This window comes from Buteo buteo, chromosome 23, assembly GCF_964188355.1.
Source record: "Buteo buteo chromosome 23, bButBut1.hap1.1, whole genome shotgun sequence".
NCBI lineage: Eukaryota > Metazoa > Chordata > Aves > Accipitriformes > Accipitridae > Buteo > Buteo buteo.
Window position 1 is genome coordinate 451,122 of NC_134193.1, and position 283,060 is coordinate 734,181.

Genomic DNA, 283,060 nt, shown 5'->3' on the forward strand with positions numbered 1-283,060 from the left:
CTTTGCAAAGTCTGCAAGCAGCCACAAATGAATAGTCTATTTTATTTTGAGTACTGCAAGCAAAATAAACACTCATGAGCATTCCCAGACCTTCCCCCCCCCCCTTTTTTTTTTTCCTTTCTTTTTAGTTTTAGTCTCACAGTGTCCAATTTCATAGAACAACAAGTGACTGAAGGAACAGTAAGAGACACTGAATTGAGGGCTGCAATTTAATGACTGCTAGTTTAATGATGGGGACACAGGGAGGAGTGAATCCCCACGGGTCCATTGCACTGCTCATTACAAGGGGTCGGAGGGCTGAGGTACTGTCCCAGCCAAGTGCCCTCCCACTGATTTGAGAATAAAATAACTTGGTATATGAGAAAAAAGTGAAAAACACCCAATGGAAATTGAGTTTCAGCCATGGTGAAGCTCTGCTCTTCAAGCTGTGCAGGAGGCTGGGCTTCCAAGCTGATTGCATTATTGTGTGATTTTTTTCATACGAGCAATGCATGTCAAAGAGAAGAACCTTGTCATAACAATTTATATTTATTCTCCAAAAATGGCCTTTAATTTCTAATTGTAGAATGCTACTCACACGTAGGCAATCACACACACACAAAAAAAAGCCACTAAGGAAGAAAACCACTGTGGTTTTATAGGGTTTTAAGAAATAAATAAACATGTTCTGTAACTGTCTTAGAGGAGGAAAAAAAAATTAAACGCAATACTGATGTTGAATGTGTGTGTGTGTGTCACAGCTGCCATATTAAGGTTGGCTATGTGTCTGCCCCTTCTACAGTTGTGGATCACATTCTATAGGAAGATTTTGTACAAATTTGAACAAGACTCACAAACTCCACAAGGATGCCAGGAGCCAGAGGGAGGGACTGACAGACTGGGGTATTTGGACTCTGGATCACAAATTACTTAACTCCATGCAGCCTCACTGAAGCCATTAGGATGCTGGAACCAGCAGACAGGGCAGGCGCAGGGACACATGGGATATTCAGTATTCCTGGATCACTCGGTGGTTGTCTCCAACGGTGACAGCATCGGCCGCCCCAAAGGGTGACTCAGTGGCGACAGACACAGGTTTCTGGGCACATGGACGACTTGAGCTGACCTGTGCCCACTGTGGGCTCAGCGGAAACTCTCTAGCAGGATCAGCTTTGTGTGCTTTATTTTAAACTTTATTCTATTTCTTTCAAAACCTTTTATTTACATGTAATTCTTGAGTAGCCTATTAAGAGATGTGATCACACATACCCAACCCCATACATGTGCCAATCCTACTTCAGTCTTTAGTCCAAGTACCTTCAGCCCAGATACTTTTGTCTTCACTTATGAGGTAATAAATTAGACAGCAAATTATAGCTCATTTAGAAAAGTACAGCCCCATTCTTTGAGATCCTGATCTCAGTTGTCTATTTGCTCTTCATTTTTTCTACTTTTGTTATTTGCCCTCGTAATCGTGTCTCTAATCTAGCAGTCCTAGACTTCTCAGTCTCATTTTGCTAGAGGTTTTCTCCCCCAGGGCCCTGATCAGTCTTCCTGCCGTTAAGATTATATATATCAGCACAGTTGCACATTTATTTAAATGCCGGGTCAGGGATCTAATATCTAGTTATGATGCATCATGCAAGGATGACCTCCCTGGGACTAGAAAGTCTGTTTGTCATTTAGACGGAGTCACAGCTTCTAGATGCACAAACCCGATTGCTTTACTCACTTTGATCTCTGCTTACACAGCTTCTGCCGGGGCGTATGGGGCTGGGGTGCACGGCCCGGGCAGCAGTGGTCCCACACTGGCCCCATCTGGCATGAGTCCCAGTGATGCCATGATCTCCAGCACGCCGTGCCCAGTAAACCTGGGTCATGTCAGCTTCAGCGTGGTGGGGACCCCACGGAGGGCAGGCTTTCGGGTGATGCCTGTCTGCTTTGCAGCAGCCAGTTGCCATCGGAGCTGCTTGTTGCTCACCTGCCCTGCGGGAGGACACAGTCCCAAGACAGTTCGTCTTAGACCAAAGATCTCATCGTGAATGCAAATACACTTTTTCTTAAATGTCTCCGCAGCAAAAAATATCTAGTCTTCGTTTTGCAAAAAAGGTAACGTAGCCTGCTTTTGTGCCAGGGTGAGCATCACACCAAAATCAGGGTTGTCAAAAGACTGGTGATGCAGGTGAGCCTGTGAGAAGCAGAGTTTGGCTCCTCTTTGCAGATGTATGGGCTTAGAAGATCTGGATCTTTGTCCAAGTGCCAGAGGCATCCCAGTAGCTCTGCTTGGCTTACAAACCTCTGCAGTCAGCCTTCAGTGGCAATGCCGCTTGAATGTTTAAGAAATGTTTCGGGTTTTTTTTTCCCTGGACATTTCTCAAAGATAATTTGTAATTATATTTTACAGCTTTATATATATATATTTTAAGACAGTGTGTTAGTCATGCAAATATAATTACGTACCTTATGTTCCCATGACATTTGTAATTAAAACCATGGAATTTAAAGCACATATTTCAAACATCCAGTGTAGGCTTCTATTAAAAATGCAGTTCATTAAGGCTAATAAAGTACCTTAGAATGGGTCAAGGCAAATCCAGAGCATGTTCCGTTGCCGTGGGAACAGCTGGCACCAAAGCCAAGTGAAGACGTGGTAACCTGCAGCATCAGAAATAACAGGCAAAAACATGATTAGGAGAGAAAGCCGCCCCAAACCCAGAATGGCATTTTCCCGCCTGGGGTGCCAACCGCACTGAGATCCCCGTGGCCATTCCTGGGGCTGGAGGAGCCGTTGGGAGCTGCTGGCCCTGCTGTGGGCTCAGGGCAGGGTGGGGGTTATGGTGCTGCACCCCCAAGGAGGCCTCCCATGGGAACGGGGTGTGTGGCAGCCTGGAGGGCTGCGGACATGGGACATCGGCTGTTTGTTGGGGTGGGGGGGCTGGAGGCACTGCCAGACCCCAAGCAGGCAGAGAAACGTCCCATAGCAAAGCAGTGACCAGGAAATGTGACCCAGTCATCAAATTCACGTACATAACTACTTTCTGGATTGTTAATTGCTTCCAAAGTGGAAGACTTTCTCCTAATCTCCCATTAGCAACTGCACATCCCTCTCCATTTCAAATTGCCTTAGAAGATGAGGGTTTCTTTGCTGCCATGAGGGACAGAGTGAAAGAGCAGTAATTTTTTAATTAAGTAAGTCAGTCTGCTGGCGTTACTCTTGGATAGCTTACATAAATGAAGGAGGATTTTGCTCATTGCTCTGCTGCTTTCCTCCTGATGCTCAAGACCACCCTGTCTACCCCTCCGGCCCTTTGGCCCTGAGCTGTGGACACCCCAGCAAGTCTCCCCCTCTCAGCTCCGGCAGCCCCGCTCTCTGCACCAGCCTGCAGGGCCTTTGATCCCACAGGACCAATCCTGTGCCACAGGACCCCCAGCCGACTCAGTGCTGCACCATGGTGCACATTGCAAACCCCCTTGGGCACATCTGCTCCGAAGGCTGCTGTACCAGGCACAGCCCTGTGTATGGCCCCTGCTTGCTGGAGATGAATTAATGCAGTTTTTCTAGGACATAATAGTTACAGAAACCAGGAGGACCTTTCTGCCTGTTGCATAACCTCAGCTTTAGCTAATGAACCTCTAATTGCTGCATGCTGTGTGTGTTCTGCAGGGCTGCTGAGCCGCTCTCCCTCCAACCAAGCTGGCCCCTCCGCAGGGATGCGCTGCCCTGGCCCTTGTGCTGTGAGCACAGAGGGAATTTTCCCCTCCTTCCTTGTGCCAGCGGGGTCCCGCACCAGGGCCGAGCGGGAGGGAGCATGCTGCAGCCCCGGAGTGGTGGATGCGGAGGATTCTCCTCCTCGGGCGCCGGCGGTGCTGGGCTGCAAGGCTGGAGCATCTGCGGTGCCTCGGGACCGGCCAAACGCTGTCCTGGGAGCAGGGACCCAGCTGCCTTGGGCTCCGGTGGGCAGATGCAGCTGCTCCGGAGCACGACGCCCAGCCGCCCAAAGCCTCAGCACGCTTCGTGAACCCATTGGGGGATGAACCAGCAGAAACAGCATGTCTCTACAGACGCGTACGTGAAATGGGTTTGCGGATTCACGCTGTGTCCTGCCTGGCCCCAGTGGTAGGGCAGCGTTTCTCCCTCCTGCAGTCTCAACAGGAAAACGTCACCAGGCCCCTAAATAGCATCATGTAAACAGGAGCCAAGGTTGGTTGTATTCCAGATAAATGGGCTGGTGCTGGTGCAGGAGAGGGTCCTTCCAAGCTCATCCCTCCAAGGCAATGCCACCAGTGAGGGCCATGCTGCTCCTGGGGTTCTTGGACGCTGCTGCACTAAGGGAGAGTCTAACATCGTTCCCAAAGCGAGAGTTCCCAGCAGCAGGAACAGAGTCAATGATGCAATGAAAATTATTGTTTCCTAAAATTGCATGTTTCTCTAAGCCTATGAAAGTGGCTCCTGCAATGACGGGAAAAATGGAAGAGCCAGCTATGCAAATCAGTGGCACATAATTGCCTGGTTTGCCTGCATACAGCTGAACATCCCAAGGAGATACTGCACAGTCAATACATGGCATGATGACACTGCACCCCAGCTGTGCAAAATTTCATGGGATTTATTGGTACTGATGTCTCTTGATGAAATTATATTTCTTTCTTCCTTTATTCTATAACAAGCTGAACATTTCAATTTCTGAGGCAAGCTTGGTTCGAGAATGGAAGAAAGCAGGAGGTGGCAGATGACACTGACATTGGAAGTGGCTCAGTTGGGGAAAACTGCTTTTCGCTTAAAACCCTGCTTTCCTGAAAAGCTGCAGTCAAGGAAGAATTGACAATTTAGAACAAAGCTGTGAGGAGCAATCTTCTGCAGGAGCCAGATACAAAGCAGAGCTCTGGTCTGTGGCCTGTGTGTTTGGCTGTTAAGAGTCCTCCAGGTTGCAAGGCTTGAAGCAATTTTAGGTTACAAGGGAATGAAAACTAAAAGACGAGAAGGACTCTGAAAGTCATGGGCTGGACTCCAGCACTTGGCAAGGAGCAGCCTACCTGGAGGTCAGGGACTGGATTTCCATTGCAAATTAATCAATGGATTAACATTTATTTCTTTGTTCTCATTTTCCCCTTAGTGGCATGTCTAATTATGTATTAAAAATCTTGCTTTCCCATTTGGAGGTCTCCTGTCTGCTGCAATGCTACTACCCCGTCCCCACGGGACCCCCGCCCAGTGCATCGCTGGCTGGTGAGGTCCTGCTGCCCATCACCACCACTGCCGGGCAAGGGGATCTGCCCCGCTGCGGCAGAGGAGGTGCCCCTGCCCTGCCCCTCCTCGGTGCCCCCCCGAGCCCTGGGCACAGAGCTCTCCCTGCGCAGCAGCACTTTATCTCTGCCCTGGTCCTCCTCTGCCAGCCCGGGGCTGGGTAATCGGAAAAGCGCTGTTGCTCTAAATCAATGCTAAAATGTCTTTGCAGCCAAGGAAAGTTTATGGCTTGAATTAAGAGCTATTAAGCCTTTGAGCGGTGCTGCTTGGCGAGGGAGAAAGAACAAAGCACGCTGCTTTGGGGGACTGACAGATCAGCGGGATGACCAAGTGCCCTCCCTGAGCAGAAACGGGGACGTACCAGGGACATGCGTGTCTGTGGGGTCTTGCAGGTTGGTCTGGGGAAGGACCTTTCCACAGCACCGGCACTGCCAGCACCAGCGGGAAGGGCCGCACCGCGCACCCACTCGCACTGCTGCGGATGCCCTAGTACAACACCTCAGCTCAAAATCAGTCCCTGCAGCACGATGGGCCGGCTGTTCCTCTGCTCGCTGCACCTCTGCGCCAGACATCTGGTCTCCTCGGACAGATGCTCCTCCAGTGGCGTTGCCTCGTGGATTTAATCAGACCTTTCATTTTTCCTTGCCTGAGCAATTCCATGGAAGTGGTCTTTGCATCATTTTCATTTACAAGGATTAGTAGGTAATTTTGGAGAAATCCATTTAACTGAGCAATTAGTGAGTCAATAATACACTTCTGTGTTTTGTTAGAAACAGAAAAATTGGTAATTTCTGTTTGGTTTGACCCTACCTCTGTAGTAATGGCAGCAATTTTCCACAATAATCACAGTTACCATGGTTATATCTACCTCCAGGTTGTCAGACACCTGCAGCAGGACACCATCTCTGCATGAGCACAGCCGGGGTGCTGCACTGGGGGGGGACCGCTGGTCCGGCCCCTCATGGGGCCCCGCATCCTCGTGCCATCCCAGCACCGGTGCAGGTGTGGGTGCTGGCTGTGCTGGGAGCCCCCGGGCAGAACGGGGCATGTGCCCCTGCCTGCACTGCTCATCCTTCCCTGGCCGGCCCCAAATCGGTGTTTCACTGAGGCTCAACTGGGGGGTGAGGGAGCTGGAGGCTAACAAACAAAACTTTATCTCGTGTTTCCTTGGAGCTGGCCCACCATCCCCAAGCTGCAGCCAGTGCTAGGGCAAAGCACTGGGGAGGGAAACCCAAGCCTTCCTTTGCACAGGGAGAATCACTGCATCCCTCAGCATTTTTGCCTCGGGAGGATGTATTAAGTAGAAAATTCGGATCTATTGCAGAAAGACTCTGGGGAGCTGATTTTCAGAGAGGAAAGAAATTAAAGAACTGCTTAGCTGAATAGCTGAGCTAGTATTTTTCTGTCCTCAGGAAACAACTTTCATAATAATAGCATTAGTAATAATAACACCCCAAAGAAAATCCTAGTGAAATCATGTAGACTACAGGATGCGTGAAATCCCTGGGATAGTGTGAGCTGCCTGCGTGGGTCTTCCTCATGTCAGTGATATCCTTGCTGGCTGGAGACCAATATGTTACCACAAATGGGAGCAGTGCACGCAGAGTAATCCATCTTGATCAAAGTACTGAAATAACTCCAAATTCTGTTAGCAAATGAAACTGTCCAGAAAATAATGAAACTTTGTGTGTGTGTCACGAGCCACAGCTCCTCTGACAGGTTTGTGAGCTCTGAATTCAAAGACTTTATTTTTAATCTTCCTGTCAAGAGGAAAGGAATGAGCTGACACCCCAGCACTGGGACGGATGAGAGAAGCCCAGGCACCTCCAGCACCCAGGCTGGCTGGGCCAGGTGGGAAGCCAGCTCTGCAGGGACCCTGTAATTAATTCTGCAGAATGCACCTTTTTAAAGACACTTCAGTTTCTGTCCCTTCCTTTGAGCTGCAGCACACCTCCACCAACAGAGCACATGTGACAATGAGAGTGCAGAGGGAGTACGAGAGTTGTGGAGGGTTTGGGGGGCAGGTGGTGGGAGGCATGAGGACAAGGGGCAGCTGTGTGCTGCGGTGGGTATGGTAGGAGCCAGGTTTCGTGTTTGAGGAGGAAAAGCGGGGCTGGGGGAAGCCGGGGCAAGCTGAACACAGCCGAACGCAGCTGTGGCCCAGTGTGGTCATCCTCAAGTCTCAGCATCAGCATCTTCCCCCAGGCAGAAACGGCTGTGGATGAGGGGACCCCCAGGGACGCTGCCCCCACCAGGCTGAGCACCCCCAGTTGGTCCAGCCAGTGCAGGGCTCAGCAGCACTGCAGGTGAGGGTCATCCCTGCGGATGGACAAGCATCCCAGGAAAGCCTCCCCTGGCACCTCAGGGTTCCCGTCCCTGCAGACACCCCCCCCCCACTGCACCCACACTCCCGGGGCCCTCCTGTTCCCAAAGCCACAAAACTGCTTTGTAGATCCCCTGACGATGCGAAAATCAGAAATAGCACATGGCTGTGATTAAGCACATACTTTCAAATCCCTGTTATTAATTGGAAGATCCCACTCTGAGAGGAAGGAGACTATCTCCATTTCAGAAAGCAATAGCCAGCTGACCCCAGTGTCAGCACATCTGGCCAGAAGCTGGCAGCACTCGGCAGAGATGGATTTAGCTCCAGTCCAGCCCACACTGACACGAAGCCACAGGTCTGAGCTCTCCCTCTCTGCAACAAAGCTCCAGGCAAACATTTCCGGTGAATTTGGTTTTGTTTATTCTACGTTTTCATCAGAAAGTGCAAAGAACCGTAAGCAAGCTGCTGCCATTTTGTGTCCCTCTTAGCACATATGAGCTCAGCCCAAGCTCCGTGTCCTCCCACTTCTGCTGTGAAGTCCTGGATAGAGTGCTTTGTTGCCTCCCAATTCATGTGTGACGAGTTAGACCTCAACCAGATGTTACGTGGGCAGAAATACATATTTGAAGTTAAAAGCCTGTGATTATACTTGCCAACAAGCCATTAAGAAAGTATTAAATGCAGAAATTATCCCCCCCTTCTTGTTTCAATACAATAGCATCTTTATAATACACTTGTTTAAGTTGCCTACTTTTAATTTTAGTTCCCTTGTTTCTAATACTACACGCAGAACCATTTCACTTTATCAATAGCTCCTGTGAGCTGGAAAAGAGTCAGGGAGGAAAAAAACCCCAATATCCTTGAGAATTAGACAAAGGGGAAGAAATTAGCCGGAAGATCTTGCTTTCTCTCTGCTGTTAATGTAACTTCTCAATTTACTTTATCAGATTGCCTTCCGAAGAGAAGTATTTTTCAAGAGGAGCAGAGATGAAGGGGATTATTACGTACAAAGACTCTTCTTTAAAGAGATAAAATATTTGGCAATTAAAGCACAAGAAGCTGCAGACTCACAAGGAAAGCAGTGACTTCACTGGAGCAGTCACATTACCATATTTCCCACTAACCCCTCATTACAGAAAGCGATAACACCGCTGTGAAGTGCTGCTGCAGTGGAGGGGCTCTCCTGCCCACTGCCCAGCCGCAGCAGCCCAGGCACGGGGCACAGGGCCACCAGCCCTCTCGTGCTGCAGCCCACGGGCGGCTGCGTCCCGGGAGCGGGCGGACACGGGAAAGGGCCAGCCCTTGTCCCAGAGCCATCTCCATCCGGTGGCTGAATGGGACCACGTGCTTGGAAATTAGGGTATTTAACAACCTCCTGTGAGAGAGAGGGTCTGGCTGTCCACGAGGGCTGCAGGTAACCTGCCCAGGGCTGAAGTGGAACGTGCTGGAGTCTCTGCCGTCGGTGGCTTTGAAGTCAAGGCTGAATTTTCCTGAAAATCTGTTAGTTCAGAGGGAATGGCTGGGAGGGCAAAGACCTGGGCAGCCCTGGGGCTGGGGCGGTGCAGGGCAACTGGGAGCAGCCATAAAAGGGGCAACCCCCCCATTTCCACACAGGGCAGAGGGACTTGAGGCAGCCCTTCCCGGGAGGAGCCCAGTCCTGTCCTGTGGGCAGGGTTGGAGGACGCTGCTCCCGTGGGGCGGAGGTGCTGGCCCCAGGTGCGGGTGCAGCCCCGGGCAGGGATGGGGCCAGGTGGCAATTAACAGCTATTAGGGCACGCAGGGCCCCCCCCCCCCCCCCCCCCCCCCCCCCGACAATCCCACAAGCTGTGGCACAACCTTTGCTTTCTCCTACTGGGGTTGATGAATATTTAAACATGAAAAAAAGAAATCAATAAACCCTAGCAGGAGATGAACCCTTGCGTTTGCAAGCAGCAAAGCCTGCGTGGTGCCTGGGGGGTGGCCGGGAGGGATCACGACAGGACCCCGCAGCAGATGGGGGAGCGGGTGCGTGTTTCCATCCCGCAGTAAATATGAACGCCTGTTCCTGAATCTCCGCTGCTTTTCTTTTTTGTGAAAGACCCTCTTTTCTGTGGGTTATTAGGCAGGAGAGCCACTCAGATGTGCTTCCTCTGAGGTCTCTCACTCAGCGCGGTCGTCTATTAAGCTGGATGATGGCAGAGACTTATCTCCAGCAGGATGAGAAGGTGCCAAGCAGGGCCAACCCCATCCCGGGCGGCAGCACGGGGACCAGCCTTGAGCACGACGAGCGCTCATGGTCCTGCCACCCGCACCCGCGCGACAACAATCTCCTTCCCGGTGAGGGCAGCTGCTCTGCGGGAACCGGGGGCTCACTGGGGTTTGCTTGGCTCCCACAGGCACCCACCAGCCACGCGGGACCACGGCCAGTGAGCTGCCGCTCTTCGCCCAAGCCGCCTTCAGCCAGCTCAGAGTTGAACCACTTTTAATGATCAAACATGTGATTTTTGTCTAAGTGTTTGTCAGCAAATGAAGATAATGCTCTTCCGCTTTACAGGGGTTGGGGTTATTCCAAGGATTAATTAGTTGATGTTTCTTGAAGTACTTTGAAGATGTGGAGTGCTAGATAAGTGCTGTGCTTTATAAGCTGATCAGGCACTGCAGTTATTTTTCCATTTTGCGTCTCATTCCCAAAGTGTTTGTACAAAACAAATTCCACATGAGCATGTGGTTACTGTAGGCGCTTCTCACATTGGGGCTTTGCAGGGTGGCAGCAGATGCCCCCACCCGCCCTCAAAGCTGTGATTTCCCCTGTTAGTATAACATGTCCCAAAGGAGAGGAGCCAGACCCTCCTGGCACTCTCAGGGGGCCCTGCCATGGCCCCACTTCCCCACCCCGGTCCGTGGGACACGTCCCCACTGGCACAGGCGGCAGCAGTCACCCCGAGTGGGCAGCAGCGTTCGGGGGTGCAGTGAGAGACCCTCCCAGCACTGCTCGCAGGGACGTGCGCCGGAGGGGACTGCACCTCTCGGGCAGCTCATGTAGAGAGAAATCTCTTTTCCTGCCATTTCATGAGCAGTTTTCTGGCAGCAAGTAAAGCGCAGGGTCTCAGCTCTCGCAGAAGGAATGCGCATGTCGTTGCAGACAGGCTGACCTTTGCGTCTGCTCCTGGCTGTTCCCGGCAGCCGGGGCTCCCGAGGGGGACCCTGAGCAGAGCAAGCCAGCAACCCAGCTATGCCGGCTCCTTGCCCCTCCTGCCACAGCAAGACGAAGCCTAATGAGCCACATTTTCTAAAGAGATTAAAATACTTGATGAACACGTGATGCTCGGCACAAGCGGGACTCTGGCAACTGCTGCCAGCGGCTGCGCCCTTGTCCCCCTCATGCTCAAGGCAAGGAGCAGTGTCTCAGGGGAGCGAGTGTCAGATTTTGCAGGACTTGTTTCAGGTTAGAAGATGGTTTCTGGTGAAGAATCATTACTGCCCCATCAACGCTAATTCAAGCTGGAGAAATCATTGGCATAATTATTTACAACTGTGCAATTTCTGAAAATTGTATTTTTGTTACCATAGTTATTGATCTTGAAAAGGGCTATAAATTAACTTGACAGTTCACATAGTCCTTCACACTTGGATTATTTCTCTGCTTGACTTGCGCTGTGTGTTGAACTTTCAGCACCATCCAATTACAGTCATTCAAAGAGTGTATTTAAACATTTTTCTTATGCAACTGAAAGATATTTTAATTATAATACAGAAGAACTTGAAGCAAATACCAAGTCACCCCCACATCGCAGGACAGCTTGCCTTGAGGTGGGTGCGGGGGGATGCCGAATGCCTGGCTTCATGGCAACGTGGGGTGGCCTGGCCCTGCTGCGGCTCTGGGAGGGCCGGTGGCCCCGGGAGCCCCCCAGGTGCTTGGCAGCGGTCGTCCGCACAGGGCCAGCACCTCCCCAGGGCGCCCGGGCGGCTCTGTGTCCTCTCACCCTGGAGCGGGGCCCTCAGCCAGCACCAGCAAAATGCAATTCTCACCTGGCCAGACCAGTTCACAGCTTCACAGGTTCAGTGTTTGTCCCCAGAATTGATCTCTGATGGAAAAAGGGATGCTTAATGACACATAAACACCTCGTAATTCGTCCTCTGTGCTCTCTGGAGACTGTGACAGGAACAAATCACAGCAAACCTGGGTTTCTGGGGGGTCCACAGCATCTCTGGCCAGAAATGGCCAAATCCTGCACCCTGCAGGAGTGCGGTGCAAGTGGCAGCATGTGGGACAGTCACCGCTGGGTGATGCGGTGGGGACTGGAAGGACGTGGCATGGTGGCCACGCAGGGCTGTGCCCGTGCCCAGCAGGTACCTGCTGTGGCCCCGGCCCCTGCCTCGGGGATGGGGGTCTTGAGCCCTGGCAGTGCCAGAGCTGCCATCCCGAGGGGCTCCCAGCACCTGCCCTGTCCTGCCCCATCTCCCCTGGGGCACTGCCGCTGTGGGGCCGTGCGGAGACTCAGCACTGGTGAAACAGGGACGGGAAGGGGCTCGGGGGACCCAGGGCCTTACGTAAAGGGTTTGTGGCAATCCTGTGGCTTCAGAGGGAAGATGACTGTGCTTCATCAGAAATGAACTGGGAAAATCAGCAACATCTGGTGCCTGCTGGCTAGGACGCCTCCCTGGCATGTGAGGAAAATCTCCAGTTGTCCTCTCAGATTAAGGGATTTTACTGTTTGCTCACAGTTTTGTACATGCAAAACAGGCTGGCCCCGGCCAGGCTCAGAGGTCCCCTTGCTGCAGCAGGAGCCTGCCCGAAGCCCCAGCTTAAATCCCTGCCCAAAGCCCCAACATAAATCCCTGCCCAAGGCCCCTACCCAAAGCCCCAGCCTAATCCCCCAACCCAGCCCCCCTATCCAGACCCCCAACCCAAGGAACTATCTGCGCTCACTGCTCTGGCCAGCCCTGCATGGACACCCCACCCTTGGGAAGTGGCTTTTGGGATGACTCTGGGGCAATGTGGAGCTCGTGGCTCTGGCAGCCTGGCCCCAGCGCCCCGCGCTCCCCCCAAGTAGGTGGCTGCAGCTCGCTGCATAGTATTTATTCATTCTATCACAGAGAAGAAAATCTCATTAAATTAGTCCAGGTTTCTGCAGGGACGCCTGGTGCCGGTGGGTGGAAGGTGGCCAGGGGTGGGGGTCCAGCATTTCATCATTCACAGTGACGGGAGATGGGGCAGAGATGCCATCCCGTGCCAGGGCCGGCTGTGCCCCATGGGGTGGGATGGTCAGAGCCGAGCTTGCCCAGGCAGGGTGGCCAGATGTGCGGGGATGCCCTGCTGTGGCCCCTCAGACCTCCAGCTTCTTCTTCATCTCCATGCGGTAGATGATCTGGTAGCCGTCATCCCAGGCGTAGATCTGCCTCTCCCGGGGGCTGTACTTCATGCTGGAGTGGGAGCCGTAGCGCTTGGGGAAGTAGACAAGGGAGGCGTCCTCGGGGGCCAGCGTGCCACTGACGTCGAAGACGCACTGCACGCGGGAGCGGCTGGGCAGGCGGGTGTTGTAGACCACGTGCAGAGTCCCGCACACCACGAAGGCGCCCTCGGCGTTCTCCCGCGGGCATGGCGTGTCCCACATCTGCTCGATGTCCAGTGAGGTGGGGTCCAGCTTGGCCAGGCATATGTTCTTCTCGTCCTCCTTGGTGGCGTAGATGGCCCAGAGCCCCTCTTCGTCGGCCGCCACCTCGATGTAGGTAAAGGGGGAGAGCCCGAAGACAGGGATCTGCTCTTCAGCCGGGAACACCGAGCTGTCCACCACCGTCTTGTTGGCCAGGTTGAACTTGATCACCTGGAAGGATCCCTGCTGGCGGATGTAGTAGAGGTGCCCGTCATAGACGAGGTGCCCAGTGCCCACCCAGGGGTAGGGCAGCTTGATGCGGGCGGCCTTGCGGGTGGCAGAGAACAAGGTGAACTCCCGCATGCGGGGGAAGACATACACCGTGTCGTTGGCAGTGCCGTCGAAGACGTAGATCTTCTCGGAGTTCCCTGCGGCATCCTTGGTCCACAGCCCTGAGGTGCTGCCGAAACGCTTCAGGATCTTCATGGCTCTGACACTTGCGATGGTATCGCTGCAGTCTGCAAGAGCGGGGCAGCTGTGAAAGCCTGGAAGCCGCCCGGCCCTGCAGCGGGGACTGCTCCCTCCCTGTGCCAGTCACACAGGTCCCGCTGCATCCCACCCCAGCCCTCAGGCAACTGCCTTGCAAACTCGCTGAAGAGGTTGCAGTGCATCTCGATGCCACCCCTAGTGGCATCGAGAAGTCCCCTTGTGCACCCGTGCCACAGGCAGGGGAGGCCACCCTCATGCCAGCTCTGCCCCAAGAGCTCTGGAGAAGCCCAAGGCCTGGGGCTTGGATGCGGCTCCCAGGCAGCTGTGGGGATGCAGGATTTTGTGCCAGAGACACCTGAGAGATGCCCTGCTGGGACGTAATGCCATGGCGCATGGCCGGGGGAGACTTGGACCTGGGTGGGCTGGGAAGCCCTGGGAAAACCCCGCACCCGGGTCCATCTCTCCGGGGAGCCACAGCAGCCCCTCACCTGTGAGCTTGGTGTATTTCTCATTCTTCCTCTGCTTGGCTGTGGCCACCTGCTTCTCCATCAGCGTCTCATCCACCTCCACGCAGGGTGGCGCAGGGTTCTGGGTCTCCAGGTAGTCCACCTCACGCTCCAGACGGTCCACACGTACCGCTGCGCTCTCTGCCTCCGACCGCATCGCCTCCCGCTCCTTCTCCGCTGTCTCAAGCATCCCCAGCACCTGGTTCTTGAAGTCCCGCAGCTCCGTGGAGTAGCGGCTGCTCTGGTCATGCCACTGTGAGATCCTCTCCTGGGATGGCCAAGCGGACACTGAGGTCTCTGCACGTCACAGCCCGGCCACGGTAGCCGTCCCGCCGCCTGCGCGCGGCTGTGGGAGCCCCCAGAGCCACACGGCACTGCAACGCTGGCGCGCGTGTCTCTGGGTCCCGTCCCGCCACGCTCCTGCACCCGCGGTGCTCCCAGAGCCCCGGTGCTCCCAGACCTGCGGTGCTCCCGCACCCGCGATGCTCCCAGAGCCCCGGTGCTCCCGCACCCGCGATGCCCCCGCTCCCACGATCCGCCCGTCCCACAGTGCTCCCATGCCCATCACGCTCCTGTGCCTGCGAGGCTCGTGCTGGGCTGCGGGGGCCCTGGCAGGGGCAGGGGCACCCCGCACCAGCTCTGTCTGTCCCCAGCCCGGCTCCTCCTCGCCCCAGGCCTGCTTCCACCGCCGGGGAGGAAGGCCCCGGCAGCCCCGCGGCGGGCCGAAGTGGGGCCAGCGTGGGTCCCTACCTCCAGGAGGGTGAGTCGCCGCTCCACGTACTCCATGAACTGCTGCTGCTGGGCGCGGAGGGCCACGGCGAGGAGCGGCAAGAGGAGCAGGCAGCGCCAGGGCCCCATGGCCGTCAGAGAGCGCAGCCTCCACCTCAGTGCTCAGGAATGCTCCGGCCTCTCGAAGCCCTTATTGAATCCAGATGTGAAGAGGGGAGGAGAGGCTGCTCCGCTCCCCGCAGACCAGCCCCAGGCGCCTTAACCCCTTCGCGCCCCAGCGGGTGCCCACACCGACCCTGCAGCGTGCCAGCGAGCCGTGGGGCCGGGGCAGAAGCCCGGGGACACGCTGCTGCGGGTGCACGTGGCGTGTGGGGAGCGAGCAGCGGGGAGTGCTGCAGCAGCCCCGTGCAGCAAGGGTAGGACGTGTCCTCCGGCGCAGCAGCCCCATGCAGCAAGGGTAGGACGTGTCCTCCGGCGCTGGGGACAGCATGAGTGGCAGCGTGGGGCCAAGCTGGGCCTGGTGCGAAGCCACGGGCACAGCCACGGCCCTGGCTCCTGGTGTGCCGATCCGCAGAGGTGCCCGAGGCGGACGGCCAGCCGGAGGTTGCCTCGGCCACACACCAGGTCTGGTGGAGCCAAAGCTGGGCCAGCACCGTGGCTGCCAGCCCCCCGAAGCCTGCGGTAGCCCCTGTCCTGGCTGCTGAGCCGGGAGCTCCTGCCTGCCCCTGCCTCACGCTGGGGTCCTGCAGAGTCCCCCCCTGCCCCGAGAAGAGCCATTCTGGCCCAGCAGCTTAGTCAACCGCCAGCAGTCGTTCCAGGGGCTGCCCCACCAGACATGCCCGCACTCTGTCATCTGGGGACGTTTGCTCAGCGCCTGCTCCTGAGGCTGCCCGAGCGCCACTGTGGAGCCACACAGCAGCTCCTGCACCCCTCGTGCTGGCCGAGGGACAGGGCAGGGCCCAGGTGCAGCGTGATGGACGGAGACTGCAGCTCCGTGCCCAGGACGCAGCCAGACCCGTGGTCGCACCTGCAACCTGCCCAACCTGGCAGTGCTGCCCGCACCGGCCGGGGCACCAGCCATGGCCCGTGGGTTTCCTGGGGTCTGCCTGCAGATCTGCATGGGGTTGAGGGTCTGCCTGCAGATCTGCATGGGGTTGAGGGTCTGCCGCATCCATGCACAGGACTGCGGTGCTGTGCGCGGGGTGAGTGTGCCACCTAGTGCTCCTGCATCCCGCATCCTGCCAGACTGCACAGCACAGGCCACGCAGGACCCCCAAACGAAGCTGCCGTGCTGGCAGGGGCTGGGCTCGGCCCCAGCACCTCTCTGCTGCCTTTCACACGAGGCCATTGCTTGGGTGGACGACTGGGGTGCCAGCAAAGCACAGCTCACCCGCGGGCCAGGGTGCATCTCCACCTGCCTGGGCTAGTGACACCGAGCATGCCAGCGCTTGGCCCTTCGGTGCTTTTGGGGCGGTTGACTGAGCCCACTCCAGGCGCCGAGGTCACTGGGGAGCTCAGCCCAAGCTGGCGCTGGAGCAGTTTCAGGCTGACACTGGTCTCTCACGCTTCTTGCCCCGCTCCTGCAGGGCTCGCCCCACAGACTCCGTTGGATGCGCCCCAGACGCTCCTCTGGGCAAACGCAGGGGCCCTTCGCCTGGGAGACACAGGCTGCTGGGTCCAGGGAGGACCTGGGCTGCCGTGGGAAGTGCAGAGAGTGCCCCCGCAACCCAGGGACTCGCACCGGGCAGGGGGCTTTGGCAGCCATTTCCTTCTGCAACTGCCCCTGCAAGGATAGGACATCTGAGAAGAGGCCTCTTCACTGGCAGTCTCCCCCCGCCAGCCCACCCAGAGGCTTCCAAAGTACTCCCCAAAAGAAAAACACTGAGCCTTCCTCTGCACTCCCAACCCCATCGCTGCCCAGCCTCAGTTACAGGTGTTCTGGGAAGGGAGGGACTCTGTCCTCACCTCCTACTGAAGTCTTCCTGGGCATCCAAGTGTCTAGCAAGACCAGAAGGGAGAGATTATTTTCAGCACCTCCCAGCAGCATCTAACCCAAGTAGGACTCAGACCAGAATGGGAGGCTATACAGCGGTACAGCCACCTTCAGCAGTCCTCAGAGCACCTAAGCTAGACGTGCGAAGTCAAGTGCATTTATGAACATAAACCAAGGTGATGGGAAAGCTTTTTTTTCACTTGAGATAGTCCTGATCACAGGCTTACCCCCCAGGAGCACCACCAACAGCCGCAGGGCCCGAGGGACCCCCGAGCCGTGGCACAGCAGCTGCCCAGCTGGCACAGCTCGCCGGGGGCTGGTCCTGCCTCGGCTGCTCGAGCCAGGGCCCGGCTCCGCTGCCCGGCACGGTGCGACACACGCTGCCTTCGCTCTGAGACGAGCTTGCAAAGGACCTCGCGTCGCACGCTACCCCTGAATGTACAGCTGCACCACGCCGTCAGCAGCGAAGGATTAACAGTTAGTGCTCATATTTCATCCTGGATACACCAAAACCCCTTTTCCGTCCCCTTTAATAGATCAAGTGACCAAATGAATAGAGTACAGAAAATTAACCCTTTTTATTGATGCATTGCAATTGTTCTACATTTTTACCATATTATGTAGAAAATACTTAAAATACAAGCTACTTTGTAAAACCAAAGACAAACATTGAATCCAAAGATAAACTATGTTTTCACAATGGACCCTTTTCCCATATAGTTAGTATTAAATTTTTAAATATCTATTTCTTTTGTTAAAATGATTTTTACATACCCCCTAAGTACATCAGCAATACAAACATAGATCAGTAATTGTCAGAAACTACCTGTATCTAGCGGCTTGTAAAAAGGAAGAGCACAACCATAAAAGAAAGTTAAATTTTACACAGTAACTAGCATATCAAATACATTTAATAAAGTAGGAATTCCATTGCAATATCAAGGATTCAAGCAGAAATACTAACATTACATATAATGTACTGCTACATGTAGTGAGATAGATATATTTCAAGCTGAATCTGAAATCACACATTATATAAAGTTTAGCAACAAACAACCATGTGGACATGCGGCACCATTCAGAAGTTTAAATAAAAAAGAAAGCAGGGCTGTGCCAATCCTGTCATTTAGAAGCAATTTAGTTTCATGTACTAAAAGAAATTGCCGAGTCAGAGGTAAATTACTGCGTCCCATCAACTAGGTGCTAAGCAGGAAAGCCTCAGAAGTTGCCTCTGCAGTGGCTATCACAGCTGCGAATACAGGTCAGGTAATAGGAACTACTGATTTAACAGTTCAAGAATCACATAGACAAGTCCAGATGGGACCACGGTTATCAAATAGTAAAAAGGTGAATCCCAAACTAGTTTTAAAAAAGTTAAAGGACTCCCAATTTCTATCCAGAGATAGCACATTTCTTTACAAAATATGTGTAGTGGCTCCGACAATGAGGAGAGTCAATTCTTTAACCTAATTTGAAGCTGGATATGCAAGGGAAGAAGGGATGTATCTCCTTAGAGCAGACTACAATACACTTAAATTGGGCAGTACATACGGGGGCCAGGCTGGGATCCGACGCACTTGTGAAGCCAGCACCAAGATGAAAATCTGGCCCTGTTGGGGTGGGGTTTTTTGTTTGCTTGGTTTATGCTGTGTATCACAGAGGAATTTCAGGGTAATCGACAACTTGTTTTAAATGCAGTACTTGTCATTTTTCCTATGTCATTTCCATCTTGTCCTCCTTGTTCCAATACTTTTGGAAACTTGGACAGTGGAAGACATGACACCATGCTTTGTGAATACATTTGATGGGGTTTAATTATGTAATAGGGACTCTGAAGATATATAGTCATTTTAATCTGCCTTTTCAGGGGGAAAGCAGGCAAGTTCTTCTCAAAATTATTAGCAGATTTTGCTAGAGGTCTTTTTTTCCTGCTACGACTTCATGGAAAACGCTTTACTGCTTGTGAAACAGGGAGTAACGTTTTCCTGAAACACAGGAATCGGAGCTTGTTTTGCCTTTTGGTGGAAAGGCACAACTCTGTACCCAAGAGGTATCTCAAGGCAAGTACTGAACACAAGCAATGTAATATGGAAAAAAGTAAGAAAGTGCCTACAGCAACAAATAGCATCGTTTACACCAATGATGTGGCATAGCAAGATCGGGTGGTTATCCGCACACTTACAGAAGTGCTCTGACTAAAAATACACTGAACAACAACGTCGCTAATGCTACCGTCCAGTTCCAAAGTCCTTGATCCCTCTATTGAAAGAGATGCCAAACCTTAAACAGTTCATCAACTTCAGGTCAGTCCAGACTTTCTTCTATCAATAATGTGGAATTTCAGAAATGACTTTTGCACTTCTTGTCACATACCGGTCAGAGAACTGGCCTCTTTTCCACTGGGACGGAACATAAACTGGGATTCAAGGTTACCAAAACCTCTTATTGCTGCAGTAATACGACCGCTCAAGCCAGTTTATCATCCATTTGGACAAGATACTTATTCTACATACTGAAGATGAGAAATAATTCCTAGTACAAGGGACCCAAGAAAACAAAGTGTAGTTTAAAAACTGCACTGATTATCCAAAATGAGTATTTCCTCTGAACACTAACTAGGGCTACAGCTGACAAACCTTCCCAACAGCTCCACATTAGCAGTAGCATTATAAAACTTTTTTAATGGTATTATGTGCTTTACAGCAGGCTCTCTTTGGTATAAATATTCTATCACCAAGCTAGCAATATTTTACAAGAAATGTCTGCTATTAACGTGGGGGAAGGTAACGCCATACTAATCTAATAAAAAGTGATTGCACATTATTTAATCACTTCTGCAATATTAGACTAAACATTCCAATGCATTCCCAGCACTACCTTATTCGAAATGCACTGACAGACATCTAACAGTACATGTGCCATTTCAAGGAAAAGCTTTAAGGAAACATCGCTTCACTCCAAACAAAAAAGTAGCTTTTTATGATAGCATTAAAACTGAGAACAATGCACCTATGCAACATACTGCTGTTCTTGCTGTGATAAGCTTAGTGAATTGCTTCAATTCGACGGGGGCTTGCTGGTCCCTCATAAGGCAAGCTCACTGTAAACTCTAGTCACACTACATCATCATTTAAGGCACTACAATAAGGGGACACACCAAACAACTCTTCATCACACATACCTGTGCAAAACAAATCAGAAGGTATCCTTTTCTCTCATGAAGCTCTACTCCTCTCTCAGTGCTACAGTGATGAGCTCTAACCATTGCATTATATCACATACATTCCAACATGAATCAATTCATTTTGGTTTAAATACAAAGGATACATCAATTCCATCCCCAGGAACGTTTAAGAATTAGACAAACACTAAGTACAGAGTTCAAGTATAACCACTACACATTTTGATTACAAAGACAGAACATTTGGGGTTAGCAGGAAGTTTTGCTTGTTATATTTTTCTAATCAATATGTACATATTTCATTTTATGTAAAATATTAAAACACCACCAATACAAAACTTCTAAAATAGTTTTAAATTCAGTAATAAACTTTAAAATCTGGATTTTTTTCTTTTTTCTTTTTCTTTCTCTTTTTTTTTTTTTTCTGATTCCTACATGCATGTACTGTATACAAGTCTTAATAAGAGCGCTTTAAAGTAGCTGTTGACATATCCAGGAGGATACGCTCACAGGAGTATAAAAAGCTGTACACATCAATACAGTGATGTTTCATTGTATTTCAAATTCAACTCCCTCCTAAATGAATCATGTGAGGAAAAACAGTAAGAAAAACAGAACAAAGAAAAGCCCTGTGCTTCTGTGAAGGAATCCAGCTCCATTATAGGGCCAGCATCTAGTAAGTTGCAGAAACCAAATTTTAGAGCAATGCTGCACTATTCATTCTCAACTGGAGACTACAGCATCCTGATGAAGCTGCTGAGTTTGGTTACACAGTGAGATCTTGAATACAGTTTGAAAAACTTAGAAGAATTCTGCAATGAATGCAATAAAAATTCAGCTGCGTTATGGAGACACAGAATTTTCAAGAAAACAGAACAGATTTCAGGGTTTACACGGACTCCTGAATATATAATGTTGCTAGTATGAGGCAGCTGCCTCTACCAGTCCTTAAACAAAGCAGAGAAGTAAACAAAAAACTTTGACAGTAACCTATACGGAGATGTAATGGCTTTTGCAGAACCAGCAATTTGTTAGAGACAAAGTGAATTAGAGAACAAATGTTAAAATATTAAACTTGATTTTAAAACTGCCCCAGCAACATAATGAGATAAACGTGCATTACATTTTTAGTGGCAACATGGATTTGTGCAAGCTGCTAAAATATAATCTGCTAGTCTTTTTGTTTAAGTTATACAAGTTAAAAAAGTCATCAGGATCTGTCTTCCAAGACACTGATTTTCTTTCCCCTTTTGATTAGCACAACAGAACATTTTTAAATAAATGTGACCATGAACTTTTTAAAAGCATCTATAAAAAGTAAGTAAAATTTTAAAAACTTAATTAGTGACCCTCGTACTGGTAACAAAGCATGCTGCTCAGTTAGTGACTGAACTCACTAGAGACATTTTTGAACAACATACAACCAGATCAGGGAGAAACAAAAACCAGGCAGTCATTACCAGGTAAAGGTTCACCTGAAATCCTTCTCCAATCTCTCAGGCCTATTGCAGGACAGTGCTTTACTAGGAACTACAAGTATGAGTACTGGTTGATCTTTGTAGGGCTCAGCGGATATCCAGTGTAAATAGCAGACCCTCTGGAAGCACCAATATAGGACTGGGGAGCAAACTGGTGTTGGTACTGGGCAGGCGGAACATTTGCAGAAGTCAGCAGACTTGGACCAACACTCACAGGGACCTGGTGGACAAGTGTGCTAGGGTGGGCAGCGTACGTGGTGTGCCGCGAAGAGCCCTGAGGGGAGAAGAGGTGGGCGATGGAGGTGGTGGAGCCCAGTGTTGCAGCAGTGGTTGGAGCATAAGTGTACATATGTGGCTGGCTGGAGAGGTGTGCATTTGCTGTTGCTGCTGCCAGGTGGGGATGCACTGGGCTGCTGTGCTGAAACGTGTAGGGAGCCTGAGAAATAGTTGACGTGAGGGGTGCCACATAAGCTTGCTGCCTACGTGGGACAGCATTTCCACTTCTCTCCTGTGAGGCCAGCACTGTTGTTTGCTGGTTCTGCAGGGAGAAGAAGTAAATAAGGTTAGCGGCTATCCTCAGTGAAAAGTGCAGTGGACAGGAGGTGAGCGAGGAAGGGTCAGCCAGAGCCTCCCAATCAACACCTCCATTCTAGCTACAGGGCTGACATTTCTGCAGATCCTCCCTTCACAGCTCTGTGAAACCCTCACATAAATTTGAGAAGGGTTACTGCAGTTCCACTGAGACGAAGGTTACACTTTTCCTCTCCAATGCGATCAAACTGCCATCCCTGGGGTACCCCAGTACACAGCTGTACAAGTGCAGGCAGGTCCTAGGACTGACCCAGCCCTTGAACTCCTAACACATCTATTCTTCTGCACCTCAGTGAAAGCAGCAGCAGGGCTGTCTCATTTTAGCACAACAAAGCCTGTCTTGTCCCCATGCCAGAAACGAACCGGAGGTGCAAAACGTCCTCTCTCCTGAAAGGCTGCTGCAGCTTGACTCAAAGATCAGATCAAGAGTGGTGACACAAACTGAAGTGAAACCAATCTCTGAAAGTTTCAAGGGAAGTCAGGTGCTAATTGTTCGTTTGAGAGACAAGGTCCAGCCTTAATCTCCCGGTCAGGCCTTTGTGAGATCTAGAGAAGGAAGGTAAAGAACAGAAGAATCTCCTCATACTGTTGAGTGCCTTCAGTGCTACTCTTAATTCAACAGCTGGATCCTGGTGTTAGTCTCCCACCCAAGTGGCAAGAATGAGTCACTGCAAGACAGGTGTGACTAGGAGCACAAAGGAAGAATATGGACATAACCATGCTTCCTTCTCCTGTCCTCTGCTACAGGAACAAATTCTTTGCCTTGAGAAACTTCACCTGTACTCCCTACAGAGTTTACCCTACCTTGTATAGCCACAGGACAGAATCAGCTTCAAAAAATTAATGAGGTAGCAGCTATCGATCCTCTTGCAATCAAGTCATCCTCCCTGCCATGTGGCATAGTATTTCTAAAGCAATTCTAAAGCATCATGTTCAAAGGTCAGCAAAAGTCACACAGTGCCTTACCTGGCTGAGATTGAGGGGCTGCACACCATTTGTTACCACACGATGTGAGCGGTACCCAGTAGGTGTTATACAGCATCCTGACGACTGCCCACTCACAGAGGCCACTGGCTTGGTCTTACTGGTGCTGCTCAGGATGCCTGAAAGATTTCAAAAGCTTAGTCCATTCTCACCTCTCACATGCCATGCACTGTGATCACCAGCTTAGATAACCAAAGAATGCATAGGGACTATTTCTGTAACAGAGCCTTTTCTTCAATTACAATTTAAAATCTGATTGCACAAGAAATCATCAGGAATTTTTACAGATCTTTCTAAATGCAGCCAAACATATATGAAAGGTAAATCTATCAATGAAACTGAAAACAGAGCAAGGCTTGCACTCTCAGGACAGCAGCTGTGAAACCTAAAGCTGCTGAAGACCCAATGCAGATAGTCCCAAACTGTGAGGACAAAGCTGTCAGGGGTAAGAGAGCATCTGAGCCTTGGCAAAAACTACTGAGCGCAGCAACTTATGAGAGCATACCTACCTGAAGCTTGGGTAGCTACAATGCAGTCATTGAGCTGTGTTTTCAATGGCGGCACAATTATAGTCCGAGAGCTGGAGCTGTCAGCCGCTCCTCTACTCGGCAGCTCCAGGGCACCGCCTGTACTCCTGAGAGAGGAAAGTGGGTCTGTGGCATAGGGGCTGTTCAGGGAGGAGTCGGAATCAGGGGAGTCATTAACAGTAACGTAGCTGATGACATTGGATCTCTGCTTCATACCCAAACTGCATGGGGAAAAAAACCAAACAAAACAAACAGGAAACATTCTAGCTTTTCCCACTAGATACAGGAGATCTCCCTCTGGGATCTTACACCCTCCCTCCTTGTCAGATGAAATTCTGATTAACTAGAGACACAAACAGCACAGCAGATATGATGCAGAATTTTCTGTCTTATGCAGTGCTTCTTAGCCTAGCCAGGGCTTTGCATGTAGTGTTCTCCACTCTCCTTGATGCTTGGGCTGAGCTCAGGACAAATCAGTACTGGCCACCTAAATGAACTTCCTACCTGGCAGGTTTGTATTTGCTGTCCTCTTCCTCATCAGTGTCGCTGCGAATGGTGATGACACTGACAGGTGGGCTTGGAGTGTCTGGGATCACAATGGGCTGGTGCTGCTCCTGCACTGGGACGAGCACATTGGAAGAGGAGGAGGTGGAGCGCAGAGGACTGCTCCCAATGAGCGAGTAAACTTGGGAAGGCACAGCCTCTAGAGTTGAGCTGGGCCTGAAGGAAAACCAAAGTAGTAATCAGCTACGTGTCAGCAGGCTGGGACAAACCAGCACCAGCATTAAGAACAGCCAGGCTGCAGCAGGCTGGAGCACACATACAAGAAGAAACGTCTTGAAATACACAAAGAGAACTTCAGTGCAGACACTCATACAGGAGAGCGTCATAGAACGCATCCCAGAAGGGACCAACGCACTCAGTGATACTCTGAACAGGACCGATTAATCTGAACACTGCTAGAAGCTTGCCACTCCTTGTTCGACAGATGTCAGTTCTGTCACTTGTATTGCTATGGCACCAACACACCCCAAATGTGTAACCCCCCCCTTCGGCCAGTACAGTAAAGCACTTGGTGAACCATGTTCCTTGCACTCTCACTGAAATTAATATCACTTATATCAGTGACTACAGTACAGAGACTTTTTCCAAGACATTTTTAAAAGCAACTGTAGCACATGAAAAAGTTACACAGACAATGCCTCTGTGATCAGAAGACCCATTTTTCACACCAAAAAGGCAACCTCCACAAACACACCCACAGTCTTTCTAGGACTGGGAAAGGAAAGCTTACTTGGCTGCGCTTGGTGCTGGCTGCTTGTTCTTCTTTGCTGGAACATTGCTGCTTTGCTGCTGCCTAACAACATGAGCAACTCCAACATTCAGAGGCTGTGCTGTAGCTAATGTCACATGGTTGGTCAGTAGTGATGGCTGTTGCATGAGAGTGCTATACTGATTTCCATGGGAATGTGCATTCCTGAAGCAGAAAAAAAAAAAAAAAAAAAAAAAAAGACCCAAATCCCATGACTACACTGCAAGCTGCACCAAACCCCTGCATGACTCTGAAGGGAAGGGAGAAATTCTGTGCACTGCAGGCAGTACTGTGATGGCATGTATTTCCATTCGGCACAGAGCTGGACCCCTGTGCAATCCCTACCTCCAGTCAGCTAATTGCTGGCTGCCACCGATAGTCTCTGGAATCACAGCCGCTGGCTGAACAGAGTTGTGCAAAGCAACCCCTGGGAGCTGCTGCCAGGTGGAAGGAAGCAGTATCTGCTGGGTTCCCCCAGGCCAGGCCTGCTGCAAAACAACAAACAGATACACAGGTTCACTAGACTTCAGTTCCTACAGGTGGAAAGAGATTTGTTCCAAGCAATAAAAGCACTCGTGTAGATTGTTAGCTTGCAGAGATAACGGCACATCATTGCACTTTCTCAAAAGGTCTCAGTACAGTAAGAGAACAAGAAAACCAGAGAAACAAGCTTCCCCTGACACTTTGCTAACCTTTTGTATCACAGATGTCACCTGGGGAAAAGAGTGTTAACATTGTACTGCAGAATGCAGCCAGATATTGTACTGCCAGATGCAGCATGAGTGTTCAGCACTGTTTCTGCATGTAAGTTTATGCACACTGCTCTGCTGAAGGATTCCAAAATATGAAGGCAATTTGGTCCTTTCTGTTTTTCTGCCTTACAGGGCTCACACTGAGAGAGCCAAGACAGTGTTACTATCATGGAAATTCACCCCACCTCAACTAAAGTATTTAAGAAAAGCCACACTGAGAGAAACATTTAGTTACAAGGGAGATAGGTGAAGATATTTTCAATTCATTAATATTATTTAATGTTCCTGTCCAAATTGACAAAATGCAGTTTTTTTCTGGGAAAAAAACCAAACAAACCCCAAAATAAATTTGGCAGTACAATATTTCTATGATTTTGAAAACATATGGCTCTCTTTCTTGCAGTTTAAACTGCAAAATCATAAACACCTGCTGTTTTAAATAAAATATTTCTGCAAGTAACAGATCCACTTATTACAAATACCAGTTCCAAACAAGAAGCCTTCAAAGCAGAGAGCTGCTAAAACCTCTGCCGACATAAGCGTAATAATAATAATAACAACAACAATAATAATAATAATATTTTAAAAAAAGAGAAATATGTTAAAAGTCACACCATGCGTCTTTCCAAAAGCCAACACCTGCACAAGACAAAGCAGAGAGTTTAATACAGCAAGATATAAATTCCCAATGAGAGGCAGAAATCGGGCCTTCCAAGCGACGAACTGTTTTGACAGAGGAAGGACAAAAATATGCAAAGCTTAGCAAATGGCTAATGCAAACTCAGGGGAAGCAGCAAGGGAGAAGTGTCGGAAGCACTAAAGGTGAGCAAATTCACGCCAAAGGCTCCCAGAATCCAAACAGAAATAGTAAGTCCTCCAGAGAAACTCAGAATCCAGGCTTATAGCCTGGAGACAGCTGGCTCTGATCTCCACTGCTGTACAGGGGAGTTGAATGTCAAGTCCACTGCACACACACAGGAGAATATAATTTGCCTGTTGAATCAAAAGCCCAAATACACTTTTGAAAACATCACTAACAACTCATTTGTGTCCCAAGCTCTGCTACAGTCACCCCTTGCCATTTTCAGAGCCTAGATTGCAGCTTTTCAGCAATCAAAATTCAAGAGGAGGAAAGGAGATACATCCCTGGGTCTGTTTAGCTCAGAGCTGTGACCCAGGAGAACCCCACTCTCCTGCCTTCCCATCCTCAGAAACAGGGAGCAGTTCACTTAGTTCAGAAGAACTCAAATGAGTGGGTTTTAATTTCAGTACAGGTATGACTTGAGCAAATTCCACTTCAGCAGAGGTCTCCCTCTTGGAAGAAAATGACACTCAAACTACCACTTTAAAGCCACAAGAAACAACATGGTTCACATAATGGAATGTGCTTTGAAAGACATGTGAGGATACCAGCACTTAAGTGCACTGCAATGTTTTCATAAGCTTCACTGATCTGATTCTGGAGTTTTACAATGACTTCTTTGTGGCACTTGCAAAGTTGTTCCAATGCAGATGCCAAATGAATACAGAAGAGGACAATTTTGAAAACATATGCTTCTTAAAGGTGTGTTTATTCCCTTTCCCCATCCTTTTTAAAAATTGTTCCAAATAGCCTAGAAGCTAGCTATTGCCATTTTGGATACTAGAGCTCACCTTTAATTTCAACCAAGAAATACATATGAACTGAAAGTATCTGTGAAGAACATTATCTTTATCTGGATGAAGCAAGCTACCTGCGATTGGCTATAAATAACAAAAGGCCAGAAAATTATTGTCAATGTTCAACAGAGGTTAAGAGAAAATGACTGCTAAAGCAATACATTAAAGAATTTGCTATCATTAGAGATTTTAGCCTGTGCTTAATGACCTGAAACATTTCTACATGCAAAGCAGCTTTACACATGTTGAAAACAAAATATGTAGCTAACTTGCCAAGTAGTTCAAAATCTGGCCATCCAGGTACCTGTAGCAGAGTCAAGCTAAAGACTGATTCCTTTGTATTCAACAATCAAAAGGCAAAGATAGGATAGTAAGCAAAGAACAAGAACCATTATAACTCTTCTATAGTATAGCTTAGAAGAGCTTTATAATACTAGGCTAGTAAAAAGTAATAGTCAATGGATCTGGATTCTTTACAGAGCCACACTAAACGTCAGAGTCAGACAGTGCTTCAGCAATGTTGGGGAGGAAAACAACAAGACATTAAGATGTAGCAAGAACACAGCCACAAGATGGCACATGCTTCCATGCCCTCTGCAAGTCTAAGTTAAAACAAAAACTCAGTTAGTGAACACAATCAAGGGAGGCAATTACCAGTACTGCAGCCGTCTGTTCTACTAGCGCTGGCCGGCCGGCTGCGCAGTTCAGAGTAAAGGGGACCGCATACTGCGGCGTGATGGTGGCTACTTGAGGATGAAGAGTTGCTACCATTAGTGGTGTACAGCTTCCCTGAAATGTAGATCAGGCAGTGAGTGAAACACATGTACTGAGGCAGGATAAGTGGGTTCAGCAATAGGGCCAGAAAAGGTTTCACCTCACTGGCATTCTATAGTGCTTGAGCAGACTCCAGAATTGTAATGGATGCAGTGAAACCAACAGCCAGACCCTCTGGGCATGTTCCTCTAAGCAATTACATGTTCCTGAAGGGAACGCAAGGAACAGGGAATTTGGGAACAGGATCTCTCCGATGACACAGTTAAAAAGTAAAAATGAGATAGTGTTCAGCTATTGACACTTTACTGGGTCCCAGAGAGCAAGTTACACTACATACACTGCGCTAACTGTAACACAAACTGCACCCCTAGCAGGACACAGCATTTACTATCACACCTCCAAATTCACATACAGTACGCTTGGAAAAAGATAAACTAAGGGATTAATAGAAGAAGGCACAGTAGGTTTTTTGTATCATGAAAGAGCAAGGTTATCTGTGATGAAACCACCAAGACACATATTAGTCCATCAAATGTCTAATTAAAACTAGATTCTTAGTGTACAATTTGCACTCTCAGGAAAAGCAGGGTTTGGATTCAGGTGGGCCTCCTTCAAGTGTATTCTGCTTTTTGGATACCGTTCGTTACCTGTATAATTAGGCTAAACAAACCAGAGATGACAGAATGCCACCAAAATTATTTGGACTGAACAATCTAAAAATCACTCCTCTACAAATAGGTCAGTAAGTACAACATACTGCCTGGAGAGTAAAAGTAATAAAGTATGTGTTAATGTCAACAGAAACTAAAACTATGCAAATAAATGAAAGTGCACTCTAATTATAAAGGCAATTACAACTTTTCAGTGAATAAAACTTGTGAATCACTGGGCACTCGCTATATATTAAAGCATTACTTTTTTGAAATAAAATTGTTTTAATTTACGACACATCACTAATGTTTAAAATACCATTTCTTAGAATTATTTGTGAATTTTGCTACCGCATATTGTTTAAACTGCAAACAACAGAAATAGGTATGTCATCTCTACACATCAATTCACACTAATAATGTAACTAACTGAGAAGGATTCAGAAATAATTTTGTTGATTTACAGATGAAATTTTAACATGAGTAATCTGTGTTGCCACTTCTGTTCACTGGGATCTTGCTTCTCACAGAAATGATTTCTTCTAAAATTTGCTGCCACATTTTTAAAGTGTAGGCAAAAAAGTACACCACTACCTATAAGGCAGTGTACAACTGTGAAAAAATACAGTTTGTTTTTAGCAGCTGAAAACTACATATTTATTCCCATTATTAAATCAAACTCCTAAAACCAGGGAGGCACATGACATAAAACAGTTTAGACTTTAAATATTCCAGAAAACCAAACAAAACAAGAAAACACTGTCTTAGAAGTGATCTGCATTTAACCTTTCAGAGTGTTCTGAGAACCCCCTGCTTTCACCCCAGCACCAGAGGGGCAGTCAGGTTCTCCTGGATGGTGGTAGGAATTGCAGGTAACTCTATGGGTTTTTTTTGGGTTGGTTTGTTTGTTGTTTTTTTTTTTACCTGTGTGAGAACTCCAGACTGGATCTGCAGTGGCTGTGCTGCAGGTGCTTGTGGTACAATTGGGACAGCATTCTCCATCCTTACTGGGAACCCAGAATGCTTTGTAGTTGCCTGAAGTCCAGCTGTGGAGGACAAGAACACATCACCGCTAAGCTGCTTTATTATTCCTTTTTTTTTTTTTTAGTTTCTTTCCAAAATCAAATTCCTACCAGGTAAGGGCAGAAGACAGGGCCAGATGAAGACAAAGAAAAGCTGTTCCTTTTGACAAAAGCATACTAATAAAACACCAGCTGAAGTAAATAATTCTGCAGTTCCGGTATGCCAAAGGGCAACAATGGACAACCAGTCCTGAAAAGCTTGGCTCTGTTGAAGTCCATAGTCTTGTTTTCAGAAACAAAGGTAACACAGACATCTAATTCTATGTTGCTTGAGACTAAGTTCAAAGTTCAAACCTTACACTATCGGTTCCCATTTCATACATAACCCTCCATCCAGATATAAGCATAAATAGAGAACTTTCAGGATTAACAGAGCTATGCTTGGGCTAACCTCACTTACTTGCAATCTGTGACAATTTGCTGCTAGCAAACTACACGGCTGCATCAGTGCTTGTGAACTGAGACTCAAAGACCAGATATTCACTCCTGACATACAAAACATAGCACAACACTTTCTTATTTTCAGATAGGTCTGGCTCCTCTGTTCACTGCTTTCTGTGGAATGCTGTTGTGTTCAGTTTGGGGGGAAAAAACTGTTGAGAAACCAGATGAAGACTGCAATCTAGGCAGGCAACATACGGTCACCTGTTCAAGCATGACCTGGAAGAGAACCAAATTGTCTACATGTCTGACCTGATTCTGCACTTGCATCTGATGCAAGAGCACTGTGTGACAAGCACAGAGTGGTCTTCTGTACTTTCCCAATTTAGTGCAAATTACAACTTCTCATTTCTACCTAATTGAAACCACAGTATCATATAAAGGGTTTTTCTGCTTACTTTGAAAAGCAGGGGGACAAACAATGAAGGTTTGCTGGAATGGGTCAGTCTGTGTGCAGATCTGGGTGGTTCCAGGTTGCAAGGAAACACTCTGTTGTGCCACTCCTGCAACTGGTGCTGCAGATGATGGATACAGAGCAGACTGATAGTTTAGCAGTGAGACGTCCGAGTTTGCCAGGGAAAGAGTAGCAGCAGCAGTAGAATTGGAAGCCAGTACACTGGCCTAGGGGGGAGGGAAAAAAAAAAAAATCAGATCTACCACTCCTAATTGTTATAAAACAAACAACAGGAACCATCAGTATTACACTATGAAGCAAGCACCAGGAAAAGGTTTCAGGTAAAAGCCCTAAGACAACATAGGAGAAGAAACATGAATTGCACCAACTTTACTTACATTGCTGAACTGACAGGCAAGTATGATCAGGTGAAGTAAAGAGACTGCCTTGGCCTGAGTTTTGGAAAACTAAATTTTAAGACAAGACTACAAATTCTGGAGACCAATTTAAATAGTATTTTGCAGAATAGGATTTGGCCTGAAGGCACAAAATTAGACCACTCCATTTCTTTGATTAGTATAAAACAGCTAAAAGGTGCTATACCTGATTGTGTACTGTATTGAGCTGGTTGTTGAAGCTCATTGTCAGATTTGTGCTTGTATTAGGAGCAACGTGAGTCGTGAATGGGCTCTTAATCTGATTCACTGTATCATACATATTAACTCTTCGCTTGCAGATCTCCATATTCTGAAAGCAAGATTTCACACTGAAACAGAATGACAGAAGGAAAATATCAGATATGTAAAAACAGTACAACAGAGACATGACAGATTCCCAACTTTATGCACACACCTTTAGGTTTAGGTTCTTTTTTTTTTTTTTTAAAATCAACAAAGAATGTCCTAAAACATGAAAAGGAAGCTTATGAACATTCCATTCCTTACACATGCCATTGCTATTTTTAGATCAGCCAGAAACTGCAGAAAACAGCATTGACAGAAAGCAGAAAAGTGCTATTCTGTGTTTCCAATAAGTCCTCCTGAAACAAAATAAGAAATCTAAGGAAGCCTACTGATTACTGTGTGGGAAATCCAGTAGATGTGTCATTGTAACAAATGGATGGTTCAAAGTCTTCAGTGGAGTAATTCTCTTATCTGCATCAATTGTCAACATTTTCTTCAACAAATCAATATATTCCCTTCGGTCAGCCTTCTCTGCCAACATGTCAGTCCCTTCCAAGTCTGTAGACATATTCACCTTGCAAATAAAATGAGAGTAGTTCACACAAACATCAAATTAATTGTTACCTAAAAATTCAGTAATTTCACATCATGCAGAAATATTTATTAAGTATTTCTGTCTCTTAGCCAACTTCATTTTAGGTACTACAGCACTAACACACAACCCTTCCCTTGTTCGTTCTATAAAAGGAAGTCAAACTTACACATGGAATTCTCATCTCAACATGAAGTTGGTCTGTTCAATAGATATCAACGAGGCTTCATTCTCCACTGCCTGGCAATATGCCCTCATTTTTTGTGTGGGGCTATAAGGGGCTAGCAAATCAGAATGGCAAGATTCTACATTCTCTGCACAGATGTAAAGTCATAATGGCTACAAAAGGAATAGAAAATTGGGACCAACATATTTAAGATTCAAGGCCTCATGATATTAAAAACACTCAGATATTCCTTCATTTTATCTCTGAAAATAGAATGAAAAAATAGAACGATCCATAGCTCCTGTCAACATTTCCAAAGTCCAATAAGAGGTCTAATCCTATAAACACATCTGGAGGGGCTTAGCTTTCTTACTGCTCGACTATTTCTAGTGATAACAGGCTAAGCACACTTGTTGCATCTACCAGATCAAGGTCTAGAGAAAAAACAAGACATTTCTAACTGCTTCATAATTAACATTTTGATAATCTTTAATACAGTGATTTCTGATGCAAATTGGCACCATGGCAAACCTACATCAGTGTTCTCAACAGCATGTGGAAGAGGACTGCTCCAGCACAGGAGCCTCATTTTTAGAGATCCCAATAATGTATGTAATTAATATGGTAGTTATCTGCGTGTTCTAAGATCTCCACACACCTGCGCCATATCATCTAAACAGTTGAATATGTATTTCCGAGCTTCTTTTGATTTTATTCCTGTCTCCAACTCATGTTCTTCTGGGGTCTGTAAAAGAAAGCATTTGTTAATATAAACTGAGATATCACATACTGATAAAGAAAAAGCAGCAAGAAAAGAGCCAAGCCAGGTGATCTTTTGCCTGCTTTAAGACAAATCACATGCCAGTAGGCCAAACCAAATCAGCCATGGGTTCTCATTTCCTCAGCTGGAAAGATCATTCATTGCAAAGCTGAATTAACAACAGGATGACTTCATTTCAAGGCTTCGCTGGGTAGTGCATTAGCCAGAAGAACTGAAGATTTCTGATTTAGGAAGAGAAGAGGCTATAGATATTTTAAATCCCTCTTTTACAAAGAAGAAAGGCAAAACCCCCTTCCTTTTGCTGCTCAGCTATAAAGGCGAATCTAGTGTATATCTGATTCTTTCCTGTCCTCTGCCAATACATAAATAGATTTCTGTTAAACTAACAAAGACCATCATGAAATACTCCCTATTTTACTCTCTGTATTGTCAGGAGATGACAACAAGATGACATACTTCACTGAGACCGAGCAGGCCATAATAAGTAACCATTATCTCAATTACTTTAACACCCACTCTTTGCTGGTACTATCATGCACAGCTGCTATTGTTAGATGAGTACCAGGAGGTCTGTACATTTTCTGAAATGAAACACACAAGTCAGCTATATTTGATGGCATTTCAAATCCTATCTTCACTCAGAACGTTTTTGCAGCACACTAAAACTAGGTACGAATTTATATCAAGTCCTCAATGAACAAAACAGAATTGGGAATTAAAAAGACAAACCTTTAGCCTCCACAGTGGGTATCCCAAATTTGGATCTCTGTTAAAAAACCTGCTTGTTTTCGTTCCCGCACTGAGAAGATACTCCGCTGGAAGGCCTTGAGTTTGTGAAATATAACGAATCTAGGAAAGAAGATTAAAAGAATGAGGTCTCCCAATATAAAGAGCTCACAGCTAATGGAGTAATTATCAGCCAGGTTTGTTCACAGCGAATAGGAAATAACCTGTAAATAAAGAATGTCCAGCTAACTGAAAATGCAAAATTAAAGGGACTCTCTCAAGTATTTATAAGGACACTTAACTTTTTCAATCATATTATCTGCCGAAATTTTGCATTTTAAATACATCTTTCTTATTTTATGGAAATATTTTTTGCCCAAGTGTATGTGAACAGACTGTAAGCTTTTGAGACATGGATAAAGTAAAGTCTTCAATATCTGCAATGTAAGAAGTACACCTTTTGAGAGAAAAATACCACAGAGGTTATAATGTATGTATATATAACTAAAGGCATAAGTATCTAAGCAACATTGCTGTGACTGGCTACATATACTCTAGGCACACAATTTGAGAATAATGTCATGGCAAAGCTCTCACTGACCAAGAAAGCAAGACTAAACCTCTAGTACAATCAGATTCTCACATCCTCAAAAACATTTCATATACTTTACACATAACAAAAAAATGGCTCAGAATTTTGGAAAATGCACCTGAATACTTGTAAGGGTATCAATAAAACACTGGTAAAGAGCTAACAAATAAAAAGGTATGCTCAAAAGGAAAGAAAATAGCAAATTATGAAAAAACACAATAATAAGCTTTTAAAAATATTCCAAGTGTTGCCCAACTGCTAATGCTATTTGCTCTCAAGATGTACGGTGAGAAATGTGACATTGCCTTTGTCATGACTCTCTCCTCAAAGGGGTCTATTTAAAAGTTCAAGGGAAAAAACCCCTGATGAGTCTGATTTATAAAAGGAGGACTGGAAAAGGGTTAAAGTAACCTGGCTTTGTCTGAATTATCAATTATAGGTCCTTTAGCACGTCTCATTTCTTATTTGCAAAACTCCTGCTATTCCACTGTGCCAAACCAGCTAAACATTGCAGGGCATTTAACTCACTGGTACAGCTTGTGATCCATATGAATTTACAGACTCATTTTTCATTTATGTCAGTGTGGATCTGAAGTGTCTGCAGGTGAGCATTTTTTGTATCTACACAATCGTCCAGCTAAGAGTTCTGCTGTTTTTATGAGACATAATCCTTGCTTTAGAGCCAAAGGGTGTTTAAAAAATAACTGTAAATCCCATCCCAACCCATGAACTCATTCCTGGAGAGGTCCTCTCACAAGTTCTGCCCGAGCTTTTACTTGCTGCTACAGAATCTTAGAAAACATGAAAGCAAGTCATCCGTAGTTTTCAAGGGCAATTCAGATATCAAAATCAACCACATGAAGTCACACCTCATGCTGCCTCACAAAGGACTGCAAAATCCTGTCTATTAAGCAATGGAAAAAGCACCTCCTCCCCACCCACCTACATGACTAGATAAGGTTCTCAGAATTACACAAAACTCAGTGTGCAAGGAAACCACCATGTCGTACCTCAGTTATTTTCTAACTCATTCTGCTCATTAAGGTACCACTGTGTTTCCTTTGGAAATTTACAGTGCTGGGAAGGTGTAACACAAGTAAACTTAGTAAGTTTTCATGTATTTTATCACATAAGGAAAACTATACCAAGCACTGTAACCAAGATACCACCATAAAAACCACAGTGGAAAAGTTACCCTCAAAAACCCTCTCATATAGGCTTTTTGTCCTTTTATAGGCAACTGACTAGCCCAGGTAATAATGCTAAGTATCCATGGAAAGAACTAATTAGTTCAGGATGCCTTTTCAGACTCTTGCCCTTCTATTTCAGAGACAGCTTGGGGCTCACACTTTGCATTAAAAAGGAGGGCTGCTGTAGGTATTAACAGGACGGGAATGATAGGCTTGCTTTGTCTCCACATGGGAAAACTACCCTCATGGTGAAATTACAGAGGGCGTTTCAAGTCAGGACACACACCTCACTTCTGTTTTGACAGGAAGGTATTTCAACAGCTTTAGAGTTTGGAAGCCAAGGAGTTAACTGTAAATTGAGTCTATATATTGGATAACTACATTCAACTGAAGTTAAAACACACAGAACTCTGTGCTCTCCTGTACAACAACAGAGAGAGACGGGCAATGGGAATATCACAGAGAGAAAATTAACTTAAGATGACAGACAACAGCGATTTATACTAGATGAAATTTGATGTGGGATACATTGGGTTCAGAGGGTCTGAACACAGATCATTGTGGTTTCATGTGAACATCCCCACATCCGGCACGCACTCTCACCTGATCATACTCAGATGCTCCTGGATACAGAGGCCAGCCTAGAAACAGCTCAGCTATCACACAGCCCAGTGACCACATGTCAATAGCTTCACAGAACGGTAAACCCAGTATGATTTCAGGAGCTCTGTTGAAACAATAATAATTAAAAAAAAAAGTAAAATCTTTGACTCTGAAAGCATGCAGTTCTTTCCTATAAATTGCTCTGGATAATGCCTCTCCTTCTCTCCTTCAAGCACAAGCAAATCTGTGTGAAGCTAAGTGATTCACTTTAAAGCAGAAGGTGTTTCCTCAAGTGGCCTAATAGATCCCAACCTTTTAATCACTTAGTGGCATGGCTGGATTCGTTTTATTGCCGTGCTGCCCTCCAACTCCTAGGTGGCCTTTATGCAACTGTGATACGAACTTACTCCTTCAGTAAACAGTTTAATGACACCTGACTGTATGGTGTGAGGAGTCCCTGAGACAGTGCCCAACCTACCCTAACAGAACTGGGAAGAAAAGTTCTGGCAAATGGTGCTCAGACTTCTCTCAGAAGAAGGTCTCAGGATCCCAGGTAACCAGCTGCAGAGGCTGCCTGTTTTCATGTGGAAAAGAACAGCATCTGCACAGCCAGAAAAAGGAGCTCTTCAGCGAGCCACTTGGTTTCTATCAGCGGGTTTTCACACAGGGTTTGTTTGGAGAGTTTCGAGTTTAAAATGGACGGAAAGAACACAGCTGGAGATTGTGCCTGCTTTGCAAGGTTGTGTTACAGGTTTCTGTGCACTGAACCACACCTCATGCAAAATTTACCTGTCTGGCCTAGCCTTTACAAGAAGGTGATGAAAAAAACCTCAAACTCCAAGCAGGGTTTACTCCTGCAACAGGTTGGAATTTCGGGGAGATTTCTGCCTGGAACTGACTCATAACACAAAAGGATGTTTTAATACAACTCTTCACCTACACACAATTCTGAAACAAACCGATGCCGTTCTGTCAGGCTGAATTCTGGTCATACATTTGCATACAGCATAAAACCCAAGTGCTGCAAAAACCACGTGAGTCGGTGTGGGAATTTACTCTGGAAAGTACAGGAAGCTTTGATCTTCTTCATGCATAACTAACACAAGCGCAAAGGAAGACAGAAAAGTCCTAAACTCCAGGCTATATATTTTCAGGTCGTGACTCGGGTAGCATGCCCCAGGGCTTGCGTGACATTTCTTGTGTTACAGTGTGGATATTTCTGTTGTCAAAAAAGGCTCTGAAACCAGTCTTTCTACACAATTCTGAAAAACAGGGCTTGCATAATGTACAGGTGTCAATAGATCTGACACTCACCTTCCTCAACTGTTCAACCCAAACGTACCTCCCAACTGCTTGTATATGGCAAGAAGTGACTCTCTAATTAATCACCCTTTGTGTCGTGGTGACTACACAATTACCATTAGCCAGTCTCCAAAACAAATGCACTCACCCCAGTTGCCCAGGCACAGCGCCCCCGAGAAAGCACAAGATATATCAAAAAAGATAGATAGCTGAACCAGCTGTTTGCTGCAACGAGGTCATACCTATTCTCTATCGTTCAGCTTTAAAGCAACAAGGTTCTTCTATTATGTCTGAGCCTCCCCAAAACAGAGCCATGATATACCTTTAGTATTTAAGTCAAGACGTTCTGACACTACTTCTACTTGACATTGATCTCTTTCTACCATCTTGTTTGTCTATCCCTGGCAGTAGTCGACTTTGGAAGGGTTTCACGTATGTAAAAATGTAAAATGATTACGCAAATATGATAAATAATGTCCTGCTAAACACTTATATTTTAAAGAACTATGCTAGCATAGATCCAACTTTCTATAGGTTAACAGGCACAAACAAGAGGAATCCATTTCTGTAGTACTCTGGTTTTCACAAGCAGAGCAAGTACGATGCAGTCATTCACACAGGATTTTCAGAACCCCACGTGCCATTAGTCTACCAGTCATCATCAACAAACTGTATTGATCCTCTTGATTATCCTTCTTATGCAGGAATTTCCAATTCAGATAGGACCCAAACCTGTCATATAAGGAATGCTGCATGTATAAGTTTGCTTAGTTTGGACTGGCAAACAAACTAAAATATAAGTGGCTTGTGGTATAAGCAGAGCATCCCAATCCTTCACAAGTGCATTAAAAAAATCCCACCAATTCCAACAGAAAGAAAGATTAGTGGCAACAAAGGCTGGATGTGGTAGTTTGTTAGTCTTTAACTACACACTGGAATAGACTTACGTATTCCAAAACCTCAATACCAAAATGATAGCAAGTTGAACTCTATGCATTTTATTCCCTGAAACTAAATAAACTAACTTCTCACAAGCCACCTGATTTCATTTTGATTGCAGAACAGAACTGGTAAATCAGTATCTCATCTCCTTTTACACCACTATAATTAGCAGCCTTATGAGATGTGAGTTGAAACAGGACAACACACAGAGGTCACTTTCATAGCTGGTCTGTCAGAGATTAAAGTGATTTTATGATCTTAGGCTCTTTGAAATAGAAATCAACATTCTTTGCATACACACTTGCCAAACTAGGACTTCCAAAGTTGGCAAATATGCTCAGGCACTCTCAGAAGAGAGAGGATTCACAGCAGTAGCAGAAAAATCCGAGACTTACTTTTAGCATTTCAAAACACACCATGTTTACGCATGGGTCTTCAGGCCTCCCCCTTGTGAAGAATGATGGTAATATGAAGCTTGTACAACTGCAACTAGCAATGCAGACAATAACATGATCACCACTCAGAGCTGGATTAGCAAGCAGAGTTAGATCTGGCAGCATGCACTGCTGCTTCTCAGGCCAACATGACTGGGACAGAAGTAGGTCATGTAGCCCAAAGCAGAGGTAAGAAACAGATACTACTGCACTCGGCAAGCTCCCTCAACACTCAGTGCTACGTTCTCGTGGCCCAAATTGTTCAGTCCTTCAGCTTAGTATCTTCAATTTGCTAGGCGCCTCTACACTGACCCACAGGAAACATCAGGAGGTAGGGATCTGAGTAAGACTCACATGATGGCTGTACTTATATATAACATGGGACACAAGTAAACCTCACACTCTGAACAGCAGGAAGATCAGTCTTCCCAGAGAGTTTTCACTTCTGCAAGCTGTCTGCTTCCTTGTATTGTTCATCCTCCCCAGGGAGAACAAAATCATCCATACCCTTCTGCACCTGATGCAACAAGCATATACTCTGGTTTTCAGGTCAGGAATTACTGCTAATAAATCTCAGGACTGCCACAGAAACTAGTCACTGCATAGAAGCATGACTGCCAGAGTTAGTCTACTCCTAGACCATGCCTGGCTTCAGAGCCAAAGAATTTTTCATGGGCACTTCTACTCACACTTTAAGTCAACCATGTCATGACAGTAAAACTGCCCTTCTTGCTTGGGGTTACACTGCGGAGGCAGCAGTAATGCCTGTGGAGAGAGGGAGCCTGCCTCAGCCTTACCATGCTTGCCCTGACAAACCCAATACTACATCCCAACTGGATGTACGGCTCCAGCAGTATCATCGAGATGGATGCAAGTTGTCCAGCTGCCAGAAGTACGATCAGAACCTGGAGTGAGCAGGGCTGTTGGACAAGATGACCTGTGGCAGCACTTAGCATAACTAATAAAGGAAGGTTTTTTTCCTTCAGGGTATATATATCAGAAAATTCACCTTACAGTACCCAAGTTTGGCTGGTTTAGATGTCTCTACAGGAGACAGGGGTTACATAAGTGCCAGTAACAGGTATTAAAAACAAGTGAAAAGTGAACACAGAACAAGAAGTTTATTTTTAATAGCTGACAGAGAACCAAATGAAGAATTGGTTGATACTGTTTTATTAAACACAGCATTGAAAAAATTTCCAGCTTAGAACTCATCTGAACACTAATTCAATGTGAATATGGTTGAAGGAACCCAGTTCTCCCACAATAAGCTGGTTTCTACACCATCTCCATAAGTTCCTAGATTATGGATTTTAGTAATCATCACCATTAAACTAATTACATAGCACTAAATATTAGATTTCCACATCACAGCATTCTTAACTTCAGTCAAGCAGACAGTCTTAAACACCATCTAATATCAGGTTGTTTGCCCCTCTAGCAGTGTCGGTCACCCCGCGTCAGGGAGGCGGAAGTGGCTTGGAGTTCAGTGCCACACACAAAGATGAAGCAGACAGCTTCCTTCCCAGCAGCCCCTTTAAGATACTTATCCCTTGCTGCTTTTGCCTCAGCCAAATCTGATTTTTGCAATATCAGAAACTGGAAAGCACTATATGCCTCCCCAAACTGCTTTTCTCACATGTGCTGCAAGTCAGATTGAGCAGATTCTTGATCAGCAGTCACCTCTCTCAATGCAACAACAACAAAACTAATAACGCATTTTAGACAGCAAGCATTTTAACAGAGCTACGGCGCATAGAAGACAACTGCGTTACAAAAAATAACAATCAATAGTTTAGAATTGGAAAGATCGGTGCCAACAAGCTGAGTGAAGATCATGAGGAATGGATTAAGAAAAGTCTATATCACATGAAAGAAATGGCACAGAAAGCTGGTACTTGGTGTTAGGGTGAGTAAAACAAAACAAAAAGGGGACAAGGATACAGGGAGCATGAAGAATGAACAGAACAAGCCTACTACAAACCAGGTCTTTAAACTGAAGCTAGGAGGATGGGAAAGACATCAAACAGGGCAGAGACACAGGGTGGGGTGGAGTGTCTCAAGTCCTCTGTCTCGTCCCAGCTGGAAGGACTAGATGCTACTTAAGTTTTGCGTCAAGTGAGCTCACATTCCACTGAAAGCAACCCTGACAACACAGCACAGACTTTTTCATGTCCCTTTGATGACAGAAGTTCTTTCTGCATCCATTTATTGAAGTCTACTGCTACTTATATTGAAACACACACTATGAACAGAACCAAGCTGAAGGAATAATTGAAAGAAAAAGCACAGCTTGCTTTAGCTACACAGTTTCTGAGTTTTAACATTTTTGCCCATAGTTTATTTTTAATTCTTAGACAGGAGTAGGGTAGAAGCCGTTTCTACATTTCGCTAAGGGAAGCAGAGATCTAGCTCATCCCCATTTTAAAAGAGCTACAGGCCTCATGAAAGCATGACTTACCAAGGGCTGATACAGGAAGTCATGTGCTCATGAAGCGGGTTCAGACAAAGATGAAACCAGAAGAAACAGGATAAAAAGAAATTGGCATCCCTTTGACTTAGCTCCCTTCTAAATGACCATGGTTAATGGACTAGTTTCAGATCATGGCAAATAAATCCAAAATGCACTACTTACTAGCAGCCTACTGCTTCCCCAATTTGCTACTTCACACATTGTCACAAACAAGCAACAGGGTAAAATCAATTTACTGCACTACTCTGGGGTAAAAGGAAAGTATTGGACTGCATATTATGTCACACTTGCAAAGCAGAAGTTCTATTTATTTACATACAAATTTCAGAAGAAATCTCCAGGAAACATGCAGAACAGTGGATAGGCTGATCATTTCCTCCTTTCCCCTAAACTGGGATTAGACCTAACAGCAGAAGAGTTAAGTAATTGTAGAAGTAAACCCCTAGCACCCCATCAGGATCAGCTTTTCTCTGCCTGCGCAGCGTATGAAGGTGAGCACTGTGTCAGTACTTACCTGTAATAGCGCGACTGCAAATAAGTGGAGCACACTGCTTTAGACACATGGCTGGCTGAACCAAAGTCTATCACCTTCACTCTGTAGGGCTGGCGCGCAGGATCCACCAACATGATGTTCTCTGGTTTCAAATCAGCATGTATCAGACCCAAACTCTTTAACTTCATCAAGGCAGTAGCCACTTGCTGCAGAATTGGTCGGATGTATTTCAGGGGCAACGGACTGAACTTATTTTGCTTTAAGAAATCATATAAGTTCTGTTCTAGCATCTCAAATACAAGGCATGTATGATTCTTGTGTTGAAAGCACTCATAGGAGCGAACAAAGTTATACTCGTCAGCATTCTCGCTGCTCAAGCGAGAGAGGATGCTCACCTCTATCTGGCCCTGCCTAGCATAGGAAGGATGGTTCTTCAGGATTTTGATGGCTACAATCTCCTTTGTGCTACGTTTCCAGCATTTTGCCACCTGACCAAACGTCCCTCGGCCCAGGAATTCCAAGACCTCATAGCTGTTTGTCATAGAGCACAGGATCTCATGCTGGACCAGCTGATAATCCCCTTCACCACTGGAACTGCTGCTTTTAGTGGTTACCGTGGTGGTTGTGGCCGCAGCACCCACCGCAGGTCTGTTTTGCAGCATGAGAGGTGGATGTTCCTCAATTATCTGCACACTACCGTTGCTGTCGACCTCTTCACTTTTCCTTTTTAATCCACATTTTTGGTATGGTTCCAGTAAAGAAACGTTGCTCCTGTGTGTTAGGGTTTGGCTGTTCTGGAAGGACGCTGTTGCACTGCTGCCTGTGCTGTCGGCTGCCGTAACCACAATGTGCTCAACTGAAGGAGCAGGGAGAAGGAGGTTCTGATCGTAAGCAGGGATGCTGAAATTGGCTACCTGATGAGAGGAGCTTGCTTGTCCTTGAGCTGCTGGGAGGTTTTTGCTGTGGGTATAATATTTGTCACTACTGCTCTGTCCTGAAACATCCCAGACAGAGGGCTCCACTTTCAGTTTCTTGGCACTGCAGAAGGCACTCGAGGATACTGACGGAGGGGAGAACACCTGCAGCTGTGAGGCCATACCTGAAAAGGGAGAGGAGAACTCATTAGGACTGCTTAGTGGCAGCAGGTTGCGATGGAACGAGATCCTCCATCTGCACAAGAAACAGAATGGCAAGTATCATTCTAAGCACCATACGGTGCCTACCGCCTCGGAAGGCAACCTTTTGAACGGCTGGTCCTAACGGCATCCACAGAGCCAGGCTCTCCGGTGGAATTACTGCATTTTGCCTCACTGCCTGTAGCATTAGAAGCAGACAGCTCTTCATCCGGCTTTCTAAAGGCTAAAGAAATCCCAGCACGGGACAGGAAAACAGTACTGAAGAACGGGAGACAGCACGCAAGCGGGAAGATGCCGAGAAAATGAAGATCACTCCCCCCACCGCCCCCAGGCCTGCTCCCCCCTCAACGGTAAGACCAGAGTCAGGGGGGAATCTAATCAGACGAGTCAAACTCCTCACCGGGAGCCGCTCCGGCGGAGCGCACCCCGGGGCAGCGCACCCCGGGGCAGCGCCTGACGCACCGACTCAAACGCCACGACCCGAGGACGACGGCCAGCAACGCGCCGCCAACCGGCTCGCCCGGCCCGGCGCCGGGGCGAGGGCCAGGACGAGGGCCAGGCCCCGCCGCGGGCGGACAGCCGCCGCCGCCGCCCCGGGCCCTCCCCCTCGCCCTGGCGCGGAGGAAGCCGGCAGCGCCGCCCCGCCGCGTCCCGCTCGGAGCCGGGAGGGGGGAGCGCGGGCGGGCGGGCCTCCGCCGCGCGGGCGCCGAGGCTTCCCGAGCCCGCCGGGCCGCGCCGGCCCTCCCCGGGGCCCGCCCGCCCGCCCGCACTCACCGCCGGTGGGGGGTTCTCAGCCGCGGGCCGGACCTGCCTGGGGGACACACGGGGGTGCGGAGCCCCGCAGCGGGCGCATCATAGCCCCGCCGCGGCCGCCGGCCCGGCCCGCTCGGCCCGCGCACGCCGGGGGGAGCCCCCAGGCCGCTCCGCCGCCGCCGCCGGGCTCCGCCGCGCCCTCACGGCCCGGCCGGGCTCCCCCCGCCCCGCTCCGCCGCCGCCGCCGCCCGGGCCCGAGCGACCCCGCCGCGCTCCCGCCGCGCCCGCTCCGGGCCCCTCGGCCGCCCGCGCCAGACTGAGCCAGCCGAGCCCCGAGCCGGCCAGGCGGGCCGAGCGCCGAGCCCGCCCACGTGACCGCGCGCCGCCGCCGTGACGCGTGCGAGGCGGAAGGGGACGGGCGCCAGCGCGGCCCAGGCGGAAGCGCCGGGGCCGGGCCCGGGCGGGATGGAGCTCCCCCCCCCCCCGCCGCGGGCCCGGGGCGGCTCTCTGGGGCCCCTGCCCCGTCCCGAGGCCCGGCGCCTCCCTTACCCCGGCACGCCCGCCCGGGCTCCGGTGAAGCGGCTGTCAGGGGCCGGGGGTCGTTTCCGTCCCGCTGCCCGGGAGCCCTTCCAGCGACCCGCCGCCCCCCCGCGCCTTGGAGCGGCCTGCGCGCTACCCCCGGCCCTCGCCGCCCCCCGGGCGGCCTCGTGGACTCCCCCCGGCCCGTGTCCGCCGGGTGTGCACGGAAGAGAGGCCGCGGCTGCCGGAGCCCCCGTGTGCGCCGGAGGGAGAGGCGGGGGGAGAAGGCCCGACCATCTCCTCGGAGGTCAAACGCTGCTGAAAGGGATTAGGCGGGTGAGATCAGCATCGCCCGCTCAGGATCTTTTAATGTAGCCTCTTCCAGAGTCACTGTTACAGAGATCTTTCTTGGTTCTCTGTAAAAAGCTTACAGTATTTTAAAATCACATTTACAAATACTCTTACCAAAATCTCAGAAACTTTCGCAGCTTCGTACTTACTGAGAACAGCAGTGCAACGAGCGTGAACTCACGCCTAACGAGCACAAAGAATCAGGAATAGTAGTTTGCATCCAGATGGAGGCGACAGGCAGAAAAAAAAGGACATGCAATAAAGAACATAAAAATCAAAGTACCTCGATCTCACAATCCACTGTTGCTACAGTTAGATCCTTGTAGGCAGAGATGGCAATAAGGTGAAAGATGGACAGTATACCAGCCTAGGAAAAGCCACTGCATGTCATCATCTCAGGCTTTTTTCAGGCTGTTGGAAACCCGGTCCTGTAACTCTGGAGTGTTCGTTAATGGGTCACCGCCACCCAAGGCTGAAGCAGTGATGCTGAGCTGCAAAAACATGCCTATGCATCCCTGAATGCCACAGCACATTTGATAACGTAACTTCCCTGAGGGTGTGATGGGGTCCTGGTCCTCAGACAAAAAGTGCCAAGTTCCAGCACTAAGCAAAGGGCATTGATCAGGGATGGTCGTACATTCAGCTTTAAAAGGGACTAAGTAATATCCGCTACATGTAAAAACCTAAGAACTGAAGTACTACTCTACTGATCCTTCTGAAATGCAGAAGGAAATTACACACACACACACACACACCCCCCGAGACTGCTGAAAGCAACATAAGCCCCAGGAAAGGAAGTGCTCCTGGAGACTCTCCACAGCATCCCTTCTGCCCCTCTGCCACGAGGGCTGGGCTCTCCCCACATGGGCACATCCGTCCTCCCGACAGTCACAACTTCTGCAGCTGAGGCCCCCACCAGTCAGCACAGTGCTCCACCTCAGATGGGTGGGAGAGTTCACGCAGATGCACACTAAAATTCAGATCCGGGAATGCACACTGACAGAGCCTTCATCGTGGTGTTCGCTATTACACAAGCGCCTTTCTAAACCATCCTCAGGGCCACTGTCAGATCCCCTGGGGAGGGAGAAAGCCCAGGGTGTACTGAGGAGGTTTTCTGCTTTGCAGAAATTTAAGTGCAACTTTTTTCCATGAAAGAGTGCTAGAGTCATGATTTGGGGCACTAAATAACATTGCAATGGACAGCAAGACAAGCTGCCAGCAGGTAAGCGTGAACGGGACAGTATTGCTCTTTTGTGTAAAATCCTACAAGTAATGTGTGTGTGTGCTTAAGATTCAAGAAATAACATTTTCCACTTTCTTCTGCCAGCAAAACACCGTTCAGAAGCTCACCCCTCTATACTATCTGCTAAAGGAAGGTCTCAGTCCTGCATGGAGGACTTGGGGGCTGCATCTCTCTCAGCCTTTTTTTCTTGAGGTTTACAGTGAACTGCAAAGCAAGAAAGCACAGAACTCACTTCAGCGAGGGCTTGGCTCAGAGCCCCTTGAAACCCAAGGGAGCCTGACATGGCCTGTGCCCTGGGCTCACTGTGGAACTCATCCCCTACAAGAAGGGGGGGAACTTGCCTCCCCAGGCTCTCCCTCCTCCTCCCCCATGCAATTCTGCAGCTCCTGCCTGTTGGGGTGAGGAGCATGGCCTTCCAGATGGCCTGAGTCCTACGCTCCACCATTTACCAGGAGCAATGCCTAGAAACCAATCATAGGATAACGTGGTGCTCCATTCCACAAGTCTGTTGTGAGTGGAGCACACACACAAAAGGAAAATATTCTCATCTTCCCGGGCACCTGCTCACAAAGTCCCAGACTCCCTGAGCCAGGCCAAGAGGCTTGCTGTCAAGTAAGGTCTGTCCCAGTTGATTTAGTCCACGCTCATGGCCGCTTGTGCTGAGGCTGGCATTTGGCCAAGTACAAAGTGACAGCAAGGAAAACTTCGGCACTGTAGCGACCTTAGCAAAAGAGCCCAAATTTAGTAGAAGGAATTGCAAATGCACACAGAATACCCATAGCCAGACAGCAGCGCATCTGAAGAAGGCACCTCACATGATGAGGGTGACTCTACCTTTTCTCCTTTGCTACATGTTCTACTACTTTTTCAGAGAGCTCCATAAACGAGCACAAAGCCAGAGATTTAGACCTGAGGTTAATTTGGAACAAGCCCAAAGCTACAACACACCGTATAGGAAATTATGTAAGCTCATTGAATTAGTTTTCTTGGTGAAGAAGAAAAGGTTTCCCCATTACATAATTCTTTTTATCTAGAAAATAACAGTAAGAACCTGCGCTGCAAAAATGGACAGCAGCTCTGCAGCAGAGAAAAGTTGTCATAAGCACTTTAGCCTTTTAGTATGGGAAGCTGAGTTAGAAACGCTACTGAGCAGAGCGCTCTACAGTGTTCCCTTAGAAAGTTACATTATATGCTTGTTTGCCGTGGAGCACACGAGCTAGGCAAGTTTTACGTTGGTCTCTGGGCAGCAACCTAAAGGGTACTTTTCCTCCTCTCCATAGCATAGGCAGGGTGCCCCTTCATGGTTTTCTACTCTGCTTTAGAGAAGCTAGGGCCAACTAAACTGTTTCATAGTATAGTGATTGGACTTTCACAGGCGACTGTGTGGAAGGAACTCAGTAGGCAGCCCTACTCCCAGAACCATAAGCCTGCCCTGCCCTCATGACAGGCCAGCATTTGATCACAGCTTATTAAAAGTGTTGAAAACAGCTCATTCCTAGCTCCTCTGTAGGCTCTGTAAGGCCTTGGGTGGGTCATTTCATCCCATTGGGGCTTGGTTCCCAACTGTGGAACAGAGATAAGCAGCTTAAGGCTGCTCTGCATGTATAGATTTGGGAGGGCTTTGGTCTGAGCACCATTTGGGTTTTTTTCCCCCTGGGATAACTGTAAGTTTCCAAGCACATGGCCCTTAGATAACCCACAGTCAAGCTAGTACTTGGCTACAGCTTCTCCTTGTCACTGTTGTGAGCAAAACACACCTGTGGTAGCAGTGTTGACAGAGCCCTGTGCAGCTGAGCTGGAAGCAGCGTGTTCAGACCCTGGTGTACATGACGCTCCAGCTCTTGACCGCAGTAACACTCCCCTGTGAGCTAGGCTGGTGGTAGGAAAAGAAGGAAACTTTGGAGGCAAGCGTGAAGGAGAACAATGCCTGTAAAAGGCCAGCTATTTACTGCCAGGAGAATTCAGGGAAAGCTGAAGGATCTTCAGAAACCTTAGAGCTCAACAATACTATACTGCCAGTTTTGCCCATGAGGCCATGTTTTGTTTTCCAGGATTTTAGAATAACACACAAAAGTAGTATTTTAACACCTAAGAGAGGGAGGAAACCTGTGGCACTCTAAAACGCCTCATGCATCTGCTGTGCCAAAGCAAAGATCTCCAACGTGCTGACTGTTGGTCCGATCTCTCCTGCTTCTATTGCCTTTTAAAACCATGGAGAGATTTTAGGTTTCCTTGGCTCTACATAATTCGGATAACTTCTTTCTGAAGTGGCAGGAATTACCTTTTAAGCTCTAGTAACAGAAGCCAGCATTTCTTCTGCAGTTTTAACTAAGCGTTCAGAAATAGGGTGCAGATCCCCAGCTTCTGAAGTCTCTGCAATTTTCCACTTCTTTTTGTGTGATCTAAGGATCAGAGTTGCCTTTGTAAAGAATGGCCATTTACAACTCCATTTTGCCCAGAGGTTCACCAGGAGGTTGTCTCCTTCTTTACTTGAATAAATGATAGATAAGAACAGTTGATAAGAATAAAAGAGGGAAGGCTGGACCCACAAAACTTCAGCAGAGAAATGCATCTGAGCTCCAAGGTCATTTGCAACATACCTAAATGGAGCAGTGACTCAGAAGGCAAGCATTCCTTCTGAGCAATGGAGATGCTGCAGGCGAGAGCAGGACATGGAATCTGGGAGTTCAGGCAGCACTTCACTCACCTGCCTGTCAAATGAGTCACTTAAATTTCAACAATATTTAAATAACAGCCTGCATCTCCAAGGCAGCCAGCAGCAGACAAAACACTGCAAGCATAGCACAATTATTTACCTGGCAGTCTCAAATGTTACAAAAGATGCAGGTGTCTCCACTCACACCAACCTGATGGAGCTCTGCAGTTGAGTTTTGATTAGCAAATAAAAAAGTAAAACATAAAGACCACAGCAAGAAGCTTGAGCTGCCCTTGCTACCCCTTTTGAAATGTACTTCACAGAACACTGCTCCATCACTTCCCATGTTCCCTTAGCAGCTGGCAGGCAGAATCAACTGGCAGTCCCAGTGAGAGGCACTGCTTTTATTATAGTGATAAATGTTGCAGTGCCTGGGAAGGCACAGGGTTGGGAGTTAGGACTCATGTTTGCCAAACAGCTTTCCAAACATACCCACTCTGGCTGTCATCATGATTACTGTTCAGGACAGCCTTGTTTTTAACAGGTGTGGCTGCTGCACTACAGGCATCTTTGAGTAAAGCTGGGGCTTGTGAAAAGCAAAGAGCAAATGATTCCTTTTCTAGCTTGATTCAGGGAATTCAATCCATCTAGCTGACTGGTCTTAGAGAGATCTTGCAGGACACTACATTCAGAAGAGCCTCTGATCCTGATCAAAATCAAGTGAAACATTTTGCATTGAAAGTAACAAAAAGGAGGCTAGACAAAGCCCAGTAACAAGCTTGTTTGTTGCTCCAGGAAAGTGCCTAGTGACTATTTCCACTCTAGTTTTGCTGCCTTGACCCTATGGGGAGCCGATCTGTAATGTTGCTAGTGCAGCTTCACACAGACAATGACAGTGTTTCCAGGCCCCACAATGGTACCCGCTGGCTAGTCACACTGCTGAAACTTCCTGACTGCACCAGCCAGGCTGTGGCTCTCTGCAGTTGATCTGGAACTGCAAAGTGCCTGCCCACTAACTCACAGAGCCAATTCTGCTGTTCAGCCACAGTATTCTTCCCAAACAATGCTGCTAAGACTGAGCACTTTACACCACTAAGCAGATGTTTCATTATCTTCCATCCCATTTACCACTGCGTGATAAGAACAGGCAGTGGATGGGAAGGCAGTGGGCCTAGCAGATTGCTGGCAGTTACCAGAAGTGCTTTGCAGTCAAGCAGAATTCAGACATGCAAACTTGAGTGCAGAGACTGCAGAGGATCTAGTAACCCATTCTGGAAAGTCCAGAACTCAAGAACCCAAACAATGCCTATTTCTTCCAGCCAGTAACCTGAAAAACCATTGACAGTTAACATTAAGATGGTGCTTTCAGGAGAGCAGAACTGCATCCAGCTGCAGTTGGCTGGATGCAAAAACAGTGCTGTCTGGAGCTATTAGTAGACTAAAAGATAGAAAATAGATTAATAGACTTGGAGGCACTTCATTTTCTAGATTTCTTTAAGCACCATTTTTTAAATGTACCTTAATACATAATATTTGTAATACATCTTGGAGTGAACCGGTCATAGTCAATGAGGCATTACAGACATATAGAAAGCAGAATCTTCGGGGCTCTCAGATTCCCCCTTCTTGCTACATATGTCCCCATTAATTACTTCAGCTGCAGGCAGCTCACACCCTCTGCAGCTCACTTGAATCGACCTGGCAGTATCTTTTGTCACAAGAGACAGGTAAGTCACTGCAAAAAGTGGATACAAGGCATGCCCGTAGTGGGACTGAGCTTCCCAAGTGTAGTGTGGAGACCCCACAGATGTTGGCAGAGATATAAGAATAAATAAATTTTAAAAAATTCTACTGCCTACAAACTGGCTCTAGTTTCCTCCTTGTCCTCTAACAAGAGATAAAGAAAGTAGAGCCCCATAGCTGAGCTCCTCTCTCCTGATGAGAAACCTGAGCACAGAGAATGGGATGCAGTAGTAAGACCTCTAGAATCACTGCTATCAATGGCATTGGCACTGGCAAATGTCACACAATTTTTCAGAGCGCTTCTCCCCTCCTAAAGAAATCTTCTACCAGCTCATCAAATTTCTGTGAGGAATTCTGCTTTAGGACAATTAAGGGAGTGAGTAAATACTGCTCTGCAAACCCAGTTGGAAAGTGCTCATCAGAAACAAGTGCCTGGCTAACAGTGCTAGCTGCTCGTGCTACTCCTGGCTGTTCTCCGCTCAGCTCTTCCTTCCCTTTCCCCTTGCCCGTGTGGCAAGCGCAGCCTTCTTTCAAGCAGAAAGCTGACTCACAGTAGTTCTGCCGAGGAACCTTAACACCAGTGGACGCTTCAGATTCCTCAGTATATTTCTCCGGGGACTCATAAACAACTCCTCGGGGCACAGAATGCCAGGTGGCTCTTTTCAAGAGACACAGGGGTTTCTGCCCCTTTCTTTTGCTTTGCTGCTGTACAGACTCTTGCACAGGTTTTGGGATTTTGAGGTCAGGAAGCGCCTGGGGGTCAGAACTTAGGTATTTCTGAAAGTAAGCCTGGCACGTGCCACCCCTCACGATAGGAATGACCGAGCAAGGCTTCAGCCACTTCACAAACTCGCACAGCTCTGAAAAGGATGAGTGGTCCGAGTACGGAATGGGGTGGATGTTGGGGTGGGTGACCTTCACGGGCCTGCCGGTAGGGAGGATGGCAATGGTGGGGTGCAGCATGTTCCAGCTGACAAGGGTATCCCAGCGGATCTCGGTGATGTCCACAGCACGGATCCAGCCGGCCCCCTCCTCGGCGGTGAACACGTCGGGCAGCTCCAGCAGCCGCATCTGCTCCAGGCGCCAGGGGCTCACCACCACCCAGGTGCTGAACTCCACGGCCAGGTCCACCAGCAGCGTCTCCTTCCCCAGGCTGTACACACCTGCGAGGAGAGCCATCAACAGCGCGCCGGCGGCAGGGCGCGAGCCCCCGCCGAGGGGAGGGCGAGGCGAGCCCGCCGCCGTGCGAGGCGGCACTCACCGATGACAACCTGGTGCCGCGGGTGGGCGCGGATGACGCGGGCGGCCTGGCGCGTGGCGTGCTGCCGCGAGGGCAGGGGCCGGTGCGGGTGGCAGTGGGTGTTGTCCAGGTAGAGGCGGTCGACGCGGCGGCCCCTCAGCGCCGGCTCGCCCTGCATGGCGCTGGTGTAGCGGAAGTCCCCTGCAAGGACAGGGCCGTCAGGGCGGGGCGGGGGCGGCGGCGGGGCGCGCGGCGGCCCGCCCCGTACCTGTGTAGAGGATGGTGCCGAAGGCGCCCTCGAAGAGGAACATGACGGAGCCGGGGCAGTGGTTGGAGTCGAGCAGCGTCACCGTCACCTCGTCGCCCAGCGCGTGGCTCTGTCCCACCTCCAGCGGCCGGATCCAGCGCGTCGCCACCTGCGGGGGGCCGGGCGGTGAGGACGGGCCGGGCCGGGCCGGGCCGAGGCGACCGGGGCGGCGGGGCGCACCTACCTGGAGGCGGCGGTGGAGGAGGCGGGCGGTGAGCGGCGAGCAGTACAGCGGGCGGCTCCAGGTGCTGGAGAGCCCCACCGTGTGGTCCGAGTGCATGTGCGACAGGAAGAAGAGGCGGGCGCCGCCCGCCCTCCGCACGCTCCAGAAGTCCACGGCGATGGGCGTACCGGGGATCACCGTCCCGCTCATGGCGGGCGGGCGGCCCGCCGCTTCCCGCCGAATTTGGCGGGCGGCGCCGCGCAGGCGCGGGGGGGGGAGCGGGGCGGGAATGCGTGCGCAGCGCGCTGGGCGGGGCTGAGGCGGCACGTCAGGGGCGGGGCGGGGCTGGCGGCAGCAGCAGCGGGCGGCCCGGGACCGGGACCGGGACCATGCCGTACCTGGGCGGCGAGGAGGCGCTGCGGGAGCTCCGCCGGGCCCTGTCCAACCCACACGTGCAGGCGGACCGGCTGCGGTACCGCGCCGCCGTCCTGCGCGTCATCCGGTACGGCGGGCAGCCGGGCGGGCGGGGGTCTGGGGGCGGCGGGAGCCGGTCCGGGGCGGGCGGCGCTGAGCCGTGTCTCCGCCGCAGGCACATGGCGCAGGGGGCGGACGTGTCGGGGCTCTTCCCGGAGATGGTGAAGGCCAGCGCGGCGGCCGACGTGGTGCAGAAGAAGCTGGTGTCGCTGTACGTGCGGGCGCAGGCCCCGCGGCAGCCGCAGCTGGCGCTGCTGGCCGTCAACACCCTGCGCAAGGACTGCGCCCACCCCAGCCCCGCCGTGCGGGGGCTCGCCCTCCGCAGCATGTGCGGCCTCAGGTGGGTCGAGTCGGGCCGGGCAGGCGGCGGGGAGCCCGGCCGGGGCGGGGCGGCGGGAGGCGGGGGGGGGAGCCCGGCCGGGCCGGAGCGGAGGTCGGGGGGGAGCCCGGCCGGGCCGGGCCGGGCCGGGCCGGGGCCGGGGCCGGGCGGCGGGGGGGGAGCCCGGCCGGGCCGTGGCGGCGGCCCGCTGACGCCCGGCCGCCCGCCCGCAGGATGCCCGGCATCCAGGAGTACCTGCAGCAGCCCCTCCTCAGCGGCCTGCGGGACAAGGCCTCCTACGTGCGGAGAGCGGCCGTGCTCGGCTGCGCCAAGATGCTGCAGCTGCAGGGGGACTCCGAAGTGGGTAAGGCGGGGGGCTTCGCGCCGGGCCGCGCAGGGCTGGCCTCCGCGGGGGAGCGCTCGCCGGGCAGGAGGCGGGGGTCGCCCCGGGCCGGGGCACGCGGCTGCCGAGAGCCAGCCCCGGGTGCGGTGCCCTGCCTCCGGGCTGCCGCGGCTGCGAGAGAGAGGGAGGGAGAAAGAGGAGGACGGTGAGCGGAGAAAGGAGGTCCCACGCCAGAGTGCCCCTTGCGTACCTGCTTTTGCAGGGCCTCCCGCAGCACCCGGCTTTTCCGCGGTCCCTGGTCGGCCGGGCGCCGTCCTCGCACCTGCAGACCTTCAGGGAAAAGTTGTGCCAAGGGCAGGTGTTGCTGTAGAGCTGCCAGTTTTGTTGAGCGCTTCTCCCAGTTCAAGCCGTACCTTTTGCTCCTGAAAAATGCTTACAGACAGCAATTGAGTGGCAGCGTGTCAACAGAATTTGATATAAGGACCTCTGCTTCTTCGCAGATGGTACGTTGGTGAATGAGCTGTACAGTTTGCTTCGTGACCAGGATCCCATTGTAGTCGTGAATTGTCTGAGGGCCTTAGAAGAGATCTTGAAGAAGGAGGGAGGAGTTGTCATCAACAAACCCATTGCCCATCATCTCCTCAACAGGTTTGTTTTCTTTGATACTAAGGTGCTGCTGGACGCTTCATTCTTGTTCTTGGGTTTTGTGTGCTAGCAGAGTGGGTGTTTCTGGGCTCCTGTCAGAACTCGAAGGGAGGTGTCAGGCACCCAAAGGTGGAAGTGCCCACCCTAAGAGAAACTAAATTACTTTTATGCTAAGGTCTTAAGAGAAATCTGAGATGCCCTGCTTTTCCAGGGAGTCTTTGCTTCAGCTGGTGGTTTGTTTTGCAATTGTAGGTTAATGTGATTAGGTTGGGGGCGGGGGGGGGGGTTGGTGTGGGTACACATGATATTTATGGGACAGGTATGTTCTAGTATGTCTCTCCCAACCCATTGAAAGGTATATAACTCATCTATTGCTTGAAGAAATTAACTTTTCTGCAGGTAATTCTACATGATCTGGCAAAAGAGGAATATTGCTCTGCCCAGGGTTCTTGTCAATGTTGCTGTCTGGCTTAGAGCACCAGCAAAAGTGCACATGACTGATACTGAGTTAAGCCTATGTGCATACACTGGTCGATTCTCTTGTGATAAAGTTGTGGTATCTACTTCTGAAGCATGGCGTTTGGTTTGGAAAAGAGACCATAAGAAGCTCAGAGGCTAAGGCCTCTACTCTGCCCAGCGCAGATCTTCGTGCGCTTCTTGACTCCTGCAAACTGTGTTTATTCTCTTGGCAGGATGGCTGATCTGGATCAGTGGGGGCAAAGTGAGGTGCTTACCTTCCTTCTGCGTTACAAACCCCGCAGCGAGGAGGAACTCTTCGACATACTCAATTTACTGGATGGCTATCTCAAAAGCAGCAGCCCCAGCGTTGTGATGGCAGCCACCAAGCTTTTCCTAGTGCTGGCCAGGGAGTACCCACATGTGCAGGCAGATGTTTTGGTGAGAGTGAAGGGACCGCTGCTGTCTGCCTGCACCTCTGAGAGCAGGGAGCTCTGCTTCACTGCGCTGTGCCATGTACGTCAGATCCTTGGTAGCCTTCCTGGCCATTTTAGCAGCCACTACAAGAAGTTCTTCTGTTTGTATTCAGAGCCCCACTACATCAAATGCCAGAAGATGGAGGTGTTGTGTGAGCTGGTAAATGATGAAAATGTACAGCAAGTGCTGGAGGAGCTGAAGGGCTATTGCACTGATGTATCAGTAGAGCTTGCCCAAGGGGCGATCTTCGCCATAGGTAAGAGCTGTGTCCTGCCTCAGGAGCAGCTGCAGCCCTAGATCTTTAAGGTGGGCCCTTCTCTGCTGAAGTTTATGTGGCCAAATGCCAAATAACTGGTCTGTCCTGAAGCAGTACAGCCTTCTATAGAGCAGCCTCCCCAGGAATGTTTTGTGTGAGTGTGTTTCTAAACCACGATTGTGCTGATTCTTTCAGAAGTCCTGGCATTGAACTGTTTCAGATTGCGCATAATGTCCTTGAATCTCGTTCAAATGTCTGTGCTCTGATGAGATGCTCTAAAGGAATTGTGTCATTTCATCATATTAATGAGCCTTACAGTATTGAATGAAACTGTGTAGTGGGTGGAGGAGCTGCTCTAATACCTGCTTGTTCTTTTGAGTTGTGAGGGGGCAGATTTAAGGTGATTTGGGGCACTTTAGTTTTGGTTTTGTAAGCTTTAAAATAGGTACGTTTCTATAGTATACATAAGAAGAAAGCCAGGGATGCTAAAATGCCTTTCTTATGTGTTACATTTAAGAAAAGCTCAGAATTCTTCTGAGGCATGGCTTCAGAAAAAGAAACATATCCGTTGTGTGGAGAACAAGTTCATTTGACTATGCTTTCAGAAATAGTAGTCAAAAAGGAAAAGAGAAAGACTGTTTCTTTAAAGTGAGTTTGTGATGAATAGTTGGGCTCGTGGTTCATATTTCACTCTGCTAAAAGGTTGACTTTTATGTCCTTTGGCATCTCTGCAGGCAATATTGCTAGGACATACACAGAACAGTGTGTGGGGATTCTGACAGAGCTCCTGGGGCTTCAGCAGGAACATATCACTTCAGGTAATCATCTGCAGGTTGTTTGCCTGGCTTATGCTTTCAGGAATTGGCCTTGCTGGGGCTTGTGATCCCAAACTCAAGGCTCTCAGAAGCACTTGGCTTTTAATTTAATTGGCAACTTCAGGTGGAAGTCTTCCTGGTGGAGTTGGGGGTATATAGTGTGAGTGGACAGTTTTTCCCTCCTTAGGAACTACTCTTTGTGGTGAACGGGGTCATAGCTGCCTTCATGGTCTGATGTGGAGACTCCTTTCTGGCTGCCACCTCCGAGGGAATGGATCTTTTAAATCTTTGTGATTTCTGTTCCTCATATAATAGTCTGATTCAATTGTACCCAGGCTTCTCTTTTTCTTTTGCTGCCCTCAGATCTAACTGTGTATCATTGCTGTTTCTGCCCTCTCCTTTAAGTGGTCTTGCTTTCAGTTTTGAAAATCAAATGCTTGCGCTCAGCTGTTGAATTAGATCTCGGAAGCTGCTGGTGTTTCTGTAAGTGGGCAGCAGAGACCTTAAAATTTTGACCTAAAGTTCATGAGACTCGTTTTGAATTGGTGTTAGTTTTAATTTGTCATTCTAACCTTGTGTGTCTGAAGCATCATGAGTCAGTGTCTTTTTAAAGGCTGGGGAATGTCCAGAAGAGTGATTACTTTCCAGCAGCCAGAGGAACAATCTGAAGTTTCAGTGCTTTATTTTAGACTTGGTGCAGCTTTGCTCTGACAAACGCAGTGTCATGGGACTTTGAAGAAGGGTGTCTCAAATCAGTCACAAGCAAGGCACTGACCTTCCTAGCTAAGATTTGCAAAGTTTCGAGTGGTTTTTTTTTGGAATTTCCCCTCCCCCCACCAGTGGTTTTATAACTCTTGGGGAATGCTGAGCATTTTGTTTCATTGCAGCGGTAGTACAGGCTTTTCGGGACCTGGTTTGGCTGTGTCCCCAGTGCACGGATGCTGTGTGTCGGGCACTGCCTAGCTGTGAGGACACCATCCAGGACAGTGAGGTAAGGTGCCTTTATGCCATGGGCTGGCAGCTCTTGAGGATGGGTGGGCAATGACTGTTTGGCTTTCCTTTGGCTGGTGATTGGCGGGCAAAGATCAGAGATCTTCAGAGGACTTGTTCTCTTGCATCTGTTTATTTCACATCAATGCTGTCTTTCTGGTGAACAGCATCTATATGCTATTTTTTCTGTGTTTCCTTCAGGGGAAGCAAGCGCTGATCTGGCTCCTGGGCGCACATGGTGAGAAAGTACCAAATGCCCCCTATGTTTTAGAGGACTTTGTGGAGAATGTGAAATCAGAGATGTTCCCAGCAGTGAAGATGGAGCTTCTGACAGCATTGGTGCGACTTTTCCTGTCTCGTCCTGCTGAGTGTCAGGACATGCTAGGGAGACTGCTCTACTACTGCATAGGTGAGTTCCCTTCATTCTGTTTCACTGAAGCTGTAGTACAGGCTTTTCGGGACCTGGTCTGGCTGTGTCTCCAGTGCATGGATGCTGTGTGTCAGCATCCTAGCTGTGAGGAGACCATCCAGGATGGCAAGGTAAGGTGGCTTTATGCCTTAGGCTGCTACTTGGCCCCTAGCTGTCTGGTTGGTGAGTGTAACAGGCTTACACTGTATCCCTAAGAATCTGTTTTTAGTAATTAAGGGTTAGTACTTCGGGGAAATCTGGATGATAGAATTCTCCATAAATTATATCTCTCTCTAATTCACAGAGGAGGAGATGGATATGGCAGTACGAGACCGTGGATTGTTCTACTATCGCCTTTTGCAGTCTGGTGTGGAAGACGTGAAACGGGTCCTCTGTAGCCCCAAGTCTGACCCCTCTCTGGGGCTCCTGGAAGACCAAACCGAGCGATCTGTGAATACATGGGCTTCAGAGTTTAACACTCTTGCACCAGTTTATGGCAGAGAACGCTGGGCACTTGTGACTGCTCACCAGCCAGCAGAACCCTCTTACACTTGTTCTCCTTGTACTGACTCCAGGAACAGAGACACAGGTAACCTGCCTCACCTTCACCTGGGATCCGTTTTCCCCTTGCCGGTAGATGTGGGTTTCTTTGGAAGAAGATCACAGTACTTTGAGAATGCTGACTTAGTGTTCTGACTACCTTGTGCAATGCATGGCTGATCATCACCTCACTAGCCCAGGGGATGCTGCTGGAGGCGCTGTGATTCCAGCCTTCTTCATCTGATGGCTTCATAAGATGTTCTTTGTGAAATTGGGAGCTGCACCTTGTATGCTACATCTCACGTGTTTGTTTCATTTCAGAGTCACTGATTTCTGAAGGGAATAAAGAAGTCCTCAAGGTTCATCCCGATACAAGCAGCCTGACCTTAATTCCTGATGTTTACCTGACTGCAGAACAGTTTGAGAAGACCTGGCTGAGCCTGGAGATGAGCTGCCACCTCTCTCTGCCCTGGTGTGGGACTGTTCATCCAGATACCATACAGACGGCTCTTCACGTCGTCCACATCCATACTATTGCTATGAGTAAGGCTGGCGTCCAGCCATGGAAAGCTTATCTCAGTGCTCAGGATGACACAGGTTGCCTCTTCCTAACAGAGCTCTTGCTTGAGGCGGCAGATTCAGAGATGCAGGTTTCAGTGAAGCAGAGTGAGGCAAAGCCGGAGGCACTGCAAACCTTTGTTTCGGCATTAAGGACAGTCATGGGGACAGTTGCCGGACTGGGGTCCTAATTGGTCCCTGCTCCCCGTAGGATGCTTGCTCAGGGCACAGGAAGAGTTTATTTCTCTGGCTTCATTTGCCATACCTGATGCTGGTTTTGTACTTTTAAACTGTGGGAGTGTTAGCATCCCTTTCCTGGGCCTGGAAGGCACACGTGGTGTGGGGGTAGCTGCAGGTGGCAGGTACGGGATTGCTGCAGCTGGTGAATGGGGCAGGGTGAAGGGTCTGTCCTCCCTCTGGGCTGGGGAAGGGGCAAGGTAATGCATTTGTGAGCCTGCTGCTTCTGGTGTGAGTCACAAAAGTGGTGGCATCTACAGTGATTATCACAAAACGCTAACATTACTGATGGAACCAGAAATGAGCAAAATTCAGGGATGTGTGTTGGAGAGGTTTTTTTTGTGAGAATTGTAAATAATTCATAAAAGTTCAGAAACTCCAGGACTCTGCTACTTACCTCACATTAAGAGGAATGGTGCAGTGAAGAGAAGTATTTAGTTCTTGGCTCCCTTTACATGTGATTTATTTTTCTGCCTGATAGACAGATTTCATTAGTAGCTTCACTTACGGGTGAATGGAGCTCTGCTCTGTTGGAGACGGGTGGACAGGGTACGTTGTGCTTACTAGAACCGGCATGTTTCTTTTTCAAGAGAAAGAAGTGTATTTTATAGTTGAAATGTGTTACTGTAGTCATGAATTACCCTCTCTGAAGTTCCCCCCTCAACTCCCTGTGGCCAGGGTGCCTGTAAGGAAATGCAGGCATGTGCAGGTTGTGTATGATGTGTTTGCATGAGTTAATATGGCCTGAGTTTTGTAGCCTGCATCACTTTGGCCATGTCGGTGAGCTCTCAGTCCTTGGTACTCACACCAGTAACGGAAGAATTGCTGTTTAGTTAATTAACCTGTATGGAATATTAAATTTTGGCTGATACTAATTTTTACCATTTGTAACTTTATAACTAGAATGGGTATTTAAAGGTTTGTTTTCTGTGTAGTACTTATTTCTGTGCAGTACTGTCATCCTGTCCTCACAGTACAGTATATGAGATGGTGCAGTAACTGTGTGGCTAAATTTTTACAGTTTTTAAAGTTATACTCTGGCCAGCCTCGGGATTTGTTTTTTGAAGAGTGTGGTAACAGCACTCCATCTGCTCTATTGAAAGTTAGGGAGAGTCAGACTTTGTACAGTGTCATGAGGAGTTTCTGTGTCACAGCCACGTTTTACACAGTGGCAAAACCCTGAAGAAGGTTCTTTGGCTTAAGGTTGAGGTACATAGGTTACTATAACCGGGTTTTATGGCACTCTTGTAAGGAGTGGCTTTGTTAACTCTATTCTGTAAGATTTCTTGTAATTTTTAATTTCTTTTAATTTTTAATTTCTTTTAATGACTGTATTGTGCCTTTAAATTGCAATATGCCTTCCGTGCACTTCACTGAAACACTGCTGTCACTGTTAAACAACAGGCTTTAGATTTTATTTCTGGTTTTCCTAATAAAAATGTGAATCATTCGTGGCTGTTTTCTGGAGTACTTGTTCATTCAACTCTGAAGTCTGTGGGATGGAGTTATCCGATCACTACTGTGGATCTGGACAGAACTGCAGTCCAGTTCCTGCCTTTGTGTCAGACAGGGCTTTTCTCTCCCAACTTCCTTGAAGCAAAGCTTTAAGGAGCAATCATGCGATAATTAATTTCAGTCTCATATGCCAAATTACTGTAACAGGTAAACTACCTACAGGTAAATGCAAAGGTAGGTAAGAAGTCAGTTGTAGCAGGGTTCCTATTAACAGTCTCCAGTGTCGTTATGCATATGCTGTATTCCTGTCCTTACGGAGAGCTGTATTGGAGCATTGGGATTATGTAGTTTTCAGAAAAAAAATAGTTGGTAGCTTGTTGGCAAGCTATGATTTACTCCGCTGTGGCTAGACCAAGCCTGGTCTTTGTTTGGGATGGGACTTGGAGCTTCTAGCCTTTTATCCAGACCCCTTTCTTGATGAATGAACAGCTCAGCAGTCTTTGATAACTTGTAAATACTTATTTCAGTTGATCTTAACAGAAACAACTTACTTTGAAACTAAACCACACCCATAGCTTGAATGACGACAGTTAGAGCAAATATTGGTGTGTTGCGCTGTCCCAGGGAGGAGTCTGGGGCCATACTCTTCCCAGAAGGAAGAACCTGTGCAGCTTTGGGTAAAGGAAGTAAAAATCCAGAGGCAAAGCTCACCTGCACATAAGAGCAGCTGCGGTGGTGTCCCTGCCCACTCCACGTTGGGGAGACATGCTGCAATGGCAACCTTTGAGGAGCAGACAACATGCGTTGTGGAAGCCTTGTTCTCTGACCTCCTAAGTGAAGATGAGAGTGAGTGCCGGAGCCTGGAGACAGACTCGGAGGGTAAGGCCTGTTGTGGGAGATAAAAATGGTTTCTTTGCTGCAGATGATAGAGGATGGAACACTTAAAGGAAGGAGGCTGTAGCTTGGGGTTGGGTTTCCTAAAACGCAGGCTTGTGATGACTTCCAAGCTATCTGTTTTGGGAGAAAAGTTAGAGCAAGTTGTCTGAATGCCGGGCAGCCCACAGGAGCAATCTGCCTTGGCAGGGCCGGGCAATGGGGGATGTGAAGGACGGCCACCCCACTTTCCACCCCATGGGGCTGTGGGTGCCAGCAGCAGGCAGCGCCGGCAGGGAAGGTGCTGCTGGCTGCTGGGCCCTGCACAGGTCCATAGGTCCTGACTTGCTCCAGAGCAAGCGGGTGGGACGCGTTTTAACTGTCATTATCAAAAAGAAAGCTCATATTTCTTATTGGACAAAAACAGTTGCTTTAACATGTAAGACGGAATGTGGTCTTTGCTTCCCAAATGCCCAATATCATTTGGGCTAGTTCGGTTTGCTGGGCAATGCTGCAAGAAACCCAGAATTTTGCCCATATTCATATTGCTTTTCCTGTTATTTTCTTGGCAACAAACTAGTTAAAATGTCCCAAGAGACACTGGGATCTTGCTGACACCAGAGAGCAAGCAAAGTCCAGTTCTCAAAAGGTTCATGGAAGTTCGTCATTTTACCTAAAGAAGAAGTCTCCGTTAGCATATTGCTCATTTCCCTCTCCTGGATTAGACGCTTGTGCCTCTGCCTCTGCTGTCCTCAGCACTCTGAAACTGCCCCAGAGCCCCAGGAGACGCAGGCTTCTGCCCAGGGCTGCAGGCGCCAAGTGCCAGCACCCGAATGAGACGAGCTGAACTGGAATTAGTGGCTGGATGAGGGAGGGGGGTTGGATCAGGAAGCGATGCCTCCAGATAAAGTTGCCTAGTGCTTTATGTCGAAAGATCCTGCTTTCAGTTCCTTGTAACTTTGCCAAACGTGGAAATAGTTTTGCTGAAACTTTCAGCATTGGGTAGCTCCTTCTGGCTGAACCTTGTTTTGGTAATATTCGGAAAAAATAAATAATACTTTATTGTTTTTTCCCCCTCAGGATGCTTTAAGGGAAAAATGCTTTATCTGAGGCACTCCCCCACTTTAAGTAATTTAGCTGAGAAGTTCTAATGGTTTTATATACTTGAAATTTGTGAAGTATGCCTTTTGCTCCTTTGTGAAAACCTTCCCAAATTTGAGTCTCTATGACACTTTGAAATGTTGCAATTTGCGCTTGCTCAGATGAGACCTTGAGTATAACATCTAAACTCTCTGAAGACTGCAAGCGATAATCTGCAGCCTCAAAATGCTGGGGGAACGCAGGCAGGACTTTGCCATCCGATTGCTGCTGCTGTGTGACTGCAGTTGGAAGAGAGAGATAAGATGTTCTCCAACTCTGCTGACATTCCTTGCTTGCTTCTGGCAGCCTGGGAGGAAGGAGCTGCCAGAACCCAGAGGGGTAAAAGAGAGGTGTTAGGGATGTCCATGGAGAAACAGGAGTGGGGATGAACTGAGACTTGAGCACGAAGCAGCAGAGGTGGGAGGAAGGAGATCTGGACAAACCCACGGCACAGAGCCTCTTGGTCCCTGTAAATCAATGGATACGTGAACAGCTGTATGATATCTCTTAGGGACTTTGGTTTTACGTTTCCTAATATGTCTTGTCAGAGGTCTACCCTGCATTAACCTCCCGAGTGCTTGAGGCATTAACTACCATAGTGCCTGCCAAAGGCAGTGTTTTGGAGGCAGTAGGCAGCTAAAGGGGCTGGGCTGTCAGTGTGGGTTCTCTTTCTCTGCCTTTAACGCGTTATGCTGAAAGCCCTCACCCTGCTCTCTCTCCTCTAGAGCCTATGCGGTTGGCAGGAGAGCCTCAAACCAGGTTTGACCCAGTCGTGATCGCCAGTCGTCTGCGGCAGATGGGGGACCGGTGCAACATGGATTTTGAAAGGGTTTCCTCGGAGGCTCTTGCTGAAGTGCTCAAGGGGAAGGTAAGGCGCAGCTTGTCCTGCCTGGCCTGGCCAGCTCCTGGTCTGTAGGTCAGCCTTGTCTCACCTTGTGTCAGAGAATGGGAAAAAACTGGGGAGCAGCACGGCTTATGCTGCAGGAGTCGGGGGGGATCTGAGGGGAAGGGGCATGATACCCCGCAGCCTCCCTTCATTTCTGTGTCGTGGGCAGCACACAAGCCACCGGGACAGAAGCCAGACAAGGCACAGTGGGACCTGCCCTTTCTCCTCCTCTCTTCCAAAGGAGCTGCTATTTATCACCCGAGAAGCCCTGGAGCTGCCTGTGCTGGCCCATCGTCACAGGAGATGCTCTGGAGTTGCTGGGGGCAGCTAGTGTGGGGGGGGGGTAAAGGAGGAAGACTGTGGTGAGAGGAACAGAGCGGGTTCTCCAGCCTGCTGCAGACGATCTGGCTGCAGCCTGCCCTGCGGCCAGAGCTCTCGTGCCAGCACGCTTCCAGCGCAAGTGCTGCAGGCAGCTCTAGCTTCGTGTTCGTTGCGGTTCTGGTTAGGCTACCGGCTGTCCTCCCCAGTCCTTCAACCGTGCTGCGGCTTGTACAAGCCACGGTAAAGGACAGCCCTGCCTTGAATGTCCTATGCTGTGTAGGGTCACCTGCTCTAGTCGTGGGTAGAAGAAGGAAATGCAGGAATTGAACTGAGTGTTGGATTTTGAGCCAAGACGTACTTATCATGCTGTCATTTAAAAAGAAGCTCAAACTGGCCTCTCGATGCTTGCAGATGGAGAAGTTTGGGGCTGCCGTGGACTCCCTCAGCAGGAGCTGGAGTGACCAGAACCCCGAGATGGCCTATGAGATTGTCTTTCTCGGTGTATCTGTGAAATTGCTAATGTATGTTGCTAAGAAAGTCCCAGCTATGGTGCATCCCAACCAACTCATAAAAGTGATTAATGGAAATTTTCGAGTGAGAAACTACATTGAGGCCCACGGCGGATGGGTAAGGGTGTGAAAGTGGTGGTGATGTTTGCCTGGGCATTTACGGCTCTTCCTTTGTGTCTCTCACCTCTCCCACCTGCCTCGCATGGCTCGTCACTGATACCCAGCGTGTCCCGCAAGATACGCGCACCAGCTAACTCTGTGTATAGCCGTGGGGGCATGGCTTCGCTCAACACCTCAGTGAAGTCTTACTGGAGTCAGTGTCAAAATTCCCACCTGCTTCTCTGTCTCAGGGTTCAATTCCTTATCTCAGTATCTTGGAAGCTCAGCTTGCTTCCTTAGATGAGAATCAAGGTAATGAAGGATGGGCCATACAAAAAGCGCCATCCTGCTTATGCAGCTTTACAAACCCCATTGGTGCGTTTTACCCAGGGAAGGAAAAAAATTGGTCCAGGAGAAGGTCACAGCAGGAGGCAGGTCATTCATCCCTCCATCCCATGTCCTTCTCTTCCTGCTGTTTTCTTTAAACCTGCCTTGAATTCTTTCTCTAAAACACATACACATGGGGTTTTTTGTTTGTTTTCAGGAGAACTTGGACAATTGAGAGAAAGGGCTATACTACTTTCCAGAAGGTGAAGCTGGGCTTGTCATTGATTTAACTGGAAAAATACTGTTGTACTTCTTCCGGAGACTGCAAGCAGAGTTCTACACATAAGCGATATGTAAAAGAGATTCTGTATCACCACAAGCAAAAATGAATAAATGTTTGTTGTTACTAATTTGTTTTTCTTCTTGTGTTTCTCTTAAATATAGCCATAAAAGCAGGCTTCACTCTTATTCAAGATTTCTAGGTTAGTGCTGCAGACTCATCAGGTGAATGTTTTAAAACATGTTTCCATTAGTTATTCTAAAGATCTCTTGGTTCCTCTCACATGATTCAAAGGCTTATTTTTTAAAAATTAACATTTGACATTATTTTAATCTACAAGTGATGGCTCTTTCAGAGTGATCAGCAGCCCTTTGCCTTTTAGAAACTGGATACAGAAATCTGTAGCTATTCTGTACCTGATCTGCAAGAAAACACAAAAGGGGAATACATTTAATGACTCTAGTTACAATCAGAAAGAGAAACAGACTTGGTACAGCTAATCTGAAGTCTTTGTGCAAAATGTGAGATATTGGATAGCTCAAGGTAGTGACTCCCATACCTTTTTTTTGTTTTTTTGGGGGGTGGTTTTTAGTTTTGATTAGTTTAGTTTTTTCCCCAGTTCTGCAAGTAGAGAAAATGGATGTCCTTCGAGAACTTTGCTCTCTGCATCTTCTTCCCACTTCAGAATGACCTCCACTTTGTCCTATGGGGTTTTTTTAGAGTACCTGTGAGTGTTAACGAGAGTGAGTGAGGTGAATTAGGCTGGCATAATTAATTTGATTTCTATAGTCTACTGGATTCAGATTTGATGCTCTCTTTTGGCACAAGCTGCCAGATGTGGGGAATTGTGGCTGGAAGAGTTGACCTGAAGCATGTTGATAGGTTTTCTCTGTTCAGAAGCAGTCACGCAGTTCAGGGGAGTAACATGTGCAAGCCAGATTCAGGTGCTCAGCATCTGCCTGAAGTATTCCTTCAAAATATTTTGCAGTTAATGTGGAAAACAGGCAAAGTTCTAAGTGTGAAGGGGGACTGTGGATTTTGCACACCGGTTTAGGGACTCCTATAGTCGCAGCACATTCTGAGACTGAAGCCTTCGCCCCGATTGCCCGGCACTGAAATGCAGCCGCCCGTGGGCGCGCGTGGCTCAGCTGCTGCCCGCCATGCTTGCCCCTCTGGACCGTGGCCCGGCAGGGCCACGCTGCTGGTGGTGGCTGGACATGGTGCTTAAAGAAGTCGGGTGTCGGGGTGCTTGGCTCTGGTCTCCAGGTCTCCAACATCTGACCACCTTCATGGCACAGTGCTGGGGAAAGAGCTGGGCATGCTGGAGGGACGCGGGGCAGCTCTGCTCCTGCCGCGAGGCTCCTGCCCAGCCCAGCGCTGCCTACCCTTGCCGTGCAGCGCACGTGAAGTGTGTGTGGTTTTAAAAGGAGGTGCTAGGGCCCCAGGTTGTGTGTTTTGTTTTGTTATTTGACCGCAATATCTGTTGCGTACTAATTTCCTTTAAGACTTGTGATGAAGTCAGTAAACCACAGCCTGCCGCGAGTGCTCTCCAGGCTGGTGCTTTCCGCTGTAGCACGCACTTGACATGTCCGTTCCCAGGTTCGGCAGGCCAGTCACGCTCGGTCTCCGGCAACATGGACCAAAGGGAGATTCTGCTGCAAAACCTGGAAAGGGCCGAAGGCAAGAAGCTCAACCGAGAAGAGTTTGTAGACGAGTTTTTGGTAAGTTTGCTTAAGGCACAGCGCTGTGTTTCAGTTGATTTTAACGGGAACTGCTCAGTCGCTTCTCAAATGGGGACATGATTTGCACGTGACAGTAAGATTTTCTATGAATTTTACAGCAGAAAGAGACACAGGAGTTAACTGAGGTAAAAGGAATGTAAAGACAGAAGAGTAATTTAATAGTTTGCATCCAAAGTAAAACTGCTTTTTAAATAATTACCCAAGTGCTTCCTGTTTTCTACTTTGTGAATGTACTTGTCAAGACACAGTTTCACTTTGCCTGCTAATACAACTGGGAGTAGAGCAAGGAATATGGAGCCACTGCCCCTTCTCCCCATTGCAATGTGTTATATCTGTGATACACCTGTTCCTGCCAGGGATCTCCAGTTGCTACTTGACATAGCTTTTCCTTTTTTCATTTCAATAGACCCCCCTCCCGCCCCGTACCACCTGCAGAGTAGGGAGCGGATGTTCGGAGAAATGCCCTGTGGACCCAAGACTGATTTACCTCTCATCGACACTGGGCACCTCGCCCAAGGTGTGAGGAGACAGTGATCTGAGCAGCCGGACGGGCCTTTTCTCCAGCCTCCAGCGCTGTGCTAGGTTATGTGGAACGGCTCATGCATCCATTCGCAATGAGCGCATGTGCTCTATGTCCAGCAGTGCTTCTGGCCCCTCCTGGAAATTAATTTCTTGCTCCCTCGAGGCAAAATTAGCAAAAAATGCTGATGGCTCTCACCTTCCCCTGTGTTCTGCAACATCTAGCTGCTTGAGATCTGTGCAGTGCCCCAAGCTGTGATCTTTCTGACATCTTTTTCTTTGTTTGGCTGGCAGGGGTGCGTCTTAGATGGCAATCCACTGTCTCACAGTTAAAGCTGATGGCTGGCAATGACTGTTGATATATCAGCTGAAGGAAGGTTGCTCTGGCAGGCTGTCTGGGCTGCTCTAAGAAGCAAAGGCATTGCCCAGCTTTAGCAGACACAGGGAAGGGTAAAACTGGTACATCTGTAAGATCTGAGATGCCTCAAACACCAGGATAACCACTGGCCCCAGGCTATCCCCCCGGACAAGGGCTGCAGCAGGCAGTGGTCTCCGGGGAAGGTGCAGGGGTTACTTAGGACTGCCCACGAGATCCAGCCCTGCTTTGTCATACCAGTGAAGGCCGGCACTTCAAACACTTGGGAAAAGCTTAGTGCTTAGTTTCCAGGTGTCTGGGTTGGAGGGAAGTGATTAATCTGAGCCTGCAGCGACAGTCTGTTGTTCCATGGAACAAAGCGCTGTCACAGGCTGCTGAATTTCCCCCTCTCACTGCTGTGCTGGGGTTGTACCGTGCTGTGCGAGGTAGTAGGCTGCCAAGCCCTGCTGCATGGGCTAGTTCTAGCAGCCAAATGTACAGTTAATTTTGTGACCAAAATGGCAAGTAGAAGTGGTCGAGGCTGTGTTTCCTCTTGTACTGGAAAGAGATCTTCCCAGGATGGCCTGAGTTGCTGGCCACTTTTGCAAGTGCAGAAGCCTTAACAGGCTTGCATTTCTAAACTTGGTAGAAACGTTCGATGCTATTTCTCCACCCTAATGCCTCCCCTCTCTGTGTGAACAAGCATTTGTACATGCAAATTGTGGTGGTGTTACTGTAAATGACCGGGGGTTTTTTAGAGTCCCCCTTTTCTGTTTGTGCAGTCTCACAGCCAGGGTTTGATCCTTACTGCTCTCGCTTGCTTTCCCATATGTAGGCATTTCCCTCGCAGTTTCATGTCAGTTTATGCAGGGACAGAAAAGTAAGGTGATTCAGAGCCTCAGCTATGAGAAGACTGGCTTCAGTACTAAGTGATGCCCCTTCCACGAAAGCTTACCCTGGAAGTTGGGGCTGCATTGGAAGGAGGCAGGAAGAGGATGCAACAAACACCAGAAGAGGTCAGGAGGTTACAGGGATGTGTAGTCTACAAAAACCATCCTGCTCCTACAACTTTTATCACACTGTGCCTGCCCCCATGTTCTTGATTCGTGGACTGTACTGGGCCTCCTGTGCCTTCTTCCCGACTCATTCCATCCAGGTCAGGGTGATGCGACTCCTGTGGTATTGTGGTTGGAGAGCAGCCGAATTTAGGGTTTTAAAAGTGCAGTTTAATGTTAAAACCAGCAACTCTGACTTGGATCTGAATTGGAATGTCTGTGCACAGAAGCGCAGCAGAGATGAAATATGCGTTGCTGTATACACATTTTATCTGTGGTATTGCTAAGGGGCTGCTTGGCTTGGTCAAGTATGTATGAGCTACAAAGCCCTCCAGCTCCTGATGTGGCCTTTTGGCAAATATCATCGTTCTGGAGCTTAATGCGTGCAGGCCCTGAAGGGTCTCATGTCCTAGCGGGTGCTTGTCTAGAGCAGGCTGGAGTCAAGGGGAGTTTTGCAGTTCTCCTGCAGTTGCTAATACGTTGGGTCTGCAGCAAGGAAAGACAGGGGACAGGATTCTCAAAACTGGATGAGAACTTCTGGGAGAGCTGAAACGCAAACGCTTGTGAGCTCCCGTGGGAGGGTCACTGGTGAGCTGACTCTTGAAGCAATTTATGGTGAGCACTCAAAAATCGGGGCCCTGAAACCCTCAGGACTCCTGTGATTCCTGCTCGTGTGCTGTCGTGCCAGAGCTGCAGCCTCCGAGCCCTCGAGCACACCAGGGAGGGCTTTGCTGGTGCCAGCAGCAGGGACTGCTGCCTCCTCAGCACTAACCCCTTTGACCATGGAGCTGTTTTGGTTCAGCGACCCTGAGACCAGTGGGCTGTTTTTCCCCAGGCCATGAGCAACTGAGCCACCATTCCCACTTCTGTTAGCAGCTCACGCAGTTCACCGTGAGGTGCACACGAGGCATGCGAAACGCTCTCACCTTGCAGCTCAGGTGTGCCAGTGGTCCCTTCCCTTTGCTCTTCACTCCTGCACCTTTCTTTCATAAAGGCACATGATCCTGAGGGTTTTTCTGGGTCAGCCTGGTTCTCTGGACCCCAGCAGTGATGTCCAGGAGAAGGGCTGTGGAAGTATGGCTCCAGGGTGGTGGGAAAGGAAGACTTGCCCTTCAGGGTGTGAAACCACAGAGACACAGAATAGAGAAATGGCCTTTTGTTTTAAATCAAAAGCACCCCTTGGTGTCAAGAAGAGTGGTTAGGTAGACAAAAAATTATGAAAGAAAAAAAAATACAGCAAGAATGGTGCTTTTGAAGTTGATGGTAACAAACAGTGCCTGTTACTTAGAAGCTGATGTCAGTGAAATAAAATTCTATGCTTTGGCAAGAAAAAGTTGCTTGAACTCTCCAGGAGTGCTGCAGCTTTATCCTGGAAATGAAAGAGAAGAGAGATTCATACCCGAAGGGTCTGTCCTAGGACTCCTTCTCCTTTCTCTTTCATCAGTGCATGTAGCTACTTTGTTCCAATTGCTTGAGCTCCTTTAGTGGCTTGAGCATTGCTGTTTGCAGCTACAGATGGCAGCATCTTCACCAAAGTGATAAAAATCAACTGATTTACCTGTCTTTTCTGGTGTCATTTGTAAAGGTGGTTTAACATTGTTACTCCTCTTATCTGGGTGCCACTTATACTGAGAACAATTCCCCTGTGTCTCACTTATTTGTGAGGGTGATGCTTTATGTGCTGTATAAATGCATCCTTTCACTTCAGAAGCCTACGTGCCCAAGCCTCGCGTGGGCACTGCCTCAGCACACACTTTCCATTCTTCAGAAGCCTGTGCTGGGGCTCTCAGGTGGCTTATGTCTCTATTCTTGCTCTGAGTACCTTGAGAAAAGCCACTCAGGAAAGAATTAATGGTGCAGACCTTGCTTTGTGGTAGTGAACCTGACCCCTAGAGACCTTCACACGTACTCTCTAGTAGTGTGTTTTATGTAGCACATCTGCTGTAATTTGTTCCATTCTTTTATCACAGAAGCTGAAAAAGCAGTCAACAAAGTATAGATCGGATAAAATCTACCCTACAGCAGCATCTGAGCAACCAGAGAACATCAAGAAGAACAGATACAAGGACATCTTACCCTGTAGGTTGGAAATGGCAAATGTTCCTATTCAGCCTTTTTTTTTTTTCCTAGCTCGAGTCTGTTCTCATCCTCTAGTATCTGCTTGCACAGTTCCTTATGTGTGAGCATATCACTGGCTGTCAGTTGGCCTTGAATTCTGCTGTTCAGATTTAGGGCTGTATCTTTGACTGTTGCAGTGCATGCTCTGGAAGACTTTGGCATGTATTTTCTACAGACAGAAGAACTTCTATTCAGTAGGAAACACATCCTCTAATGACTATCCTTGCAAGCTTTCTGGGTAGCATTGTAACCACTTGTTTTCCAAGGCCCTGTAGAGAATGGCTTTGGACAAAGATGTCTCCATAATGCACAAAGCAGACTACAGGCAAAAGCTGTTGTGGCTTGTCCCGGCTTGATGCAGTAGTCTCCAAAGGAGAGTCTGTCCTAGGATCAGAGCAGACTGTCCTTTTTGTCCATTCTAGCTTAAAAAAAAAAAAAAAAAAAAAAAAATCTAAACCCACAGACCTCATTTAACCCTATAAGATGGCATGCGGGGTGATTTTAGACTTGGCTTCCTCCATGGTCAGAGGATGAGATTGGTGTTGCACTGGGGTAGTGGCAGCATCTACAGCTCTTGCCTAAGCCCTCACCACCGCTCTGAAAGCAAGCTTGCCTGTCTGCTGCTTGTGCATAGGCAGTGGCAATTCTGTGCAGGGCTATCGGTAGGTGCAGGAGGAGGCGTTAGCTGCTTGCACAGCCACTCGTCTGCTCTGGGATGAGTTCTTTGACATACGTGCTCCTCCAAAGCACCTTGTGCTGCAGTCTGAGGAGCTCACCTACCACGAAAGACAAACAGTAATGGCTGCTGCTTCTGCTTTTGTGCCTGCAGTTGACCACAGCAGAGTGGAGTTGTCCCTGATTACATCAGATGCAGATTCTCATTACATCAATGCCAACTTCATCAAGGTATTGCTTCTTTCATGGTGTTTTGCTGTGCAAAGGTGTTTGTAGCAGCTGTTATCGCTGTCTGCTTGAGTTATGCCAGAAGGAGCAGATCCTGTGGCTCTGAGTGAAAGGACCATGCAGTAGTTTCTGGGCTGTGCTCAAGGACAACTGATGTAAGGAAGATGTGTACAATCAGTGAGCCCTTCAGAAACACCCCTTGCAGCACAGAGGCACCGGGCTACAGGGCAAGGGGCAGGTGCTCTTGTTGGGGTGGGTGGTGGAACAATCTGTGGCTCACAGCCCTGACTTCCTTGTCAGTGTTACTGCCTTTGGTGGGTGACAGTGGTGCAAAATTGCCTGTGGCCAGAATTGCCTTGCCTGAAACCAACGCACAGGCAGGAAGCCTTGCACTGCAGCACAGCTGAGACCCACTGCAGCAGTGAGCAACAGGGCAGGTCAACGCGGGCTGGTTCTCCATCAGGAGCTCCACATGTTTTGGGACATGTGCTCATGATCCTTCTCTGACTGATAGATAGATAGATGGATGGATGGATGGATGGATAGATGGAAGGTTTCCTTTGTTCTGTGTAACCTGTCTGCAGAAGAACAGACCTTCACAAGGGGATGACCATTTGTTGTTTGGCCAACAGCCACAGATGTGCCAAGCTGCACACTGCAGAGCTGGATCAGCTGTTGCAACAGCACCTCCAAGCTCCCAAATGCACTGCAAGAATTGGTGGTCTCTGGGAGCGGATCTCGCCTCAAGCCCAGCTTTGCACACCATTGGTTTCTGATTGCTTAATTTAATTTAGGTGCCTAAATTTTAACTATATAAAAGCCATTCTAAGTCCTTAATGGGCTCATTGGGTAGAAGTAAGATTCAGAAGGAGGGATGACTTTATTTCTGCTAGTGAACTATGCAAATATGTCTCCATGTCTGATCTGAATGCTGTTTTAGGGTGTCTATGGGCCAAGAGCATACATTGCAACGCAGGGTCCTCTCCCCACTACTGTCACTGACTTTTGGAGGATGATTTGGGAGTATGAAGTCCTGGTAAGGTGCAGATTTATATGCCTTTTTTAAAAAAAAAGTTATCCGTACAGCCAGTCATAAGTCCTTTTTGACTAAGCAGACAGTGGGAGTGTCAGGGTTTTACTCCAGATGTTGTGTGTGCCCCGCATCCTTCCCGTGAGCCTCCTCCACACTCGTGCTGAGACAGGAGTCTGCTCGTGGCTGTCTCTGCATTCGGGCTCTGAGTTGAGTGGGAAAAGTCCTCGCACCCGGGCTGTGGATGATGTCCAACTTTGATTTGCCCAGCAGTCTGGGACTCTGGGGAAGGCAGCCCACAGAACTTGCTCATTGCTGATAAGTACCCACAAGTGATGAGTTTGATTTTACTGCCTGGATAGGAAACTTGTGTTCAGACTTTTCTGATGAGCTTTCTTTCTGCAGATTGTGGTCATGGCTTGTATGGAGTTTGAAATGGGAAAGGTGAGTAACGTGTCAGAGGTGGCCTCTGCTGTGACAGTGCCCAGGCAAGGTGGAGAGATGCAGATTTTTATTAAATCTCATTAGCGACAGCGAGTTTCTGTTTGATACGAGCTGCTTCCTGAGCCTCCAGCTCTAGATTCTTAAACGTCTTCCAGTAGTGCAGCTAGCCTCTTTGGAAGGGAAAAACCAGCAATGATGGCTCCAGGAAAGGGGAGGCTGGAGCTGGCTGGCAGCAAGAGCCGGGCCTCCTCCCAGCATAAGTGAGACAGGAGGCAGCGCGGGTGGGCCGGTGGTGAATAACCAAACATGTCCTGCTTCTTGCAACAGAAGAAATGCGAGCGGTACTGGGCAGAGACGGGCAGCTCTCCCCTGCAGTGTGGTCCTTTCTCCGTCACCTGCGTGAGTACAGCTGCCGCGAGCAGCGTGTCACATCGCGCGTGCTGGAAACTCGTGTCATCTGCAGAAAATGTGACTCTAACTTCTTGTTCTGCAGGACACTGAAGAGAAGAAAAATGAGTACGTGATTAGGACTTTAAAGGTGACCCTGAATGACGTAAGTAGGAAAGGTCAAGGCAGGAAATGCATCTGGGCTAGCTTTACTATATAAATAATGTATTAAAATATGGCACACTTTGTGCAGAAAATGTTACGCTGCTCAGCCTGCTATTTTGGATTTGACAGTAGCTGAAGGAACAAAGAAAGTAAAAAATTAATTAACTCAAATCTCAGTTTCTGAAGCTGTTTGTCAGTCGTGGCAAATGAGACCCTGGGTAAGTGAGGCCAACAGGTAACATCAAGACCGTCATAAAATGACAATGCTTCTTTTGTAGCAGGAACAGCTGCAAACTGCATCTCTAACCTTTGCCTGCTGATGCAGACGGGAACTGGAGATGTCTGCAGCACGCCAGCTTCCCCTTGCCATGCCGGCGGCCCAGTCGGTGCCCACGGGAGCCGCAGCAGCATCCCCTCGGTGCTGTGGGCTGGCCCCGGACCCTGCCAGCACTCTTCTCCTCTTGCAGGAAATCCGCACTGTCCACCAGTTCCACTATAAAAACTGGCCAGACCACGATGTCCCCTCGTCCATCGACCCCATCCTGGAACTCATCGGTGAGATTCGCTGCTACCAGCCAGACGACAGTGTCCCCATCTGCATCCACTGCAGGTGGGTGAGCCGGTCACCGGCAGGGATGGGCTCCCGGCCCCCCGCTTCCCGAGCGGACACAGCAGGGGTGGCAGCCGGTGCAAGCCTGCAGCCAAGCTCCTCTCGTAGGAATTCCTATGGCAATAGCATCCTCTGAGGACAGCTAGCATGGCCGGGTGGCAGGAAAGGAGACAGGTAGCAGCAGGCCAGCAATAGCACGTGTAGTTGAGAGACCACCAACGCTGTGCATGTCCACATGTGGGCTGGTCGCCACAGAAGGACTAAGAACTGCTCACAGGAGCACGAGAGGTGCCTTCCAGCCTGCGGCAGAGCTGTGGGCAGGTGGAGCCTTACGTGGGGCAGGTGAAGCTTCAGCAGGAGCAGCAAGGCCATCGTCCGGGTCTGCACCCTCTGCCGTGCGGGACGGGAGGGTCACAGGAGGAGGCTGTGGATCTTTTTCAAATATCCTTGTCAGAAAACACAGCGTGCCCATCCTCTGACCTCTACTAGCAACCCTGCTGTACTGTCATTGCAGTGCCGGCTGCGGGAGAACGGGAGTCATCTGTGCAATCGACTACACCCAGAAGCTGCTGCAGGACGGAGTGAGTGTCAGCCCGGTCCGCATCTTCGAACGGCACCTGCGTGCAGCAGTGCTGCATCTCTCTGTCTCTCCCCCGCCTTCTCTCTCCCCTTACTCTCCCTTTCACCTCCTCTGACTCCATGCAGATGTATTTCAGATGACAGCCATGAACGGGAACTCCCCGCAGCCTGACTGGAGAACGCTGGGGGCCAAACTGCTGATACCCCATTCCCAGTTTGTGCTGCTTCTCTCTCTTTAGGCTCTGCATCATCCATGCACTCTCTGTTGCCACTGCTCCCCTCCCCATCCCGATGCAAAGAGCCCCCAATGCTTGTACTGATGGGGCAGAATCCTCCCTCCCATTGCTCCCTCTGGCAGGACCTTCAGATCGCGGAGCTTGGCTCTGTGCTGTCCTTCAGTCTTCAATACGACTTTACTGTCTATATTCGTCTCTCTGCACTTAAGCATCAGAAATCCAGCATTTCCAAACTAACACCTTGCTTTACTCTGCCTCTTCAATAAAAACATGTGTAAAGTAATCTCTGGCCTTGCAGCAGGTTGCTGGGACTCGGAGGAGTGGCTGCTTTCTGTAACCGCAGCAACCCTGAACCCATGGATCTGGGAAATCAGTGTCTTGTCCTTTGTGCTGTTCACAGCTGTTACCAATGCTGTTATAAAAAGGGTATTTTCTGTGGAGTGCAAGACAGGAGGGAGGAGGCAAGCTGGTTCGTAATAAAAAATAGCACTTTAAGCAGGTCCTTTGTTAAAAATTCTTGCAATAGCAGGCCTGAATTTCAGACACTGCTCTAAACTGCATCACAACTCGGAAGCTGCTTGGAATTAGACGTGTCTGTAATTTTTTGTCTTTTCTCTTTCTTGCAAGATTGTTCCAGTGAACTTCAGTATTTTTAGTCTGATCCAGGAAATGCGCACGCAAAGGCCTTCCATAGTGCAGACCAAGGTACGTTTGGGACATTTCGCCAACTGGTATACTCTTCATACTGGCACCTCAGCTTTCCCCCAGGACAGTTCAGAGTATGGAAACACAGAGCAGTTGTGCTGCTGGGAACTAGGGTGTATAGATGTTCTGTAAGGTCCCTTTTCTGAACAGAAGAATGATTTTGCAGAAATGAATTTGGTAGCTGACCGTTTCCTTGTAGACAGCTGGAACAGCTTAGTGCTTGCAGTCTGATTTATCGAATGCTTAATGCTGTGAAACAAGGGACTGTCCAAGAAATAAAGTGGGAACTCTTTGCAGCTGAGACAAACTGAAGAGGAAGCTCAATGCAGAACAGCGTTGTTTGTGCACCTGAAAAAAACCCAAATGCTTCAGTCTGAACCCTTTGAAAGTTATGGCTTCTACCGCTTTTGAGAATTTACCCTGCCAATGGACTGGAAAGCGGCAGCTTCTCTCAGGGCTGATGCCTCTGATTTGGGTAACAGGTGACCATTTGCAAGTACTGCAGGTGCTGGCTCTCATGTCTGTTTTACTTGTCTGGAATGCAGGAGCAGTATGAGCTGGTTTATGATGCGGTGATTGAGCTCTTCAAAAGGCAAATTAAAGCACTTGATGCCCAGGAAGATTCTGCTGCTTCACAGGTAAAAGTCCCCAGGATAAACACACTGCCTCTTGCAGCCTTGGGCATGCCAGGTCTAACCTAGATTCCTACTGCAGAGCTCTCCTCTGCAGACCTGGAATGAATCCCCTTGTCTTCTGCTACCCTTGGTGCCCAAACTGAGCCTCTTTTCAAGTTAACCCATGAGAATCCAGCTGTCTCCCTGAATGTGCAATGCTTATCACAGGATTTGGCCCCAAGAGAGAGCTAAATTTTCCTTGGTCTCAAAACCATTTTCTATATACTTTCATAATTGTTTAATGTAATGACTGAGTAGAAAAGCACCAACTTTCTATAGCAGCAGCTGATTTCCATGTGTGCATGCCAGTGAAACTTGTCTTCATGGCGTGCTTGCAAGCAACAGTGACTTTCAGTCTAGGTTGGGAAGCTTGGGTGCACAAGGTGGTATGGCTAAAAGTGTTAGTCTGCAACATGGTGGTATTCTAATGAGGTAATTAGTATTACAGCTGGACTGCGGGAGAAAGTAGGCTAAAATATCTTGTGAAAAATACATGTCAAAGTCTTTAAAATCTGATACACCTCTGAGGAAAAACAATGTGGTCTCAGTATGAAGTTGCATATAAACAGGAACATACAAAACGTCCATGGTTAAGCTTTTCTTTGCTCTTGCTGTTCTTCTGTGACTGCTGGCATGAGCTTTACCTTTCCTGTGTAGCTGTGTGCAATCTGGCTGAAGAAAATGCATTGCCATTCTTAGGCAAAGGCTAAAAGGTTACAGTTAGCTTATTTTTGTCAGAAGCTTTTGTCTAAAGAATTGGGAACAGGATCCTGCGATGGGACTCGTGCCTCAGTTTTGCCACAGGATTTGCAAGATATTCCAAGCGAGAGCTGAGTGAGAAAAGAGCTGGAAAGAGCATCTTTCTATGAGTTGTGGACAGTCTGTCAGCAAAGGAGATGCAAGACTAGGTTGACCCAAAATGCAGAAAACGGTTCAGGTCCGGATGTGGTGTTGTAGCTCCTGGCCAAACCTCTCGCCCACCTAAACCACACTGCCCTCTGAAAGCACGTAGCAGAGCATGGGGGATGGTCATATGCCGAAGTGTCACAAATGAAACCAGTGCCCGACTTGCCAGGCTGAAGGCCACATGGGGTCCTGAAAGCAGAGTTGTCTGCGCAGGCTGTTTTGCAGGTGTTTGGAACAGCTGGATGGTTGTGTGGCTTGCTGTACTCTCATTTCAAAAAGGTGCTGACAGGAACTGCTGTTCAGGAGGTTTTGTCCTCAGTTTTCAGCTCCAGCTTGGCATTTTCAAGTTTGTAGTTTCCAAACTGCATAAATTATTAAAGGTGGTTGGCACAAATTCCCACTCCTGAAATAGCATGTTTGTGTTCTTTGCATTCTTCCTCCTCACTCTTGTTTTCTAACCTTTTCTTTCACTAGGTACAAAGAAGGCATCCTGTAGCCAAGCCGCTTCTGACTCCAGTGGAAGACATTTATTCTCTGAGATTACTAACCTGGTAAGGCCATAGTGCAGGTATCCCCTGGGTTAGTATTTTCAGTCAACCATGCGATTTCAGGAAGACACATTTTTTAATCTGTGCTTTGTGACACAGTTCTGTTTGAATGTTGCATTTCATTTGTCAGCAGGATCTGCAGCCTCCCTTGAGCCCCACTTTGACTCTCACACTTGTTCCGAACACACTTCTTGCTCTTCTCACTGCTCTGTCCCTGAGACTGCTTCTCAGCCTCTTCCCTGCCTGCCACTATCTGTCCCCCTCTTCTGCCCTTGGGTCTGCTTCATACTGTGCTTATAAAGTGTTTCACACATGAACTGAAAACACATCGCAGGGCAGTATGAAAACAAGCTCACACACGTGGAGGGACCCCAGTGCTGGTTCATCTCAGCCCTCTGCCTGGAGCTGTGCACCCTGCAGGGTGCACCCCGACTGGTCCCATCTTTCATCTGCACCTGCCACGCCAGTGCCTCTTGCTCTAGGAACAGCAAGCCTGAGGAGTCTAGCTGCCTGACGTGGGCAGCTTCAGAGGGCGGTGGGATCTTTCTGTGGGCATGTTCTGGTTTGCAGTGCCTGCTTTCTGTAAATAATTTTGCTTTTTGGTACAGTCTGCACTGAGGGTGTAGTTTACCTGTGTAAAGGGCCTTCCTCTGTTCAACTGGGGCACCGGGGTGCACAGTCCTTCCCTGTGTTCCTTGCTTGAGGCTGAATCAGGCTCTACATTCCTGGAACTGCTCTTAGAAGCAATGTTGTGGGGCCTTGTTAGTAGGCTAACAGAGATTTCTGAGTACTAGGTGGCTTTGACTTCACATCACGGTGCTTTATTGCAGCTCGGAGCAAGAGGAACAGGATGTGCATCAACGTCTTCCTCCGGTGGTACAAAGCAAAGCTTCCCTGATATCGTTGTCTGCCACGGGAGTACACGACAGCTCGGAATGTGGAGTCCCTCCCATCAGACAGGCCATCTCCTTTGGCACTTTGAACTTCATCAACTGCAGAAAGGCAGCTGCCGCTGGGAAGCAGAGTGCTGGGGACGCTCTTCAGAAACACCGCAGTTTGGAGTTCAACAGCATCTCTCCTGAGCAGCTGCTTCTGAGCCCGGAACCGAAGGGAGCAGGCAGGAGAGGGCCTCGTGGCAGAGCACCTCTGACACGGACTGCATCGACCCCTTTTGTGCTGGCGCAGCGGGGAGAAGGCTGGGAATGGGATGGAGGGGATGCAAAGCCCGTTTTGAGTTCACAGTTGCCACATGCCTGTTACTCAAGCTTTCAGGTGAAGAAGCAGGATGGATTTTCCCCTGTTGAGCTGAAGCACTCGAGCCGAGAAGCAGATGGCCCCCCAAGCCGCAGGAACCGTGGGCAACGTCCTTACTCTTACCTCTGCTCAGCAGAAGACCCCTACTTCTCTTCACTCTCTCCAGACGACCCCGTGTCCCCCGTGTTTGCTGAGTGCTTTGTGGAGGGGCAGGATGCACCGCTCCCTTCTTGCGCTGCGAGTGCCCCACTGCAGCCTGCCGTGGCCAGCTCCCCACCACCCAGGCCTGTGTCCTACCACGCTCCCCCGCTGAACGACGAGAGGATATCCTCCCCGAGTAAGTGGTGCAGCACTGCAACAAGCTGGGCTTGGTCTCTCTGGGCTGCAGCATGCCGGAGCGGGTGGCGAGTGTTGTCTGTTGGCATCCAGGCAGGGCTGTAGCTGCTCCTCGGGACTGTGTTCCCACGGGAGCTGAGGGAGCAACTGGTTTCATCCTTGTGCTCATTTCATCCTGCCTTAAATTTTTCCCATAAAAATAAAAAACACTTTTAGGACAGCATGATTTGGGGTTTCGTATTACTATGTCACCTCGGTACGGCTCTCACAAGAAGGCAGGGATTGGTGCTGACCAATTCTTAGAACAGGGTGCTCCAAGAAGCACTCGGAAAGCTCCTAGAAATGTTTTTCTCTGAGGATCTAGTTTCTGGGTCAAAACCCACTCCTTTCTGCAGAGTGTCTTGCAGGGGGACGCTGACATCCCACTGAGACTGAGAGAACCAGGACTTCAACATTAGTGTTTTGCCCAGATCTGTAGCCTTAAAACCAATCGCCCAACATATGGAGAAGGTAGAATTATTCCTTGGTCTGGCCAGTCCTGGCCCAGTCAGACTTTTCCCATTGTCTGCAGCTTTGGCACTTGCTCAGCTTTGTCCTGCTCAGGCCCTTCAGCATTCAGTGTCACAAAAGTGTGCTCGTTATCTAGATGCTAGAGATCCTTGGAAAGTTATGGGAGTTGCAGCACAAGCCAAGCAGCAATGGTACAGCCAGCTGTGATCTTGGCTGTGTGCTGGGGGTATGCTCGTCATTTTCCTCTGTACAATGGGAATTCTGCTGCTGACGCTGCTGGAAGTCTGCCCTTGGGGCCATGTAGCTAGCAGCAGGTGAATTGGTGCTGAAGACTATTTGGATTTTCAACTGCAGTTCGGAGGTGTTTAACCATCATCTCTGGTGGGCAAGAGCAGTCAGCTCTCAGAGTCTCTACAAAGCTCTGTAGTTCTCCTGCTGTGTTGTGCCGTGCAGGTAATCTGTCCATGTCTCCCCAATTAGCCACCCTGCCACAGCCAGATGATGATGATCCTCCTCCCCTGCCCGAGCGAACCCCTGAGTCCTTTATTGTGGCCAGTGAATCTGGTAAGTGCATTTAACAAAGCAGGGGCTGAGAAGTGTTCTGAGGGCTCTTTCCTATGTTTGTGTGGTATCGTAGCATCCAGCAGTGCTTTTGCCCTGGCTGCCTGGGATGAGAAATGACCTCTCTTCTGTTCAATTGTTTCTAGGACAATTTCCTCTGGTCACTTCTGATTTTCAGCTTCCAGCCAGAAATGCAAGTATTGGAACCTCTCTGGAGTGCAGTGGTGAGTCTCACTCAGAGATGTTTAATGACTCAGCGAGACTGAGACCATGTAAGGTAAGTGGGTTTTTATCTCTTCTCCATCCCTACCACTATGCTGATTTCCTTATGTTTCCTTCTGCGAGAGAGACCCTAGTTTTGACACTGTCTACTTTCCGTAAATTAGTTCAGGGTTCAGGACTGGGAGGAAGATGTGGTCTCAGTCAGGCTCCTCCTTATCAACATCTACTTTACTCCAAACGTTATTTTTGGGGGTCCTAAATCCCATACAAGGTAGTAAAATATTGTCCCTCTTCTAGAGGACAATGAAGATAGGAAGTTAGCAGACCACTGAGGTTCACACCACCCTGTGGAACAGGCAGGAGCTGAACAAAATTTACACATCTCTTGATCATCCCATAGTTGAATTATAGATTTGTAAAGTGAAACAGTAAGGCATAAGTCTATCTTCCATTACATGAGCATGGAGGTGTGTGTGGGAGGGCGTTTGCAGGGAACGTCATTTCCTCATCTTCTCTGGCTTGCTTTTGTGCAAGAGAATGACATTTGGTTGTGAGAATTTCAAATACCTTCCTTGTTTTTTGTTTCCAGAGTGTGAAGCTGCAGAGGCCACAAACAGGTATAAGTTAATGCTGGGATAGTCTGTGGAAATAAGGTCTGCTTTCTTCTGAAGCTGCTTTACCATGTTTAGTAAATGTCTTTAGGATCTGTCCTCAGTCCAATGGAAATTTTGTGTTGCTAAATGCTTCTGCAGCTAAACAGAACTAGACAGTTCTGCAACCAAATGAACTGGTAGTTTTATATTTCCTAATCAGCTCCTGTCTCACCCTGTATGTGATGATGTTCCTTGCAGCCTCCTCAGGCCAAGGGTTGTCACATCTTTTGCTGCATGTTGTGTGTTTCCTTTGAGATGAATGACATATGCCGGTTAGAGTGCTGTGGAGCTCTCAGCGAACTGAGATATATATATACATATATATATATATATATTTAAAGCTAGGTAGCTAAGTCTTTTATCTTTGCTTTCTTAGAGACAACCCGGGATCGCTCTAACTCTCCTCCCCCACTTCCTGAAAGAACCCCAGAGTCATTTGTTCTTGCTGATGCAGCAAGTAAGTGAGGAGTTATTTTCTTGGCATGTAACTGAGATTTTTTACTTACACCTAAACCTGTACATAGCGAGGAGATCGTGGCCCACTTGTTCAAAGCATTACCAACAGTAGCGCTTCAGGACTTAACTGCAGGAGAGTTCAGCAGATATAAAGAAAGTCAACACAACTAGGGGACCTGCTGGAAATTTCTAGAATTGCTGCATTAGAGGAAATGAAAAGTAACAACAAAGAACTTAGAAAAAAGCAGGAGGATTCTTGAATGACCACTGAAAATGTTCTGATGTATGTTTCCAGGTCTGCAGCCTGCTGCAAGACATTCTACAACGAGTCCTCCAGGCTTGGAGAACAATGCTTCCAAAACATCGTCAAAAGAGCCTATGAAATGCTTCAGGAGAAGCAAGGTAAAAGAAACAAGACAAAACGAGCTATTGAAAATGTGAGAGGGTGACAAGAACAGATTGTTCTAGCTACAGCTATCGCTACTTTCTCACTGCTAACCTTGTGAAAATTACCTGCTTTGAGACCACTCATATTTAGGGCAAGGAAACAAGACTAATAGAAATATTCTGTTGTAGAACTGCAAACAAAACCACTGTCTGCACTAAGAACAGAGTAACACAGCCATACCCACGTGAATGGTTATGCATCGGCACTCTGCCCACCTAAGTGCCAGTTCCTCTTGGAAAAAGTTGCTCAAGTGGAGTCTGAATTCCCGTATGGGACAGACTCTACTCATCACCACTCTCCTCTTGTTGTGGCCCTCGTTAACTATCCTCATGAGCAATTGTACTTCGGAATGTTACGGTTGAGCAGAAAAGCTTTTGAGGAAAAGAGCAAGAATAATACAAACTGGAGGCACTCAGGCTGGCTAGAAAAAAGCCAGAGACAAAGCGAATGGCAGAAGTCGGCATTCAGTCTCAGCTGCTCGGCATGATACTTCTTATGAGATGTGATACATGTATATTTATCAGTGAATTCCCTTTAATCACAGTAGCTGATTTACTGCTTGCTACATTTTTTCCCAAAAGCCTTCTTTTCCTTTTTTTTTTCTTTTTCCTACAGAGCTTGAAAATACTGAAAAATGTGAGAAAGAGTAAGTCTTTCAGGCTAATGTGCATCTTCCTGATGGCTTTAAGCAAGTATATAAAGAAATATGCGGGGTTGAATTTTCAAGAACCTGAACTCGTCAAATGTGAAACGCCCTGCACGTCTGCCTACTTTGGAGTAGGACATAGAGAGCTGTGCTGGCTAGCTGAGTACCATCATCTCATCTGGATAGTAACAGTTGTTTTAGGAGTATCACAAGGATGCTGTGGTGCCCCTTTAATGACCTTTGGGTACCTTGGGGATAGCTCCAGTGTACCCAAACTACCAAATTCTTCAGGTCGTTCAAACCAGTGCTGTGGGACAAATACTCTAAAAATGGGGGATAGGGGTGCTGTGGGGAATGTGAGCCCTGTCCTGGATTCTGCCTAGTCTATTTCGAGCACAAATAAGGAGTTTCTCATTAAGTTCCCTTTGATCTAAAATTAAAATGCTTATCTTGAAAATAGGACTGCTAAAAACTGTTTAAAGCACTTCTGAGCAAACATTGTCCCAGAGGATTGCGCTGCAGTCGTACGCTCGCTCCCTGCTATGAGCAAATAATGTTGTTAAAACTGTGATGCATTCAAGCTCTGCTAGCGTGGAAAGTAGTTAACTTTGTCTTGTGCTGAAACAGTATCTGTGCCTAGTGTCATCGTGCATGTGGCAGTACGTGTTTTCCCATAGGTGTGTCTGGGTCCAGCTCTTCAGGGAATTATCCTAGTGACTAACTGCTTCAGCCTGATTTTTTATTTCTAGGCATCTGTAGTCCATCTTCACTGACAAAACCATCAGAATCTGCCCCGTTAAACCATTCGAGGTCTTTCCTTCACTTTGGTATGTTCTTCTCTTTGTGTTTTGCTGTAGGAAGTACCTGTTTTTTGAAAGTCTAAGTGTAGGTACCAGGCTGAACGCTAACAAATAATGCTTATCATTTTTTACACATTTACAACTTTATTCATTAACTGTTTAAAGAACAGGTAAGGATGGAAAACACAAACCCTGAAACCTACTCTGACAAACGCTTCTCAGTGTGTGAAGAGTCTGAAGCGTGTATTTGGCTTTCCTGTATCTGAAAGCCTTTATGTGGCAACAGAGACAGCGGAAGACAAAGACAAAGCTGTAGCATTACCACTAGGTTGCTGCTTTATGTTGTGTAATATGGCAGAGGAGAAATACCATGTTTTCTATTTTAAATTCTTCTACTAAAGAGTAGTCATTTATTAGATTAGGCAAAAAAATCTAGTTATCTTGATGTTCATGTTATAATGACAGTATTTGTCAGATAGACACATTGATAGACTGTTTTTGCACCAGCTGACTTACAGCTACAGGATGTTGCTCTAAGCCTACCGTATCTTAAAACTGGGGAAAGAATTGAAATTATGAGTATTTCAAATACCACATTAACTTGAGGAATTACATAATCAACATCTATAACATACAGAATTTGTTGCATTAAAAAAATTATTTCTTCCTAGGCTTTGCAAATCGATTTTCAAAACCTAAAGGACCAAGAAATCCACCACCAGCATGGAATATTTAGATACGTTTTATAGACTTGGCGCTACAGATTTGTGAAATCCTCCTGATGCACCTTGAGTGCTCACCCCAGCAAGGTTTCCATCAAAATAAATACATCAAAAGCTGTTGCATGATATTTGCAGCTCAGGCACTACTTCCACATTCTTCACCAACTAAAGTTTTAAAGTAAAGTACCAGCAACTAAGCACTTTCAGTTAATTTACAACAAGATGGAAACTAAAAACGGGAATAGATATTTTATCCTAAGGGGGGATATATTTTTGTTGTGTTTTGGAACACATTCACTTCAAAAGGATGGATTTGAACTTTCTGAAACAAAGCAGTGCAAACTGGTGATAGGATCTAGCGAAAACTATTGAATGATATGGAGGGCCAACGGTGCGGACCAAAGCAGAACAAGACTGTGGATCGTGCAGAACCAGCATCTGTTTAACTTCACTCACAGGTGTAGGTCTACCATAATCAAAGACGTGCACATCCTTGAATGTTTACATTACTTGGACTAAAAGAGAATTAGCTACTCAGACTTTAGAAATAATTTTCCTTGAAATTTTTTTTCATCTAAGCAAATCAGATAATTTGTCTAGGTTTTTGGTCAATAAGACTAAGATGGTGATTGCTCATATAGAAACTGAACTAGTGTAACAGACTGCAGAATTAGCTGACCCAACTGCCTTCGCTATCTGAAAAAAACCAAACCCCAAACAAAAACCACCACCACAGCAAGCAAAATATCATTGTATGTTTAAAGCAATGCTGTTTTTAAGGATTTGTGACTCTCCAGCACACAATTTCAGATGGGTATCTCGGAAGATGAGATTTCTAGACAGATTCCTCTGCTATTTATATCCTCAGTGGGGTGGGACAAAGATGTTGAGAACTGCTTGTATACGATTGTTTTCCTGTAGAGAGAGAAAACCAAAGTGGGATTTGGGGGATTTGGTCAAGAGAGGAATCTACTGGCAACAACCCTAAGAGAGAACTCAAGCTGGTTTAAAGCTGCTCTTGCTGGAGCAGCGGCTAATACGGCCCGTAAGGAGCCTGCCTCACTTGTCGCCGAAGTCACCTGCTTTCTCCGCAGCAGGAGCCAAGTGACGACCCTACCCGACCTGCGCTCCTGCTGCAAGTCGCTTCTGCGTTGCACCGAACCCACCAACACCAGTCGGCGAAGCGGGCCGGCCGGAGGCCGGCCGGACGGGGGCCGGAGGCAGGCCTCGACGCCTTCGCGCGGACGGACGGACGGGGGCCGGAAGCAGGCCTCGACGCCTTCGCGCGGCCGGCCGCCATGTCGCGCCGCCCGAACGGCCCCCAGCGCTGCGAGGCCGCCCGACGGCCGCCTCCGTCCCCGGTTTGACGGCGCCGTTGCTCGGGCAGTGGTACCGGAGCCCAGCGGTCGCGTGTTCAGCCGAGGAAGCGTTTTATGACGCGAGGGAAATGCCGTAAAAATAAAAGTTTTATTTAACGGCCTGCACGCCCGGCTGTACTGACGGGTCCGCGCTCGGCTCGCCGTCTCCCCGCCCACCCCCGCGATGACGCAGTCGCGGATCTGGGGTGACCCAGAGCTTTCCCGCGCCCCCGCCGGCCCACGTGACCCGCTCCCCGCGCCGCCCGCCGCCTCGGCCGGCCCTGCCGCGGCCCCGCGCATGCGCCCGCGGGCGGACTACACTTCCCGGCGCGCCGCCGCGAACTACATCTCCCAGGGGGCGCCGCGCGGCGCCTGCGCAGTGCCGCCTGGCGCTCGGGCCATTTAAATGTGTGTGAGGGAGACTGTGAAATGGCTGCGCAGGTCGCTGCGGTGCGCGCAGTGTCCCGGGCCCCGGAGGAGCCGCCCCCGCTCCCCTCGGGGGACCGGCCCGGCCGGCCTCGCGGCGGCGGCGGGCGGCGGCGGCGGGGCCCCCCCGGCGAGGCGGCGGGCGGCAAGCGGGCCCGGCTGAGCCAGCAGCTGCTGGCGGGGCCCGGCCCGGCGGAGCCGCTGCCCCCGGCCGCCCTGCCCGGCCTGCCCGCCGCCGCCGGGCTCTTCACCTTCTCCCCGCTCAGCCTGCCGCCGCCCGCCGCGCTCGAGGAGCGCCGCCACCACCACCACCGGCATCGCCCGGCCGCCGGCCCCGAGCCCGGCCGCCTGGCCGCCGGGCAGCCGCAGAAGGCGAGGCGGGGCAGCCCCGCGGACGGGGCAGCCGGGCGGCCCAGCAAGCGAGGTGAGGCGCGGGGCGGCGGAGGTGGGGGGGAGGGAGCGGCGGGGCGGCGGCGCGGCTGACCGGCTCGGCGCCCGCCTTGGGCGCCCGGCGGTCGCTCGGCCGGTGCGGATCTCGCCCCCGGCAGCCCGGCGGAGCCCGCCCGCCGCGTCCCGCGGCGGCGGCCTCGCCCGCCGCCTTCCTGGGCCGGCCGGGCTCGGCGGCGGCGGAGCCGCGGCTGGGGCTCGGCCTCGCCCGCCGGGGCGAAGGCGGGAGCGGAGAAGAATGCTCGCCGCTCCCGGAGCCCCGAGCGTGGCCGCGTGTGGAGGTGTGCGAGCGGACCGTGGCTTCAGTAGCCCTTGTCGCTCTTCCCTGCCGCGGCGGGGCACGGCGCTCCTGTCGCTTCGGGAGGGAGCGCGGAGCCCGGCGGCGTGTGGCCGAGAGACCGGAGCCGCGGGCTCTCCGTGCCCGGAACGGGCGCTCTGGTGCTGCTGCTCTTAGTCGTGCTGCTGTTCAGCATCGCCCTCGTCGCGGGTTCAATGTGCAAGTGCTTGGATAGCAAAGCTTTCTTCCTACTGTGCTTGCTTTAACATACGCTAGAACTGAGAAGCTGCTGTTGTTTGGGTTTTTTTGTTGGTGTGGGTTTGTGGTTTTTGTTTGTTTGTTGTTTTTTTAAAAAATAAATGCCCTGCAATTTCTCTGACAGGAAGGCCAAAACTGGACGGGGGGGTGGTGGTGTCGTCGTCTCTTCTTTTTTTTTAATTTTTTTTTTTAAACAGTACAAATGACTATTTTGGTTCTGTTTACGAATTTATGATAGTAAAAAGCTACTTGGTGAGGGCAACATAGGTGAAAAGCAATTGCAAATGCTGCCGTAGTAAAGATATTACGTTGTGAATTGTACTTCAGGAGTATATGTGAAGGTATTGTGCCAAAGAAACCAAAGATGCACACACTTACACTACAGAGTTAACTTTTGTAAACTCTAGATAGTACTGTCTTAAGAATGGGCAAAACTATTATGGGGAGAGACTCTTTGCTATTGTTTAATGCTTCTAAACCACTGTGAATAATGACTATAAAAGCTCCTGGGCTGTAAATTTCAAACATTAGCTTGATAAATGTTGATAAAACTACAGAAGTAGTATGTCTTGGTAGACTGGGAGTGTCACTGTATGTCAGTCCTAACCCAGTAAATGCATGAGGCCCTCTCTTAATGAGGGCTTAAATACTGTTAAAATTACCATCTGAAGTCCAGATTTGCAGAGGAAAGCTGTTTGCTAACTGGAAGTCTGAAGCTCTTCACTACTTGTCCTAGACTGCGTATGTAGTGGGTTTCAGGATGTAGCTGGATTTCTTTTGCTGTCCTTCTCTATCAGATTTTATTTCTATTTATAATCTAAACCACCTATTTCTTTGACTCTACTATTCTTATCTTTGGCCACAGGTGACAGTGAACATCTCCCCTGTTTTTGCTTTTTAAAAGTGATACTAGTGTGTTCAGTTACGTGATGTCTAATAGCTTTAGACTAGCTGAGTTACTGGCACTGCTGTTATTCTACCTCACTGTGGGAGTCCACAGTTTGATGGCCTGGCTATAGCTTTCTTTGTGTTTGAGGTACTGGAGGCTTTCCATTTATTTAAAGGAATAATTAAAACTATATTTCCTTCAAGATTGTCAGGCATTGCCATAATGTCATTGTCTAGGCTCACGTAATACAGAGGTTGCTCTCGCTGTAGTAGTGGGACTCTGCTGTGTTCAGTGGATACAGCAGTGGTCAGGATAGCTTTTATCCTGAAAATAGACCAGTGTTCACTGGAAGTTCCAAAATGCAGAGTGCTAGCTGTATCTCTGTTATTAGGGAATATCTTCAAACAGGAAGATACTTTGAATTAAAACCAGTGCATGTCTGAGGTTTTGAAACTATACCTAAAATTAGAAATGCTTAAAATAAGACACCTTTAACAACCAAAAATTAACTTCGGAACATCTACAGGGAAGTATTCCCAACAGCTCAGTGGTGGCATGAACTTCTTGTTTAGTTTCAGCTTGGAATCTCTGGTCCCACCAGAACAAAGATCTTTTGTGTGATTAGTATGTTCATTACAGTTAGTAAAGCAGTATCTATACTTGAGAGCTTAGTGATTGAGTAAGCTTATGCACACTTAACTTCTGAGACTTCCAGAAAAGCTTATTCCGAGAACTGTTTCAGTTGACTTACCAAAACAAGTGATACTGCATTTCTTTTCCTGGTTTCCCTAGCTATAATATAAAAATAAGGGCATTTGCTGTTTGTAAAGGCTAGCAGCAGTACTGTGAAAACTTGTATTTCAGGTCCTAAGACAATTGTATGAAGTTAGTATTAAGCAATCAACTCTTTCTTTGCTTCATGAGTAATTCTGTTCATTACACCAGGCTGTTACGAAGGTCAACCATCTTTACTAAAGAGCGCTGAGACCAAATGAGTAATGATATAGTTAAATACCGTGGTTAGACTGAATAACTTGAAGCTGGATGTATTTATCATTACACCTATTCTCATAGATCAGTGTAACATGTTTTTTTTCTTCAAGTGCTGCAAGAGAATAAAGAGGGAATACAAATTTGATAGCTTAGCAGGCCAAGAAAGGAAATTTTGTTAGCACAAAGCCATGGGCTGTGGAAACTGAAAAACTTTAGCTGCTGCATCTTCTAGTCAGATGTTACCTTCAGCAGCAGATTGTTCTGATCCCCATAGCTATCCTGGTAATATGGCTCTTGGAAGTTTAGGTGCGTTGTTGGCATGAAATAATTCTTTGATTTAGGCAGATTAAAATCTTGTCTTGGCAATTGAGTTTTTTAACAGTTTTCTGACTACCATTGTCACTTGCTAAAATATTACTTGAATTAGTTTTTATTCCTAAAAGATGAGCAATTAAACTATTACATTTTGCCTAACAGAACTACTTCTTCATATTTTATCTCTCAGCCTTTAGCCTTTTGCAGGTTGATTAACTTTAAAAAACCCAAGAAACAAACAACAACCTCTTAATTTCTAGCTCTGAATTAGCTGAATGGTTAACTGTAAGACTAGCAAAAGATAGCTGAAGATGTGGATGTGATGATTTGGATCCTTTAATACAAAAGATCAGCAGCCTAGGATTCTTTTTTTTTTTTTGGCCGGAAAACTAACTGCTTAAAGTGGTTTTATCTCTAAATGTCAATAATGCTTGTATCTCTTCAGCTGCACTCTGTTTTGCTTCTATATTGTGTATCCAAAATCAGGGAAGTGTTCTGTCATGAAAGTCTTAATGTTTAAATGTTATGCATACTTGTTTATCCTCTTCTGCTCCATGGCACTGCCTTGAATGTCAGAAGTTATTAATGTACTTAATTATAGATGTTCTGAAATGTGGACTCCTTTTTAAAGGTATTCTAATAAATCTATTAAAAAGTGGAAATATTTCTAAAATATTAAGCTTGAGTTTTGGGAGTTTTCCTTAATTCAAGGCTTTCTTTGCATAATAACTAGATGTACTGCATTTTTTATTGTATAATTAAGTCTTGTAAGTCAAAAGTCCAGGTATTACTATTGGTCAGTCTTCCTGGGAATAGATAGCTTTAGCAAGTGAGAGGTCTTAATTCTTTTTGGGTGAATATGCTGCAACTGCGGAACTCTGATCTTATCTCTGTTGTTGCTGGCAGAAACTCCAGATGAAAATGGCAAAACCCAGCGAGCTGACAGTCTTATTATGAAGAAGATAAAGAAAAAAAAGAAAAAGAAACACCGGGAAGATATGAGGGGAAAACGCCTGAAGATGTACAACAAAGAAGTGCAGACGGTGTGTGCTGGACTCACTCGAATTGACAAAGAGACTCTGTCTCAAGGACAGTGTGATAACTTAGAAATGAACAAGGAATCCTTCAGGTATCTGAAGGATGAACAACTCTGCAGACTGAATTTGGGTATGCAGGAATATCGAATACCCCAGGGAGTACAAACACCATTTGTGACACACCAGGAGCATTCTGTTCGCAGCAGCTTCTTGAAAACTGGCACTAAATTTAGTAACTTCATTCATGAAGAACATCAGTCCAATGGTGGTGCTCTGGTCCTTCATGCTTACATGGATGAACTCTCATTTTTGTCTCCAGTGGAGATGGAGAGATTTGCAGAAGAGTTTCTTGCGTTGTCATTCAGTGAAAATGATAAAAATGCAGCTTACTATGCTTTAGCCATAGTACATGGAGCAGCTGCTTATTTACCAGACTTCCTGGATTACTTTGCTTTTAACTTTCCTAACACTCCAGTGAAAATGGAAATTTTGGGCAAGAAGGACATTGAAACAACAACAATTTCAAATTTTCACTCTCAGGTAAGAACTGTTTAAAAGCATAAAAGTTGCACAACACTTAGATTTGATTAATCTCATTAATCCAGAGCAGGGATGGCATAAAATAGGTGAGGCACAAATATTTTGTTTTTTGCAGATGAAAAAAGATGGATGTTGGGACTACTGTTACTGTGCTGTTTATTCCTCTTTCTGCTTAAAGCTCTTTTGTGCCCACTGGTAGTTGGTGAATCATATTTCAGACACTGAACTGTGACCTGTAGAAAGATCTGCACTGATCTTGCAGACTTTCAGTCTAAACTATCTTCTAAACTTGGGAGAACACTGAAATTGTTCAAAACAATAGGCAGGTCTGTATTAAGAGTTGTACAGATTGCAAATACACTGTTTTTTCTATTCAATGGATCTAGGTTGTTTTTTTGCAATGATGTTTCTTTTCAGGTTTCAGTATATCATTCACAACAAATAAGTTTTTTTTAACATCTTAATTCTATCAGTAGCTGATGTTGGGTGTTTAAACTTTCCAACTTCAGAGGTGTTTAGAATATCTTAAGTGCATTTGAAAAAGGCTTTAATTTTAAATACTACCTTGATTTTTATAGTAGGCTTGAACTATCTTAAATTCTCAAACTATCTCCATGTAACTTAAATGGATGCAACAGTAATAACTAAGCCAATTTCAAGATTCACGTATGAAAAACCCTTGCATTTGACTCTTGTGATCAAGCTTAGAAGTATCTATGAACATAGCGCAACATTACAGTTTAGATAAATCTGTTTCAGTTGGAATAAAACCTATTCCTGCTTAGTATAGTCTGAGGACAGATTCAAACTGCTGATTACTTTTGAAGTCTTTATTCAAGGTCTTAATTACTTTTAGTGGTTCACCTGTTGGAAGGAAAACCCTGAAATTCTGTAGTGGTGTGCACTTCAGTACTATTGGAACAGACCTTCTTTAGTAACAGATTTTGAAATAGTAGTGCTTGTGGATGCGTTATCTGGATTTCTCCAGAGTTTACCAAATGCTTATAATCAAGATTTGCATTGGAAAAGCAGTTACTGCTTTACAGAAAGTTACCACAACCTTATGAAGTCTCTGAATACTTTCCAGCATTTATCATAGATACCATTAAATTGGTAATTCTGACACTTAGCGTATGAATTTGTTTGACAATGAATAGCTGCTGCAGCACTTACTTTAAACCAGCTTCTATTTCTTGGTTTAAGTAATTCTTTGCGCTGACAGAGCTGCATCAGAGTGCATAGTACTCCAAACCCAGTCTGTCTGATGAGCATACAAACTGCTGCTGTCAGCAAGAACGCTTCTGCACAGTACACACCTGTGTTCTGCAGATGTGAAACTTGTCCACAGGTTAGGTTTTAAAGTCTTCCGTATTAGTGATTTATCTATGTTCTTTGACATCATGATTACATTCTAATTTACTCTGAGTACGTGTGATGACCCCCTAAAATGGCTGAACAGTGTCAATTGGATATTTAACAGTTATGCTTTTTCTTGGTAAATGTCCCCATCTTGTGAACATGAATAGCTTATACTATAAATACATGTGGGGAATGTATGGTAACAAACGAGAGGCTTCACTGGGTTATAGTCTGTGCTGGTATTTCAATTAATTCTATTTTAAGTACTGTCTAAACTTGATGGATTCATGACATAAGGTTCAGTTGGTCTAAAACAGCTTTCTAAACCCAGCTTTAGCATGACCTGGTTAATGCTCTCTGGCTGAAGTACGTTGGTGTGGCTCTTACTTCTCTATGGTTGCTCAGCGTATAGTAGTATAGTTGTCACAACTCTTAAGACAGCTGAAATGGGACTCTTCAGAGAATATAGATGATGGTAAAGTATCTAGTTTAAGGAGATGGATTTAAATTGATGGTGGATTCAACTGTGGTTCCTGCATGCTGCTAAAACTAGCTTGCAAAAAGCTAGCTTATCTTTAAATAGAGAAGGGTAAAATGCACTGCTTAAGAGAGCACAGGGAGGATGAGTGGCTATTTTATTGCTATTCCTTGGCAGCACTCTTGAGGAATAAATAGACTGGCTAAGCTTCGCTTTTGGACCTTCCTGTATGAGAAATTGTACAATACAAAAGCACTTTGTAGTTATGCCTTAGCAGATAAGCATGTTACAGTATTGCATGCTGTAATACTGATATTATTTTTAATTGAAGATACACAGTTAAAAGTCACCTCTGTTCTAGGTTGAACCTTTGGTATGCATGAATTTGTTTGCTGTACTGAACCATACTGTGGCAAGGGGATTTTGAGTGTTAGAAAGTTTCAAGTCCTGGAGACTTGGTGTCAAGAAATCAAAATTTGATCTGTAAACTGCAAGTTACCTGAAAGTTAATGTGACCTTTAACTTGTACAATATTGAGCTGTTTTGTGTACTTTTTCAGACAAACTGAATTTTAGTAGGAAGTGTCTTTAGTTCAAAATAAGGACTTTAATCTGGAAGAATTCATAAAAATCTAGTGATAATTAACTCCCTTGCAAGGTGAATTCCTTTGTAGTCAGGGCAGTGAGGACAATGTAAGTTGAATGTTTATAACAAGGCACTCCAATGTGTATTTGTAGTATAACTGTTTGGTTTCTATATATTAAAATAATTACGCTTCAGTGTTCTCTGGATTTTTTTGCTTGCATTGGCTCTGGCTCATTTGTTCTAATACCTTAGTACTAAAGTGAAGCTTTAGTTTGGAGCTATTTGCTTGGATTAAGAGCTTTCAAGACTCAAATCACTGAACAGTAAGTAATTTGTAAGCTTTCTTCGCATAAGAGCATACTTCAATTTGAAAGTTCTTAGCAGTGCAGCTAGAATGAACTCTTACTTTCCCTGTCAGTTGTTTCAGTACAACTGCTTCTAGGTCTACTCTGTGAATTGGAATATATCTAGACTTGAAAAACCACTCCTGCCCCCCCCCCCCCCCCCCGAGGAAACTGATCAACTGCCTGATCAGTTCTCTATATGGTCCAAAGAACAGTTAAAATCACAAAGGAGTGGGGGTTCTGGGAACAGGCCAGGAAAGAGTTGAGGGAAGTACGTTTTGCATAAGCTGTTATTGCTTCTGGGAAGAAGGTGGGAGAAGCAGCCCACAGGTGATAATAGGGTAAGTTTTACTACTCCTGCAATGTACTGTCAGAAAAGGTTACTCTATTCCTGACAACTTTGGTTAATGAATCATATCACTGTTTGGTTGTCCATCCAATCTTAACTTTTCTTACTCCTGGAAAAAGGTCTCTTATTCTGGAAGGGCAATTTCTTATTTTTTAGCAGAAGCTGTCAAAGTATAAAATAGAGAGATTGTGCATCTGTACTGCAAGCTTAATTTGGTTTATCACTTATATATAAATATATAAATAATGCCCAATGGTCTTACTGAAATACCTGTCAGGTTTTAGTCAAACACATAACCCTTGCTGTAATGGCATGTCACACTGTCCTCCCTTCTTCTTTCTGTTGTAAATAGTAAAGCTGCTTGTATTCTTGCTTTCTTCCTTGTAGTAAAGTGTTTGTGTGGTTGGTTTTGTATCTGATTTAACATATTAAAATATTGTCACTGACAACTGATTCATGCTTTTCCTGAAACTAGAGAGAAACTTCTGAAATGTAACCTCATTTGTCTCAAATGTGCCTCATCTCTATGTCCTCTTCCTAACCTACAGAGGTATACTGCTTGCTTAACCCTTCATGAGGCAAGGGTCTGATTTATCTCGGTAACATGCAAATACCAGATCTGTAACTTCCACAGGATGATGCTGTCTACTTCTGTTCTCACTTATATGTGAAACACTGATGGGCACATCATTCAGCTGCTATAAAATGTCTACATGAATACTGAAGAGCTAAGTTTAAAAATGCCTGTAACTTCACTTTTAGTGTGATTCTGTATGGTCTAGGGGATATGTATGGTAGTGACAGCTGTTTGGCATTTTGAAAGGGCACAGGACACCTGAGTGGTCTTACTAGCCCAATGGTCCTTTTACAGCAGTAAAGATTGTATGGATCAGATCATGTACTTAGTGGCAGTTAGTACTCATATTATCCAGTAATGTTTTTAAAGAAGCATAGTGAACAAATTATAGCAATGATGGTGCTGTGGTAATAAGTTATTAACTTCTGACAGCCATGTAAACTGGAATGACCCAGGCTAAAACAAGAATTGAGCTTTAAACAAAAATAAGAAATTTTTAGAAAGGTCCTAGTGGATATAACAAAGTCACTTCAGGTATTTCATAGTCTTGTCTTTCTTACTTGAAGAGGGGTGCAGAATATGGCTGTGAAATTAATATAGCTGTTAAGAGTGCATCTAGAGCACTTGGCAAATGAAAGGTCAAAGTAGTTTGCAAGAAGGTGCAGCAAGCAGATTGCTTGGTCTTCCTTCACAGTTGGGTGGTTTAGTGTCCCATGAGTAAGATGCCTGTTCTTTTAGATGGTCATGAATATGCTTGTTATTACACACCAGGTCTCAGCATACTCTGTATTCTTGAGACTGCTAGCCTAAGCAGTGGTATTAGTATTTGTGCTGCTCTGGAGGAATTAAGGATGAGAGAGAAACTATGTGAAATAATTTTTTACAGCATATTAAACTAGTAGACTACTTCCCCTGGGATTGGCTTGAGATGAATACTACAGCCTGCTGGGGATTGCCATGAGTTGATACATATTTTCAGTGTAAACATGTCCTGATTTTAATTCTGAAGTGTATATATTTCTTTAAGTTCTATTAAAAACTGGGAAAACATTGAAATCCAAGATTTCCTTAAAGTATTTCTAGTGTCTCCTTTATAGCTCTTATTCTTTTCTGTTTTTTTCATTGGATTCCAGTGCATTAAAAAAAACAATGTTAAAGCTTAAAGTTTTTTATTACCTTTGAAAACATTATAAGGAAAAACTGCAATTCATTTTAACTTGTGACAAACACCTGTGAAATACTAGTGAATCTCAACAGGTGGCTTCAATAGAACAAATCTCATCTGGAAGTAGTCTGTTTCCACTTGCTTTAATAGTACCAAGCAGTTGAGTTTAACTAGCTTAAGGACAAGAACATTTCAGCCCTTAGTTCTCCTGTAGGTGCACAGAACTAGATTAATGCTATGGTTTTCCAATACTACTGCTTTGAATTTAATTCTAGCTAGCTGGTGAAATCGTTCCACTTTACTGATGTTAGATATGAACCTTTACCAGTAATGTTCTAATAGGATTTGGAGACTTAACTTTCTCTTAGGGCAACAGCCAAGAAGAATTAACAGCCTCTGAAGATAGTGTCTGGTTCATAAAATCTGTATTGTCAAACCCAGAAAGTTCGTATGCGTGCATTCAGCAGCTGCTGCTGGTCTTGATGGACTTCAAGCAGAAGTTCTGTGAGTGACTTAAGATATAAACTTCTACACATGCAGGTAGAGGTGATGGGGTGCAGTAGTTGGCTTAGGGCTGAGGAATAAAGCTGTATGTGAAGTTGTTTTTGGCTCTGACTTAGTTTTTAATTAAAATGTGTGTGCAATCAATGCAGAACTGCTAACTGCATATATACAAAGCTCAAGAAGGGAAGACTCTGGAAATAGGAGTAAGCTAAACTCCTATAATTAAGAAGCTAAATATCTGTGGTTGCTGCTAGAGGATAAAATTGCAGCAGTAACTAACTCTTGCTTTATTAGTCTCCTAATTTACCTTTAACAACTTCATGGAGTAGTTTAACTACATCTGTTTTGTTGGCTAAACTGCAAAACTTAAAACTAAAAAACTTAAAACTAAGCTCCTGCATACTTAGAAAAGGTATTACGCTTTCTGAACATGGCTATAAACCTTCTGTCCTTCGTACCTGTCCCACCACTTAGCCATGGAGACTGGCTGTAGTTTTTCACCACTAGAACCACTTGATGAATGTATAGAGGCTGTTGAAGAGTGATGGAAGGTTGGGGCTTAGACAAATCAAGTATGCAAAGCAGACTAATTATGGCAGAATTTCTGATCTTTTAAGATTGAATAGGTGCAGCATCTACGTACAACCGACTCTGTGGCCATATGGCATGTTATAGCTGAAGTCCATAGGATGAGACTAGAGAACACTGGAGTCTTGTCAGTGGTTCTCCTCTGGGAACAGAAAATTGGCAAGAAAAGTTTCCAGATGACCTGGGAAAGTGGGACAGTCTGTGTTACAGAGAACGTCAAAAAGCTATAAGTGAGATTAAAGTGTTTCTGGCCACAGCAGTGTCAGCAGGTTATATTGCAAATGGTAATCCTAAAATTGTTGTACATGGACACTGGATTTCTAGCTAGACCTCTCATTTCCTCAATTTTTTGTGCAAATTTTTGTGTACACTGTAGCAATATTATCAGAACTGCTGCATGAAGGACACCTCAATTTTTCATTACGGTCATAGGGAAAAGACCTTTAGGACATGACTGAAATGAAGAAAGCACATATATTTCAATAGCATACAGTTTGAAATGTAGAAGCAACAGTCAACTGCACAAATTAGTAGAGACTTTAAGTTTGCTGGTGAAAGACTGAGTTACAATGAAACTTTGTGTGATGGATTTCTCAAGTCAGCCTGGAAGTGTTGAATTGTTCCTGAATTAGTCAAATACTAACTTACTATTATTCAAACTTTACAAGTATTTTCTATCAGTAATACAGACAGGAGTTCTTTTGGGATATCCTATGGGCATCTGTTCTAAGTGGTCGGACTCTGTGCATATTCTCAAAGGCATCTCTAATGAAATAGATGTAGATAAGTTGTGTAGATGAGTCCAAGATTCATCTCATCTGTGGTCTAGTGTATTATATTAATCAATTTTAATCTCTTGTAACAGAACTAAAGCTGTGGTGGTATTGTGTTTTCCTTTCTGCCACTCAGGTCAATCGAACGTACTGCTGTGGAACCTACAGAGCAGGACCAATGCGGCAGATCAGTCTTGTTGGAGCAGTGGACGAAGAAGTTGGGGACTACTTCCCAGAATTTCTAGATATGTTAGAAGAATCCCCATTTCTCAGAGTAAGCAGTAACTTGTGGTGTTTTGTTTAAAGCACTATAGATAATTAAACATTTACTACGTTTCATTTTTTCCTAAGTAATTAGAAACCATAAAGTATTTTCTCTATTGATATGCTATTTAGGCTACTGAGGTATGTTCTTTCCTGTGTCCAAACAAAAGGTACTGAATTAGGTAGCTACAGTTGTGTAAATAACTAAAAAATTGAATACAGTTTATCATATGTATGCACAACATAATCATCTACGTCCTATAAACTAAGTTCAATAAAGTTAGCTTGGAATACATTTTACCTCTCAAACTTATTTTAGTTTCTATGCAATTCTTTTGACAGCAAATTTGAACCAGTTTTACCAAAGGCATCATTTAACTTTTCTATCTCACCCAGTGTTTTGTGTTATGTGTGTTTTGTGGGTTGTTTTGTTTTTGTTTTCTTTTAGATGACTTTGCCCTGGGGTACTCTTTCTAGTCTCAGACTTCAGTGCAGGTCACAAAGTGATGATGGTCCCATAATGTGGGTGAGACCAGGAGAGCAGATGATCCCAACAGCTGATATGCCAAAATCGCCATTCAAACGGCGCCGGTAATGTTTTGTTTTCCTTTCCGTTATTAAAGGTAAAACATTGCAGTTATGCCTGTGTTAGATTTGAGAACAAAACTTAAGTACTTTATGTGTAACTAGTTCTTCAGAAGGCTGATTCACAGATTTAAGTTTTTAATTTCTGTTTCAAATTGGCTCAGTGGATAAGCCAAATATGTTATTTGTGATGGTTATTTTATTTCACCACTTTTCATAGTAATATGTCCTAGATTGAAACCTCTTTTTATTATCCTTCAGGAGACTTCTTTTATTCATCTTATTTCTGTGGAAAGAACTAATTTGGTGGTGGGGGGCAGGTGAAATGCTCTAAAAGAGCAGAGATCCTTAAACTGTTAATGTCACGTTTAAATGTTAGTGGTAAAGCACTTGTAATACAGTCTGCCTTCTCAGGAAATATTGTGGTATACGTATGTACTTACTGTCTTTCTCAGAGTATGCTGTAGAACAAATTTTAGGAGATAAAGAATTGAAAGCATATTTTAATTGTAATTTCAAGCAGAATTTTTGGACGGACTCCCAAATAACTAAACTTCAGTATCTTACTAAAATAGCTCTATTTCACATACCATTAAATGCCTAGGAGAATTCTTTCAGCACAAGTGAACAGAAAATTTTTTTTGGTGATAGGATTTGTTTTATAAAGTTTGACCTCATAACCTGAATTGTACTTTGCTGTATTTGTTTCCATCTTTTGTCGAATAGACGCCTAGAAGAAATCAGAGGGAAGTGCTTTGGTCTTTGATTTTGAAGCCTGCAGCACACAACATTTTAAGATTATTTTAATACAAGTGTTTAATTTTGACTAGTCTGAAATGTTTTTTAGCATGTCTTTTTTGTCGTGTTGTAGGTCGATGAACGAAATAAAGAATCTCCAGTACCTACCTCGGACCAGTGAGCCCCGTGAAGTTCTGTTTGAAGACAGAACAAGAGCTCACGCTGATCATGTGGGTCAAGGGTTTGACTGGCAGAGTACAGCTGCTGTAGGTGTTCTGAAGGCTGTACAGTTTGGGGAATGGTAAGTGCCACTGAAACGCAACTATTCTAGTAGGATGGGGTAATTCTGAACACTTTCTCTCTTAAAAAAAGAAAATTCCTTGGAAAACCAGCCTTGTCAAAGAAATGGTTTAAACACTGTAATGAGATAAATGCTGTCTAGAGCTGGAAAAACACAAGCTGTATACCTACTATTTTTCCCTCTTCTTCAGGCAGTAGAAAAGTTGTAAAAGCAGTTTGCAGAAAATTTTAGTGACATGCAAAATAAGCCTAAGATACCATGCCTGGACCATCATCTGTGATTGTCTTTTCCTGAATAGGTATATTAATGCTAACTTCTGTAACAGTAATCTAAGAACTCAATTTCACAGCTATAGTGCTTTCTCATTTCATGTACCCAGGACATTGCTGTTGACCTTGCAGAGAAACTAGACTTGCATCACTGTTATTTCTAGCAATTACAGTAGAAATTGGATACCATCATTGGCAATATCGTTAGATATTCATATGAATAAAAGGCGCCAGAACTTCCTTACTCTGATTCACAGCCCTTGAATAAAACCTAGCTCTTCATTGCTTTGGCTTCAGAGTTACTTTATTACTTTACATTTTTCCTTTAATTAGACAGAATAATTCTCTATTATAGATCAGAAGAATAGAGGCAAATTGTGGTTCCTAGAACATACAGAGAACTTTGATAGTGGCAATTTGAACCTAGTTCTCGGACACTTCGGTATAGTATTTGTCCACGAAAACATCACTTCTGTTGTGTGTGCATCAAGAAAGAAGTAAAATGAAAAAAAAAAAAAGGAGAAATCTATGACCTATACCTCCTTTTCGAAATAATAAGAGTATTGAGAAGCGATGAGACTTTGTGTGCCGTGTAAAACTGAAGTAGGTTGTTGGTTCAATGAAAAATTTTGCTGGAAAGACCTACAATTCTCTATAACTCAAATCCTTTAAAAATTCCTGGAATTCTCATCTTTTTCTAGGAGTGACCAGCCTCGTATAACCAAAGATGTGGTTTGTTTTCACGCTGAAGATTTCACTGATGTTGTGCAGAGGCTTCAGCTGGACCTGCATGAACCTCCAGTGTCACAGGTATTGAATTTTCCCTAGTGACAGCTCATTCTTAGCATTTTGGAATTAGCTTTGGACAGTTTTCAGGTTCACTGTATAGCCAGCCCTTTTGTATCCTCAGTGGCCCTCAGTTCACAGCTCTCTTGGGCAACTTCCCTTCTTATGTTTCAGAATAGAATAGTTCAGTTGGAAGGGTCCTACAGTGATCATCTAGTCTAGTCCAACTGCTTTTCCATTCCACCAAGCTGGGATTTATGCTGTGAGTCATGATAATGTGCAATAGAGACAATTAGAAGTTGATTAAGAAGTCATGTATGCCTGTTTCTGCTTTTTCTAATATACTGATGTTGTCTTAGGATGTGAAGGCATCTAAGCTCAGTCCTGTTAGCCAAAACAATGCAGCCTCATGTCGAACTTACTGTTTTCAACTGTAACTGTAGAATGTTCTTAACTGTTCATTGTCCTCTCCTAACGTGCACATTAGAAAAATTATATTTTAAAAGTCTAATTCTCATCTAAATTTGAAGTTTTACCTGTTAAACAGAAACATTCTGATTTAGACATGAAGTATGTTGAAAATAGGTGGATACTGAATTGTTTACTCTAAACAGGATATACCACTAACTTTAACCATCTTTCCTTCTCTCAGTGTGTTCAATGGGTGGATGAAGCCAAACTAAACCAAATGAGACGGGAAGGCATTCGCTATGCTAGAATTCAGTTGTGTGACAATGACATCTACTTCATCCCTAGAAATGTCATTCATCAGTTCAAAACAGTGTCAGCAGTCTGCAGCTTAGCCTGGCACATAAGACTTAAACAATATCACCCTGTGGGGGAGACTTCTGAAAATGCAGAAAGCAATTCAAGCTTGAACAGTAGTGTTCCTGGAAAGACAGAGTCAGAAGGTGAACCCCAGTGTGTGAGTGTAAAAAAAGAGTCTGAAGAACCAGGTATAGAAATGCAGCTTACAACAGGGGTGCTCTCCTCTGTTTCTTCAATATCAGGACTTGTGCAACCAGATCAGGTGGCCCAGCCCCTTCCAGGTTTTAAAATAGAGTCTGATCAGCAACACAATCCACAGGATCATGCAGGCTCTTCTGTGTGATATGTATATAATCAAACATTTTTTAACAACTTTTTAAAATTTTGATGTGAAGTTATAGTTTTATAACTGGCTTATGTTTTATTGGAGAAATCTTGCCTATAATTCTATAAAGAAAGGTGACATTCCAAAATGTCAAGCATATCTTTTTTACACAGATTATGCAAAATTCAAGTTGTATTTTAACCCCTTAGTACAACCTGTAACAGTGGTCTACCACTTCTTTCTGTTTAAGTAAAGAGATATTGAATATCTCCTCAAAGTCAGAATGAAATTCCTCCAGGAACATAAAATGATTGAACTACATTGGTCAGTGTTATTCCCTACTTTTACTTTATCTCTAATCTTTACCAGAAAGTGATGCTTTTGTAGAAGACTTGCAAAGTGACTTTCCCATCTCATTTTAATTGCTTAAAAAAAAGGCGCACAGCACTTTTGATGATTTGTGAAATTTTTGGTAAGTCTGTACTTGACATGTTGGTTTATATACAAGTTGGGTTTATATACAAGCTATAGAAATTGATATCTATTCCTTACAGTTCCTACAAAGGTGATCTGTAAAATTAACTGAAGAAAGTGTCTGATCCCATTGAAATGCAATGACTTACTGACCTAACACTTTTGATAGCACTGCTTATGCTGTTTGGGAGGGTTTTGCTTCCAAAATACATCTTCCCTGAACGTGATTAATACTAGTGTCAAAATTAGAGAACCTATTGGTAGTCTTGTGGAGGAAACTGCTATCTTTGAGCACTTTAAGGCTTTAAAATACTAACCAACTTGGCAGCTTGTTTTGATCAGGTCGTAATGTGTCCAATGGAACCACACTTTCCCTTGTACTGATGCACTTAATATAATAGCGTTGAGTTGATAACTGACTTACACAGTAAGGCTGTCCTTATTCTAGGAAGTTCTGTATTAACTATTTCACAATAAAAAGTATTACGGCATTGGACTGCTTTTTCCATGTGTAGCTTCTGGGTGCCCAGGTACTGTGGAAAAATCAGTGGCACATGCTAAATGCGTAGAGTGTCAGCTATTGACAGTTTTTAAACGATATTTCAATATTTCTGGATGTTAATGTGTAATCTGTATTTGACTTTCACTCACCCCATTTATTACTGCCCTTTCCAGTCATCAAAAGGAAGAGTCCTGTCCCTTTCTCCCTCTCCCTTCCCCCCTCCCCACATTTAGAATACAAGTTGGGTTTTGGTGCAACTTAAGCTGTTTCCAGATAACTTTTATTTGTTCTAATCCTCACTGGGGTAGGAAAGATTTGAAACACTATGTTAGACTAGACAAAAGCAAAGATGCTGTGTTAGTTCTGGATGCATCTTTTTAATATCAATTGTTACTCTTCTCTTTATAAGGGTCTCTAAAATATGTTACTCTATTATAAATCTTACTTTGTGCAATATTGTTTGTGTAGGCTTTTATATACATATTAGCACCTCAGTGTAGAGGTCACTATTTTAAACTGATAGAAAAATAATCATCAGAAGATACTGCAGTGATTAGTTAGAACCTGTATTACTCCTTATGTGTATGTATGTATTGTCTTCGGTACAAAAATGAGGACTAGGAAATATTTCAATTTAAAACTAATTTACAGATTGAAGTGGTAGTGACTTGTTTAGTAATCTGTGTAAATAAGGTGTTAGAATGGAAAGCTTTTATGATGAAAAGTAATGTGATTCATGCAGGGTTGTAATTTAATCTTAGCAGAAATTCTAGATGACCCAGACTGGTTCATAAATGAGCTGTCTGTTCTCTGGTGGGTTTTTTCCACTTTTTACGTTGAGAGGAATTTCATAGCTTTAAGGGTTGTGCAAAGTAAAATTCCTCACAGGCAATAGTGGTTTCAGTTCACCCTTCACATTCAAGGATTGTATTACCCAAGGGTGTACTTTCCTTTTTACAAAGTCTGCTAGTCTTCCAAGTGCCCATTTCACTTCTCACATGTGCTATTCTTTGGTTGTGTCAGTAGAGGTACATCAATAAGGTGGCCGTTCTTTGACAGCCAGCACTGCGTACAATCACTCAGGAATTGACAAATCTGCAGATACTACAGTGAGTCTGCAAACACAACTTTAAAGGCAGAATAAACAGATTAAGAGCCCCCATACACCAACTTGTCTGTTTTACAGTGAAAGTTGAAATAGAACAAAGAGGGAATCAGTTTGGAAGTCCTCTGTAAATTCTAATAGCATGTTTTCAAATGGATAAAGGAAGAAAACCACAGTGGCTCACATTGCTTTCAAAACTGTAGCTTTAGTGAAATCTGTGACTACAGCCTGAATACCTGGAAAATGCTCTGACTTACCTCTTTGGATGAAGGGACATGATCAATAGTATCATGCTCTCTTTATGTTCCATTCAATTACTAACTTAATATCTAACCCCAGATTTAAATACAGAAATGTATCTTCAAATGACTTGAATGTTGCTGATGCTGTTCTAGCATGCTTGGAAGATTGAGGAAGAGAGGAGCAAACTTTATAAAAATCTGTTACCTAAATACATCATTAGCTTTGGTACACTTTAACCAAAATGACATCCTGCTTTCAAACTCCACCTCAATTCTGGATGTAAAGTATGAGAGGGATTGCTTATGAAGCTGATCGCTATACTGTCTAGCCATTGCTTCAAGATCGCTTCAGTTGGACTGAAAACAGAGCAGAATTAGAACAACACCTTGATGTGAAAGATGCAAATGTTTTCCAGAACAAGACATGTAGAATACTGATTTTTATAAGCTATAGCTGTTTAGAAATGAAGTAACAAGTTCAAGCCACTTAGTGTTTGCTGAGCAAAACAAATCTCTGGGTAGGTCCAAGTAAATATTTCTGAATGTCTCTCATCTTAAATTGCTGGCTGTTTGAATTTCTCTAAGATTTCATAAAACAGCCTACATAATGAGATAATCAAACTTTGGCAAATTTCATGGGTTGTTATAACAGTTCTCAGTAGTACTTGGATAGAAACAGAACAGTTCATAAATATGAATGCGCTGGTCAGTTACTGTAAATCCTCAATTATCCATTTATGAGGTTCTGCCCTGTGATATGTGTGTCAGTTGATAGGAGAAAACACTCCTGCTTTATGCTGGGGACGACTGCCAATTGACCAAGCGCTCTGTCTATAAAGAGTGATCAGCTTCGAGATACGTAACTCAGGCTGAGGTTTCTATTTTAAATGAAGTGCTGTTGTTTAAAAGTGTCACTTGGGATAAAGGTGAGTAGCTCAGTTGTGCTAGAAGTGGACTAGCAAAATGCAATTTGAATATATGAAATACCAGTTCGCTTCAGTTTCCTCTCTCCTTTAGACATGCTACAAGTCATTTTGTGCAGATACTTGACACGTTCTCTTCCAGGAAGGTGGGACACTCGGTGAAGTGTTCTCAGGGGATTAATAATCAACGTTTTTCACAGGTATAGATCTTGCCGTACAGAAGAAGGGCTTTCTACTGTGCTCTGTCAGTTTTCCTGCATGTTACAGTTTAGTTCCCCTGGACAAGGCTAATTGTCAGAGCTTTTCCCACAGGCGTGAGCTCAAGTCCTTAATCTGGCGTGGCCTGGCCATTTTCAGGGCCGAATCAACCGAGCGTAAGCCCTGGAATTGTAGTTTCCAAGGAGTGCTAAGTGTTGGCAGCCCTGTACTTGGTTAAGGGGTGTGAGGAGAGGGGAAGGCTCGTTTCTGCTCCATAAAAGTGGCCTCTCTCCCCCAAAAACTCGTCCTGTGCGTTCTCGTGCTGCCTGGTGAGAAACCCCAGCGGCGCGTGGCAGCCTCGGGGTGATGGCGGAGGGGCTGAGGAGGTGTCTGCGGGGCACTCCGAGTGTTGAGAGAAATACATATGCTTCTGATTTCTTTGTACAACATGTAAAGAGACTTCTGTATTGCTGTTTTTGTGATTTAATTTGATTTTGATTGGCAGCTACGATTTTTTTCTGTGGTTTTAATTTATCTAAGGTCTCTGCCTACAGAGGACGTGTACAATTGCCTGGAAGACTGTTTGCTTTGTGCGGCCTTAGTATATTTATTGACATTAGCAAGTGTTTCGAAGAGGTTTTACCATGAGTAGTGCGGCGATGAAGCGCCCGAGCCTCTGTGTGAATACTCTAACGCAGTGCATTTCTGTCAGTAGCTGACTGTACACCAGTGTCAAACTGTTAAGCTATTTCTTTGTAAAATAGTCCAACGGAATGCATAGAATTTTTTCCTGTAAAGTATTTTTTTAATAAACAAAGTCTGATTTTGTCCTTTACCTGCCTGGCTGCTTATTTCTGCTCCAGGGCCGCGGCGGCGGGCGGCCGGGGCGGAGCCGGGCTCGGCGCTCTCCTAGTGCCGCCTGGGCGGGGGCGGGCCGGCGGCAGGCGGAGGCAGTCGAGCACCGGCCTTGCGGCGGTCTCCAGGGTAACAGCGGCCCGGGCGGCGGCCGGGACCGGGACCGGGGCCGGTACCGGGGCCGGGCCGCCCCCGAGCTCGCCTGCGCCCCGCGGCGCCCCATGGCCTCTCGCGACAGGGATGCCATTTCCTGGTACCAGAAGAAGGTGAGTGCAGCGCGGCGCGGGCGGGCGCGGGCCCGGCCGTGCCCTCAGCCTCCTCTCCTTCCAGATCGGGGCCTACGACCAGCAGATATGGGAGAAGTCCATCGAGCAGACCGAGATGAAGGTAACGGCGGCGGCCGGGCGCAGCCCGGGCTCGGCTCCCCTGGGCGGCTAACAGGCCTTTGTTTTCGGCTTCGCAGGGCTTCAAAAACAAGCCTAAGAAGAAGGGTCACATTCAGCCGGACCTGATCGACGTGGATTTAATCAGAGGTGAGCGGTGCTCGAGATGAGAGCCTGCCCCCGGGCCAGGTGTGTGTTCTCTGGCTGTGAAGCCCGAGTTGCTCAGCTTTCTGGCAGCAGCAGCGGGGCAGGGTGCCCGTGCTTGCTAGCGCTGGCGCAGAAGGAGCGTTGGAAACCCGAAAGCAGAGGCGGGAGGAATTCGGGGTGGCTCAGCAAAAGCAGTGGGAAGTGGTTGGTGAGAGCAGACTTAGGTAGGTAGGGAAGGGTCACCAGCCAGGGCGCCAAGATAAGACGGGTGGCTGCTTTTAGACGCGCCTGTTGGAGCTGTGTAGACTGCACGAGTGCCTGGAGTTGGGCTGCTGTCACCCTTCTGAACTCCAGCCTTCTGACAGGGCTTGTTCGTGGCCAAAGAGGAAGTCATAAGTAAGGAAATTCTTGAAATTCATGATTAATGACTTGTTTGTTTTTCCTTTCATTCTAAGGCTCTACATTTGCCAAAGCCAAGCCTGAAATTCCCTGGACATCGCTAACTCGGAAGGGAATTGTGAGAGTTCTATTTTTTCCGTTATTCAGCCAGTGGTGGATACAGGTTACCTCCCAGCGTATTTTTATGTGGCTCCTGGTGCTCTACGTTATGCAAGGTAAGGGGTGGCAGCAGTCTGTGCCACAATCCTTTTTCTGCAAGGAATGTGACATCGTTTTGTAGTCCATAACCTAAAGTGTAAGGATCCTGTCTGAAACCTACTTAATGTAGATGTCAAGATGTGTGGCACTAGTATTTGCAGAAATTATAAAACAGAGTAAAAGTAAATAGTTAAGACAGAAAAACTGGGCCATGCTCTTAATTTTTGCATTTGATACAATTTTGTCCTTTTCAGTCATAGCAGTTGTGTTGTATTTCATGATGCCTGTTGTGAATGCGAGTGAAGTCATGGGACCAATGTGCCTTATGTTGCTGATGGGAACTGTTCACTGTCAAATAGTGTCCACCCAGATCAACAAACCTTCAGGAAACAACGGACTCAGCAGGCGGAGGAGGTGAGCGGGGTAGCGGGTTCGTTTCTTGTCATCAAAGCATGTGATGGATTGCTCATGGTAGAAGTTAACGGGTAAATATCTTCTGTTCTGCTTTTATGTAAATGTTATTTAACCATAAATGTGAAAACAAATATTTTCTGTCTCATTTGTAATCTTCTCATAACCAGGACAAATGCTGCAAATATACCAGGATGTGATAGGTCTGGTTTAGTTGCTAGTTGGGCCTTCTCTTTCTAATGTAGCTTTTTAATACAGTTTCTCTTTGTGGCCAGAGGACGGCATTCTGCGCAGAAAGGCATCTTTGAGGTTTTTCAGACCAGTCCAGTATCCTGCTTTGGCATTAATTACAGGGAATTGCTGATGTGTATTGAGAAGAGGGAAATGATGACAGAGATTGCTGGCAATTTGTTTGTGCATGTGGGAGATGTTACAGTCCATCGACTAAATATTTAGCTGTTAGGTGTCTGAGTCAGTTTAAACACTGATACAGCATTTTTGAACACAAGGTGATGGATGTGGATAGGGTCATGCCTCCATTAGATTTCTACAGCAAAAATTTTGCCCAGATTTTGTCTGTTGCATCCTTTACTAGTGATGTACTGGTGTCCTGTGGGTATATGCGTAGATTCTGTTAATCCAAATACAATTTATTTTATTTGGAAATAAGCATTTTGTCTGCATGACTTAAGAAAAATAGCATCTAAAAAGCTGTTCAGATCTGATTGAGATCTTCTAAGAAAGACATAAAAGCAGGTTGCTATGCAAATTTAATTCTCCTTTTTTTAAAAATCAGGAAGTTACGCAAATCTGTGGGTGTCGATGGGAACAGTTGGTCTTCTGACAAAAACAGTAAAGAAGAGCAGTCTGAATCTGCATCCATTCTTAACAATTTATTTAGTATGCTTTTCCAAAGGAGGTATGTGATCTTCACTGGGTTTTGTTGTATTTGTAATGACACTGAACAATTTGGTATCTGGAAAATGAAGACAGAATGTATACTGTCACTGATATCCCCAAAGTCTGCCAATTAGTTTCTTTTGAACTAAAAGCACTCTTGGTATTGTAGGAGGCTGATTCCTCGTGAATTTTTAGTACGTCCGTATTAGGAGATCATATCATATCTCACAGTATAGCTAAAACTGAGTGTTAGATGAGTTGCTGAAAGTGGCAGAGCTTATTTTTATTTATCAGATAAGCAACGTTTCTTGAATATGTATGCTCAAATTATATTACTGTCTTACCTGATTTCCAGAAGCAATTGTGCCTTCTAGTTTAAGTTGCTTGGATAGTCATCTCACTTTACCACCTTACTTTTTCTAAAAGTAACTCGAGGAAAAGGAGGATAGATTGTTTGGGATAATATTTCATTGTCTTCTACCGTTTTATCAGGTGAGTTTCTTGATGAGTTTTCAACTGACAGGTCCTTTCTCTTGATAAGGACTTTTTGTCTTCTGAATTGCTCTTATTTATTTTTTTCAAAATAATAATAAGAAAAATTTTCCTCTTGGTTTAGAAGTTTTAAGATGCTATTAGTGTTACGAAGAACTGCCCAGTGAGAGTGAAGCAGATAAAAGTCTCTTCAACAGAATTAGGACACAAAGAGCCTGTCAGCAGATGACAATTATGTATTCCCTTAGCTATAGTGTTTAATGTTGTACCTGTGTGGCAAGTGAAAGAGACCATGATGTTTTCCTCAAAGAGTTTTTCTCTGACATAAAAGCATTTAATTGTATTTTCTCTCATAGGATTAGAAGAGTAAAGCTGGTAGCTGAGAAAGGGACTGAGACAGAAAATGGTGTGAATGCTGTGAATAATGGCATTAAACACAGACATGCCAGATCTGAATACAGGCTGTTGCACTTCAAAGAGAAAAATAAACTTTCCGATGAAGAAAAGAGCCATCAGGTACTGGCAGGAAAGCTCCATTTGAAGTTGCAAATTTCAGTATATTCTGTATGTGCCCAAAAGGTTGTTGATACTTAACTGTATGGTTTGATCTAATACAAGATACTCTCTTCTACTAATCTTTGCTTGCCTATAGGAAACCTTAAAAACCCTTTCTACTTCTGGATTGATCAGCTGACATGCTGCTGATACTTTACTGTCAGCATCTTTTCATCTGTTAGAATAGTCAAGTATGTCAAACACAGATAATCCTGGAAAATGTCTGTTCTACCAAAGCGCTCATTTAGTTGTAGAGACTTCTGATCACAAGATGTTCAGTTAAGGAAGACTGCTGATAATAATTAAAAATACATAAATTGGCAATTTTTAAAAGCAGTTGTGTAAAATAATTCACCTTGCAAACAGTTCCCCACAATATTCTCTCAGAGGGGAGGCAGGAAAGTAAAGACTGAAACATCCCTTGGGAGAGAGAAAGACAGAACTAAAGCATCATGACCTCTGTTGAAATCTCTAAAACATAAAGCTTTGTGGAGTTACTTTTGAGGCTCCTCTGGTTAGGTAAGGCGTGAACTCACACATGAAGAACTTAGATTAGAATCGGTGTGGGACACCATAGTACTATGCCATCCCAACTTCTCTATTTCTAGGCATTTGGAGAGGAGCAGAGCTAGGTGTAGGGGGACACATCTCATGATTTTGGGCCTGCTAGCCACCAGCCTGTAGACACATCTGTTCTCCTGGGCTTTAAGGTTGCTGGTAAGATACAGCCGACAGCTGCTGCCTCTTCCTGCCTTTGCCCCAAATCCAACTCCACCCTGCCCAAGATTCCCTCTCATTACCTCTGTGGCAAGGCAAGGCAAGAGTGGGGGTAAGGAGCTAAAATTTGTGATGTCTCTGTGATGCTAAGTTGGATTCTGTTTCTGCATATTCTGTGGAGATCATCTTCTGCTGGCTTTTGCAGGTAATAAGAGATTACTGTGTATACCAGTGTAGTAGCAGGACTGGCATTGAACCTTTGGTTTGATGCAATTCAGGCTGGTCCTTTATTGGTGCCTTTGTCTTATTTTGACTGCTGTATTTTTAGGATGACTGCACCAACAGAGGGGGCGTTTCTGATGAGCTTTCGAGCGAGGAGGATGCTGAAGCAATGGCACAACCGATCTTGTTACACCAGAATGTAGAAGGGGCTTCCAGTGACAATAGCTATGAAGAGAAGAGGCCTCTTGTTTCTCTGAACCAGGCTGTCTCACAGGTACTCATGTTGAATTTATGCCATTTTCCACAAATTTTTTTGCTGTGAATAATGAGCTGGTTTTCCTTTGTTTTGGCAGGTCAAGCAAGCTCTGAAAGGTGCCAGAGACTCTGATAGTGTCGTGGAATCTGAACTAGAATCTACATTATATAGTCAGGTATGGTTATCAATTCAAGAGACACCTTTACTGAGCCTGGCCAGTGTAGGGGCATCCTCCCCATCAAAACAGACCATTAGTAAATGATAGTGCTTCTGTGTCTTCAGGTATAAGGTGTGGCCTCCCTCCCTGCTTGTTTGCAGCTTGTAAACTTTGTTCACAATTGTGAGTAGGTTACTTTTTTTTAACAAAACCAAACCAACCAAACAAAATCACTCTACTGGCAGCGTAGTATGGTCCAAGCTGCCTCTAGTTGCTCATGTTCAATTGCTACAATTGGTCTTGTGGTTTGGGAGGCAGCTCTGCATTGTAGCTTTTAAGCTAATAAATTTCAATTTTAAAATGAAAGAGTAAATCCATTCTGTGATACATACCCATTCACTTCATTACTTTATTTTGCACCCTGCCACTCCCCCCACCTGAAAATAAAGTAGAAATAAAATATATTAATATCAAATTATAACTATAAATATCTATAACTAAATATAAAACGTGAATGAAATTTTAAAATAGATTATGCAAAAGCCAGAAAACTTTTGCATTAGAATGAATAAGTCAATTTTTATTTTGTAAAGTTGGGAATAGAGGTGGGGAACTAATGCTACCTGTGTGCCTTCCTATCTAGAAATGCTGGTTGCAAAAACTATCACTAATACTGTTCTTAACAGTTTGCACCAGGTGTGTGTGACTGGGAGTTCTCAGCTGCACCTGGAAGCTGATTTAGCCAATTGCTGGGGGGGATAGAGGAGGTGGTTCTGCAAACAGTGCAGGGCTGTGCTGTGTAAATTTTGCTCTGCTTCAAAGGACTCGAGGTCCTGCATTAGTGTGGGATCCCGGAGCTGTAGTGCAACCCGGAGAGACTCAGAAAGTACTCGCCATGACTCTGAGACAGAAGACATGCTTTGGGATGATCTGCTTCATGGGCCAGAGTGTCGCTCGTCCTGCACCAGTGACAGTGAGGAAATGACTGTGAGAGGTACCAGGCGGGATTTGAAGGAAGACGTTTTCCAGCAGGTTTGTTGATTTGTATCCAGTAGCTGAGAATACTGTGAAAGATTTCCACATCCCTGCTCTTTTTTTTTCCCTGTTTCAGGTGCCCCTCTTTCCCCCTGCCCCGTCTGCCCAACTAATATGAGACACACCTGAATGCTGTTGGTCTAATGTGGGCAACCTAATGCTGGATGAGCCCATTCTGTCAACTGTGCTAATCACATGGAAGTCTGGAATGATCTAAACAGTATCAGTGATCAACTCCCTCCTCCCCACTGGTATTATCTGGACCACTGCAATCCCAAAACAAAATATTTTACCCAAAGACAAATTAGGAATCCCCCTCTCAATCTAAATACTTTCTAGGAAAAAGCATTATTTAATAGCAGGACAGAAATAGATTATACACCTTTTGCATTCTTTTCTCTTTTATAGAACCATTTGTTTTGGCTGCAGAATACAAGTCCAGCATCTGCAAAAGTGAGTGCACTGATCTGGGAAGGGAATGACTGTAAGAAGGTGGACATGTCTGTGCTGGAGATCAGTGGGATTATCATGAGCAGGGTAAGAGGGCTGTAAGGCATTGCAACCTTTCTCCCTCACGCTTTAAAAAACCACCACCAAGAAACATGAAAATAGCTATACATGCAAATATGAGGTGCGGTATAAAACTGGTCCTTCCTCAACTGCAAATACAGTTGTCCCAAATGTTCGTACTTAAAAATTGCATAAACCAAAATTTAGGAGGTCCTGCTGAAGACTAATCAGAGCTGGTTATTGTTGGCTGTGTCTCTGCAGTGTGCTGAAGGTGGTGGTTTTATTATTTATTGACTAATTGATTGTTGTTGGTTTTGTACTGAAATGGGTGGAATTTTAGGCCATGTCCTTTGAAGGGAAGGGGAACTGAAAGCTTGATAGAATTAATGCTGTCACAACAGCATGCCTTTTCCTTGATGCAAAACCCCAGGTAATCATCCTATTTTTGTTCCTGTTTTCCAGGTTAATGCCTACCAGCAAGGAGTGGGGTATCAAATGCTGGGAAACGTCATCACCATTGGATTAGCGTTCCTACCATTCCTCTACAGACTCTTTCGCACAGATAACCTGGAGCAGCTGTGCTCCATTTCTCTGAAGGAGCTTTTGCACATCTTTTGTGGAGCACCTGCTAGCACCCCTGTCATTGTTTTGTCTGCGATCAACTTCCTTGAAAGACTTTGCTTAACCTGGATGTTTTTCTTCATGATGTGTGTTGCTGAGAGGACATACAAACAGGTAGGTTTAAATGTGCTGTTCCCTTTCATGAACCCTGAGGCAGGTGTTCTACCAAAACCACACTTTCCCAAGACATGGGCAAGACAAGCATGTCTTAGCAAGCTCAGGTGTCAAAGCTGGTAAGATGTCTGAGAAGTTTAGGTAGGGGAGTCTGGTAAGACTCCTATTCATCAGTCACAAACTTAAACCTGTCAGTACCCTCCCTGACCCCTGTGCTCCCCCTCTTACCCTGCTCCCAAGAGAAAAATAACGTTTTAACATCTTGAAATGGCACTCTGCATGGAAGTGAATGCTTCAACATGGAGCTGTGTGGGAAAAAGAAGCAGCCTACTTAATTGGCCTGTTCTAAGATGGAGCATTAGATAGTTGGCTGCATTGTGTTCAGCTCCCTCATGACTGTGGGCAGTAGCTTTGTTGAAGTGGCTGTAAATATTGTGTGGTAGGCAGGCTGGTGTTACTGTTTTAGCGAGAGCTCTGTGGCTAATTCTGCATAGCAATAGCAGTTCTACCTCTGCCATCCTACGATGACTGCAGTTATTTATCTGAGAGGTCTTGCACTGAGGTCCCCCGTTAGGCTCCCTCAGTGTGCCACAAGGCTAACCTTTTCTGCCAGTTACCACTAAGCAATCCCAAGCAATCTTTTTTGGTTTAGACTAATTTACATTTGTGTGTGTATGTTTTTGTTTTTAATTTGCAGAGATTTTTGTTTGCCAAGCTTTTTAGTCACATTACATCTGCTCGGAAAGCCAGGAAATATGAAATTCCTCACTTTAGACTCAAGAAGGTAGAAAACATTAAGATCTGGTTATCCCTTCGTTCCTATCTAAAGGTCAGTTCTGATCCAAGATTTGATTATTACAGAGAGTGTAACCAAGTCTCTAGGTACATGTACTTTACCTCACTGTTGTTTGGCATGTCAGACAGCACGGCTTGAATTGTTAAACAATTTTTTGTTTATGGTGAGCCTTGACTTCACAGCTCTGCATCCAAGCCTTAGACCTGACTCAGTGTCTTTGTTTCTGTAGAGGCGAGGCCCCCAGCGATCTGTGGATGTTGTTGTATCGTCGATCTTTTTACTGGCTCTTTCAATTGCTTTTATATGCTGTGCCCAGGTGAGCTTTTAACTTTGTTTTTAAAGTAGGCGGAAAACTCCCAAACTACTGGAGGATTTTCTTTTGCCAACCTACAAAGTGCTTGAACTGTAGCTGTTTGTCTCCAAAGTAACATGGAGTGGTTTGCATTTTTTAAAAGCTTTGTAATGTTTAGTGAGTAATAGATATTCATTCTCTATGTTCACAGGACATCTTACTTAAAAGGGCTAATTGTAGCATCCTCTTTAACCACTGTTGTTGAAAAGCAGGTCAATAACTATTACTTACAACTTTTAATCCTTCACTAAACCTTCTGTTATAGTAAGCAGTGTTAATGCTGGAGCTTCTCTTGGTTTCTTTGGTTTTGGCAAGAGACTCGTTATAATGTTTAGGCAAGTTCTTGATACCATGAAGATGCAGTGGTCGTAGCAGTAAGACTGATGATTAGTAGATACTGAGTCTCACTGCTGTGATGATTGCTTTTGTAAGCCACAGGTTTCTGGAGGAAGTAATGACAATCCTAGTCCTGCTGTGTTAGACCCAGTGAGTACATACTGGGAAAGGCAGAATCAGCTTAGCCTGGCTGTGGTGGTCTGAGGCTGCCAGTGGGACAAGCACATGTGAAAGGAATGACACCTTATTGCCTGTTAATTGGAAAGAGGGAGAACAAGTGTCCTTTTCTAAGTAGAAAGAAAAAAATCAAATTCCAGGCTAAGCCAGGTTGGAAACCAGATCTTTTCCTTTAACCTAGTTACATGAACGAATTACACTTCAAGGGAAAAACTGTCAGTAGCTGTAGAGCATGGATGGATGTCTGTTCAGAAGAGGAGTAAGGGCAATGCTATTGTGCTTCTCCCAAGAACAGGCATGTTACTTGTTATTGACACTGGCACTTTTTTTTTTTTCAATACAGGTTCTTAAGGGTCACAAAACATTTCTGAATGCAGCTTACAACTGGGAGTTCCTGATCTGGGAGGCTGCACTACTTCTTTTTTTACTACGTCTGGCATCTTTGGGCTCTGAAACCAACAAGAAATACAGTAATATTTCAATCTTGCTCACTGAGCAGGTATCTCCATGTAGCTTATTCTCCCTTTGGCTTTGTGGCTTGCTTGGATATAACTACTGCATTTCAAACCAGCTTAAAAAGTACTGGAATAAAATTTTAAAATTTAGAGATCAACCCTTGTGCTGGACAGAAGGTAACAGAACACTGTACAACTGGGGAAGGACAAGCTGTTAAATGTTTGGACAGACTCATATTCTAAAATTCCAGGTTATTTTGTCTCTGGGTTAACACATTAGCCATGTCAATTGGAAAAAGAATGATATTCTCACTGCTAAATTCCTGTCTGTGGATGCATCACTTCCTTAGGAGTGAGAGTAGACTGCAAAAAAATGGCTCTAATTTCCCTTGGAAATTAGTTGGGGGCTAGTGCTGGAGTATTAACATCCAATCCGTAATGTCCCTGTCACAGATAAACTTATACCTAAAGATGGAGAAGAAGCCAAACAAGAAAGAACAGCTGTCTCTAGTAAACAATGTTTTGAAACTATCTACAAAGCTACTGAAGGTAAGCTACTCTCCCCAAAAATATACAGTTGCTAAATTTTATGGAAGCAATGATTAATGACAATGACTGTGTTTTTGCTCTTCCCATTTCTCTTGTCTTGATTAGGTAAGTTTGTGAGAACTAAGGGAGGTTTTCTGTGCTTCTATAGCTGTGGTGTAAGATCAAGCAATAGAAGACCAGTGTGGTTAATTAGTGCTGCAAACATTTGGTTAGTAGTGGCTTAACTATGATTTAGGTGAGAGGAGAGGCTAGTATGAATGTAGCATGTCTCCTTACTGCTTCAATCTCTTTCTCCTTCAGCAGCTTCAATGTTGAAGCTTGTTGACAGTAGCAGAGTAGGTATTTGGAAATGAAAGAGCATAGTCTAAGTAAGTAAGTAAGTCACATAAACTAGTCTAGACAAATTCTATAGCTTGTTGTGTCAAGCTCTTGTTATGCAGCTAGTGTTGCTACAAAGGGGACTTGCAAATTCAGCATGGCTGTTTGTTTGTTAGAAAACATTGAGCTGGGAGGCCTGAAATGGAGTGGGAATTTCTGTACATACATTTAAGAAAGGATACAGAGGCAGTGCATGGTTAGCAACATCTGCCAGAGCACCAGTACTAAGCTAAAAGTCAGAGGATTAAGTGCTTCTGGTATGGATGAATGCTAATGGACTTTTTTTTCCTTTTACTGCAGGAATTAGATACTCCATTTAGGCTGTATGGACTGACCATGAATCCACTAATCTACAACATAACACGTGTTGTAATACTCTCTGCTGTCTCAGGTGTTATAAGTGATCTTCTAGGATTCAATATCAGAGTAAGTATAACTCCCATGCAAACTAACAGGAAATGTCTTGTAGGGGTCGCTTTTGTACCATTGCCAAATTCCTCCCACCCAAGCAGAAGAAAGGTTGTGGGTTTGAATTAGGATCCCTCTACATAGTAGTTCAGAGAACAGATCATGCTGAATGACTCTCCATCCCCTGAGCCAGTTTTTTTGGGGGGGAGGACAGGGCTGACTTAAATTTCAGCCCTGTTCAGGTCTTCAGTGCCCACTTAAAGCTGTTAGTCAGAATCCTGGGTTCTTTCCCTTGGGAATGAAGACATAGTCCTCCTGTGGCTCACACTTAACTTGTAGCTTGCTGAGCAGAGCATTCAATGCATGACAGGCAAAAGAGACTGTCTCACCTGTAGATGAAAAGCATTCAGACCATACTCGCTCTTTGTATCTCTTCAGTTATGGAAAATTAAACCGTGAACTGACCAAACATCAGTGCTCAGCCCTCTCTGCCAGGAAGACAGACCAGAGAAGATAACCAATAGCTTGGGCAAAAAGCAGAGGTGCTCTCAAACTACAGAAAACTAATTACAATTTTTTGAACGGATTCTCAGTGTATGTATCAAAAGCCCTCCCTCTGTTTTACTGTTCTACAACATACAGAATAAGCTGGTCTAATGAGTGAAGTCATCCAATGGCATGCATACACAGCAAAACAGAATTAATGGGGCCTACTACTTAGACGGTGACACCGAAAATAGATGGAACTGTGTGGGGCATCATACACTGAAAGCCATATGAGAGCTCCTACTGGAGGGACACTGGTGATTGCTGCAGGTGCCTTGTTTCTGTAAAGCCTGAATCCTGTGCATGTGAGAAGTGATGAGTCAGCCCTCCTGTTTCAGTTAGCATCATCCTTTTTCAGAGAGCTCTAGAGCTACACTGAAATATTTCAGTTTGTGCAGCTTTCTTCAGAGCTCTGCTCAGACTGGTAATACTTAGATGCATTTATCTGAATGTGCTGAAGAGTGTTTCTTAAAAGCTCAGTGTGCGTGAGGCTTTGCCTCTTTATCCTGAACTACTGCAGAAAGGAGTGAAGTTTGGTCTGCATAAGATGAATTCTGCCTCCATGTTGACAGTTAAGCAATATAAGAGACTGCTGCTGGCTGGCTTATGTTGGGTGTTCTGCAAATAAATGATGATCATTTTCTGGAAAGCATTAGTTACATGAGAACAACCTCACAACACACACTGCTACCAGTAAAGCATTTATCAACTATGGAATGTTTCGCTCTGTTCGTTCTCTGTAACATCTCAGTTATGCTTTGCCTGGGCTGTGCCCCAAGGGCATCCCAGCATGTCTCCTGACAACCAGCTTTGCTCAGTGGTGTTGAGCAGCTGTTGCAGCTCCGCACTGCAGCAGTGCCTTACACTGGAATACCTGAGGAAGAAATCTGTTGTGAGAATCAGTTCAGTGGAAGAGATGTGGCAAAGACTTCCTCACCCAAAAGTAGATCAATGTTTAGAAAGGGCATAGGACAGAAAAAAATGTTTTAATGACACCTGTAAAGCTTATGTTTTCCTTTACTGACTGCTACCTTCTATTTATTAGTAATGAAAAAAGCAAAAACTGAGGAACTTTTCATAGCTTCATTCTTTCACATAAGGGGTAAGATGGCATAAGAATTTTTGGTAGTAAATTGTTTACAGCTATTTTCTGTACAAGGAAAAGTTGTAAGATGTAAAAGGAGATGACAATTTTATATATCAAAATGTACAAATAAACCTACAGTACAAATATTTCATCATTAACAACTCTTTCTACATGACTTAATGATTTTTATAATACCTTTGTTGAACATCTGTTATTTGAACAGAGTCAAGGAAACTGCCAATAATAAATTGCATTTGTTTTCCAGAAGAGTATTATGTTTGTGGGTAAAACCTGGGTCAGATTTAGCTGTTCAAAGTATCACACCACTGAAAGTCAACCAAGAATCTGTTTTATACAGTGCAGAACCAACAGGCCAAGAACTGGAGTTTCTTTTTAATATCTATATAAAAAATAATGAGCGATTTACAGGTCTCTCTCTAGTCAGAACCTCAGAAGTATGTATAAAGGTGCTGTACAATATATAAACATTTACACCCAGTACATCCATACATTGCTTAGCATTCCAAGGCCACATTGCTAAGTCATCTGATACAGTAAGTACAGATACAAGTTCTATGGAAGGAGAAATCACAGACAGGTAAGACACTAAATCAGGTCACATTAACATATAGAAAAAATACAGGGGTAGCTGATGACAGGGAAATAATTTCAGTGGTGCTAATTCATCTTTGTATTAAACATCTGAAATCTGTTACTGTACTCAGTGGTTAGGGCAAGTGCATACAACTCAACATAAACCAGAATCTCTTGTTAAGAATACATGGTTAATCTCTACATGGCTACTTCAAAGTATTAAATATTTTCACAGTCATACTCCACAACACGGAGTATTTGTACGTATTATGCTACACAGCAAATCTCAATGGATCATCCAATGTCAAGCAGCAGAGCACAGTTCAGATCTGCCTTAAAGCCTATTTAATTTTCAAAGTCTTTGTTTAAAAAGCTGTTTGAGTAGTCATCAGTACTTCTAAAGAATTCAACTCAGAACTGATTCACTGTGCTTCATTAAGCTTTAAAAACATTAAATGTTTCAAAGCCAGAATGCAATATTCACTCTTTCACTTTCAAATAGCAAATCATATTAGTTTGAATTTTAACATGAGTAAGTAAAGCTTGACCTTTAACACTTCTCTCTCTTTCTGCAATCTGGACCAATGGGCTCCTTTTACTGCTTTTTTGCAGTCATTAAACTAACACATCAGGAAATCATCACTAAAACCATGACTAAAATAAAACCCTTCAATTTATGCAGTCTGCTGTTCTTACAGCTGTAGGACTGATGCGTCAGTAAATTCTGATGGCAACACTCCTCTTAAAAAATAGGTATTCTAGCCCAAACAATAGATATTAAGTCTCATGCACCCTGTATATCATCCTATTTAGCACTCTTAGAACAGATCACACATTCAAAGTAAAATATGGGAGACTTCTAATATACACAGGCAAGAACTTCATTTAAGAAGCTGCTATGGCAGTTGGTTCTGTCCTAGAGGTCAATTGTTATCTCTACACAGGGAAAAAATTCGATTGCTAACTAGCATTAAGTAAAGATGGGACTTCAGTATACAGCACCACAATGAGACTGAAAATAAATATGCACTCATTGCTTATGTTTACAAAGAATGCTAAGGATGACACAGTGCCACAAGTGAAACCAAAGGAATTATGTTATTTAACAGAACCCAGAATTTTCTCTTTTCAGACACGTTTGCAAAGAGTTGTTATAAGCATCCTTATGAATCAAGAAAATAAAGCAATTTTGCTGTGTTCATAAAAAGCAAAATTACAAAACATTGATTATGTCAAATATAATTTTTATCTACACGATTCTGTATTAGGTATAAAAATTTAAGAAAAAACATCAATTGAACAGCAACAGGCTCGTTTGCTGCCCTAGAATTGATACAACCAACTCACCCATCTTCTTACTGAACCAGCAAGAACATGTGTATTTCCTTATGTAAACATGCAACATGCTCTTGAGAAAATACCCATTTCAAACAAAACCTTGCCTTTTCTGTGACTGGAATACATACAAGAAGGATTAGATTGACTGGATACAGTAGCTAACTTGGCACAAGAACAAGAAGTGAGTCATGATCACATTGGCAATATAGGCATTAAATAATTTTGTTCAGAAACTCACAATACTATCTGAGAAAGCCGTAGCAGTGCAACGTTGAGAGCAGCAGAACACCGCCTTCAAAAGGACAAGGGGACAGCAGCTTATGGAAGAGTTTCATTTAAGCAATCCAAAAGGTCCTTCATGCAGCTTAGATAATTTAAGAACGAATCAAATACTTTCCACCCTCTAACCAGTTTCTGAAAAAAATGACAACTTCGTGAAAAGAAACAATGCTTTTAGATGACCAGTATTAGAAACTTGATTAAAACATGTTCTAAAAAAAAGTGTCAGTCAAACCCGTTTTTCAGCCACACCTGCTGTCTGGGTGACTTTACATGCGCTTGGTACCCTCCAAGGTCCAGGAGTTATTGGCGTTTTCTTAACTGGAGAACTATTCTCGGATTTGGAAATTCCATCATCTTTGGTTTCATTGGGTAGCTCCATGTGTCTCTCTCCATGTTGTCTGTTCAGCATAAGCATCTCCTGTGTTTCTAGCCGCCTTTGTTTCTCCATGGAAAGCAGTGGAATATTGGAAAGACTGGAAGTTTTGAATCTGCTGGAACTTGGCTCTCCAGAGTTTGACTTCTTTGTTTTTTCATCTTCAGATGTGTTTCTCCTAGAGTCACTGAATGGAAGATGATTCTCCTCAAATGCTGCATGTTGTCGTTCTAGAGACCACCCTTCCATCTTTCCAGAAGTCATCTGCTTTGTGTCTCTCCTGGTGACTCCTGTTTTACCGTTCTCACCTTTCAATTGCTCAACAGTCATCTTACCACCACCAGTTGTTCTATTCTCATATTCTTGTAACCTGCCTACCCTTTCTACATTTCCTTGCTTACTGAGATGCTTTTGGGGACTGGCAGACCTTCCTTGCTTTCCACTGGAATACTCTTTTTTGTTACTGTTGTTCATCCCGGTTTCTGTGGGTTTATTCTCGCTCTTTCTGGAACTGTCAGATTTATGCAAGAGATTGCTGTAGGTTTTTTCAGGGTCCCCTTTTCTGGGGCCATGGAATCCTGTGTGAAGGTGTCCCTCAGCAGCCACTAACTTTTCTGGACTTGCAGATCTGTCTCTTCTGGTCCCTACTTCCAAACTACTTGTTGTGATTTCAAACCCAGGGCTGGAGGGACACTCCCATCTGTTCTTTGTTCTCTGGGGAGAAGACTGAGGCTTCATCTCAAACTGGTTTTCAGTTAAAGTGCTTATCTTTTCAGGCACAGTGTTCTTTGCTTGTTCCAGTTTCTCAGACAGCTGAACTCTCGTTAAAGCTTCTCCTGGTACTGGTAAATAACACACTTCAGATGGGGAAGCAGAATGTGAAGATGAAGATAATGGTGACTGTTCTTCATATATTACATTTGACGAAGATGGATTATAACTATCCCAATCACCTGGAAATGAACAGTGAGAGATTTGACTAAATGACTTAAACAACAAAAACCCACTAAATATTTTAGAAACATGCATACTACTGAGGTTCCAGGATGTTACATGAAATCTTCAGTTTAACAGACTATGTAGTGGCATACTCTTGAAGTCTTAGTCAGTTTTCTATATTGCATTGTTCTGCAACCTACAACCACCATAAGGATGTGATTTTGGAAAAAAACTTGTGCTTAGAATGCTGGCATGATCCCTGCGGGACTGACACCATCTTGTATCAGCACAACTTTAGAGCCTACACAGCAAAATTGCAAAATAGAAAGTCCCTGACCTACATTGTTTAATGTAAGAAAACCAAATTAACTGAAACTGTTATGCTAAAAGGAAACTGAAAACAGTGAAAAGTTGAGGTTATTCATAGCTTTGCACTTTAATAATAGGAAGAGATGAAACACAAGACATGCAGATTTACCAAGTCTTTAAGGAAAAACCAAGAAAAGCACTGAAAGCCCTTAATGTTGCTCAGGTTTCACGTAGGGACACAGACTGGAAGGAGCCAAACCTGAAGGAGGAAGAGAAAAAGCCCAGAACTACATACCAAAATCAGAGTACAGCAAGCAAGATTTCAATCAGAAATGTATGATTAACAGCAAGACAAGAGGCAACAAAACCCTTCCCCTCTCCACTGTTGCTCATCTAATCTAAGTTGCTTAACCTAATCTCAGGCTGCACTTTGGACAGAGGGCTGGACCAAATGGTCTCCAAAAGGACCAAGAGGTTCCTTCAGACTCTTCTGTGTTTCTACCTCAGACTCAGGAGATTTCCGTGAACAAGAGGGCCAGGAGTGATTCCAGGCAACTATTGCACAGCCCTCATAGTGCAGGATAAACACCATTTACCACTGCTTGAAATTATACCAAGCTTAAATAGTTATTAGTAAGGAGAGAGCTGGAGGTACCCTCACACTGCCTCCCTCTCTTCTAGCTTGTAGATGCTAATTTTAAAGACGACCTCAACAGAAGCTCATCAGAACACAAGGAAGACTATATTTAACTTTCACCCTTAATGACAAGGTAATTCAGTGAGAGAGACAAACCCAGCCAGCCAGGAATCTAGCAAGATGGCACAGAACAGACTTCGCAGTTCACAGATGGGCTGTTTCCGTGCCATGCGCTAATTCACTGATTTTACTGTGCTGTGCAGGTTGGAACAGTTATGGGCCATCTTCTAGCTCTCTGGAGGAAAGAAATGGAGAAAGTTCTGAGCAGATTTTACCCCTTGAGTGGATGCCAGTTGCTGTCTGAACACAACAAACTATTTGGTAGTTCAAACTGTGTGTTTTAAAATTCACAAAGGATAAGCTCATGGTTGGTCACTATTATTGAAAAACATCAGAAAATGTGACCCTACAATTTAAGAAGTTTACTATCAGAATCTTGGTGTCAGCATCAAAAGTTAAAAGACTAAAACGTGTACTCGGACAAAAAGTGTTCTTTGCTTTAAAATACTGCCACAGCCACAAGTTGTTTTGATTTGTAGTTTCAAAACGTTTCTTAAGTTAGACTCAAAAATCTGTGCTCTGTAGCTGAACGCAGAGCTCCTGCAAGCATTTGCTTTTCTGTCTTTTTTTTTTTTTGGGGGGGGGGGGGCGCCTCACTTTTGCTTTCCTGTTGTAGATGCAGAATTCACACCTTTATAAACAAACAGAATCTATTTTGAGTGCAAAGCTATCTCGCTCCCTGCTTTCTGAAGTTTTGGCTTTGAAAAACAAAGCATTCCATAATTTAGAAGGCTAAAAACAGTGAAGTAAACCTGTACAAATAATATTCTTAATAATGTAGGCATTTTGAACTGAGTACTGCATCATAGAGAATTTTAAGTTAAATTAAAAGGCAATCAGTGTTAATTATCACATTTGTATAGGAAAACTTGATTAGCTTGCACAGAGCTGAGAAACTTATTACAATTACAAATATGCAGTAATTTCACACTGTATAATATTCCTAAGTATTTGTCATGTGTTAATTTTACCAAAAATATTTCTTATATTTTAAAATAAATAAGAACACCTGCACAGCTTTCAAAAAGGAAACTGCTAACTATTTCAGTGAACAAGCACCAAAGTCTCCTTATCAGACTGTACTCCATTGCCATGAACCCTCAAAATGAAACAGCACTTGAGATGACGTACTGTGATCTGGTATCAAGCCAGTCCCTGGTCTCAGCAGCAGCAAAACTTTATTCCCCCCAGCCTGAATCAGCTCAATGGCTCGTGTGTGAGTGATTCCTTGGGTGGGTTCTCCATTAATTTCAACAATTTGGTCACCAACCTGATGAGAAAAGAGCAACCGGGTTAGTCTTTGTGAATCTCTGACACCATAAACTAATTTTTAATTCAGAAAGAAAGAAATATAGGTAAATGCTTCTATTTTTCCTCTCATGCTAAAATCCACTCAGCAATAGCAACACCATTCCATGGCTGCTGATCACAACACAATGCTCTGGCAGTTCAGAGCTCTTCATGCAGGTCATCTGCTCAGCCAGCTCAATAAAAGATCTCAGATTAAACACATCTTCTCTTTATTTACAAGTGATGAGACAGATATAGCCATATGCTTGAATGTATTTTCATTCTGGACCATCATATGGAGGGAGCTTATGGACAAACCATATCAAACCTGGCACCATGTGCCTGTTTAAAGTCACACTAACCAGGTAAGTAACAGAGCAACTTCTCTACACTTAATGCAAAGCTGAATACTGCCACAGCAGAACAGGTTTTATATAAGGAAAGGATTTTTTATTCCAGGTAGGAGAGATCACCACTATGCAGTTATCAGTACTAAGGTCTCTCAGGCCAATTAGCAACTTACAGAGATATTGGGCAGGTAATTACAGTTCACACTAACTTTGCATGCTGCTGGGAAGGGTTTGGAATAGCATCCCCACAAAAAGGGTCATGAAACCTATTTTGCAATACACAGATCAGCCAATGGATGTCACTAGTGCATAAAATCAGCAGTTTAAAGACACTGCCTGGGCTTTGTCAAATCAATTCTATCTGCCAAAGAAGGTCACTGGCTGGTTACTCATCGGACAGGACAGGATGCTCCACACAGCACGTCGTGCCTCCCGTCATGCTCAGTTGCCATTAACTGGGTGAGAAATTCTTCTTCACTGTCCTAAAGTACAGCCAGAAAATGACACCATTTTCCAGCTGAGGAGGGAGAAACTGAATGACACGGAAATTATGAATAACGCCATGCTGGGTGAGTGCAGCCCCTCTGTGCTCCGAGCTGCTGGGGACACACAGCACAGCGCTTGCAGCCCTGCTCCTCCACAGCCACCAGCACCAGCCACGGGTTGTGGAGGGCTCACGTTCCCCAGGGGACATGACCATCCACCATCGCAGCGAACGCATCCCTGCATACACGCATCCCCTGCACGGTGAGGTGTGAGGTGCCAAGTGGTGGGAGGGGGCTTTACGGAAGACTGCTGAGGACCCACGGTCCACGGTGAAAGTCAACATGTGGGAGCTGGAGTGCTTTCAGCAATCTCTTGCTATTGCAGTCCCCCCACCAACCCCTGCCTTGGCACAGGTCATCTATGCGAAGCAGAGTGCAGTCAGCTGGGAACCTTTTGGTTGCTCTTGCCCTGAAAGCAAAGCCCTGGAGCTTAGCATACCACCACTTGAAGCAATACAAGAGAAAATATTCGTACTAAACACTACACTCATTTAGTCTCTCAAGAGTGAGGGGAAAAAAGCTAATTACTGTAAAGAATTAGGATAATAGAAATTAACAATACCTAGAATTTCACATCCAGTTAAGCCCCACAGTAGTCCCAGCAAGAATCTGTGTCAGCCCTATTCTACAAGCTATAGCACAAATGGAGGCAGAGCCTTGTGCCAGTGGCCATATGTGCAGCGAAGCACCAGGACTGCATGGGGACGGCATCTCACGGGCACCTGGCTCAGCTTCACCCTCCAGCCTCTGAAAATTCAGCTCTGGGCAGTAGTTACAGATGCTCACGTACCATCTACCATTGTTCTTTGCTATTGTACCCATATATTTTGCTTTTACTACAATATTTGAAAGTTAATTCCTTACACAAACATTAGAATTAACATAATAAGCTTTGAAAAAAGTTAGGCTTGTATCTTCAAACACTGCACAGAACAGCAATAGCACAATGTACACACAAACATTTCTTACAAATTCACTAACTTGGACAGTGATTCTCCTTTTGGCTTTCTGCTCCACTGCAATTTCTTGTCTGGGGTCCTGAAGTATCCTGAGTATTTGCTGCTTACACCCTGGGACATGTACATTATTGTAACTCAAGCATGGATGGACAGTTTATTTTGGACAGCCAGAGCTGTTCATATATTTCTCCTTTAAAAGCCTACCACCACAGCATTTGCTGTCACTGCACAGTAACAGATGGAAGAAGGGCAGCTGTCCTGATGCTGTTCTGCCTGCTGGGACCCTACACTCATGAAAGAACAAAGTTTGTTGCCACTGCAGGTGAATTAATATGCCAAAAGGCCAACATGATCAACAAATTGATTAGAGAAGACAAACTCACATGTACTCTCCCATCTTTGACAGCTGGCCCATCTTCAGCAAGTCGAAGGATGAATAAGCCCATGTTGTATTCCTTTCCTCCTCGAAGGCTGAATCCAAATCCTCGAGGGCCCCTTTCCAGCTCTACTGGGAAACAGCCAGGATTCTGTGTGGGAAGTCAGAGAAAAAAGATGAGGACTCGTAGGCAGATTTAAGTATTTGTTTTTCTGGAGAAATGCTTCACACATTTCTGTATTTTGAGAAACGTGCAATTCATGATTTAAACTGAATTAATCACAACTCATGTATGACTACAGGTAATGGTTTCATTCTAAGTCTAAACATACAGAACATTTTTCCTTCTAAGTTTTAGATATGCATGAAATTTCTTTAAGAAACCTTGCGAAAGGGTCTGTAGTAGGCCCATTGCAACATTTTCTGTTTCTTTTATAATTATGAGTATTCCACTGTACTAAGAAGATAATAAAATTTAGAACATGAGCAAAAACATTCTGTGAAACACTTTAGTGTGTTTTTATATGCAACTTTTCTACCCACGTCTGACAGGGATAGGTTTTATTGTTCTGCTTCCGAATACTCTGTGGCAATGTCACTGTAGTGTCTTGACGAACGACTATTTTGCATGTCTCTGCACCCTCTGGACGGTTACCTGTACCTGGGAATGACGGCTACCAATAACCGAAGCAACACCAGCATCAGATTGTGTCAAGTGCTTATGCTCGGGCCAGGAAAGCCTGTAACTATTTGAAACTTCTTTTCCAGCTTCACTTTCCGTAGCTCCCCTACACAGAGATAAAAGGATGTGGATGTTACCTTTGCATTAACAACTCCTCTGGTCAAGCTTTTCTAGCTGTTCTCAGTTCCTTTTGCCAAATCCAAAAGCACTGTACCTGTCTGCGCCGGAAGGGTTGATCTGTGCTGATCCCAGTGGTCGGTGCTGTGGAGCTGGACTCTGCCGGGCGGAGTTTGTTCCTGACGGAGGACCACGGTGTTCTAATAAATTCAAACAAAATCGACAAAGAGAATTTCCCAAATATAAAGCTAGGCATCCTCACCACGAGACCACGGTGACCATCAGTGCTGTGTCTGCTGTTTCTAAGGATGCTACTGCCACAGCATCTCAGATTGAGCTGAGCCCACCACAGTCACAAGGTGAAGAAGATTTTGCAGGTTCTAACACCATATGCCAGGAACCCAAGTGTAGTTCATTGGTTCCATGGAATAAATTCCTAGGAATTTTATTCTTACCTATGTTGCTTTTCCTCAGAAAAGCAACACAATTTTAACCAAACTAGACATGACCAGAAGGGTTTTAGACTGTCTGCAAGTTGATGAAGGACAGAAGGGATTAGGGCTAGTCAGATCCATGAAGTTGGTTTGGATATTCAATATAGTAAAATTTTCTAAGAGATTAAGAATAATGTCCATTTGAGAACATATCCCTTTTTAAAGGTAAGAGGAGAATGAGGATCTGCAGGAGCAATGAGGATTCAGAGGTGAACACCCCAACAAAGGAGGGAAACTGTCAACTCATTTAAGGCACAATGGAGAGTTTGCTACCAGTCAGCTATAGGAAAGGTTATGAACTGGTCCCACAACCACACTGGAGGGACTAATTCACTGACACGTTATCAAAGAGAATTTTAAAGTGTTTTGCCCTCTCCCAAAGGCTAAATAAATTATAATGACATTTTAATAAAATCTTTTAAAATAGCTTAAGATTATTTTCCCTTCCACACAAAATACAGTAATTGTGCACTTTACAATAAATCCAGTGCATTTATGAAAAAAACATATTTCGGGATACAAAATGTCTCTTGTTACTTAAGAGTACTGAACCATAGTCTACGCAAAAAGCTGCCTCTTAGCTAGAACCTGAAATGGCAAGTAGTGGCCTAAGATGAACTTATTTGCTGAATTATAAACTAATAAACTCCTTTTCCTTCCAAGGGTTAAAAAAAAAAAATCCCAAGCACCAAAACTAGAGGTGTTCCAGTCCTCTGTTAGGTGTGTCACATTACTACATTTCTGTTACGAAACAACAAACCCCAGTAAAATATACAAAGTGCTCAAGCATCTTAAGGGAAGGAAAACATAATACACATTATTAGACTGGATTTCTCAGGTATGCAAGACCTCCCAAGTCCTTCACAGGACTGCTTGGTGCTATTGCTGTGACATGCCTTAAAGAGGTTTTTCTCTAGAGACAAAATGTCAACTTTTACTCCTGGTTTATACTCAGAGTTTTAATTTAGAAGCACAGGCAAGAAAAATGCCATCTGTTTGTACAAATTCTCCAGTTCTCTTTTCAGCCTGCTCTCTTGTATTTCCAGCTAATACATGACAAAAGCTGACAGGCTCCTGCTTTTGTGAAAAATGTTAAAGAATGTCTTCTGGCGCATGACGTGGAATTCGTTTATTCGTATGAAAAGCAAAGATCACACATCTGTGAAAGCTAGAAGGGAGAGGGAAGGGGTACAAGGCAGTATTTTCTTTGCCAGTCTCAGAGGACAGCACTGAAGAAGATGCACTGGGGAACAGCAAACTCTGTTAGGGTTTATGCTTTGTGACGCTGAACAGCTTCTGGCAAAATGTGTATTTTTCTCTTTGGAGCTGCATCCTGCATCTTCCTTGGTGTTAACCACTGTCTCGTGAACCATCTCTGTGAAGCTCAGCTCTTCCCCTGCAACCCAGTGGGGAAAACGCCTGAAGCCCTGACTAATTCACATCCACTCTGGCCTTCTACGGGAGTCTGCTGTAGGGAGGCTTATGCTGTGAGCTAAACTGTACCTCTCCAGCTAAATCAAGGAGAATTTTAAAGTGGTGATATATTCCCATTTCAGTGGAACAGGTTCTGCTTCTCTCTCCTTCATTGTCATAAAATTCTTTACATCTGAAACATGCCAACTCCAGCTCCTCTAAGCTGCACATTTTTTCTAACTGGTCTCCTCAGTCTAGTTTTATCACCTGCTACAGACTTTTTTTAAAATCTCTTTGTTGATTCTCCTCAGGTTCTTGTTTTATCTCTACATTTTGGCTCCAAATCTATAATTGAGGAAGTGGGAAAAGTTCTCACACAGAGTCCAGGTAGGGTCATACATAAATAAGGGACAAAAATGTTATATTCAGAAAGCTTATTTTGAAAACAAAGCTGATTAAGAGCCCCAGAGAAACAGATCTAATGCAATCAACTCAAACTTCATTTGCATTACAAACATTGCCCTGGGCAACTGCTTTGAGGTGTGTCCCTTCAAACTGGAAAGAATTAGATTTGATAAACATGAAAATCTTAATAGAAAAATAACAATTTATAGAAGTATCGCTGCTTCAAGCATTAACAAAAAGGAAAATTAAGTCTTTGAAATTCTGTATTACAGGCTGAGATAGCATGTTAAATATTTGCAATGAACGTGAAATTAGAGAATCATCTGTTGACTTTATTCACATTCTGGCTTTAGGTATTTATTATTTAAAAGGTGAAGAAAGCCAACTTTCTACCAAAACAATGATAGCAAGTTTAATTAAACCCACAAGCAGCAATCCAGAAAAATGCAGTGGTAAGCAGGGTTGGAAAACAGCTTTTCTCTTCAAATGATTGGATTTTACATATTTATAGTGAACTGTTTGTGTAGAAACAATACCATATTGAATGCAGTGTTGCATGGGAGCTTTCATTAAAAATATAGTCTCTAAAGATGGGACTTTGCAGTCACAAATACTCACTTTGCTGCTTAGATGACATGGCAGTTGTGTGTGAAGAATTTGCTAGCAGCCTGGGAGGCTCTGCAGGAAAACCCTGAGCAAGGTTTTCATGGCGGAATGTGACCATTTTTCAAAGGGTAGTTTTGGCAGACAGAACTACAGGATGTTTCTGTTGTGTCCCAGGGATGCAGCATTAGGCAATTTGTGTATTTTAACATAGCAGGAAGGAAAAACTCTGAGTGCCTAAATGGAGAGGATCTGGAAAGCAGGTGTCCCTGCGGCCTTAGAGCACCCTATCTCTGGCCAGCAGAGCTGCTCCAGAGCATCCCAGGGGTACCTGCCTCATCTGGAACAAAGCTCCTGGCAGCAACTGCAGCAGCAAGAGACAGGCACTGTCCAGAGGCGAGAAGATTTTTCTGTCCAAGTACCATCCCATGTCTGCTACAGGTCCCCCCGGAGAGGGGGAATTCAACCCTTTGGCTGAATGCAAGGTCTAGACAGGACATGTTTCCATGTGAGCAGCAGTCTCACATGAGAAGCCATGAGAATTTCCCTTACCCTGCATCATATTGTTAATACCTGCATCTTATTTTTCAGTATAACCACCTTGGCAGCTGTCTCTCTCTACCCCACCTGCCTTCAGCTCTTCCACAGCAAACAGATGAGCTTCACTTTTTTTTTTTATTTCCAAACATCTTAAAAAACTCCACTTTAAGTGAATTAACCTCAGAAGTTACAAACATCAGACTTTGGCAGTGCAGTAGGACCCATCCACCTGCCGGAGCCGCACGCCCTCCTTACCTTCCTCAGCCACGACAGTCAGAGTCACCACGTTCCCTGCGTCCTTGATCAGCTGCACTATGCTGTCATGTGAGAGCTCAACGATGGATTGACCGTTCACCGCCGAGATGCGGTCTCCCACTTTCAGTTTCCCACACTGGTCAGCTGGGCTCCCATCTATAACTCGCCCAATCTTGTGAGGAATCACTAGGAAATCAAGAACGGGGACAGCAACACAACTAATATTCATGTCAGATAAGTATCACCCAGACCCAGAATTGCCACAGACATCCCAGAGACCGCTCCTGCTCCAAAGGGCGGCGCTGCTAGCACAAGAAAAACTTGCAAGTAAGAAAGAAACCTTCACTCAGAGTGAATGGAAACACCAAGGCCTGACAGCATGGCCTTGTCACATACAAGGTGTTGTGCCTAAAGGGAAACACGGGAAGGAAATGGGTCACATCTGCAAAGGGATGAGTAAGGCCACGTGTCCCAGGAGCTCTCTGAAGCAGTTTGTTTTGCCACTCAGTGTATTGTTTTCCATTTCACGCATAGACCCTGGAGCACTGTGTGGACTCAGACAGTTATGGACATCCAGTTTAACAGAGTCATTAGAAATCTGGATGCATGGGTTATCTCTTCCTCCTTGCAACCAAAAATTAAGCCTTAAATACACTTCAAAAGGAAATCAAACTTCTGCCAGACACTGACTTAGTAACCTGGTGAGCACCTTCAGCAGCGACCCTCAGCACACCCAGGCAGCACAGCAAGATGTGCTTGATCATCTCTGCACAGACCAGTTCCCTATTCCTGCTCTCCGAGATGAACTTGCACCTGTAATAATTGTCTTGAATTTTAGCTAGCTCTCCTGGCTTGGTTCCCTCAGTTCGTTCCATAGTGACACTGCTCTGTGTACAGGCTCCTCTAGAGGCCAAAGCAACGGGGCCAGAAAAGACAAAACAGGGAGAAGGGACTTTTATGAGAAGCAGAAGGAAAGACGACTGCTTTTAGTTACTTTCCCAGAGCAGAACACAGATGCAGGAACAAGCAGAACTAAAGAGGCACATGAAGGGAGGGACGATCCACTCCAGCGTGGTGCTTCCTCCAGCACCTCTCCCGTGGGAGAGCACAGCCACGGCCCCGGCAGCTCCTGCACTCTCCCTGCCAAGAGCCGTGCTGGTGCTCGGGGAGAGACCTTGTTTTACGGTTTGCTGACCCGAACGTCAGCACTGCAGATGGCACTCAGCAGCCAGTGAGATACCATCGCGATGGGGGAAGCCTACCAAAACCTGGGGCAAAAGAGTGGTTCGTTGAGCTGCCTGCCTGCTGACGTGGCCTCAACAGAGCAGATTCACATTACATCAAAGCACATCAGTCAGCATGCTTTTCCATGCGTCTAAAACAGCCTTTCATTCATCTGGATGCCTGAAAGCACAGCAAAATTGGCTCCTGTCCTTCCCAAATCCCTCATAAGGGCTCTTCTGCACAGGAACTGCTGCTCTGCTCCTTTGTAACTTATTTCCAAACACCTCTCCAGACTGACCTCCACATGTTTCATAAATGCTCTTCCTGGTACTTCATGTAAAAGCCTGTTTGCACCTCCAAAGCCTGAGGTGGGTTTGATGGATACCTGTTTTCTGTAGTTGCTGCTCTCCCAAACATGCTTTTCTCTGAGGGACCAGAGAGGTGAGGAACATTATGCCCCTGTCAGGATTACCAGCTGGCTTTTCAAAACTATGACAGCAAATCTGAAACACTTTCACAGTGTCATCAGCCACCCAAGATTAAAAAGCCATCAAGGATTGTTTTAATGAGCTAGCGCACACAGAAGTTACTGTGAAGGAACAGACATTGATGCCTTCTAGCATCTACCATGAGTTTAAATTTTAATTACACTTCCCTTAATAGACTTTTTTTAAGTACTATAAACCTAAGAGCCAACTGTGAAGAGTAAAGCACTGCAGGGTTGCAGACTCAATTGCTGATTACTTGTTTTAAAATATCCTGGCTTTAGAACAACACAGTAGCTTCATGTTAAACTGTGGCACTGCAAAGTTCTGCACAGCACAGCCTGTGGAAACACTAGCATCTCTTTTCCTGTGTGTTAGAAACAGCCCAGACCACAGGGCTTATGTTTTCAGCACTGGAATTGGTTTCAGTTGTCTTCTTTCAGTTCTAGTATCAAATAAACAGGGATTTGCACCAGATCCTCAGACAAAAACGTTGTTTGTAGTACAGTCATATTATATTAGAATACCAATGTTATAGAATAATTCTTCTTATAGTATTTTTTCTTAATATCCGACTGACCAGACAACACACCATCAACCCATGGCCACTCTGACACAGGACATAATTATCTGCACAGTATCATGCACAGGAGGGTGACAGCTTGCCCTGCTGCTGCCATGGGAACCCGACAGCAGCTCCAAGCATGGACCACTGCCACTGCGCCGTCCCACCGCGCCAGGCACTTCCAGAGCGGCTGGCTTTAACATTCTTGAAAAGGTATTGTCTGAGCCAAGACTGCGTCACACTCTAAATATATATCATATGAATTCAGCACAATGTTATTTAGAATCAGTTTTTTTCTGTGCTCCTGCTGTTTTTTCTTTGTGCAGTAAAATGAAGTGGAAAAACAGAAGAAAGTGTCTGAGGCTCAATAAAAAGAGAGACACACTTTCAAGCCATCGTTATGTCTGTCTGGAACCAGCTGAGGATGTTTCAGAAGGGTGATTTACACTAAGGAACTGAAGGAACTGAGTAAGGATTTCAGGTGTTATCTGTACCTTAATGTCAGTGAATTGAGTTCATTTGTGGGTGAACACACTGAGCTGGCTTGTATTTTGAGGGCTGCCACAGATAACCCAAACCTGATGGCCAAAGGGAATGAATCTCAGAAAGGTGACCCTACTCGCTCCCTCATGCCAAAAATATTCAATAGCCTTTACATGGCACTACGAGGTAAGTAGCAGCCATCAGCATGAGGAATACAAATGCACTTGATTACACAGAGCAGACCTGCTCCTGTGCAGGGCGTCACGGATCTTCCCATTAATTGACTGAGACTCCAGGGCTTCCTCCAAGCAAGTTCTCTCATTCACTTCTGCTCACAATATTTCTTTTTATTTTTGCTTTTAACCTTGGTTATTTTGCTGTTTATCTTTACAACTATGCCTGAAGCCATGTCCATATATCAGAACCATAATACCAGAGCATGCTACTTTTTCTTTTTGATGGTCTTCCTAGACAAACACCCTACCTGTCTGACAGTCACAGCTTCATTGCTTTCTTCCAAGTACTGCAGTCTCTACTGTCTCAGATCCCCAAAATAAGAAATTCTACTTGATTAGGTAATACAAAGCCAAGGTTGAAACTATTCTTCCATTGTGAGAATCTATATCACCACCACAGCCTGACAACTATCCACGTCCTGAAGACTGCCCTGTGACAAGTGCACACTCCTGTTGTGTGTGACATACTTTCCCTCTGCTCCCCACTTATGTCAGAGTTGGGTGAAAAAGAATATAAACATGAAGCAAGACAGACCAAGCCTCAGCTGGGTGGGCTGTGAAATAGCGTGAATCAAAGACAAGTGTATCTACGCAGAGCGCTGTGTAGGTAACACCAGCACTTCAAAGAAAGAGAAGTGCCTGAAGAAGCTGCAGCCCTGCTCATGCCTGCTAATGCCAGCAGCAGCTTTGGCACAAACACGACGCAGTGAGGCCAGGCAGTGACAACGTCACCAGAACACAGTGCTTACCACCAGGAGGAGGTTTGTTCTTTGAGGTGAGGATGACGAAGCCAAATCCTTCATTTTCCTTCCGCTGCAGACGGACATCATAGACCTCCGGGGACTGCTGGTTTGCAAACTCTACCCGATTCAGTCGGGGAGAGCCGTTTTGCGTCAAGACAGGCTGCAACTCCTCCTCCTCCGGTTGCTTTTCCCCTTGCAGGTAACAGACAAACCACAAATAAGGAAAAACCAATACTGCTGTTTTACCAAGCAGCTACTACAAAACTGTACATCTCGGTATCAGTGCCGGCATAAGGAAACACTGCCTGCCTGGGAAAGTAAGGGGTGAGTTTATTAAGAATACAATTTGGATCAAATAGAAATCAGATGCAGGACAAAGCATTCGAAGGCCCAGAGTCCTACACAGGTATGCACAGTTATGCAAGGAAAGCCTGCTGCACACAGCCAGACTTGGCAGTGTGTACCCAGACTCTGTCAGAGCGATCTGATGCCTTCTTATAGTAAAAAAAACCATAATGGCCTTTCTGCATGCTACAAGTACAAGACCTATGGCAGAGATCCTGCTACAAACTACAACTATTGCTATCTTAAGTGAGGAGTAACTGTTTACTTGGAACAATGGAAACATTTTTCAAAAGGCAGTTTGAAGACTGAAGCCAGGCTTTCTTTTAGGAAACGTACAACATTTTGGTCCTGAAGTAGCCTACCTATCAGAAGGCATCTTAAAGAAACTGAGAACTGATCTTAAAAATACTTTTTCCTTTTACTTGTATATACTCAGAATTAATGGTTGAATAATGCAATGGAAAAGCAATACTGGTTGCTAATTGGCTCAGGGGACTTATCAGTACTCCTGAACCCCATCCCAGCTCTGTCATTCATATCATCAGCATCATTGAGTCAAGGACAATAGTCTTCTGTACAATGCCAATCTGGACAGTGATCTAAAACAGCAGAATCACAACATGCTGCCCTACATCATCTCTGGTTTGAATGCACTTATTCTTGCTACACATAACATGTCAAAAGACTTGAGAATACAGCATGTTGTACAGAAAAGAGATTGTGTTATTACTCCATTTGCATAGCATTAGTGGCTGTTCTAATTAATATCTGCAAAAAGGTTTGAAGAAAACACCACTGCCATCATAATTTTCAGAGCCTTACCTGTGTGAGCAGTGCAAACCAGCAAGCACCAAAGCATCAGCTTATTAAATTCTGCTTTTCTCCACTTACTCAGAATTATAGCTGACCCTCCTGAATCTCAGGCTGCTCAGCTCTAGTGCAATAATTGATGAGTTTCAGAGCAGTTTTAATTGATTTGATTACAAAAACATTAAGTTTAGCCAGATCTGTGTCCTGCAGTACCCTCTCCAGACAGGTAGACACATACCACCAAAGATGATCTTCCTCCGGACTGTGAGCAGCACTTGACCATTCCGTGCAGCACTGGTCATTAAGTCCAAAACTTGTTTGTGTGACTTCCCCTTAACAGGGACCCCATCAATACACATCAGTTCATCCGCAGCTCGAAGCCTGCCGTCTTTTTCTGCTGCTCCCAATGGGATTATGGCTCCAATATAGATCTGTCAGCAAAGCAGAGTGAGGGGGTTTGAACGGCAGAACATGAACTCATCAGAACACGTAATGGTTGGAATCCAGGTGAATCCAGACAGATGAGGGCTTTTGGGAAGGTATTTTTAAAGATTATCTGACTGTCCAATTCTAGCAGAAACACAGCCAGTGAGTGTACTTAGCACAAGCTGACTCAGTGGATACAAATTGGGGGCTCAAAGCATTCAGTAAATACTTAAAAGTTTGGGGACATTTTTAATCTTTGTTTACATGAATTCTGAAAGCATTGCTATCTCTTGAGCATATTTTTCAGCTTGCTAAAAAGCCCAACTTTTGACATAAGCATGCACTGTGTACTTATTACAAACATATGATTTCCCAGACATTATTGAAACAAAAGCCTCTCATTCGTTCTACTTATTCTAGGGATTTTTTTTGTTTGTTTTGGTTTGGGTTTTTTGGGGTGTTTCGGTGTTTGTTTGTTTTTTGGGTTTTTTTTATGAAGACCAGGCCAGAGTGATTGGGGAAGAAGCAAAAGCTTTCAAAAGAACTTGGTTTTACTTCTGAAAAGCTGCTCAGACAGTTCCATGCTTCAAGTTTTTTTCAGTGTACAGCTTTTGGTGATTAGATAATGAATTCAAACAGCTACACTTTCCTTATCAATTTTGTCTACCCCCACCTCAAAGTGCTACTAAATATAACACAGAGAAGAATGCCACACACTATTTCACATGCTAGAATAACATTCAGGTTAAATGAAAGATTAATTAAGCCAGTACTTGTTGGACGTTAAGCAATGGTGGGCACATCATCTGTACACAGGATTCACGACATCAGCCTGACACTTACCAACAGCTATGGCTGTTACGGAAACAAAACACCACAAATGCTATAAAGTGCACAGAAGTAAAATTCTTTGGTTTTGCTCTTCCTTTTTGTTTAAATGCATGTTAGAGGAGGAAAAAAAAAAGGCTAGCACTGGATCACAGCTGTGAATGGAAAAAACCATACTCCTTAACTGTAATCAGAAAACAATCTATGAGTATCCATTCCAAAAGCTTTTCCTCTTAACTTGACAGCTGAAGGAACGGCCCCTGACATACGGTACAAGTCTTAGCACTTCTTCCCAGAGAAAAATTTTTGCCTTTTTGGAAATGGAGGGAAGTCTCCTAAAGCCTGCCATCAGAAGGACAGACTTCCCAGGGGTTTCTGCACTGGCATTTACCCATCTGCCTCCAACTCCACCATTCCTTGGCAATGGCCTCTCAAGCAGAGAGTCATCCAAGTCCAACTGCAACAGCTCTGCAGGCTGAGGCCAGGAAACACAACTACATTGACGACTTAAAATCATAACTGAACTCTAGTCGCTGACCAGGTTAAAGCAAACTAGGCACTAACTAGTATTCTTCCTATTGTGCAAACATCAGAGCTACAGTTTGATGCCAGTTACAATGTAAAACAATACCAATACCCATTTGCAGGAGGAAGCCAGTCTTAACAGGTTCTGCTTCCAGGCTTTTACAAAAATCCTGAAGTACCACATTTTGTATTTTCTGAGATGAGAGGGAAAAACACAAGGCAAATAAAAGCCTGAAAGAGTGCATTGGAAAGGCTGTACTTGTCTCCTTGAGACAAATCCACCAGAAACCACAATGACTGATGGAACAAAATGCATTTTTAAAAATTCGGTGGGAGAGGTGGGAAAAAAGGGTTGCAACACAATCCCAAATCTCTCCTCGTTTCACTGGGCTGTATTCAAAAGAATGGCCTGACAGAATTTTTGCAGGGTAAGCAGCCACTTCCTTCCACTCATCTGCTCCCCAGCACACGCCAACGTGCAAAGCGCTCTGAGCTTTGCCAGGGCGCATTTTGTGCCAAGACCACCATCGGGATCAGGTGGAAACAGGCAAAGGCTGGGCGCCAGCACTGCCCTTTTGAGTGCTCACAAGACACAGGAACAACTACAGAAACACCATCAGTACTACCAGCCTGACACAGAAAACTGCTGCCAAAGACAGACTCTAGATAGTGGAAAGGGCACGGGAGCCTTGCAGATTAAAGTCAGCCACAAAGAGGAAAAAAAGAAAGGTAAACTGAATCAACTCTTGATCTTTAAAAGGCAGTTACTGAATTGATCAATTTTGCCATCACTGAACTGTTTAGAACGAGAGGGAAATGAGGATGACAGAGTAGGAGTCATTCCAATGGTAACACTGTGAGATAACACATAGGTAACTGTAAACAGTTTCACTTACGGGCTGATCTGGTCCATCCCCTCCAAGCACCCGGAAACCAAAGCCTGACTCTTGTTTTCGCAGGAAAACATCCAAATCTCTTGTGTTTGGAGCTAAGACAAAGTAACATTTCAAAACATGTAAGGAGCTATCTTTGATCATTGAAAGTTCATGCTTTGGTGGTGCATTCTGACTCTTCTTATTGACTGAACGCAGTAACCAGAAATACAGTAAATAATTCAAACAGTCAAATCTTCAGTGACATTCTTTTCCCAAAATGGAAAAATAAATTTTCAAGAAAAGGCTGAAAAAGGAAAGGATAGATCGACAAATGCCAAAGGAGAAATCACAGCTGCATTTGTACAGTGGGCCAGGATAAAAGACAGTCTGTAATACAACTCAGAGCTACCTTCTATAAACTCTGAAATGGTCAGGTCTACTTCAGTGTACTTCAGAACTAGATCATCCTTGAGACCATTTCTGTGTTTTAACTGTTTTATTGTAATAATGGTTGAAACACATTGTATCTTTTTTTAAAAAAGGTGTTCCACAGTTTTCTAGTTTCTGTACGACTGACGCATTTCTCAAAATGTTTGATCTACAGGAGGTTAACAAACTCAATACGAAAGTCACAGTAGTTTTACCACACATATAACAAGGAAAAAATTCCTTCATAATTGAATATTTCCATGTTGAAGTTGATATACTTACGTTTGTCCTCATATATAGTCTTAGACTTCAGGTAGACTTCCGAAGGGTCCAGTTTAGGAGAGCCTGGTCGTACAGCAGTGGGTGGAAATGGCATTGGCTGTGGGATGGGATCACCGACAGCTTCCAAACTCCCAGAACTGTCCTGCTTGTCCTTCTGAAAGAGACACCACCCCACAAAATGCATATTAAATCAAAAGCATAACTGAACTTGTGTACTTCTGCGCACAAAGAACATCATGCAGAAGTGAAATGCAGGGCAACACAAGGGAATAGGGGAATAATATTACAACTCAACGTAGCTTTTTCACTGTATGTGTCTGACTGGACTACTGAAGTCTCCCTCATCAGGCCACATATTTCTACTGAAGACGGGGCTTAGAAAGGGGGTTTGAAGGGACTGATGCTCAGAGATGGGTAAAGCTAGCCAGTTCCTGCTGGTTACAGACATGTGAGCTGAAGCAGGGCGTGCAGGACCAGTCATGTCTGAAGAAGAGACAGATTCCTCTGCAGGCACCCGCCAGGCTCTGGACCACGGTCCACCACCACGGGTGAGACCTGCTCCACAGGCAGTGCCTCCTGCCCACAGCCAAACCACAGCCAAACATGAGCACAAGGTGTGCCCAACATCAGGCTGCAGGTATCCCAGTGGCATTACAAATACTAAACAGGAGGAATACATTTGGGTAGGGTGAGGCATTAGAAATTCAGTATTTGCATTTTTCTTTTATTATCTGATAGCTGCAACACTCCTTTTACTATTTCATGAAGAAAGGACACCAAGCATCCTTGTGGCCACTCACCCTAATTTCCAATCCATTATGCACTAAAGTAACTCCAAATACTTATTCTGGGCTGAAACCCAACCTGGAAAGCTGTAACATGGTAGTGTGCATGCATCTGTGCATGTTAAACAAAAGCAAAAGCAGAACAGACTTAGATATGCCCTTCTATGAAGAGTGGAAGAAACCCCCTCCAAGCAATTTAGCACTTTGACACTTCTTGCAAGTTTGCAAACACAAGAACTTGCCCTTTTTAACTGAATTATTTTGCCATGCTGCTTAATGCCACTGAACATCGAGTGCTCCATGGGAAGTTGCTACTGCACGTGTGCTGGAATGCCAGTCCCCGAGTCCGTAGTATTTTTAGCACGCCTGCACAGAGTGCACTGACATGGGAGCCACACTGACAAGGCTTGCATCCTCAAACTGCAAAGATTTATGCACTGATTTATTTAGCGTGGGCAGCTGGACAATTGCAAGGAACTGAATCTGCAAATCTTATTGAGCGCAGTCTGTTTCAAGTGCACTGAACTTGTGTGCTCACATTATCCCACTGCTGGGATACGACTTAAATAATCAAACAGCAGGACAAAGATAGAAGCTACATCTACATCCTGGTAATGGGGTTTTCCTAAAATGAAATAGTTTTTTCTATACAAGAAACATTTTTAAAGGAACAGCTCTGTTCAACTAGCCTAATTCATAAAAGTGCTCATGACAAAAATATGCATTACTATCAGCATTATCAAATCAGAGGGTATTTTATTAAACCCAACAATTCTTTACTGAGCTAGTATGTATTAGCTATACTAGGTATAAGATATCCCAACAGATTGAACTTCCAGGAATAATGAGTATCAAACTAGAAATGTACCGCTACATAGAGACTTCCTGAAAATAAGGATTCAAGCAAGCATTTTAAGAAGGAAGTACTAACCAGTCCGTTAATTCTATGCAAGGATTGAGAAATATCAAAGTGTTATAAATTTGCTTTAAAAATCCCATTTCACTTTAATACAGGTAATTAGCAACGAAGAAAAAACATAGATAACTCTATTTTGTTTCCCTTTTAATAGGTATTCTGACAACAGTTACTTAAGACAATGAATTTGTACCAGCTGAGTAAACATGGTTTTGATAACTCATCTTTCAGATTATCACAGGGACTAAAATCCACAGGAGATGAGACTACAAAAGCAGGTCAAAGCATGCACAGATAGCAACTTCCGGTATAGTGCAAAAAAAGGAAATAATGATAGAACTTAAGTGGCAATGTCATATTTAACCAACAATACATCCATTGTCATAAAAAAATCTTTGCTGCATTCTTGATTCTTCAGTATTAAGAAGAGACACACCCATCATGCCATTAAACAACTCAGAGTCTTTTGTGTTAAGTAGAGCATATTTATGAGTCTGTTTTGCAACCAAGAACCCCTGAATATTCTCCATCAGAAACAAATTTAAATAAATCACTAATACTCACCCCTTTGGCAGTTTTAGTAGGTGAGGGTGGACCTGAAGAAAATACAATGTAGAAAGCAATTTCAATACTAGCTCACCAGAAGTTTGAACAGCATTAAGGCAATATAATCAGCTGCTCCTGGGTTAAAAATAACAACTGCTTATTCAGTCTTTTTTTTAAATGGCAAAATGAATGTTCACTTGACAAAAAACACCACTTCACAGACGTCTCAAATTAGAACTGCTAGCTGTACAACAATGAAAAATACCTATTTCTCTTTTTGCTAGACACTGGTCAAACAAACCACACATCAGTTCATTGGATACGGAGACTTTGTGAATTTGTCTAGAGGAACTTCACTTGCTACCAAAGAAATGTAATTATATCCTTAGCTGATTAAAGAATAGTAGCATTTATACAGAAAAAGATCTGGAGATTTTTGCAAATGTAGGTGACTGTTTGCAGTGACACTCTCAGGGCTACAATAGAAGCTTAAAGGGACACTAAGCAGCCACATGTTGCTTCATAATTCATTCAGCTCCTTCTGGCAAACGCATGCTATCTACTGGTCAGCTTTTGGGGAGAAGACACATTCTGGTCCATGACTGACAGTCAATGAAGATGTATAAATATGCAAATGTAAAAATGAGAATTTTTCTGGTCTTTCCAGTGATCAGCTCCTCCTCACCGCAGATGGTTTTTTCTGTCTTCTGTAATCACCTGTCCATTACAGCTAACAGTTACTGGAATACATTTGTAAAGCCTCAGAGAACTCTGTCCATCATATGCTTTGTATTATGCTTGAGACCGCATTTTTGCTTTAGCACTCCCTAGACACTTGGAAGAGACAGTGCATAAACATATCATAATAAAATTTTTTGGAAAAAAAAAACCAACAACCAAACAAAAAAAACAACCAAAACCCTAGCAACATGCTCTCACCCCAAACACTCGGGTATAAATGAAACTTAGAACATAATGGCTCAGAGACATAATAAGCTGCTACATAGCTGTCAAGACTGGACACCATTTAGATATTGCACTAAAAGAGGACTTTTAAAAAGCATATAACCATATATGACAACTGTAAATTCACATACATACCTCCTCTTAAGATAAGCAGTGGCACCTCTGCTCCTACTGGAAACTGCTTCAGTACCTCCACCACCTGCAGATGTGTCAAGCTCTGTACGTTCTGATGGCAAATCTCCTTGATTACGTCCCCCTTCTGAAGGCCTTGGCACCACTGGCTGTCTAAAATCATTTTCACCTTCTGTCCTGTGGGACTGTCTGCAATGGCAAACCCAAAGCCTTTAGGACCTTTGACTAGAGGAATGGTGACCAGCTCTGGCTGAGAGCCTCCTGAAGATGCAAGAGAGATCCTCTGCTCAGTTGTATCCATGGAAGGGCCATTCAGACGACCATTGACCAACATAGTGCCCATTTTTCCATTCTGGTCCAACACAACTGCTCCTGCTATTAAATCTTGGCTGGTCACACAAACATCTCCTTTGGTCACAGGCGGTCCGTTTATAATAGGCGTAGCTGTCACTATATCTACCACAGGGTCTTCATTGTCATCAGGAAGAGGATAACCACGACACAAAGTCATGTTTACATACTGATTGATGGGAACTAGCTGAAACATCTGGACAACATCTGCATGGGTATGGCCAAGGACACAACTTCCATTTATGTCTACAATGACATCACCTGTTACAAAAGAAAGTTCAACAGTGTCAAAATGAGAAACGAAACCATCCACACCTGTCTTGGGTTCTGAGACTCAGAACAAAAGCCTAACTGGAGGAAATCACTGTGCAGTCTCCAAAACTAATAATGAATGGTGGCTGGGCTATTGCCTCTTGGCTATCTGTTGCCAAAAAGCATAAGGGATTTCCTCTTTGCATTTATTCTATTTCATCTCAGAACACACAGTGTGCTAAATATATAAAGTTTAATCTGCAGCAGATTTAAAAAATGATACTCTACAGCCACAGGAGATGAAGTAGTGCACGCATACTACTGCAAGCAGATGTCTCCTACTTTAATTCATATTGTACAGCATCCTAAACTCAATCCAGAATAAATCGGATTTTTTGGGGAGGGGGTCATATGTTTATTTTAGGACTGGCTGAACTTAAGCTAGGATTGCACCCACACACGTTCCATACTCTCACACTCTTGCCACACATGGCTAAGCGTGTATTTTCAAAATGAAGTGGAAGTAGGCTTCAGATCCTGAAACCTTGTTTCATAATTTGCATCCTTTTGATCATGAAACTTTGCATGTGCAATACAATATTCCCAGCAAGCAAACGTCTTATCATTTAAATGCCTGGGCATCAGTAAAACAGTAACTTTCTTATTACATGAACTACAACAGGAATAGATACACATCTTTTCATTCAAACGTGTGTGTGCACCACAACACAATGCTGCAGGATCGTCTTCATTTCTACAGAGGGAAATGAATTGCATACAAACAAGTTCAAACAATAGGTCTGCAACAAAATAGGAAATTGTTTCATTTCGAAAGTAAACTATTATATCATCGAACTCTTCTTACTCTTACCTCAAGAGTAAGGGACTTTACATGTTATGTAAAGAAGCATTTTGCCTTTTCCAGTATGCAAACCGTATGTCACAGTAAGCTTATATGTAACTTAAATGTATAACATTGAAAAACATGCAATTCTTCATGGATTACAGGTATTCTCATCCCTCGTTTCCTCACTTGTCCAGTTCATATAGCTTTGCTTGCTCATTCCTGCTGCATGTTTTTGCAATTTTAATATTTGGTGTTATGTTTTTTGACAGCAACAAGGCAAAACAGACCAGGATTCAAGCACACTATTTTTACTTTATGTATAGAGAAGAAACAGAAAAAAAAAACATTCTGTAAACAGCCATGAAGCCAAAAGTCTTTGCTAAAGCAGAACTACTGAAATCTTCAGAAGAGTCCTCAAAGTACATTTGTATCTAGAACGCTGCTTCTTTTCCTTTTCAGCCACTGCTCTGCACAGATCTTTCACAAATCTGAAAACTATTTCATTTAGTGAGGTGTTCATATTCAGAGTCAGTGGATAGAGTCATCCACCCTCCTGTGCCTCAGAAGCTGCATTCTCTAAAAGCACCACAGGAAATGGAAGTTTAGAGAAATAGTACTTGACCTGGTGCAATTCTCCCATCTTGTGCAGCGGGTCCGTCTTTTAAGACATTCTTCACCTGGAGAAACTCATCAGGTCTGTCCCCTCCAATGATTGTAAAGCCAAATCCCATTGTACTTTTTTTCAGTGATGTCCGTATAAGTGCTCCTGTAAGCTGGGATGGATCTCTAGTGAAGACAGACTTCTCTGGTCCTATTGAATTATGGAATAGAGAGACATGAAGGTAGGAAACAAGGGTTAGTTTTAGTAAGTTGGTTGGTTGGTTGTTTTTTAAGGTGTCATACAAGTTAATGATTTGTTTGGTTAACATTGGTTAACCTCTGCAGCACTGTTAGGGAGTAAAGCAAGCAAGATACTGTTACACTCATTTCACAGCTCAGTTATGTGAATGGAAAAGTTAGGAGTTTTTTCAAGACCATAGTACAGATTCCAACAGAGCTGGAACTAAAGCTCCCACCCATAAATCCCAGTATTACACTCTAACCCTTGAATACCAAGCTTAAAATAGATCAAAAGCATAAAAATTCAAGGTGTGGGTTTACCTGCATCTTCCAGCTGGCTCTTCTAACCCTACATATATTAAAAAACTGCTTATGACAACCAGCTTCAGAATGATTGAAATTATTTTAAAGCAGTCTTAGGGTCTCAGTTCAATTTTAACATTAAAAGAAAAAAATCATTCAAAACCACTGTGGATTTGGGAGGGCAACACCCCAGCGGCCAGCAAAAAGACAAGGCTAATGCCTTGATGAATTCCAAAATTGGTTACTTATGATGCATACTTGCAGATAAAGATATTAGTGACAAAGAACACAATATTCTGCGATACCTGATTTTGAAGGGCCAACATCAGTCTGTCCTAGATGTTTCTTTCTTTTGGCTTCCAATACTGGGTTTTCAAACTGAGTTTTCTGGTTAATATGACTGTAGACATACAAAAGGTAGGTCAGGATTTCAGCAGAAAGCATTCTGCCTATTTCACGGAAAAGAGAACCGCAAAGATACAACTACAAATACTATTTTTTATTATCTCAGATAAATGCCGTGGAGGAATGAATGATAAACTATCATAATCAACACTGAAAGCATTTTTGTTCTTTCAACAACTTGATTTACTTTAAGAACCAACACAATTTTACTTCCTGTAATTATTAGGCAGAGTATACCTTCATTCCACTCTGCAAATTTTCAAAAGGTTGTAATAGTTTAGAACTGAGAAAACCTGCTTTTTCTGTTGACCCTATGTGTTGCTTCCATCTACCTACAATGTTTACAAACTCAGACATCACCTTTTTAATAGTAGATGCTAGAGTAGTACAGCAGAGTGGAAAAAAAACCAGTAAGTTTGAGCAGAATTTAAACACCTGTGTTGGCTTTGCAAAGTCAAAAAATGTTAGCTTGCTCTCTGAAGCTAACATTTTCAACTCTCCTAATTTTCTTCTCCATAGTTAAAGAGAGATTTCATTTAGTCTGACCTGAAGGAGATTCAAAAGAGCTCTTGCAGCAGTTCAGTAGTTATTTACTTGGCTCTTTGGAAACAGCAATGAGATACAAGTTATTTTTGCTCTTTTATAGTTACCAGGTGCCACTCTTAAATCGAGTGACCCCATTTTTCTTAAAGCTAAGAAAAATGACATCAGCTCATTCCCATTAATAAATTACTTTGGTTGCTACTTGTTTTCCCTCCCCAAATGAAATACAGTCCATTAAGTCAGTAAGGTCACACCATGGATCTTCTCACATGCCAGTGCTTCAGAAGTATGCACCATATGTTCACTGCCCCTAGAACTGTTTCTGCTGGATATGTTTAACACTTACATTGCATTACAACCTATACATACTGCCTATCAAGTGCTTCATTATTTTCTGCTCAGTTTATAACTATGTCAAATTAATAATTAGCACTTACTCAACATAGTATGTTCCATATTGAGGGTCTTCTATTTTTTCCCATCCATAAGGAAGTTCTGCAATCAGAAAGAACAAAATTTTCCATTATAGTGGAAAACTATCTGCAAATATCAGAGTTCTTACGAAGGAACAAGAGGACAGATTACAGACTCATGAAAAATATGAGGAAAATATAGGTCTTTTTTTATTTCCCTTCATTTGCTTGAGGCTGGTCCTTCTAATGAAAGGATATCAGCCTGTTCCAGGGAATCTGAAGCCCTATAACTCTCACTCTTTGTTCCACTAGATGAGACGACTTGTATTCAACAAAATGACACCACTTTAAACATATAATAAACTTAAAGATGAGATACAAACTAACCTATTAAGAGAGGAAGAACCTACAAAGGGGAAGAAAAATACATTATTTAAAGTTAATCTAATTATAAATTATTAATCTGATTTGATAGTTGTCGACTTTTTAAACTACACAATATGAATATGGTCACACTGCTTCTGCCCCCAAATACACCATAAAAGACAGCTATCAATGCCTCGCAGTACCACATCCCAAGCTTGTAAAGTCATGCATCTCCATTCCTCTTGTACTTTCCGTTTAAGACCACCTAGCAGAAGTAACACCACCTTTATGTACTCTCTCAATAACATCAGGATATTTCACTGTCACATTCTGACAACGTTTCAGTTTTCAATCAACCCAAGAAACCTTCAGTCAGAACTATCACAGCCATATGTGATGAGTAAGAGAGCCCCCACCATCATAGGCTATTTTGCCCTGACGTTTACAATATAGTAAGACACCCCAAAACTACCTAGCACTTGTTTAGGTCTGACCGCATCAATTCAGGACAGACTGCCTGGCCTGCCAAGATGACAAAATGCAGTTTGTGCTGCTGCAGCCTGACTGCTCTTACAGCTGCAGCAAGCTAGCTGACAGTGGCTTGGGCTTGGACTGTGTTGGACATCCCTACATTAGGGGTCTAAAATAAAAAATTACATTTGATATAGGTACTGAAAGTTACACATGAAAAGCAACTTTTTATGGCAAATTCAGAATCTGGTAAGATGGTGCCCCAGCAACAGATCATTACTGACTGAAGGTGACAAGCAGTTAGCACAAAGGTCCAATTATTCTAGTTTTACTGTTCTAGTTATCTTGACCATGGAAATTTATATATTATAATAATGGGTACAGTCAGGTAGCTAGACACTTTAAGGATAAAATTGCTATGTAGTCTTGTTTGAGGCTGCCCTAAGTTTGACAGTGACAGGAATTTTCCTAGCATATGACAGCATGTTACCAATTGTTAATACCAGCATCACTCCACAGGGTTTGACAAAAGACGCAGTGGGTCTATTCATTTAAATGTTGTTCATTTGGGTATCCTGCAACTCTTTGTTTAAAGTGCTCTTTTTATCCTGTGGTGAGCTGCACGTATGTTTAATAAGCAGCAGTATGCGTCCATTGCTCCAGCTGGCTTCATTATGAATACATGGTTGTTAGGCTGTGCGATTTAGGAAGATGACAGGCTATTCTGAGTCTGCCTCAGCTTTTGTAGTATGTCAGGCATTTGCCAATGACAGAGCTATTTGGTACTCTTTTCTAGCTGACTAAATTGCATGACTATGTAGGAAATGGCTGCAGGAATTGTCTGTAGGCCAATCATGAACCTGACCTGTAAGTCTTGAAGCAACAGTGTGAAGAATTGAAAGTAGTCAGGTTGTTCTCCCTACTGATGCATTCAAATATTATATCATGTCACATGCAATAGATATCATTAGGAATAGGTATTATGCTGTACCTTCTTTATTATTCCTATATTCTAACACTTATGGACCTTTTCCTCCTGCCATATTCCACCCGCACAACAATTTCCAGTGAGATCGTCAGTAATGTATGCAGCTTTCTCCTTAGCAATGATAGTTACCAGAAAAAAATATCTCATTCTCTTCTCAGGAATGCAGATAAACCCATGATTCAGTCAGATTCTACTGCCCCAGGGAAAATACACTATGGACTTCCCCAGTCTTATGTAAACTCTTATTGCCACCGAACTAGGGACACTCAGCTCTATACTGCCTGTGCCAGAGCCACGTGTAGCAGGAAAAAGCTTCTACCACAGCAGTAATGGATTGTATCCAGCTGTGATAAACTCAAGACGTTTATCAGCACAGGTAACACATGAATTCTGAACATCTCACCTCCATCTTCACAATCTTCAGGAGCTTTGGCCTTCTTACAGAGCCGTGGATCAAGCCACGTGGTTGTCTTGGTGTTATGACTGTGGAGCAGAACACATGCCATTAAAAGAAGAGAACTCCCTCAGACTGAAGAAAGTTTGCTTTACTTTTAACTTTTAAACATTTACCACCATAAGCAAACTGTAGCTTTTAGATAATACAGCCTTTATTTGTGTCTCAGTCACATCATAAAATGTTAAAAAACAAAGGCAACAATGATGCTCAGAGGTACCAGCACACTGGAGACTCTCAGATGTGAAATGTTAGAGGTACAAACACTCTCCCCTGCCCCTGAGAGCTCATGTGGGAATAGCAGCTGTTTCTACCTGGAAGGAAAAAGTATTTTTAGCCTCTTCTTATGCTTAACTCTCAGCAAAGTCTCTGTTTCATTTTTGCCTTAGAATTCATAAATGAGGATGTTTCACATGTGCACATGAGCTACTTTCCTACCCTGTGCTTTAATCTGTGCTATTTGTATTTTTAAGCATGCATTCCCAGCCAAGAAACACAAGCAGTGAATAAAGAATAAACAAGCTCTTGGATTTCACAGAAACTTGACATAGTGAAGGTTTATACGATGTTATACCTCACGTAGCAATACCCACCCAGCTTTGTATTTTGTGAGATACAAAACTCATATTACAAACAAGCTGACTTTACATGTGGAACCATAAGGCTTTCCTGTCTGATGGCAATTGTACAAGTATGCAACACAGATGACTATCAGTAAGGAACATAACAGTAGGAACAGATTAAATTTCATAGAGAAATAGAAGCAGTAAGAGCAGAAGGAGAGAGGTGTAAGAGCAGCAGGCAGCTTCCTAGACTGCAGCCCATCAGCATTTCTCCCCTCCGAACGGCATACCAACCCCTGACAGGTGTCAGTCTACTCACTCAATGAAGTAGATCATGCCAGTGTCAGTGTAGGCCATCTCCCAGTTCTTAGGCAGTGGTTCCAGAGTTTCATCCCTCGACAAGTAATTTCTGAAGTCCATGGAGCTGCTTGTCTGGTTGTAGCTGGGAACAGGTTTCATCCAGTCAGGAGAATCTGAATGTTTTTCTTTGTTTTCTGCAGTTGTTCAGGGAAAGTGTTACTATTTGTCAGATGTTTATATTGTTTCTCACAAAGAACCACCCTCTTAATCTGGCTATGAGTGGATGTCAAACACGTCCCTGCATGTGATGTGCATTTTTCCACTTTTTTTTTTTCAGCTGTGAACTTTGAAAAGCTGACATGAAAACACTGAACTCTGCTCTTCCCCTGCCAAACAGAATTAGCCTTGTATTATGTGTCTGACCCTACCCTGAAAAATCAGCGCTGGCAGAAATCAAAGTTCACTACACTTTCTTGCCATTCCTACATAAAGAACAGCGTTTGTAATGCCATCAAAAAAAACCCCAAATCCTACCAATATTCCTCAAAGCACCAGAGTAAAATGTAGAGAAGACCCAAACTGTCAATAAAACAAACACCACTCCCTCAAGCCACAAGAAGAAAATGCTCCCAAAAATCCCTGCAGAAAACTTTAAATGCAAGCCTCCACCCTTCAGTCCCAAGGTTATGCTCAGTATCCTCCATCACATGACGATGTCCATGACCTTCACCTAACAACCAGCCCGGCCACCGGGCCGCTCTGGGCTGTGGTGTTGCCAGCCCTGAAGCTTGCAAGATTAGGTCAGGTCTGGTCAATATAAGTCTGTCTTAAACAGTCACACAGAGGATCATCTGCAAATGCAATGTGACGGTTTCTCTCCGCCACCAGTTCTTCCCCCTCGAGATGAGTAACCATGACAGCGAAAAAAAGAGGGCATCCTGCCAATCTTTGAAAGGTCCGACTGGACACTAGTGCAGTCTCAACGCACTCTGCTTTATTTCTCTCCATAAACTCCCCTTCAGGCAGTTTCAGGTTGTGCAATAGATCCCTTAACCAAAATCATGTGAAAATTTTACAGTATGAGCTAGTGTTGCTCCTTAAACCAATCACTTCACTAAAATCTCCTGCATACAAATTCAGTAATCTCCTCAAAATTAAACAATAACATTTACAGGGTATGAATTATACTCTGCAAAAGATTCCATGATTTGAAGAGTGGATAAATTTTTCCTTCCTCCTCATGCAACTGGCCGATACCCAGCACTACATGTTCTCTACTGAGCAGCGCATTTTATGATGCAATTGCACATCTGGCTGAGAGAACAGCTGTTTCTTTTTAAAATATAATTTCAAAATCAAGTAATAACACCAGTCTGAATAGAAAAACGCCTTCAAACTTTACCAAAACTAAGGAAGCGGTTCAAGCAAGCATGAATGTTTTTTGTATACTTCTTATCCATTCATACAATACTTCAAGGAATTTCTCCCCTTGTCAACCAACCTATCCCTCCGCTGCCATTAACTGCTTCCTTTTCCTCCTCTTCCTCCTCTTCAGGGAGAGAACTGTCCATCCTTTGCATTTTGCTGACAGATGTGGTTCTTTTCCTCTGTGATTCGGTATCAAAATCATTGTCAAAAAGAACTTGATCCACTGGATCAGGCTGAAAGGGACTGGGCTCTGCTGGAGGCTTCGGAGTACCATAAAAATTACCTGACAATGAGACAGAAATCAAGATCATTAAAGCACTGATACATGCTGAAAATACTGGCAGTGAACATTTTATTGCCCATGTGAAGTGTTTTTGGCGAAAGACCTGAACTGTAACTTAACTTCTTAAAGAAGACATCAGCAGTATCAAAAAACATTCAACAGTCAAAACCTATTTATTCCTACATTGTCTTTTTGCCAATGATGCTATTGGACATCAGAAAACCAATAGATTTAATTCAAAATTTCTATCCTTCTACATATTTTCAAAGAAAAAGACAGATTTGTTACTTTGCCTGGAATTCACTAACGCTCCATAAAGAGACTTGGGGAACAGTCTGAGAGAAGCAAAACAGTGAAAAATCAATTGTTCTTACTCTATATACTGATTAACTGATTAACAGAGTAATATGCAGCAGCAGAAACACACTAAAGTCAAAAAGCAAATTAATTTTGTGCAGAAACATAAAGTATCTATTTACACAAAACCAGTTACAAATAATTGCTTTTAAAGTTACAGTCCTACAATTTTCTACTGACAATACACTTGCTAAACAAAGCTGCTAATATAGCTTCATCTAAAAATGATTTGTACTTGACAAAAATGAACAGATTTTTACTTCATTATTTAAGTCTAAAACACAAAGACTAGGAATCATCTGTTGTTTTCTGGAAAAGAATTTCAGCAATTGACCTCTCTCCTGACTGCTCATATGATTTTTATTAGGGAACTGAGCACACAGCAGGAGAACTTCCCAGAATTCCTGTTGGGGTAACTTTTGGTGGCTGGATATGGTTTTGACCATGTAAAAAAAAATAAATAAGAAACCCTTCTGAAAATATCAGTGAGGGTGAGGCTCAAAGTGGTGACAGCCAGATAAAGAGGTGCTAAGGGTGGGGGAGGAAGTGCTAGTTCAGTCTAAATTTGCTTAGGAGATTTCCAGACAGGACGATGTTAACAGACAGTACAAGGCATGTAAACAAGGAGGTACAGAGCCTTTCACAGAATTTTCTACTTTGGACTTTTTTTTTTTTTTTTTTTTTTTTTTTTTTTTTTTTTTTTTAGGCAGGGGGGAAACCAATCAAAACCACTTAAGTGCCAGTAAACCACCACCTACCAAAGAAGTCCTCTAGATGCATGCTTAAACTTGCTTTAATCAAATATATGTTAAACATGTGTAAAAATCAGGCAGGTTTATCATCTGGTAAATTCTGTTGAACATCAATGAAAGCTGCACATGCTCAGTATTTCTGAAAATTTGGTTGTAATTTGGTTGCCTTCAAGTACAACTATATATTTGAAAAAAAATCTAGCCAGATCATAATTCAGGTTTTATAAACTTGGATACAAAAAGCAACGTGAGATGTTTGCAATTTTTTTTCTGTTCACAGTGTCAAGAGGTAAGTCATTCAATAGTAAAAAGCAGCAGAAGGCAGGCAATCATTACTTGAAACCCATCTGCAACCAGGAGCACTCCACAGGAGTGCAAGACATCCCAGGGCTGAGCCAGTCAAACTGGTCTCTCCTCCCTCCCACTTTAAACAAAAGGGGGGGGTTCGGTCCATCCCTCCACCCCAGAGTACAGGGATGTGAGGAAGTTATCTCTGACTGCCAAACCCTTTAAAACTAACCAAAGCAAAGCAAAAGCCCACCACACAATGGCACCTCCATGACTCCTCTGGATAACCAGTTCCTCACGGTTCACTACCTTCATTACAATGTTTTTCCCCATCACATTTAACAAAACCAACTTTGCTACAGATTTGGACAATCTGGTCTAGCAAAATACTTGTTTTTTTCCCTGTTGTATCAGAATTGCCCTTGCCTCTTGTCCTTTTGATGTGTGCTTCTGAGAAGAACATGGCTCTGTTCTCAAAGGTTTAAACAAAATTGACTGAATTCTGTTAAAACAAAATTGTACCAAGCATAGACAAACATTTTCAGAATGCTTCCTCAAAAATGCAATTGGGAAAATAATCAGACAGCATTAAGACTGGTTGAAAGGACAACCTGTGATTTAGTAGAGAGCTTTAAAAAAAGACCACTATTCCTCTTCAGTCTAAAAATAGACTTAATATTGCCACTCTACTAGTGTAATGACCATCAATGGGCGGGAAAAGTGGCACCTCCTGGGTACAAGGAACTACACTTAGACCAAGATACTGGACATGAGTACTGGGTATTCCCATTCCATTAAACTTCATCAACATACCATCATATGTTCCACTTTCTAGCAAGGCTCCACTTTCTTCCAGTGCTTTAAACTGCTCAACAGGAATGAAATTATAGTCTACCCCAGGGACCTCCCCATCTCTGGGAGCCCTTGTAGTGCCTGAAAAGACAGAGAAAACACTCTTGTAAGATACTTAAGTGCTGCCTGCTGTACAATTCACTAAAAACAATATATTTTTGAATCTTTATGCAATGATGATGTCAATCCAGTAAGATAAGAGTTAGAACACTGGTGAGCAAGTGAACAATAACGTATAAAAACTAGGCTGATAAATTACGTAGGTACAACAGTTGCATTGAGGAAGGAGGAGAAAAAAAGGCTGGGCGAGGTAATTAGAATTCTTTCTTACGCTCAGTGAACCAAAAACTACTTCTATGGAAGCTGACGATGCCTGGGCTAGGCAGTTGCAGTCTGGGATTCTGGGGGGCTGTTTAACAGCTGTGGTATTTTAATAAAGCTATAAAGGTGCTTCATGTCTCCATTGTTTCCACTCACTAATTTGCACCGAGGTCAGCGTGACTAAGCACATTTGATTTTTGGGCCACCAAATCCATAACTGGGCACAGAAACTATTTTTTAACCTTACAATTCAGAGCATAATTCAGCTATACTCCAAACCCTGGCTGTAGGTAAGCTTTTTCAAAGTAATCAGTAAATTGCTGTGTTAATGCAGAAGTTCTCAAAGCGTTATGTCTATAAATACGGGCCTCCCATAGTTATAATAGCTTAATTAAAGCTCTCCTGGAAAGGACTCCACTGATTCATTACTGCCCATAACCTAATAGCCTTTTAAAGGCATATGTCAATTTTTTCAGGCAGCAGCATGAACAAGAGCTGCTAGTAAATAAACTGCATTTCACTATTATTATCTTTTAAGAAAGTCACAAACTTTTGGGCACGGTAGTTACAAAAATGTTACTTGACAAACTTTTAAGTTTTTAGTGCAATGAATATTTAAATACAGTCGGTGATGAGCCTTTTTAATCCGTGAACCTTTGAGACAAGGTAAAGGATGATCTTGTGATAATTAAGAAATGAAATGGCACAGAAGGGTGAGAAGCAACAACAGGGTATTTGGCAGCTGTAAGAGCGTCCTGTACCTTGAACGGTGCTTTCTATAAATGTCCACTCATGTGAGCAGTAACCTTTAGGCACCTCGCTAAAGGCAAGTTAACACCTGCGTCAGTTGGACCAAAAGATGCTAGCAGATGCTCAAGAGCAGAAGGGCTGGCATAACTGATGAGACAGGTCCATCCAGATTCTCTCACTAATTAATTCTTGCTGTGACACTAAAGTTTGTCCATACGCTGTTCCTTCCTCCTCTTCTTGTGCCACAGATTCACTCTCCCTCCCGCCACCACCTCCTTGTATGGTCTTCTCAAGATGAGCGAATAACAGTTCCCCTGTAGCTTCTGCCATTGCAACCCTCCCGCAACTCTCCTTCCAGCTGCGCTACTCTGCCTAATGCACATGACCCTCTCAAGGTCTCAGTTTCCTCTTTCTGCAATACATTGACAAAAATCAGGACATGTTTGCACTGCTTGATCATGCTGAGGAAGATTTATTTCCCATGGCAGCTGTGTTTATTCTAACAACAACTGAACAACTTCCGAAGGGTAAAACACAGATAATACTAAAACACTCTGAGCTATGAATTCTGAAGTTTTGCTGTTTTGTCAGTCCATATTGGCTGTACCTTTTCATTGCAACTTAAGATACGAAACTATTCTAGCAAAATCATTTACAGAAGTTCCTGCTGCAAGGTAAAACAATAAACCAGATTAAGAGTGAAGGCATTCAAAGCTCTCAAATTATGTGACGGTTAGCAGGAACAGATCAAATGAGGCTGATCTTTACATACTTACAAGGGATGGTTCTCAAGTAGAGATTGTCTCTGATCACTTGCTGGAGTTTATGGTCTATCGAGCCCTTCTGGAACTGAAGGCTCAAGTAGTGGCGCAAGTCTTTGTTGATGACTTTTCCTTAAAGAACAACAAGCAAGAATAACTTGTAAAAATTAAGCAGGATCTCACAACAAGAACAGCATTTCACTGCTATAAACATTTCAAAAAAAGAAAGCAGCAGAAAGAGTTGGATTGTTCTAAATGCAATGACCTGAATGGAAAAGCCATTCTACGCTACCAAAGCCTGACTCTCTGCTGCTGTAAATTGGCACGGTGATTTTAAGCACAGCTGAGCAACAACCATCCAACCTCAGTGTCTCCCAAGCAATATTCTGGAATTGTTTGGACATCAATAAGAAATATTAAAATACAAAATCTATTACCAAAATTAAAAGTCTCTATAGCCAGGAAACTGCTTCAAAATATAGTAAGAATACTTTCTATTCAATTTACACCTACTGGCTAGGCACCTGAACTCAGTATTTTGTCACATGGGAATCTGCATTCCTGATGTTATAAAAAAAGAAATATTTTCTTTTTAAAAAAACTACATAATAGGAAAGAGTTTTTTTACAATTATTCCTTTGCAATACTTCTGTCAGGCATCATTAGCGAATCTGTCATATCACTAGATAACCACGGCCCCTTCAGCACACAAATAACTGATCTCTTGTATTAGTGCTTCATCCTTCTGACAGATGGGTACAAACCAATCTTTTGTACCCTGTCATCTTCCCAGAAAGCACATTAAATAGGGTTCAGTGACCTTGACAAATTTAAGTTACATACTACAGCAGAACAGTCGGGGCTTTAGGGAAAAAGACTCAAGTCTTTGTCTTCAATACTCAACCTAGGAGATGGCCAGTAGCAGGCATATGCTGGTGTATCACAACAGCCGGAACAAAAGCTGGAACAGACAACTGCTCCTTTTAAATTATGTCAGCAACAAGTTACAAATGTATTAACCTGCCATAGGAGTGATTCTGACAGGAGCCTCTGAAGCCTGCTAAGACCAGCTGCTGAAGAGACTACCTCAGAAGGCCCGAGAATGAAATGGGGCACAGACCCACATCAGCCTTAATACAAAGCTCACCTACACCTTAAGCTGAGATTACTGTACTTACATAACATGTCAAATTTGGAAAAAAACCAACAAACCAAATCCCAAAAAACCCTTCCACCACTAACAAAGGTTTCCCAACCATGTGTCACTGCTGCAAAGGCAGTTGCATATTTTGGTTTTGGCAAGTTTGCACTTTCCCTTCCCTTTTTGCCAAGTTAAGGGCAAATACACACCTTATACTTGTCTCTGAAACATTTACTCGGCTACCACCATTCACTAACAGCAAACCATGTCTCAATTTGTGCCCTTTTCCCTCTGCTGGAAAGTATTTAAAAGCAAAACCAAGATTACCTATCAGCCCTCTCTTCATAGAGGTTTGTGCTGTCTATAAATTAACCAAAACCCAAACAAAACCACCCTAAGCCCCCAAGCAAAGAAAAGCCCGCCGCACACCCACACATGCCCCCAGGAACACAGGCAGCACACCTGCTGCTTAACACCAGCCCTGAGCTTCAAATGAAGTCCATTTCTCACCCTCCTTTAACACTGTCATTTATTTTAAAATTATGCCCAGAAACACAAAAAGCATTCTACAGCATTGAGACAACACAGCAGTACAGTCCTCACTGCTTTCCAGGAGTTATACAAACGGTACAGCAATTCTCACTAACATGGGTGGGGTGAGCAGCACCCCCCGGCCCCCGGACTCCTTCCCAAACACGAAACTCACAGTAACTCTGCAGCTCCCCGGGGTCTGACGCTCTCTGTTGTTATGACAGCAAGCCCCCAGCTCAATTCCCTCTTTTGCCATCATGAGCTGTTCTTTATAAAACTTTGGATTTGCTTCCTGCAGCATAATGAGCAAAACATGCCACAGAAAATGAAAACAAATGGTGTAATCTCCAGCAAGAAAAATATTTTCCATTTGTTACTACAAATCACTTTATTATTTGTAGACAAGATGGTTTCTCAACATTAAAAAATGTTTTACCACTAAAATGGTCCATCCATCTCCCTGTCAAAGCCAGATCTATAGCACTGCACTTTAACAATACAAGCATATTTCACTTAGGCAGATCAATACACACATATTTCACTCAGGCAGATGAATCTGGTTGTTTAGCTATGTTCAGAGCGCTGCACATTGGACAAAACTTGGCAAGAGGTGAAAATCTGTACTGGATGTAGAATTAGAGATAGAGACTTTATCCACTGATCTTACCCTCTTCATGTTTTAAAATTTAAAAGCTCATAAACCCTTTTCAATAAGTATCAACTCAGTCCAAAAAAAAAAAGTAAAACCAAAGCTGCTGCTAAGGATATGCCAACACTGAGGGGTTAATCTTAACATTAAAACCTTGAAGACTGGACTATACTCTAAGACCAAGATGACTAAATTGAAGATTGAAAGGATTGCCTGGGGAAAACAGAAGAAAGTCAAACAGAATAGCAGGCAGAGAGAAAATGACAGAAAGTCACATAGAGAATGGTGTGCATTGGAAAGCAGAAAAATAAAGTAATAGTAAGGATGCTTTAGGCAACCTCCAGAGCTTGTTCTTATGCAAAAGCCAGATATTTCCTCCTTCAGGAGCTGAACATGCTCCCTTACATTGTTTCACGCAGGCTTTTAGGAGAACTTCATGTATCAGGCTCTCCAAAATGACCTAATAAATGTCGAGTTGGTGTTTGTTTTGGTGCTGAGCTGTCTCTGAAGGACGACACACACAACACAGGAACCAGTCAAGAGGAATAATGTATTTTATACCATTCGGGTTCTGCAAGATGAACAGGCACAAGCCTCTTGTTTTCAGTTTTAATTTAAATTAACCACAAAGAATGAGGATATGCACACTGCAGTTCAGTAAAGAAAACTAAGTGACTGCAGAAGAAAAAAAGCCTTGAGTACCACTGCAGCAAAATACAGCGCTGTGAAGGACAGAGGCAAGTGTGAGTGACAGAGACATTGCGAAAAACGGGGGTAGTGGCTTTCATCTCTCATCACACCATAAACTGCAACAGTAAAGTTGCCTTTGCTGCTGTACCTAAGCAGGACAAAGATAGCTATTTATACATGCAACCTGTCATGGAACTGCTAAAGTATATGCATTGCAATTGCAAAGAGATGAGTATTGCCATGGTACTACTAGAATTCAACACAAAGAATGCTGTTTCTAAATTAGCAGTATTGGTGAAACAGCAAAGCTCAAAGTTTAAATATGCAAATAAATTTTAAGAATTCAATCTGTGAAGATTTTATGCTGCTGCCCAATAATAAGTCACAGCAAAATAATGTCACAAGTACGTCTGGCTAATGCTGCTAGTACATGGAGTCCATCTGCGACATCCCCCACAAATCACTCTGAGGACCACACGGAAATTCTCCATTTCATTTTGATGCACATTTTAGGCAGGCAGACATAGGTGGCAACTTTCTAGAGGCACGGCACATCGTATTCACTGCACTACGCGGGGAGCTATATTCCGAAGTTTCCATGCCAACAACTCCTAGAGACAGTGGCATCTATATGCTAATAAGGAGCTGCAATGCTGACGGGCAAATGAATGAGTACACAGTGTTCTTCTTTCAAACTTTTCGAAAAATACTCTACTGTTAATTATAAAAGCAATTTTTCAAAGTAGCAGTTTATTAAGAGCATACTACTTTCCTATTAAACTATATAATTCATTACTAGGGCTTACAGTTTCACCGTAGCCTTTAGCACAAGACATATTTTAAGGGACCAGCTGTGAAAATGGAATTACACTCCCTCAATATAGAATCATAGAATGGTTGGGGTCGGAAGGGACCGAAAAGACCACCTCGTTCCAACCCCCCTGCCGTGGGCAGGCACACCTTCCTCCGCTAGACCCGGCTGCTCAAAGCCCCATCCAACCCGGCCTTGAACACTTCAGGGATGGGGCAGTACTCGTTCTCGGAGAAAATTTTTAAAAAGCCCGTCCGCAGTCCCGGTGTGTTCCACTGGTGAACCGAAGGGTTAAAAAACCCTCAAAAGCTCACAGCAGGCAGGGCGGCAGCCGAGGCCTTTGCCCAGGGCCCGGCCGGGGGTGGTGGTGGTGGTTGGTGTCCCCGGCAGGGACCGGGGCTGGGGCAAGGCTGGGGGCTCGGGGGGGGAACAGGCCCTGCTCCCCTGGGCCGGCGCGGCCCCTGAGCGGTCGGGCAGGGCAGCGGCGAGGAGCCGGTGCCGCGGCAGTCTGCCGCCACCTCCCGGCGCCGCCGTGCCGCGGGCCCGGCCCGCCCCGCCGCCAGCAGAGCCGGGGAGAGGCGGCGGCGGCGGCGGGCCGGGCCGGGCCGGGCCGGGCCGGGCCTCGGCGCCCCGAGCGGGCCGCGATGCAGATGGGCCTGGGGAGTTTGAACCGCGCTCCCAAATTCCTGTCACCCGACGCCCCGCTCCCCGGACGCCCTCGGCCCTACTGCACACAGGGCTGCTGAAGCGTGAAAGAAGGAAAAAAGCACAGATGAGGTGCTGCTACACAGTTTTGTTTTCTCGATGGAAACAAAGCAGAGGAGAAACGTAAACAGAATTTCATCACGTAAATTCAGAGTTTCACAAGTGTAAACAGAACTCCATACCCTCCAAGGTTACGCTCGGCTGGGTGATGTGTTACATAAGCAGCAATTGCAAAAGGCAACCCAGGATATGAAAATGCCACATGAAACACACATTACGGGCTAATCAAACGGCTAAATGGCTTTGCTCAAAAGTGGCTAACTAAAACAGGAATTATCGGGGTTGATCAAGTGGAAAACAGTTACTGTTTAATTAAAACTAGGCTATCAATACATAAAGTAAGATTAAGCGATCTGTGACGTGACCAAGCAAAAGCTGTTTAAAGAAATGTTCAGCCACAGAAAGCAGATACGTTGCACTAAGAAACCAAAGTTCAAATTAGTGTGCAATGCATTAACTTTATGATGTTCCTCAGCAACTACTCATATATGATAATTTAACGCAAGTTACAGATCCAAATGCATGCATTCACTGAACACAAATTCTTTCTAAAAGGATGCAAGAGAATCACCATTTTCACAGAAAAGATAGAAGAGCCTAACAAGTGACACAGCCTCCAGTACTTGCACTGTGATGCTGCCCACCTAACAAATACACCTACATACCCAGTATAAGAAACACGTGGGAGGTTCGAATTATTTCAATTAAATTAGAAAGAGACAGCAACATTTTGAGAATGTCTGACGCAGTCAGCAGGTGTGGTTTTCCTCAGCTTGTGGGGCAGAAACATCGATGGATTACTATGCAAAAGTCTGCTTTTCTTTCACGGAAGAAAAGGGGCCAGCGGCCCTGGGACCGCCGAGGATGGCTGAGACTGACAGCACTGCTCAGCAGCTCATGTTCCCGTGCTACAGCCCACCGAGGGCTCCGTGGACATGCTCCCACTCAACACTTCCCTGTCCCTCTTCCAGGTAACACATGCAAGAACCTACGTGCCAGCAATCCATCCGCCTGGGAACAGAGATCCTGGTCCCGTTATCCACCAATCTCCACTCAAGGTAACTTCTGCTCATTCACTAGGTAACTGCTGCTTCTTCAAAGAGCAATCAAGCTCACTGTCAGGTGAAGCATTACTTTCTAAGAGATAAGGAGTAAGAAAATCACTGTGTTCAGGCCACAGGGCTCAATAAGCACCTACATGCCATCTGGTGATTACCAGCTGCTTTGGAGTTAAGTCACTGCAAGGATGTTCAAAAGACCAAAAGCAGATAATCATCTCAGGAATGTGACATGTATGCTTCTGTCGTTTGCCTTTTAATGAGACTCAAACAGCAGTAGGTCCACACTGCTCCGCTCCCAAAGTCTAAATTAATCACATCTTTTGATTGCCAGATCTGACATCAGAAAAGGCCAACCGTTGACTAATTCAGCAGAGATTCTCCAAAGGGCCATAGTGGGCAGGTCTCTGGCTCAGATATTGTAAGGGCATCTTGATTTGCTGTATCACTGGTAGGTAGCGACATTTGTCTGAAAACGGCAATCTGTCACAAGACATAGATTTTTCCCCTGACAATGAACAGAACAGACGAGGTAAAGAATGAAACTTGATTTCCCAGAACAAACCACGGGAGAAGAGCCAAATACCTTAGAAACTTATTTTTTGATGCAAAATGCGAATGATGTATTTTACAAAGACAAAATACCCACCTTTAGATTATTAAAGGGCATAAAAAAAGAACAAAAATATATTTTAATCTGTTCTGGCCATACTAACAGACTTCTCACCTTCTCCCTCAACCCAGGATCATTTGTAGAGATTTGGGTTGAGAGCAGACCAACAAACATCAAGAACCAAACGCTTCTGAAATTACCGACGCTGTTATCAGCAGAAGGAGAATCAGGAAATGACTTGGGAAAGTTACTTCATGAGAGAAGGGAAAGTCCTGAGGATGAGAAGGTGATGAGCATAGATAAAACTGAACTGAACTATTTGGGAATACAAATAGGTATCAAAGGAGGTATTATGATTCAGAATAATGCTGTAAGGAGAAAATATTTTTAATATGTATTTTTTGTATTCCTCAGTAAGAGGTCTTAGAAAGCTTTCAAATATTCATTAACAGACTCTCACTAAAGCTTGCTGGGCTGTGTGAATTTCCCTCTACTAAATGTCTTCAGTCAATTTATTCTCTGCAGACAGGGACAGCAAAGATATTTTTATTAAGCCATGCTGCACTCAGCAAGCTACACGAGTGTTCCCCAAAAAATCTTAGATAACATGAAACTCTGCAGACTAGAGCCACTGGCACAGGGTTAGTATCAGCTGTGACACGACTGTGGGAACAGCTGACACAGCCCAGGTTTAGGTGATGAATGTACACAGATGAGCAAGAGGCTCAGGAACAAGTGGAGCGAACATGGAAAGGAGAGAGGGGCAGAGACGCAGCCTTGCATGGCATCTATGTGGGGAAAATCCAAATCGGTCTCGTTGTGCAGTTCTGGAAGTTATTTCAGCATCTGGAGAAAACATGTTATAACAAAGGGAAAAAAAGGTATTTGAGAAATTATCAAAACTTTCAGGCAAAGGACAATTCGAGAGAAGTCCTTTACACTGTTCTTCCTTTGTGATGAGCTTTTGTATACAGCCCTGCCAAGCACATCCCAGCCTTCTGAAAGCTTGAAGAGACTGCTATCCATTTGCTTTATTTTACCATGCTTTTTAATTGCATCACATAAAGGAATTTAGGAAACACTAGCCATATGAAAATCATTACCCTCCTGCATGCCAATGTCCTACGGAGATATACTCAGGGGACATTCAGACTCAGGGTACGTTTCTGCTGGTGAACCTGACCTGCTCTGCATACTTTCAAGCTGCCCTGCTCACCGTTTTCCTGTGCAATGCATCCAAGAACTGGACATTTAATAAATATTGAAGAACTATATAAATAGCTACATTTATGAGACTGATTTTACAAATCCCTACCAAATACTCCAAGGCATAGAGTAATGACACAAGACTAACTGGCACAGGTGGGAAGTCCCAGAACATCAGCATAGAATGAAGGAAGCAGGACTGGAGAAGACCTCACCGACAAGTGGCAGGACCTGCCCAAGCAGCAGAGGAAGGAATTTAATTCCTCCAAGTAACAACTAACCTGTAAACTTTTAACTACAACAGCAAATCTTGTTTCTTTGTACTGAAGAGAAATCATGGTGCAGAGCATTTGCCGATTACCATGCTGTAAAATAAAGGTTGTTAAGTGGCTAAATGTTGCTAGTGTCAATCTTCTTTAAAGAAAATTGAATTAAGGATCTTTTATGTAGCTGAACTATGGCTGTGTCATTAAAGATATTCTGCAAATTCAGAAAAAGTAAAGGGTATGTCAGATTCATCTAATTACATTAACATGATAGACATAGAACAATTCGTAGAAGAATTTACATAGGGTCTACTGTACAGAAAAAATCTCAAGGCACTTCATAGCCACAATAATCCATTAAGCCAGACTCATTTACTAGCTGAAAGCTGAAAGATATTAGAAAGGTTTACTTTGAAAGGCTTGTTTAATTGTAGTTTGTTATATGCTGTCCGGTAAATTCTTGGTAATATTTCTTATTTACGGAAATTATGGTAGAGATAAGCCTTACAGTTTTAGTAAATCATATACACCATAGCATTCAAAATACTGGAAGTGTGTTTTACAGTACTTCTGAAATAAATGAAAAACTGTTTATCCAGATTTAAGAAACAAGGTTGCCACAAGCTTCATTACAGTACGTACATCCCACTTCACTTTGGGGATCTTCCTATTTTTGTTAATAACAAAATACACTTAGAAAACACCAATAACTCCGAGTTTTGACTTTTTACGCCTACAGATTTAGGACATTGCTCATTACTAAAAATGATCAAAGAGGCAATCAACACAAGCCTTTACAAGATAATGCCTTAAGATCTTCAGTCAAGGTGGTGACTGATTCAGGGAGATAAAGTTTCTCAATCCTCATTCTTGAACATCACAGCATAATGTGTTGTATGTACTGTTTCTTTGAAATCTTACAGGGTTGGAAATGTTCTACCAATAAACAAGCCCATTGTTGGTAAACCTATGCAAAAATAATTTGGCTTTGTGTTTGCTTATGAACTTCATCATCAAAGCCTTTCAAGTTTTGAAGATAACTAAAATATGCTTTGGAAGGCATATCCCCAAACAATCTTTATGAAATAAAAAAAGCATTGGCAAATAATGCATTGTTTATTCTGAAAAAACACTTGGAGCTGAGAAGGACAAGAAATGAAATGTAAACAGTGGGAGCCTGTATGCAATCCTCCAGGTTTTTATTTTTGGCAGTATAGAAACAGCAGTCTCAACTGTAACAGAAGCCTCTAGATTGTGAATATCCATGGCTGAGTTCCTCATCTACCATGAAAAAAATAATAAAAAATCTATTGTTTAAGTGCAGAAGGAAGAAGAAAGAAAATATTGGCAGAACACAGGTGGCATTTAGATGGAGTCTTTCAGAGCCATTTGGTTGGTACATAAAAAATCCACTTGTTACCCAACTAATAATTGCTGCCGTTTGCAAATAGATGCATTGTAGTAGGCTGAATCTTGGAAGCGAAGAGTAAAGATCCAGCACTGTGAAATCAAGAGGTTTTTAATAGAGGAAAGAATCACTTTGTACCACCTACCCTGAGCTCATGCCCCCCAGCTCCAGAGCACAGAACTTCTGTGGGCAGGGTGGGTGGACACTCCCCTGCACCCACGGAGGACAGCTCCCATCTAACCACAAAGGACAACAAACACAGCTTTACTTCACCTAAAAGCAAAAGCATTTAGCTCACATGCCAGAACACATACCAAACAAGGAGAGCATCAGTAAAGCTCAAGTGCAAAGCCCTGGGCTGCCAGGCCTGGAGAAGCAGGAGCGCAGAGCTCCCAGCAGATGAGCTGCCCCTTCCCTCTGATCTGCTCCTCGGGCATTGCCCCATCTCCGCAAGGGTGTCTGCGGCCAGCTAACACACTGCAGGACAGTGACACGCACTGCTTTGGAATTGCAGAAAAATTTGTAAATTAAGACCAGCTGCATTTGGAAACCCATATGTAGGACAGTGACAGATAAAGGCTCTACTGGACTCAAAAACAAGCAGCATTTTGCAGCAATTCTATTTCAGTTACAAGAATCTCCATTAGAGCCGAGCACAATTTTGTGAACAGGTATGTATCTTTTCATGAAAATAAAGTATATACATTTAGTGAGGTTCACATGAAACAAAACATACATGTAAAAACCCAAAAATATTAGTACACAGAGATAATGAGAAATTTTGGCAATTACTGGTGGACCACACAGTTCATTGGTTTTCACCAAAGGCTACTTTTTCTTTTCTGCATCTCATTACACCTATAGACATTCTCAGCCTAGGCATGATTTCTGTGGAATGACAGCAGACATCATTTTAAGTTGGTTTTGTGCAATGCATAGGTAGCAAAAAAGTTTGCATAGCCTAATACACTTTCTGCCTATAACCTTAAGGATTTTTAAAATTAAAATCTTTGAGTAAGTTCAAATTTCCAGATGCCAGCTTCAAGCATACTAGTATCAGAAATGATTACAGTAATACACTGCACATGCAAAAAATCCATTAACCATGGGAGTACAGTCAGGAGAATTACCAATGGGTAGGGTTTTCTCTGATAACGCCAAGTATTTTAATGTACCATTATTAAACAGGAGAACAGCAAGGCACAAAGAACTGTACAGCTGTTTCTGATATAAGATCAGACACTGAAGGAGATATGAGTAGAACTCAAGTGATTTAAAATAATGAATGGCTTTCAAATAAAATGCAAACATAACCATTTCCTTCAACTTAACAGTAGGGAAGAAAAATGCAAAAGAACTTTCCACAAGAGAACAGTTTGACCTTTTATATTATATATGGAGAGTTTCCTCTCCTCTCTTCGATTTAGTATTTTCTTGAGAAGTGAAAAAAAGCACTGAACAGATCAACAGTCTTTTGCCTATTTATAAAGACTTGCTATATTTTCAAGAGATATTTTAATCTTCTACTTTTCTCAAGATCCTTCCCCATACTTCACTGGGAGGCAGCATGTATCCTACTTAATTCACGGGAAAGATGAAGCATTTTACAACTTGCTGAAACAACCAAGACTCACTGCAGAGAATTTGGTTTTAATTACCATGGGTTAGTACCTAAAAGAAGAGATATACTCTGCTCTCAGCTCAGACAGCATTTTGTATTTTCATACTATTACAATGGCTGGGGGGGGGAAGAGTCAGTGAAGAGTGTCTGTGCAGAAAGTCACCCTTGAGACATCACTGTTGATACACCAGATGAAGCTGTCCTTCTTGCAGGTCAGCAGGGAAAGGCATCCTTTCATCTGGCTGCAGCTGCTCTTTCTCCTCACCTCCACGGCTGCTCTGCTTGTCCCTGTCCTCCTCATTTTGTAGCAGTCCCCACAATACTCCATCCGCTAAAATGGCACAATTTCTATCTCAGATAAGATGTGTTGGCACTGATGATAAAGAGCAAGAATCCAGATAGACTGCACCCTGTAAGCCTCTACCGCTGCCAGGTTTAAGACAAAGACAAGGATTTACAGGGATATCTGGAAAGCTCACTGAGCACAGCCTGGGAGCTTGAAACACAAAACAAAACGTAGATTTGCAAGATTGAACTATGCCTCTCTAAGAGAGAAACGTAAAGCATGAGAGGCAACAGGTTTCTGACATAGTAACAGTAGGTGAATACAAACACACTGAGCAGGACAGAATATGATCTAATCGAACCACCATGCAGGTGATGGCGCCTGTACAGCAACATGCAAATGGGCTCAAACGTGTTAAAAGAGCGTGAGAGTGTGTTACAACTGATATAGAGAACAAACGTGTGCTTGTGAATCTGCTTACTCGTAAATTTCCTTAACAATTAGCCGCATAGTTGCTTGACAAGAATATAGCCTTGACTAGGTACAAGGAGGATGACCATAGATAAAGGTTGCAGGCCATTAACTCTAGCCTTGATTAGGAGTCTTGGGAAACAGGCAAAAATGTAGATAAGGAAAATGAGCAAGGACATGAGCGATAGCAGCTGGCTAGAACCCTACTGCGCAGAATCACTCAAAGGGGTCAAACAGCGGACAGGTGAGGAAGACTACGAAAGACCACCAGAGGATCTCCGAGGACCACCAGAGACCCCAATACGCCTGCGCAAAAGAGAGATAAATATGTTAATGACTTCTCGGAAAAGTAATGAATATGTAATATGTTTCTCGGAAATCTAATGAATATGCATGTAACCTCTATATTTAAGTTGTATGATTAGACTTAACGGTATGCACGATAGGTGGAGCGATCCCCCGTGCATCCAGCGCTGCCAATAAAGAATACCGACTCAATTGTTTATCCAACTTTTGAGTTAATTTCTTTGAATCAATCTGGCGACCCAGATGGGACATTCTCTGCTCGGCTGCAGGACCCGCTGAGAACAGGACTCCCTAGGGTACCCCCGGGATTTTCCCGGAGGGACTCCTCGCCTCACTCGGATCACTGCGGGAGCAGACAAGAACACCATCTGAAGGAATAAAGGTATTCTTTAAAATTTTTTTGGTTGGGACCGGTCATTTGGGCTGTCCATAAGTCATAAGATTTACTTATGCAGGATGGCGTATGCCAGGTAGTTGATGCTCTTGGTATACATTTGATTTTGGTTTGATACGTGTTTGGATACTTTTGTTTCAGTATACTTGTATGCTGTTGTGCACTTTACGTGCTTTTGGTTTGGTGCCCATACATGTACTTTAATTTTTTGATTTGAATTTGTTTCGGACCTTTTGGCTAGTTGAACGCGGTAAACGACCATTGGAATCGGATTACGGATACTGTTTGTGAGTTCTGAATTAACACAGTGTTGAAACGGTGAATTGAATGAATGAGTGAGTGAGAAGCAGCTGCAGAGAGTGTGTGTGAAATTCCGATCCGCAGTTTCGTAACTCTGGAGACGAATGAGGTGTGACTGACTTACTGATGATTTGGGACGTGAACTCATACATTATTATTGTAGTTATAAGTTTGAGTTTGATTGTCTTACTTGTCCTGTGTTGTTGTTGTTGGAAGAAGTTCCCTGTTTGGTGTATTATATAAATGTGGGGATATGAATGGTGTCCTCTGCATCCGGGAAACGAGTGCAGACCTGTATATATCCTAGAGTGTGTGTGGTGTAAACGAAAGTTGCAAATAGATTGTGGAGAGGATATTGAATGCCCTAAGTGTCGGGTTTGGACTTCCTGGGACAAGAGGGAGAGAGTCACGTATACAGTGGGAATAATTTGCGGTTGGGAAGATAAAAATCAGAGCAAGTAATATGGGAGGTAAACAGAGTGGTGGAATATTGAAAAAGAGCCCCTTAGGCTGTATCTTGGCACATTGGAAGGAAATAGGGGGGCCTCCAGGTGGAAATGTGGATAGAAAAACTTTGACAAAATACTGTAATCAATGGTGGCCTTTATATAAATTAGATGATGATGAAAAATGGCCCTTTAATGGGACCTTAAACTACAATACTTTGCTGCAATTGATGCTGTTTCTGAGACGGGAAGGAAAGTGGGATGAAGTAATATATGCAGATATGTTTTTCACTCTGAGAAATCATCCAGAGTGGCAGAAAAAGTGTGGTATCAATTTAGCTCCACGAGACCCTCTTGTGCTAGCAATAGAAAAGGAGCAAAGAAAGAGTACGGGAAAAATGAAGAGATGCTGCTCAGCATGCAGCATAGGACAAAGATGTATAAAATTAAAGAAAAATGAAGAGAGGATGGAGGAGGACCTTGATCTCTCTTTACCTCCACCATCCTCAGAGGGAAATTCTATTGAGAACCCAGGTGCGGAGGAACCTGAGGAAAATGTAAAAACAAAAGATTTAGGTTTCACACCTATAACGGCCCGTACTCGAAGTAAGGTGGGCCCTATTATTCAGGCTCCTCTGAGACAAGCGGTGGGGGTTACTGGCCCTACTAGAATTAAGATACCATTTACAATGAATGATTTGGACTCGTGGAGAGAAATAGTAAAAGAATATCGAGATGATCCTGAAGGAGTTGCCAAGAGATTCGAGCTGATTGTTAAAAATCAGGACCCAGATTGGAAGGACATTGATTTAATGTTGGATGCCCTAACTGAAACTGAAAAACAATTAATAATAGGGAAAGCACGAACTCAAGTACAAATCCAAATTACCGCTGGGGTTTTACCCGGAACAGTAGATACCCATGTGCCAAGAACAGACCCTAACTGGGACCCTAACGATAACCATGATTACCGATTGTTGAAAAGATATCAAGAATGGATAAAAATTGGCATCGAAAATGCAGTACCAAAAGCGGTTAACTGGTCGAGTCTATATGCTGTGAAACAAGGTCAGACTGAAACTCCCACGGAGTTTCTTGACCGACTGAGAGTGGCAATGCGAAAGTATACTACTTTAGATCCTGTTTCTGAGGTGGGGAAACAACAGTTGGTTTCTCTGTTTTTGAGACAATCTTCGGAGGATATAAGGAGGAAACTCCAGAAATTAAAGGAGCCAGAGATAAGGGATTTAGAAAAGTTGATAGAGGAGGCCTGGAGGACGTATCGGAATAGAGAAGGGGAGGAGAGACGAAAAATGGGAACAGCTATTGCCGCAGCTACAATAGCTGCGTTGGGAAGACAGAACAACTCCCTTCGTGGGAGGGGTCGGGGAGCTGGGAGGAGGGGAGGCTTACGCCAGCCCCTAAGATCAGACCAATGTGCTTATTGTAAAGAAACAGGTCACTGGAAAGGACAATGTCCCAAGCTGAATGGAGCACAAGCTGTTGTAGCCAATGTTACCTCTGGTCAATGAGGGGGACCGGGAGAATCCACCCTAGCGGATCCACTGGTTAAAGTTAAGCTAGGGAAAGTAGAACAAGAGGTGGATTTTCTTGTAGATACGGGAGCATCTTACTCAGTGTTAAATCAAAGGCTAATACCAGAGGATGAAGAGTTTGTGACAGTAGTGGGAGCTACCGGCCAGCAGAAAAAAGCTTATTTCCTAAAACCGCTTAAATATAAATTGGGTAAGCAAATAGGAATACATAAATTTCTGTATTTACCAGAATCCCCTAAATCCTTGCTAGGTCGTGATCTGTTAGAACAATTAGAAGCAGAGATTGTTTTTGAAAAAGGAAAAATGGAATTGAAAGTCAAGGAAGACCAACTAATAAAAATTTTAAGTTTAGCATTAATACAAACTGAATCAAAATTTGAAGTACCTCCAGAAATTGTTGATCAAGTATATCCTGGAGTCTGGGCTTCCGAGGTTCCGGGAAAAGCTAAAAATGCAGCCCCCATAGTAGTTAAATTAAAACCCGGAACAGAACCTGTCAAAATTAAACAATATCCTCTGAAATTAGATGATAGAAAAGGGATAAAGGAAATAATTGACAGGTTCTTGCAGTATGGAATATTAATTGAATGCGAATCAGAATACAATACCCCTATACTACCAGTCAAAAAGGCAGATGGGAAGAGTTATAGGTTAGTCCAAGATTTGAGAGCCATAAATAAGATTACAGAGGATATACATCCAGTAGTCGCGAATCCATATACATTGCTAACAAAACTAAAAGATAGCCAAGTTTGGTTTACCGTACTGGATTTAAAGGATGCCTTCTTTTGCCTGGCCTTAGCCACAGAAAGCCAGAATTTGTTCGCTTTTGAATGGGAAAATCCCGAGTCCGGGAGAAGAACTCAGTTAACATGGACAGTGTTACCACAAGGTTTTAAAAATAGCCCCACCATTTTTGGAAATCAGCTGGCGAAAGAGCTTGAGACTTGGATGCCTCCAGACAACGAAGGAATTTTGTTACAGTATGTAGATGATCTCTTAGTAGCTACTGAAACTAGAGAAAGTTGTATTCAATGGACTGTAAATCTTCTTAATTTCTTGGGTTTGAGTGGATATCGAGTCTCTCAACAGAAAGCTCAACTGGTCCGACAGCGTGTGACCTACTTGGGACTTGAAATCTCGGGAGGACAACGAGAGCTCGGGACTGAGCGAAAAGAAGCCATTTGCCGAACCCCGGAGCCCCAAACGGTAAAAGAGCTGCGGACCTTTTTGGGAATGACAGGTTGGTGCCGCCTTTGGATATATAATTATGGACTATTGGTAAAGCCATTATATGAGTTGATAAAGAAAGACCAGCCAAAAGTGATTTGGACTGGAAAAGCACGAAACGCGTTCAAACAACTCAAACAAGAACTAATGAGAGCTCCCGCTTTGGGGCTGCCTGATGTTTCAAAACCATTCTGGCTGTTCTCTCATGAGAGACAAGGGATAGCTATGGGAGTATTAGCACAAAGACTTGGTCCCTATAAACGGGCAGTTGCTTATTTTTCCAAACAATTGGACGAAGTAAGCAAGGGATAGCCTGGTTGCCTTCGAGCCGTCGCAGCAGTTGTTATCAATATTCAAGAGGCCCGAAAGTTTACCATGGGACAGAAAATGACAGTGTTAGTCTCTCATACAGTTTCAGCGGTTTTAGAACAAAAAGGAAACCATTGGCTCTCGCCCCAGAGATTCTTAAAATACCAGGCAGTGTTAGTGGAACAGGATGATGTAGAAATTGTAGTTACTAACATTGTCAATCCAGCCTCTTTCCTTAGTGGAACTTTGAATGAACCAGTGACACATGACTGTATAGAAACAGTAGAAGCAATATATTCCAGTCGACCAGATCTTAAAGAAGAACCTCTGGAGGATGCCGAAGACTCCTGGTATACCGACGGGAGTAGCTTTATCAAGCAGGGACAACGTAAAGCAGGATACGCAATCACAACCACCCAACAGGTAATCGAATCTGAGCCTTTACCTTCCGGGACCTCAGCCCAAAAGGCGGAGATAATTGCCCTTACCCGAGCGCTGGAATTGGCAAAAGGGAAAAGGATAAACATTTGGACAGATTCTAAATATGCATTTGGAGTAGTTCACGCTCACGGTGCCATTTGGAAAGAACGAGGACTGCTAACTGCTCAAGGAAAGCAAATAAAACATGCAGAAGAAATTCTGAAGCTCTTAGAAGCTGTGAAGCAACCAGAAAAGGTGGCTATCATGCATTGTCGAGGGCACCAAAAAGGAAACACAGATCCAGAAATTGGAAATCGATTGGCAGATTATGAAGCCAGGCGAGTGGCTGAGGAAGTAAAAACAGAAGCGTTATCCTTAATACCAGACGGTAAAATCCAAACTGTAAGTATAAATCAAAAACCAAATTATTCGAAAGAAGACTTAAAATTAATTGAAGATCTGGATGGTAAAGTAGAATCAGATGGGTGGGTCCGTTTAGCAGATAATCGTATAGTAATACCATCCAATCTAATATGGACAACAGTTTTAACTGAACATAATAAAACGCATTGGGGAGCAGATACTTTATATAAGAGCCTAAATCAAAAACTAATAGGGCGTAATTTGTATACGATGGTGAAACAAATATCTCAACAGTGTGAAGTTTGTTTACGTAATAACCCTAATGTAACAAATAAAGTAAAATTGGGAGCAATTGGCAAAGGAAATTATCCGGGACAACAATGGCAAATTGATTTTTCGGAACTCCCAAGAAAAGGGGGGTACCGATACTTGCTAGTTATGACTGACACATTTTCGGGCTGGCCGGAAGCTTATCCCTGCCGAACAAACAAAGCCAGAGAAGTGACTAAGGTATTGTTAAATGAAATCATTCCTCGCTTCGGAATTCCAGCAACAATATCTTCCGATCGAGGTTCTCATTTTTGTGCTAAAGTAATACAACAAGTAAGTAAAACTTTACAGATAGATTGGCAGTTACATACCCCGTATAAACCACAGGCAAGTGGACAAGTTGAAAAAATGAATCACTTAATTAAACAGCAAATAGCAAAGATTGGTCAAGAGGCCAATCTAACCTGGCCCCAATCTCTTCCCCTGGCATTACTCAGAATAAGAGTAAAACCGAAAACCAAAAAAAATCTAAGCCCTTTTGAAATATTGTATGGAAGACCATATCAGTTTCGGTTTACAGGAGAGGATTTAACCCAACTGGGTACAGGATACTTGTATGACTATATGGTATCCCTCCAGAAACAATTAGAAAATATAAATAAACAGATTTTAGGAACTAGGGCTAGAGGATTAGATCAGCCAATTCATCCCTTTAAACCAGGTGATCATGTATATGTAAAGATCTTTTCAGGACAACCCCTGGAGGAGAAATGGGATGGCCCCTACCAAGTGCTGCTGACGACCTTCACCGCCGTTAAAATCAAAGAACAACCGGCTTGGATCCACTATTCGAGAGTGAAAAGGGCACCTGAGAGGCCATGGACGGTCATCCCTACAGGACCCACGGGTTTGCGATTCTTCAGATCATGATGGTAACGGCGTTATTACTCGGTTCAAATGAAGCTCTATGGAACTTGAACTCACATTTCTCCTTGACACAAAATATTTCCCAAATCTTGAACAGAACTGACTGTTGGATATGCACTCACATGCCAGAACATAGTGGAAAGGCGATCTCGCTAATTGGTATTCCGATACCAAACAATTACTCCTGGACCACTCTTTGGGAAAGTACCTCATGGTATACCGATGTTGATAGAATCCAGAAGTTGGAAATAATTAGTCCTGAGGCCCGGGAACCCTACTGTACATGTGTACAGAGATGCAATCCACCTATAGGATTTGGGAAAGTCGATTGTGTTAATGAAACATACGTAGAGAATCACACGGTTTGTAACAAAACCATAAATATTGGAACTTCAATTTCTGTAAATACTACCGCATGGCCCGTACCAGAAGGCAAAGGATGGTACTGGCTATGTAATGATACTGCTTGGAAAGTCCTGCCAAAAAACTGGAAAGGAACATGTACACTGGGGGCAGTGGTTCCGAATATGACTATACACAATTCTCCTCCAAAGGGATGGGTGCGAACACATTTCCGAAAAGTTAAACGAGATGTTGAGAACCCTTTGGTGAGGAGACCTACTGCCTTCCATACTTTTGTCCGATGGTTCCTTCCCTGGTTAGGAGTGAGTGAGTTAGAAAAAGCTATAGTTAACATTTCGACAGTAATAGAAAATCTTGAAAATAGAACGATCGATGCAATAAAAGCCCAACAATTGGAAATATCTAGTTTATCTCAAATTGTTCTACAAAATAAAATGGCACTGGACCTACTACTAACATCTCAAGGTGGAGTATGCACAGTTATAAATACAAGTTGTTGCATGTATGTAGATCAAAGTGGAAGAATCTCCACCGATTTAGAGGAAATCTGGAAACAAACCAAAGTATTACATGAGGTGGCAAAAGATGACCTCTCGTGGGGATTTCAAGAATTGTGGGATAAATTAACATCTTGGCTACCAAATTTTAAGTGGCTAAAACAAATCTTCGTAGGGATAATAATTCTAATAGTATTGGGAATAATAGTCTGTATTATGCTCAGGTGTTTTCTGTGGTGTTGCCAAAATACAACGGAAAATTATGAGAATTGGAAACGGAATAAAGTTAAACATCAAGTGGAAACCGGGAAATATTTCGTCCGGTCTCTCGAAAATAATGGAATTATATGATTGCAAAAGAATTTGCAAAAGCATAAAGAAAAGGGGGGAATGATATAGAGAACAAACGTGTGCTTGTGAATCTGCTTACTCGTAAATTTCCTTAACAATTAGCCGCATAGTTGCTTGACAAGAATATAGCCTTGACTAGGTACAAGGAGGATGACCATAGATAAAGGTTGCAGGCCATTAACTCTAGCCTTGATTAGGAGTCTTGGGAAACAGGCAAAAATGTAGATAAGGAAAATGAGCAAGGACATGAGCGATAGCAGCTGGCTAGAACCCTACTGCGCAGAATCACTCAAAGGGGTCAAACAGCGGACAGGTGAGGAAGACTACGAAAGACCACCAGAGGATCTCCGAGGACCACCAGAGACCCCAATACGCCTGCGCAAAAGAGAGATAAATATGTTAATGACTTCTCGGAAAAGTAATGAATATGTAATATGTTTCTCAGAAATCTAATGAATATGCATGTAACCTCTATATTTAAGTTGTATGATTAGACTTAACGGTATGCACGATAGGTGGAGCGATCCCCCGTGCATCCAGCGCTGCCAATAAAGAATACCGACTCAATTGTTTATCCAACTTTTGAGTTAATTTCTTTGAATCACAACAATCTAAAAGGGTCAGAACAACAATTAGAATTTGTAATATGCAAACATGTTAAAAAATAAAAATACAGGGTTGTTTTAATAATAGCACTTTATTAAGGCTTCCTAATTAGGCACTCAATCCCTTGCTGAGTTTTAATCACTGTGCAACTCACTACACCTACAGAGGCTGCGTGGCATGAGTAGTGTCTGTCACTACAACACTCATACTGTAAAGTCAAATACAGACATTGGAGCCATGAAATCAGAGTCCTCCGTAGTTGTCATAGGTTATAACAATACATAAATCATTTAGTCTGCTCTTAATTGAGCAGACATAGAAGGAGAAGACTCCAAAACAAAGAGAAGTAACCTTCGGGTAACTATGGCTTGTTTTTCCCAATTTATAAACAATTTTCCATTCATTCCCTTAAATTTACAATGTGAGGTTTTAGTTATTCACACCAGAGAAAACAATTTACTGAGACAGCAAACAAACCAATTTGGTCTAGAAAGCACAATTAACATACACAACTGAACAAAATGTTGCTTGAGTCCCAAACCTGTTCTAATATTAATGCTTCCCTTCCATAATCTGTAGCTAATGTGCAAATATCAAGCATAACATTAAGTAATGTTTCAATATCCCAGCCCAACAAGGGACTCCACACAGGGTACTTTTGCAGGTTAACCTATTGCAGTGTTTGGCAAAAGTTGTCTGCCCTTGTGTTTGTCCTAACATAGCATCACATTTCCGACACCGATGTATGTATAACATACCATATCTTATTGCTTAAGCAGCGTGCAGTTCTACAGAATGACACATTTCAGTCACATCCCCAAAGAAAAATGTCCTTGCAGCTGCTCTGTATTACACAAGCGATTTAATCTGCTTGGGACTTGGCACTGTTTTCCCAGCATAAGGGTACGTGTTCACATGCCAAGACCTTTTTTTTTGTTGTTTTGGAGTGTTTTGATTAGAATAGAACTTATGCAAATGATAGACAGGTTTATTTTTAGCCTGCTTTCCATAGGAAGTGAAACATGCAATTACACTCTGCATAATTTCTAGGCCCACTAACCTGTTTCAGCCTGGAGTTTAGCAGAGTAGGAGCCTGACAAAGATACTATATTCACAAAGATGCTGTACGTCTGTTCCCCTGGAACAGAACAAACCTCCTGGATGGCCAACCAACACAGGCAACAGAAAACATTCACAGCAAAGGCATCCTGCAACTGTGTCCATGAGCAGCAGCAAAAGGTCCATTGTAGCTGGACCCATAAACCAAGTTCACACAACAGCAAACTGGGCTCTCAAATACCCGACCCATCCCAAATGTCTCTTGCTTCGCATTGTTTTCAAGTACAACAGTTCACTCCCGCACACTGGCCCAGGCGGAAACATCATTGATGGGCTTTTTGTGCACTCAGTTCTGTTGGGCTCCTCAACCCCCACTTACTACAGGACCCCCCAGGCTCCAGCCAGGGCAGGGACCCCACTGAGCACTGGACACACAGGTAAAGGAGCAATTCCTGCTCCGAGGAACAGAATCATTGTGCAGTTTTTATGAAGGAATTAGGGTTTCTCAAACCAGCTTTTCAAGGAGCTCGAGAAATCCCAACACTCCCAGAGCCTAGCTGCAGCACTCCCAACAGATAGCTTGTGCTTTACCAGAGAGAGGCAGTTTAGCAGTAAATTCAAGCAGCAGATCACACAGCTGTGCCTCACCATGCTCCTAAGGACTCCCAGGAAAACACCAACATCTACGTGCTAGGTCAGCACTCCTCTGATCAAATTAACAGATGTGCCATGTCACAGCAGTATTGATTAGAGACATCTCAAGTTTAATTGGAAAACAACACACAGCCCCCCAGCACTCTGCACAATATGGACCGTCAGCAAAATCCCTGTAACTCCAGATGTGCACTGGCCATGACTCATGTTAATGCCTGACTCATACAGAGTTCACATGGCAATTGCATCGAGAGATGCTTTATTCAGTCTGCTGCAACAGCCAAGGATCGGGGGCACACCAGCATGCACCGCAGTGCTCCAGTAAGAAACAGAGAAGTCCTTGCAGACAGCCCAGGGCAGTGCCCACGGGAACACATGCCACGCAGCAAGCGCGAAGGCTGCACAGTGTTTCTTCTCACAGATACACTCTTTGCACAAGTGTGGCTGGAAGGAAACAGGTTTATGTTCCTGACGTTTTTCAGTGCATTTCTCAGCAAAAACAAGCTTGTTACAGAAAAGTATCAACGCTGACATTTTAAAGTGCTTGTATAAACAGCACTGCAACTTTTAGCTTGCCTAAGTCACACAATTTTCATAAAAATAAAGTAAGAAAAAGACTTTCTCTCAAAACACAACCTACAAAACAGCATTTAGTATCAATTGTGGTTAACTTATACCCTTAAGGAATCTTGCAAGATTTAAAATTTTCCTCAGAATGCCTCTGAGAACATACTGAACATCCACTGTACAGTTTGACAGTAAGTGTACCCAACTCACAATGTTACTACACTGTAAGTTAAACATAAGAAAAAAATAATTCAAGACCTACCAACATTGTTCAAAATACTATAAAAAAAACCCCTTTCAATTCAGAAAATAAGGTAATTTTCTCTTTCACCTGTATGAAGATGTCAGTCACGTGTCTTTTCTATCATTTATTTGGCACTATATCTACAGATGAAAAGTACAAAAAAAGCCAGGAGACTCATCCCAGCTACCTACAAGACAGGGCTCAGCTACCAGCAAAGCATATCCTCAGACACAAGCAAGCTCCTACCTTGTCCATAGAGAATGAGCACACATTTATCTGTCACAGCCATTAATCTCACCGGTTTCTGTTAGTGAACTACAATTCTGCTATCACCTAATTTTGCAGGGACGCTTGTGTTTACAATCTTAACAGCATGCTGTTGTTGAAATAACCACATAAGGAAAGAACATTTCCCTATGTGTTAAGTTAATCATCATGTAGTATTAAAAGTGAAAGGAATTTCTCTTTTCCCTTGCACAGCATATCCTATTATTTCATCACTATTCATTTAATAAGATTTATTTTCAGTTATGGCACCCAGGATTTTCAATTAAATATGAAATAGTGCTTTCTCTGAGGGGAGCAAATGTGAAGAGCCAGATGCCAGCAAAGAGGAACTGCTCAGCATTTGGGATTCAACTGCTTCCTAGCAAAGTACAAGCAAGAACTGAAATTGCCCGGGCAGTCCTAGAGCATCCCATCACAACTCTTCACAGCAGAAACTCAGCCCCACAGCAAGGCGGATCAGAGCAGTTAACATGGCACAACTGCATTGAAGGTGCCGATCCACAAGCTCCAAAGCAAGTCATGGGAGTGGTGTAAGTCATCACCACTGAAAGCTACAGAAGGGCTGTCAGAAGCAATGGTGTGCTCACCTCCAGTTTGGCATATTAATTTAAATTTCTAACAAACTCAGGCAGCTGAGGCTGACGTACTCCTTGTTACTTACGTTCCAGGAGGAGCAAGGTAAGACAGGTACTTGGGGTCAGAAACTGCTGCGAGCAGTGCGACGAGCACCCACCTGCCCGAGCTCACTCCTGAGCACCTGGGGACCCAACAGCTTTTGCCTGCTGTTCAGCACTAAGTCTGAAAAAGTTTTTAAACGTTCAGCTAGTTGTTGCCCGTGTCTGCCAACATGGGTGTCAACCGACTGAATGCACCTGACACGCTGCAGAGAAGCACGGGGGGGGTGGGGGGGGCACGAAGAGGGTGGGACGCACCTCATCCAAAAAGGTTGCCAACACGGAGACGGGCTCCTCAACCTTCCTGCTCCTTGAGAGCAGGTCTGCAAGACAAATGTGCAGTGACCGAGGGCAGATTGGCTTTAACGACCTATCATCAAGATAAAAGAGTGTATTATCAACCTAACTTGAAACACAATTATGAAACCACCCATTTGGAGCAGCGATTCAGCCAACGTAGTATTTTAGCAGATGACCCTGCTCTGAAGTATAAGCTTCATTAGGCTTTAACTGATTACATCTCTTGTCCTAACCAATTGTTCACAATTTATTTTTATGGTCATGCAGGCAGAGAAATTGCAGCATAAAGTAGGAGCCGCTATGTTGATGCAAAACAATGCAGTAGCTTTAAATTTACAGGAGGATATAGATACCAAAGCCTTCCAATTTACTGAAAAAATGTGCTTCATTATTGTTCCCATTCTAAAATGTTCCATAAATAAAATTGTTTGGACCCTGGAGGACTCAGAAAAAAACAATGGCGAACTAAAAGTCATTTAGTAAATCAAACAGTTGAACAATTCCTATCTTACAGATTAAGCACACACAAGATCACAAAAATAGACACAACTCCATTCTAAGAACAAAGCTCAACTATTAGATTCCTACAAAAATTGCCTGGTTTTATTTTTTTACCAAAAAGTACAATTTTTATAACCTAATTTGAAATTATTTTCTCTCTAGGGCAACACTAGTAGCAGCAAAAAAATTAAAGAGATTCAGTCGCACTGTGTACATTTGAGTCCACAATGCAATACTTGCTTTTTTCCCATAAAAAGTATCTACCGAACTGAGAATTATTTGAATATTTACTGTACTGGTTTAGTTTAATAGCAAGTGGCAAAGAAAGAGGAAAAGACACGCAAACATGCAGGTTAGTCAAGAGCCATGTTGAGGCTCAGCCATCACCCAGAACCTCCTGGCCCCAGGGCTCTGGCCAGCGCCACGACATGGTTCACGGCAAGAGGCAACGCTGGCACCAGGGAGGAACCGCATCCCGGTATAAGCACTCTTCCTCTCCACCAGCTAAACATCCCCACAGACACCGAGCTGCTGCTGGATGAGCAACACCGACACACAATATGATGTAGATGAGGAAATGCAATACTGTGAACAGGTTAAGGAAATGAAGCAGACTGCAGTTCAAAGGGTATACGTGGAACAAGACCTGCAACGGGTCAGAAGCAAAGCCCATGGTCTAACCATGTCAGTCAGCACAAAGTTGCTAACCTGGAAAAATATTATTACAGGAATAGCTACCTTCCTACAGCTGTGCCTTTTACCTTAGCACTGCCTGGGAACAAGGGACACACAGCTCAGCTTTTTAGATAATAGCTACTTTGAAGAACCTCAGACAATTAGTATAATTATATTTTGCTGTTTTCCATATGCTGTATACCATGTATATGTTTCTGACCTCTGACAAGAAACCATATTTCACAGGGAATGATTGGGGTTTTCATAATATAATTAATTTAAATTAGTTTACTTCCTTGGGCAGAAACTTACTGTCTGCATAAATGTCAGTGTTCTGAATCAGAGTTCACCAAAGAATTTACTGCCAGGATTATAGAAAAAAATATTTTTTGCTTGAAACATAATACAGACTCAAGGCAACCTAGTATATTCTTGAAGTACAAAAAGCAACCCGGAAGCACAGTATTTGTAAGCAGTAGTAAAAATTAACAGGACAGATATACATTGAAGTTTTTAAGTTTTATTATTTGCATATGCTCTAACATCGTGAAGTTACTTAAGAAAGTTTAAAGCCTACTTACATTTTAAAAGTCCTTAATGATACTGTAAATTATCTTACCCCATGTCCTGTGCAGACATATATACACAATACATTCAGAGTAGCAATACAGAAGAGACATAGTACTCAATACTTTCAGTCCTAATACTGAATGAAAAACCCCACTATCCCAGAGTATTTTAAGATAGGTGGTTGTCAAAGCCTCCGAATGCATAATCACATCTCTAGGCTGCTAAAACCTGAACCCAGCCAGCCATCCGGCAATCAGACCAACAGCACAGGGAAAACATAACTCCTCAATCTGACTGTATAACAACACTGGCACCACCAGTACAAATGCTGGGAGGCAGGAAAGGCTGCTAAACCCAGTAAGGAAACCATGTCTTGGTAGAGAGGTTTATGCCTTATGCAGATTATATGCACATGACAAAACCAAACAAAATTATAACAATTAAAAGCCTTACACTTCTTGTTACATTATCAGACAAATGTTTCCAATGTCTTGCAGAAAATATAATGTTTTTATTCTTTATGTCAGTTCCTGCACTATCCTAACATTATCCAGCATGTGTAAACAAGGACTGAACCAATTCAACCATGGAAGAAGCTTTTTTCAGAAACACAGCCAGTGAACAGACCAAAACAAAACAAAACCCAACTAACCAACCCCCTGTCAACAACTCTCCCCTTTCAGGAATTCCTCACATCCCTATACACCAAGTCTGGTTCAATTTAAATCTGCACCCAGGGGAACTTCCCACGGGGCTGTGCACAGCACTGCAGCCTTGTCCAGTTCACAAAGCCACCCTGTGAACACATGGATCAATTCCAGCATTTAACATGAAAATCCATGCACCTTCCCATCATCTGTCTGCATGAAAACATGTCTAAACCCAGCCATATCACCACAGCAGCTACTATGGAATCTAAATGTTAATTCTGTATTTTGTAAATACATATTTGATCTAATAAATCCCCTTATACGCATGTGTTAAACAACAGTGTTCACAACTTACAAGCTTTTTCCAAACCTACTCTTCAAACTGTTATACCTGTGACAAGTCACTGGTCAGAAAAACACGGTTGTGCTGTATTGTTGGACAGCAGGGGCAAGAAGGGCACTGAAGGGGGTAAAAAGGGAAGGATGACAGTATTCACAGCCTAGCACATACTCATTTACTTCTCTAATGTGAGGGGAAAAAAAAGGCATTGCAGAAGAGAATTATTCCAGAGGGCAGACTGTTTTAACTGCAGCCGCAGCTCTAAATTATATAGCCAGAAGGTCATAACGATCTTTATCTTCCTCCTTTGCACGCACTCACCCATAGATAGAACAATGGCAACTCCATTCCAGTAACAGAGATAACCTTAAACTTTAAAAGTTAATTTTAAATGGCTGCCTGTCTTTTTTTGTCAGTTCCTGTGCTTTGCTGCTGTTGGCTAAGCAGGTAAAAACTCCACGGCACCAATGATTATTTTCCTTTATTGACAGTTTAAGTTCAGACATCCACTGTGTGGCTCTCACATCATTTAAATTACAATGCACCCCATGCTTAGAAAACAGAAATGTTCTATTTTTACCAATAAAGGGTTAAGGACTTCTAAGTCAGTTCAACTGACCTTGGTATGACATACCCACAACACACTCAGCTCTTCAGCAACACAGATGGTTGAACTGATGTTGTCAATGTTTTAAGCTCAGAAAATGCCTTTTTTTTTTAAATTATTATTATTATTATTTCCCCATGCTGTGTTTACTGTTTTACATATGCCTCTGACTGCCAAGGAATTGTTAACTAATCACCATGAGATTCATTTTGTTAGTACACAGCTGGGTACTTGGTCATGCAACATCTGCTTTTCAGCATTTCTTTTTCATAGCTATCAGTAGTTTGTAAGAAAACAGCCTCAACAGAGTATGTCAGTATGTGGAAAAAGAAGTTGGTAACTAACAGCTATTAAAACATAAACCTTCAGATTAATAATGAACCCATGTCTCTTACAGAATGGAAAGCCCATCTAGACCAGACATAAACACGTAAGAGGCATTCCGATTTCCTCATTGCAAGGCATTTATTAAAGATTGCTGCCACTTCAGAGAACATAATGGGAATAATGCACACTCCTGGAGTCACGCATCTCCAACCAGTCTCCCTCCCGAAGCCCAGCTCACCACCTCTCCTGTGGAGATGAGCTCTGGCTGCATGCCCTGCCGGCAGCGCCGACTGTATCAGAACTGCTACACAGAAGAGCAGCCTCACGCTGAATTCGGCAGCGGGAAGTTGGCAATCACTTCTCAAGCGCTTACCAAAACACCTCCTGAGGACTGACCGCAGAGTCAGACAGTTGCCCATCTTCTGACCAAAGCCACTTAGCTCCCTTGGCCAGCAGAACCTGACAGCACTGAGCAACTTTGAAAAGATGTACTTGCTGCCTCTCCTCTGTGCTTTTACCTGCTAAACGTTATCAAAAGAAGCTTAAAAAAAAGAAAACTGTAAAATTTCCAAAGAAAGTTTTTACAAGATAATCTTAAGAAATGCTTCTGCAATAAAGTTTTTGGAACATCTGCATTTGAGAGACTGGCAGATTAAAAAAGGGCAAATAACCTATTCATTAAAAGGATAAATCTGGTTTTCATAACCAGAACTTACTGAACATTAAAGAAAACTCATTCTTTCATTGCCACCTATGCTACTTCTAAGCATACACCACAGGTCAATTCTGCAGCAGATTAAGTTCTAGCTGGCACATGTCAGCATTTGTTCACCTATAGAGAGGTCATTCTGCATGGGGAACACAATAGCTATATTTCCAATTATTTTTAGCCTCCGAACAAACTTCTTCTGCTACTTTAAAACATACTATAAACTAGAACTAGTTGAAGGAGAGAAAAAAAGCAAGGACAGCAACTTCATAGCAAGGTAACCGCCGTTTTTATCTTTACTCTGTGCTTTCCCTCATAAAAACAAGCCTATGTAAGCCATGTACAACCATACTTAAAACCAACCTGATTTTAGAAAGTCCTCATGTGCCATTGCTGCAGTCAGATACAAGTCGCACGTATCACTTCACTTGTAGTCAGCTTCCAAGCCACCTACTTTCTCTTCCCCAAGTACAATAAATGGCCACAAAATAGACATAGCAGCAGTGAAAAAGAATCAGCATCTAAAGAACAGGGCAGAAAATAACTGCTCCTCAGCAGATGTCTACAACAACTGTGTGGATGACAATCTATTAGATTCAATGATTAACTTTTGCCAGTTGCTTTCGGTTTAATTTTTGCCCCTGGAAGTTCGGCACAAGGTAGATGTCGTAGGCAAAATAATAACATTTGTATAGACTAGGAGTCAGAAAGGATCATCCAGTTACAATAATAAAAGTTTCACGTTTGGAGCGCTTAGCTCTTGGATTGCGGTGCATTCGGCTCAGGAAGCTTGCCAGTCATCATCTTTATGCAGCTGTCTCCAAAGGCTGGACTCATTTATATCTGCTTAAAGAGCTCACTAAATTCAAGACTGACACAGAAATGGAATTCTCATAAGAAAGCACTTCAAATAAAAAGACAGCTTTGAAGGCAAAGCCAAATCTAATTTCTGTTCTCAATTCACAATCAATCAGAAGGCAGCTATGGATGTACACCCCAACAGGAAAACCCAAACTGACAGCACAGTAGTTTTTTTCCTGTATTTATTGCATCATTCCCTTTTCTGTCATCCTTGTCTGACCGTATAGGTTCCGCAGTAATCTCTCTGAAATGCTTTACTATTGCCTGAGCACAGCATTTCATAGAGCAGGTATTTCTGTTACCCGCAGCAGATACTTATTAAAATGCTTCCTCTCTCCTTGCTTCCAGGACACACAGATGAACCTGAAGGTAGAGTTTGAAAAGGTTACCTTTTTCATTTGAATACAAGTATATGATATACATATTAACTTACCAACATAATAAAACATACAGCTAGATGATGAAAAACTACCCTGCACCTACGGTTCACAAGAATTACATCAAGCAAATCTGAGAGCAGGTACCTGTCCTAACAATATTCATCATCTCACAAAACTGTGACTGGAACGTAGTCAAGTTCCTTCCTACTTTTACTCATCATATCAAGTCAGAATCAGGTAGCAATTACATAGCTAGCACCTGATTGTTACTAAACAAAACCGTTTAAATTCCAAAATTCACCATTCAGTCCCCATTGGCAGCTATACAGAAAGAGCAAAGAAAAGAAACCAGACATCTTGCTGCTCAAACAAATTATGTGATGAAACAGAGATTAGCTTGTCTTTATCTGCCAGTTTAAATTCTTAATAAGAGACTAACGGGGTTTTCCTGAAGGCACTGTCACAGCAATCAGGTGAAACCAATGCTGTGCGTGTTTGGTAAGCTCGGAAAGCTCAGCACCCTGTGCAGTGTGTGCAGTGGGAGGGTTTGCTGTGCCGGGAGGAGTATTACTGGAAAGGGGTGACTGCATAATTTGCTACTGTAAGTAAATAAATAAATAAAGGCATGTCCAGCATGCAGGCTAAGAATAAATTTTGAAGAGCAAAATTTCAAATATCCTCTGCTTCTAAATTTGTTTTGCAGTGTTTGCAGTAGCACTGAGGTCCAGCTAAGTCTGCAGGCATCATTTCAATTTCCTGCATTTGTATCAGATGCACATTGTTACTTCAAAAAGCAGATATTTTTATCTCCACATATTTGTTAAATATAAGAAAAGCCTCACACTTTGCATTTAAAACTTGTACTGCCAGGTAACAATGAACACTAAATCTTTCCAGATCACTGCAAGCAGCCTCAAGAAAGGGCCCAGTTCTCATGTCCCAATTCAAATTCTTTAGATAAGATAGAAAGTTCTGTCAAAGAACCGGGTTGGTTTTTTGGGTTTTGTTTGAGAACAGAGTTATTGTTTTTCTTTGCCATTTCCTTAATACCCAACATCTCTGCAACCACACATGCCAGGAAAGGCAACAGACCTCCAAGAACATAGTTCAATTAGAAAAAAAAAAACAGTCAGATGTATTTGCCAAGAGGCAATAAATAACAATTTCAGAACAACAAATTTTATGCCCCCTGAAGGTGATTCAACAAAGCAGAAACTGATTTAAGTCCTTTTTTTCTTTGCTGTATTTCTCCCAGTATAAGAAAAAAAAAAACCAAACCAAAAAAAACAGTCCACAGAAAGAACTTCCTCAGGTAAAAACCCTTTTACTATTCCTACAGCATGACACTTCACATTACGTATCAGAGCTTGATGCCTGAATGGAAAAATATCCTATTTTTAGCAGACTTTTAACTGAGAGAAAAAATAGAGAATAGTTGGCAGCTTCTGAATACTTTAGGACTTCCTTGTGGATATACTACATGCACTTGTGTACAAATACAGGCTGATAAAAAGGTTAACGAAGACCCCAGGATCCCATCCTCGGGGCCACCATTGCCCCCAGAAGGGCCACTGCAGCCTGATGAAAATCATTCCATTTTAAGCAGTGTTCAGCACCACAGGTTAAACAGTAGCCTATCCACAAAGCAACTTTCATGTTCATTCCACATTCCCTTCCTCTGCAAAGACAAGAGAAAGTCAATACCCTCCTGCTTCCCAACTGACACACCTGTCTCGCCATTTTTTTGTTACTGAATCTGTGCTAAAATCAGACTGTTGCATGGCCAAAGTTTATTAAATTTATGCAAATCACAGCACAGTAACAGCATTCTCCAGTCTCCAGAGAGTTCTAATTCTCAGTACTTGGGATAAGGAATCATCTGAATAGCACAAACGCTTCCAATACTTCTTAAAAAGCAACTGTCAGTTCTGATGGCAGACAGCTAATTACAGGAAAACAGCTTTAAATGAAGAACTACGCAAATCACTTATCTATGCTTATGTTTAAAAAAATATGCTAAGAACATTGTTTCAACAACACAAATACCCATGATTTACAAATATTTGTACCTCCAGGTTCAAAACACAAACTGTATGTTCTGCCAAACCCAGTGCAGACCCTGACACCAACAAGGGCTCACCAACACCCGCCGACGGGGAGACACCAAATGCCAACCGAGCTCTGACCACAGGCCATCTCACCCGCCCTCTGATCTGTCTCCAAAAACACCCTTAAACTTCACTCACCACCTGAGACAAATCAGTCTGAATGACACCCAAAATGGCACCTGCGTTTGCATGTGAGCTTACAGTGACATTATTCTTTACACACCTGGACTACCTGCACCCTCTGTACAACAGAGGGGCCCTGGAGCAGGAGACAACCAGTCACCACACTCTCACTACCATGTGCAAGTTATTTACTAAGGTAGAAAGATTAATATGGAAGATTCATATTAATAAGGCTATTCAGTTACCAAAACTAAGTAACAGTGAAGTATTTTCAGTGCAGTCCTTATGGCTGAGCAGACAAATGCACCTTTTTCCCCTCAGGTTACTCTATTCCACAGTGACAAAGCAGCAGATTTATGCTCTAAACCCAAACCTCATTTTGAATCCCTACACTTTACACAGGGGTTAAGAAAGATGTCCCTGGCTAAGGAAGACCCACATATTCCAAAATATTTTGCAGAACAGAGCAGAACAAAAAGATGTAATACACAATACAGCATAAACAACATTCAGTCCACTGCAATCATTTGCTATTTTGATGAACATTAAGCACCCTGCCCTAATGAATTCATTTAAGTACTAGCAGCATTTCCTAATGGGCATTAATTAAACTTTTCCAGTATCTCTACCTTCACCAGAGAAAAGTAATTACTCACTGCTGTCCTACAGAGAGGGAAATAAAATCCACAGGATTAGGGTTTTTTTTATATTGAGTAAGTAGGGCAGATAGGAAAGCCTGCAATTTAGAGGCAAGTTGCTGTAGTTCATAATGCCATGACATGAGCGATACTTCAGGCCTTGCATTGAGTAAAACTGTTTTCCTGCTGCCTGTAAATAAGCCACAAAACAGGGTTTAATAATAGTACATAGGTCTGTCAAGGGCGTGACCATTTGTCTTTTTCAAGATTCTAAGAGGACACAGCCTAAGCCAGTTAGCTGTTACCTCCGCTATTCTGTATAGTTCAACCACCAGCTGCATATACCCAATCAACATTTCATACCTTATCTATCAGTGAATACATTTTTAAAGTATTCTATTCATAAATATGGCATATTAATGCTTCTATAATAAGCCATTTAAAACAAAAAGTACGTGCATGAGTGGCATCTGAAGATGTCAGAGATCTAGAACAATGGACAATATTTATTCATACAAAACTGTTTTATACAATAGGGACCAACTCTCAATATGAAATAAAACCACAGCAATTTTGTCTTAAAACTTATGTCATTAGCATTTTTTGTATATACCAAACACAATGCATTGAAGTCCATATTACAAATGTATCTGCCAAGGAAACACTGTCAACTTGAAACAGAGACAAGGCAATAATATTTCAAAATATTGCCCAACAATGGAACACTATTTTTGATTACTTATTGGTACTTCCACTCCATGGAAGCCACAGTACTAAGCAGTTTTCACAAACAAGTTCTCCCTGCACCAAAGCATTTACAATCTAATCTCACTGCAAAGAAGATTAATGAAATTACTGAGCAATAACAGTTTCAGCAACAGAGGTAAAAATACTTCCCTGGCAGTTTTGGTCAGCTGATTTCTGAGGAATTCTTTAGACCAATAAGACAAAACAAGCCATTAAACATCATTCCCTGGGATTAATATAGGGCTCTGCCTCTCTCTTACGTAACAGGATTCTGCAATTCCCCCCAAGTACATGCATTAGGAGGAAATAATTTCCACAAACCTAAAACTTTAGGGCTTAGTTATTTCCTGATAGTTCTGTGGTTTTAGATGTTAATCCTCTTGCATTTAATGAGTAGTACCAGCAAACTCTGCTTCTGTCTATTGCAAGAAGGTCACAGTAAACTTAGCATATAAACAAAACAAAGTTGCATATACTGGCAATGAAATCTTAAAGAAGGTGGGAAGGCTTGTGTGGTTTGGGTGTTCTTATTGCTGTCTATTTGAGCAAAAACTGTGTCAAAATTATTTAAAAATCCACCTGTGTCCTTAGCTTTTTTCATACAAATCACTTAGCACAGGAGGGAAATACTTAATCAGCATGTTGACTTACACCAAGTTAAATTATTTGTCAATGGTTTTGTTTTGTTTTTTAATAATGTCTGGAAAAGAAGAAATAAACTTACACACATGCATCTCTGTAGTCAGCTGCAGGAAAAAGCTGGTAGGCCACCAGCTGTGCAAACATAAGAAATGTGCCAAACAGAATAAACCAGCCCTATTTCTACTTTGGTTATACTTTTGTTGTGATCTTCCAAAAAGTCTTGCAGGGAAAAGGAAAACATATCAAGACAGGTAGTTCTACTTTTTGTTTCGATTTGTTTTTAAGAGAGTGATTTTTCCTACCCAAACTCACTAAGTTTTATGTTGGACACCGCTCCCCCACTATGTGCTCCTTTCAGACTCCAAAATGCATCCCCAACACACTATGCACATTACTTTTTCCTAAACATTGGCTACAACTACAGCAACTATTTAAGAGATATATTACTTTTTAAAGAGGCTTTCTTTACTAAATTAGACAGCAAACCACCTAGTCATCTAAAGATTATATATACTTCATTTTAACTTTGTTAAAAACATCACACAAAACAAAAGCACAAAGTTGCGTATCAGTTGCTTTGTCTAGTTCTTTACAACTTTTACTACCAGTCTTCACCACCACAGGAATTTTATTTTCAACGACCTACAAGAATAATTTATTTTTGCTTAACACCAAGTCAGATAATTTTCTTTCTTAGGATATCAAGAATTAAAACTGGTTTAATTATTTGGATTCACCCAGCTGCCTGATTTCATGAGTCAAGAAAGATACTTGCAGATGCTCTAAGAACTACTCAATTGCAGATCAAATACCTCAGCCCATATTTTAAATTTCTTTCTGGGAACCTTTTTGGTCAATCACCAGAGGCTGCACTGCTCTGTGAGACACCCCACAGCAGTGGGTGTCAGCTTGCGGCCACTGAAGACTGAGATGCCCTGAATAACTCCCACGGTGTTCACAAAACATTTAAGAAGAGCAGACAGATTAAAAATGGGCTTAATTTTGCCACACAAGACTTGGTGACACTGGAAAATTCAGACAAATGAGGTGACAGCTAATGCTCTAGAGCAAAAGCCACTTTCTACCCTAACACTATTTCCACTAAAAACTTAACTTGATAAACTACATCACCGTATCAAACGGTAATTAAGCAGCCACGTCAGATGGAATTTTTTCTCTCATCTGTTCTTTCATCAACATGAAAGGAGATTTTTTTTAAAAACATGTTTCTTCTAGCTAAGCACAAAACTGGTGCATATGCCACTGTGCACCACTCCCACCTTGGTCAGGGGGATCTGCCGAGATAGCTCTCTCCACCGGCACTCCAGACCTGCCAGCATTCCACCTCGGCACCCTGCAGGACCATGGGGACACCAACAGCCAACTCTTACCCCACCACAACTGCGGCACAGCAATTCCACATCGAAGCCCAGCACTCACACTCCTGCCCACCCAGCCGCAAGCTGCAGAAGAGCACGTTGGGAGACCTGCATCTTCTCCAAGACAAGGGAAAGGAGGATCCAAGAAGATGGCATGATGCCATGGCTGGAGCGGACTCCAGCAGAGCACTGCAGAAGAAATCAGCTGCCACGGACTCCTGGAGGCAAAGCCCGAGGCTGGTCACAGCCTTTCCCCTTTCCCCCATACCAGTATGCCCCATTTTGCCACAGAGCATGCAAGACTTGACTAACCCTTTCGAAGGGCAAACAGATGGCTCCTGGCAAAATGGTTCCCAAATCGCATGCTACATCCTTGCCTGCATGCTAAAACAGTCCTTAACAGGAGAGACACAATTTGAATCCCAAAACATAATAGCGAACATTGAATTGCTCTCAAAATACAACTGCAAAACAATCCTAGTCCAAAGGAAATTAATTTCTCTAAACGTTTTATCAAAAAAACCTCTGGCAAAGGCAACGGGAGCATTTCAGTTGAAACTCAGCACTAAATAAAATCCCTTATATTCTCTACATTCAAAGCTTGATACACAGGCTAAACCACCAAGTATCGATGGTTGTTTTCAGAGCAATTTTTGGCAGATGACTGCACAGATCTCCGGACTCGCATTTTTAAAATTCAAAATGGCCTTCAGTGTTCTTTATAGCTCAGAGAAACTGGCCGATGATGTATACCTCAAACTGCATTTGATTACCAGGAGGTAAACAACACTGAAACATACCAACCATTCATTTTTATTTCTAAGACATGAGATCTTTATTCATATTTGCACTACAAAGAAGTGAAGGCCTAAAAATGCATGTGGGTTTTTAGTGGGGTGGGCGAGGAAGGGAGCTTGTTTTTAATTTTAAATGACTATGATGTTTAGTCTATGATGCATCTTGAATTGAAAACTTCTGAAAGTGTTTTTATGTAAACCTCTAATAGTCTGCAGACAGCTACTGAACATTGTAAAAGATGGAGTAAACATCACCCCAATTCACATCTTCCAGGTGTTTGAATGACTGTTTTCAAGAAAAGTGGTTTCTTTAAAAAAAAGTTACTTCCAATTTCCAGTTCTTTATTTCCTATTGTTAATAAGCTTCATAAATCAACCCCAGGAACACCCGGGTTCTCTCTCACATCTGCAGTTACCTCCTCTGTCGCAGCATTTGCAGCAGCCCTTGGGCAGTCACCCTGCACCGCAGCAGCAGCCCTGCAGCACACCGCACTGGACGCCGGTGCATGCAAGGGCGCGGTCGGACGGCCATGCCCAGCAGGACAGCTTGCTGCACCTGTGTCGAACGGCACACTGAACAGCTGGGGGACACATTAGAGCCGAGAAATGACCAACACACCCTGCAAAGCAAACACGTCAGGCTCTACCAGGCCAGAGTTTGCAGAACAGGCTGCCCATGGGGCGCAGCTCTCCCCAGGCACGCAGCCCACGCACGCTCCGTTCACCAGCCCCGAGCGCCCAGTGGCTGCAAGGAGGCCCTGGACCCTCCTCCACGACAGGAGCTCTTTCAAAGGCGTCTGTGCCAAGCTCATCCAATATATTTATTGTATATAAATATATATACAAGTATATACATTCATAGTCCAACAAAGGAAGGACGGGAGGATTGCCATGTCTCCGCTTCACCTGAGAATCCCAGGTGACATCCAGCAGTAACACATACCCCAGGGACCGCCCCTGGCACATCACACACCTGAAGATGCATTCCCTGCCATCACGGATTATCTGCTATGGGTTACAGCCTCGTACCTGTACTGTGAGAGAACGAGCAACTCCTAATCCTGCTCTTTTGTACTGTTATTGCATATTCCCACTCCTCGTACTTATTTCCTTTGTGTTGTAATTCCACCTTTCTCTGTCTCACCGCACACTCCAGGCTGGTGATCTCTTTCTTTGCATCTGCTCTACTTCTGTCTCTTTGAGATAAGGTGAGCAGTCATCCTCAAAGTACTCCCTAATATTATTTGCATAAATTGACAACACCAGTTTGTGACTCACATCTCCCACATTCCCCACTGGATCCAATCTGCCCCACACGTGTCAGCTCAGGCACCTGCGCCACAGCGGAGTCAAGGTGATGCTACCGGCTTCTTCTAAACACCCAGTGCCAGAGATGGTCCCGGATGGTCCCAGCCCCACCAAACCCATTTTTGTACAAGTACAATGCAACCATTGTTGCAGTCAGATTTGGGGTTAGGTTCTCATGTTAGGGCAATACTAGTCTGGACTTTTAAGAAAGCATGTTCTCTATATTCAAACGCAGTGGATTTAAGAACAGACAACTTTAGTAACAGATAATGCACACAATCACATTAACCTTGTTGATTGCCTTTACCACCTTTTTGAAAGAATACTTCATTATCATGCAGATGGAAATAATGCATTTCTAGACAGCAAAAACCAGAATACTTCTGATGTTTTTATCGCATTCACAATCCATATTCATAAGACACCAGCTGTTAGTCTGATTGTATTTATTACCAAAAGTCAGTAATGAAACGGCACTGAAGCAGAACACAGTTAGAATCAATATTCACGTGTACCATGATCTGATAGAGCTAGAATTCAAGCTTTACATTTCTTTTTTTATATAGCTAACTGAAGAGATACACCAATCCAGAGCTGAAAGTAATTAACTTTTTAACCGTCTCTCAGTAAAATAATTTACAGTAGATCAAGCTATACAAACTAGACTCCTATTCAGCAAGGGAAGAGTGACACAGGACGGACAGTAAACACGCTAGTGACTTTCAATTTGAAGAAGCTACATTCAGCTGAAAACAACCAATTCATGAAAAATTACAGGCTTGAGAAACACATATATTGAAAAGTAGCTTTAAGCAAGCATTTTAAAGGTAGCTATGAAAACACACTTTAAAAGCTCACCATTAGAGAAAGCCCAGAGTTACGTCTAACAACCTTGGTGTGCTTTGCAAATGAAAGTACGTTTCCACATAAGATCGTTACTTTAACACAATGCATTTGCACATGACAAAAAAAAACCAGCAACATAAGTATGAACAAAAGATTGTTATGATTGTATTTCACACTGAAAGCTACGCCTAAACTAATCACAGAGCACAGCTACATGCAACCACCCATATCAGCATCTTAAACAGCAGCACTGAGGGACAGCTTGTACATAGGTTTTAACAGCCAGTACAGAAAAACTTAGGTAAACCACAGCATCCTTCGACTTGTTGCACCCACAGTGGCAATCCCCTTTTCTCCATTAGTGCCTTTACAGTCTCCTTGATACTACGCTGACAAACGCCCTTCCTAGGATACTCCCCTTTTCACCAAAAGTATATGCTCTTGCTTTTAAAAATTATTAGCTTGGAAGCCAGCCCATAGTATTCAACTACTGCTGGTATGTCACCTGGGAGCAGCTCCTGTTCCCACTGTGACCCGCTCAGGGCCAAAAAAAAAAGATTAATTTAACAAAGATTGAAATACTAATTAGCAACTGAGAAGATTAATTACTTAGGATTCTGGTTTCGATGATGGTGTAACAGATCAATACAAGTCTGCAATCTTCATACTGCATCTTCCCCCCACCTTCTGTTCAGCAGAACTAAATAAGAAATTCATTCTCAAATAGAAAGAGCTCATATTTTTCTTAATCCAAATCTAGTACTCTCAGGAATACTATTTGAAGAAGAAAATTGTTCCTGCTCAGGATAAGATGTGATTTAACTAACAGCCTATGAATGCGACAAGATATTTCTTAAAAGGATGCATCATGAATTAAAAACAAGAAACAGAAGAATTAATTCAAAGACCTCAAAACAGAGCAACAATCAAAACTAACATAATTTTCTCAGCTGTCAATCTCGACGCACAATTCTTGTTATATTTTAAGATTTATTTTTTTTAAAGAATTATCAGCTGAAAAGTATCTTGAAGCAGATGTTTCAATAATAAAGGAGCATGGTGCATAGCAAGTTATACAAGCACAGCTTGTTTACTTCAGGAATTTTCTAAAAAGACAGTTTACTTTTAAAGTGTCTTTGTTTTATAAAAGGAAAATGAAAATTCTTGTAAAAAAATTAAGGAAATTTTATCTTCTAAGAGCAATAAGAAACAGCTATTTTCTACAACTGACTAGCATTTCATTAAAGCCAGCCAAGAATTCAAAAGCAATACCTAGATAAAAATTATGAAGATGAAAACTGCTGTTGAAATCATGGCTTCTAATAAAGGTTCATGTTTATTTCATTCTTGGCTTCATTCACATAGAAGAGAAAGCCTCCTGCCATTGTAGAGTAGTGGCAAAATTACAGCTTCAAAGATTTTAAACAAGTTCTATGCTGGCATGTAAACCTAAGTTTTTGTTTTGTTTTAATAGAAAAGCAACATAAACATATATGCAAGAATTTGAATCAAAACCATCTACCTGAATCGGAAATATTTCCTTCCAGGAATAACTGGAATACAAGTGCTTGATCATTCAGTCCAGGTGAAAATCCCACTCCCCTAAAGCAGGGGACCCAGACAGAGGAGGTGGGTTTGGAGAAGAACACTGACTGCACTACCTGCTCTGCCACCAGCTGCAGGTAAATGCCGGCCTTACTCTGCACTATTCTACTGGCTCTCTCCTGAGACACATCAACGAATTGTACAGGAAAGAGAATGGCTCTCCTGAAGGGAACAAAAAAGTACAAATTAAAACCATGGTGTTAAGCAGCACAGTAGCAAAAGCCACATGAGGCCTCGTTATCATTTGAAACTAACACGCCAAGAAAGAATAGAATAATTAGAGCACATTTATGGTGAAATCATTAACACAGTACTCATCGCAGTAAAATTTAAACAAAGGAGTATGTGAAAAGGAAAGGCAGTATGTTCTATGCCAAGAATAATATGTTTATATAAAGATGAATATGAGAAACAAGATTATAAATTACATGCACATACTAATACCCATCCCTTGGCAAGTTCTTGACAGTCCTCCGCATCCACACATCTGAGACGCAAGCTAATAGCTTTTTGTGCAAGGCAGCACTCTCAAACTGCTGTAGGACACACCACTGCTACTGCCAATGCTTTAGAGAAATGACAGCCTCCAGCAGAAAGCATTTCTTGTTCAGTTTTCTTTTTCAAGACTGCACATCTGTCTCCTGCCCAGTTTCATGAAACTGGGATAACTTACACATTCATTACAGCAACCCTATATGTTATAGGCTTTTCTCAGTGTGGTAAAATGAATCAACCTTTCCTTCTTTTGTATAAAAATGGATCAGTTCCCCATGCACTCTCAAGAGGGGAGGGCAGCTTTCCATGGCAGCATCCAGCAGCCCTCTACCTAACACGCATCAAGGACTGAAGGACCTGAGCTAGCTGCCTCAACTTCTCAGACAAGCAGAGTAACACATTAGTCTGTTTAATCACCAAGCTGGCCTACTGCCAGCTTCCAGAGAAACACAGAATTAGGGTAATGCCTTTCCTCCGAGAGGCAAAATTATCCTAGTGTGTACTCTGATCTCTGTTTTAACACGGCACATTTAGAATTCATCTGATTTTGCGAAAACAGCCTCGGAGTGCGGCATGCCCTCCTCCCTGCCTTAATTGCCAAACATGCAAATGTTTACCCCCACATGGAGGCTTTGTACCTACCTCAAGCACAAGAGAAAATGTAAATGAACCTTATATACTCAGCTTTGAGTATTATGTCTCAAGTGCTGAATCCTGATCTGAGTCACTGTATTTGTCATCACCGTTTTCATTCATTCTGCTTCAGAGAAGGGACCCCCTGCAGAAGCCAACTTCTAAACATTTCCATTAACTCCTGTCAGTAACAGAGGCATTCAGGATCGATCACCATGCAATTTTAGAGTCACATGAGAAACGCATCCAGCAGTAAGTTGTCTTCTTGTAAGCTTGTACTAGATTTTGATCAGGAGAGCATTTTGGTAAGATAAGGCCTTGCTAGCATCAAGATCCTCAAGTCCCAAGAGCCTTACCTGATTTAGTGAAAGATTCTGACTCGAAAAAATTAGTTTGGTACTGAGAACTTCAGAGTACTACATCCATCTGTCAATCATCTCATCCTCTGTACTAATGCATCATAATTCTAATAAAGCAATAGATCTGAAGTAGGTAGTCACGTCCAAAGGCTGCAGACTATGGTTGAGCACACACAAAGCAGCAACATGCATCAGCTTCGGACTGGGGCGTACTGTATGTATTGTAAATGGCGTGAAGGACTGAAAAAATGAAGATCCTATGAGTTCTGTGAGTATGAGCTGGGAAGTCCTCCACGTGGCCCAGCCAGGAAAAAAAAACATCAAAGCACAAACTGGCAACTTCCTGCAGGCCAGGCAATGCAGACCAGAGGTAACGAATAAATGCCTCAGTCAGGGAAGAGCTCCAGCCACAACTGTGGACGTCAGCTACGAAACAAATACACAGGAAAACAAGGTTTAATAGTTTCAAGAGCACTGAGACTAATAAAAAAAAAATTAGTCTGAAGGGGACTTTTCATCACTTTACATCTTGCTGTATTTTTTGATTAAAGATCAGTTTTGACACAATGGAGCCACCATGCATTCTCTCAATAATCAAGGGACAAAACTATGTGCTCTGGAGGCATTTCTCAAGGGGAATAGCTGCAAGACTCTGCCCATTTCTTCCCAGATGCTAGTTATAGTGGCCATGAAACCATAATAATTGCCACAAAGTGGCTGTATTCATCAAAGCTCCTTAGTTTGGAAGGAAAACACATTCCTTCCTACATAGTATCTGGCAACTCAAGCTGCAGAAAAAGGAACTTGCAGATCATCAGTAATTTTTCTTACTTTAAGTCTGCAACCTAGTTTTGATGTATTTTGGCTACCATGCTGCTATGAAGAAAGAAGGCATTCAAAGTTACATCGATGAGTATGCTAGCAAGCAGGCTCGCCTGCACATACAAACATCTTTCTGGCTAAATCTGAATGCCGTATGCAACTAGTAGGTACCTTTAGAGGATGAACTTAGCACTCAAAGACAATGGATTTGACTAAAGCAAAATGCTTTAGTTTTCCCTTAACAGAAAGAAAAGAACCTGCAGCAGCGCCAGCTAGTTACAAGGCTAATGTACTAACCCGAGCAACACTGGACAGGGAAGGTCCTCGAGCCACATGGCAGCTGTCGTTTGGATGCATGTAAGCAGACGATTAGCTTGAAACCAGCGCTCACCAAGTGTGGCTAGAATACAAATGCACTCATTATGACGAGCTGGCCTACGTTAGCATGCGTGCAAATACATACAAATATCACATTGCACAAAAAGCCTTATTTCTCTGTGCTGGTGTTTTGCTTATCTGATCAAGAGGATGATGAATTACACAAAAATAGAGGTATGGTTATAATCTCAAACATCAACTAGAACAAAGGGATATCTAACTTTTAGACAACTCAGATCCCCAGCGTCACTCCAGGTGTACTGGCAGAGAGCTTGAGACCAGCCTTCTGCAGTTTGCTATGTTAACTCTTATCGATTCCGGAACCAAAGATTTCCCAGCTAGCCTGCAGGCACCTGAGCCAGACCTCTGGGACATGGCTGTGGCACTGACGACACTCACCCCCAGCCTGTGGCACACTGGTCTTGTTCTCCCTCCTCAGCAAGTAAGGACAGCGCAAGAAAGAGAAGGACAAATTTCTTCATCAACAAAATGGTCCATCATTTGCGATGTGCAGTTAACAGATGGCGTTCAAATTAACATTCATATCTTTCAAGTGTCTTATCAAACAAGACTAAACAGCATCTTGAAATTTCCATTTTAAATTTTCTATGAGCTTGCTAGAAGTATCACAGACAGATTTTACTGCTGTCAACTAAAGCTGTTGCTGCCTTTAATGAAGGACTACATCGCTACTTGAAATAAAGCAGTCCAGTCCCTCAACATGCTGTTTAAGGTCATTGGGACACCTGCACAGACTTCACCTTCAAGACGCAGCCAGCTCCTAAATACCAAAGTTGTCCTTCTAAAATGCAGCAGCAAACCATGAGCATCAAGGCCTTATGCACACCCTAAAATTCAGAGACAAGGCGACAAATTCCTCAGTGTTGTGGTAAAGACCCCTCAAGTTGGATCCCCTCAGACTTCTGTCCCAATAGCACTCAAATCTGAAGAGCCATCAGGCACACGAAGGCCTGCTAGCAGAGGCACTCCATGCCTTTCAACACAACAGTTTATCTGAGAGAAGAGTTTTAACTGGAGAAAAACATGAAACACGGGACCTTAAAAACCAGTAATGCAATTACGGGTCTCTCAGAATTCAGACACGTTATGAGCGCACCATAAACTGCTGGCTCCTCAGTCCTCGCTCCCATCATCACCACCACCCGCACAACCCCTCGCATCTTCCCAGCTGCCTTCCCAAGGTCAGCAAGTCTGGCTTGCTCTGGATCACAAGAGGTAGAAGAGAAGCCAAATTCAAAGTCACAGGTCTTCACAGAGAACGCCTTGTCAACAGCTTTCCTAATTACATATACTCTAACTGGAATTCTGCCACTGAGCACTACTGTGGCAGTCTTGTAAAAAAAGAAAAAAAAAAGGAAAACAGTATGCTTTAAAATACTGTATTTAAGGACACCAAGTCTAACACAGAAAATTACTGCAAAATCATCTGATGTGGTAAATAAGCTTGCAATATGTTCCAGTATGGGAAAAACTGCTGGATCTGAAGCTTCAGTTTGATTTGTTCCAAAAGTTATACAAAATCAGCACAAAAATCCTAGTTCTCTTTTTACAACTCAACCTAGCCTTCAGTTTACAAGTTCTGCATTGACTATGCTAAACAGCACAGGTCTTTGCAAGACTCCAGCAGTAGTTTCCTTCTGTTGAGAAAACCGTTCCTGTATTTTAACCAGTTACTAACCCACAGGAGAATTCTGCTCTTAATCTCTCAGCAGCTATGCTACCGCACAACGCTCACTCAGCAAGAGCCTTATTCAAAGTCTGTTCATACCTTGCTGAAAGTCTGTTTGAAAATGCACTACACCAAAATACTTCGATTTTATTAAACCAACTGGTGAACCTTCAAAAACTAACAAACAGACTTTCTTCTGAAAAGCAACCCACTCTCCTCATTAGATGGTATTTATTCAAATGCCCAAAATTTTCATTCCTAACTACAGTTTTAACCAACTTGCTGGCATCAGAAGTCAGTCCTATTGATATTCTGGACCCTTTTCCTATTGGCACTGTACTCCCTACCTTCTACCCCTTCCACACCACCGATGACTTAAGGAACAGAAGACACACTGCTGTTTACTACTTCATATTTGGAACTCCTAACGAACATCACGTGGCTCTGGCCATTTTCTACTATTCATTGTATCAATTTCTTCCAAATCTTTTCTGCCAGTTTTAACTTGACAGTTTGAGACATCTCTCTGTTATGGAAAGTCCCAGTACAGGAATACCCCTATTCCCCTCCATAGTAAACGCAAGAAATTTCTTGGATCTTCTAACTATAGTTTCATCTTCCAAAAGCTTTCTCTTTTAAAAAAAGAGATCTATTATTATTTTCTATATCTTAAACAATTTGTTCCTCAGGTTTTTTTTAATCCTCTTATTTCACTTTAACTTGCAGCTGTCTGTTCTTTTTTACTTTCTTCATTCAGACAGGATTTCCAATTTTGGAAATAAAGATGTGTTTCAAAGCCTGCCAGGCTTCTGTAGGTGCTTTTAAGGTGTTAGTTTGTTTTTTAAATTGTTTAACAGGTGATATGCATCAGGGCCAACTGCACAGTCTCTATATAGAAGACGACTTTTCATGATTGGTCGAATGAGGAAAATCTGATTTTTAAATATCTATTACCAAAAGTCAAATAGCAACCCAGCAGTTGTGATGAAAGGAGTACAAGACAGATGTTAAACAAAGAAGCTGTGTAAGAAATATTATAGACTTCAGTCATAGAAATACTGGCATCAGTTGGAATTCAGGGAAAAAGGGTTTTACCAAAGACGGTTTCCTTGTAACGCATCACACTCACAACTGGATTGTCTGACCAGGAAAGCGGTAAACCTGAAGCTCGTTACACCATGAATCATTAGCTCACGTGACTGCAGGTACCACTATTCAGCATTAACCTGACACTTGGCAGGCACACCAGTGAGGACGATTTTACCACGACGACCTGGTATCATTAGTTAATTAAAGTGTACTCAAAATTAATCCAAATCTATGTAAAAAGAACACCCAGAGCTTGTTCTCGGTGTTGGTCTTTGGCAAATTAGAAAACCAACAGGACACAGCAATGGCATTCTCGCAAGCCACGCTCCCACCCTCCCCAGTGCTGACCACCTAACACCCGCCCTTCACCCGGCTCCGAGCAGCCGATCGTACAAATACCACGAAAATCCACGAAAGACCGTTCCTCCAAGTTGCGGACCCCGAACTCACCGGACGGCCGGTGCCGCGCACGCACACACGGACAGGGCGGCGCGCAGAGACCCTCCGGGGAGCGACGGAGTCACCCGAAACCTCCGCTCGGCCCCGTCACGCGACCACCGCCCGCTCCGCCGAGCCCCGCACGGGTGTCACCCCCCCCACCCCCAAAACCACCCGAAATACAGCAGCATGAAAACAGGCAGCCTCCTCGCCCCCGGGCTGCGCTCGGGTGCCGCAGGGGCGGGCGGGCGGGGAGCGGGCCCCCGCCCCGCCGGGACCGGCGCGCACACCCAGCGGTGCCCCCGGCCGAGGCCACCGGGACGGGACGGGCCGCCCGCCCCCGGGCTCGGGCCGCGGCGCCGGGACCGAGCCGGCGGCCCGCCGTCCCCGACGGGCCGGGGGAAGCGAGCGCCGCCCGCCGGCGCCGCGCCGGGGCGGGACTCCGGGGCCCCGCGCCGCCCGCCGCCCCACGCGGCAGCGGGGCCGCCCCGTCCCGTCCCGTTCCCTCCCCCGGCCGCCCCGTTCGGCGGAGGCGCCCTCCCGCAGCCGAGGAAACTTTCCCAGCCCGGCACCCGCCCCCCCCCGGGCCCCGCCGCCGCCGGGCGGGCGGGCGCTCCCGCACCCCGCTGCGGCCCTCCCGCCGCCCCGCAGGGCGCCGGCGCGGCTGGGCCTACCCGCGGCCGGCTCGGCGGCGGCGGGGCGGGCCGGGCCGCGGGTCCGGCGCGGCGCGGCCTGCGGCCGCCGGCTCACCTGGGCGCACGGTCTTGAGGCGCACGGGCTCCCTGAAGTGCCGGACGACGGCCAGCGTGTCGCGGTGCGTGAGGCCGCTGACGGGGGTGCCGTTCACCTCCAGCAGCACGTCGCCCGGCGCCGGCGCCTTGCCCGAGAGCAGCGCGGGGCCCGGCGCGCCCTCGCCGCCCGGCGGCAGGCGGCCCGCCAGGTAGGGGAACTCGCCGCGCTCGGCGCCGCCGCGCAGGAGGTCGGGGTCGGGGCCCGCCGGGCCGCCCCAGGAGACCACGCACTCCTGCACCTTGCTCAGCCAGTGCCGCTTCTTCCGCAGCGTCTTGGACATGCCGCACCACGGGGCGCCGCTGCCCGCCCCGCGCCGCCGCTCCCACCCCGGCCGCGGCTGCCGCCCGACTGCCGCCCCGCCGCGGCGGCGCCCCGCCCGCCCGCCCGCCTGCCCGGCCCCGCCGCGCCCCGCCCCGCCGCGCGCTCCCTGCCCCGCCGCGCCGCGCCGCGCGCGCCCCCGGACCCCGGCCACGGCCCCGCCGCGCGCCCCCGGACCCGCCACGCCCCCGCCGCGCCCTGGCGGCCGCGCTGGCCACGCCCCCCCGGCCACCGCGCCGCCGGCCCCCCCTCCCCCCGGGGCGGGGCTTGCGCCGTCCGTCACGAGCAGCGCGGCGGCCGGGATGGGTCTCCTCCGCCCCGGGCCGTGCTGGGCGCCTCGGCCCCGGCCCCGCCAGGGCGCCCCCCCCCCCGGGCCGCCCCGCGCCGCGGGCTCGGTGTGGACTCTTGCCCAGGAACAGCCCCTCAGTCAGGGCCCGCCTCGGCCGGGCTCTCGCCTCGGCCAGGAGCCCCCTCAGCCAGGCTCTCCCCTCAGCCAGGAGTCCCCCCCAGCCAACACCTGCCTTAGCCAGGCTCTCCCCTCAACCAAGATCTCCCCTCAGCCAGGACCTCTTCTCAGCCAGGAGTCCCCCCAGCCAGGCTCTCCCCTCAACCAAGATCTCCCCTCAGCCAGGCTCTCACCTCAGCCAGGAGCCCCCCTCAGCCAGGCTCTCCCCTCAGCCAGGATCTCCCCTCAACCAGGAGCCCCCCCTCAGCCAGGCTTTCCCCTCAGCCGGGCTCTCCTCTCAGCCAAGAGCCCTTTCAGCCAGCACCTGCCTCAGCCAGGCTCTCCCCTCAACCAAGATCTCCCCTCAGCCAGGACCTCTTCTCAGCCAGGAGCCCCCCTCAGCCAGGAGCCCCCTCAGCCAGGAGCCCCCTCAGCCAGGCTCTCCCCTCAACCAAGATCTCCCCTCAGCCAGGACCTCTTCTCAGCCAGGAGTCCCCCCAGCCAGGCTCTCCCCTCAACCAAGATCTCCCCTCAGCCAGGCTCTCACCTCAGCCAGGAGCCCCCCTCAGCCAGGCTCTCCCCTCAGCCAGGATCTCCCCTCAACCAGGAGCCCCCCCTCAGCCAGGCTTTCCCCTCAGCCGGGCTCTCCTCTCAGCCAAGAGCCCTTTCAGCCAGCACCTGCCTCAGCCAGGCTCTCCCCTCAACCAAGATCTCCCCTCAGCCAGGACCTCTTCTCAGCCAGGAGTCCCACTCAGCCAACACCTGCCTCAGCCAGGCTCTCCCCTCAGCCAGGATCTCCCCTCAGCCAGGCTCTCCCCTCAGCCAGGGCCCGCCTCGGCCCGGCCGGGCTGCGCTGTGTGGCGGCAGTCTGGAGAACCTCCGCTGCAGGGAGGGCCGCCTTCTCCTCTGCCGCTCTGCACATACCTCCCTGCATCAGCCCCGGTGCTTCACACCGTCCTTCACTCGGTGCTCAAGCGAGGTGTCCATGCACCTCACTCCGGGCTACCTCTCCCACTTGCATTTACTGCCTGCACAACTAAACAGGGGCAGAACACCACCCTCCACGTGGCCGCCCTCGCTGGAGCCGCTTGGTTCAAAGCTGGCTTGAGCATGTCGGGCCAAAGCGGAGGTCAAAACGATGGCTACAACTTAGATACTCGTGCACAGACATTTTTTCGACTGGAAAACACAAATCCAGTGCGTTTGCTCTCCGCACGAGCTTTTTTTATTTAGCTGTGTATCAAAGATTTCAGTAGCAATTAGCTCATGCCAGGTACGGATTACACACCAGGTACACACCATGAAAGTCACAGCGTTTAGGAGCACAGCACAACTGTTTAACAAATGAAACATTAAAAACTACTAACCACAGGAAAGTTCATTCGAGATCAATGTCAGCGCTGTAAAAGCTGAAAATTAATCCTTTGAAATCTTTATGGTTCAAATTTGCAAATTTCTCTGCCCAGTCCTCTTAAATTGTTTTTCTCTTACTCAGAGGCTGAATTTCCACTGCAAATCTTTTTTGACATCTACAATGTTTTAAGAGTGTCTTGAAGGCTCCAGCTGTGCCCTGTGGGCTGAAGTCCTTGCTGAGCAGTGGGGCTGCGTTAAAAAACGGAGTCCTGAGAAGGTGTAGCATTGCCATTGTTTGCAAATAAAGAGGTGTGACTTTGCATAACTCAAATACTTCTTTCCGTTCCATAGGAGGAAATGAAGAAGACGGTATCAGCAGAGTCCAAAGAATGTTTGCTGAGTTGTAAAACAATGGATTTTTGTTTCCATTGCTGTGTCCCTGTGTGCACCTTAGTTTGCACAACAGAGGGCATTAGAAGTATCACATTTCAACATGCAATGTTTTGCAATGGTAAATAGCAGCGAGTGGTTAATTTCTGCATAGTACAGAAACCACTAAGAAACCTGCTCATAACAAATACCAACAACTTCTGCTACTAGATGTTTTCCAGTTCTTGCAGATTCCTCTACCTCTAAGGCCTGTTAGTCTATGACTTACATCGTAGCTATTACCAAAAAAGCAAGAATGCTTCCAAAGAAGTTAGAAGAATGCCCATCTTGTAATAAAGCCATGCTTGCTGGGGTGAAACAATGTAATCTAAACTTGTTTGAGGACATTAACCAAATGCTCCCAATACATCTGAGGTGTAATGCCCCTGGCTTTAATGGAGTTGCAACAAGCACAGGTTTAGCTCATTGTGTTCGGTGCTATTTGAGGTACATTCGGCTATCTGCCAACAGGCATGCAAAAAACTGCCAGGGATAAATTTTCTTTCACACTTGCAGAATGGAAGCAAGAAGGCTGACAGCTTTGTGGCGTTCGAGATCTGGACATTAAAAGGGACACTGTCACATCATTTAAAACCAACCTTCAATATTTTACACAGGAACTGTGACACCAGGCATGATCTGTAATTTATGAGCTGCCGACAGTGGCCTGCGCCACATGTTCCAGAGAATACATGCAATCGTATGTAGACAGCATGGACATCTCAAGGAGGAGATGACTGTCCTTTTGGCTCCAGGGTTAGCAGTTTATCCATCCCCCTAAACAGGAGGCTTGTCTGTCCCTTGTCTTATGAAAATGCAACTCAGTCTTTTCAGAGTCTCAGGAAGGCTGAGACTTTCAAACCTTGAGTGAGATCCCCACTGTGTTTACACACCTGAAATGGGGGATAGCTTCAGAAATGCTGAGCTTGACATGCTAGCTAGTAACACCAATAAAAAAAAGCAAGTCATGAAGCTGCTGGTCCTTCAGTGAAAGTCCTGTTGTCTTTAACAGTATGCTTCAATATAAATTTGAAAGCCAGAAAAAGCTGCCTAGTCCTTTGTGAATTTTATGAAGCTCCCCATCTCCACAATGCCAGTAAGTTGTGCAGGTTAGTTGTACATCGTATGAACAAGAATCCTCTTCTGGAGCTGCGTGTTTACCTTTCAGTCTCATTGTATTTTGAGAGAGTAAATAGAGTTGTTGAATATATTTATTGTCTCAGCATCATTTGCTAATCCCCTGTCTCTTCCTCAATACCCGGGGTGTGGATGCACTGGCACCACGTGCAAATCCAGTAGATGAGGGACGCTTCCCGCAGACGGGTGACCACAGCCTGCAGGGCTCCCTGGGGCCCTGTCCTGGGGTCCCCCGGTGTCACTTCTGCTGGGTTCGCTGCACCCTTCAGGGATGGACACTGCGGGAGATCGGGGCAGCCCCCCCTGGCCACCCTGCTGCAGTAGCCCACCCCACACAACACTTCTCACTCCACAGGACCTGCTTTATTGTTCTGTCATGAACAAACTGCTTGGGAACCGATGGACAATTTTAATTCTCATTTATGTCACACGACAATGAGTATGTTCATCCTGCTTTCCTTCCTCCCTTCTGATTACTAATTGCAGCTCACAGACACGTAAAGTGTCTGCACAGCCTCGCAGTGATCAGAAGGAACGTGCTCTGCACCGCCACCAGCCCCAGTCTACCGAGGTGTGAAGAATTGTGTGTTTACTGCGCACTAGCATTTGAAATCTCAGCGAGCTAAAAAGGGGCCATCAAAGAGACATCAGTGCTCCAGCATCTGCGGTTCATCACCTGTCATGCCATGGCGGCGGCCATCCGTCTCTTCTGTTGGCATCAGCACATGTACAGATGCCATGAAAACAGGGTGCTGAGCTCTGCCACATCAGAACTACGGAAATAAACTGCTTCAAGGCAGGGCAACTTCTTGGTAGGGAAGAAAAGTTTGTTTATCACACTGCCAAAGTTCAAAGGCAATCAAAATAGCGAAAACATGTCAGACTGCTGTTTAATTAGGGCATGAAGACACACTTTCTCGGAGAGGACAGAAAGGCAATTGTGGTGTTACATTTGGACTCCTCTGAAGTCCTTCTCCTAGCACCCAACACTTGCAATGCAACTGCCTGTGCTACCTGCAGTTCATCAGTCCTCTTGTGCTTAAAGGGAAGAGACCCAGACAGAGGCAAAATACTCATGCAACACCTACACACACAAAATAAGAACAATTCCATCCTCAGCAAGGGTGAAATGAAAGCAAGTTGCACTAGCACAGAGCAACGTGCAGACATTTGTATGTGTAGAAGTGTGTTATTTTCTATCCTCCCAGTGACTGGAAATACAGGAGCTCCAGCTGTCTCACAACGAAACTACCTGACCACAATGCTGTTACAGCTTTTGGGAGAACCAGCGGTGATGGTTGACTGCACTGCATTAACTGAAAACAAAAATAGTCGCCAGGGAGGAGCAGTAGGCACCGTGTTCCTCCCTAAGCGAAGCACTCATCTCAAACACTGGGTGAACAAATTATTCAGTAAGCTACGTGCCTCTAAGGAAGCATAAACAAATTGCGGTTGGATAAGAGTGGCACAAAGCCGGGCACTTGCTATTCTGTGGACTGACATATCCAGGACTGTCTATTTGAAAACCGTGTGACCCTAAGATACAGTTATCTGAAGGCAAACTTTTAAACACATCATAAATTAACTTGTACAGGAACAAAAGCTGCCATGCAAGCAGATCTTAGCAGGGAATTTCATCAAGCTCAAAAAAAGCTTAGAGAATAAACACAAGTCTTAATAGAGATCTGTGTCAACCGGGGCTGACTAAGCCCTGGTGTCTGGACTCCCTACCTGGGAATGGAAAATGTATCAGCCCCAGCAGGCTGTAGATCAGTATCAATGAATGCTTCACTGATACAAAGCCGCTCCATAAATCTGCCTGTATTTAATACACACTTTGCCACAGCATGCAAATGAGAGGCAATACCAGCAAGAATAGCATTCACACAGCATTATGTCCTTCTCTCTCTGCCCCCCTTCCACAAATAAAAAGCCCCATCCTTGAGGTTGAAAGAGGCTGTGTATAGGCAGACCCCTGTAACAGAGAACATGAAAAAAAAATGACACCAAACGGTTTGCTTGCTTGATCCAAGCATCTGCCAACAGGTTAAAAGCTTGGACAACTGATGAGTCTGCCCGCGACCTGTGTTGTACTTGCTTTGCACAATGACAGCAGTGTTTAGTTATCCTCAAGCTGGGGAAAAAAAGGGGGGGGGGGGGGCATGGGGGGGAGAACAACAAACAAGGCACTGCTGAAAGAGAGGAAATAATTTCCATCAGCAGGTGTAATGCAGATATGTATGGAGCACACCGTAATATGCTCTCAAGCACTTTTAATCTACTTTGCTGTTTCCTGTGCAGCTCACCCTCAAGAGTCAAAACTTCCAGAATAAAAAAAACAGTAACTACAGAGATTGCTCCACATATGCCTGCTGCAAGTGCAGTTAGTTGCTGCTGTAGCTTTCTGTGTAAGAGTTAACAAGATGAACTAAGAGGACTTGTCAAAGTGAATAAAGAAGCAGCCTATGCAAATACCCCTCAGCCGCTCGCTCTGGGACACACGAAATGTCTGCAATGTGATGTGATCAAGCACTGCAGATGCCGATGAATGCAAAGTGGGGATAAAGGCCCAGTCAAACGGTGAACTGAGAGTCACGCAGTCATACAGAATCACAGCTAAGCCTAAAAGTAGTAATGGAGCGTTTCAGTCTAGATCTAGAGCTTAGTGCTTTGCAGAGAAAATCAAGGCTGGAGAAAACCAGTGGGATGCTCTGATCTGGCTTGGGGAGGCAAGCAGGACCGAGGGGTTTGGACAGTAAGGATGCAGGTGCAGCAGGGCCAAGGGAGTGTTTGCAGGGAGCTGTAGTGGCAGGCTGCTCATAAATTCATCTGGGTATATGCAGTCAGGGCACACTCAGGAAATGAATGCACATGCCAGCTCTCAGCGATAACTGACCCGATCTCCACTGTTACCATCATTTGGTATTCTCCCTTCTGCATCACTAAGGGGACATGTCCCCCCTTTGCTGTGCTGAGGCACTGGGACCATTTCATAAGTAGCCACAAGGCTTTTACTGTAGGCCCTTAGTCCTCCTCACCTTCTCCTGCATCGGTGCGGAGGATGGATCCTACTGAATTCATTAACTGGAAATCGCCTGTGCTGGTAATAGGATGCAGCCTCGGCTAGTGGGTGTCACAGGCCAACTCTCCGCCTATAAGACTTACTGGCAAAGGCCAGGCGGTTTGCAGTGTGTGCCTTGAGATCCAAACACTTCCAAAGTCTGCAGCATCCTGGGTTTACTGAGGCAAATCTTTACTCCTTACAGCACTTCTGTACGCTGTATTGTTTAGGCTACTGCCAGCTCAGGAGGTGAACCTTTTGACTTGAACCAAACAACTTAGGAATTGAGACAAAGGATTGGTTTCTTGCTTTTTCAAGCTAGACTTGTTTGTTTCTCTACTTGCATACTGGAGGGAGGGCTTTTTGTCTGCGAATCCATAATCACTCATAGGAACAGAATTACCTGTTGCAAATGTTTCCACTTAAGAGCTTACCTAAAATAAATCAAATTCAACCACAGTTTGAACTACTACTTCTGGTACACTACTGAGACGATTTATCAGAAACAGCAGAAGCTATTGGTTTGATGATGTTTTACCATGTTCATCGATTCAGCCATTTCTCTCCATTTGGGTGTGTTTCTGATCATCACCCACTAAAATCCTTTGCTTGAACTTTCTCCTTGGTGTCAGCCTACTTCGCCAGCAGCTAAGTTAGCATCTGTAAGCGGTTCAGCTCTGTCAGTGGTTTTACATCTTTAATAGGATCTGAAATATCTGTAGCAGCCTTGTCAAGTTTCACAGCCCCATTCACAGGGATTTGGGATAGCTGACATGGTCCAAAAACCTATCCCAGTATCTGCCTGATAAATGTAATCCCCAGCTCCTCTCTGATTCCTGCTACTTTTCCCCAGTCACTTTCTCCTAAACAGCTATCAGCTGCATGAGCAGCTGGGGAAACAAGGAGGAGCAGACCAAATTCATGGAGCAGCACTAAAAGCACTCTGTCTGTACACAGTCAAACTTCCCTGGAGAACACAGAAGGAAAATCCAGCTTCTTGAGAGTAGATGCCCACTCCTGTAAGTCATTGCCTTCCAGGACACTGAGAGTCCTATAGTTATTTGCTGGCTGTACTACAGCCTGCTCTTTCAGAGAGAAACTGTTTCTATGACAGCAACAAAGGTGGATTTGAACCAGTGATGGAGGGCTGAGGTGCTGTCCTGCCCTCTCCAGTTACACCAATCCTACTGAAAGAGGAGCCATCAGGGAGGAGAGGGGATTTGAGCTGCAACAACACACTGACAGTTTTCTTTGTTTCTAGAAAATAGGACGAAGGAGGAGCAGTGGAGCGTTGGGACCAGAAAAACACACATCCTTTCCCTCCTGTTCCTCCTGCGCTTGGAAGGAGAACTGGTTGCCTGCCTCTGTGAGCTGCAGCATGCACATCAGCCTTCTCCAGGGGGTCGCTCCCTGGTGTCTGAGGTGCGATTTCAGACTAACACAACTGGCCTTTTGTTTTGCTGCTATTGTAGACGTAGCTGGCTTTGTCACTTCGAGGATCTCTTCCAACCGCACTAACATTTCAGAAAGCCTCATTTGAGCAAATAAACCTTGCCCAGCTGAAGAAGGATGGCTGCATTCGTTATTCCTAGCAACATGATAATTCATATCTGGTTACATTACACTATACAAAGCTATACGATTAATACATTTCTTGTCTTCCCGTGATTAGTGTTTAAGCAGCAGCAATGGCATGCAAGGTTTTTACAGACTTATTTAGAAAAGACTGTCCCCATTCTTCCTTTTTTAATGTTAATAATGTAGTTAGAGTCTCAGTAGATCTGTCATAAAAAATATTATCAAAGGAACCAAGATAAGTGCAGAATTATTTGCTGTTTGGAAAATCCAGACACATCACAGAAAGCCATAATAACACAAAATAACTTTGATAAAAGTTTTAAAGAAAGCTTTTTTTACAGCCCCAGCAGTAATTACAGCTCATGTTGAAATAAGCTTCTTACTGTGGGCTTAAGGTAATTTACATTTTAGTACAAGAAATCAAATAACGAACTCTGACAGAACAGACTTCACCTCAAGGGAGGGGTCATCCAGGTATTGCTACTATAGATGAAGAGCTTGGCAAAAAATACACCTAGGGTTCAGAGGAGATCTCTAGAGAAACTTCTGGCCCTCTGTTTTGCTCCTCAGCAAATGGCAGGACCATAAGGTGCTGGAAAAGGGACTCCAAGCATTATACCAGCAAAGCCCTCCCCAGGCTGCCACCCCGGACGGCCAGCACAGCTTGAGCACAAGAGTGCTCGCCCCAGCAAAACCCTCTGAGAGGGGCAGCGGCTCACTGCCGTACTTCGGGGCTCTTGGGGATCCAGCTCCCAAGCGGGCGCTGCCAGCAGCGCCCAGGGGACCCCATCCCCGTCCCCAGCTGTAAACGACTGCTGCTGCAGCTCGCCCAGACCTCCCCACACTCGAGAAATAAAGATCTCCTTATTTTCCATGGCTACCATGGCAATCTTGCTGTGAAGTGCAACAGCTGAGCATCCACTAACTGAAAAATAAAGTGTCATCTTTCCACTGCACCATGTTCAGTTTCTAGATTGGGTTTCTCCATTTCCCCATAGTCTTCAGCACGTTTACGTGGCAGTGTCAGAATCAGAGGCCATTTACAAATGTCACTGTTCCTTGAAGAGCACTGGCAAGACACCTTTCTCTAAGGCTTTTTTTTTACTCCCTTCCTCCCTATGCCCAGTCATATCAGCCAGACAAAAATAACACCACTACGTTATGACATCCATAGTTCTGGAAGTCCTGTTCTATTTTAATTCAATTTAAAAATTATTGCTCTAAACACAGCGAGACAGATTTTCTAGATTCTTTTTTTCCTAGCAGTGTTTATACAGCAGTACATGTCACTGTAGACCAAAACCCGATTAGTACTTCTGGTTTTTGTTATCAAGTTAATAGCAAAGGACTCTTTTGGAGTAAATGGAATATAATAGAAGCTTCATAGTTTTGCCGTGATACTTTACCATTATCATTTAGAGCTAGTTTCTTTTGTAGTCATTAATGAATAATGACAATATAATAATCTTCAAAGCTCACCATTCCAGCACCAACCTTTCCTCTGACTTGTAATTAAGATGTCAAAATTAATTTCCCTCTCAGAAAGCAGGAACTTTTCTTTCTTTGCTGATGGATCTGTTTTACAGATATCAGTTCTCAGCTTCCACAGCTCAGCTCGACCTCACTGTGAAGGACAGTGTGCTGGAGTACACGGTTCTCCATTTTTCAGTGTCAGCCCTCAAAACCAGTTTCACTAAGAAAGAAAAGAAAAGAGTGATCTGTTGGTAGGTGGCCTGTGCGGGCTCAGGCACTGTCTGTTATCAACATAAGGGTCGGGAATCATAGAATCATAGAAACATTGAGAGTCATTTAGGTTGGAAAAGACCTTTAAAGATCCTTGAGTCCAACTGCCAGGGTCTTTTGCTGGACTCCACAGCATGATATGGTGCCCTTCATTTTTAGGTGAATGAAATAAGATATAGCAGGGACACGCAGAAGCAGCTCAAGGACTCACTAAAGGTGCAAAGACAAGGCGCGCACTGGCGAGGCAGTGCACGCACTGCAAGGCTGCAGAGCCGTGCTTCAGAGACGCTGCGAGGGCTGCATGCCAGAGAGGAGGAGCGCTCTCCGGGCGTCAGATGTGCCTAATGGCAGCGTTTCGGTGCATCTGATGCCCAGGGAGCACTCTTCCTCTCCACTCACGCTGGGCCAGCCTAAGTGACAGAGATGTGGGTATCCTAGAGGATGCCCTCATCCAGTTAAACATTCATGTCCTCTTGCTTCTTCTCATGTATTTTTATTACTAACAGGTTTCTCAACTGATAACACACCAGCAAATACATTATTCAGTCCGGCTCATTGACTGCACTGCTGGCTGTATCCATTACACTGACATTCTCCAACACTTACGAGCGGGGAACGCAGGATTCACTCTGCTGCATCCGAGTGCCCCGGCAGAGCATGGCCAACGCCGTGGGGGCAGAGCGGGCTGCAGCAGCTCTGCCCGGCCCAGCGGGGCTCAGCGGGGAGAGGCAGTGGGATGGGGCCAGAGCCAGGGACCCCTGTCCTGGCTCAGCACGGCACAGGAGCGCACAAGCCCCACTCCTCCAGCTCCCTGTCAGCCCCAGGAGATAGAGGTGAGGGCAGGAGGGGCTTCTCAGGGCTGAAGTGCCACTTGTGCTTCTGCTGTTACATTACAGAGGCTCTATTGCTACAACAAATCCCTTCCTCGCTTTTCCCACATGCACCGTGAACATAGCAATTACCTTTGCATCTCACAGGGGGGCCGTGAAGCTTAATTAATTTGTGGGTTTCGGTGCTTTGTGCTCTCAAAATACAGTGTGTTTAATTCCTTCATTACTTCACAGTTAATAGCATTATTTATTTGAGTCAGGGTGGTCCCCACAAAGCCTGTGCAACGATGGGTTCCCGATGCCATGCGGTGCACAGGCAGCGGGAGGAGTGTCCCTGGCGCAGGGGGTCTGGGTGGGCTCGGGAGGTGCAGGCAGCTCCCCCAGCACATCCAGCTGCGGCTGGAGGTGCGAAGCCATGAGGCAGCGCCTGTCCCTGCGGGTTAATCCCCTCCTGCAGCAAGGTCCGGGCTCCCCAGTGCTCTCTCTCCAGGGGCCACCTGCCTGTCCCGGCACAGCTCCCCACGGTCCCTGGGCACTCACCGGCACTGGCAGCACACAGACCTCGCTGAGCAGGACACGGACCTGCTCCGACCATGAGCCAGTGTCTCTGCAGCTACGACAGGCACAGGCTCCCCGTGTTCCCCATCACCCACCAGCGTCCCGGGGGAGACTCTCCCCAGGTGGGTCTGTATCCCTGCTTGCCTACAAGCCACAGGGTGGGGAGAGGCCACAGCAGCACGGCCCCCAGTACCTGCAGGCGCTGTCATCCATGGGGACGAGGTTACATCCATGGGGACGAGGTTACATCCATGGGGACGAAATTACATCCATGGGGACGAGGTTCCATCCATGGGGACGAAGCTACATCCATGGGGACGAGGACATGCATGTGTGATGAGCGGGATAGTATGAGGGGGATGCGGCACCTGGAGGTGAAACTGAACCCCTGCTTATCACAAGGCAGCCTTCATGCTCAGCTGCTTATAAAGACCTATCAAGACAAAAATTAAACAGGCCATTAAGCAGCACTCCAGTGGATTAACATTAGTCTGTCTCCCTTACGCTGCAGGATTTCAAAATTCCTTTGAAGTTTGCGCATTAGAAAATCACTTTCCAAGCCACATAACTTTGAGCTTTAGATGTTTCCTAACAGTTCTGTGGTTGAGGAACAGCTGACTAATCCTTTAGGATTTAATGAGGTTAACTAACATGCACAGCTTTGTAGGGGAGCTGTAGTTGGTGGAAACATGAAAAATAATGACAATAAGTAATGTTCTGTAAAGACCCATTATGGGAGCATGGCATCATTTCGGTAACTTTTGCCAAAGCTTCTTTTTCCTTCAAGGAGCACAGGTAGGGGTTCTGGTCTTGTTCAATCATAACAATTAATAACGAACAGCACTATTTGCTTGTAACTCTCACTGAAGTCAGTAGGATTACACATTTCTGTTCTCTGGGTTAATTTCTGATTTTGTAGCTTTTTCTCTGGTTCTCCAGGGAAACCCTTCTACATGCCGGTAGAGCACCAGCAGGGTTTTGCTAGCAGCCGCTAGCTGTTAGCAGCTGGGGCAGGTGGCAGAGTGTGCCCAGTGCAGGGCTGGGACTAGAGCCCACGTCCCGCTGTTTGCCCAGCAGAGCCCAGATCCGTCCCTGGCGAGGTCTGGCACTGAGCCCTCCTCTCAGCTGAGTACTTGGGACAAGGATGAACCCACAGCGAGGACCCTGAGCCATCTCCGTGCGGCCGTCCATAACGGGCAGATTGTTGTGCTGTTTATACCTCCCGCACATTTGTACCACTGCTCGGGGTTTGTTCGGCGAGGCAGCTGTGCCTGTCCTGGGGCTGGAACGCTGCCGAGGAGCAGGACAGCTGGCGACGGCTCTGCATCCTTCTCAGCTTGTGAAGTCGGCTGCAGAGTACCTGTGCTTCGGGTGCCTGGAGACTGAATGATGAACTTAATTCGGTATTTACAGAACACACCGAAGTTGCACATAACAAGTTGACACATAAATTCATTAGGATGCAATTACAGCGATCAGAACTTAGGCTACTCAATTATTTTTAGCAAGAACATGTAATTAACTGCAGGTTCACGTCAAATGCCGCCTGGTGCCATGAATCAGATTCAGAGGATTGGCTTGCGCAGGAAAACACAGCAGTGTGTTTCTTCTCAGAGCACGGCCTCCTGGCTGGGACATGTCAGGCTAACGGGAAAGAACAGTCAGGCAGGCAGCGGTGGTTCGTTTTGTGGGAGACAAGCCTGAGTGAGATGAGATGAGCAGAGCATCTTGTCCATCACCTGGCAGCCCGGCTGACGGGGACAGAGCCTCTTCCTGAGAGAGGGCTTCAGACACCCCAAAACAGACAAGGCTTTTTACTGCTGAAGGCATAACTCTCAAAAGCCATGTACAGTAACAAGTGTGGAAAGCACATGAAGAATGAGGCAATGCTGCTGGCACTGACATGAGCTCCTGGGAATGACTTCAGGTGAGAGGAGGCAGAAGAGGAACTTGCTGTTCAGCTAACTGCTCTTACAAACTGGCCCACACCATACTTACGGAGACCAGCACAGGAAAGGGGTAGGATGTGCACATTTATGACATCGTGAAAACCCTTAAAGTGCTTTCCTAACTGCATACTCGTTTGGTAACCAGAAAGAACTGGTTGCCAAATCATCCTCATCACTTCTAAACTGCTGCTCAATTGCCATTTCAACAAAGACATTTCAGCCTCAGCCGACAGTGCAGATTGAAGGATAATTTTCTTACATGGGAGGAGGACCTGTGTAGCTCTGCTGCTCTGCATAACTAAGCACAGTCAATGCTCCATAGCAGGAGCTGCAGGAACCAGGGCTGTGAGAGCACCCAGTTGCAGATGGTGGATTCTGAGAAGCCCTTGTGAGGAAGCCCCCCGCCCTGGATGCACCAACACCTCCATCATCGCCCCTTACCCAGGCAGTGCAGACATTTGTCCACACGCAGGGCCTCCCTCACTGCTGAAGGCAGTGTTTTGCCAGGACCAAAGGAGGAGAAGCCAGATGAAAGCTGCAGATTCTGTTGGGATGCAACAAAGCTAGTGCCTTACTCTCGTATCACCTCAGTTGGAGACTGGGAGCGAACAGCCTGGCCATCAGCCAGGTTGGCAGCAGTCCTGAGGAGCCCTCCTTAGGGGTAGCTCCTCTCCCTGCCCTTCTTTGGGCAGCGATTTGGGGGCCCACCGGTGTCCCCAGGATGTTCCTCCTGCCCAGCCCACGCTTGCTCTTGCTCTCACTCCCACCGTTCCCACACTCACTCGGCAGCTGTGGGAAGGACGAGGACAAGGGGCAGGAAAGCAGGAGGCTCCCCGGTACAGGACAAGTAACAGACCCATCCTGGCTGCATCAGGGACGCGAGCCCAGTGCATTGAAACTGTGTCGGGTATTATCACTTCTGCACCATTGCTGCCTCATGATTAAGCACCATAAGTATTTATGAGTTATTATAGGTGCTTTGGAAAGATCTGCCTGTTATGGCTCATAGATCATAGTGGCGCTAGAATAAAATAAAACTATGTAAAACTGTTTGCCTGTTGCTCATTTGTAACTCTCTCCTTCAGCTCACAGGAGCCTGGAGACGTGGCTGGGGCTGTTCTGTAAAAGCAGTTTCTTTACCACCTCTTCCACTAGTGAATTATTTCATGGGAAGATTTCTTCTAATAACAAGAGTGGAAAATTCAGTGTGTCAGTTGATATCTCAGTCACCGTCAGGCCTTCATGGTGCCTGAAAAAATATGCATTACACAAGTAAAAATCCCTTACAGAGCAGTAGCCAGGTAGGTGGCTGTTTAGAGTCTGTATGTGAAAAGAAGGAAGAAAAAAAAGAAAGCAAATCTTTCAGGATTTACTGGGTGCATAAAGCAGGAGAGTAGCGTGGGTGTGAGCAGTGTAACAGGACCTGGGAGATGTGGCACAGAGTCCTGTATGTTACTGAAGTTAATTTGGATAATTGTCGTCCCTCAGGCCCCGGGGCAGTGCGCTGGTGTGCAGAAGTCCTCTCTCCCTGCTCCTGTCTCATCTGTTCAGGAGGAAGGCTTCTGCTAATAGCCCAATCTTCCCACATCTCATTTGCAACTGGACTTTTAACAGACTCCTACTGTCTGCCAAATAATAAATAAGAAGCCTTTACACTGCAACATTCAGCTTATTGCAGAGAGCTTTAAACAAAGCCTAAATAGCAGCTGATTTAAGATTAAGAAATAAGGTTGGGAAGGCAGTGCTGCTGATAGCTGTAGCACGCGGGTGAGAGCAGGCAGAACGCTCCGGCGAGCAGCGCACCGGCGAGACCTCAAACCCAGAACTTATTTCCAGGCTTCAGGCCATCACTGGAGAGCTTTCACGTGCAGCGATGAAGTGAAGGCATCCGAAGCACTCCAGAAAAGGCCTTATTACAGCAAAATCATGCGACTCTGGATTTCATCGTTTACCTCTCGCTGGGGAAAACCCCGCGAGCAGGCGCAGCGGGGCCGGTTGGCACGGCAAGGGCAGAGCCAGCGCCCGGCAGCACCTGCGCTCCGCACCGGCGCAGAGCCGCAGGGCAGCCGTGCCCTTCCCAGGGAAGAGCAGAGCCAGACGTGCCCACGGACTTCACAGGCCAGCGCCTGGGAACCGGGAGGCACCAAACCGGAGCAGGAGCCCGTGCGCCGACTTGCAGGCAGCCGGAGTTGGGCTGGCAGAGGCAGGAGCACCCCGGGGTTCGTTGCAGCTCTGCACGGCGTACCTGCGGGCGAGCTGGCGCTGGTGCCGCTGAACGATTTATACACCGCTAACTCATGTACTTCCCTGCTGCATAATTCATACCTTTTTAGCAGAAGATAAAAACTTCACAACTGCTAATGTGCAAGCGTTTATTAACGTGGAGACTGCCAGACAGACCTCGGATTTGGAAGGAGCTCCTGAGAAAGAGCCAAAGTCTGTCCTCTGTAAGCAGATTTTTTTTGAAAGCTACTGCCTGGTAGGTAACAGGCTCCAAGCGATTCTCTGGTGGCTGCTGAGCTGCTGCTTCATCTTGGGGCCCCTGAAGAACTTGGAGCATTGTAGAAGCAGAAATAAATAAATAGATCGTTTCCTTTATGCGAGGCTGGGTGCTGGATGTGCCGTATTATTCGTGTTCCTCTCCTGCACAGAGCAGCAAACCAAGCATAGAAAGGAGGAGATAAGAGCATTCATTCCCACGAGGAACACTGATAGGATGAAAAACAAGTTTTAAGTCATGTTCTGTGCAAGGTTGTTTATAATGCCTGTAACTATTTTTAAACCTGGGAAATGAAGGGCTGCTAGCTGCAGAGAGCCCTTGAGGGTAGGTGCATTGTGTTATATATCACTGTCAGGTGAACAGGAGTAGACACTTGGTACTGGCAGCCGGCATGGGGACGTCGGTGACGCCATCCCTCCCCTTCCCTGGCAGGAGCCCGGCCGCAGGCGCTGCCCAGGCAGGTGGCTCCGTGCACCCGCTGTTGGAGTGACACCAACCTTCAGGGGGACGATGTCACTGCAAAAAACCTTCCCCAAAACACTGCTGGGGGAAAAAAGGCACTTTCTGGGACTAGAGGAGGAGCGTGGCAAAGCCTGCTGTGTGGTGCCGCCTGTTTCACGTGGCCCCGTCCAGCGGTACGGAGGCACGCTCGGGCAGGACGGCTTTGCAAGCACGAGGCTGGAGGCAGGGCGAGGGCAGCTGCCTACCGGGCTGGCCCTGGGTGCTGGGGATGGAGAGCCGTGTGGGAAACGCTGCGAGATGCTGCAGCTCCTTCAGCAAGGGAAGACGAGGGCAGGATGGGCAGCCAGCCCCTTCCCACCTCCCGCCCCATCGCCAGCACGCCAGCACACATTAACTCTCGGATGCTGACAGCAGCTATTTTGAACAGCCTCTGACATGGTAAAGTGAGAAATCAATTCCCAGAGCCAGAATTTCTCTCTCTAGCATTTTGGAGAGATTTGAGGCCACCCAAGCTCATGCTGTAGGTTATCACGCAGTGCCTTGACCGAGCCGTACCTCTGTAAAGAGCCTTCCCACGGCCCCTGCAAGGACGATCCCAGCCACCACAAATGCAGCACTTTGCCATGGCATGGCTCAGCTCCCCACAGCTCAGCCCTGGCTTACCTGGGCATCAGGGACTATCCGAAATCTACTCTGTAATTTCCTGGAGGTTTGATGTGTGTTCATCAAATTGAAAGGGATTAAAAAAGAAATTAATATCATAAATACCCTAAATGAGTTGGATCTATAAACACTTCCCTGGCACCACTAGCATACTGTCAATATATATAACATTATTTAAATAATAAGTTAACATCTTTCATCTGTAAATTAAAATATCTTATTGAAATATATGCTGATTACAAGGCAAATGTCTTTGTTCTAATTATCTTAATTACAGGCTTTTAATGGCAAAAAGCTGTAGAAATAAAAACACACGTAAATGGCAGCTTATAATGGTGATAGCTGCACCTGCTAGCACTTCTACTGTGTTGTCAGGGTAATTAACACATTGGTTCCTGTTGAAGGCAAGGAGAGTGGTGGGTTTGCAGCGAGGCTGGCTGGCTGAGGAACATGCACGCACATGCCCGTCGCATGAAGCGATGGTGGCAGCTTGGACAAACTCAGTTCAGCATCCCTGTTTATACAGCATCCACCCCACGGGTACAAAACGCGGGGGCTTCGCTGCAGCGAGCGGAGAGCAGCTGCGTTGGAGGGAGGGGAGCGGGAGCGTTTGCCGGTGCGATCTGCCGGGCACTGCGGCACGTTGGTATCTTCACCAGCCGGTGCTCTCCCTGCTCCTCCCCGGCACAGGCTGTGCCACCTGTATTTCTGCAGCCCGCCCGCCCCCCACTGCCAGCCCCCACGCTCGCCCAGGCAAACGCCTCGGACTGTGGCAGAGCCAACTCCCACCAGCCCTGGCCATGGCCAGGTCAGTGCTGCAGCATAATTAGTTAATTCATTTCTCATCATTTTGTCCTACCTGGCTGGAGCGCTGACGTGAGTGCTGCAGCCCTGGAGGAGGGTTTGCCGTGGACCAGCTCGGAGGGAGCCCCGTCTGCTGCGCCCGCTCCACTGGTGGGTCTGATGGTGCCAGGGCATGGGGCTCCCCGCGGCGACGGGATCCATCCTGCTGTCTCCCGCGGCACGCGCCTCCTCGCAGGGGCACGGAGTCTAGTCCGTGGGCGCTGGGACATCGGGCAGGGCCGTTTCCGAGCAGAGGACCGACACCGGTCTCTGCTTTACAGCGGATGGGCAGCAGTTCCCTCTTCTGCAAAGACATGCAGAGGAGAATTAATTTCCATTTGGTCTGGTTCAGTACCGGCAATTGCATTCAACCTTTTGGGCTCCTGACTCCACTCCCATTGCCTGTGCCTGACAAACTAATGAATTTCCGTTGATTACTTGTCTGCGCTGCATCTGCTACCTTCATTTTATTCTCATTTTAGCTCCTTATCTTTCTTCACACTCTTTTAACTTCAACCTGTGAATGGCTTCATCCTTTCTGAGCAAGGCTGTGGGCCTCTCACAGGCTCTTTCTTATCTCTGAGAGCACAAAAAGTAATCACCCGCTTTGTCCTATTGCTGGATGCCACACAGCCCTCAGAGAGACGGGATTGAACTCACTGGAGAATAATACCTGGCTGATTAGTGGGTAAAAAAGTCCCAGCAATGGAAGCCCGAGCTGAAGGCTGATGCCTGCAGGCCTTCCTCGCTGCATCGCCATCCTCAGCAGCGCAGCTGCTCCGTCCTCCGGGCTCCCACACCAAGACACGGCGGGTGGGAGACTCCCGACAGCTGCCACGTGGAAAACCGTGCACGGGCAGCAAGCGAGCCATGCACATGCAGAGACACGGGCTTCGCTCTCGCGCTCGTGTGTAGCCACACGGATAAACGCAGAGGTGCTGGGGGCAGAGGCTCGGCAGGAGCAGCAGGGGAGGAGTGACCCCATCTCTCCCCGGCTGACGCTGGCAGAGCCTCCCCTGGGGCACCCGTCAGCAGGAGGGGTCTGCCGGCTCCTGCCATGACCTGTGATGGTGTGGGCACGGCTTCTGCAAAGCATAAACCAAAAATAGATCAGAACCAGGTTTTATTTACTTTCAGATTTATGCCGGCATGACAGTTCTTGCTCTCCAGCTGTGCATTAACCTGCATATCCTGGGAACATGAAGTCGTGCCCAAACAATTGAGATGGTACAATTTCAGATTGGATTCCTGGTCTCGTGACTGCAGACTATGAGACTCCACTTCTTTTCCAGCATTTGCTGGGTAACCCACTGTCCTGGCCCGGCTGGGGTTTATTCTTGAATTACCAAAGGTACTTAACATAATTCAGAAAAATCTCAGCGCTACCTGTTTACACTCAGCTGAAGAGGGAGATTATTTTTCCTGGTGACGTATTTGAGCGGTGCATGAAATCAAATATGCAAAAGGTTAAGTCTATTATTAAAAAAAAAAACCCAAACCCAAATACCACTGTGTCGAAACAAATGCAGCAACAACACTCACAGCCTGGGGAAGCACGGATTTTGTCCTCAAGATGAATATTACAAACCTTTTTAGAGGTTCCTGCAGGTCATTTATCAACATCACATCCTAGGAAAGACCTTCTCCAGCACTTTCCCTCAAGCTCTTTAGCTGCACCGCTGGCAGCAGGAGCAGGGCAGGTGCCGGGGCTCTGGGATGGCAGCCACCGGTATCGGCCGTACGTCGGACCATCGTGCCTGGCTCAGGACAGACCAGCCCTGGTGATGTGCTGGTGACAGCGAGGAGCTCTCTGGGCCTGCTCTTTGCAGAAGGAATCGCTGGCTGTGGCTCCCCTGTTTCCCGCGGGGCTCCTGGGGGAGGCTGAGGACAGGCGAGCCCTGCCAGCGCTCCGGGAGGTGCGGGGCATCCCCCGGCCACAAGCCCTGCTCTGCCCCGGATCCATGCACGGCTGCCTCAGTGGCCAGCTCTGGCTGCAGGGCTCCTTTCCTGCTGTGGCGAGAAGGTGACTGACATCCGAAAGCATCCTGACACCTCCCGCTCCTGCCAGGCTTTGACTTCAGGACATGCGATTGCTGCATCTGGAGCCATGGCCCTCACATTCATTTCTTCTTAGATAATTTGCTTGGCTGAAATGCACTTGTGATGACTAAACCTTAGCCTAAGAAACATTGTAAGCTTGCAAAATACTGTTTGTTTATTACACTAAAAACAGGGTTTCTGAAATATCATGGAGAATTTTCAAGTTCCTTTCACAAGTAAAGCCAGAAGTCAGTTTTTATTAGTGAAACCCCAGCACTGACTTCCTGGATATCCACGATATTTTGTGGTGTTGTGTTGTTCCTTTGGATGGTGAGTGTCCTGCCTGGTTCTCAGCATGATGTGGTGCTCCTTTGTTTCAATTGCCTTCAGAAATGCCCCCTGGAAAGGGTCTCTCTCTTCTGCACACAGCCTTGCAATGTATTTTGAAGAAAACCAGTATATTGTAAGAGCAGACTGGCAGGCAGATTTCAGGTTGTTTTTCTTTTCTATCTGGACATATGGATACAGGAAATTTTTTGAGACCTTGAAGATGAAAACTGCCTCCCTTTGAATTCCTAAACCAATGCGTCTTGAAGAATAGCCTTGGAGAGGGAAGATGAGTGACACAAGGAATTCAGCACCTTTTCTTACTGTGCAGTATTCTTGAAATTTAAAAAGTAAAATACCATGCAGAATGAAGGAGAAGGGGAATAGCCAGTCACGCTGAAGACATTTGGAGGAGTGTGCTATTATGTAAAGTGAGCCAGGGAAAGGTTAGCAAATACCACTCCTTCCCTGGGGAGCCCTTCTCTTGCAGGAGTCATTAGTGCACTGGCAGGATAACAGATCCTCTCCGCTAATTCTCTAGGTCATAAGCAAATTAAGACAGAAAAGCTGATCCGCTATCAATCTACATTAGGCACAGCTGACCAGCTCACCTGTCTGGTAGCCACTGTTTTACAGAAAGGTTAGGACTGGAAATATCAAAGTCTTGTCATTACCCAAGCACATTTTCTTCTTAGCTCAGCTAGGCGGGGCAAAGGGGCACTGGGAGGTTACAGGGCTGCAGGATGAGGCCGCTCCTGGCACACCCGTGGGTGGGAGCACTGCACCGGGCGCGTGATTCCCCATGCTCCTGGACTTCCACCGGCACTGCTTCGCCCCTTCGAGAAGGTCCGTGGCTGCGGGATCGCAGCCGTGCTCCGTGGCTGGGGGCTCTGGGGAGCATCGGCTCGGCCTGGCGGGTGCCCGGCGGGGAGAGCTGGGGTTCAGCCAGCTCCTGCTCAGCTCAGAAACTTGATGCTGGCTCACGCTAGTGCAGCTCATGATTGGGAAAGGAACAGACCAGGAAAACATTGTTCACAGGATGTCAGAAACTCCATCCCTAGGCAGGAGCAAGTGCGGGAGGGTGGCGGGGAGGCAGAGGCTTTCCTGGGAGCAGCCTGGGTCTCTCCCAGCATGGGCACAAGTGCTTTTAATAACCTACAACACAAACGGCTCGGTGAGATTAAAGCAACCCACTCATGGGGAGGATTAAGCACAGGTCTGGAGCTTCGCCCTCACATGGACACACCACTCCTGCGGATGAGCATCCCGGGCACGGCAGCGCGCAGGCAGAGCCATCTCCTCTGCCGGAGCCATCCTGCGGGCACAGCCCCAGTGGGAATCGCCCCCAGCGTGAACACTGGACAAGACCCCGGTCTCTGCAGGGATTTGGCCTTGTGCTGTGTGCTGATGGGCTTTCGCCGTGCCAGTTCAGCAGGAGGGAGGTTCGGTCTCCGCCTGCTCCGGTTGCCCCTTCCCACAGAAGTGGTTCACCCTAGGAGCCGTGCCCAGACTTTGGGCCAGCGGCCGCCTCGGCCTCCTGCTGTGTCTCATATGCTCACCTCGTGTCGCAGGGTGAGCAGGGAGCCAGCAGGGCTGAGCGCCAGCCGGGAGAGCCAGCCCCAGCCCCAAAAGCATCCTGCTCACACCTCCCATCCACCCTCCGACCACTGCCGCCCCAACCACAGCACCCAGGGGGGATGGCTGCAGGAGCACGGGGAGCTGCGCCTCAAGAGCACCAGCCGAGAGGAGCCCGGGACCCCCTGTGCATGGGAACCCTCCTGCAAACCTGGGGGCAGCAGGGGCCGGCAGCTCCTTGCCCCGCCGCTGCGGTGGCCCTTTGGGGTCCTGGTGGGGAGGCGGCGCTGGAGAAGCCTCGTGCAAGAGCTTTGCTGCATGGCTGCTTTTGCAAGGAAATGCATTCTCATCCTACCTTTGGCTCTGCGAGTCATCTCGTGTTCAAGCCACGGTGGGACACGGCACAGGCGCAGCAAACCTCACGGAGCAGCAGAGCTGACTTCAAACAGAAATGCTGCCTGCGAAACCTCCAGAGTCATATTTGCAGTGAACAAAAACACCCACCCGCACGCAACACAGCGTTTCAAATCCTGCCTTTAATCTCAGGTTCCAGTAACAACCTTCTCCCCATCCAATTACTTGTCTTACAATTGACATCGTAATATTAAATTCCTAAGAACTAAAGCGCTTTGAAAATGTAACCTACTTTAAAGCAGACAAGACTTACAGTGGAAGTATTTGCTTTCTAGTCCTTGACGCTATCAAAGTCACTGATGCCTGATCAGCAGCCCCTTAAACGAGGTCTCCAAATACGTGGTCTGGCTGGCATTTGCCAGGCACCATTTGCAGGCTGAAGCCCTGCCGATGACAGCCCAGCACCCGTCCAGAGCCAGGCACACTCCCAGGGGCTCCGGTCCCCTGAGGCTTCGGTGTTGGGTTTGGCCGGGCTTCAATTTCAGCACTCGTGAGCAGCACAGGAATGGCAGAAAACGCCTTTGCCGTTTGCGGGGAAAGGAGGTTGATCAGCCGTCCTTTGGAAGGGAGTCACAGCGAGACCCGCAGCGGGGCGACAGCCGAGCGCCTGGGTCTGGGGCGCGGGTACAATTTGTTTGGTCAAGCTGTCTAAAAGTAAAGAACAATTAGCCATATGTTAGATAAATGCCACCACAGTGGGAGACCTGACCAGCACATATTGCCGCACAGTGACCTGTCTCCGAGGAGGACCCCGCTGTGCTGACCCCCACCACCCCCCGTCCAGCCCCTTCTGCTTTGCTGGTGGCACCAAAGCAGGTCCCGGCTGAGCCCCTCCGGCTGCGTGGCAGGCGATAGCCCCATCACCATCCCCCATACGGCGATTTGTTCTGTTTGACTCCGAAACCGCGTGCAGCTGCAGCGTGCCCTTGACACCCCTCTCCTGCGGCCACCCGCAGACGCTGGCAGGCGAGCCAGCGTGGCTGCCAGCACCCTCAGCCCGCCTGAGAGCTGGGGTCTGATCCGCACTCCTCCGGCCACTGCCTGAGGTGCAGAGGCTGCGGCATGCGGCTTTAGCACTGCGGGCTCATTGCTACGCAGCTGTAGCATTGAGGAGCAGCTCAAACATAAAATGGGAAATCTTTCCACCAGTGCAAGCAGCAAGTCTCAAGCCAGCCAGCCAGGCAGCAGTACTCCTGGTACACGTTTCTGCCTGGCCTCATCCGTAATCATAAATTGCTGCACTAACCTAAATGGAGAGGCATTAACTTTCACTCCTGAAACAAGGTGCAATTAGTTGGGCATAAAAGAACACCGAAGTGATGCTAATTACCCTCTAAAAGACGAATAGAATTGAGTCAGAGAAGCAGAAAATTACCTTCGTGGGGAATCAGCTCCAGAGTTTAAACCGAACCAGCAGCAGTGGCTGGATGGGCACCACGAGGTTCAGCGCTGCTTCTCCTCCTCCCTGTTTCCAGCCAAGCTATGAGCCCCATGCCAGCCGGGCAGGACCCCAGGCACCGCAGTGGGGTCTGCATCCCAGCTGCACCACCCTTTAGCCATAGACTTGGCCACGACCACCCGCTCACACTGCTCTTGGACAAGGAGGGACAGCCAGGCAGGAGGATGCTGTGCAGCTGCAGCTGTATCATCTCAACCTCCAAACTGAAGAACTTGTCTTTTAACAACAGTTCACAGGCACCTTGACTATCCCATTTTGTTTATTCCTGGAAACCATTCAGATTTTTAATTAGCCCTTAACTATTCCCTACCCATTTAGCAATATTCAAGGAATCTATCATACTGTTTTCACATCCAACCCGCAGGCTCCTCCATACTGCCTCACGGCACCTTGCTGATCAGTAATTGCTTCCGATATCATCACTGACAAACTCTCCTCGTTGCAGCCTGCTCACAGATGGGCATCAGCTCTGCGGATGGGCTGAAACCCCCATTACCAGCCTTCCTGGAAAGACACAGTTCCTCCAGAGCATTGCACAGATTTGCCACCAAACCACAGAGCCCCAGCCCGTGCCCCAGCCGCACGCCTGGGGTGTTTGCTTAAGACGCTGCCCTGCGCCAACTGCCGTGGGGTTCTCCCGCTGCGCGAAGGGTCCCAGGGTCCCAGGTCCCCAGCACACATGATGGTGATAGGACGCACAAACCAAACTGGGATCTGCCCCAGGTTTACTCTCCTGCAGCCGTGAGGAAATCTGTCTGTAGGGCAACACGCCAGCCTTTCCGGAGTCCAAACCACTTTCTGACTTCAAATTCTTCACTTGAAGAGGTCTGCTCTGCGGCTGCGTGTGCCCAAAGCAACCCAGAGCATCTGCTGGGGTGCTGGAAACCAAACAGGACAGCTTCAGGGCTTTGTATGACCAACATGTGCGGCAGAGATGTGTCACAAACAGCTCCGGTGACAGCCTTCTGCGCAAGTGCTTTATGTGACTTTCAAGGCTGAGCAGCCAAGGTGAGGCGATGCTCTTGCCCTTCAGATTGCAGTGGTGAGGCTCGTGGCTGCACCCAGCACTGCCAGGGCTCCGGCACTCAGGACTGACCTCCCCAGCGTGTCCCACTCGGGACTGGGTTTCCCCAAGAAAAAGCTGGGAGTCACAGGGGGTTTTATCCAGTGTAATACCACCTGCATCCAAGATCTCAAGGAGCTTCAACCCCATCTGTTCCATGCAGACAGGCACCACGTGGTGCTGTGTAGCTCCTGGGACTCTTAATAGTGATTTAAAATCGGTTCTACTCAAATCTCGGTGATAAGGGTCTAGTGAAAGCTGTCTGCTGGGGTCTGGAGCAAGGCACCTACTGGGACAGCTCTGACATGGCTGCAAATGCTCCTGAAAGGAGAGAGACCTGGCTCTCCTGAGGGCTGATACCTCTGGAGCCTCCTGCTTTCCCTACTACTCTCTGAGTTCGTACATATAAAACCTTTATGTTCTCATCAAAGCTACTCCTGGATTTATGCTTATGGGAAAAGCTCATGGAATATGTTGTGGGAACTAAAGATTTAAAAAGACAATTTGAAAAGCAGTCCAGGAGGCAATCTGCTTCCAGGTACTGCTGCCGCTTGTTCTCCCTGCTGCACAGGACTTGCCGCACCTGCAGCACAGGCTGTTTGTTCCAGCCTGGGTTTGAATGCTCTTTTCATTTATAAGGTGCATTATTTACCGGTCTGACATGCAGCTAATTTAAAAACAAGATTTATCAGCAAAAAAGTAGTGCTTGCTATGGTGGCTTCCAACAAGCACAGTAGAGTGTTTCGCTGGGCTCGTGCTGAATCTGCAGATTCCTGCCCAATCCATCACCAAAGGGCACTGGCAGCAGAGCCCTGGCCCCACAGCCTGCCGGGACTCGGCACGTCTCAGCCCCGCTCGCAGTGCCACCGCGACACGGCCCACATTGGACTTCGGATTTCAACAAGCCAAGCAGAAGGAGGCTCACACCAAGGGAACGACCTTCATGGCATCACAGCGAGTTCAGTGCCAGTGAGGAGCCTGGATCACGCAACCAAATCCTTTTTGGGCAGCCGGAGGATGAGCCCAAGGGACCGTCAGCCCGTCCTGCTCCATGGCGCCCACGAAGCAGGAGAACAGCTTGCAACACACGTGAGGGGCAGCAGCAGGTCCTGGGGCTCCTGCAGAAGGTCCTGGGGTGCAGCATGGGGGCTGCGAGGGGTGCCAGCCCCATGCCCACCGCCGTCAGGTCTCTGTGAGGCTGCCTCAGAGGGAGGCCGAGGGAACGGATGAGCATTCATCACGCCATTACCTGACAAGGGAGGGTATTAAATGTGCATAGGAAGGTACAGGTGCTTCCTGCAAAGCCTGCATCCCGGTGGTACCCCCCGCCTGCCTCAACCCCTGCCCTGCGCCTGGACCCCCCAGCTCTCCGTGCTGCCGCTTCCCACGCCCGGGAGCTGGGTCTGTCCTGCTCCTGCGGCCGGCCAGCCCTGCGGTAGCCGAGCAGCGCCCAGTCTTTTGTATGGGGCTTTGTGGGTAGAAACAGCTCCCTCCAGCTGAACAAAGCCGGAGGAACCGTTCTGGTGCCAAGGAATTTTTAGCAAGCCGTGGGAAGCGTCAGTCGCTCTGCAAAGGTGCGACTGTTCATAGAGGGAAGCGTAACTGGAGCTCATCGACAGATCAAGATCCACCCTGGAAACAGGATACCAGCTCTCAGAGGACCAGTGTTCTCTCCCAGCGTGTTCCCTTCCCAGCCAGTACCCCCCACCCAACCCCTCCGCCTCCAGCTCCCGGGACCAGTTACCCCATGGGCTATTAACCAGCACTACTTCTGGGCAGGAGCAAACCACAGCATGGCTAAGACCCTCTGAACGCAGCGGCAGAGCCACAGGCACGCAGGCCAGGGACAGCCGTGTCTGGCTCAAAAATCGCCGAGGGGCTCATTGCCCCTTCCATCAAACCTGCGCCTTCGCTCACCGACACGTGCGCACGCACGTGCGCTGCTCCTGCCATCGCTGCTCCTCCTCTGCAGCCGGGAGCTGGAACATGCTGTAAACACAGATAAATATTTAATATTCAGAGAGAGGTTTTGCGATGACCTAGATTTCTTTCCCCCAGACACCCTGCTGGGACCCAAGGGGATTGCTTGGGGCAGGAGCACGGCCACTGACATGCACGACCCCCCGGCTGCTCATATCAGCCCCCAGCCCAAATAAGCCAGGACAGCACATCTTCCCTGCCTGGTGCCCGCTCCTCTCAGGGCTCCTGTTTGAGCCAAGGTCAACACACATCTGCAGGTGCCACGCTCCCGATCTGCGATGGGAGTGAGCACAGAGGCAGGAGGCGGATGCCCCGCTCCCCTCCGATGCACAGGAGGAGCAGCTGGGATGCTCCAGGCAGGATCAGCCCCTTTCCCGTGGCAGGGAGCTCCCCCGGGAGAGGTGTCTATCGAGAGCATCCCGGCCTCAGCACCCACCTTGCCCCAGCAGTCCTTGGCTCTTCTCCCCACCTGCCCAGGCCAGCGGCAGGCTGACCTCCCTGGGAGCACTCGCCGGCACTGCGGCACCAGCAGGGCCAAGGGTGCTGGTCTCCTGCTCCCGCTCCGACGCGCGGTGGAGTTGTGTCCTCCAAAGGCAGTGCTGCCTTATCAATAATAAAAGGCAATTTCCCCAGACAGGCCCAGGAGATTACGCATCCCTTAGCGCTCCTCATCTGCCGCTGACAGGATGGGAAGAACTTTAATAAGATGTGATTTGACAGTAACGCAAAACAACAACAGCATTAAGGGAAGAATAATGGCAAAGGCAGCTGTCAAAAACCTCATGTTCTCTAACCAGGAGAAAGAAATCAAAGCTGTCAGGTCCCAGCAGAGGAGCGAAGGGCAGCCAAAAGGGAGGGCAGGACCGCAGCGGGCAGCCAGGTACCACTGCCCACGGGGGGACCCAGCCACCGAGGGAGCTCATATCCGGGGGGACAGGGAGGACAGAGAACCTACCGTGGCACCAACCCGACGGAGACCCTGGCATCACCACAGCCAGCTCGGCAACGCGCCGGATCCATGGCCACGGAGCCCGGGGAGGGAGAAGCACCCTCGCGCACCAGGAGCGGGGCAGGCAAGTAACGCTGCACGTCCATCACGGGGGCAGCAGGACCCGGTGCCGCGTGCCCACCGGTCTGCACCGCGCACGGAGGAGCTGGGCACCGCGGTCCCGCGTGCCGTGGCCGCTGCAGGGGCTGGGCCCTGCCGCCCAGGCTGGCTGCAGAGGGGGATGGAGACGGGCCAGACGCTTTTGTGTCAGTCTCTATGAAAACGAGCCAGAGGACATCTGATGGCGTTGAAAGACAGAGACGAGAGGTATCCAGAGGAGTCGGCTCCACCAGGTTGTGCCAGCTCAACGACCCGAGGTCTGCAGCCCAGGAGCTCACAGCGAGGACTCAGGCACAGGGCAGCGGCCCTGGGGGAACCCACAGGAGAGGGGGGAACCTCCAACCCCGTGGGGACGGCACAGCCGGCACCGGGGGAAGATGGGACACATCTCGGCAGGCAGCGCCGGTGGCCCCCAGACCACAGCGCGGCCACGAGAGCCGAGCGGGATGCATCAATGATTCCTGGTGTTGGGCGGGCAGTTTCCAGAGCGCCCTGTCCTCCCGGGCCGTGGCAGATAGGTCACCGCTAATAACGCCGCACGGCTCGAGCCACTGAGACCTGCCCAGGTTAGGCTGGCAGGGCGATCTTCCCTTTAACAAGGTCACTGGATTTATGGATGCTCGTGTGTCCCCCACACGTCGTTTGGGCCCGTGCTCAGTAATGCAGGTTTGCTCACAAAAGTTCAAATCCCATTAATGCCGCCGCCGGGGAGAAACCTGCTCAGTGCAGCCAAAGCTCCCAGCTCCTCACCAGAGAGGAGCCGAGCGGCACCGCTGCTGTCCATGGGAATGACGGCCCACGGGCATCATCCGCAGAGAGCACGGCCTGGCTCAGGCCAGACGAGATCTCATGAATGTCTATTATGCCTCAATACTTATAATTAAAAAATGAGGGTAAGAAAGAGAAAGGCCCCAGCGAAGACCAGATCCCCTTTTGAATACGGGCTGCGTTTTATGAACCACATTAACACAAGAAACACAGAAACACGACTCTGAGCCCCTGGATAAGGGCCTGCCCGTGAAGAGGCAGCGCTGCCAGAGCGTTTCCGTGCACTATTGGCCTCCATTGAGTGAAGGATTCCCAGCAACCAGCTTCTGTGCTAGAAATTATTCCCTCCCCACCCCCTTGCAAGGACCCTCGCCTCCAGACAGGGCGTCCCTGAGCCTCGCGAAGGACATCAGGGCAGTCGGTGTTGGCCAAGGCGGCCGGGCAGTGGTCGGGATGAGGGTCCGACCGACTGCGGGACGGGTGGTGCTGCCCTGCGGCGTGGGGGGGCTGCAGGTGGACCGCTCAGTGCGAGGTTCTGGGGGATGCTGCGTGAAGCCTGTAGTACGCTGTAACACCTCCTCACCAGGGAAGGCATCACGAAGGCATGCAGGAACAACACGTCCTGCTGTCTGGCTGAGGTTCCCCTCCCCATCCCTGCTGTGCTGATGCCTGCGGGATGGTGCACGCACCGTGCAAACAACCGTGCAAAACCCCTGTCCCCCCTGGAGCCGGGCCCCTGCAGAGATGACGCTGTTCTGCAGGACGGACGAATGCTCTTCTCTCGCAGGCTGGATGCTCCTGCTTCCTCCAGCTGCAGGCCCTCAGTTTAGCATAAGTCACTGCAGGGCCGTGACACTCATTACACAACCTGTTCATTAATATTGCAGCAGCAGACAGGGTAAGGCTTTGGGCAGCCAGACTGGCCGGGCGGGTGCCGCATTTTGGGAGCAGTGGAGGGAAAACCTCTCCGTAAAACCACTGGCGCAGCCCCAGCCTGAACAGCGCAAGGGAACCGCAGACCTCTGTGGCTGATGCTGCTCCTGTAGGTAACAACAACGTAAGGAGGAAAAACACCAGGCAGAAAAGTGATGTGAGAGCCCCTCACCATCCAAAGCACTGTCCCAGGGATGAACAGCCCAGATGGGGACGCTGGGGCTCTGGCCGGCAGAGCTCATCACGTTGTACGGTAGCAGAGGCTCTGCCGAAAACTTCTCCAGATCCAGCTGTGTCGGAGCATCCAAGGGCAGGGAGTCCCTGCACCTGCCTATGCTACCCAGACCCCTAGAGCTGCTGCCAGTCCAAAAGCCAGTCAATAAAAATCAGTGAAGGGTTTGATAATGTGTATGCCTGGAAAGACAAACAAACAGGGCTTAATGAAACCTTTATTTTAAAAATATGGTTTTTAATTTAAATGCAAATTGGATGCTGTGTTATCTGTAGGTCACTTGCACTGACACACTGCTTAATTAGCAGGGCTGAGTCTCAGGAAGCAAAGGCAGCTAATGGCTAGCCCTTTCCTGTGCATTTGTTTTAAGTTAATTAAAATTTTTCAGAAAGAGATCTGTCCTGCTCTGCAGCTCCTCACTCTGTCCAGCCAGTCCTTTCCTAAGCCAAGCATGCTGCCAGGGACGCTCTCAGCAGGCTATTAGCTATTAATCGAGTAGGGCACATTTATTTCTGCATCCTGAAAGCCCCTTTGGCGAGTCACAAATCACAGCCCACTGTTCGATAGATGCGCCTGCAACATCCAGCGTCAGGCAAAACGGTATCAACAATAAATCTGAGCAAGGACGTGAGAGATTTTTCTAAATGCTGGGGTGAATTACGTATATAAGTCTTCAGAAGAGACATTAAACCTAATGTGAAATTGAACCTTCAAAGTGATGAGCGGAGCAGTTATCCCCTGCGTTACACGCGAGTTATGTGCAAAAGGATCTCATTTAGAGAAAATCTGCCTTTGCCAAGAGAGATGAGCTGGAATCGAGAGCACGGAGCCGTGATCCATGCGTCAGGGCTCCAGGGACGGAGCTTTAACCCTTCCCTTGGCCCAGCTCTGCCCATGCCGCTGCCTCCCCCAGAACCCCCAGCCCGGGCACGGAGCGGGGCCCCCGCCGGCTGCACGAAGCTGCCGGTTGCTGAACGGCACCTCGCACGAGTGGGCCGCCTGGACTCGTGCTCATGCGGGGGGAGACCTCCCCAGAGCAGCCTGAGCCACGAGGCCGGGCGGTGGGAGCAGCGAGGGCACGGCCCCGGCTCGGTGGCCGCGGTGCTGCTCGTGGACACCGAACAGGAGCGGCCCCTGGTCCGGTGCAGCACCAGGATCCCGCTCTGGGACGCGGCTTCTTCCCGAGGGGGTGGGAAGGCTCTCCCACCCCTGCTCTGCCGGGAACAGATTGCGGTGTGCTTCCCCTCTGCAGGATGAAGCAGCTGTCAGCTTGCAAGATAAACCCTGATATGAAACATTATCAGCAGCCAGTGGAAGCAGAGCAGGAGCGACCCTGCGGCAGCGGCAGCTCCCCCCAGCACACGGCCAAGCGCAGCAGCCGTCAGGGCCTGTCAATAAGCACTCACAGTTTAATCAGCGTGTGTCCCTCCACAGAGCAAATCGATAGCATCTCATTGGGAGAAAATGAGATAAACAGAAGCCTTAATAGCGCTCCATTTCCCTGCAAATGGGAACCCCAATCTGGACCTGCCTCCCAGGCGCAGGAAAAAAAGGCCCTTGATTAAAGGGCACGCTCCGAGGTTGCCCCTTCTCTGCCGTGCTGGATTTCATCCCATTTCCCATCCTGACCGCCTCGGTGCAGCGAGGACGAGCAGACCCAGAGAGCTGGGTGAGACGCGGGACGGAAAAGAAGGCGGCAGCCACGTCGGGTGGTGGGAGCCCAGGGCCCGGCTTTGCCTGGCACGTGCTGGGTCTCCGGGAGGCTGCTCCCCTCCTCCCTCGGTATCCATAACCTGGAGGGTACGGGCTCACCTGCTCTCCTAAAGGGTGGTGGAAACCTCATCTCCTACATGCAGGCAGATGCACAGAAGGAGCCAACAACCATCTTCGCTCACCTGGGGATCCACAAGCAAGCGGTCAGAGCCCGTTTGCGTGCTCAACGCTGCCCGCGCTGAAAGACACCCATGCACGGTCCGTGCCGCCGGGACCTGGTGCTCCCACACTGTCAACGTCTGGCTGCAGGCACCTGCCTGCTTTCCGCGGTGAGGTAACCCGGATCCCTGCCGCTGGTTTTCCCAGAGAGCTACCTCAGGGCAAAAGCCATAAAAATCAGTATTTAGAGTTTATGTGTTCCCTATACTCTTGTCTGCCTATGAATGCCTAGCGTCATTCTGAAAAAGAATCCCGTGTCTCTTCCAGCTTCCTATGTGTGGGGAACAGCAGCCCAGAGCTCAGGGAGAGCTCCCGGCACAGGCGACAGCCGCGGCTGCCTCAGCGCCGAAGCCTGCCCTGCCAAAGCCCGGCCAAGGCTGGGGCTCCCACAGACCGAAGGGCTGTCTTCTCTTTCCATCTCAGCTATTCGCTTATTCCCTTGTTAAGCACACACCCTGAAGGACCTGAAACACTGGGCTCGATCTGGCAGAAGAGGAGGTGACCTTTCCAGGCGGGAGCCTGGAGGGACCCCAGGGACAGACGGGGCTGCTCCTGGAGGGGGAACACGTCATCAGGGCTGCAGCAGCACCCTGACCGCCACGCTGCGTCACTGAAGCTGTCACACCGACGTGCCCATCAGCTCTGGTGCTCCGCGGTGCCCAGGCTCTCACACTGCATGCGGGGACGTGCATGGGGCAGGTGCTCACGGCCCCGACCAGAGCCTGGAGACTCAGCTGAAGGGGCCACAAACTCCTGTGAGAAGGGAGAAGAGGAGAATGTGGCAGGCAGGAGGGAAGGTGACTTAATGAAGTATCCAGTATTTTAAACCACTGAAGGATTAAAGCAAGGAAGGGATAGGATCTTCCACAAAATCTCAATCATTAGTGAAGCCCGAGGGTAGAAGCAATTGTTTTCTGGTTTTTTCCTCTCTTTGATGACCCAGTTCTATAATCTCATCAGCACCAGGCTTCAGTGTTAATTTTTAAATATGCTTGGGTAACTGAGAACATTAACTATTCATGATCTTATCTTCAATAGCTGTTGGTTCTCTGACACTGTGCCAGGGTTGAGATGTACATAATGAACCAGGGAGAGCTGAACTTACCAGGGAAGGCAATAGCTGGTTTTTCCTGAGCATCTTGTTGAAACGATCACAGGATGGGATGGGGTTTCACAACACTCATGCTCCTGGATAAATCAAGGCTTGTGGGGCAGGCTTGTATCATTGAGGCCATCCCCCCGCAATTGCAGTGGCTTGAAAATACAAAAAGCTGGGATCTGGGGAATGCTGCGGACACTCTGTGAATGCTTCAGCTCCAGTCCCCTGGGAAACCCCAACCCAGTTTATAAATACGAGGGGAGCCTCCTGAGCTGGCAGATAACTCTGCTGGTCCCCACCCAGCCAGGTACACCCAAGGCCAGGTATCGGCACTGCAGGAATCTCTGGTTATCAGGCAGGTGAGCTGATGAATACAGAAGTCAAGAGCCCGCACACAGAGAAAGCACAGCCCTTTAGCTCTTGCTATGAAGGGAGACAACAGAAGTAACGACAATTGCTTACAGCCTGGCTTTGCTTTTTGGATGTTTCAGCGTAGGTCCTACAGACACGACATGATCCCCTGCGTGTGGGAGTAGAGACAGGCCACGAGGACTCGGGCAGCGCTGCCAAATGCATCACACGTTGCCACAGAAAACCGGGCAGGGACCCAAGGCGAGGCTGCCAGCGGCTGCCCCAGCCTCTGTCGAAGAGCCGGCTCCTACAGCTGCCGGCAAGGCGGGAGCCTCTGCGCGGGCTGGCTGGTGCTCCCGGGAGCCGCATCTGGGAACGCTCTCTGCCAGACTGGTCCCCTGGGCAGCCCCTGGCTGCTACGGCCGGGAGAGGAGAGCCCTGTGCCGGAGGCTGTCTTGTGCTGTGCTTCATCAACAGCAGTGCGCCAAGCTGGGTGACTAACTCCTGCATGTCAGGCTGCGTGTACACCCAGCTCTCGTGAACCTTTTCCTAGGATGCAAACTTCACTTGTCAGCAGGAACAGAGGATGAGGCAGCTACAGGAGCTCAGGTTAACATGGGAAAGGCTACATGGTGCTGAGAGCTGTGAACAGGTAAAATGGGGAAGCATACAAAACGGAGCACAGAAGAGCAAAAGTGATTAATTAGCAGAACATGAACCAGCACAAGAATACAGCAATAGAAATAGAGTAAGTTATTCAAAGGAATAAAAAACTTACGCTGGCTTTTAGGAGGGATGGTAGCTGGTAGGGTTGGAAGCACACACCCCTCCCCTCCTGCAGCAGGTATGAAGGGGCACGCTCTCACCAACTCATTTATGCTGACAGTTTGTTGCCAGAAAGAAAATCTCTTTGGTACTTCAAAGGATCTGAATAGGAGGACGACAGAGTTGGGAGCACAGTGATCTGCAAGTCTCCTGGCCCAAAGTCAACAGCACCATGGGAGAAGTACCCACACATTTTCAGAAGAGTGTACAGGGTGTTTCCTACTGGAAAACTGAAATAAGAATCACAGTATCAGAGAATGGTTGAGGTTGGAAGGGACCTCTGGAGGTCACCTCATCCAACCCTCTGCTCAAGCAGGGACACCTGAAGCCAGCTGCCCAGGAGCATGTCCAGATAGCAAAGTTTACTGTATTTTTTTCCCTACAAAAATTAAATAACATAGAACGAAAATGAATTATTTAATCTGCAAACTAACAAAGTTACACTGGATGCTCAATGTATATAGCATTTTATTGAATGAAGGTATATTACAATAGACAAACATATATTACACATGCTATACAAAATATACATTCTTATGTGAGAAAAATATAAATAGACACTAGGAAATAGCAATAGGGAACAAGAGCAGTTTTGCTCACACTGTCTTATGAACCCCCAGTTCCTGTACTGTTAGTACTTTGGCATTGATTGAAGAAACTATTTGTGTTTACTGAAAGCAGAATGGCCACTCTGTCCTATCTGCACCTCCTGGAGGAAAGGGGAAAGAAGAAAGACCTGATTTTTTCTGCAAGTCTACCTAGGAAGTTTTTCCACAATGCTAAGCACAGCAAGGTGTTCACCTACTTACAAGCTTCAGCTATTTACAACCAGCTTATGGACTTTAAAAGAGATACCATTGCTCATGGAAGGATGCAAATGTCCTAATTCATAATGGCAGCTTTTATAGGCCAATATCTCACAGAAATCAGCGCAGCTTTAGCTCCTAAATGGCTTCAAGAGCTAGCACTTCAGTTTGTTCTGGTGCAGTCAGCATGAATTTTAAAGCCTTGGTCCTGGCCAAGCACATCTTACATACCTGAAGGGAATTCAATCGCACTAGGGAGTTGTGCCCAAAGTACACCTAAGGTCTAGACATCCACAGCTGTACTCTGACAGATCTGCATTAGCTCAACTCCACAGAAGAGATGAAAGAAAGTAACAAGCATTTGCCAAATGGCCATGGGAGACAGAGCAGCAGGAGGGGTGCTATTTTCCCACTAGTGGGAAATTGTGGGTCTCCACGTGCCAAGAGGCACTCTGCCACAGCAGCCTGTGTGAGTATCTGGAGAAAGCAGCAAGCAGCCCAAAAGGATGAGACTTTTCTGCTGCTGTAGTTTCATGACATGACCTTTCTCATCTGGATTTAAACGGACAGTACTGGGTTCCTGCAACACAGATAACTTTGGATTGAAAATAAGCACCATGTCTTAAATCCTGTCTGGAAAGGAAAAGCCTGGAGGAAATAAAACCAGAAAGGAATGAACTTAAGATTCTTCTTTTAGCATGTATGTTATTAAAAAATTTCAGATGTCAGAGCCCAAAAAGAGTTTCACACCTGTGTTTTTTCTACTTTACCCAAAGATCAAGGACAATTGGATCCTCTTCCTACTAAAGCTGCCAGCTTCCAAAGCAGCCATGGTTGCTTTGAGAGCATGGTAAAGAGCCCTTGATAATATTTGCTCATTTGCATAGATCTATTATTCATGCCCAAAGAGCTGTGGGAAAATAATAATTATTCCCATCATTTCCTCACTCATTTACTCAATCCACAGTCTCAAAAGTTTCAGCTGTGATTCTGCATGACTGCATCCGATACTTCAGTCACACCCCCTTCTATCTAGGAATGGATCAATGGGAAGTCTTACAGACCTCTCTTGGGCTGGTCCAAAAAGGTTTTTCTGTCTTTATAAAAATATACCACGCAGCTGTTTTGATTTTAGTACATATCCTACAGCTTGGAAAAAAATGCAACAATGACTAGGAAGAAAGCCCCTTGCTCTTCAGGCATGAGTATACAGCATAATGTTGAAGAACTCTAGTGCTGAGCACAACATATTTGCTGAAAACCCATCACTGATGAGTCTTTAACCCCTTCTACACAATGGTGCATCTTCCCAGGAGAACAAACTTTTCAGGAAGTCTTTATAACGTTCTTCCTCCTAATTTTGTCAGGCACATACCACTAACTAATGAAGTTTGTGCTTCCTCTGTCTCAGCAAATACTGATTTTCAGTATTGAATGGTTCCCTGCATATCATTTCATTTCTCACCTGTCAAATATTTAAACATTTTGGCCACGCCAAGGTCTAGGGAACTATTAGAGAGTTCAACAGGGCAACAATTTTGTCTGATATTTTACAACAGAAAAGGACACAAGTGTTTCAAACTACATATGCCTCTTGCCTGTGCAGAAGAAACAGAAAGTCCACAGTATAGTTCACTAAGCATTTATCAAACGCTCTCCCAATTTATCCAATGCTTTTCATCACATTCTTTTTATAAGTTCACGTAACTGTCAGCTAGGAAAAATACATGGAGACCTCTCTGCAACATACACAAGACTCTTTTTAAAGAGAAAAGCTTAGATAAACTTCTGAAACAAACCACTCAAAACTCCCCCCTTATAGCTATTTTACCAGATGACCAGAAGGAAACATTTTCTGTACTGTTCTTTTTGTTTGCTATTTAAAAGAACTTCTGGGAAGTTGGATCCTACAGCCTCGAATACAGGTTACCACTGCTTGTTAATGCAGGGTCTGTTGGGCTTTATGCTCTCCTGGACAAGACAGGTGCCTAATATAGAGATTTAAGGACCCTCTCAACACCTAAAATGGGTCAAACTTGGAATTCTGCTAATGTCATGAAACAGATCAGCTTGCAGTCAGGTCAGCCAGGCTTAATGCATACAGAGTTGTATGTAACAATGAAATTAATCAATAGCACAATTTCACCACATACCTATAGTAAATTCACTTCTTTCCAAAACAAAGACAACTCCATCCCCTCAGAAACAAGCTTTCAGTCCCACCAAAAAAAAAACCCATATGGCTTGATATGCAGCTGTCAAGACTAACAGTATGATACATACTTTGGCATAATAAAAAATATATTTACATTACAGCCAACACATTTATATGCTTAGTGTATACAAAATATTTATAAATGCAAATTTATTTACAACTAGAGTCCATTATTCATAGGAGAAAACAAGCCCCAAAGTTAGACTGGTCACAGATGCCTGCCAACAGTCTAAGGAACAAAAAGCTGGCCAAGAGTTTTATGCTTACAGTTACTGGGGAATTCCATGAGGAGGCCCTGAACATTTGTTTTCAAGCAGACAATGCAGTGTGAAATAGCTATGCATTCTTGAGAGATTTTCAAAGCATGCACCAACACAAAAGCTGCTTCCAACATCAGAAAATGCATGTTTTAATGCTATTCTTCTAGATATCACTAATCCTCCATGTGTTCTCTGTTGCACATTCCCATTTTCTAATACACAGAAATCCAAGGAAAAAGGGCATGTGCCACCTCCTCCTAGGGACTCTGACTCTGTTTAGTCACCTTGTAATTGTAGACACACGTACACAAGCATCTTTGGCCTTGGGGTTAGTCCTGAGGTAGTAAATACAAAAAGTCAGTTGATACGGATTTGCTTTCAAGACTTCATTTTAGTGTCTTACGTGGTTTCACTATAGTCATGAACGTTCCGTGTCCTATTAAAATCAAAGTTATGTTCACGTAACCTGTGGCAAGGTCTGGGTGAAGCAGCTTGTTCCCGGTCACTGTCAATAATGCCCTCACTTCGAAGAGGTCGTGGGGTCTCACGGGCTGACTGATGATGCAGAAAGTGTGAATGAGAGAGCGCTAAGTCTTTGTTTACTCCCCATAAAGGAAGCTGAAAAGGTTCTGAGGAAGAAAAATTAGAAGATGAACAGGAGTGAGTTCATGATAAACACACTCAAATTTTAGACAGGTATTTTGAGTTGTGCGACTCAGCAATAACAGTCTTTCTGAGGTTTTCTCTATTTTTGAGAGCACATTTTACTGGATGCTCTCCCTTTTCAGCAATCTGTTACAGTAACCAGAAACAACACACAGTTTCAGTGTGAATTTTTAAAAAGGCTACCTGGAAGGAAGTCAACATAAAAACAATCAATCTACAAAAAAAATAATAATAATTAAAAAAAAAAAATCTTTCGGAGTTGAGACTCAGGCCAGCTCCAACTGCAGGGCTATTGGAATTTCTTATGTGAAGCTTTAACTCTTAGCTAATAGATGTCCTTGAAGTACATGCAAAGGATCACATTCCACAAGCTTTAAGAGATGAACTGCAGATTAAGACAGACCAACTTTTTAACATCACCCTCTTCAACTCTTGGGTACTGGATGCAAACTGAGGGCTAGTTCTGAGAACAGATGGTTAATAAACAGATGAGTTACTCCACAAACTAAAGTTACTTGAAGAATTAGCTGTGTGTCCATAGTGAAGGGCAGCACAAGGAAAGCCAGAGTTATCAGGGAATACAAAGCAACAAAAGGGAAAAGGGGACACTCACCATTAATCTGCTGGGAGGAGATTTTCTTTTCACTTATTTTGTCGTGGTTGGTAAGGAAGACAGACATGTCTCTGTCTGCTAAGAGATTATCAAGAGTAGTGGTTTCATGCTGGGTGCGTGCTGTATATGTTTCCTTAGGCATCTGCACCATCAGATTGGGGAGAGTTTGATCCAGGGGGTCCTCTTCTGTGATGTAGGCATATGGACAGTACTCTCGTGTCCTGGAGTAGATGTTAGCATTGTCATAACAGTCTGAGCAGATCACCAATGGCGCTGCACCACCTGATAAACACGATGGAAAAACGAAATACTCTCAGAGAGGATAAGGATGCTTGATTTCCATAGACTCTTTCACATCTTAGCATGATCATGTATTACAGCAGTACAGTTTGAAGGGCCTTTATACAATTAACATGGTAACAGAGTACTCAGCTTGACTGTTTACTGAAGAAGTCACATGACAAATGCTCTAGGTCCCCACCATCGAAATTCTCAATAGCACTGCCCTTCTGAGGCTGACCAGGGGAAAACCATGGACATGAGCAAGAACAATCTTATGTTTGCTCTCCTGTTTCAATGGCAAAGGGGTTCCACGCAGGTCCAATCAGCTTGGGCACCAAGCTGAAACAGCCCTGGAATCAAACTAGAATACCTATCCACATAGGCTTACACTCTTATACCAGACTTGTACCCTGCATGCCCACACACCTGAGAGCAGATGGTAAAGTGGTCATTGAGACGAGCTGCTTCTCAACTCCTTCCTGACACAGATGCTAGTGTAGTAGGACTACAGACTAGAGGGAACGGATCATGGGACAGATGTGAAAACTTACACTGAAGGATCACTTTTGAAAGACAGCCTATATAAGGACCGGATGGCTCCTCAGCATTTGGATGGTAAAAAATAGCATCTCTGTAGACTCAGTGACACAAATATCTTAAAAAGCATCCAAACAAGATAGGGGCATAGTGTAGACCCTTCAGTTGTAATTGTAGCAAGTGGACTGTATGTCTCGCAGAGGCAGTAATTTTATGCCAAGGACAAAAGGTACAGCAAGTCATGTTCCAAGCGAACTTTATTTCCACCTCTATCGCTTGGACTCTTGAGATGCCAAAGGAGAGAAACAGCATAAAAATCTACCTTGACATTTAACCTAGGAATTCTCTAATGGCATCCCTGCCTTGCTGAACAGATCACAAAGCCTGAAGCAAAGAGCCTCTGGAGGGAACTGTATTACTCTGGCACCTGAAGGACAGCAGTCATGACATCTACATGCAAAGGCACTCATAGCAGCTGTGAGCCCAGACATTGCTGGACCAAAGATTAAATGATACGCATGGAATGCAGAAGCCTTGATAGCACAATATAAACAAACACTAGAACAAAAACAGGAGATGCCTCAAACTCAGAATGATCAATGGAAATTTTCAGATTACCCTGAATTCTACTCTAGGACAAGTCACCTTTGATGTTAATATGCAGTATTACGCTGCATTGTGCAATACTGCCGCCAGCTACGAGGACTAGACTGTGCACTGGCATCCTGCTGAAACACAAGTAATACACGTGAGGGCTTTGCTTACCATCTGTGCCTTTATGCACGTAGCTACCGGCTGGAGGCATAAGCTGCTGATGGCTTCCTGCCTCTGAGTTACTGTAGCCTTCCTGAGGCTCTGACAGAGTTCCTTGGGAGGACAGATAGCTGGGAATGTCTGCAGGTAGGTTCATCTCCTCTGCAAGGCATAATTAATATCGATGACATTAACAGCTAAGTGTGAAGATTTCAAGGTAGTACCAACACTATTACCCACATTAACAAAAATGTCATCCAGAATTTCAACTTGCATATAGTTATCTTTTTTTTCTACCTCAGTGACTAAAAATCCATATAGCTATTTCAAAACTAACAGGGCCAGAACAGCAATTTACATGCATTATTCCAGGTCCTGAAAACATTTGTAAGTTTATTCAAATATTTATTTCCAATCTTCACTGTTTTCCCTCAATGTAGAACAAATCTACTGTGTTAGGAATAAAATCAACACACTTTTGATATTTTTTTTTAAAAAAAAAACAACTCAAAAATGAAGAAATTTGAGCAAATCCCTGAAGGAATTTTAGAAGGAAGCCTTCAGTTCTTCAATCTTATCTATCTGTAATGAATCCAGAAATTTCACCACTCTTAACAAGTGTTTTGGTTTAAAAACAGGGCTGAAGACTGTTGCTTTTGCACCTTACCTGTGTTAGTGATGCTGTAATCTTCACTCTTCCTTCTCATGTGGTAGATCACAATAACCCATACCAGGGATGTTCCCACAACACAGCACACCACGACAATAATCACAATGCCTATCGTTGTCCAGCCATCCTCCTCATGGACAATGCCACTCTGGGAAGAATCACAATTTGGAGAAGCCAGGACATTTAGGTAAATATGGCCACGCTCGGTGCCCAGTGTGTTGGACATAATGCATGTGTACTTCCCAGCATCCTCTAGTCCAGCATCCACAATGATAAGGAGTTGATTTGCTGCAGCAAAAAAATGACGTTCTGTGACTGTCAAAGGGCCATCGTCTTTAGTCCAGTTGAGGCGAGGGGCAGGACTGCCACCAGCTATGCACTGCAAGACAGCAGTTTCACCTCGGGTTACCGTTCTGTCTTCCAGGGGCCTAACAAAGGAAGGAGTTTCTGTGACAGTGGAGGGAAAAAAAAAAATTGTAAGGTAACTTCATTGTGCAACACCAGTGTGTACTCCATGATATTTAAAAATCTGTTCTTACAACCTGAGCCTAAACTTGAGCAATGAAACGCAGGATTCAGGAAATCCTATGAGTTCAGCTCTTCTGTGGATCACTGCAGCAAATGCAGGTACAGCAAACATCCCCAAAATTATGCTAGCCACAGTCTGCTTTATGTATTCCAATCCTATATTTGCATATGACCATAAAGTTAAAAGTCAGTGTCTTCAACAATTACTGCACTCTAGAAGGAACTATCCTTCCATTATTACTCAGCATAGTTCATGTTAAGTGTGACTAAATTGCAAGGCAACACAAATTGTCTATCTAGTCTACACTGCTGGATTGAGATATGTCCCTCAGTTCTCTCCTGCAAAGATAATACTAACTTCACTGGTCAGCACGGTAGCTTAGCTTCTAAAGCTTCACTGTTCAAAAATCATGTCAAGTGCTGCTCTTTGTACTATAACTTCACTCTTTAGGACTTAAGCTTGCTACTTACAGATAAGCTACACTACCACTGCAGAAGTGAAGGGATCCATATGCAAGCACAGATTAGCACACCACTTACCTAACACAGTCAGTGTGGCATTTGCTGACAAACCACCTGCAGTGTTCTGTGCCATACAGCTATAGATTCCCATGTCTTCTATTTTTACATTTGCAATAAAGAACACATCATCCTCAGGCATGACGTGCATCCTTCTCTCTCTTGCAGCAGGGAAGTCCGTGCCACCATCTTTCTGCCAGGAGATCTGTGGAGTAGGGTGGCCCTCTGCAGCACACTCCAGCCGGGCCATTGCCCCAGTGCGGATAGTAAGATCCATGGGGGTTTTCAGGAAAGAAGGTAGCTCTGGATCAAAGGAGACACAGTTTCAGTATTTTCAGCACCAGGAAAAAAGCAGCAAAAGCTCCACAGCACAGAATATCTGAAAACAAACAAATCTGAAACACACCTGTAGTTCTCCCTAAGAGAGGGACAGATTCTTCTGAAGAACTGCACAAGTTTTCAGCGGTCATTTCTAAAAGCCTATCCTCCAAATTTAAATGCAGTACCTACAGTGTTCGTTTAAGATGATCTGAAGGACATTTCTCATGGGGAAAAGAGAGGGAAAAGGTTTAGCCTTCTTAAGCCCTTTGTCATGCTTTTTCTTCCCTGGTAATAGGGAAGGTGAACTTCCATCTCGTCAGTCCAAGTCTGCATTATCTGTTCTGGGCAAGCAAAAGCAACACAGGCACCTCTGCTCTCAGATACAACAGAGATCAGCAGCCTACTTACTGATGTGAACACTGTCTTCTTACCTCCCTTCCCTCAAGCCAAAATAAACAGAATCATTATGGCTAAAAACAAAGGACTTCATAACTGATTTTTCAGAGTTTGTTTCCAGTTCCACCGGTTATTTTTAGTTGAATCTTCCCTAGCTTTACAAACACATAGGAAAGGTGCTTAGTTCTGAAGAGACAGCAGAGGGAGCTTTTAGTTTAAGAGAATTCTACCTCCATTTAACTAGGTGAGCGACTAATTGTGTTAGTTATAATGAAAGCATGGGAGATATCTGCCTCTTTTGAAAAGTGAATGGAAGGCTTTGCACCCCCAAAAAAACCCCAAACATTTCTATCCTGCTTTATAAAAAGATACTTGATACTTCTAAATACCAGTAAGACAGTCTTGCAAGACTATTTTGGGCCAGCTCTAGTGATAAATAGACTTGTAGCTATTCAGGTAAAGCTTTAGTTTAAAAGTGTTCCTCCTTTGTTACCATTATTGCTTACCATTGACAGTCAGCTTGGCTTTGTTGGAATAATTAGAACCAAAGTGATTGGTGACAATGCACTGGTACCTTCCTTCATCAGTGAAATTCACATTGAAAAGGTGCAGGACAGTGGTATACTCGACCACCTCACCACTTTGATGCTGATATCTGGCAAAATTCTCAACCTCTGCATCATACAATACTTCACTGTCTTTACGCCAGGCAGTGGACATGGGTGAATCACTGCTGCTCACAGCAGTGCAAGTCAGAGTCACATTCATGCCTCGCAGAGCAAAGGTGGTCTCAGGATGCACTCTTATCTGCGGTTTAGGGAAATTATCTGAAAAGGAAAGCACCAAGATTAGTTACTTTCCTCTTCAACTTGCAATAAATATTGCAAGAAAACTCACTCAAAAGACAATGTAAGCAGAAAGAAAGCTTTGGGAACAGATGTCCTGCTTGAGGTGCACATATTCAGCTGTTTTTAGTTGGAAATCAAGCTGTGAAAGAGGATTAGAACCACAGATAGCCGTACAGACTAAGCATTGAAAACAAGCAGCGTAGAAGCATGTCTTGAGGAGCAGAAGCATGTCTTGAGTAGCGCCCTGCATTTTGTACAACTGTCTGGAACTTGCTGTATTTAGATCACACACAAAAGCCATGGTCAGCTGAAGAGCTAGGCTATTTTACGGAGGACTGAGACTTATTTTCAGATAGTTTAGGTATCTTGAAGAACCTTTAAGTTCTACAAATACAAAGCATAGCAAGCTGGCAGTTCACTATCTCATCCCACTCGATCAGAGTTACTTCAATACCTATTATTTCAGCAAAGACATTTTCGTAGGCACACACAGCGTTCAGTGTCAGGCACCACGGTGGTAATATTAGAATGGCGAAGTGGGTGCTTGTGCCTACATGATGATTATTGTAGCCTTTACCTCCAAAAGAATGAAAGAATTGCATACACACAAGTAACACTTATCAGACTGCTCACCCGGAAAATGGAACACCAGACTATTTCCAGGCCTGCCACAGACTTCACACATGACTCTGGGCAAAGAGTCCCTCAGTTTTCCATCTCACAGTTTGGTTACAAAAATAAACAGGTTTATGTCTGAAACTGTGGTGGCAGAGACCAGATAAACATAACAGATACGGAGCATCAGAAAATCTGCAAGAGTATTAACTACTCTAGCCTTGCTGGTATGGACAAGAACCAATAAGGAAGTGTCAAACAGCTCTTCCAAAGCTAAAGGCATTCATAAGCAGGGAGAATGGAAGCATAATCAGTTTTTAACAGTAACCTAAATGAAAACCAATGCAGTCTCACAGAATTACTCCCTCAGGTTAGCTTCAGTGCTCGAATACAACAAAACAGAGCAAAGAGAAACAGAACTAAATCCCAAACTCCAAAGCAGACCCCGTGATGTACACAGGCCCACATATGCATCATGGCCAAGACCAAGTACCTCCAGCAGTGCTACAGCCAGATTTCAGAAAGGCACCTGCACAGACTTGTGTTACCATGTTTTTATATCAAAAGTCATTAAAAATACAAACCACAGACAAAGTCATCAGGGTCCACACTGAGAAGGCTTTGTCCTGCTAACCATTCAGGATGAGCACAGCTAACATTTACAGCCTGCTGTAAATGGCTGTCAGTGAGCCACTGTGGCAGCCATTTCAACTGGCAATCACAAAGCAAGCTGCTAGTGTTCAAAATTCTGCAGAAACAAGGCAAAACAAAAGTGTGATTAAAGTTTATGTATTTCACATTCCTACATGTGATTTCATGCAGCAAAACAACTTAAAGCACATACATTCAGTAATTTCAAGATTTCCAGTATTCTTTTATGCCTACGGGTATTTATTATAAAATGTTAGTTACATAGGCTATAAACAATCCAGAAAAACCTTCCCTCCATGTCAGCATTAAAACCTTACATTTCTTTTTAATTCTGAAGAAAATAACCTTGGATTTTCAACTTCTAAAAAAAAAAATATTAAGCCTGTCTTTACAATTATCCCATCCCTCTTTAAAGCAATTAAAAGGAACATAACACTGCAGAGCAGCTCTATGTCTCAAACTAAACATACTTGCCATTAGGAAAGGAGTATAAGCCTCAATACTCATTTTCATGCCAGCTAATAAATATTTAAGAATGAAAGTGATTTGTTTTATACAGGTATCTACTGCAGATTGTTTTCTCTGCTCCACAGAAGAACTGCAAACAGGAAGCAATGATGGGTCACTTTTTCCCCCACCATCTGATTTCAAAGCTTCCTAAATATTATGTACAAGTATGACTGACTGGATAAAGTCCAGCATTTTAACAAGAAGTGATCTGCCACTAGATGAATCCAGTAGTGAGAGACAAGAGGCATGCAAACAAGCCACAATTCTATCCTGCTGTTTGCCCATGCATACCAACAAATCCTCACTTTTAAGATACATTAGAGAAGGCAATGAAAGTCTTTAACACCTAAAACGTGTCTCCTCAAACTGGCAGATCTTGCAGACTTAGTCCATCTGGCCAAAATTAACTAATTGAGTAACAGTTTTAAAACAGATTACATGATATTCAGAGACTTTATCTCAGAGACATGACTGTGTTACAGTAGGATTAGTCTTGGGTGTAAAGGTCACTTCACATTATAATACTTTAAATGTCTGAAGATCACAAGAGGCTCTAGCAGCTTAAGCATCTGCTGAGCAAGTAAAAATTCTTGTCTAGTTGTGAATTTTAAAGTCTTTCCCTAGCCCCAAAAATGGGAAGACAAAATGTAGGTCTTGCTAACCCCTCTGAAAGATTCCTGATGAATTATTTATTTTGTTCACTGTCTACATGCCAGCATGTGCTCAGCTTGCTGCAAACCCATAAGATATGAAAAACAGAACGGTTCAGCACTGCAAAAAAAAAATATTTTCTACTAATTGCAACTAAGGAAATAGAGGTGCAGATTTTATCAAACCTTAAATCTAAGTATACTGCTACTGACTCTGAGTCGATAATTTACCAGCATTGCTTTAAATATTTCATGATGAAAGCAGACACACTTCAGTCAACTTCAGCCAATCCTACAATGGCTGAAGGATTCTTTACAAGGTAGGACTTGTAAAGAATCTGTAAATAATTGTCATGAACTTACAGCTCCTTCAGGTGAGCCTGGGCAAATGCATTTTCTTGGATGGACATTACCGCATTGTTGCTTAAATCTCTGTAAGTTAAACAAAGAGAACAATAATGGTTAAGTATGATTTCATATGCTACCTTCACTTAAATTTTTGAAAATTTGTCAGAGAATACAAGACTGAAGTTGACAAATAGTCAGAAGTTCTACAAAGTAAAGTACTTACAGGTGTTCAAGTCCTTCAAGACCAGAGAATGCTTTTTTGGTAATAGACTTAATCTGGTTTCCTTGCAAGATTCTGAAAGACAAAGCCCCCCCAAACCCAGAAACCAGTCTGAATGTCAATATGATCATAAATAAGACCCAAAAGAAGTTCCCTATGATGTTTAACTAAGTATTTTCTAATTCTAGCTGTGCTAAAAGATCAATACTATTTTTTGAGCTTAAAGGCTCAACTAGTTTTCCCAAGAACAGGGTTTCTTTTCCATTCTCAACTTAGAGATCTGGGTTAGAGATGTGTCAGAAGGTAATTTAAGACAGCAGAATGAAACAGTGATAAGTAGAACCTGGGAGTGGAGCAATAACTTCCTAAATCGGCCACAATCACATTAGTTCCTGAGACTGCACGCTCATACCAAGCTGTTTGTTATAAGCAACGTCTGTAGCTCCACAGGATGGAGCCTTCCACAAAGCATATGGCACTGGATGAAAAGTGCAGTCTAAGTACCAAAAAGCTGTTAATTCAATAGTGTTTCATATTTGCTCAAAAATACTTTGATCTGCTTTTTTTTTTTTTGGTAAGCGATAACTTTTACCCAAACTAAAGAACCACAAAAAGTGACAATCATCACACAGCAGGACTGGGCTATTCAATAATAAATGCAGTCAAATACTTATTCTTAATTTCTTCAAATTGGTGCTGCTAGGTGATCCAGTGCTACACAGATCCAATGCTCCTGAACATGGAACCCAAACCCCTATCAAGAGGTTGTAGCACACAAGTGGAAACACACTGAATACAGCTGCCAACTAGAAAGGCTTTCTGCCTCATGCCACTGATTTACAATTACTCAATATTTTGCACTCTCCCTCTACTCCGCGTGGCTGGGAAGTACTGCCATCTCAATGGTTTGTAATACATACAGTTTATCCAGCCTGCCAAGTCCCACAAATGCTTCATTTGCATCTTCTATGGCCCAGGAGATTTCATTGTTCCGCAAGTCCCTGCAGGAGAAGAGTTTTCTTATAAAGAAGCCTTGTAACATCATCATGACCATTGCTAGTGGTGAGCTAGGGAAGAGAACTTACTGTTGTACAGGCCAGCTATGGTGTTCTGGCACAGTATCACCTGGAAGGTCTCAAAAATCTTTTATAAAGCTAAGCTTGTCAGAAGATGAATATCCCTTTTCAGAGATGCAAGGGAAAATAGAATTGTTCAAGATCAGTGCCGCAGACAGAACCATAAACAAATTCTGCAGTACAACTTCTTGATGTGGTATTTAAGGAAAGACCCAGTCTGACTAGCACTTGTCATGTGATGGACTATTTACCAGAAGCTGGGAGAGGCTCCTGAAGCAAGTTGGTTCATGTAAGTGAATTAACCAATACACTAGCAGCATTAATCTTCCTGAGTAACAGGCTTATAATAGCATTAGCATATTAAGAGATCACACACAGGTTACAGTGTAAAGCTGCCAGGCACAAAGTAGTAGATTTTCAGAATGAAGTTGATATTCTGCTCACAAATCTTGTTACCAGCTAATGGGATTTCTGTTTGACCTCTGCACAGCACTTCGGCCCCTCACATAGAAGAGCGGTCTAAACAGCAAAAGCAATCCAGCAATATGGTTCAGAGAGGATTATATGCTTTTTAAAGAGAAGGAGAAATAAATTCAGCTGCATTTTTAGCCCGAAAGGCATGGACTGAGCCAAGAGCTTCTGTCAAAACCACAGTTTTCATCTGTTTTGATACCATTGTGCACAGAAGTCCCTGCAGACAGGAGTGTGTTTAAAGGAAAATAGACCAACGAAAAATAGTCTGTACAGCATTTTACCAGATATTATATGCATCAGCTTGATGGAGCTTCCAAGCAAGTCAAGTGACACAGAAAGCTAGCTACATATACAGGCAATTGTATGCATCATCTCATATAAACACTTCTTTCCTTGTGCTAATGGCAGAAAAATGAAGTATCTGCTTTCCCTTGGGCAAGACTGTAAATTGCGTAGAAACATCCTGGAAGAGACTGGGATCAACCTCCAGGACATTGTCAGTGGTAACACATTATTTTCTTATTTTTCTTACTTTGAAATACGGAAGTCTTGTTCTTAACACCACACAGCAACCATTTCCACAATTAATATATATACACTTTAAAGTTTAGGACAAAAAGAAAAGAATTTCATGATTCATGCATCACAAGGTCTTAACAAATATGACCTTGATACTTGCTCACATTAAGTATTTTCCTCTTTGAAAATTATCCAAACTAAGGTACTTGACATGGATGTGATCTAATCAGAACGACTAGATGAATAATATGCCAAATTTATTCCCAAATTGCTAATTCTTGTGATTATGAAACTTGTTTCTAGAATTATTTCCAGGTCTGCTTCAGAATTTTAGATTGTGAATGCTGGAGGGGTCTCAATGCCAAACTGCTCACAGTATTATGAAGTAAATAATGCAGTAAGATGTAAAACTTCAGTGCTATTCTTAGATACACCTTTAATCCCATTTTGCTCTTATTACCTTGTAGTTAATATACAGTTTTATGATTTACTCTCGTTAATTAAAGCTACATTGCAGAATAGAGGCAGGAGCTGAACATACAGAGAAATATTTATGTCAGCCTTAGCATTTAAACAACCAGTATACAAAAAACAATGGAACTAATCTGACAGCAACACGGTATCTCCTGTTGTTTGAAGTATTTTTACACTCCACTACTCAGACCACTTAGCAAAATGAGTGAGCAACCCAAAAGAAAAGCCCCTCATTGTGTGAGCTGAGGAGTTGGCTCCTCATGCTTGGCTGGGCACAAATGCTTGGAGCCTTGTTAATCACCACTGCCCTCTGTCCCGCACATTCCAACCCCGAAGCAAATGTCCAGCCTCTCAGCTATTGACGCCCCTGAGGAGCCCAGGAAAACCTACTAATTAATCTGCTCTTGTTCTTTTTCATGCTACTCTAAATCTAAGAAATTAGTTTTAATTATTTCATTAAAAGGTTGCATTAAGGTTAACAGAATATGACTGCTTACATAAATCTCTCTGGTAAGTTTGCTTATTTAAGCATTTATTTAATGAACTGACAGAGGGGTTATAAACTTTCACTCCTTTCTCAACTACCATTGTTTAGGATGATTACAACTGTTCAGATCTACTTGGGACACTTTTTTTTTATTAAGAGCCAGGATTGCGTCTTTTCTTGTCAGAAATGTCCAATAGCTGCAGCTGCTATGAAAAGTCCTGGCAAGTGCAGAGCTGTGCCTCTGACAGCAAGAAGTAATCCTACACCCCTTCTATATGCTATGCCTATGACTTCAGCACACAAGCAGGGTGGGCTAAACCATACCTTCCACAACCAAAAGGGTTCACCACTTGGCTTCTGAGGTTCCAACCCTAACAAAACCCTCTGGAATAAAGAGAGGTCCAGGCTGACCAGTCACTCCACAACTGGCATTCATACTATCCACACCTTCTCAGAACTGGTATGACATGCAACTGGGCACTCAAGGTCACCAAGCCACTGTTTCTTATCACCACTAAAATTAAGTGGTTGGTTTGTTTTAGCTGGGCCAGAATTCTGTTATCTCAGCAGACCGAAAGATTATCAGCCCCGCTATACCTGCAGGCAGGACAGCACACAACAATGCCAAAACACTGATCTCAGGCTTGCACGGTGCAATATTCATTGTCTTTATTTCCAAAAGCTTCAGTGCATTAAACTGAGATTTCAGCTAGAAGTTTTCTGTACTTACAAGGTTCGAAGATTTGTCAGACCTCTAAACACACCATCAGCAATGTGACTAATGCGATTGTCACCCAGGTTTAGTTTCTCCAATAAACCAAGTCCCACAAAGGCAGACTCCTTGAGGCGAGTTAGCTGGTTGTACGACAAGTCTCTAGAAACATTGAACATGCACTTTTAAAGGCAAGTAGAGGGGGATTAATTATGAAGATACTATTGAACTTAGTTAACTATTGCATTTTGATTAATTTCTCTAACAGAACACTTACAAATATAAGTAAAATCCACAGCATTACCATGGGCCTAACAAGGAAATTGAGTACTTCCTTTGGTAATTCATTCTTCCTACATATGTGCTATCCAATCTGTTATTGCAATATTACAAAATCCCCAATGAAAAGCAGCCCAGGACTTACAGCTCAGAAAGTCTTTGGCAGAACTCCCATGCATCTGGACTGATCCTGTTAATGGCATTCTGGCTAACATAGAGTTGTTGCAATGTCCGCAGACCATACAGCCAGCCCTTGTTTACTTCTGTTAAGTTATTATGTTCCAGTTCTCTAAGGAATTAGAAGGAAAAACATTTGCCAAATAGATAATCAATGAAACATATATTTACAAAAATTTCATCTTGTGGATCTCAAAATTATTTACTAACACTAAGCCTTAGGCAACCCGAAATACATGATTATATTCATTCCAGTGAAATCAAAAGAATGAACTAAAGTATATGAAGAACTGAGTAACTCAACAACAGCTGCAAAGATCCAGTGGCAGAAGCAAAACTGTAATCTTTGTTCTCAATGAATACTTTTTAAAAAATCTTTTGCTAACACTGCATGGCACACCCTTGCGCTATCTCTGTTGAACAGTCACACAGCAAAGAACCATCCCATGTTATGGGGAGCACAGATGAAAACCACCAAAAAGCAACCTACAGAATCAAAGCATTCTTGATCACCGAGTGGGAAGAAGTTGGAGAGAGAGCCAATATCTTTCCACCTCTGAAATAACCAGACATGATACCAAAATAATGGGGAAATACAGATATGTATTTCCTGTGAAGCTCATCAATATCTCAGTACAGCCTTGATGTAAGGGAAGCCATACAGGACACAACCCTCCACAGCTAGACTCCCTAAAAGAAATTCCACGACTAGGCATACTCACAATTCTTCTATATTACCCAGGCCAAAGAATGCTCCATCCATTAGTCTGCTAATCCCATTGCGCTGCATTTTCAAGGATTTTAAGGACTCCAGTCCTTGGAATGTAAGGCTTTCCACTATTTTAATCCGGTTCCTTTTCAGTTCCCTTTTATAAAGATGACATTCAAATATTAAGACATCTTTCAATAAGCACCACTTTGTGAAAGTCAAGGACATACTGAGATGAATGACACAGCTGCAAACACCATGTTTTTAAGCTTTCAAGACTGCTACTTACAGAAACTGCACATGAGGCAATTTGAAGATCTTTGGTGGAATCACACTAATCCTATTTCTGTTCAGCTTTACCACCATTAGTGAGCTAGATAAGTTATCAAGGCAGCCTGCTTCTAGAGTAGTTATTCTGTTGTTACTGAGATTCCTAGGAAAGAAAGAGGAAAAGAGGCCTTTCAGCACATGGAGAATTTTATGAACACAACTGCACAAGCACTTCAGAGCAACCACTTATTATTAGAACTCAAGTTCCCTGTGAAGTCACATCACAAATCTGAATGGTGGTATACCAAACTAAATCATTTTTCCCAAAGGAATCAGTGCTAGGAGCTGATTTTTACTGCATGTCCATGTTTCAGTTAGACATGGTTAAGACAGTGTCAACAGTGATCTACACAAAATGGGCAGAAATCATTCCATGTCCCTGCTGGGTGAAGTACCTGCACTTTGACAACAGCAGTTACTGTTTTCCATACTGTTTGAGAAAATGCAATACAGATCGGTATGAAAAGTATTTTATTTCAAGCACATTTGTAGCTATGTTAAGGCACTGCTATCAGTTCAAAGCCATGCAAGACTGCCTACTTTAAGACAGTAACTTAGAGTAGGATGAGGTCTTCAACATTATTGTTGTAGAGCCAGGAATCCCAGACATAACAGATCATTCATACTTACAGGTACTTCAGTTGCATCCGTGGAAAAGAAGAAGCTTTAATTTCTGAGATAAGATTAGAACTAAGATCTAGATTTTCCAATGAAAGGTAAACTTGGAGTTGGTCAGCATTTATTTCTGGAATGGTGTTGTGTACCCTGAAAAATATCAGCAACAAATACGATTATCAAAACATCCCATCCTTCAAGTTGCACGGCTGAAACAGTTACAGGATTCTGTGTAACAACATTATTACAAGCCTCTTAAATGGGACACGTAACACATACTTCAAAGTGTTGATTCCTAAAGCAATACTGAAAATCCAAGAGCTATTTGCCACCTTGGCATATGAATAGATTCAAATTCTGGGGCCTGTAGCTGGGCTGTTCCTTGTGGGAACTGTCACCCCTAGGCTGAATCCCTCCCCTTCAAAGCTGCCTGCCTTGGTTGACTGCATTTTATTGGTAATTTAGGGTGACTTGATTGTCTAACTGATTTGTATTTCTTTAGAGAGTGCTTACATATTCCCTAAAGCACTTTAGATGAGTAGTATTTCAAGACAAAAGAAGCTATGTTTTCCTACAACTTGATAGCAGAACTCTAATAAAATTCTCCCATTTGTTAAACAAGAAAAAGGCAGACAAGCTATTACTTACAATGAGAGAAGAGTTATATTAGAAGTTGTTTCTCCAAAATATGGAATTTCACTTAGCTCATTGTAATTCATTTTCCTTAAAAATAAAACCAAAAAAGATTATTGGCACTTCAAAGAGAAGCAACCCCCTTCTGTACACAGCAGAAATAATTCATATCACAGAACGCATTTAACAATTTTGTTATGTTAATAATACTTAGTAGCTGACAAAAGAGATTCCCTAAAAGCTTAAATACTAATCATTTGAACAATTTAATAGCGAAGCATACTAGTTTTTACCATTTTTGTGAATACTATTACTTCTCTTTAATTTAGAATCAGATTTAGTCAAAACAAACACTTCTCATTTCTTTTTAAAAATATTGGTCTTGTAATCTTTAATGAAAAAGTTTTCTGCTTACAAAGCATCAGTTTTACACATAAAATGTGTTGCCAACATAGAGCATCCATTTTTATTTAACTGACACTGAATATTTCTACAAGTCAGACCAGATATCTAGACATGCAATGAAACGCACTAATTAGAATTAGGTAGGATATCTTTAGAGTTTATCCTCATAAAAAACAACTTACACTTCTTGTAGTGTATGAACAGACAAATCAATGCTCCAGTTGGATGACAATAAATGATTATGACTTAAATCCCTAGAGAACAGAGAGAAAAGTTATTCTACTCCTGGAACAATAAAAAAAAAAAAAACAAACCCCACAAACATGTATGGTTTATTCAACCTAAAAGTTTTAAACCACATTTATGATACATACAATTCCTCCTTCACCAAAGGAAGAAGAGATTCCTCCTAGCTTCTTCTAGTGGTCACTCACAATAAAAGTCTAGACAGTTCTATTTCTCTACTTGAATCAAATAACTTCTTGTTAAAAAGGCTTCTTGAAAGAAAGATCATACCTGACCAAAACATTTTTCCTTTAAATCATAGCTTTACAGACAATACTTGCCTATCTTTCTTACAAAATGCCTGTTATTGAACTGTTTCCTGTAGCAACGATCCCCATTTTGTCCGCCTGCCCAGCTTTTCAAAGACGCTGACTAGTCAAGGCAGGCTTATTTTAAAGGAACAACATACACACTACACACAATTACCAAACAAGTTGGAGGGGAGAGAAACATGAGGCTGGGAAGCTTATGGAAGGCATGCTTTAGTGCCAGTTGGTTTTGCTTATAGGAAACAAATGCAGGAGTTGGAGTATTAAATGGGCAAGAGAGTCGTTAAATCTGGTTTGGTTTTAAAGCCCATACTGGATGTTGATGCTATTCCCATTGCTTTAACTTTAAAGCAGTATTTTACTTTTGCCTTGGACTTGGTGCATAAAGTGTTACAGGAAAGCGGGGGCGGTGGGGGAAAGTCCACTTCTGAGAGCTAACTCTTTGGGCAGGAACTATCTCTATTTTGTGACATGAGTCAAAGCATGACCAAAAAAAAAAAAATCACATTTGTGATGGAAACCTGGTTCTAGCCATACCAATGAGGACGGACAGACATCAGTCCAAAGGGTGAAACCAACTCATCTTTTTGATGCCCTTCTGGCACAAGTGCAGAACAGAGACGAATCCCCAAAGCTCATGCCGTTGTGTGTTGGAACAGGCCTGTCACTGCCACCAGGCTCGTGAAACACGACTGATATCCTCACCACAGTCAGAAAACTGCTGATAGGTGCATATATAACTGGACACTGCCTATTAAATCAAAAAGTCTGTCTCTGCTAGCTAGTTGTGCCTATCTGTCAGCAAGGCATCCCACTTCTCACTCCATTTCCAATTCTGATATCAAGGACAGAGGTATAATGAGCTATTTTCAGCAAAAGCTGTTCACCTCCTGATGAGCTTCTCTGATAAGGTCCTATATCACTGATTCTCTTTAACGATTACAGACATAGCGCAGTACATATTTACTACAGCTAGTTTTCAGATAAGGCAGGCTGCAGCTCTGCTGACACAGGAGACAAAATTACCCTTTAAGAACAAAACTACTATCTATCTGTTAAACTACTATGTATCTGTTAAAAAGAATAGTAGAGTGTAATTGATCACAGTTAAAAATATTTCTGTTGACAACCAGGCTCAGGCAGTCAGCGCACCCACACGCTTGCCTACTCTTGCAACAGCTTTGGGCCCATGGTCGACTTCAACTACCCCAAGGGTCAAACCTGTACAGACACGAAGCTGCCCAAAAAACATGACTAGGGAAAGAAAAGAAATTGTACCGATGCCCTGACTGAAGAATGGGTTGCAGTACAAATTTAACCCTCACCAAGTACCAGTAAGCATCCATCGGTGGGTGTTAACGCTGCCAAAAGAAACCTCCATGCAGGGAAGACTTGCCGCTAACCAGAAGACAACCTGAGCAGGACCTGGTTTTATTCACCCCAGTGCTCATGGCACCAGATATACTTTTGATCTGTAAGACCAGAATCTATTGGGAGAGAGCAAGGACTTGACAGACTATTTGTTGTTAACTTCCACTCAGGCTCAGCAATAAAGATACTGTTCTAGCAATGAATTATTAAAATCCTGGGTGTCACGGCAAGTCAGACGGTTGTTAATGTATTCTTTTAATTACATCAAGATGCAAATTACACAGATACAGCAGCAAACAGGTTTGCAAACAATTATTTGTTCCTACAACTTAAAAAAAAAAATCAAGAGAACCTGGAAAAGAGAACAATGCACATGCAGCCGCTGAACGCCACTCTGCAGGCCTGCTCCCTCAATATATGTAGTAATTAACCCATCCTAAATGCCAATAACACATAAAACCAACCGAGTATGAACTGCTCCTAGAGCAGCCTTCCCATGTCAGGAGAGGCTGAGCGCTCAGGACACCCTCTCGGTCCGTCTGGATCCACCCTGCCCACCGCAGCCGGAGCCCAGCTCAGCCCCGGAGCTCTGGGCATGCCGAAGGAGCCCGGCACAGGCCATGGGAGCCATCAGACACGCACAGCAGCAGGGGCAGCACTGATCCCAAATCCCAGAGGAAGACGACTCTTCCCTGGATCTTTCAAACACGCAGGCACCCAGCCAGTGCTGAGGAGACTAATCTTGGTAGCAGCGGGTTTAACCAGACCGGGAGTACTAAGCCACACTATTTCCAAAGGACCTCAGCGCAACATGGAGGAAGGATGAGACAATGGACACAGAAGACAGTAACACACTCCTCAGGGTGTCCAGATAATATGCTGATGAGCAAAACCATGCCGTGGGTGCTGAGCCAGACCAACCTGTGTGTCAGGCATGGTTAGCGGGCACTGACAAAGATCTCAGGAGTCAGATTAATACGCAAAGAAAAGAGAAACTTGATTTTTCTAAGGCTTTCAGGAAGAATATAATGTAATAGAATATTTCAGTTGGAAGGGACCTACAATGATCATCTAGTCCAGCTGCCTGACCACTTCAGGGCTGACCAAAAGTTACAGCAAATTATTAAAGGGATTGTCCAAATGCCTCTTAAACACTGACAGGCATGGGACCTGGGTGATGAGGATCTGCTAACATTAAGCTATCCCCCACCCCCAGCCTACTGTCTTACAACTAAGTTAGAAATTAAGATTTTAATTTAGAAAGCCCAGGCAAGTATTTTTCTATTATTACTCAGATTTGGACTACAACAAAGATTTCATTAACAGTAAGTCCTCGTTCAAGAAGTTGGGTATAGTTCATACATAAAACAGTTATGACATTATTTATATCTAGTTACTGTTACTGATGCTTTTTGAAATAGACTGACTGATCACTAAATACAAAGTGAAATATATTGTTTCATTTTCTGCATTTATAGTTCAATCACACAGCTAAGATTCCTGCTATCATGCAGAACCAGATATAATTCCCTTACTCCGAAAAATCCAAAACTGAAGAACCCGTCATTTTAGAAACACTTGCATTTTTGCTGAGGCCCATGTTATGCAAGATACAGAGCAAACATGCAAAACTTGTATTTTAGAGATTCATCTGGTATTGTATATAAAATCATCTAAACATTCATTTTGAGCTTAAGTGGTATTTATCTCAAGTAAATAAAACAGAATGCACACCCCAAACTGATTACTGTATACTTAGTCCTGGAGAACGATCTTAATTCAGCCCAACTGGGCATACCCACTTCCTCCCTGTGGCACTGTGCTGGTAAAGGTGTTGATGCAGCAAGGCAGCCAGCCATTTGAGCTGAAAATACATAAGCTCACCCAAAAAAACCTGTTGTGAATGGAACTTGCTGAACTAATTAACTGATACTTATTCTACTTTTATTCATCGTCTCCCCAGTTACCAGGATACATAAATACACTGTCAGGCACTAGTACAGGACTGGAAGGCAGCGACCACCAGCATCGTGGTTCCCTTTCCCCCTACAGATGACTGCCCTACAAACAGGACTTGCATCCCTTGTTCTAAAGAATGTAATGTTAAGATGCAGACATATCAAAAAATATTCAGTAACTCTTGACTTCCCTACCCTTTTCAACACCCACCAGGTTATCTACAAAACATATGTAATTCAGCAGGAAAAATGAAGTTACAGTTGCCTGAATACTTCCATCATGAAAACAAGTTCTGAAGGTACTCTCCTGGCCTTATTAAAAACAAAAACCCCAAACAAAACCAAAACCCCCACACACTGGAAGCATCACCTGCAAGTAGTTTGAAAGAGTTAGGAAAAACAAGAATTTTTAGTCCTCAAAGTTATGTGAAATGATATCACAGAACTAAGAGGGAAAAGCACATGAAGGACTTTTTCATGCGAGACAAATTAAGCTTTGATTAATTTTAAACAGCTTGTATGCATTATAGCTCATTTAGATTCAGAACTGCTAGAGTAGTCCTAGTGATGAAAAAATGTCACACACACACTTCATGTGCCAAAATCCTGAAAGCCACAACAGAGAACATACACAGAATGGATTGAGAGCAGCCCTGAGGAGAAGGACTTGGGGGTGTTGGTTGACGAGAAGCTCAACATGACCCGGTGATGTGTGCTCACAGCCCAGAAAGCCAACCGTATCCTGGGCTGCATCCAAAGAAGCATGACCAGCAGGTCGAGGGAGGGGTTCTCCCTCTCTACTCTGCTCTGGTAAGACCCCACCTGCAGTTCTGCCCCCAGCTCTGGGGTCCTCAGCACAGGAAAGACAAGGACCTGTTGGAGCGGGTCCAGAGGGGGGGGCCACAAAGACGATCCGAGGGCTTGAACACCTCTACTGTGATGAAAGGCTGAGGGAGTTAGGGTTGTTCAGCCTGGAGAAGAGAAGGCTCCAGGGAGACCTTACAGCAGCCTGCCAGTACCTAAAGGGCCCTACAAGAAAGCCGGAGAGGGACTTTTTACAAGGGCATGTAGTGATAGGACAAGGGGTAATGGCTTTAAACTGAAAAAGGGTAGATTTAGATTAGATGTAAGGAAGAAGTTCTTCACTGTGAGGGTGGTGAGGCACTGGAACAGGTTGCCTGGAGAAGTTGTGGATGCCCCATCCCTGGCAGTGTTCGAGGCCAGGTTGGATGGGGCTTTGAGCAATCTGGTCTAGCGGAAGGTGTCCCTGACCACGACGGGGGGTTGGAACAAGCTGATATTTAAGGTCCCTTCCAATCCAAACCATTCTATGATACACTTATTGTTTGCAGCACATGTCAGATTGCATAACATAGCACAGCACCATTGCGTTTTGTGCCAAGCAGTTTTAAACACACCCTCTATCAGCTTGGAGAAAGATACAAGTATTTGTTGAAGCTTGAAAACTTGCTCTCCAAACAGCATGGATATTGTTTTGCTTATTAGCCACTTGATGAACTGCCAACTCACTTTTCCGGGCACTGACACCCTCCCTGACAAGTGCTAATGTTAAGATATACTCGTACCTTTCTAAACATAGAATGGTTTCACAGACAAGTTAGTGGTATTTCTGTGCTGAAATACACATTTTCTCTTAAACATTTCCAGTTGCTTACCATGCAGGGAAAGAAAAGAACTACAGAACCACAAAGGGGCAAGAAGGTGACAAGCTTCCTTAGACATGCCCATTTTTTAATACAGATCAGACTCTTGAGTCCTAGAGGAATGCCTGGAGTTAACTGAACAGTGGTTTGTATGTTTATACTATCTTCCAGAGAGGCTTTTTTTTCTCTTGGTCTGGAATAATGTTACTTCTATCAACCGGGAAAGACGATCACTTCAAGAGGGCCCGAGAACTCCCCTGTGCACAAAAGAGGGATTTGATATCCCTCATACTTCAGCACCTCTTCCACCTGAGTACGCTGTAGCCAAAGGTGACAAACGCAATGGTGACTACAACAGTAATGGCCAAGGAAAGATAAAGGTGTACCGCACTCGACCCCATGTGAACACTATTTAGCACATTGTCTAATTAAAGTCTTGGGAGCACAGATGAAGGGTGGCTCTTAGTTCTTTTGTCATTTTTTTCAGAACAACAACGGCAGTAAATGTCAAGGGGAGTCCAGAATGGTTTTCCTGAGGGAGAAGGAAGGAGTCACAGAGTCACAAAGCAGCAAAGGGATGCAGAGGAAATTAGAAGCAGTAGGAACTGCCACAGCACCCGGCTGAAGTCAGGAGCCAGGAGTACTTCCAAGGACAATCATAAGGGACTGCGTCCTACAGCCTGACCTGAAATAAACGTTAAGTCCTGGCTTGACCGGCGTTGCCAAAAGTCTTACTAACCACAACCTGCTTCTGCTTCACGCTCCTCTCAAACGTTACCGTCGCGTACCAGGATACGAAAGGCAGGAAAGCCGTGCCTCGGCGACCCCGAAGCACGGAGCCTTCCTTCGGGCGCTTGTTAGCACAGCGGGGCCAGACCCCCCTCCGCTCCTGCGGTTTTGACTCGGCCGCTGCCGCTGCTCCCGCGAGCCAGGCTCCGGAGCCGGCGGCCGCTTGTTTCCTCCCCCGCCGCCGCAGCACTGCCCACGGCGCTCCGAGCCCGTGAGAACAGCCCACGGACACCGAGCGCCGGCACCGCCGGCCACTGCGGCCGGCCACGCCCGCCCCAGAGCCACACCGCGGCGGCCGGAGGCCTCCCGCAGGCCCCGGCCTCGTACAGCCCTCCGCCGCCGGGCCCCGCACGCCCCCGCCGGGACGCCGCTAGGCCCAGGCCCCGGCCCCGCACACCCACCCCTCCGCCGCCGCCCGTTAGGCCGCGGCCTAGCGCACAGCCCGCCGCCCGCTAGGCCCCGCGGCCCACGCCGCGCCCCGCCGCCCGCCCGCTGCGCTCACTCACAGGCCCGTGATGCCGGCGGGCAGCGGCGGGATCCTCCGCGGGCCCGGCCCGCCGGGCAGGCGGTGCCGGCTGCAGTCCAGCAGGCCGCGGCGGCAGGAGCAGGGCGCGGCGCAGGGCTCGGCGGCGGCCGCCCGCGCCCACAGCGCCGCCGCCGCCGCCGCCAGCAGCACCACCAGCAGGGTCCGCGGCAGCGCCCCGCGGGCGGCCCGCACGCCCGGCCCCGGCCCCGGCCCCGCTGCCCGCATCCCGCGGCCCGGCCCGGCCCGGCCCCGCGCCGCCCGCCCGGCCCGGCCGCCGCGCCCCGCCCCGCCCCGCCGCGCCACCTCAGCGCGCAGGCGGCGAGGGGCGGGGCCGAGCTCCGCGGGGGCGGGGCCGCCCATGGGGGTGGGACTCGTGTTTGCCCCGCCCCGTCCCCGCCTCAGCGCGGCGGGCGGGCGGTGGCGGGGCGGGCGGTTCCCGCCTCGCCTCTGCCGCGGGCCGCGCCGCCTCGTCTCGCCTCGCCTCGTCTCGTCTCGCCTCGTCTCGTCTCGTCTCCCGCCGCCCCCCGCAGCCCCGCCGTGGGGTCGGCTCCGCGCTCGGGGCGGTGCCGTCAGCATCACTCAGGGCAGGACCTTCTCGGGGGGGGGGCGTGGGGCTCACGGAGGGCGCCGCGGAGGCCTGCCGTGGCCCCGCGAGCCGAGTGTTTTCACCGGGTGCTTGGGCCTCTCTCCGCAGGCCCCGCTCGCTCGGGTTGTGAGCGAACGGCTGCCCGCGCTGCTTGTGCTGAGGAGAACCCGCGCGAGAGGGGAGGCCTTTCCTCACAGGGCGCCTGTTGGCGGCTCCCGAGGCCGCGCGCCTCTGCTCAGCGGCTGCCGGGCCAGCGTGTGCCAGTGGAGGGGCACTGCCTGGAGAGACCCCCGGCCCGGCTCTGCCCTGCCAGTGGCTGCGCTCCCGCAGCCGGCGCGAGGGCGGCCGGGCCTGCGGGGCCTCACCCCCCCGGCAGCGGTCTCTGCAGTGCCGGCGGTTGCCGGCACAGACCGGAGCACCACCAGCGTCCAGCCCTGCTGCCAACACCTGGTCACAGCCTGGAGCAGCCAAACCACCGGGCACCTGCAGCCCGTCACTGCGTGCCCTCTGCAACCCATCCAACCGATCTGCGTCCCGCCGAGGGGCCCGGGCTATCCCCGCACCCCGCTGCCGGAGGCGGCGGCTCACTGCCATGGCCGTGGCTCCATGCTGAGCCACCGAGGATGGCCAAGGGCTCTGGGGAGCAGGACCGCAGGCACCTGGCGGGTCCACCCCATGATTTGGTGGGAAGCGCTTGGCTGGTCCCGAGAGGCCAGGAGGTCTGAGGGGTCTCTGTGCCTGGGCAGTGACGGGAGCCCCGGGCACTGTTCGTGCCGTTCACACACAGCCACCTCGTGGTCCTGGCCACAGCCTGGAAGGGACACGTCTGCAGGACGTCCCTGCTCTCCCAGGGTCTGGCTGCCCACCGCATCAGGCTTTGGGTGGGCCAGGCACGGGCACCGTGCTCCCCGATGCAGCCCTGCACGTGCAGCTGCACGCGGCCCTCGGTGCTGCGGCGGCAGGGCTGGTAGCTGGTGGCCAACCCAGCCCGCCCAGTCAGTGTGGGGCTGCCGGAGGCTCCGTCCCAAGCAGGCTCAGGAGAAAACATCCCGCCTTGCCTCGGGTCGGGATCTGTGGCTCAGCAGTGCCCGTGAGCAGGGCAAGCCGGTGCTGGCGCTTGCAGTGCCTGCGGTCCTGGGCCAGCCCCAGCTTCCCCGGGCGGCCTGCAGTGAGGCTGGGCAGCAGCCAGGTCCTGCTGCGGGCCAAGTCTGGCTGCATGGGGAAGGCGTGCTCTCCCTAGCTCCCCGGCCGAGGGAGCTGCACACATCCCTGCTTCTCAGAGCAGCTCAGGGCACGGCTTCTGCTGCGGAAACTGGAATCAGATGCCAGCGGCAGGTGGAAGGAGATTCCCACGGAGCAGCAGGGCTGGGCTGCCCTGCCTGTTGCTGCAGGCACGTCAGCATCTGTGCAAACAGGCCCAAGCTCTGTGCAGGGACAGGGGCACCGCAGTGGTGCTGCCACTGGGGAAACTGCTGCCCACGTCGCGGTGGCCACTGGCAGTGCTGTCCCCGGCTGCCCAGGGCCACAGGCTCCGGGGGAGCTCAATTAGGAGCATCTGCTCAGACAAAGTGCAGGGCCCAGCACAGGTCTCTCCAACAATGGTTCCCACTGCAATTTGCATTTATAAGAGTATTGCCATGGCAGCAGAAATTTGCATATTAATAGAAACCAGTCCTAATTGTTGAGCTGCTCCTAATGTCTCCGAGCAGAAAGGAGCCTGCTGTGTTTTACCAAGCTGCAACTGCCGCTGCTGGAGGCCCTGCTTTCCCAGCCAAGTTCCTTAAAGCTCTCCCTGCTACTCCCTCTGCCAGCCCCGGTCTGGCGCAGCTCTCGTGAGATCTGCGCAGTCGCCCACAGCGTCAATTTAGGAGTGAAAGCCCGGGCTCCCACCCTGCCTGCTGGGAGCCAGCTGCACACACACGGCTGATGCTGTACGCAGTGCACCTCCTGCGTGCCCGGGATTGCCCGTGCCTCCCTCCGGGTACCCGAGGCTGAGCCCCGCTGACTGTGCCGAAGCGGGCGCAAGCCCTTGTGGAGTAGGTAGAAGTGGCACACCGGGCACCAGCTGAAACCGTCCTGCTCGAGGTACTTCCAGCCCGGCCAGCAGTGCCAGTGTGGTCTAGCATGGGGGAGGCACTCGATCCCTTTCCTGGCCAGGGAAGGACTTGCACGGCTCTCGGTCCCTGCGATGAGGAGTCTCTCTCTCCTCCTCAGCACAGGCTGCTCCTGGATCCCCATGGCAGGGGCAGGAGGCTCTGCCGCAGCCCAGCCCTGCTCCTCTCCTCTCCTCTCCTCTCCTCTCCTCTCCTCTCCTCTCCTCTCCTCTCCTCTCCTCTCCCTCTCCCTCTCCTCTCCCTCTCCTCTCCCTCTCCTCTCCTCTCCTCTCCTCTCCTCTCCTCTCCTCGCGCCTGGGCTGCTCTCCTCCTCCTCCAGCACCCCGGGTGGAGGCCTGGGCTCCTGCCGCAGCATCTGCCGGAGCCCCCGCGGCCCCCCAGGCACAGCCCGGGCCTGGGCAGCCCCCCCGGCTGGGCAGCGCCGGGGGCTCAGCGCATCCCCTCGCCGTCTGCAGCCTCCGCGGAGGGTCCTGCCGGGGAGGATGCTCCCCAGGCTCCAGCCCGGCACGGCTCCCTCCTTCCCGGCGCTGAGCTGCGGCGTGGGAAGGCTCAGCCTGCGCCGGGGCCGGGCCTTCGCCACTGGATGGCAGACGAGCCCCGGCGGAGGAGCCCGGGTGGTCTTGGGGCGGCGGTGCAAACCCCCGGCCGCTCCGGGCTGGGGGTGCCGGCGAGTGCTGAGGGGTGCTGGGGATGCCGGGGGGTGCTGGGAGGTGCCGGGCTCCCGGCCCCGCAGCTCCGCTCCCTCCTCGCAGCCCTGGGGAGCGTCGGTGGCTCGTTCGGAGCGGGACTCTGACCTTGGCCGGACACTATCTGCCGCACCTCCGGCTGCGCGCCCGGCCGCTCCTTGGGAGCATGCGAGGCTCTTCCCGATCAGCAATCCCTCCAGATAAGAGCGAGCTCACCTCTGCTCCTCGCAGGCTGGAGAATCAGGGAGGTCTTTTAACCTGCCAGCCTTCACAAGCACAGGCTGAAACGAGCTCTTTATTTAATATCGTCCTTCTTGCCAACGACTCTGGTGGAAGGTGGAAGGAATCAGCCTGGCCGATAACTCACAACAAAAACCTCTCTCTCCCCTAACTCCCTGACAAGCCCCTTCTCCATCTGCCCCCGTCGCCCTCTCAGCCCTGTTCTGGCTCCACGGGCTCCTCACCAGCGCAGAGGTACCTCTGCATCCCTCCCCTCACTGGGACGGCTCCCACCACCATCCGGGCAGTGTGGGATTGCCTGATGCTGCGCTGCTGGCACAGGGCAGCACCAGACTGCCCAGGCTGTGGCTCCCGGTGCGGTCAGCCTGCCCCGGCTTCGCCCCGGTGCTGCCACCTTGTCGGCCGTGCCGCTGGGGCCTGGGTGCCCCGGCTGTGCCCAGGAAGGTGAGTGGGCAGCCAGAGGAAGGTGCAGGGTGTCTCTCTGCCGCCCTTGGCCCCATTGTTCTCCCACGGCTGCTGTGTCAACAAGAGCTGGAAAAGGAAGTGGGGGCTAAGGAGATGCCAAGACCCCCGCTGCTAAAGGAAAGATAAGGAGGGAGGGGGCATTTACTGGCTTTCCAGGGGTGGCGGATGCAGCAGGGTCCCCTGCAGCGCATGAGAGGACGGGCATTGTGTCCCCAGACAGCCTGCCATGCTACCACGCAGACGGCGGGCAGCGACTGGGGATCCACGGGATGCTCAGGTGGTGGTTTATTTAGGTCAGACTTTGCAAAAGATGCAAGTGATTTGCCCGAGAAGCCCTGAAGAGGCCTGGCACTGTGGGGGAGGACTCGCTCACCTGCAGACCCTCCCTCCTGATGGTGCGGGACTGCTCAAGAAGTGAGGCTTGGTTGGCAGGAAGGGGCGAGTGCTGGGGGACTGGCCGTGCCGCTGCCTCCCCCGAGCACCACTGGGATGCAGGAAGCTGCTACACACCCACTCTGGGAGCTGGGCACCAACATTCCCAACACCCGGCCTGCAAACGGCCCTTCAAAGGGGTGGCAAAGTCCAACGAACAGCGGCCATGGGCCTGGCCAGGGCTCGCAGGTCTTGCTTGGAGCATGCACGGAGACACCCCACCGCCACAGTCTCTTCCCCGGCCCCAGGTCCATTTGGTTTGGTGCCTACAGGAACACAACCCCGCAGCTGCTGACGTGCGGCAGCGAAGGAGCTGCCGTGCCTGTGTGAGCGCTCGTGTGTGTGCGCCTCCCCAAGTGCAGCCCCTGAATGGCCTCAAACACCCATTGTTCGGCCGGGAGCCAGCCGGAGCCAAGCCCCTGCACTGCCGGCCATTGGTGGTCCCATGGCATGTGTGCTGGAGCTGGGCGCCGGCGCCTCGTGCAGTGCTGCTGCAGCGCAGCCTGGAGATGCAGAGCTGCGGTTTTGCAATCATCTCTGCTTGTGGTGTCATTCCTGGCATCTTCATAAAGTAACAGCAAAAGCCCCAAACATCCCCGCAGCCTTCAGGCTGCCCCCACCCTGAATCCACACCCTCCCGGTCACCAAGCGCTTCCCAGGAACAGTAAGGAGATCTCCAGGCTTGTTTTTCCTGGGAAATCACTGCAACACAATAGCATCTTCTGCTGGAGCACTGCTCTGGCTCTGCAGACGTGTGGCCAACACCTACAGCCCTTCCTCTCTACAGCCCTTCCTCTCCTTCCCCTCCGGGTGGTTTGTTTGTTTCCTTCAACATTTATGGGTCAGCTGGAGTCAAGAGAGCTAATGAGTGTGAGCATGGCCCCGGGCGCTTCCCAGGCCTTTACCGATGGAATGCTGCACAGGGGATGGGACAGGGATGGGGATGGGGACAGGGACGATGGGTTGGCCTGGGGAAGGCTCTGGCCGCACACACCTGGATTGGGCGACCCTGCATTACAACAGTGGTGCAGGCTCAGCTCAGAGACTATAAAATCGGGAGTTAACTGTCTCCCTAAAGTGGGTCCATGAGCAATAAATTAGGAACAGTTTAATATTTATCACAGTGTGGAGACCAAATACTGTGATAAACTGAACAATAAAATAGAGCTGTTATTTTATAACCTTTAATCTATATTTAAGCTAAATGGAAATTAATCTTTTAAAAAATCTGACTTTATTCAGATTTACGTTTTCATCATCAGACCAGATCAAAGGATTTCCTGGGGAAGTTTATTTTAGGAACGTTTTTGGGACGTACACCTGTGATGTTGCTCTATTTGTGGCACTCAGACTATGACAGACCAGTCACAGCTCTTCCTCGTCACCACCAGCATTACTTCCAGTGACAGGATAGGAACCACCCTGCAGACCTGCTCTCCGGTGTGGAAAAGCACCGGATCCAGGCAAGGAGACCATGACCTCCCCAGCATCTCCAGCAGACCCCCGCGCCCAGCTCACCCCGGCCGGGGTGCCTGGTTCAGAGGGAGGTGTCATGCCAAAGGCTCTGCAGAGCCACGTCTTGGTCCCTTGCTGCTGGCAGGTCCTGCTCAGAGGACGCAGGGACCGATCACGTTCCGGAACCACAGTCGCGCAGCACCGGGTCTTTGCCTGCTGCCTGGCCATCCTGCAGCGGCAGCTGCGTCCTGCCCAGCACCTCCGGCACCGTGGCTGCGGGAACTCCCGGAGCCAGCGTGGGATCCAAAGAGCATGCCGACGTCAGAGCCAGGGCAAAGTCTGGCAGGACGCAGAGAGGTGTGAAAGGCAAAGCGCCGTCACATGTGCCTGATACACGTGACTGCCGGCGGAGGACCAGCGCCTGCGCTGCCTGCCCGGTGCTCTGCACTGGCCCGGCCACATCCTGGCAACATGCGCAGGCAGGAGGAGAGCAGGGCCAGGAGAGGGATGTCTCCCACCAGGCACGTCTCCTGGAGCAGGCAGCAGGAGCAGGGAGAAGCATCCCTTCCCATGGCTATCAGGACCTGGGACACGCTGCACTGCAGCCGTGCTGCCGGTGCCTCGCAGCTGCGCTGCACGGTGTGTCCCGAGACCATCCCGGTCCCCGGGCTCTGCCCTGGGATGACCGCGCCAGCCCGGGCTGGTGGTGGCCTTCTGCCGGTGTGGTGCAGGGACGAGCGGGTGCGTGTGAGGATGCCTGCGCACCCCGGCCAGGGCATCGCCTTTCATGAGGCTTTGTCCGCACCATCACTAATAATATCAAGGTGTTCTGCCAAGTTCCTTCCAGCAAACCTATGACTTCATTCAAAGTGACAGGGGACCTGATTTATTATACTAACGAGCCGGCGATAAATAAACATGACCTGAGAGAATCCCAATCCCACAATTCCATTCTTGTTCGGCTCCTTGGGGGAGATGAAAGGTTTCCTGCAATTTCCCAGTGCTACCCAGAATCTCCCCTACTTGATCTGCCAAAGCTTTCTCCTGCTGTCGAGCCTGGCATTTGATTGAATTGACAGAAGCGGCTTATTAATTGTACTAATGAGGGGCTCAGCAATATGGAGCGGTGGAGAGAGTCCAGTGTGGCTAATAAAATGCTCAAAGCTGAGCAGAGCATAAGGTCACCGTGTTGCCAGGCTACTGGCTAAGCTGCCTGGAAAACGAATATGTGAACCAGTAGGTGACTCTGGGAAAAATATTGCTCCAGAACTCACATAATTAATAGGACAGTGATGCTTTATTTTCCTAGGAAGAATATACAGTAGGGAGGGTGCGAGCGCACAGGCGTCGCAGCCGTCCGCGCTCTCGGGACCAGGCAGGGGCTGAGCGGCTGCGGCAGCCGGGGGCTGCAGCCGGCACCGGCGCTCGCTTCGTGCAGGGTCCCGCGGCTCCGCTGAGTGGGACCGGGCCGGGGTCGCCGGCGGCTGCGGGAGCTGTGCCGCAGCTGGGACGATGGGAGCTGAGCGTGGCAGCCTGTGCCGGGAGCAGCCGGGGGCTCTTCCTCGCCTGGCCCCTGCCCGGCAGTGCTGTTTGAGCAGGAGCAGCACATTCGCTCGCTGGGCCCAGGCATGCAGGAGCCCAGAGCCAGGCTCCAGGAGAAGGCGTGAGGAAGGTGTCCACGCAGTGAGGGATTTGGTGTGGCCTGAAGGGAGATTTCAGATACCTGGTAACAATGAGGGAACTGTCCCGTGTTTGACCTGTGCTAGTTTCCCAAATACCACCGCAGGGAGAGATAAACAAGGCTGATTAGAGCTAGCAGTAACTGTAAATTTGGCAAGGGGATGTTCTCGGGATCTCTGATCTCTTGAGACAGTAATTCCCGCTGGGAGTTTACCATACAGCCCCCAAGGGTTTATAGCAATAAACAGGAATATTTTTGCTCCAGTAGGAAGGAAAAAGGAAAAAAAAAGGACAAATACTGATCTTAATCTCTTTCTTTGCAGCCAGTTTTGGAGCCCCCATTCAAGTTCTGCAAATTGCACCTCACCAGGGGAGATCATTCTCATACCAAGACCGTTATCTGAACGAAGCCCTGGAGCATGAGCCCTCTGGTTTGCAGTGACGGCTCTGCCTAAAGCAAACACTGAAAAAGGGTCATTAATCTTTCAAGCTGGTCTGGGACTTGGAGCCATGGCAGAGGTCTCCCATGTACCCCTCTGCCCGATACCTGTGCTGTGTGTGAGGCTGCCCAGCCCGCGAGCTGCCAGCTCTGTGCTGGGAGTGTTAGTGGGGTCCCTGCACAGGGAGTGATCTCCAGGGATCTGGACCATCCACCCAGAAGAGAGCTGCAGGCCACTGCGCCATGCACTGGGGTACTGATGTCTTTCCCGCTCCTTCAGCAGGAGCAACCTTGCAACCTACTAGGCACAGTCAACAGATGGGCTTGGTTTGCCTTTTTGAGAGCGCATTGGCATGGCTGCAGTGGCCGGCGAGTGGCAGCTGCTGAGCCACAGTAGTAACACCCAGGCAACTCGGCGGAAAGGTCTCCTTCCAAAATCCACCACATTTATGTCAGGGGAATGAAGTAATGTGACAGAAATGGCTTTGCCTGCGGATGGGATCATGGAGGCTTACCTGTTGAAACAGAGAGGCCAGTGGGGCACCAGGGGATCGCCAGAGCCCCTTGCCTGCTTGCCCTGACTGCTGTGAGCATCCCTGGCTGTGTGGGGCCAGATCCTGGCCTCGGGCTGGCTCCTGGGGAGGTGCTGGTTGCTGCCACCCCATCCTGGGATGAGCCGGTTGCTGTTCCCCACAGCGGCTGGGTGTCGGGCCAGGCAGGAGGGGAGGGTGCCCCGGCCCCACGTTCCTGGGGAGCCGGTGGCACGTGCCCTGGCAGCTGGGCACGGGCATCGCCTGCGAGGCGGTGGGGTGGGAGCCGGGGCAGAAGGGGAGGCGGGAGGCAGGGAGGAAGGGCAGCCAGTCTCCACGCCGTGCCTCACCCCCGGGGCTGATGAACAATGGCAGGGAAGGCAGCAGGGAGCTGGGAAGTGCGGGGGACACAACAGGACACGCTCCAGTCGCCTGCGCCCTGCTCCTGCCAGAGCCCGGCAGGCTCCCTCCTGCTGACACTTGCCTCCCCGCTGCAGTCCCGTCCCTGGTCCCACAGCTCCCTGGCCTCCGAGGAATCCTCCTGGCCCTTCCCTCCCGAAGCTTTTGTCTCCCTTCTCTGGAGGGAAATGGATCTGAGGCTCAGGTTTCCAAGGTGGAAGAGCAATTTCTGTCCCTGCAAATTGCCCCTGCTTTGTTTTGTTTCCTGATCCCCGCTGACTCCGCTCGCACAGGCTGGGAGGCCGGGGCAGCTGCCTGCCGGTGCAGCCCGTAGGGCACCGGTGGCTGCCCGCTGGCTCCCAGGGCCACCCCGGCGAGCGCGAGCCACCCGTGAGCTCTGCCCGTGCCTCTGTGGCTGCGTGGCTGGGTGCAGGAGCTGGGTGCCTTTCCAGGGGAGCTGCCTGCACCCCTGGGCTCAGCAAGTGCAAACTGGCTGAGCACAAAGCTGCGGCTGCTGAGCACAAAGCTGCGGCTGCAGTGCAGCCCCCCCGTGCCAGAGGGCGGCCGGGCAGCGTGGGGTCCGAGTGCAGGGCCAGGGTGCACCTTCGTGGGCTCCAGCATCCAGCTGAGCAGACCCAGCCGGGACACAGACCTCAGCCTCGGCATGGCCTTAGCCCTGGTTCAGATGGGACGCTGGAGTTTTTCAGACAGAAATGGGTGTTACGAATCTCCTGCTCACCCTGGGGCTCCATGCCTGGGGCCGCAAGCCTCTGACACCTCACTGAGGCCCTTGCCTCATTAGGGATCTGCAGAGGTGCAGACCCCGCTCCAGACAGGCTGGTCCATGAACTCTGCCCCGTGCGTGGGACTTTTGGCTATATTCCCTCCACAGCTGAGGTGCAATTCAAGGTTTCCTGGCGTGAGGGTTCTGCTGGCACCGCCGCAGCCCGCTGCCCCGCTGCCTGGGGTCTCCCAGGCCGGGCGGACCATGCCGCAGCATCCTGCCCTCGCCCCCGCTCCCCCGGCGCTGCGGATGCCAAGGGCCCCCCGCCAAGTTCTCTCTACCCGGCTCCTCTCGCCAGCTTGAAATTCACTTGGGAAAAAAATACTTAGACTAACAAATAACAAACCTGGCAGCTGGCCAGCGATTCAAAGGCTCCAAAAACGCAGCCGAAATTTGCAGCTGGCCACACTCCCTGCCTGGTTTGGCAGCAGCGCTGGTGTCTGAACACCTGCCAGCGCCCAGAGCAACTGCGGCGCCTGCAGTGGAGCGCGCCGAACCGGCCGCAGGGCATCGTGCGTGCCCTGGCACCGCTGCCGGGGCTGGGGAGTGCTGGTGTACCCGTGCCCCGGGCTTTATTCTCACAGAAAGGGATATGCTGGCTGCAGGGAGCAGCTGCTGGGACAAGGAAAATGCCCTGGAAAACTGTTTGCAAACAACTGTGCTGCTGTGGGAGGCAGGGTGTGTGCCAGGGCTCTCCGCACAGCCAGGTTCAACAGGGTGGTGTTGCTCACCTCTCCCGCATCCTACGGACCTCCCGGCTGGCCAGGCTGGCTCCCTTACCATCCCACGCAGGCTGGCATCGCCGCCTGAGCCATCTGAACACCAGCTCAACCAGGTCTGGTGCTGCCAGGGCGGCGAGGGAGCGCGAGGCTGGCTGGGCAGGGAGGTCAGCGTGGTGCTGGGGAGCACGCAGCCGGGCGAGAAAACACAACAGAGCCTGGCAGAGGGTCGGGGCTCCCGCAGGGCAACGCAAACTTTGCTAATCTTAAATGACACCGAGGCAGAGAGGTGCAGGGGAGCGGAGGAGCCGAGCAGGCGGCTGCTGGAGGGGCAGGGCGCTGGGCTGCAGCCCCCCGGCCTCCCCGTGCCTGGGAAGGGGTGTCATGTGGAAGTGTAATTGGATCCCAGGATTTACTGAATGATACCATGGATTATTTCACAGCCATCATGTCACAGGGTAATCTTGTTACGGCATTACACAGCCACATGCACGCGCAGCCCCGGCATGCCCGTGGCTGGCGACACATGGGGACCTGCCCGGGATGACGTCCCTTTGCTGAAGCTTGGTCTGAGACCAGACGGCAGAGGGGGGGTCAGTTAGCCAAGGGTGGCTGGTGCCATTTGGGACCTGGGGCTATCTGAGGTACACAAGAGGCTGGGACGTGGTGCCCGGGCTTTGCGGCAGGGCGCAGAGCCCCTGGGGGCATGAGGAGCCTTGGCAGGTGGCGGCGTGGCCATTCCTGCCCCGGCGTGGCCATTCCTGCCCCGGCGGCACTGGGGCTGGGCTCTCGCCCCAGGGATGGCCTCCCCGGGTAGAGGGGAGAGGCGGCTCTGCAGCCCGGCACGCAGCATCGCCTGGCCGGCACGCAGCTGCCCACCGCGTGCCCCTGGTGCTGGGCTCCCCCCGTGTGGGCTGGTTTTGGCAGACCCCAGACCCCGAGAGGGAAAGTGCCCGTTCTGGGAGAGCTGAGCCCCAGGTATGCTGGGGGAGCACCATCAGGGCACCCCGCGGAGGCAGGGGGGGCTGGCGCCTGGGATGCTGGCTGGGACTTGGGAGCGGGGTCTGCGGCTGCTGCTGGCCCTGCGACAAATGTCTCCTGTAAGCCCAGACCACGCGCCTCCGCCTCCGCTCCCTCGGCTCCCTGCAACAGTCGGCTGCTTTTCCAAGGCATAACGGAGGCAAATCCCATCTCTGAGGCAGTGAAAATACAGCTCACCCTCCCGAGGTGTGTAAGAATAGCAGATGAGCTAAGGCAGAAAAACAGCCGTGACCACAGCTTCCTGCCGTGGCCCTGCAGCCCCAAGGAGATGGAGATGATGGAGGCCGCCCCTGCGCTGGGGCACCCGGAGCCGCACGGGGGGTCGGGAGCGCTGCTGGGAGGGGAGGGCAGCCGTCCAGCCAGCACCGCGGTGCGAGACCCCGGCCCACCGGGGCCTGTGCCCAGATCCCCCGAGCCCAGGGCTGCCGGAGGGCGGTAGGAAACCCCGGCACCCTCCTCCTCCTCCTCCTCCTCCTCCTCCCTCGCTCCTCCGGTTTGGGATGAGGAAGTGGAAACCGTGGGGCAGCGTCACTGCGAGAGCTGCTGCTTGCCGAGCCATGGCACCGGGCATAGTCTGTGTTTTACTGGGGATTAATGATCTTTGGTGTTTGTGCCCCAATGAACTTCCACCCAGAAAATAAGTATTTGTACCTGGCAGCAACAGGTTTAATCAAAAACAAGCTTTTATAGCTTTTTTTGGTTTGTTTGTACCCAGCTGAAACACTGAAATCTGAAACATTGCAGATGGAGCCAACTCTCCCGCAGCAGCTTTCCAGCAGGTTAACTTTGGACTGGGATGATAACAAATTATCTGCTAAACACACATGTGAAGGGAGCTTAATGCCAGCATGTGTGACTTGTCTTTAGCTGCTCCTGCTCTAATTTTCTCTGACTTTTTGTATCACTCAATACATTTTGTTCTCTAAAGCCTGTAAACCAGGGAAAGGGTAGCAGCGCCTTTATCCTAAGATGGAGCATGACCTCCTGCTTAAAAACAAGGGCTGGCTTTATTTATCCCGAAGCTGGACTTGGGGAATAACAGAAATGTTTGTTGTCCCACAAAAGACTAGTTTATCGGCTATTATTAGAGCAGGGATGATAATTCAGAATGAGCAGCTTATTAGGCACATTTAACCCCGTTCTCTGTTTACGGAAGATCTGGGATTTGCTTAGATGGTAGCTGTGGTTGTTGCAAGGATTTTCTTCTGAGGCTTTTTGGAGACAGAGTGTGCACGCGCCCCGCGCCTATGCCGGCATTCATGCCATGGGCTGTTGTGCCGCCGTGGTGGGTAGGTAGGTCAAAAGACATTTCATAGGGCACCTGCCTGGGTGAGGAAGCAGTTCTGGCTTGCACGTAGGAGTGATTAAATTGTTTTATGCAACTTCTCCTGCCTGTACGACTCAGCCACCAGAGTTTGTGTAAACCAAACAAAAAAAGCACATGAAGAAAGCAGAACTGAATTTGCCAGCAAGAGCTAATTTTAACAGACACTTTGCAGTATTTACCCAAACCTTATCCCTGGTAACGTGGACTTGGAAGTCTGTAAGGGATTGGAAGGACTCGGGGTCTGTCAATGTGTTTTGTCCTTTTTCTGTTTTCTCCTTAAATGTGTTTTCAGTCTTCTTGTTGCTCACCACTATGGACAGCACTGTCTCCTGGGGACTGGCTGCGCAACTGGCCATGCAGCAGCAGAAACGCCGAGGGCGTTTGGTGAGGGGGCTGTGGATGAAGGCAGAGGATTGGGACCTGCAGAGTGGGAGAGGCCACGGGCAGAGCGGGCAGAGCATCCTGGCGGGCAGAGGCGAGAGGAGGGCCGGCCAAGCGGTGGACGCGGCAGCGGGCAGGTCCCTGATGAAGCAGCAGCCGCTTCCCAGGGAAAAACCACCTGCATCCCGCTCCGACCCTCGCTGCCGGCAGGGCATGAAATCCCGGCCTCCGCGGCAGCAAAAGGCAAAGTCCCAAAAGCCTGTACTGGGGCCAGGACTGCCTCCAGCTTTCAGTGTACTTTGGCGGTGCCGGACTTAGGCCTGTGTTTGTGCAGGGAAGGGACCTGACTCACTTCAGAAGGAACCGGCTCCAAGCGAGCCTTTGGGATGGGCTCCGGCCAGCGCCTAGGGCCCCGTCGCCTCCTCTCCCGCTCCGCCGGCCACGGGTGCTGCTCCCTGCTCCCTCCTTTCCAGGGCCTGGAACGATGCTGAACTGGGCCCTGGGAGGGAGCAGAGCCCACGGGCTCCCCCACCTCTGCCTGCAACCAGGGGCTGCTCCTTGTCAACAGCAAGCCAGTCAGGGCACGCAGCGGCTGCGAGCTCCTCTCCGGGGATCTTTCCTCCAAACAAGCACGGTCGAACAAAGTAGGGGGGACAGAGGCTTTCCTGACATTGTCAGTCCTGGCTCTTTGGGAACGGAACAAGTGGGGTTTGGAACAAGCAGCACAAATGTGTATTTACATGTGCACACAATAGGTCGTGTGCTCCCCAGCGCTGAATGGGAGCAAACCACGGCTGTTCTGCTGCCGGGTCCTGCCAGCAAGGGAAAGACTGAAACAGCAGCACCAATAAACTCAGCCACGAAGAAACTGCCAGCACGCAGAGCCTGCATTTGCTTTCCTTTCACCCGTGCTCGCCTTCATGCAGCCTGCGGGGTTGTGGGTGAATGGCAGGGTATTTTAAAAACGCACCTGTGTTAGAGCAGCCTCACCGCTCCTCCAAGCTGTGCTCTACTCTCCCCCGTGCCCAGTAATCTCGGGGACACAGAGCACAGCAGTGCTCAGTGCCAGCCCTGGGACACCTCTTGGTGCAGCCGTGCTTGGGACGCTGCCAGGGAAGCAGTGGCTGCAGAGAAGGGGGCAGGCGGCCGCTCCAGCTGGGTCGTTGCTGGCATGGCATGGCGCAGGTGCTGCCTTTCTCTCCCTTTTCATTACCTGATGGGCTCTGGCAGGTTATTTTGTGGGGACTTACAGGTATTGAGCCAGCCCAGAGAGGGAGAGCAGGGCTGGATGGTCCCACACTGCTGCCATCCCTGTGGGCAAGAGGCTCTGCAGGGTGCTGGGTGGGGGGACCTGGGTAGGGCTGTCAGGGAACAGACACACGGACTAATGTCCGCCCTGCCGCCCTGCGGCCCCCCGAGCAGGGTCACGTTCACTCAGCAGGCATGAATATGGCTCCAGAGGAGCTCCTGCTTGGACACCCAACCTGAACCATCAGGAGCTCACCCGAGGGCTCTGCATCCCCTTTACTGGTGCAGGAGAAAGCGAGCACATCCCTGACCTCCTCCCTGCAGCTCCTGCCTTTCCTTCCTGGCGGTCGCCCAGACACAAAGCAGCCCAGGCTGGGCAGTGTCTGCGGCACGGGGCTCTGCACTGGTGCTGAGGGAAAGGGCTCGGTGCCTCCTCTGAGGACAGACGGGTGCTCAGCCCCTGGGGGCTGCACACATGGAGCCCCGGGGCAGCAGGCACGGCCCGCTCTGCAGGCGGCTTCCTTCCCAAGCGCCTGCCAGCCTGGTCGTCCTGGTTCAGCCGCGCGCTGGCAGTCCGGGCTTCCCAGGTGGAGTGGCAGGAGCAGGCTCCTTGCCGTCCATGACCTGTGTGCTCAAGCCAGGAAATCCCAGCCCTCTGGTACTTGCCAGGCTCCAGGTTTAAAAATACTTAAGGAAAATAATCCTCCAGTCTCATTGAGGCCAAAGCAATTCTGGGCAGGTTTCAGAACAAATACTGGGAGTTGTGTTTTGTCTGTTCTCGGCAGGCACTTGGCTCAGCGCTCGCTGCCTCCCCGGGGACTCGCGCAGCCGTGACGTCTCGGTGGCAGTCCTCGGCCATGTCACGGCTCGGGAGTGGAGCGCGCCAGGCAAGACATCCACTGCGCACCGCAGGGCGGGAGCGCTCAGCCCCGCTTATCAGCCAGGAGTGGCCTGACAGCCGCCGAGGCCGTCTGCGGGGTTTGGGAGTGCGGTGTTTCATGCCCAGGTCCGTGGCGCTCGCCCCGGCCACTGCTCGCCCTCCGCTTCAGCCTCCTCCTCCGTAAGCAGCGCTCGGCCGAGCCCTGGAGTCTGCTGGCCCTGCCGCCCTGCCCCGCGGCTCCCCGGACTCCGCACGCTCACGTGCCAAAGCACGGAGCGCACCGGGCCTCCCCGGTGATGCCACCCATCTGGGGAGCACTGGGGGCTGGCGGTCACTGGAGGCACCAGGAACAGCTGCCCCAGCGCTGCGGGCAACCCTGTGCAACTGGGCGGTGGGAGCAGCGCACCGGGGGGCCGAGAGGCAACTCCGCAGGCGTCAGAGCCAGCTGGGCAAGCCCCGTGCCTGGAGGAAGGCAGGCTGCCTGCAATCCTCTTGGCCCTGAGGCTGCCTGCAGTCCTGTCCCTTCCTTTTCACACCTCTGAGAGTGCCCCAAGCTCCCCCAAGATGATGCAGGACCAAAAATTTCAAGTACTGCAGAGAGGAGCCGGGCTTTGTGCAACATCCCAAGGAAACAGCTGCTGCAGACGCTGCAAAGCAGGACCAGAGCTGGAGAGCAGCCTGGAGCTCCAGCTTATCCCCGTGGTGATGCTACCCTGAGAGCACTGAAGGTGCTGTCCTCCCAGAAGCAGCCCAGTCACCAGCCCCACCAGCAGTGGAAACCGATCCTAAAGATGCATCCTGTGGAGAGGGAGAGGTGCTGCAGCTTATTTGGAGGTCAAGAGACACAGCCACGAATGCCACCAGCCTCTGACAGCTGGGGATCACGCAAGGCAGGCTGTGAAATAAGGTGGAAACAGGCTCCCTGGGCAGGGATACCGGGGAGAGAAAAATGCAGATGAGGCAGTGTTATTGACATATGAAGTTATCTGGTGCAGGATATGGTTAAATTATTTGCAGAACCCCCACCTTTTCCTCCCCACCCCAAGAACAGGAATAGAGTCATTAAAACAGCATGTTCTGGGACAGTGGTGATCCCACGGGAGAGCTGGACACGGTGAGAAGTACTCCCACCGCCGCAGCCTGACCCGGTAGCCCTGCCTCTTTCCTCAGGTGTCCCCAGCTCCACCAGAAAGGTTTTTGAAGAAGACGATCCCAGCATCTGGTGTATGTAGCAGAACAGGATCCCATGCTGGTCAGACTGGTTTGGGTGACCCCAGCTCGAAGAGGACAGCAGTGTGGCTGGGCTGCAGTTGGGTCTTCATCCACCAGCATCACCCTGAGGACGGGGCCTCTGTGTCACCTACAGCAGACGGTGATGCCCCATCCCAGCACACTTGCGAAGGCGCAGGCGCTCCCTGGGGTGAGATCTGCCTCCAAGCAGAGGACTGAACCCCTCCTGCCAGGGGGGACGTCAGCCCCTTCCCCTGCCTGCGCAGAGGTGCCGACAGCACCTGCTATAGCCCCTATAGGATGGGCTGCTTACTTGAGCGGAGGACTGGCGCTGCCAAGATGTGCTTGTCAGGCGGCCAGCACTCGGGAAATGAAGGAGAGCGTGGAAGGAACGAGTCACTGCACTGGGAACATATGGGATGGCAATCTGCAGGGAAGGACGGCAGCCCCCACACTCCCTGAAGAGCGAGCGGACACCCTCCCGAGTCCTCACAGAGCAGCAAATTAGCATTGGAAAGCACATCGAACAGCATCACTTTCCTCTGGCTCCAGGGATAGCAAGGGAGGAGGAACAGAGATACTATTTCTTGTGCCAGATAAGCTCCTTGGTAAAAGGTGACACGCGGGTGTGTGCTGCAGCACGAGGGGCCCACAGAAAGGAGCCAGAGAGCACTCACCCCAGAAGATGAGGAAGAGGCGCAGTGCAAGGGTCACGGGAGAACCACAGCATATGTGTGACATCTCTTAATGTTTGCTATGTGGTCCCCATGCAGTCAAGGATCCCTTATTTCTAGGCAAGCTTGCCAAGGAAAGCATCCTTCTCCTGGCAGTGAAGATCAGCTATGACAGCTGCTGGGGTACGGGCTGGAGCCAGGCGTGCAGCACGGTGCAGCCTTGTCTTTCTTAGGCAAGACGCAGAAAAGCCGGGCCAAAGCAACTGCAGCAGGCAAAGTTCTCCACAGAGCACAGTTACCCTCTTCCCACCTAGCAAGAGAGGGGCGAGCTGACCTGCTGCCACGTGCTTCTTCTGACTGCCACCACCCCACGCCGTCCTCCTCGGCTCCCACTTCCCCAGGGCTGGAGGTGGCAGTCATCCTTTGGTCAGGGCTCCTGGGAGAGACTACGTGAGATTATCCTCTTTCTGCTGGCCTCACATCATCTCATGCCGCAAATCACTGTATTTGTCTCACCACTCACTGGTCACACTGTGCCCCTACAGCTGATTTGGACAAGGACTTAGCTCCGCTTCCATTGGGTAACATGTATTGGGTGGAATTAGTGTGCTGAGCAAGTGTAAGATAAACCTCAGCTCCTCTTTATGCTGGCAGATGCTGGTCTCGCTGATGCAGTCACTGGTGTCTGGACCCAGGGGACCTGCGACCACTTTGCAGAGACACGACCTTGCTAAGGCTTGGTCTGCGTCCCCGGGGGGACATGTGTGTGAGCCTGACGGCAGGCGGAGGACAGAAGAGCGAAAGGAGCCCAAGTGGGGGACAAGAAGTGTTGACCTAAATGAGCGTAAAGACGACCAGAAGTGCGAAGATTTTCTATGGTGTATTAGTGGCCATTCTGAACATCTTATCAGCAGACACTTTCTTCCTAAGACACATTATTTTCTAAACAATGACAGAGGTCATTACACCAACATACCCCTGAACAAGATTGTGCCTTTATCATCCCACAGGGGCAGAACCTGCATGTTCCCTGAGGACGGCACTCCGACGCCTTCTCTTCCCCATCCATTGTCATGAGGTCGCTATGATGGGTAAACTCAAAGCCTTGAAGCTCAGTTGAAGTGAAATGTGAATCCAAAAGTTCAGAAAACCTTTTCCCAAAGCCTAGTCAGGAAGCTAGGATGGATATCTCAAAAGAACAGACTTTCCCAAGAGATTTCCAGTAATTCCTGGATTTGGACTCACGTTGTTACCTTTCTTATCAAGCAGGACATGCGTATTCATGACAGATGAGAGGGCTAGAGCTTTACGCCTGCTAGAGACATTAATTCCAAGAGAACCCAGAGCTAGTGATTGTATTTTAAGATTACTACAGGTCCTTGGTGTTTACAACAGGACACAGAAAACCTGAACTTGAATTGCTCTGCTTTGGCCTCTTGCACTCTGGAAGTAAAACGGTTTGGCTGTACCCGACTTTGAACTTGATTAGCGTCTACAACAAACGCAGCCAGTAGCAAGACTGCAAGGCTGCTTAGAGTTGCTTTTCAAGGACAGCTTTGTTGCCCAATATCCTGAAACAGTATCCTGTTTTCTTCACAAGAAAAAAATTCCTAATGGGATTAATATTAAATCCGTCTTTTAAATGAGACAAAAATGCAGCGGCACAGAACAGAAGGGACTCCTTTCCACTCTCCACAAGATGGAGAAACAGCAGCAGCAGCAGCAGCAGCAGCGGTGCTGTCCTACGGCTTCACATCTGCCCTTCCAGCCCATCGCTGCTCCGGCAGCTCCCTGCTCACCTGAGCTCTGCCATCCCTGGCCTCTCGTTTTCTGCATTTCTCTAAAAAACAGCCAAGCTGAGGGCGTTGTACAGCAGCGCCAGAGAAAGGACACAGTCTCCGGCTGTCATACAGCTTCATTCATCCCAGCAGCGCTGGGTCTCCTCAAAGGTACTCAAAGGAAGCCCGTGTCCTGGCTGGGATCCCCCCGTGGCACTCGGCCCGGGCCGTGCAGAGCACTTGATCCTAGATGGGATGTTAAAAAATGGCAAAGCGAAGTGGCACGTTGAGTTTGATCCAAAATTGCCCCTTTGAATTATTATTCCTCTTGTTGTCTAAGCAAAACAGAGTGCAGACCTCTCCCTGTTAAGTCACACAGCAACAGACGTATGAAGAAAACCTCCCACCCACTCGCTCTTTGGTTTACGGTGTCTTGCCTCAGAAGTGGGTGAATGAGTTTGTTGTAGTCCCTGGTCTTCTTTTATCGAGTGCACCTGGTCCATTAAGTGCCTTGACATGCACAGAGCACACCCGTAAACACGCTCGCTGCGACGGCGAGGAGAAGTGGTTTCCTTTGATACGAATGGGCTCGTACCTCCTCTGCAGCTGCTCCAGTCTCCATCTGCGGAGTGTCACTGCTTTTTCCCTTCTTTCCCTGTCTTGGCTCTGAGTTGAACTACACCACACTTCTTTCAGCTCTAAAACAAATTAGAGCATCAGACATGCGACCCAGAAGACAATTAGTGTCATTAGGCTGTGGGAGGCAGCAGCTCAGGAAAAACATTCCCAGGTAACAGTCCTTTTGTGCAGCATTTGGTACATGTGGGGAATGCTGCATGGGTGCCACAGGTAGTTTTGCATTTAGAGGGTGAGGAGCTTGGGATGGGGACGTGCTTCCAGCAAGGGCCTCTTGTGCCCACCCAGGCGCACCGAGCCCGAGCCCGTTTTCTCCCGCAACTGGGGGGAATGCCAACGGCATCCAGCTCGTCCTCGGCACCCGGCTGCTTGGGGCAGCGAGCAGTAGCCGTCTGTAGCGGAGGCTGCGCGGGGCTTGCTCCAGCTGAAATAATCGCAGATACACCAGAAACATCCCCCACAGGCAGCGCACGTCACTTTTCCGTGGAAAAGCGGGCTGCCAGCTCAGGCTAGCAACAGTCAGAAATTTTGTGGTGAACACGTGAAGCACCGTAGTCAGGCAACCGGAGAGCTGACGGCTTTTCACGAAGACCCTCTGCAGCACCCTCCACCCCAAGGGAGCTGCTCCCGCGGCAGGCCGGGACCCCTCGGGAGCCGGGACGCGGCAGGGCTCGGCAGCGCGACGAGCCGTGGGCAGGGCGCGGGGGGGGGGACGGGACACCCTGCTCCCCCCGCGGGGCCCCCCCACGGCCGAACACCCGTACGGGGCCACGGAGTCGCTCTTGCGGGACACGAAGTCCCCGAGCCCACGCTGAGCCGCGCCAAGCCCCGGCCGCCTCCGGCCCGGCCTCCCGCCAGCGCCCCCGCCGCCACCAAGGGCCCCCGGACACGCGCGGGACCGGCGGGGGGACCGGAGGGGCTGGGGCGGCGGCAACCGGGGCGGGCTGCGCTCCCTCCCGCCGCCGCCGCCGCCTTTTCCCCCCGCCGGCGCGGCGGGGCGGTACGTGCCGGGGCGCACGGCTCGGCTCGGCGCGGCCGCCGATCCCGGGGGCCCGCGGGGGCTGCCGTGGCGGCGCGGGCCGGGGCGGCGCGCACGTGGCGCGGCGGGTGGGGAGGGGGGAGTGTGTGTGTGGGGGGGGGGCGGCGCTCGGCGGCGGCCCGACCCGCTCTCCGCCCTCCGCGGCGCGGCGCGGCCCCTCCGCCCTTATAGCGGCGGGGGCGGGGGCGGCGGCACTCGGCCGGCGGCGGCACGCGCAGGTAGGGCCCGGCGCCGCGGCGGCCCACGTGGCGGGACGGGACGGGACGGGACGGGCGGGGGCGCGGGGTCGGGCCGGGGCTCCGGCGCTCTCCGGCTCCGCGCAGCCCGGGGCCGCCGCTGCCGCTCCCTGCCCGGCGTGGGGATCCCGGGCAGGCGGGGCCGCGGCGGGGCCGTGCCGGCGGCGGGTCGCGGGTCCGTACCTTTAGCCGGTCGCGCGTGGGCGCAGCCGGCGGCGGCGGTGCAGCCGGCGGCGGCGGTGCCGCCGGGCTCGGCGCACCGGGGAATTTCCCGCCGGCGGCGGGTCTGGCCGGGCCGGGCCTTCCGGCGCCCCCAGCCCGGGGGTGCAGGGCGGCCCGGGTTTTGTTCCTGCGCTGACCCAGCCGCGTGGCTGAGGGTCCCACGCGCGCCCTGCCCGGAGCGACCCCGTTTGCGGGACGAGTCCATTCCCCCCCCCCCAGCCTCCCCCCGCCATCGCCGCCCGGGCCGCCGGCAGCAGCCGCCCGCCCCGCGCCCTTGTCCCGGTGACCTCCCTCGGTGGGGCGCGGGCCCTGAGGGGCGCTGGGCCGGGGGCGGCTGGTGGCCTCGGGGGTCCCGGGGTGGGGGGGGGTTGAGGGCCGGCGGGGGGTTGTCCTGTCCCGCTGGGTTCCTCGTCCCTCCGCCGTGGCGAGTCTCGTCCCCGGCGCGGCCGGCGGGGAGGGGGCCCGGCCGCCCTTGACCGCTCCCCACCGGAGGCACGGCCGGCTGGTTTTGGGGGGCTGCGCGGGAGGGTCCGTCCGCACCGTCTTGCAGGTCCCCGATAGAGGTGGGGTGCGGGGGGAAGAGGCGATTAACCCGAGTGTCTGGCGCCCGATAAGAGAAGGGGAGCCCCGGGGATGCGGCTCCGGCCGAGGTCCGCGGGAACCGCGTGGGAAGCGCGCCCTGCGGGCGAGGGTGGGTCTGCGACACCGGGGCTGGGAGGGGGCTCTCTCCCCTTCCCCCCGGGCAGCCGTCGTGCGGAGCGCTACTGGAGCCCTCTGCCACTGCGTGGGGACCGCTCCGCGACGCCGCTGCCCACTCGGGTCCTCGCACCGGCCCTCGCGTGTTTCCCCTTAGCAGGAGCTGGACCTCCGGCGCTCGAAGTCACTCGGGTGGGCGAGTTGC

At 46.6% G+C, this 283,060-nt stretch overlaps 12 protein-coding genes across 23 annotated transcripts in view; 7 read left to right on the forward strand and 5 right to left on the reverse strand.

The window, feature by feature from the left end:
- Positions 1-12,416: 12,416 nt before the first annotated feature.
- On the reverse strand, positions 12,417-15,042 carry OLFML3 (olfactomedin like 3). The gene is made up of 3 exons (XM_075056188.1): positions 14,869-15,042; positions 14,101-14,386; positions 12,417-13,641 (listed from the first exon to the last, which is right to left on the reverse strand). The coding sequence occupies exons 1-3, from the start codon at positions 14,974-14,976 to the stop codon at positions 12,857-12,859; spliced, it is 1,179 nt and encodes a 392-aa protein (XP_074912289.1). The 5' UTR covers positions 14,977-15,042; the 3' UTR covers positions 12,417-12,856.
- Positions 15,043-17,394: 2,352 nt separating this feature from the next.
- HIPK1 (homeodomain interacting protein kinase 1) lies at positions 17,395-43,816 on the reverse strand. 3 transcript variants are annotated; one of them, XM_075055907.1, is made up of 16 exons: positions 43,553-43,816; positions 41,664-42,741; positions 35,999-36,122; positions 33,617-33,736; positions 32,765-32,851; positions 31,738-31,922; positions 31,269-31,431; positions 30,670-30,892; positions 29,673-29,794; positions 27,979-28,113; positions 25,259-25,401; positions 24,896-25,078; positions 24,106-24,321; positions 23,584-23,708; positions 23,057-23,193; positions 17,395-22,037 (listed from the first exon to the last, which is right to left on the reverse strand). In XM_075055907.1, exons 2-16 carry the CDS (start codon positions 42,737-42,739, stop codon positions 21,552-21,554), a joined length of 3,525 nt encoding a protein of 1,174 aa, XP_074912008.1. In that variant the 5' UTR covers positions 42,740-42,741; positions 43,553-43,816; the 3' UTR covers positions 17,395-21,551. The 3 variants fall into 3 exon arrangements, with proteins under 3 accessions (XP_074912008.1, XP_074912007.1, XP_074912006.1); XM_075055906.1 differs by having other exon boundaries at positions 23,584-23,822; positions 25,259-25,398; positions 43,553-43,814; XM_075055905.1 differs by having other exon boundaries at positions 23,584-23,822; positions 43,553-43,814.
- Positions 43,817-49,790: 5,974 nt separating this feature from the next.
- DCLRE1B (DNA cross-link repair 1B) lies at positions 49,791-51,983 on the reverse strand. The gene is made up of 4 exons (XM_075054731.1): positions 51,775-51,983; positions 51,552-51,699; positions 51,305-51,484; positions 49,791-51,206 (listed from the first exon to the last, which is right to left on the reverse strand). The coding sequence occupies exons 1-4, from the start codon at positions 51,961-51,963 to the stop codon at positions 50,335-50,337; spliced, it is 1,389 nt and encodes a 462-aa protein (XP_074910832.1). The 5' UTR covers positions 51,964-51,983; the 3' UTR covers positions 49,791-50,334.
- Positions 51,984-52,097: 114 nt separating this feature from the next.
- Positions 52,098-58,665, forward strand: AP4B1 (adaptor related protein complex 4 subunit beta 1). The gene is made up of 10 exons (XM_075054730.1): positions 52,098-52,255; positions 52,343-52,567; positions 52,780-52,910; positions 53,390-53,537; positions 54,227-54,723; positions 55,458-55,541; positions 56,426-56,529; positions 56,730-56,937; positions 57,242-57,526; positions 57,799-58,665. The coding sequence occupies exons 1-10, from the start codon at positions 52,143-52,145 to the stop codon at positions 58,224-58,226; spliced, it is 2,223 nt and encodes a 740-aa protein (XP_074910831.1). The 5' UTR covers positions 52,098-52,142; the 3' UTR covers positions 58,227-58,665.
- A 192-nt stretch (positions 58,666-58,857) lies between these two features.
- BCL2L15 (BCL2 like 15) lies at positions 58,858-64,259 on the forward strand. The gene is made up of 4 exons (XM_075054732.1): positions 58,858-60,606; positions 62,466-62,608; positions 63,359-63,574; positions 64,100-64,259. The coding sequence occupies exons 1-4, from the start codon at positions 60,501-60,503 to the stop codon at positions 64,115-64,117; spliced, it is 483 nt and encodes a 160-aa protein (XP_074910833.1). The 5' UTR covers positions 58,858-60,500; the 3' UTR covers positions 64,118-64,259.
- Positions 64,260-65,690: 1,431 nt separating this feature from the next.
- On the forward strand, positions 65,691-85,182 carry PTPN22 (protein tyrosine phosphatase non-receptor type 22). The gene is made up of 21 exons (XM_075054711.1): positions 65,691-65,883; positions 69,804-69,912; positions 70,781-70,857; positions 71,795-71,890; positions 72,290-72,328; positions 72,656-72,727; positions 72,822-72,881; positions 73,348-73,490; positions 74,005-74,071; positions 74,933-75,010; positions 75,556-75,648; positions 77,065-77,141; positions 77,969-78,729; positions 79,719-79,802; positions 79,946-80,076; positions 80,611-80,638; positions 81,051-81,131; positions 81,426-81,532; positions 82,194-82,224; positions 82,974-83,051; positions 83,696-85,182. The coding sequence occupies exons 1-21, from the start codon at positions 65,797-65,799 to the stop codon at positions 83,758-83,760; spliced, it is 2,364 nt and encodes a 787-aa protein (XP_074910812.1). The 5' UTR covers positions 65,691-65,796; the 3' UTR covers positions 83,761-85,182.
- Positions 85,183-85,526: 344 nt separating this feature from the next.
- RSBN1 (round spermatid basic protein 1) lies at positions 85,527-105,327 on the forward strand. Its single transcript, XM_075055780.1, has 7 exons — positions 85,527-85,954; positions 89,616-90,286; positions 97,145-97,282; positions 97,721-97,863; positions 98,729-98,896; positions 99,867-99,975; positions 100,604-105,327. Exons 1-7 carry the CDS (start codon positions 85,534-85,536, stop codon positions 101,060-101,062), a joined length of 2,109 nt encoding a protein of 702 aa, XP_074911881.1. The 5' UTR covers positions 85,527-85,533; the 3' UTR covers positions 101,063-105,327.
- A 111-nt stretch (positions 105,328-105,438) lies between these two features.
- Positions 105,439-117,174, forward strand: PHTF1 (putative homeodomain transcription factor 1). 4 transcript variants are annotated; one of them, XM_075055778.1, is made up of 18 exons: positions 105,439-105,609; positions 105,674-105,730; positions 105,807-105,876; positions 106,329-106,487; positions 106,830-106,884; positions 107,678-107,800; positions 108,630-108,789; positions 109,874-110,041; positions 110,121-110,198; positions 111,003-111,212; positions 111,624-111,752; positions 112,188-112,460; positions 113,158-113,289; positions 113,486-113,572; positions 114,465-114,620; positions 115,030-115,125; positions 115,804-115,929; positions 116,350-117,174. In XM_075055778.1, exons 1-18 carry the CDS (start codon positions 105,565-105,567, stop codon positions 116,368-116,370), a joined length of 2,145 nt encoding a protein of 714 aa, XP_074911879.1. In that variant the 5' UTR covers positions 105,439-105,564; the 3' UTR covers positions 116,371-117,174. The 4 variants fall into 4 exon arrangements, with proteins under 4 accessions (XP_074911879.1, XP_074911880.1, XP_074911877.1 ...); XM_075055776.1 differs by having other exon boundaries at positions 105,440-105,609; positions 106,725-106,884; XM_075055779.1 differs by lacking the exon at positions 107,678-107,800 and having other exon boundaries at positions 106,725-106,884.
- A 1,885-nt stretch (positions 117,175-119,059) lies between these two features.
- MAGI3 (membrane associated guanylate kinase, WW and PDZ domain containing 3) lies at positions 119,060-201,138 on the reverse strand. 5 transcript variants are annotated; one of them, XM_075055775.1, is made up of 22 exons: positions 200,762-201,138; positions 154,670-154,786; positions 152,784-152,903; positions 150,364-150,573; positions 148,882-149,056; positions 147,949-148,028; positions 145,745-145,802; positions 144,665-144,759; positions 143,839-144,027; positions 141,770-142,378; positions 140,687-140,718; positions 138,422-138,575; positions 137,732-137,823; positions 135,295-135,487; positions 133,908-134,093; positions 130,166-130,351; positions 126,553-126,655; positions 126,318-126,444; positions 125,664-125,807; positions 123,268-123,406; positions 121,549-121,638; positions 120,844-121,084 (listed from the first exon to the last, which is right to left on the reverse strand). In XM_075055775.1, the coding sequence occupies exons 1-21, from the start codon at positions 201,081-201,083 to the stop codon at positions 121,589-121,591; spliced, it is 3,381 nt and encodes a 1,126-aa protein (XP_074911876.1). In that variant the 5' UTR covers positions 201,084-201,138; the 3' UTR covers positions 120,844-121,084; positions 121,549-121,588. The 5 variants fall into 5 exon arrangements, with proteins under 5 accessions (XP_074911872.1, XP_074911873.1, XP_074911871.1 ...); XM_075055773.1 differs by having other exon boundaries at positions 126,312-126,444; XM_075055771.1 differs by lacking the exon at positions 121,549-121,638 and having other exon boundaries at positions 119,060-121,084; positions 126,312-126,444; positions 138,422-138,572.
- On the forward strand, positions 166,149-174,484 carry LOC142043934 (endogenous retrovirus group PABLB member 1 Env polyprotein-like). Of its 3 annotated transcripts, none has more exons than XM_075055781.1 (2): positions 166,149-166,858; positions 172,506-174,484. In XM_075055781.1, exon 2 carries the CDS (start codon positions 172,643-172,645, stop codon positions 173,900-173,902), a length of 1,260 nt encoding a protein of 419 aa, XP_074911882.1. In that variant the 5' UTR covers positions 166,149-166,858; positions 172,506-172,642; the 3' UTR covers positions 173,903-174,484. The 3 variants fall into 3 exon arrangements, with proteins under 3 accessions (XP_074911882.1, XP_074911883.1, XP_074911884.1); XM_075055782.1 differs by lacking the exon at positions 166,149-166,858 and adding an exon at positions 166,884-167,157; XM_075055783.1 differs by lacking the exon at positions 166,149-166,858 and adding an exon at positions 169,369-171,533 and having other exon boundaries at positions 172,506-173,028.
- Positions 201,139-235,229: 34,091 nt separating the features above from the next.
- Positions 235,230-261,211, reverse strand: LRIG2 (leucine rich repeats and immunoglobulin like domains 2). The gene is made up of 18 exons (XM_075055769.1): positions 260,919-261,211; positions 254,259-254,330; positions 253,687-253,761; positions 253,054-253,188; positions 252,383-252,526; positions 252,107-252,250; positions 251,353-251,496; positions 250,947-251,090; positions 248,107-248,187; positions 247,190-247,261; positions 246,982-247,050; positions 245,392-245,555; positions 243,851-244,171; positions 242,649-242,930; positions 241,578-242,027; positions 240,923-241,072; positions 239,339-239,620; positions 235,230-238,688 (listed from the first exon to the last, which is right to left on the reverse strand). The coding sequence occupies exons 1-18, from the start codon at positions 261,161-261,163 to the stop codon at positions 238,459-238,461; spliced, it is 3,204 nt and encodes a 1,067-aa protein (XP_074911870.1). The 5' UTR covers positions 261,164-261,211; the 3' UTR covers positions 235,230-238,458.
- Positions 261,212-281,818: 20,607 nt separating this feature from the next.
- Positions 281,819-283,060, forward strand: part of SLC16A1 (solute carrier family 16 member 1) — a 16,586-nt gene continuing 15,344 nt past the window's right edge. The window contains exon 1 of the mRNA XM_075054864.1: positions 281,819-281,919. The gene's annotated coding sequence lies outside the window, so the exon portion shown is untranslated. The remainder of the gene's footprint in view (positions 281,920-283,060) is intronic.

Bases quoted from the DNA above. Each gene is read 5' to 3' on its own strand.
- OLFML3 (XM_075056188.1), bottom strand. From the start codon at position 14,976: ATGGGGCCCTGGCGCTGCCTGCTCCTCTTGCCGCTCCTCGCCGTGGCC. The intron at 14,387-14,868 runs GTAGGGACCCAC...TGGCCATCCCAG, and splicing joins GGCGACTCACCCTCCTGGAG to GAGAGGATCTCACAGTGGCA. The intron at 13,642-14,100 runs GTGAGGGGCTGC...CCGCTCTTGCAG, and splicing joins GAAATACACCAAGCTCACAG to ACTGCAGCGATACCATCGCA.
- HIPK1 (XM_075055905.1), bottom strand. From the start codon at position 42,739: ATGGCCTCACAGCTGCAGGTGTTCTCCCCTCCGTCAGTATCCTCGAGT. The intron at 36,123-41,663 runs GTAAGTACTGAC...TTGTTTCAACAG, and splicing joins TTGCAGTCGCGCTATTACAG to AGCTCCTGAAATCATACTGG. The intron at 31,923-32,764 runs GTGTGTGGAGAT...TTTATTTGCAAG, and splicing joins GTTTAGATGATATGGCGCAG to GTGAATATGTCTACAGACTT.
- DCLRE1B (XM_075054731.1), bottom strand. From the start codon at position 51,963: ATGAGCGGGACGGTGATCCCCGGTACGCCCATCGCCGTGGACTTCTGG. The intron at 51,700-51,774 runs GTAGGTGCGCCC...GGCCCCCCGCAG, and splicing joins TCCTCCACCGCCGCCTCCAG to GTGGCGACGCGCTGGATCCG. The intron at 51,207-51,304 runs GTGAGTGCCGCC...CTCTCCTCGCAG, and splicing joins GCGGCACCAGGTTGTCATCG to GTGTGTACAGCCTGGGGAAG.
- AP4B1 (XM_075054730.1), top strand. From the start codon at position 52,143: ATGCCGTACCTGGGCGGCGAGGAGGCGCTGCGGGAGCTCCGCCGGGCC. The intron at 53,538-54,226 runs GTTTGTTTTCTT...TTCTCTTGGCAG, and splicing joins GCCCATCATCTCCTCAACAG to GATGGCTGATCTGGATCAGT. The intron at 56,530-56,729 runs GTAAGGTGCCTT...TGTTTCCTTCAG, and splicing joins ACACCATCCAGGACAGTGAG to GGGAAGCAAGCGCTGATCTG.
- BCL2L15 (XM_075054732.1), top strand. From the start codon at position 60,501: ATGGCAACCTTTGAGGAGCAGACAACATGCGTTGTGGAAGCCTTGTTC. The intron at 60,607-62,465 runs GTAAGGCCTGTT...TCTCTCCTCTAG, and splicing joins CCTGGAGACAGACTCGGAGG to AGCCTATGCGGTTGGCAGGA. The intron at 62,609-63,358 runs GTAAGGCGCAGC...CGATGCTTGCAG, and splicing joins CTGAAGTGCTCAAGGGGAAG to ATGGAGAAGTTTGGGGCTGC.
- PTPN22 (XM_075054711.1), top strand. From the start codon at position 65,797: ATGGACCAAAGGGAGATTCTGCTGCAAAACCTGGAAAGGGCCGAAGGC. The intron at 72,728-72,821 runs GTGAGTACAGCT...CTTGTTCTGCAG, and splicing joins GTCCTTTCTCCGTCACCTGC to GACACTGAAGAGAAGAAAAA. The intron at 81,533-82,193 runs GTAAAAGAAACA...TTTTTCCTACAG, and splicing joins AATGCTTCAGGAGAAGCAAG to AGCTTGAAAATACTGAAAAA.
- RSBN1 (XM_075055780.1), top strand. From the start codon at position 85,534: ATGGCTGCGCAGGTCGCTGCGGTGCGCGCAGTGTCCCGGGCCCCGGAG. The intron at 90,287-97,144 runs GTAAGAACTGTT...TCTGCCACTCAG, and splicing joins TTTCAAATTTTCACTCTCAG to GTCAATCGAACGTACTGCTG. The intron at 97,864-98,728 runs GTAATGTTTTGT...GTCGTGTTGTAG, and splicing joins TCGCCATTCAAACGGCGCCG to GTCGATGAACGAAATAAAGA.
- PHTF1 (XM_075055776.1), top strand. From the start codon at position 105,565: ATGGCCTCTCGCGACAGGGATGCCATTTCCTGGTACCAGAAGAAG. The intron at 110,199-111,002 runs GTATGGTTATCA...TCTGCTTCAAAG, and splicing joins AATCTACATTATATAGTCAG to GACTCGAGGTCCTGCATTAG. The intron at 113,573-114,464 runs GTGAGCTTTTAA...TTTTCAATACAG, and splicing joins CTTTTATATGCTGTGCCCAG to GTTCTTAAGGGTCACAAAAC.
- LOC142043934 (XM_075055781.1), top strand. From the start codon at position 172,643: ATGGACGGTCATCCCTACAGGACCCACGGGTTTGCGATTCTTCAGATC.
- MAGI3 (XM_075055770.1), bottom strand. From the start codon at position 201,083: ATGTCCAAGACGCTGCGGAAGAAGCGGCACTGGCTGAGCAAGGTGCAG. The intron at 152,904-154,669 runs GTAAGTATGTAA...CTGTCTTTTCAG, and splicing joins CTACTTGAGAACCATCCCTT to GCACTACAAGGGCTCCCAGA. The intron at 134,094-135,294 runs GTATGTGTCTAC...GTTACCTGCAAG, and splicing joins GAGGAAGATCATCTTTGGTG to GGGAAAAGCAACCGGAGGAG.
- LRIG2 (XM_075055769.1), bottom strand. From the start codon at position 261,163: ATGCGGGCAGCGGGGCCGGGGCCGGGGCCGGGCGTGCGGGCCGCCCGC. The intron at 252,251-252,382 runs GTAAGTAGCAGT...TCTTTATAAAAG, and splicing joins TTGCCTCATGTGCAGTTTCT to GGAACTGAAAAGGAACCGGA. The intron at 251,497-252,106 runs GTGAGTATGCCT...CTAATTCCTTAG, and splicing joins CTGGGTAATATAGAAGAATT to AGAACTGGAACATAATAACT.